Source organism: Dicentrarchus labrax, unplaced genomic scaffold (genome assembly GCF_905237075.1).
Source record: "Dicentrarchus labrax unplaced genomic scaffold, dlabrax2021, whole genome shotgun sequence".
NCBI lineage: Eukaryota > Metazoa > Chordata > Actinopteri > Moronidae > Dicentrarchus > Dicentrarchus labrax.
This window is the reverse complement of record NW_026136720.1, coordinates 21,577,159-21,865,516: the sequence shown is the minus strand read 5'-3', so window position 1 is coordinate 21,865,516 and position 288,358 is coordinate 21,577,159. Positions and strand designations below refer to the sequence as shown.

At 39.5% G+C, this 288,358-nt stretch overlaps 9 protein-coding genes and 2 long non-coding RNA genes across 42 annotated transcripts in view; 6 read left to right on the top strand and 5 right to left on the bottom strand.

Moving 5' to 3' along the window:
* Positions 1 to 7,725, top strand: part of LOC127353044 (rhombotin-1-like) — an 11,859-nt gene extending 4,134 nt beyond the window's left edge. The window contains exons 3-5 of the mRNA XM_051381993.1: positions 2,606 to 2,731; positions 3,071 to 3,179; positions 7,026 to 7,725. Coding sequence (XP_051237953.1) covers positions 2,606 to 2,731; positions 3,071 to 3,176 — 232 coding nt within the window. The 3' untranslated portion in view covers positions 3,177 to 3,179; positions 7,026 to 7,725. The remainder of the gene's footprint in view (positions 1 to 2,605; positions 2,732 to 3,070; positions 3,180 to 7,025) is intronic.
* Positions 7,726 to 8,769: 1,044 nt separating this feature from the next.
* On the top strand, positions 8,770 to 15,617 carry ric3b (RIC3 acetylcholine receptor chaperone b). 2 transcript variants are annotated; one of them, XM_051381990.1, is made up of 6 exons: positions 8,770 to 9,023; positions 10,177 to 10,404; positions 11,389 to 11,467; positions 12,286 to 12,379; positions 13,088 to 13,218; positions 13,734 to 15,617. In XM_051381990.1, the coding sequence occupies exons 1-6, from the start codon at positions 9,003 to 9,005 to the stop codon at positions 14,222 to 14,224; spliced, it is 1,044 nt and encodes a 347-aa protein (XP_051237950.1). In that variant the 5' UTR covers positions 8,770 to 9,002; the 3' UTR covers positions 14,225 to 15,617. The 2 variants fall into 2 exon arrangements, with proteins under 2 accessions (XP_051237950.1, XP_051237951.1); XM_051381991.1 differs by having other exon boundaries at positions 8,770 to 9,040; positions 10,198 to 10,404.
* A 160-nt stretch (positions 15,618 to 15,777) lies between these two features.
* Positions 15,778 to 20,455, bottom strand: psma1 (proteasome 20S subunit alpha 1). Its single transcript, XM_051381992.1, has 10 exons — positions 20,349 to 20,455; positions 19,385 to 19,429; positions 19,189 to 19,290; positions 18,260 to 18,363; positions 18,072 to 18,160; positions 17,808 to 17,878; positions 17,533 to 17,662; positions 16,795 to 16,874; positions 16,482 to 16,586; positions 15,778 to 16,066 (listed from the first exon to the last, which is right to left on the bottom strand). Exons 1-10 carry the CDS (start codon positions 20,349 to 20,351, stop codon positions 16,004 to 16,006), a joined length of 792 nt encoding a protein of 263 aa, XP_051237952.1. The 5' UTR covers positions 20,352 to 20,455; the 3' UTR covers positions 15,778 to 16,003.
* Positions 20,456 to 31,664: 11,209 nt separating this feature from the next.
* LOC127353551 (calcitonin gene-related peptide-like) lies at positions 31,665 to 44,009 on the top strand. Of its 5 annotated transcripts, none has more exons than XM_051382851.1 (5): positions 31,684 to 31,717; positions 39,657 to 39,748; positions 40,801 to 40,935; positions 42,830 to 43,017; positions 43,308 to 44,009. In XM_051382851.1, exons 1-4 carry the CDS (start codon positions 31,715 to 31,717, stop codon positions 42,990 to 42,992), a joined length of 393 nt encoding a protein of 130 aa, XP_051238811.1. In that variant the 5' UTR covers positions 31,684 to 31,714; the 3' UTR covers positions 42,993 to 43,017; positions 43,308 to 44,009. The 5 variants fall into 5 exon arrangements, with proteins under 5 accessions (XP_051238807.1, XP_051238811.1, XP_051238812.1 ...); XM_051382852.1 differs by having other exon boundaries at positions 31,694 to 31,717; positions 42,833 to 43,017; XM_051382847.1 differs by lacking the exons at positions 42,830 to 43,017; positions 43,308 to 44,009 and adding an exon at positions 41,801 to 42,460 and having other exon boundaries at positions 31,665 to 31,717.
* Positions 44,010 to 49,151: 5,142 nt separating this feature from the next.
* On the top strand, positions 49,152 to 102,824 carry LOC127353380 (protein inscuteable homolog). Of its 4 annotated transcripts, none has more exons than XM_051382568.1 (13): positions 49,153 to 49,611; positions 72,178 to 72,269; positions 82,186 to 82,552; positions 83,294 to 83,346; positions 83,440 to 83,563; positions 84,115 to 84,228; positions 91,700 to 91,825; positions 97,106 to 97,277; positions 97,518 to 97,696; positions 98,040 to 98,106; positions 99,309 to 99,464; positions 100,401 to 100,477; positions 101,449 to 102,824. In XM_051382568.1, the coding sequence occupies exons 2-13, from the start codon at positions 72,196 to 72,198 to the stop codon at positions 101,575 to 101,577; spliced, it is 1,638 nt and encodes a 545-aa protein (XP_051238528.1). In that variant the 5' UTR covers positions 49,153 to 49,611; positions 72,178 to 72,195; the 3' UTR covers positions 101,578 to 102,824. The 4 variants fall into 4 exon arrangements, with proteins under 4 accessions (XP_051238531.1, XP_051238528.1, XP_051238530.1 ...); XM_051382570.1 differs by lacking the exon at positions 49,153 to 49,611 and adding an exon at positions 61,463 to 61,673; XM_051382569.1 differs by lacking the exon at positions 49,153 to 49,611 and adding an exon at positions 67,241 to 67,435.
* On the bottom strand, positions 67,159 to 70,765 carry LOC127353381 (uncharacterized). Its single transcript, XR_007881279.1, has 3 exons — positions 70,443 to 70,765; positions 69,407 to 69,471; positions 67,159 to 67,247 (listed from the first exon to the last, which is right to left on the bottom strand). It is a non-coding gene; the product is annotated as an uncharacterized LOC127353381 (long non-coding RNA).
* Positions 102,825 to 122,712: 19,888 nt separating the features above from the next.
* Positions 122,713 to 126,427, bottom strand: LOC127352880 (uncharacterized). The gene is made up of 2 exons (XR_007881203.1): positions 126,286 to 126,427; positions 122,713 to 126,159 (listed from the first exon to the last, which is right to left on the bottom strand). It is a non-coding gene; the product is annotated as an uncharacterized LOC127352880 (long non-coding RNA).
* On the top strand, positions 125,297 to 151,633 carry LOC127352879 (ethanolamine kinase 1-like). Of its 3 annotated transcripts, XM_051381663.1 has the most exons (9): positions 125,297 to 125,759; positions 129,644 to 129,906; positions 131,248 to 131,400; positions 136,931 to 137,079; positions 137,597 to 137,680; positions 139,220 to 139,380; positions 144,274 to 144,347; positions 145,194 to 145,396; positions 151,401 to 151,633. In XM_051381663.1, the coding sequence occupies exons 1-8, from the start codon at positions 125,619 to 125,621 to the stop codon at positions 145,363 to 145,365; spliced, it is 1,197 nt and encodes a 398-aa protein (XP_051237623.1). In that variant the 5' UTR covers positions 125,297 to 125,618; the 3' UTR covers positions 145,366 to 145,396; positions 151,401 to 151,633. The 3 variants fall into 3 exon arrangements, with proteins under 3 accessions (XP_051237623.1, XP_051237626.1, XP_051237624.1); XM_051381664.1 differs by lacking the exon at positions 145,194 to 145,396 and having other exon boundaries at positions 125,308 to 125,759; XM_051381666.1 differs by lacking the exons at positions 144,274 to 144,347; positions 145,194 to 145,396; positions 151,401 to 151,633 and adding an exon at positions 141,141 to 141,452 and having other exon boundaries at positions 125,302 to 125,759.
* Positions 151,634 to 159,265: 7,632 nt separating this feature from the next.
* On the bottom strand, positions 159,266 to 268,064 carry LOC127352878 (transcription factor SOX-6). Of its 9 annotated transcripts, none has more exons than XM_051381653.1 (19): positions 267,692 to 268,064; positions 251,620 to 251,689; positions 248,591 to 248,673; positions 230,724 to 230,943; positions 227,606 to 227,816; positions 211,667 to 211,756; positions 200,274 to 200,363; positions 198,653 to 198,825; positions 196,321 to 196,389; positions 187,918 to 188,038; positions 186,531 to 186,610; positions 178,925 to 179,074; positions 177,123 to 177,300; positions 175,300 to 175,499; positions 168,959 to 169,078; positions 168,053 to 168,161; positions 166,749 to 166,919; positions 164,646 to 164,859; positions 159,266 to 162,389 (listed from the first exon to the last, which is right to left on the bottom strand). In XM_051381653.1, the coding sequence occupies exons 3-19, from the start codon at positions 248,593 to 248,595 to the stop codon at positions 162,044 to 162,046; spliced, it is 2,547 nt and encodes an 848-aa protein (XP_051237613.1). In that variant the 5' UTR covers positions 248,596 to 248,673; positions 251,620 to 251,689; positions 267,692 to 268,064; the 3' UTR covers positions 159,266 to 162,043. The 9 variants fall into 9 exon arrangements, with proteins under 9 accessions (XP_051237613.1, XP_051237614.1, XP_051237618.1 ...); XM_051381654.1 differs by lacking the exon at positions 267,692 to 268,064 and adding an exon at positions 266,183 to 266,513; XM_051381658.1 differs by lacking the exon at positions 211,667 to 211,756.
* A 2,360-nt stretch (positions 268,065 to 270,424) lies between these two features.
* On the top strand, positions 270,425 to 274,172 carry cunh11orf58 (chromosome unknown C11orf58 homolog). Its single transcript, XM_051382472.1, has 5 exons — positions 270,425 to 270,592; positions 271,663 to 271,746; positions 271,926 to 271,986; positions 272,210 to 272,319; positions 273,562 to 274,172. Exons 1-5 carry the CDS (start codon positions 270,539 to 270,541, stop codon positions 273,784 to 273,786), a joined length of 534 nt encoding a protein of 177 aa, XP_051238432.1. The 5' UTR covers positions 270,425 to 270,538; the 3' UTR covers positions 273,787 to 274,172.
* A 6,306-nt stretch (positions 274,173 to 280,478) lies between these two features.
* Positions 280,479 to 288,358, bottom strand: part of LOC127352916 (pleckstrin homology domain-containing family A member 7) — a 130,440-nt gene continuing 122,560 nt past the window's right edge. For 10 of the 14 annotated variants that reach the window (XM_051381778.1, XM_051381781.1, XM_051381782.1 and 7 more), the window contains 7 exons: positions 287,912 to 288,003; positions 287,152 to 287,406; positions 283,879 to 284,052; positions 282,853 to 282,986; positions 282,537 to 282,670; positions 282,285 to 282,306; positions 280,479 to 281,339 (listed from right to left, as the gene is read on the bottom strand). In XM_051381778.1, the coding sequence (XP_051237738.1) occupies positions 281,231 to 281,339; positions 282,285 to 282,306; positions 282,537 to 282,670; positions 282,853 to 282,986; positions 283,879 to 284,052; positions 287,152 to 287,406; positions 287,912 to 288,003 (920 nt within the window). In that variant the 3' untranslated portion in view covers positions 280,479 to 281,230. Of the gene's footprint in view, positions 281,340 to 282,280; positions 282,307 to 282,536; positions 282,671 to 282,852; positions 282,987 to 283,878; positions 284,053 to 287,151; positions 287,407 to 287,911; positions 288,004 to 288,358 lie in introns of all 14 variants that reach the window. The other 4 variants (XM_051381780.1, XM_051381779.1, XM_051381785.1 and 1 more) reach the window with 4 other exon arrangements.

Below are 288,358 nucleotides of genomic sequence, written 5' to 3'. Positions count from 1 at the left end.
TGCGAGGGTGCAGACCAAAAGCCTTTGAAGAGCAGGATTAAAACCATGTGATTTCTTTTAATTGGACCATTAGTAGAGAATTAGCATTGAGTTTCGTAGCCTCGTTAAGGAGAAGGAAAAAACCCACTAGGTGCCTGCTCAGGACTCAGGCTCGTTAGATCGGAACATTCGGTTAATTAGGACTCTCTTTTGTTCCAGTGCTGGTCACTTGTTTGATGACGTTTTTCATTGTCGTCCGAGGCTCTGGGATACACACGCTCTATGCTTTCTTCCCTCCTTCTGCGGATGTCGTTTTTCATAACGGTTCCTCCCAAACCTCCTTTTTCTATTGAGCCTTTAATGGAATATGGAAATCAGCAGCGGCCACTTATCTTCATGTGTGTCAGGCTCTTAGGGAGCCGTTTGTTCCTTCTTTTGGAGGTGAATGAGAGGTGAAGCAATCTGCAGCTGGTCAGCACTGAGTCACAGAGTATTTCAAAACAACATGGGGTTTGTTCGCAGGTAGTTTGAGGACATAGTTCAAATGTTGTCAGATAAATTGTTAGTTTCAGAAGGGTGTAATAAATTGACTCTCAAGTTCTCAAGCACTAAAGTCACTGTAATGTCCCGTAATGAAAAAAAAACACCCATCTGGTTCTTAGATTAAGTGACATTTTCATACAAATTTTGACATTTTCATATCAGCAAATCTCCATTTCGCTGCTCTTTATTAGCAGCTGATAAAATGCAAAAGTGATCCGAGTCTTATCTAGATTATGAAAGCTTTTACATTTAGTACTCACTTGACTTGTGTGAAAACTCTCATGGTTCACACATTTGAAGTTTCCTACAGCAGCAAAAGAGGTTTGTGTAGAATAAGTGAAAACAAAAAAGTAGTAATCTTGCCTTCACGTAATGTTGACAGAATAGGAAAAACATTGTTACCACATGGGAGTGTTCTTACGTTATTCCAAGGTGGCTAACTGCATTGCTTGGCTTTTGATCACACCACAGACACCAGTGGGAATGGAGAATAAATTCACAAGTTGAACTAGATAAAAATACACAACACAAAATGTTTGACACCAAAGAATGAATAAGCAATACATTAGGAGGTAACTGGTCATTAATTTGAAGAACTCTAAATCTCACACTAAATAGTAGATAATGATGAGTTATTAGAGAACAGACTTTAAGATATGATATTAAACTGTATGCGAGGATACCTACTATCTGTAAAGCTGTGTACTAATCAGTAGGCTGTGATGGATGGCCCTACTTGAGAGTGTCAATGAGGTGTTGGTTTTGTGCTGCTCAGTTTCCAGAAAAAGTTGATCAAGTGGAAGTGGACAGTATGTAGATTCACAGATTTAGGAGAAAATCAATAAAAACTTGTCAACGTAGTTCCACAGTCTGTTCTTGGTAACAGTTCCTGGTTTGTCACTTGTTCCTGTATAACGACTCAAAATGTTGTGTTTGAGAATCAGAATCAGATTTATTGCCAGGTAGGTTTTTACACAGGAATTTGTCTTGTTCTGTACTGTAAAGTGATACCAATACACTGTCTAGGCTATACAGTAGCTAGCTCTTGTTCACGTTTGTGGCATGGCTCTATGGATTGCAATGTTGGTGTGTCAACTGGTCCAGACTGAAATATCTCAACAACTGTTGGATTAGAGAGCCATGGAAATACAGGCATGGTCCCGAGTGGATGAATCCCTGATGACTTTGGTGAACCTCTGACTTCTGGTCTATGACTAAATACCTGCAAATCAAATTGCATTCCCTTCAACCTCAGCTGCAACCTGCTTTGTGTTTAGTGCTAATTAGCAAATGTTAGCATGCTAACATGCTTTACTATGATGGTGAACATGGTGAACATTATACTTGCTAAACATCATCATTGTGAGCAGGGCTATAGACTGTGTTTTTTATTATTATGTTTTTTGGGGGCTTTTATGCCTTTAATGGACAATGACAGCTGAAGGTAGACATGAAAGTGGATAGAGAGAGAGAGAGAGAGAGAGAGAGAGAGAGAGAGAGAGAGAGAGGGAGGGGACAACATGCAGCAAAGGGCCACAGGCTGGAATTGAACCCAGGCCATTGCTGTAAGGACTCAGCCTTAGTACATTGGGGACACGCTCCTCCAGGTAAGCTACTGGGGCGCCCCGGCTGTAGACTGTGTTGGACTGAACTTACATTTAACTGCAGCGGTGGCTTTGTCTTGTTTTTTTGGCTCTAGACGGTCAACACTATTGCCATGTAGGGGTTAGAAATGTCTCATATCCTACTCAGGATTACAACTGGGAGGCTGATGTGAATGTTTTTCCTACTTGGCTGCTCGTAATTAAAATCCATAAGGCATGATGTATGCACTGCATTAGTACCAGCAGCAATAAGCCAGTAATAATCTGTAGGAAATGCAGTTTACCACTTTAAAACCAGTGATTATTTGCAAAAAAGTGCATCACAACATCTGTGACTCTGACTCAGGGTCCTGTTGAACTACTTTTAAGGCTTGTCCGCCCTTTATTTCAGTCTTTTTTTCCCTCTTCAGGTCTTGGCTGAAATGTATCTAAGTGCGTCCAGACTAAAGGTCTGCTTGTCGCCCTCTTTCCCTCTGCAGACTCTTTGGGGTGACAGGGAACTGTGCAGCCTGCAGTAAGCTGATCCCTGCCTTTGAGATGGTGATGAGAGCCAGAGACAACGTCTACCATTTAGACTGCTTCGCCTGTCAGCTCTGCCGCCAGAGGTAAGATTAGGGGAGCAATTAGCCAGGGAGATCAAATTCAGTTGACTTATCTGGGAGGTGTACCGGTGAGCTCACTGGTCGTTATGTGCGTATCACCAAGACATTGTAATCAGAATGTGATGAAATTTAGTGCACAGTTGAAAACCTCGAGGGGTTAAAGACTTAGTATATCACTTGGATAGTTAATCAGCCAGCAATCATGCAAGTTTGATTTTCTGATTATCATAGCAGTGGATGTATGCTGAAAACAAGCCTGAAATGCTCCTCTGGGACCTCATGATTCACTTCAGCTCCGGCAAAAACTAAGACCCAGTTCCATATTTTTATTTCTCTCTGCAGATTTTGCGTGGGAGACAAGTTTTTCCTCAAGAACAACATGATCCTGTGCCAGCTGGACTATGAAGGAGGCCATCTTAATGGCAGCACTGAGAGGCAGCCTCAATAAGAGGTAATATTGTGATGACCATGAATTACAGTCCCAGACAGCTGCTCTGACAGTTTGAACTAAACCATGCGCTGAGATATCTGGAAGGTATACAAGTGAGCTCAGAAGTTCATCCCAAATATGACCATATGTAGACATGAGACTTCAAACCAGAGGCCGCTGACATTAGCAAGAGGATCATGAAGATATGTTGTAGCATCATTATCTTTGAAAATGGCTGCATTATGTGATATTTAGCATGAATGCATATGTTCAGTATGAGGGCAGTTTACGCAAAATGGATTGATGTCTGAACCAGGTTGTGTATCACATCAGGTATGTGATATTTAAAAATCTTATGCACATATAAAGCAGGCTGAGAGCCTAATATGAGGCGCTACAGTTCAAACTGATACTAATATAACTTTCTTTTGTTGAATATCTGATCAAATATGAACACTTAATCAAATGGCTATGTGGAAGGGGGAACCCAGTTGTGCCCCTCTACAGAGCTTTTCAGTCTCTTTTAGCTCATTGTTTTGATTTTGAAACCCAGTATACACTACCAGGTGAGCACCAACCAGTAGACAAAGTTAGCGACTAGCTGGTGAACATAGTGAAGCATTCAGGAGTTGGTGGAGACCAAAAACAGCTAAAAGTAAACAGAGACACATTGGTGAAGGATGATGTTGCTCCCTGTCGAGTGGATGTGTAAATAGAAGCAACCTTCTGGATACATTGGCAAAAGTCTGCACCACATGGTGCTTGTAGATCACACTGACTGATCAATCTAAACAAAAAGCATATGATAGGTTGTGCACCAGTACACTTGCAATTCAACGCTAGGAAAAAGATATATTTTACTTTGAAAAAGTCATCACATATAGCTTTAAACACACCATCATCCTGAATCACAAAGTGTTTCTTCCCTGCTGTACAATGTGTCCTGGTTGCTAACGTAGAGTGACAGGAAGTGTAGAAACTGTACTCCATAATGTCTTTAATGAACATATTACTGTTATTATTGTGTTTAATAAAAGAGTCGTTCTGCTGTTGAGAATACAGTATATACAGTATATAGTAGTATATTTTCAGTTCACCATTTTAACTCATAACTTTTCACTTAATTCCAACAATGAGGTGACATAACTTCAGAAATATGACACCACTCCATCATTGCTGCTGTAGTTTAAACATTATTAAATGTTTTCAGCTTTAAATATCAAAATCCAAATTGTCTTATAAACAGAGAAAACAGGACTTATCAATATTATATATTTGTTTTTTGTCTCTCTTCTCTGTGCTGTTCCTTAAAGCATCATACTGAAATCACATTGCCTACAATACCTCTCATTGCCATCGGAAGCCACTAAGTTTCCTGCAGGTTTAAACACATCTAAAAGCCTTCTGTAAAGCTTTAAACAGCAGAGAAATAAATCCTGTGGGAGCAGAGCTCTTCCTTTATTGACCCTCTTGATGGGCGTGAGCAGTGGTTGGCTGTTACGGCAGATGGGAGAAGTTTGAAAGCAAGTGCAGCAAATACCACAAAATCCACAATTATGAGGGTTTCAGGGTCTGCCTTGCTTCAAAAACATACCCTAAAGCCACTAGCAGCCCAGCCTATGATTATGATACTAACTCTACAACTGCAGTTCATAAAATACACAACGCCGCACTGGACACTCAGAAAGTGGAGAGTTTGTACTTTTGGTTGGTTTTAGGTCTTCCAGAGTTCATGCTGAAACCACTTTAGACTTTGAGAGATCATTTTCCTTTTAAATCTTAATTCATTTGAGGACTTGACCAACTCTGGAGGTTTTAGTCAATTTCATTGTTAACTGAGGTGAGAAACGAGGAATCTTGAATACATGGACAGATGTTTGTCATTCACTTTATATTTTGTTTGGAGTGTGTTAAGATGGGAGTCTACTTTAAAAACGTGGCTCCAACACTGTAATTGTGATAAAATAGCTACAGTGAAGGTTTTCTGGCTTCCAGATGCTGTAACTCTTCCTACTTTTCTCTAAAGACCCAAATAGCTCTGTTGATATTGGATTGTTTTGTAGATTTATTTAAACTTTTGTCAAAAGCTTTTAAATGTGACCACTGGACCACTGCTTTTTATATGTTTATTTTTCTTGGCTCTCTGCCATTTTGAATTATATATTAATTTATCTGAATGTCACTGGGCTGAAGATAGATAAAAAGTTATATAAATGAAAAAAACAAAGCAAGAATCAGTTTCTGTATTTGAATATAATATCTGTGAAGTCAAATTGAGAGAAATAAATACATAAGTGACATTTTGCTTCAGTGGAAATAACTTCTATTCAACACATTAACCTCCTACTGATAGTTATTTGCTGCATTTAAGCTTATTAAAAAATCGTATTGCCAACAAATCCTGTAATAAAAACAAAACCTATGAATGGATCTTGTCTGTGTATCCAGATCCTGATACTCTACATGGTAAATGGGCCGCATTTATACAGCCCTTTTCTGCACCAATCACTTTACAGTTTTGCCTCTCATTCACTCGTTCACACACACACACACACACACACACACACACACACACACACACACACACACACACACACACACACACACACACACACACACACACACACAGGCGCTGTTCTGTCCATCGGGTACAACTTGGGGTTCATTGTCTTTATCAAGGAAACTTGAACATTTAGAGAGCACGAGCCGGGGATTGAACTGACAAACTTGTGATCAATAGACCCTTTCTACCTCCTGCTACATCGTATGCTTCTGAGCCACATAGAGCTCTATTGTTCCTTCATTACATTGAACACACACTATAGTTTATTTTGACTCAATCCCACATGCACTGACCTACTGCTGGAAATACTCACCAGAGCACAAAGTGTGGCTTAATCCGCCGCTGAAAAAAGTCCGAACAAATGCACTGTTTTCACCTGTTTGATTAACTATTGCCAAAAAACTACAGTGACCAGCTGTTTTAAGAAATGACTGAGCTTTTTCTGAACATGAAGCTATGTATGTGGCAATTTTTCTTTAAGATGTTTATCTTCAGTAGGAACCAGACATGGTAGGGAAGTTGAAACGTATTGAGAGACAGTTATAGGTTAATTTCCTCATTTATAAATTAGAGAGAATTAGAATTAACACAAGCATATTGTGATTATATTGATATTTCATAAATAATGTACACAATGTTTGCATTGTTGCACATCATTTACGTTTTTCTGGGGCAAGTCAAGGCTTTCTTTCAAATAACTTGATTTAATCAGGTAGTCTCATTACAATGAAGATCTCTTTTTCAAGAGGGACAAAAAACATTCACCAGCAAACAAGAACAACACGTCGAAAGCCAGACATTAAAGAAACTAAATAGGATTAATTAAAACAGTCAGAGGAGTCATATAAAGGGATTTCCGAGGGAAATTAATTAATCTAGCTTGATGGAATTATATTTAAAAGCTATACTTTTGTACATAGAAATAGAACACTGAACAGAGACTTTCCAAACTCTAAAAACGATGCTACAGACTTTCCCATACAGTTAGTCACAGGTTACCATTAAAGTTCTAACTTATCCATCTTCGAAATGTAATACAAATTGTGTTTTTCCAAAAGAGAAAAATCTAAATTAAAAAGTACTCTTGTAGCAAACCACACAACCATTTATTCATAATGTATACCACAATTTATTATAAGACAAATAACTTTTCTGTCTAACTTACCGCAATTAGAGGACACATTAAGCTGATCGTGTGTTTTTATTGAACCTCTAAAACCCCACAGAGTGACCAAGAGCGGTTTTATATGTTCTCTCTCTCTCTCTCTCTCTCTCTCTCTCCTCTCCTCTCTCTCTCTCTGCAGATCAGAACAGGACAACTGTGAGCCAGCTGGAACACGAAACTCACAGCAGCACAGTCAGCTCATCAGCCTCCCATTTCAGACGGAACCATGTGCGGAAACAACACTGATGTGATACGTTTCCAGCAGCCAACGATTGAACTCTTTATTATAGAGCTCCTGAAAACGGACATTTCTGATCAGATGGACCAGAGAGAAACCTGGAAGTAAAAATAAATGGAACAATGAAACCATCAGGAGACTCCAGACAACTTAATGTGGACTGTGATGGTTCTGCCCCCTTTTTACATTCAACAAATCATTCAAAGAGTCTGTTTCACCAAACTTGAAATACTAGATGGATGGAGTGAAGCCAATCAGGCCACACATAGCATCAACCAAGTCACCCATAACAGAGAAAAATACTAAGTTGTCTTTTTAAAACTTCTGTCTGATTATCAAATTGTTCCTGGCAGTCACCGAACCGTCGCCTGCGGTGAACCCCGCCCATCTGGCATGCAAGAAGCCCCGAAACCAACTGAAACATATTTGTAAATACCGTTTGGCTCCGTTCAACAACAACTGAGGAGGATGAACTGTTTCTCCTTCATCTCTGCCTCTCGACTTTGAACACTCGATGGAACTGAGTGGCACTTCAGACCATAGTTTTGTTTTTGATCTCAAGCTGTTTTGTCTTGACTAATTAAACTGAATTTTAATTTCAGTTTGTGTGCTCATTATTTATGGACTGACATCAGTGTGAGCAGGCATGACACTAGAGAGAGGAAATCATTCAAAGATCCCCTCCAGACATTTTATATATATAATTAATTTATAATTGATATATCAAACAACAACAAAAGTTAATCATCTTCTCCTTTCAGAATCGGCCAATATGGTGTCTTCTAGTGTCAAACTCTGCACGCACATAATTCTGCTTAGCGAAGGTCCAACATCCACGTGAAGAAACAATAAGCAAAACACACTTAAGAGTGGTGGGGGAATTTAAATATTTGCTTGGTGTAATCTCAACATTTCATGCGGCGTAATTTGAGGGATTTATCATCCCTGTGCAGGATTGATTCAGTAAGAGGATCTAATGTGAGAAAATTTTGAAAAAAAAAAAAAAGTATTAGTACTGTGAACCATTATAGAGCTCAGAGATTATTTACATCATACATAGTGGATGTGCAGATTTTCTTTTGTTCACATTATTGGGGTGGATAGCAATCCATACATGTAGGGCTATACATTTAGTGTGTAGATTGTATTGTAAACACTATTCACATACTGTAAGTTACATGCAAACTCATTCTGCCTTCTGAAATAACGAGTGGAACATGGATATATATTGACAAACAATTAGGGACAATTTTCTAATTTATTTATTGTTTACTTTTTACCATTCCAGTCACAGTAAATCAGTCTATATATTTTTGGGGTGGCTGTGCGGAGCAGACAAACAGAGAAATTGCATACAATTAACTCTAACCATAAACATATGAATTATGTTTTTTAAATGAAAATAAAGTTGTACTTTTTTGGTACTTTTGAGCTTTAACAGGAAAAACATTTGACGAGATTCTCCTTATTTTGACCTTCATCTATGTGGAATAAATTGTTTATTTGAGAATATTCCCTATTCCTACACAACGACATATTTTTAAAGAAATACACAGCCTACTACAGCGCCATTAAAAACATGAAGGCAGCCTTTTGGCGCCTCCCAGCGGTGAAACGTGTGTGTTACAACTCCGGCGCACTTCCGCTTCTCCAGTCAACAAGGAAATTCAACCGATGGAGGAGAAACGACGTTAACCAGCTCTCGCCTCCTCTGTTTTCCTCGTCGTAAACCCGTGAGATATCACCGTTTTTTGGACGGTGACCGGTCACCTGTCGTAATGGCGATGTCGACATTTCAGAAGGTGACTCTCGCGACGTGTCTCGTGCTGTGCGTCGCTCTGCTGCTTCCCAAAATGCTGTTATCACGCGGGAGGAAGGATGCTGCTGAGCGGCCCGAGGGTGCGTCACCTTTCACAGTTCCTCTGTATGAGCCATTATCTGTTCACATCGATCGGCCTTTCACATCGATGATTCAAGCTTTACAGTTATTAGCCTCTAAGGCTTCCGTATTGTGAGTATTTTGGTGTTTTCAGGCCGCAGTGTGAGCTGTACATCACTGCTGCATCATCGTCCGTGCAGTTACATTTTCCTCCCTGAAGAGGCGCCAAATACACCTGTTTGGTTCATTAGCGATAGAGCTAGGACTACATGTATAAACACACAGTGTGTTAGGGACACCCAGGTAAAACTAACGCAGTCTACCGTTGATAGAAATGGTGTGGGATAAATATAGTGCTAAATATAGGAACAGAACAGAAAAGACTATGTCAAAATACGTAAACGAATTCAAACATAAAAGAATAGTATCCAGTTGTGTGTAGTTTATGTTTACAAAAATGCATTCATATGTATTAAATGTTCACTAGTTGTGTGACATCTTTATTTACTTTTTTATACTCATTTTTTAAATTGAAAGAGGTTTAATTTTTCAATTATCCCCTATTTTTAATTTGTTTTTTATACATATTTTCTCCTTTAAAGATGTTTGTTTTTTGTTTATTTATAACTTTATTGTTCCATCTGAGTTTATTATTGTATGACAGAAGCTTCTAGATGAACATTATCAGTATTTTTGTTGTCCTTGACTTGAAGAGGACATTCTTGTTATAGACGTAGTAACCGGATATTTCCAACATCAGCTTTGGTCTTAGCACATCACATGATCAATAGCACCTGCAGGCTTAAATATGAGGAAGTATGCACACAATGTTCCTACTTAAATCAATGTGGTGTCCATTTGTTTTTACCTGTTTAAAAGGGGAAGTGAGCCTGTATAACACACAGATATGACACACAGTAAATAGTCTTGATGCCTCTGTGTTCAATATTAATGATTTTTTCTTAATATCTTGTATTCAGGCATGAGGCGTTCAAACGACTCAGCACATCCAGATTAATCACTTGTTACAGCAGGACTCAACCAAAAACAGTCGTTTTAGTTTGATGATAAATTCCTGGATATTTATCGCACTCTGCTGCTTTATGTAGTAAATCAGCCACGTTCTCCTTCATCTCCTCCTCCTCCTCTTCATATGTCATCCCCTCCCTGCAGGTTCAGGTCGCCTCCCTCCAGATGATGCACCGTCAGGTGGCCCCGGAGGGTCGTGGTCAGAGGGCTGCAGGCTCCGGCTTCTCCAGAGCCAACAACCCCGAGGTCATAGCCAGAGCCAAAGGAGCAGGAACGGGGGCAGGAACCGGGGGCAAATCCAACCTGGCAGGACAGATCATCCCTGTGTACGGCTTCGGGATCTTATTCTACATCCTCTACATATTGTTTAAGGTGAAACTTTCAGACTCAACACACAGCTTCTGAATAATACACGGTATAGACAAAGTTGGTCTAAAAATAACTTTTGTTAAAAGTTTTAATTACACCGTACAAAAGCGTTCCTTTGAATGTAAAATAAATAGTTGGTAAATGTCTGGTGTCTCCACTGGTTGCCTGGCAACCTCATGGTGACAGCAACACTAGTCAGGCACACAGCCCCTGGTCAAACCACCACTTGTCATTTTTACACTTTTTGTTTAGTTTAAACAAATTGGATATAACATGTTACTTAGTGAGCATTAGAGGGTGGCAGATTTTTGTGCTATGCTAAGCTAAGCTAAGCTAAGCGCTTGCTAGTGGTAGATTGATTCATATTTAATGCACGCAGTAATCTAACTAACTAACTCTAACTAATCTAACTAAGTGTATTTCCCACAATGTCTAGCTATTCCTTAAATTGGCTGCTTATTCAACTTCAACACTGTTTTGATACTATTTTTTTATTTACTTGAATTTCCCTCGGGATAAATAAAGTATCTATCTATCTATCTATCTATCTATCTATCTATCTATCTATCTATCTATCTATCTATCTATCTGATACTGATTGAAATGTGTTTGTAGCACTGAAAACTGACATTGAATTGTCAGATTTGTAATCTTCTCTTCTTCTCTTTGATTAAATCTTTGATCAGCTATTTAATGATTTAAATAGAATATTTTCAGACTACTGCTTAGGTTTCCGTTTATACACATAACATTTGAGAAAGTGGCGAGTTAAAGTTAAGTTAAACAGCACTAGTATAGACACATTTCAAAGGATACCCTGGCACTTAATCACAGTAAAATCTAGTATCAACGTAAAATGAAACCATAAAGAACAAAATTTTACTTTGAAAAAGCAATAATGCTGTTTGGCTGTCAATGTACAAATGGTAGTGGAGTTCGTACTGATGTGTTTTGAGTCTTTTAATGCTGTTATTATCTCCATGTTAGATCACATCTAAAGGAAACAGCAAGCCATCAGAGAGCAGGTTTCCTTCGGTTCGGTCTGAGAACATGAAGAGAAAGATCAGTGAGTATCATTCAGCATCAGTTCTACTGGGTTTTTTTTAGCATTTCACAACTAAACAAAGAAGCACTTTTTGCTGTAGCCCTCTGAATATGGTTTTAATTCGTTTATTTAGTTGAAAGCAAACAAGTAAGGAAAATCTTTAATGTTTGGACAAAAGCATCTGCACTAATAATGTCATGTAATATTGTTTTCTGAGGACTAACTCTGCTGCACAGCTGTGATGGTATAAATAGTATGAATATTTAAGTTCTTATTATCCAATGAGTGCTTTAAAACAACAGTTAAGAAAATAATAGTGGGGGCAGAGAAAACTCTAAAAGTTGATCAAATTCCCCTGAAATCAGAATTAACTGCCAAAGGACAAAAGCACATAACATTAAAGTACAGAGAGTTATCATGCTTGCCAGGGAAGCTGCATAGTTCTCAAGTTTTGATGTCATAAAGATGCACAGTGCATGATTGGAAAAGATGTCAGTCACATGAGTAAAAAGCTACTTTGCAGGAAGTCATGTAACCTATCAAACCCATTAATGACAATTTTCTTTAAATCAATAAAAGCCTTTCTATAGCTGTGTCATAAGTCACATCCAGTCTCTTAAGTCAATCTGCATCTTTATAGTGCATTAACGTAATAAGAACTAAATGAACATTGGTTATTTTCTGGCATATTGATTCGCATAAAGCGTCATACAGCAAGAACTATACATTTTCCAAGTGATTGTAACCACCTAGATGTCTGAGCAGTAATCTCAGAGTGTGTTTAAACTTGTGCAGATAGTTCTTTCTTGCCTTTATTCTTCCTCTCTGTCACTCTCCAGCTGACTTTGAGTTGGCTCAGCTGCAGGAGAAACTGAGGGAAACAGAGTTGGTGATGGAGAATATTGTTTCCAACGCTCACCACAGTCCTGACAGGTGGGTGTGTGCCTTTTATCATCTCATCGGTCAGCCTCCTCCCTCTCTTTGTCCCGGCAGGAATCACTTCTTTTATTGAGCTCATTTATTTATTTGTTAATTTAATTAGATGTGTGCATCTCTTCCACAGCAAAGTTAAAGACAAACAAGACACTCCTATAAAGAGCTAATTTCCTTTCCTCCTAATGATCTCTTATTACTCTGTGGGTAACACGTCCATGTGTTATCTTCAATGACTGGGCAGTGCTTTAAAAATCTTATTAAGCCTTGGACGAATTACATGACTTTCAAAGTTGTCTGATCTCTGTACTGTTCACACTACACAAGTAACTGTCTTGTAATTGGGAGTCTTGAGGTTTTTGTGTTTTTTTTACACTGCATGACTACAGGGTTAAAATCAAAAACACAAAACATAAAGCAGGGCTTAAGTCACGTAGTGGGAACTAAAGAAAATTCAAACTGATCAGGACCCAAACTGCCAAAAATGTACTAAAGTTTAGATTTAAAAATGAAGCATCTTGTTTGTTTCGGGCAGAGTCAGAAATTAAACACACCATCAACTGATCAGCATATTCGTAATGTAAAGAAGTATGTGGGATAAATGTGTACATTTAAGTACACAACATTAGTTATTCAAGAAATGAAACTGCTCCCAAGTTTAGGAATGGAAGATGTTCGGGATTGTTTAGGTTTCTGTCTGTGTTGCAGGGTGAAGGGGGTGACGGCGGATCAGGAGGAGAGTCTCCTGCAGCAGCTGACAGAGATAACGCGGGTGATGCAGGAAGGGCAGCTGGTGGACAACATGGCTCCAGAGAAGAAGACAGAGGACGACTGGGAAGGTTCGTGAACTCTGCACGCTGCAAAAATTACACTTTAGGATTCTATTTTTAATATACTCTCCCAACCTGCAGAGCATCATGCAAGACATTTTAATCAATAACACAAATCTCCTTTTTAGAATAATGTTCCGTCTGCTAACCAGCCAGCATTTCCCTTCATCTTAGGCTTTTCAGATCGCCTGTGTTCGCTTTATGTTTTGTCTTTTTGGTTTGATTTTTCATGTTCAATGCCAAAGAGATCTCAACATTTAGCTGTACCAGCAGGGAATAAAATAATGTAACTTTATACAAACAATAAGAGCAACATGATCAGGGATGGAAACTGTAGTATCAGGACTCCAGGTGCAGTATTAGCAGACAGCCGGGACAAATATTGATTGATCTATGCTTATTAGTTGTAATTGTAAATTCCCTGTTTGAATCTGGGGGTTGATTTTTACATACACATCCACCCAGGTAGATAAGTCAGGCATGGAAATGTTAATCAATTAACAAATCATTACATTTCCTCATAGTGCCCACAGGTTATCCTGAGGAGCCTCAGCAGTACTGGGAACCTTCCCACTGTTGTTGTCAGCACAGTCATCAGCACCACAGTCCACAGACGGAGGCCGAGAGGACACAAACTGATGCTGCTGACCTGGAAAACATCCCTGATGATGTAACAGGAGGAGGAGAGGCTGAGGAAACGGAGGCTCTGAATGAAGACGCTGTGAGAGAATGTGATGTTACAGCAGTAAGTGAAGAGGACGTGGGGCCAGAGAGTGATTCAGGCGTGAATGAGATCGTACGCAAACACAAAGACGGAGGGGGTCAAATCGATCTGGGTGTCCCAGAGGAGGACCTGGCTGGAGTCCTGAAGGAGCTGGAGCTCTCGCTGAAGATGACCTCCATGATGGAACAGGAGAAGATGGAGGACCTCAGCAGGTCGGCTGTGACAGAAACTTCCTGCGGCGCGGTCAGACGAAGGAATAAGAGGAGGAGAGCAAAGAAAGCATCACAGTGACTTCCACCATGCCTGCACATAAACTCAAGCCTGGGCCTGCTGTTTGTGAGGACAGCTTCTTTTTTTAAATCTGTTCAGATGAAAGTTGGTGAATGCATGAAATCGTGTCAACAGCCTTCTTTATCTTTACTTGAAATGAATACGAGAGAAAATGTGTGTTAAGGGCATAGTTTTATATCACTAATCAGTTTGATCACCAATCTCTGAACCCATTGGCTATCGGCAACGGCAACGGCCAGTGTTTCGGAGCTTCCAGCGGATATCTCGATAATGGATACCCGGGCCAAGACTTTTTATGCACCAGTCATCGTTTACAGTCCAATTAGCAAGTCCATTTGGTATAATAGAAATATAAGCTCTATGAACAGATATTTACATATGAATGCAGATGAATAAATAAAAAGCTAATAAAAAGCTTTGTCAGACGATCGCTGAAGGGTTCCGAGATTGCATTTCGAACAATGGTTTTTCGCTTCTTTTGCTCTCCGGAACACGGACTGTTTACCTGTATGAGAGCAAATCCCGCTCAAACGTGATTGGTCAATACTACTCAAACGGAAACCAGAATGCTTCCACTACCACAGCCTTGCCCCTTGCCTACAGATTCTGCATTAAGAAAGAGGTTTCCTCTTAACTGAAACTTACTTCTGTTTATAGACATATTTCAATATTTATACCAGTCTGCTTCATGTATAAATTCATCACTTTTTAAACAATTTAATTTAAACCAACATGGAGATGCTTCCAGGACTCTAGGTCAAGATTTGATGTAAAAATGTACTCAAAGGGTAGACGCCCTGTCTGTGAACAAACCCAGTATTTAATTCTGTCTGATGAATGTTGATTATTTATCATATTTATTCTGTTAAGGCCTTTTTCTCTGCCTCTTTTCCTATAAAATCATTAAGTTTTTTAATGATTTTAATTCATATAAATAAGTTAAAGAACGACTGCATTTGGCCACTTCAAAACAAACACCAGAAATAAGTGAATGATACGACGTGGGCAGAGGTCCTGCAGTTGATGGATGCAAGATCTGTTTAAATTTTTATCACATTACTTACAACACTGTAATTTACTGGGGTGTTCGGGCCTTTTCTCACCTTTGTGTGTGTTAAAACTGCCTGTGGTCTGTCAGATCAATTGTTTGTTTTTTTTCTTTTCAAGACGAGGACCCCGACATCCACTGAACACCCTCAGTGTGAAGACATACAATAAATGCACTGTACTAAATTAAAGGGGACAAGTCCTGTTAGACATAAATAGTTAACCTGTCTTCTCACATTTGTGATGGAGAAATCTGTACCAGTAATGTTTCAGGCTTTGTAACAAACCTGCTGTCTTGTGCTATTCACTGTTCAGACCTGGGTTTTATTAAAACAAATACATTTTTCTGGCTTCTCAAGTTTGATTCATTTTATTCTAAATTGTCATATCAGTTTTGTATAGAAGCAGCAGCTCAGACTCCTGGACCGTTTTGTTGCTGCATTGTTGCTCAAGACAGCTGAATGTGTATTCGTAGGCAACCAGTGTAAAGAAGGATGGCAGCACAATTCAAAAAAAGAGTTTATTACTTGTATAATGGTACTTTACTCATACAAAAGCAACATCACATTGGTTGATGTTAGCATAGAATATTTTGGATTAACAGTTTTGCAAGTGGCACATCACAACAACAACTTTCCCCTACACAAGTTACTCTGGTGAGTTGCAGTATCAGGTTGGTCTGGGTTTGTGCCGGCCCTCTTTCATAACAGGAAGTTAACTGACACGACCACCTCAGTGCTCCATTGGCTCACCAGTTCCTGGTCCGGCAGCAGGTTCATCTGCAGGCTGGGCAACCTGAGACACCAACAGAAGCGTGATTTAGCATACAGACTTCAGGGTTTGAACACTGATATTGGTATTCAATAAAAACATCAATACAGAACATCTGAGGTGCATCACTAAATTTCACTTTCAAGCAAAACTGAAATCTTGTTTTTCCACACATGCACTCAAAATATTTACCGTGGCCCCAAAATGGGAGTATATTTTAATAGTATGCCACTGGTTAATGTACTGGAGGACTAAAGTGAGAGCTGGAAATACATCTTACCAAGAAGCCAATTATCCAACTTGGCCCAAATGCAAATTAACCAACAGTGTTCAGAAGATACTGAGTTCTAGTTTGGACTAAAACCAATCCTCAAATCAATCATGCTGTGCAGCACAACAACAACAACAACAACAATAAATAGATTTGATAAATCCTTGCCTTTCTCTGCGGCCTCTCCTCCAGTCCCTCCAGGAATGGGGCAACATCATCATCGTCATAAATGGTGAACTCCATGTCTTTTCCCACAATGCCAATGGAAACATTCTGAAAGAATTAGAAATATTCCTAAGAAATGGCCTGTAAACTATATACTTAAAAAGGAAGATTGTGACATCCTCAATGCCAAGTAAGGTTGGGCTTTGCATCAATATTAAAAATTCTTGGAAAATTACATAATGGCTATTTGACTTAAGACACAGATAAATGAAAAAGAGGAGTGTCATATCAAGCAGAGGGGAGAGAGTTGGTGTACCTTGGTAGTGAGGTCCTGCTCGCTGGGGAGAGTTTCTCTGAGAGCACGGAGGCCATGTTGGACCAGATCATTCAAATTACCTGACAACAAAACAATACGTTCTTATTTCCACGGGTCAATGAAGCAGCAGTGGAGGTCACTGTTTGGTGCTGTGACTATTCATCCTACTGTGAACTGTGTAATTGCTTAATGAGATCTGTGAGAACACGGATGAGGTGATGACCAAAATATTTGAAGATTTCCATAACTGTCTCACATATGACACTATAATTACAGTGTTTCCTCTAGGATTTCTTTTAGCAGTGGGGGCAGGCCCGTCCGAACAACGTTTTGACAATAAGCTACATCAACACAACAGTATGTGGAGTTAAACTGGACAGCCCCAATAACCTCTGAATAGTTCTACTTGTTAAATTGCAATGTGAGCGGCAGCCAACAGGGGTGCATTGTGTCGGCAGGATCATTTAAAAGGCAACCGTGACTACATTGTGCGTCTGCCCCATTTCTGATACCGTGGCGGCAGAAATTTAACAATAGCGGGCCGCCGCTCCAAAATCAGCATAGAGGAAACACTGCATTAGGATATGAAAAATACAGTAAAAACTGAATAAAATCTGACCAATAAAGATGCAAAAACATTCATGTTCAGTTGGTAAATAAGCAGTTGGCACTAAGCGGTAAGTGGAAACATGTTCTTAATTTGAGGGAACAATGTTAGTAAAAGAAATTTAATCTTACAGTCAGCAAACTTGTCCATGCATCTCTCCAGGTAGGTGCGTGCAGACTGAGAACGTGCTCCGATGGACATGGCTTTACAGTCGAAGTAGTTTGCTGATGGGCAGGTCTGGAAGATGTGAGGTCCCATGTCCTGGGCAACAAATTAACAAGAGCTATGGTGAGTTTTTAAATTGCCAATCTGTATGACATTTATTATTTCACAAACGACTAAGAATTTAAGCAAAAATATTATAGATAATTAAAAAGTACTAAGATATTTGAGTAAGCAAACTTACATCATAGCCAGCAATGAGAAGGCCGACACCATAGGGCCTCCTTCCATACCTCTGTGTCGGAATTTGGGTTTCTGAAGGTTCAGTTAAGGCTCAATGTGGCCATTCACAATTATTTTACTTCACAGAATAAACATTTATTGACAAACCAGGTCAATAAACCACTGATCTCTCTCTCTCTCTCTCTCTCTCTCTCTCTCTCACACACACACACAAAAAGCATCACATTGTTACTAAGGAGCTTCAAGCTGACAGTAGTGAGGATACTGCTGCCGATAAGAGACACGAGCCGTGACGTGGGGAGGGGCCTGTCAAAGACAAATCTTGAGTCCAAGCACTCCTGACGCATGAAGTTACTGTGGGAGAGAGGGTATTAGTATAATTTCAGGCTATTTGAGAATTCACAAGTTCACTGAAAAACTTTATTTGGCACCGTCAAGGCAGCTGTGACCTACCAGAGCAGTCTGGCATCAGCTGTCAGTCCAGCAATGGAGATTCCGATGTGGTTGTCGACATGGAGGATCTTCTTCTGGTGGGCAGCCAATTCAGATTGGGCTCTCTGCCGAGACACGACAACATGCAATTATACTCGATCCAATACCTGTGTTCACATGTCATTATTTATCTGCTACATGCTTTGTTATATATAATGTTTTTAATGTAACATTAAATGGCAGAGATTCTAAATTTCTTCCATGATTTCCAAACAGAAAAAAGTATTGACTTGACATCCGGAGGAAGCAGATCTTTATACCTGATGAAGGTTTTTTTTTCTCAAACCATTCAATATAATTGCAGATGTTCCGTTAACATCTTTCCTTCCAGATATCAATTCCTATACCTGAACTTTGCGTATCAGCTGACACTGAGTACCGATCTGTGTTAAAAAATATTTATACAATTGTATGTGAAAGTCTATGCAACCCTTGACAAATAACATATTTTGGTGTTTTTTTATATTGAAAATACGTAACAACAGCCTTTCCAATATAGGGAACATAAAACAATATTTTCAGTGAACATTAATGCATAGTTACATTATGTCATAAATTGAACAAAAATAATAAAATAGCTGGATATAATTTGTAGTGTTTTAAAATATAAATGGAGGGTGGTGATAAGTGAGTTAATTGCTACTCATGACATGACATGACATGAAAACAAATGACAAAGGAGCTGCTGCTGGGGAGTAGCAGGGTCCAGTTTCCGGGCTAATGAATTACTTGGTATCGGATCATGCACAGATGGCACAGGCAGTAGCTGTGGCATTTCCGATACTGGTATCAGAACACCTTTAAATATAATAATGTAAAACATTTTTAAAAAGGGAGCTTTGTACTGTGTTGCAGATTTTAGCGAAGCCTCATATATTGCATGAATGTACCTTCAGTGCCACCAGGACTGCATTGGTTCTGGATTTGAGTCCCACAGTTGCAGAACCTTGCTTCACAGCCTCCATGGCATACTCGATCTGATGAATACGGCCCTGGATCAACATGAACATGAATAATTATGTTACACACATTTACTTTCTTTGTGTGGTCAGAGAGAGACAGAGGTAAAGGCAAACAGCGACTTACCTGTGGGCTCCATACTGTCACATCGTTGTCGTACTGGTTGCGAAACTGAAGATAAAAACAACACACTGAAAGTTAATGGTCTTCAAAAATACACTAGGATTATTATATAGCTAAATAAACTAGCAGCTGAGCTTACATAGTTGTCTTGCATTGTCACCGGCTTTCCCCAGTTAGACTATCTCTCTACACAACACAGTTCACAGCCAACAGCCTGGACCTTTCTACACTGTGCTCTTAAATTACTGCCTCGGCTGAATAATTGATTATTGTAGCTTTGCGTACAGCCACTTACCAAAGACAATCATACAACCGAGTCCCAACATCATCACACTACTACTCTTCCTCCTCCTCCTCCTCCTCCGGTAATAATATAAATGAGTCCTGCGGAAAGCTAGCTTACATTAGCTGGATAAAATGCCGACTGTACGTAAGTTGGCAGAATCATTACAGTGAGTGTTTTTATAAATGTTGGCTCGTAGGTATCACTTATTAGCCTGAACCCAAAGGCCGGTGAGCTCTGACAAAACGAAAGTAAAAGACACGATACCTCAATTTGTTGCTAACTCACACTGGTGGCTAACGTCTGCTAGCTACTCTGCGTTAGCCTGCCAGCTATCGAACCGGCGAACTGATTATTAATTACGATTACGTTATTTGGCGCTAAATGAACGTCACCCAGGTTACTTATACACCTCGCCCAATTGTACAGCATCCGAAAAACATGAGCAGTGAACCGTTTCTCTGACCGGCCGCCATGTATCCGAGCAGCTAACGCTAGCAGCCACTGACGCTGTTTTGCTTACTCACAGTGCAGTCAGAAGGTGGCTAGCTAACGTTAGCTTGGTGGGAGTAAATGCAGCCAGTGTTTAAGGTTTCCTTATAAAGTATATACTACATGAGGACGCAGTGCGAGTTGTTTGCTGTACAGACATATTATAAATTGTTACATTTCATTCAGAGTTACCATATCTGCTGTTTGAACGCGTCTCCTCCGCCTGTGATGGGATCCTTCCTAATTTGATTTATTTTCCTGGAAGCGACGTCAGGGAAACTAGCAGAAGCCCGATTACAAATCAGTGATCGATTGAGTACAGTCTGGGCTTGCTACAAACCTACAAAACCAATCTTATCACGATTTTTAAAAATTTGTTCACATTTATTAAAAAAAACAACAACAACAAAAAAAAACCTGATTAATCAGAAATATTAATTCTATCGATACCGAATGCAAAAAACTAAACTATACATTTATTCATTCACTGATATTCACGTCAGATAAAAGTCATATGCAGCAATGATTTTGTAATTTAAAATGTGTATACTGTGAGGAATTATTTAGATGTTATTTATTAATAAAGAAGTGTGGCAGTAGTTTCGACATTTCCTTTAAAGTCAGGAATTTGTGTTCAATTCCCAACCCAATCAAAACGGGGACTATAATTTAAGCAGTATTTAAAATTCCGTGTTCATTATTGGGGGGAACAGGAACTAAAGTGCAGCTTCAGGTCCTTTTCTCGCTCAATCTGTTCATTCTTGCTTATTTTCTGCACTGGACTCACAGGCGCAGTGTTTGTGCATGAACACTGGGCGGCAGCAACAAATTAGAAGACACTGGGTTCAGCTTTCGTTTGTGGAGATGGACTAACAAAACACGTTTCTGTAGCAGAAACACATACAAAGTTCCGGCAGAAAGATGAACAAGTTGTCTCGTAGATGACAATGGTGGATGTTTTATGCTTGTTTGTAGATGTCTTTCTTCGTGTCAATTATGGAGAACTCCAGACGGCCAGACTGTTTCCTTGGTTCACTGAACTGATGCAGGTCCATGCTCACTAACTGAATTTTGTTCGGTTTAGTTCAAATTTAAAGTTTATGTTGTTATTTGAATTTATACACCAACACAGTGAAACAGACTCTTTTCTTGTGGTCATTACTCAGAAAACCTTAATGCATCAGTTGGAGGTTAAATTACTGGCGCACAAAATAAAATACGCAACAATAAATTCAACTTTATTGTGATTCCAACAGACATTTTTGTAGAGTGTGATTTAATGTCCTCCTTCTTATATGTCAAAGAAGCTAAATAATTCAGTAATTGAATATACTGATAGAAAGATAAATAATCAATACAAGCAATCATGTAGTCAAAATAACATTTGTGAAAAGGCAAAAGCATGTTATGAAATGAAGGCAATAGCAGTTCATGTGCTGTCTGCTCCTTTAAAAGTAAATACCACCCATTTTAATAATTCACATATGTTATTTCTGTGCCACAGAACACTTCAGTCAATACTTCTCATCCACTGAGCTTTTCTGAAAGCTATAAACTGGAGAATGAACACATGACCTTTAAACTGGAGTCCAAGATCTGGCTTGCCTCCATAGACAACAAACTGGACTGCGTTGAGGTCTCGAACCAAAATATGCTTTCAAAATGGGTTTATATACAGTGAACTGTCTAGAATATTAATTATATGATGGCTCGACAGTTCGACAAAGTCAGCAGCTTATTTATTATCAATGAAGCAGCTTCTCCTGCCACTTTGAATCACAGATGCACAGAGTCTCTTCCTGATTTCCGTCTTTAGGAAAAGTTCAGAGAAACTGACTGAACTGTCTGCCCACTGAAATTCAACATTAGTTCTTTAAACGACAGCATTCCCCTTCAGATTTTCCAGGTGCATTATGAAACAGTTCAGATGATTTTTTTGCTGGCTTCACCTAAACAACTGAACCTATAAATTTATATAATGCCTTAAAAGTGAGTCGTCTTTATAAGTTTTGTCAAGTTTTATGAGGATGATTAACATATTTCAACCAGTAGCAACCTGCATTTTTTGCAGGTTTTGTACTTTTCTCTATAATTACTTAAAAACACAAAAGAATCAAGACTGTGAATGGATGTATCTTTTTAGAAAACAGCAAGAGTGCTATTATGATTTAAAAATGGCAGATAATAGTTAAGTATTGTAGTGTAATGTGACTAATATACTGTACACCTACTAATGAGTAACAGCATTAAGTCCCACATAAAGAATTGTTCACTTACACGTAAAAGCCAGTAAATGCTTGATACAGTACAATTAGCTGATTATATTTCTGTGCTTATTCAGGTAAACCTTTAAATTCAGGACTTATTGTGTTTTGACAACATTTCTTCTTTTACTTAAATTAAAGATCTGAAAGCTTCTTCCACCACTGCTGAGTCCTTATTCTAAAAGGACAGTGGATGGATGAGCTGTTACAGGTAAAATTGGAATAATAAAAAACATTTCCCCTAATAGTTTCATTGTTGTCTCGTTTAGTTTTTCTGCCTTTTGAAGGGGGAAATTATACAATTGTGGAACAGCTCTACAGGTGAACAGATGCTGACGTGTACTGTTACTCTCATCCTAACACATGCATGCATACTGTCCATTCTCTGTGGCTCAACAAATCCCAGGCTATCATGATTTCTAGAAGTATTCTTTTATTTCTCAAAGGATTCGGTCACTTCTCATGCTGCGTGTCTCTGCAGCCGGAGAAATGGCCACTTATAGCCTCATCCTCTCCACGTCCAGCTCTGTGTCTGGTTTTAAGCTTAAGCCTTTTTTCCTCTGTTAATGATATCTGATGTACCCTTGATCCAGGAGGAGGGGAGGGTGGGGGGGATGAATTAGTAGGGCTGTGCTGACGAGCCCTCCTCCTCTGCCAAGGCAGCGGCAGCACGATGGCGGCCATTACATCAGCGCGCCAACCTCCTCCTTTGTGATTGAGATTGTAGGAGCTGTGCTGAGCTCAGCATGTTTTTTTTCCTGGGGGCCTCATTTAACTCTGCCAAACGGCCCCCCATTTAATTTTTCAAATGGAGAGCAGCCTGAGTCACTGTGTGATGGTTCCAAGCCACACTGTGGACTCTGCACTCACACGTGGTGGCGGGGGAGAGGGAGGCGGAGGTGTTTTAAGGAGTAGAAGAGAGTGTGAGTGCGCCAATTCCTCTACCCATTCATGGTTTTCAGTTTGTTTTAATCACATGGGGAAAGAGTTAACTTCTGTTGTTAACACAATAACACAACTTATCTCTGATTGAGATCTAATTCCTTTGTTTCTTTATATGCCTATTTTTATATGAGATTCTTTATTTCTTTTACTTTGGTGTAACTTATACCTGAGCTACAGGCCGCCACTTCTTCATGAATGATGGCAACATGAAGCAGCGTACAGCCAAGCATAACTTTACTTAATACGGAATTCATTTTGCATCCTGAGTGGCTAAATGTTCCACAACTCCCATCCCCTTGTTGCTTAAAATAGGTCAGCGATGTGTTTTAGCTTGGAAAATGACTGGTCTAATGGGCTGAAAAAAGGTGGCAGCTCTGCCAAGGTTGCATTAAGCTGGCAGCTATCCTATAACACGGCGGGTCGGGGGTCACCAGCCGCACAGCAAACGAAGGAAAGCCATCTCAGCCCCTCCCCTCCGTAAGTTTTAGGAGTCTGAATATCGTATGTCATCATTGACGTTAACATTCCCTACAGCAAACGCCAGAGCATAAGTGTGAGGGAAGAGGTGAGGTGGGAGTCTTGCAGAGATTCTGTTCGCTGCCATCAGTTTCCTGGTGTTGACGAAAGCGCTTATGCAGCATTTCAGGAGCAAATGGCTGAAGAGGCTTTTGCTGGCTAAAAAAAAAACATTGTGGGGCACTTAATAATATCTGCAGCTAGATAGATAGTCTCTTTGCTCACTCTATGAACCTAGCTAATAAGTATCAGACCACACAGGCTTTTTCATAAATTACATACACACCTTATCTGGCGTAAATATGTCAGAAACTGGTTCACTTTAAACCACCTGATGCCAGCAAGCATTGCATACACACATACATACTGGCTTCTGAGTCATTAAAATGTCGGCTAACAGTAATCAGGTTGCTGTGAAAAGTGATGGAGTAATACTCTTCACTGTGAGAAGGAAATGCAGTCCTGGAAGAAGCTGATTTCAGTCATTATGTTAACAGTGATTGCAATTTTCCTATCCATCATATTCATTGTTTTAATGCCAGGAAATGCACCCACACCAGTGCCGCAGTACCAGTATCCATCATTTTAATGTTCTGACGGCATCTGACCACAGCTCACAAAGAAGGAGTTTAAAAGTTTTAGGAGATTACACTGGTGCTAGAACGGTTAACGTTTATAATGATAATTAAAAAAAATTATAATTCAGGTGAAAGACTGGAACATGAGTATATTCCCAGACAATGATCAAATTTGCTCTGGTGAAGCACCAATAAGAAGTTTAACTCTGCTTGCTGCTCCTGCAGTTTGGCCTCTGAGATCTGAGGGAATCCCTTTGCCATTCAGTATTGTATCTGTAAAACTGAGCTTTCTCTAAGTGGTGTTAGGATTTATCTCTTGAAGACTCCACTCAGACTCACACACTTTGTTGGTTATTACAGTAGACTGTGTAAGGTCAAGTGTAGTACAGATTTCCTCCTGTCAGCGGCCTTGGCTCTCTAAAGGAAATTCCATTTAACCTTTCTTTATTTTTCATCCAATGTATTTCTATTTGGATCTTAGAATCTCATCTCTTAGAGTCTAAAACTAACACCAATTTCCATCACCCATGTCTGTTAGTCTGTTAGTCTTATGTTAGTCTGTTATATGCTAACATTCTAACATGCTCAATGTAAAATGATAATGAAAGGTTACATTAAGATATATAAGGTACATAGGTTATAAGGATAACAAGCTAAACATGCCGAACATTAGCATCTTACCATCCGAATGCTGTGAACCTCTACTATATGCTAACATGGTAATATTAGCATTCAGATCAAACCAGAGCTGAGGTACATCATAGACTGTAAAGCCTTAAAAGAGTACTTCACTGATTTAGTGTTGCACCCTGCATGACGGACAGTTAAAGTCAGAACCAGAGATATCTTTTTATTCCACACATTCTTCTTCTTCCTTGATGAAACATGGCACCTTCATTATTCAAATTACAACTCCACCTGTGACATTTAGGTTGGCTATTTGGGTGTGTTATGCTAGTAGCAGTTTATGTAACCTCGAGCCACTGGCCTCATGCAGAGATGAGGAGCACGCTACAGAGGTCTTTTCATTTTCAAACTCGTAGTTTTCAGCCCCAACCGACGCTGACTCAATTTGAAGCAATTTATCCGACTTCACACAGCTCCCTCGGGAGCCACGAAAAGGCTTCGTACAACTTTTTATCATAGTACTTCCCAAGACCTGCAAAGAGACTCTGATGTGTAGAATCAGTGTTGCCCTTTAAATGTAAAACTGAGCCTGACAAGCTTTGTCTGATCCTAAGTGGTCACCATAAAGAGAATAGACTCTTGATTTAGACAACATCCTTGCCACCCTCAAACACTTGTGGAAAGAAGACACTAAGAATTGTCCATTTAACACTTACATTTTCTGGTGTGAAATTAAAATTACAATCAGAGAGAACTGTTATAATTACCAAACAATTTTCAGTCACTCAGTCTTAATCGTCTTGATGCTCATTTCTGGGTTTTAGTTTAACTCTTGATATAATTGAAGCAAAATAGACAAAATAGCTGCTTCCATCCTCGTTAGTGAAATGAAATTATTTTTCTCTTCATCATTTTGGAGAGCAGGCAAATACAGTAATGTAAAGATGTTTGATTTTTGATGTTAAAAGCCTGAACTAATTTGAAAACTACTGCACCAGAACCATTTGTTCATTTCTAATCCTTGTCAGTGTCAATGTAGAAACATCTGATGATGCCAAGCCTACAGGACTGAGACATCCAATCATTATTTTGGCTCTCCAGCAAACATTTAAGCACTGATTGCATTTGCTCATCTAGCGCTGCAATTTTGGAGTAAAACTAATGTGAGTGGTCACTTTTGGAGATAAGAGCATTGTCTTCTAATAGCACTGCACTGATCCGTTTAATAATCACAAATGATTATTGGACAGCAGCAAAAAAACAAAACACAAAACAAACAATTGATACCACAAATCAATTCAAACAAAGTGATTTGATAATAGGAAAAGTTGGAAGAAGTTGGGAAAAGTTTATGGCTCTGCTTTATCATGAGTCACTTTTATGTTGTTGTTGTTCCAGAGCAGATTTTTCATGAGGTATGATGAGTAGATGAAGTCAGTCTGCTGTGTGATACACTAGTCTGATTTCTGACTCGTGTGAAGTTAAGTTCAATGAGCTTTGACGTCACAGATGAATTTGTGAACATATCCATTTTTTTTAAATACCTTGTCCTCAGTTTCTAGTAATTCATTAGTCATTTACCAATTGCATTTATACCTCTGATATCTGCAATAGGCAACATTTTTTATGCATCAGTCAGTCAGCCTCTAATACAAACACTAGACAGTATTTTCATCTGTAATATCAAAGGATTTGCAGATTTAAACCTGCAATAACTGCATTCATTTTAATATCGTTAAGTGTATTTCTTTTTTATTAATCCAAAACAACAAAATATGATACTAAAATGAAAAAATAACGGTGAATTAAAAGGAATTGACAAGAAACTTACACAGGATACAAAATGAGATGTAGAATTGCTTAAGCATAGATTGGAGATTTCTACTTAGAAACAAATCAGACCACTAAGGGCAGCCAGACAGAGAGTTTTATTAAAAACTATTTGAAATATTCCCTATCTTTAAATTTCATGATATGTGACCTTTGTGTCCTTGATGTAGAATTTGTGAGAAAGCTCATGTTCAGTATGTGTGACTGATTTAAACGATTACAGGCTGATGTAAAAAGCCACTGTCTGATTTGTGAGAGCCATTGCTATGTGATCATGTCATGAGCGTCAGCTGTGGGATTTATTCTGATATTATGTAAGTCATGTGGTTGGTTACAGCGGACCAAGCATGAGAGCAAATGGGGTCAGGGAGGCCTGCCAATCAATACTCAGAGATGAAGAAGTTGAACAAACAGTCTGTAGAAAGAGGAATTCTGCTTCATAGCAAAAGGTTAGCTCAATTTGATATTTATGCTATTTGACTTTTTTGGAAATCCAATGAAATACTACAGTCTAGACATAGTTGGATGTCTTTAGGGAATCCATTCTCAAAGCATCACTTTTCTTTGTAGGAAACTATGTTTTGCCAATTTTTATACAGCCAGAAAAGTTTTCGTTCTTTGCAAGAAGTGTAAAACATGTCAGGTTTTTATTGAAAAAGCTGTCCATTGGTGAAGTGAAGAGCAATGGTATGACTTAGAGCGTCTGTGATTTGGCACCTAATGGATGGGAGACACTTTGGTGGCAACGTTTAGGTGGGTGTGTGATCAAGTGTTGTTCTGGAGACACCTGGCTGCTCTGGCTAATCTATTCATTAAACCCCCTTAATGGCCTCTTGTGCTTCAGGATCCATCATGTCACAATAATGTCTTTTGCGAGTGAAGGACGCTTTTAACTGCATTTGACTGATTGGAAAAACTGCCCCATTTCTGGTGGTAGAGAAAAAAAATGCAATGGCTGAACACACCATATTAATTTCATTGCATGGCCGGCCTAACCATTAACTGGTAGACTCAATTACGTCAATGAGGCTGACATAACAAGGGAAAGAAGAGGTTCATGGGTCAGGAATTTGATGGTATAAAATGTGCGATATTTTCCTCTGAAAAGGAGAACGAGCTCTCCAAAGGATGATACTCTTTGGTGAGATACATGGCAAACTTGTGTTATAGGCAGCAGAAGGTACAAGACAAAAAAAAGAAAGAGGTAATGAAAAAAGATAATGCAAAAAAGCCTCAGTTTTCACAAATGATGGTGCAAGAAAGGACTCAGTGCACTCTGACAAAAGACAGGAACGTTGAACAGAAATGAGATGATTTTTGAAACCTTTGCTGAAATCCGCTCCCTAAAAACACCCTAAAAGTAGATTTAGCTCTTGGTAAGACAATAAATCATGTGGAAATACATGTTAATGAAGATTTTCCTTCTCAGTTTTATCATAACTTGAGAGTCTTCCATACTGATACCATACTGAGAGCCAGAAATGTCCAACTCTCAGCTTTGCTGCAGAGGCAGAAATGATGGCAGATTCTTGGGTCCACGCCAGGCTTTATAACCGCATAACGTTTAACTTTCTATAAATACCATGGGACACGGTCCAAGTTGATCAAGTGTGATTGAATCTGAAATGACTCCAAAGATGAGAGCCAAGTTTCCTTGAGATACTTCAGAGGAAGTGCTTGCCCCTGCCCAGCTTTTGACAAGGGACCAGCCTGAGTCACTCCATGGCTTCTTAAGGTCCGTCAATATTCAAGCAAATATAATGGTTGCATTACACAAAGCAGAATTGGTGTCTTAAGAGAACAGTCAAGCTATGTTTGTTGTTGAATAAGTATAGGGGATCCAGTGTGTTTTAGAGATGTCCTATAATCTGAGTTTACAAGTTGTTTCCTTTAATGGCCTGATATTTAATTTCCACTGGAATCTACCCTGGTCTCTGGTAGAGCGGACAGTAGATACCATTCGCTAGGCTTGACCAAATGGTTGCTACAGCTTTCACACAGCACAGTTTATATAATAATGGCAGGTTAATTACCACTTTTAGTAAATTGTGGAACAATGGATTGATGATTTCAGGTAAACAAAAGCAGTCTTCTCATGTCAACCAGTCCATTTTGTCAGTAGAAATGAAAACTGTGGAAATGAAAATGTAGCTAGCCACCTAATTAAGCTAACAGTTCTGTAGCTCCATGCGTTTGTTGAAAACGCATTATCTGGCTGAATTTCTGATATTGGCACACACACATTATTAATCGATAAAATAATCTGCAGAGTAATTGATACTGAAAATCAAGAGGAAACACTTTTAGGATGAGGACTAAACAATGTTTTTGACAAGCGTTGTGCTGTCTTTGGTAACACTGGAATGTAAAACTACAACATTACCACTACCACGTAACATTACAGGCTTACAGGCAGGTTTCCATTACACTGGGCTTGAGAGCATGCTTAATAATGTTACCAATATTTTCCTGTTACCCTGAGTAACAGTCTATGCCCTATTTTTAAGCCAACACCTGGTCAATTGCTTTCCTTAAAAGTGACTTTAAAACGGTAGCTTCCATTGTATGTATTTTTCATTTTGCCTGTTTAAAGTGATCATATACCAAACAAATAATCAATACTGTATACTTATAGACAAAGGAGTAATGTAAAGATATAGTTGAGTCACAGTGTCATGAGCAGAGAATGATAAAACACTTGTAGCAAGTCTGTATGACACTGTGGGTTCCCCCAGCACACAACAGATCTTTTCACCAAAAAAATTCTTTATTTCTTCGGCTGCACACATAGTCAAAATAAATACTCAACTTTCTCAGTTCTTTGCATGGCTTCTCTAGCCCTTCTAGCCAAAGTCCACAAAGAATAATTCCAGCAGTCCTCTTTGGTGTCTTTTGGAGGTCCAGCACGCTACTGCATTTAAGAAGAGAGAGTGATTACTCCACAAGCACTAGCTGAGACAATCAACTCACCTGGCGCTGCTCTCACAAGCTACCTCCCCACCTCTCTCCCTTCTGCAGCTGAAACCTCCACACGCTCAATTTTGCCTGTGTTGCTATTGAAGCCTCTCTGTGCTTTGTTTACAAATCTGGTCTGGCCACGCCTGTATGTTAATGCATGTGAGTCCCTCCATTTCCAACTGAGAAGAGCTGTTTTTCTCACCTACGTCAACAAGTTGGTGATTGTTGAAGCAGTGGAAAGACAAACGAAGATGTCTTTGGTGAGTTTTATTTTGTTCCTGTCCACTTTTGTCTATGAATTCTGGTCGCGAGCGAAAGCAATATTGTGGTTATTTCTGATTAAACAAATGGTCTATCTCTTTGGGGATCCTTTCCACACACCTAGAATAAGATCTGAGCCTGTCAGTGGCAAAATTGAACACTTTTAGGGTACATAGTTTAACAGGCGCATTTCTAACCAAGAATAAGCTAATGTTACATGGTAGCCATAGCAGCCTGCTATTTTCTCACCTTATTCAGTGAATTTAGGTTCATTTCGACCAAACCAATGTTTGTGATTGTTGAAAAGACAAGACAATATTTACTTCTTCTTCTTCTTAATTCTTACGATTGTGCTCTTTTGTCTTGGAAATGCTAAAAAAAAAGACACCACCCTGCAAACTTTTTAACAGCTAAATGTCCTTCTTAAATGAGCTACCATGAACACCTCAGCATGTGGAGAAGTCCAGTTTGACATCAGTTTTGTATTCATTGGTTGCCTAAAATAACTGATGGTGCATGTTTGAACACTGGTGTGCTACAATTAGAGTATCAATAGGCCTATTTCAACATGTAGTGATATTGGTTCTGTATTGGCTTCAGTGTCAGGTCCCAAAAAAGACTCCACATTAGAGCCAAGTTGTGTATGCATCAGCGTCTAGGACTGGAAGAGGTCTTGCCTTTTATTAGAAAATGTGAGTGGATGAAATAAATGGTTGGATGATTCTCATAATGTTCTGTATAGTTAGAGTTGGCAAGCACAATTGCTACACAACTCAAATCCAATTCCACCATATTTCTGCTAGTCAGGTCACTTCATTCATTCTTGTGTAATCATGATGAATAGGACTCCGAGCAGGCACTTTTCGGAAACACACTCTCCCTAGTGTTGCTCTGTCCGTTGCAGCATTTGTAAGTGTCTAGCTATAGATTGCTGAGAGATCTCTTTTTCTCATTTGCTCCTTTTTCTTGAATGAATGTGGAGTAGATGGAAGCAAGCTCAGCCATTCAGACAGTGATGTCAGAGCCAGGGGGCCAACATCTCTCCCACGCTGCAACGTTGAAAGCCCCTGAGTGATGCTTTGAGGTCTCAACGATTGAATGTAATCTCCCTAATGTCTGGAGATGAACAACGACAAACACCAGGAAAATTAGACTGCCCTGTGTGGTCCTTGACATTTGACATGCTTCCTTAATTGACATCACCTACATAGCCACTTGTTCCACTGGTTTAACGGAAACATCTCATGTTGAAGTGTGTAACAGCTGCCTAAAGCTACATATCCTCCACTTCAACTGTTCCTGGTAACCCTACAGAGCCCTCCACCCCAGGTGTTTAAACATGGTTTCGATTCTCTCTAATGTAAAACCACAAAGTGACACCAGTTCCACCACTTGAACTTGCTTTTAATCAGGTGGCGAGCCTCCGTTGTGGTGGCAGGCCACTGATTAGATTTGGAGATTGAGAGCCATTACAGGAGGCTGCAGTTGGATAATGACTTAAGTGCTGTTTCGCCTTCCTTTCTCTTCAGGAAGTGATTTATCTGGATGGGCCTGGCCTTAACTGACTGGGAGGTGCCCAATGGTGAGCAGTGCCATTCATAGATCATATCACCCTGCTCTGACCCTATCAACACTCACTGTCCACCCAGTGGTGACTTGGTGATGGTTTCTGTTCATGGAAAAGTATGACATTATAATACTGGTCATATTCACAGCTTGTGAGATGGGATCTTGCTTTCACAGTTCTTGTGCCTCACATAGTATGTTACTTATATATTAGTTGTTTTGTGTAATATGATATGATAGAGTGACATATGACAGGGCTAGAGCTTAAATGATCAGCAGAAATTAATCAGCAATTAAAATAACGGGCAACTATTTTGATAATCAATTTCCAACATTTACTGGTTCCACTGTCTCTAATGTGATGTTTTCATTATTTTTTCTATTTTTTAACTTTGTAAATCAGATATCTCTGGGTTTTTGACATTTGAAGACTCTGGCATAGAGGAAATGATTGATCTGAAAACAAACAAACAAAACATTAGTAGACTAAGAAATAAAATGAATAATAAGAATAAAATTCTCTGAGTAGCTCTCCTGATAGATCCAGTGCCCCATGTGCCAGGGTTGAGTCCTTGCTGTAGGAGCAACGGGTTCAACTCAGACCTGTGGCTCCTTGCTGCATGTCTACCCCTCTCTTCAGCTGTCACTATCGATTAAAGGCCGATTAATTTCCTAAGTTCAAACGGTGATGGATAGCTTTTCAACATTTAATGGTGTTTGTCTGACAAAGCACTCTCTTTCTACAGTGTATGTGCAGGGCTATCGTGGTATGAAAGCATGAACGATTGTAGTGTGACAGCAAAAAGCATTTTCAACAGTATTAAAGTCAATCATCCGTGTCCATTGGCTAGTGATTTCCAGCATTTCCCAGAATGTCCTTCATTAAGCCTCAAAGAAGTGGCATGAACTGTTTCCAATTATCTGTGGGTGTCACTTCAAACCGGTAGTTGTAAATTGTCCTTCTTTTTCTAAGAATCACAAACATACTCATTAGTCTGGTTTTAATCGTTTTCTTTACAAGTTACTGAAAATGAAACAACAAATATCCATGGAAGATTCAATAACAAGCTAACTTCACTCTCATTGTCGGTGTAGGCGGAGAAACCAATAACAACAGCTGTCAACTCAATAGTCATGCCCCTTGTACAAACACAACATGTATTGTGTCTTCATTTCATTAAGGAGTATACTGTATACACTGGGATAAAACTCATTATTTGGCTGGTAATTTTCATGGGATAATGTTTATATAGCCACCACTATGTACCTATATGTTATAGACCTAAAGCAGAGCCCCCCCTCCAAGGGGTGTTAGATAAATCTGAGGGCTACAAGATGATTAACAGGATAGGTAAGCAGAAAAGTGTTTTTGTTTTTTGAAATACTGGATTAAACCACTTCAGGTCTATAATAATCATTCATAAACAAAACAAAATAAACCTATTTCACAGCACACATTTTAACTCTAGGAGGAAAGACACAGGTGGAACTAATAACATTAATGATGCTGTTAAGTGTCCCAATAAGCCATGACAGTGACCCTTTGTACATATACCAGGGCCCCGTAATTGAGCAGATGGGATGCAGCCTAACCTTAGTTAGTTGGCTTAGTTGGTATTGGCATGCGTACATTGGCATCAGGCAGGTAGGGATAATAAGACAGAAAAATCTGATAAATAAATAAAACACAGCCAGGTTGACTAATGAGTTCATGAGGGAAGCTGTGCAGGGAGGTGGCCGATAACGAGGAGAGTAAGGTGAATCACAGAGGAGGGAAACTCAGTGAGGGCTTCTAGTGGACAGGTATGGTATGACACAGTCTGGGAAATGACACCATACAATAGTGTGTAAAGTGGAGGAAAAGGCAGAATTTGCAGGTGTCACCATGTTAGTACATCTTAATATTAGCAGAAAATCCTGTCATACTGCAGGAAAAACATCTAATAACTAATAACTAATAACTAATAACTAACTTCCATCCCAACTTCCCAGTGTCCAAAGTGGTGTCTTTAAACTGGTCGGCTTCAACCAACAGCCTAAAAGCCAAACACAATATCACTATCATATGAGAAGTTGGAACCAGAAAATATCTGAGATTGTTCAATTGAAAATGACTCATATCAGCAATCACATTCAAAACTAGTTTCAGATTACATTTCTTTTGATAGCATATCAACTTATTAATTAATTAATAAACAATTAATCAATGCATATTCAGATCTAGAAGCAGTTTTACTTCCCTTCCTGGCAAAGAGTTTTTGTGATTTACATTTTTTATTTTAGAAAGAAAATGTGGGCATTCAGAAAATCCTCCCAATCTTTGTTAAACGCAAAGGCTGTTTTTAGCTAAATACATGGTTTCCATTTGACAGGCATATATATACACACAGTTAATTGAACTGAGAACGGTGAGTGCACCTGTATTTATGTATAGTGGTGGAAAGTAACTGAGTACATTTACTTCTTTATTCTGTTACTTTATATTTCTACTCCACTGAAACTCAGAGGGAAATATTGTACTTTTTACTCCACTGCATTTATTTGATAACTTCTCACACACACATTAATGCAACAATAATTATAACCTAATAATATAATATGTATGATTCTGAAATATAGACCTTTCCATAAAATGGGTATTTGTGCTTTTACTTATGTAAAATGTACTTACTAATTTACTTTTACTTCTAACAGATCATTATTACTTATACTTAAATAAAAAAATCTGAGTACTTCCTCCACCGCTGCCTGTATGTGTGTATTGAATTTTGTCACATTTACCCAGATGAGATTTTTATTTTCTATCAATCTAAGCCGCTGACATATAGAACAGCATCTGAAGTCATGCAGCTATTATTAGTGTGCATGACATGAAACATACCTATACATACCTCTTTAATGAGCTCAGTCATTACGCTGACATATAGCACATGTCCAGTGGTGTCAATAATACCATTGATGTGTATTAGTGTCATATATACAGGTGTACTTTCTCTTTGCTACATTTACACTCAGGGTTCTTGGTTGGCCCAAAAGAGCTGAGCCATTAAGATGACATATAGCATAATGTTTGTTCCCAGCCAATAACACCACAACAGCAGCAGCAGTCATTGTGTCCCCAGTAATAACTTACACTAGAGTGAGTGTGTTGATCTCAGCTGGGGGATGCCCGGCTTCAAAGGTTACCGTATTGACTTAAAGCTCCAGAAAGTTTTCTTAGGAACTAAGGGAAAACTTCAGAGATGGCCTGTGCAGCTCCCTAGGGTGAAGTGTGATGCAGATGACGGAAAAGGAACACCTACGCTGAAAATATGAACACGTATATGTAAGCATGCATGTATGGTATAAATACATTTGTCTGGCTTTGTACAATATTCACATGGATTAGCTCCAACACACAGATGTGTGTGTGTGTGCTCACACATTACATATAACAAGTCAGCTTTTTAACGGTAACACATCCACACCACACACAGTTTGTCCAATCAGTTTTGAAAGGCCACAGGGTTGTTTAAACACTCTCAGCACATATAGTAGACAATCATATAGACCTTCACTAGAACTTAAGACAGAGCTCTTAGAAGAACTACACACATGTATACTGTATAACACTTTGTTTTCTCTCTCTGCTTTTACACACTCTGGACACACAAGCTCCTCTATTATAAAAAATAGATTCAATATGTAATGGCTGGGTGTCTAGGTAGTAAGGTTTGTATTTAGGTAAGTTGGTATATGAATAAATCATCAGGATGAGAGAATATGTAGAGTAGTAGTTTCATGCAAGCTGCAGCATTAAGCAGTTGCCAGTTTATTAGGTACACCTCGCTTTAACTATTGTAACACAACACTACTGCAATCACACCTTTATGAAGGTTATAATGCTCAGTTTCTTAGAGGCACATTTTTTAGGAAGGTGTCCTTTGTTGTGCTGTAGATATGAATTGCATCTGAGAAAATAACAGAATCCACTGTCAGTACAACACAATTCAATCTTAAATCAAATGATCATAAAGTTGAATCTCTCAACAACTCTATATATTTTCAACAAAAACTGAACATTATAAATTTCATGGATTTAATGAGAGGCTGTTGTATTAAGATGCAATAGTTTACAGTACCTAATAAATTGGCAACTGAGTGTATGCAGACTTGCTTGGGAATGCAGTTTTAGTTTAGGGGTTTTATTGGGAAGAAATTGTGAGTTTGGGCAATAGAAATACAACTGACTTGAAAACACAGATACGTTGTGTTGAAACCCATGGCTATGAGTGTCTTAAAATGCTACAATGCTACTTTAGGGCCTGTCCACACAAATACGTTTTTTTCGAATCGTATCGGCCTCGCGTCCAGACGGATACGGCGTTTTCGGGGTGTGAAAACGGTATTTTTTTTAAACGGGTCCCAGAGTGGGAAATCCGGAAAATGCCAGATTGCGCGGAGTCGTCTGGACGACGAAAACTGATTTTTTCCGAAACAATGACGTATTAGCCCCGCCTCTCTAGCCTTTAACCTCAGGCGCCGCTGCTAGGCACGCCATAACAACAACAACAATGGTAGACTACTACTACTTGTTTGTAAACAGCGCATGCTCCATGGCTTCTCTTCCGGTTTTAGTGTATTGGTGTGGCGGCGTCCAAGCACCACATACAGGCCTGGCATATGTACTACAGCGTTTTAGGTCGTTTCAGTGAATCCGTGTGGACACAGATATTTCTGGAAATGGCGGCGTGTTTACGGAGATTTTTTTTGAAATGACATCGTATTGGGTGAGGACAGGCTCTTAGTTAAGTGTCACATTGTCAAAAGAAATAACTCAGATAGAGGCACTGTAATATGATTGGTTGAAGCCACTATGTGTACACCTTTTATGTAATTATAGGATGTTTTAAATGATTCTGATCACTTATTATTTGTAAAAACATTAGACAATGCTGGCTTTACAGATATAACTTTAAACTTATTTTTTACTCTCAACTAGAGCTTGAAGAACTAAAGGACAAACTAATGTATCGGCAGCAGGTTTACTGAGAGATAGTCTCTAGTTAAGCAACCTGTTCTTAGTCAGTGACCCACTGGTTGTCCAGGTGATGTCCTGCACATTTCAAAAAACATGGCTCAAAGTTTTGGAAGAAAGGTTTTTGACCTGCAGCCGATATGAGAACTTAAGCGAAAGTCATAATTTCTATAACAGGTTAATGGTTTCCTGGTATGTTTAAATCTATCCAGCACTGTGTAATAAATAAGGCAGGACAGTAGGTGTGCAGGTAGGAAAGTGATAGAAAGTAGATTCGCAGATGCAGCTTGAGACCCAGCAGCTGTCTATTCAGCAGTGATTTAGCGTCTGACATGGGTGAGCCTTGTGGCTCAATAGCACTAAAAGGCTCATCCTGTCTAATGGGGTTCCTCTATGACGCAGACAAGGAGAGGCAACCCCTCCCCTTCTTTCACTCTGACATATAATCCAGAACATACACACAGATTTACACACATAGGAAAGCACACACACCTACTGTACATCCATTCATTTTGTCCACAGTGCAGGGACTTTGAGTCACAGATATACACACACGCTCATTAGTGTGCGCACACATAAACTGTACACACACATGCTGTACACACACATGCTGTCCTGCACACTAATGAAAAGGAAGGGAATTGAGATGATGGTGCACGACAAACAGTTGTGTAATTGCTTTTGAGAAACGGCTCTTGTCGGAGGCCGTCATCGATTGGTCTTTGCTGAGAACAACTCGTTTACTCAGTGTGTGGGAGGAGGCCCAGGCGGCAGTGATCATTACTGGACTGACTGTGGTATCACTTTATTAACTCAATATGGTTTGATGTTTCTCTGTTGTGGGGAGGGATGCTGTCATACTTAGCTGAGGTTTTAAAGCAGACAGAGAGTACGTACAGTAGCTGAGAGGAGAAATAGGTTTCAGGTTAATCACACTGATAAGAAATACACAGTTTATGTTGTAGAGGATAAAAATTACTTTGTAAAAGTACTTTGAAAGTAGTTTTTTAGATACTCTGAGCAGAGTTGACCCATGTGGCTTAGTACATGATATGTTCCATGAGTTCATTATTTGTGGTGAATCACATCATATTGGCCAAAATCAAATCATTAACAAACTGATTACATAAGCTGATTGTGTGTTAGATGGTCTATGCTGAGCTGAAGCACAGTGGGCGTAGTGCTGGAGTTGGTGCTATCCAAACAGCGTTATGAATGAAGAGCCCAGAAGTGCGTCACTGTGTAGTATACATCCCTCCCCAGCAGATGGCCCCGCCTGCAAGTGCTTAGCTAGGAGGGTGGTAGTGGTGTTGGGGTGGGGGGGCCATTATCGATTTGGCATTTGAGATATAGCATGCAATGTAACATTTTTGGAAGGTTCTTAAAATATTTATTGCTGGTGATGCTTCTCCACGGCCACCAGTTTTGCTTTGCCTCCTATTTAATTAATGACATCAATGCAAATTGGGGATAGCAAATGGTCCAAATGACTGGTGGATTTTGTGAATGGAGCACTTAGTGACTGAGGAATGACGTCAGCGCAAAGCCATATCCCTTATTAGTGAGCCAGGACTGAAAGGAGTCGTCCCATTGGCTTGCCATAGCATCAGAGCGACGTGATTGGCTGCCGGCAGATAATTAAACACCTACACAGTCAATGCACAAATCCAAGTGGTGGGATATATAGGCTGGTGCGTTGACGCTGCATGCAACAGAATCAAGAGTTGTCCTGCAAGTTGAGAGAAAGTCAACTTATTTTGTTTTGCATAGAGATACATAGAGATCTATATTTATTTATTTTTTTGCTGGGTGATTATCACTGAAGGTAAGTGTTGACTTTTATTGTTGGCCGATGTGTTGGAATGGCTGTTTGACTACAAATGTACCTGATAAGCTGTTTGTGTGCATGTGTTGGTTTAGAGGGGATATGGACACAGAGTCACTGTGTTAGACTGCAGTGATGTGATAGTGTTGGTGATGGGATTGAGTGTGGCCACTGGGGTCACCAGCATCACCACCACCACCACCACCACCCATTATACAAGGGTCCAGTCAGCTATTTGAAGTCCAAAGACCGAGATAGAAATAGAGAGAGAGGAAGAAAAGGAAAGAAATAGGAAAAAAAAGACAGGGACTCAAAAATGCGAAGAAACTGAAGTGAAGAATGAAAAGTAAAGAAGAGGAAACAGGTTTCAGAGTGTGCGTGTGTGTGTCTGTGTGAGAGTGAGAGAGAGAGAGAGAGAGAGAGAGAGAGAGAGAGAGAGAGAGAGAGAGAGAGAGAGAGAGAGTGCTTGCAGCTCATTACACTAATGCACTGGTCCCTTAGGGAGTTGGCAAGCTTGGAGTCCCCCCCCCCCCCATCCCTTCCCTTTTCACCCTTCCTCTTCCAGCACTAGCAACAGCTACATGTATTGCACAATCTAGGACCCCCACCTACCCTCAAACACACACACACACACACACACACACACACACACACACACACACACACACACACACACACACACAAGCTCCGGGACCTGCACGAGAGAACTACCTGTCCTGTGCTCTTGGTTGGATGTTTTGGAGGAACAGTGCGTTTTGCAGAAGAAGAGTGGGGGGATTATTATGTGGCTCAGTTTTGAAGGGGTGTTGTGTGGAAGTAAAATCAAGGATGTTCAGCAGGAGACCAGAGCTAAACAGTGGCACGCTGAGATGTGGGCAGAGCTGAGCTCACCTCTCTGGGAAGTGACAGAAAGCCCTTTTTTCTTGTTGCAACTTCTTCTCAGCAGCGCAAGAGGATCAGACACTAGCAAGTGTATTTTATAGATGTATGTTGGTTTTTGTTTTGTAGATTAATTTTTTAATGATTTGAGAACTTATTTTAGCAGTGTGTGAGTGTGAAATGCTGCAGTCTTGTGCACAAGGTGCTGATGGTGGTGTCTTTCTTGCTGTGTAGGGGACCATGGTTATGTTGAAGATCTCTGCTTTCCTCGTTGCCTACGCCCTGGTTATTTGCCAGATGTACTGCTCACAAGCCGCCCCTGCCAGGTGAGACGCAGCAACATTCACATTTTACACTTCAAACTCTCACCTGACATGATGCATTTTCCAGCAACTTGAAAATGTGCAAAAGTAGAGCAGACGTAAATTCCCAGTTGTTAGAGTCACAAGCATCCAGTGGGAGGGAATGGAGGGTCGATGCAAGAACAACGCCTCAGAAAAAAAAACAAGAAAAAAAGAAACGTAGTACAAATTTTTCTCCTGGGAATCAGTTAGAGTTTTATGATCACAATATTTTTAGAAAAATATTAAGAAATGGGAGAGGACTGACGGAAAAAGCTGCATTCAAAGATATCTGTAGATAGTACAGATAACATGTAATAATGTGCACATACACAAACAAACAAAATTATTTGTTCTGGTTCATAATTTGTTGGTGCTAAGTTTTGGCACTTTACATCAGCAGGATAGTGTAAGATTTAAAATACATCTTTAATACATCTTTAATACATCTTTTATATATATAGAATTAATTAAAATTAAATATCCTAATCAGTATATAAAGTTTGTGTATCATATTATACCTCTAATCCAACTGGAGGAAATTACTCTCAGTGTAAGTGTTTAAAAAGGGAATAATGGAAAGAAAAAAGAACTGAAAAAGTGAGAAAAGTGTAATTCACTTCAGAGGGAGATAAATGAGACCTATATATTTATATGAAGCCCCATTCAAGCCACTCCCCACGCTGTTCCCATGAAGCTATCGATTTTGTAATAAATCTAAAGCTGGTTGCACATCAGCCCCTCTCTCAGATGGGGCACTTTCCGCAGATTGTTTCCCCGTGTTGGCCACGGGCCCTCCAACTCAGACGTCATCCCTCTCAGAGTCGGTGACGTCCCAGCCAACCCCTCTGAACCCTCCTATCCATCCAGTGTCTTCCACCACCACCCTACCCCACCTTAACACCCCCACACACATCCCCACCCCTCCTTTTAACTGCAGGTGATAATTCTAGCCAAGGATTTAATGCTGATCTCAATGCCTTTCCTCCCCCAACTCCTCTGACCCCTAAACCTCCCCGCTCACCCTATCACCACAGACCGGGTTTAGAGTCCATGTCAGACCGAGTCACGCTCACGGACTACGAGGCGCGAAGGTTACTCAACGCCATTGTCAAGGAGTTTGTGCAGATGACAGCGGAGGAGCTGGAACAGCAGGCAACTGAAGGAAACAGGTACACAAATAAGAAAACAGAAGACTTTATTTTAACCCTTTTTTAAAAGAAAGCAGATTAACATTTCCTCCCTGCACAGAGACTGCTAATGAAAGACTTAACTATGATGACAGAATGAAACATTAAACGTGAAACTAAACTTAGCTTTTGGCCTAAATTCAGAGGTAAAATGGACAGCTCTTTTCTGGGCTACCATGCTGGACTTTGTGTATCTTCTTAGGGAACCGTTTCATATTCTGGTTTCACTTTAACACCACTCAAGATGTGTCTTTTTAGCGCCCCACTTGTGTTCAATCAGGCGTAGAGGTATGTACGTCTAAGCTGACAAAAAGAGAGCAAAACAGACCATTTCCAAGAATAGACATTAATACACAAAAAATCCCTATTCTCTGTCATGACCCTGCTCCCGCATGGATGAGTTTGATTTTGACTTTGTTTGAACGGACTATTTCTAGCCTGCCTGCCGGGCATGTGAACAGTGGATGCCTAACGGAACGAATAAGTGTGCATGACGTCAATTAAGTGGAGTTGCATGACAGTGGGAAGCGACTGGTTTCTGTTTGTTCTGTGGGTGTAAAAGATGTGACAAGATTGACTGGGGTGGGGGCGGAGATGGAAGTTTGGCGCATGAGGGGATGGATGACGGGTTCTTTGAATGGTGGGGAGGGGGGGAAAAAAGCATGATGCTGTTTATTTCAACTTTTTTTATATCTGCGATGGCATGAGGAATAAACGCATGAGAGAGATTAGGTGCGTGAATGGAACCAAAAATAAAAGATAGAGATAAAAAAAGTGTTGTGTGCATGTTTTCCCATATCTATGAGCCTGTTCTCTGCATGTGTTTTGTGTGTCCCCTCCCGAACAGCATGGACAGGCCCATAACCAAGCGCTGCTCCAACCTCAGCACCTGTGTGCTGGGCAAACTGTCTCAGGAGCTGCACAAGTTGCAGACGTTCCCTCGCACGAACGTGGGAGCAGGAACGCCCGGGAAGAAGCGCAGTGCGCCTGAGACCGACAGCTATGCAAGCTACGGCGAGACGTTTGACAGCATCTAACCTCCTCCTCATCCTCCCTCAAACCCTTTTACCTTTACTGCATCTCTTCTTCCTCCTCTACCTTTCTGTTTCTTTCCTCTTTCCTCCTGTCCTGTCCTCTTCCTCTCCCTGTTTCTTTCTTATTGTTTTTGGATTGACAAGTGCATGTTGATTTTACCTGCCTGATTGACATGAGAAGAATATGACCTTTAACTGCAACCAACTTTTCAGTTCTCCCCCCCTTTTTTTTTTTTTTTGGCAGAGAATGATTTGCCCCTATGATTTCAGACAATCGGACTTAGTTTTCATTAATGTAATTCAGGAGCCGATTCAGCCATCCATCTCTGTGTACTGTGCGTGGAGTCATTTGATGGCATCGAAGCCCTTGAAATTTAAGGGTTGAGCGAGATCACTTAATTGAACCATTAATAAATGATCCACTCATGCGACACCATGTTTCTTGTTCAATAAACGTATTTTTCTACCAGGAAGCCTTAGCTCATTTTCATTCTTAGGGGTACTTTACAGTCAGTGGGTACTTCATGAACTCATTTTCAAATATGGACATTAAAATGGACATAAATAGGATTTTAGAACATCTGATAGTGCCTTTCAAATAATCTATGAAGCTCTCATCAGAGTTCAAAGGTAAGAAAAACGTCAAACTTCAGAAAATATACGATTAAACCTTGCATGCTTGATGCATATTTTTAACCTGTACGTCGTAGCTTCATGTTTTTCTCTGCTGTGAAGTTAATGTTGATAAAAATGAACAGTGTACAGACATACTGTGTGTCAGTACTGTATGGATGAATCTCGCACCAGATCTTGGCATTAACCCCCTGTTTGCTCTCCTGAAGCAGCGTTACAGCACAGAAGCGAGCCTGTAACACGGCAACTTGCGTGACTCACCGCCTGGCGGACTTCCTCAGCCGGTCGGGAGGAATGGGCAACAGCAACTTCGTCCCCACCAATGTTGGCGCCAAGGCCTTTGGCAGGCGGAGGAGAAACGTCCAGATGTGAGCACTCCACAATCTTCAGAGAAACGGTAAATAAAGTTTCTTCTTTGGTTCTTGCTTTGGTTTCGTTTTTTATAATCCATCATCGAAAAACTTTATATTTCTCCATCTGCTAGTTAAAAACAACGACAAAAGGATTTTGAATATAAAAAGTAAAGCAGGATTATGAAAAAAAATAAGCAATATACCCAACTTGACTTTTGACAAGATAATTTTTTTTATTACATATGTATTCAAATAATTTTGGACTTTTTAATGATTTGTAAATGGAATGATGATAAATTTACATTATTTCTCTTTTTTTCTTTCTTTCTTTCAGTGGTTAAGACCCGACAAGAAAACATCAGAAAAAACCTGAGAAGAAAAATCAACAAAAACAAAATCGTGCAGAAAATAAACACTGAACTGGCCCTTTATCCACTCCCTCACATTCTTACGGGGAAAAAAAAAGATGCGACAGGACTTCTCGTCCCCATTTCCATCCTGTTAGTGAAACCTTTTGCTTTTGGCAAATAAGAGAAAAAAATGAGAAAAAAAGACTTTAGAGTTTATGTACATGAAACAAATGAACTCCTGAAGAAAAGAAAAAAAAAACATCCTAATGGTTCCTCTTTTTTATACATGAGTATCATTGGAAAATAAAATGAAAGCAGCAGTGGTTATCACCTTATTTTCTCCTCCTTTCACCTCGTTAGAGCACATTTCTTCCATGCAAACCACCTCCCCTCCCCATTTGAGATCCATACTCCTACATCTTTCACAATTTTCTTCCCAAGGGTACCCTGTTTTCCTGTGTGCCAGAGGGACGCCATTAAAGATCAGCCTAACCAAGGCCCCCCCACAACGCCTGTTGTCTTGTGCCTTGATGTAGAACAATTTACATGAACATGATTGTACAGTTCTGTTTTGAGATGATAGAGGACCCGAGCGAGGATGAAGAGAATGAAGACAGATTAATATTGTAAACAATATTGTGAAAACAAATTTCAGCAAGATTAAAATGTATTTTAGATACACTCGGGTTTGGGGTACTTGTGTTGTTCTTCAACGGTTTTTAAGCATTTAGGCCTAGAAAGAGGTTGAACGATTGAGAGGCTGATTATGAGAAGCTTATATTTGTACATTCATTGCTTCATTATTCATTAACAGTGTTCGTAAATTATAACGATAAATCGTATGACATTAGTGAGTTTCACATTAACAGAGTGATTTGTAATTCATTGGTTAGATATTTGACATTTCCCACTGACAGATACACACTCACATCAGGAAAATTTGTAGCACACATCTGTAATTTGGAAAACACCGAAAATTAAATGTATGTAGTGACGGTCTGCAGGTGTAAACACATCAGTTTCATTGGGAGTATTTTCTGACTGACGCCACGGCGGCATGGACATGTTGAGATACATGATGATACAAGAAAAAGAAAAAAAAAAACCTGCATGGGTAATTGCTTAATAAAAGGCAGCCAAACCTGCAGTCAGACTTGTTCTTCTTTAGCTCCACTGGAGGTAAAAGCACCCCACTCAGTTCAATCAGAATCAGTAGATATATCGCCTTTTACAGAAATTATGTACTAGAAACAAATTTCTTTTCCACATACAAGTGCAAACATTACACAGGAGATTGGTGCAGAGACATCAACACTTTTCTTTGTTTGGCGAGACACAACATTTATTAATTAATTTGATTTCAAATACATACACAATCAACAATACATTCTTCAATACAGTATTTACATACTGTACTTATAACAGCTGACAGACTCATTTTTTTATCATCAAATGTTCATTTGTGTACAGTGACTTGGTCCTACTGTTTTTACAGCAGCACTCCAATAGGTGGCAACATAATTATCTTGACAGAAGTTTCAGTGGCGCTCTGCAGAGTCTCACAGGTCTGACTTGAGTCACACGACCCATAAAAATAAAAAAGTCTCCACAGGTGATAAATGTAAACTCAACCACCTCAGCATGACATAATTACATGAGGTTTCTACACTTCATGTTTGAACACCACAATTTTTCTAAGGCTGTCTGGGCAGCGATGAGGTGTGAAACAATGACCTGTTGAACACTCCTGTAGGTGTATCACGCAAGGAATTTATCGACTAATGCTTCATAACAAGGATGTGTGGTTTTGATGGGTTTTGATTAATGAGAAATGGTGAGAATTAATGAGAAGGGGATGCACAAGTCAGACTGAAACACACAATACCTCATAGGAACAATCTGCATCTTCTTTAAGAACAAAAAAGTGAAATATTGTCAGCTCAAATTCTGGATCAACTGCAAACAATTCAGGCATGGAAAATTGTTATTTTTTCTCTTTTCTTTTAAAAGTAGCACTGAGGGAGACAAGACATCAAGACTGGTTTTACAAGGTCACCTTTTCAGCAGATTACTCTCGTACACTCACGTGTACTAATCCAGGGACCATTGAGTAAAGGTTACAAAAAAAACACAAAAGCCGAAAAGCTGATCATCATTAGAGTAAAATAAAACATGAATCTTGATGTATTCAGATAGGTCTCTGTAACAGGAAATAAGACGTTAATTCCACATAAATCATATTAATTGCACAAACTGGATCGGATAAATATCATGCAAATACGTAATTACAGTTTTATGTTGTTTTTAGCCATCAATAACATTCCCCGTATGGACTGCCAATGGTTTGTGAGGTATTTGAGGTGCAGTGTGTTTCCAGAAAAATCCCAGACAGAGAGCTAAAAAAGTACTTGAAGAGAAGATAAATAAAGGCCCTTCAGTTTTGGATGACAAATATGGGATATAAGTTTGGAAATTGAGGGGATAATGAGCCCATTCAATAAGGGTGAAATTGAAAAACAGGATACAGTTGATCCTATTTGGTTGCACGGATGAATGCCAAGTGTGCACCGGAGCAAATACAGGATATTTGTCACAGTGTGCATCACACCCAAGCACACAAGAGCTGTCATAACTAAGAAAAAATATGTATTTTAATAAAAAAACCTCTTTTAATTTATATGAAATACAAGGAGTATGTGAGAACAAACTGCTACCATCAACACTAGACATGACTTGTCTATGCTAGAGACAAGTGCTAGACACTTAAAGCAATAAATTACTATAAAGCCAACTGTTCAACTGAATGACTTATTAATTCCCAGATGAGAGGATATGCATAAAAATATGTGAACCTAATCTATCGGAGTATAAACAGAAAAGGGGATTTGTGCTCTATTCCCCCTGAAGCTTTAAAACCCTCATCTGTCAGCTGTTTTTACAGTCTTTCCACTCATGCTCTCTCTGTGTCTTACTATCTGTCTGCTTGTCTGTCGGACTGGAGAAAATCAGCGCTGAAGTCAGAGCCATGCAAGAATCCACATGGAAACTTTTCCTGACTTAGGAGGAAAAAATGAAACCCCTTCTCTATATTCTGATAATTGAGGGAGACGGGAGGTTGAGGACTGATTCGTGGGTCGGTTTGGTTTTAAGCTTCTTTCTCAGCAGTAATCTAACAAGCCCACTATGCCAATGAGAATAGCAGTCCTAATGATACACAGCTGCTTTGAATGGGGCCCTTCCAGTTGGAAATTAGATGGTTCGTCTAAGAGAAACCAAGAAGCAAGCCCCCATCTACAGAGAAAAGACGTGCCGCTAGTCCAGTTCCGAGAAACCTACACCACAAAACCAATATCAAAACCTGAACCTTTGGTAAATGCTTTTTTTAATGTTTTAAAGGACCAGTGTGTTGGATTTAGTGGCATCTAGTGGTGAAGTTGCAGATTGCAACCATTTGAGTGCTGCCCAACCTTCCAAGCCTGTAGGAGAAACTATGGTGGCCAAGAAACTCATGGCAGTTCAACATGGCGGACTCTGCAGGAGAGGACCCACTCCCTCGGAAAAAAACAGCTAAGGGAAGAAAGGCAGAGACCAAAACACAACAGCTCTCATTTTCAGGTGATTATACAATAATGAAAACATACCAATAAATATTACATACCATTTCTGTCAATAGATCCTTTACAGGAATAGTTCCACAGTTTTGGAACTAAAGAGCCTAAGTACTGATATCACGTCTGGGCTAGCTGTGTTTTTGCATTCAGCATTTCTTTAATCCGTATTTATGAAAAAATTCAGCATGTTTTTGGGCTTATACTTGTAATATTCTAAGATAAATCACCATCCACTACAGCAGAAATTGAAACCTTCGTAATTTTAACAAAGTTACATGATTCTTTTGTGAGCACAAGCACAGCAGTGCAGTAACTTAAATCATCATACTTTCTATCTCCAAATAATTTTTTCCAACTCTCTTGTTGTAATCTCTACTATCTAAAAGCTTCTACCTCAACAATACAGCCATTACACGCAGATCACTCAGTATAGCACACGACCCCAGCCACCCTCTCAACTCATCATTCGTACTGCTACCATCTCAACGCAGATACAGGACTCTGGCCTCTAAACGTGCTCGCTATGGCAGGAGTTTTGTATCTTCTGCCATAGCATCCCTAAACAAGGCATTCCGGTAACCACCGTGGGTGGGGGCTACGCACAGGACAGGGAGGGTTAAATGTGCTAAATGTGCTGGATTAAGTGTGTATTCTTGTTGTTATGTCGTGGTGCCCCTATGTATCTTGTATCTATGTACGTATGTCTGAAAGCTGAAAGTTCCTGTGAAGGACAATAAAGTATCTATCTATCTATCTATCTATCTATCTATCTATCTATCTATCTATCTATCTACAGTGTTCAGTAGCCTTTTGACTTACCTTTTATGTTGGATTTTGACATTTAACTAGCAGTTGTATAGGACTTATGGGAAATGGTGTTTGTTAAAGGCAGCTGAAAAAAGGAATATTGAACAAACATTGCCAATTTTTTCAATTATCATCCTTATTAACTTAAATTCTAAACACTTAAAGGCTATCTGTGTCAAAGTTACTACTTAGGGACAATATCTTTTGAATTTGGTCCAGCATTGCCTGAGAGAACTGCAGCCTGCAGCTGCGTAAGAGGATAAAATGTAATCCTTGCAGGCAATTGCACACCGTCAAATTATGTCCATTAAATGTTCTTGTTTTTTTCTACTGAGAGGCTCAGATTGTTAACATGCTGCCAGAACCAGCAGGTGGTTAGCTCAGCTTAGCATAAGGGGGAAACAGCTAGCCTGGCTCTGTCCAAAAATGTTTTAATTCTGCCTATGGATTTAAATAAATATTAAATATTAATTAGCAAGCTTCAGAGGTGCTAATTTTTTTCTGTACCTTTTACCAGATCTGGGCTTGTCGTTTCCACCTGCTTCCAATCTTTATGCTAAGCTAAGCTTACTGTCTACTGGCTTCAGCTTTTTAGCATACAGACGAGAGTTGTATCAAACTTCTCACCTCAAGAAAGCAAATAAAAGTTTTCCAAAATAGTTCCTTTAAATAATGGGGTCTCGCTAAGAATTACCTTCACACATAGCAATGCGCCTTTAAATGTGCTTTGATGATCACTCCGCTGTTGCATTTGCCAGGAAATTAAGTAACATTTTTGAGGAAATTAGCTGTTTACATTCAGATTTAAGCTAAAGCTAATATTTATTGACTATACAATGTAACAGGCCCTTATGTGCATTTTAGAGAGTGTGTGGAGCCGCCCCTTCACATTATCACATGGAAATTATTCACTTAAGAATACATAGCGAAATTAACTGCCGCAACCCAGACCAGCGGAGTCTTCCTTGTAATGGGAACCAGCCGACTGCCGTTTATATTTTCATTTTCCTTGCTCATTTTTAAAGCTCCAAATTTTTCCATAAGGTAGTCATTTCCAAGGCTGATGTGAAACCAGACACCAAATAGCACTCATGGTAAAGATCCAGAAACAACATAAGGCCTGCCCGACATCCTCTCACCTTCCCCAGTCCCCCTTTCCGTCCTGTGCGACTGTTCCTGGGAAGGAAAACACCCTTTCACCGTGTCAGAAATGGGATTTCATTCTGCTGCCATGGCAGTTCCTTCATCTGGCCCTCTTTTCTGTCCCTCCCACTCTTTCTTCTCCTCCCCTCCCTCCCTTTGCTGCCACATCTGGAACCCAGCTCCTCATTTATTTATGTGGTCTGTGTTGTTTCTTTTTTTTTGAAAGTCTTATTTAAAAGTCCTTTACCTTGTCTTGTTGGCAGTTTCTCTCCATCTGATGAGGTCTGCAATTACATCTCGCCATAACTGGTCACTCTGCAATTACATGCTCCACCACAGAATCTTTCTTCCCCCCCTCCTCTGTAAAGCACCACTGCTCATATGGCAGACCGAAATAGAATAGTTTCATGTCTGTTTGGACGGCGGCCCAGCTGAAACTATGCTCCGCTGCTTGACTGACAGTGGGATGTGGGCTTTTTCTCCCCAAGAAAAACCTTTAAGGCCAGTCGCGTTTAGACTCTGAGCAGTCCTACTCCAGCAGGCTTTGGTGGTGGTTGGCCCAGCTGGGCTCCAAGACGGGAGACAGAGCGAGAAAGAAACAAAGTTAGAGTGAGTGAAAGAGAGGACAGAGACACACGGTTTGCAGTGAAGAGGACAAGAACCACAAGCTGTAACTATGAACCCTCCTGGGAACACTTAACCTTTCAGTCACTGACCAAGAGAATGGGTAAGTTTGGCAACCAGTTCAGTCTAATCTAAGCCTCTGGGAATGAAGGAATGATGCTGTGAGTCTTTTCATAAAGTTTTGGAAAACCTAGAAGACAAAGTTCTTCAGATAACTTAAGCATGACTCAGTCGTGCAGCATGTGATTTAAATAGAAAACAAAACACAGGACATCCCTGTCATATCCTTTAAGCATCTTCAACAGCAATGTCCGCTTGGTTGATTTAGGTGGTGACAAAAATTACAAAAGGTATTTTCCAAATGGCAATGCAGTTGTTGCATTGTGCAAAGTGCTTGCAGTGCTTTCAAACTCCTGCATTTAAATGGGTGGCAACTTAACTGATGTCACAGGCCTTTTTTCTCATAAAAGTGTTCTTGACCAACGTCCAAGTCTGCTTTTTTATCACAGAAACCTTGAAGGTTTTCTAAAGATGAAAGAAGCATTCTTACTTAAAGCTTCTGATTTAAAAGGGCAGCAGGATTGATCCTCTGCACACCTAGATTCTCACAAAACTTAAACGTTATATGGACAGTGATATTTTTTAGATAGTTCCAGATGAGCACAAAGTAATAATTTATGATATAATATATTTATAACAATAATCATGTCTAAATTCTGAAAGGTGTGTAAACAAATAGCTCAATGTAAATGGAATTGCTTTATTTAGTGTTTCAGCGATCTCTTATCTAATCTTAACTTTGAATGGGGATAACAAGCTGTAAAGACAACAATGGCACCATCTTTTAAAGTTGATGTGGCAAACATTAACATTCACACGTTCAATGGTTTCTGGCCACCTGATTAATGTAACTCTCTTTTAGATCTGTTTTTGGTCTCTACCAGCTCCTGAATGCCACATACATATGTATGTGGCATACAGTGGGTATACTAGAGTTTTTACACTATAAACATCTGCCTGCTGATGCCAGAGAGGACAAAAAATGACAAACAGTAAAGTTGCGTGCCCTAAAACCAAAACAATGAGCTGAAAGATGGGTGACATTAAGTTCTGTCTAATGTGTCAATTCAATTCCATTCAATTATAATTGATACAAATACAAATATTTGTATAGCGCCAAATCATAAGAGAAGTTTCAGTATCTCAGGACACTTTTCAAATTGAGCAGGTCTGGACTGTACTCTAAACAAATTATTGACAGAGAACCAACAGCCCTTGGCAAAGAAAAACTTCCCTTTGAGAGGCAAAAGCCTCAAGCAGACACCGGCTCTCCCGACCAGTTAGAGAGAGGGGGGGGGGTTGAATGAGGAGGGTTTACAGGGAGACAGAGATGCAATAATAACAATAACAACTATAACTGTATAAATAGGACTAATAAGGATGATGATGATGATGATGATGAGAGGGATTATAACAGCCATAATAATGATGATAATAATAATAACAATAATATTAGCAGTGGGCGTCAAACAGAACTACAACAGCAGGCACAACCACAATCCATGGGAACCTGCGAGATGAGAAAGCATAAAAACTCTGTGGAAGAAGCTAAGTTAGTAACATGGACATGAGACATAATATGTATGCAAACAGCAAACACTACTGACTGGATTTTAAACTAAACGTTCACATTTTAAATTGCAGATACATTGCATATCCATCCTTTTTGTAGTAACCTGGACGTGCCAATTGATGCTATCAAGATAAATATGAAGGGTCTTTTCTGGGCTACTGCTCAGCGTTCTCAATCGGAAAATATTTTATGTTTTTGTTCTGAGTCATGCTGGAGCTGAACGCCATAGTGACTATAACTGTTAGGAGTGGGCTGATCTGGTTTGTGTGGGAGTGAGTGATGGAAGTTGAGACTGTGGAAAACTACAAAGATTACAGTTAGGCTGACGGCAAAGATGAAGACACAGCTACCACATGTCGTTACTACAGGCTTCTGTGTGTGTGATGTGGTGGTGGAGAAATGTGTGTATATGTGTGTGCTTGAGAGGGATACAATTAGAGATTACAAGAGAGATGTGTCATTATGTTTTTCCATATGCACTCTCTCTCTCTGTGTATTTAACAATTGCTGATGATGTTTGTGCATGTGCACACTGTGTGCTGTCTGAATGCTGGTGTGTGTGTCTACATGTGCGCATATGATCAAATCTTTGTTCTATGAATATGCGTTTATTCATCTATCATTTCCATTCTTTTTTTGTCCAGTCTCAAAGTCCATCAATTGCCCTCCAAGCAGTGAGAGTCACAGACTTTAACTGACATCACCTGTGTGCTCAGTGTAAATGTGGAAAAGTGGAAAAAGGTGCAAAGGCTTTGAATGGTAACATGCTGAACAGCAAATACGTTACCATGACCAGAAGCATTTCTGTGGCCATGTAAGTCATGTTGTTACTATATAATTATATGACAAACAACAACACACAGAGCACAGTGAGCTATATATATATATGAACTGTTTGGTTGTTGTTTTCCAACAGACTGAAATGTAGTTCGGTCCGCCACTTTGGTCAAGACTGAAGTATTTCAGCGACTATTGAATGCCGTGAAATGTTGTACAGACATTTATGTTCTCCAGAGGGGAATTTTCTTTCAGTGGCACCATTAGGTTGACATTTTTGCTTTTCACTTGAATGTCTTGACAACTATTGAGTGGATTGCAATGAAATTTGTTACAGACATTCAAGTCCTGATTCCCAGGATAATCTGTGATAACTTTGGTGATTTTAAAATGTCCAATACTTTGACTACCTTCCAAACTAATGACCATCAGCCTCAGATGTACTTAATGGTAATTTCCATATGTTGGCATGCTATCACACTAAAATAAAATGGTGAACATGGTAAACAATATACCTGGTAGTAGCATGTTTGCATTGTCCTCTTGGTGTTTTCCTTAAAGCACCACTGTGTACAGTCTCAGAGAGCCAGCAGCCTCGCTCATTTTTCTTTTTTGGGAGATTTCAGGCATATTGTTCATAATAATCTTAATTGTGGGTTGACTCCTCAATCAAAGCTCATAGACCTATCAATAAGGCCTTTAGGAATCTTTCAGGAGGAATTAATCTTGTGATTGATCATCTAGGGGCTTGTGGGACATTGCCAAAAACAAAAAAATACATCAAGAAGAGAAAAGATTTTCAGTGTCTTGCTTTGTTCTTACTATTTGGCCTGTCTTACATCCTATACACTAGTGAGTCTTGACATTTGGTGACTAATTACTTCATACAAGTTTGACAGTGCAACTGGGGTCATTTTGGTATAATAATAACCTATCCAAGGAAATGTAATTGTGGCTTTTATCACTCCCAACAGGAAATGATGGCTTAGCATCAGTTGTATAAGAAAACCAGCGCCATGCTTCAAACTAATTTTAATAGTTCCTTCAGCATCAATAGATGAAGCTGTGACAACCACTTCCCATAATTCGTTTCATTTAGCACTTCTATCTAATAATACATGACTGGTAGTTTCTCTCTGCCATGCATTATCCTCTTGCCTGCCTGTTGAACAGCTGAGGAGGGCGTGGCGTGGTTAACACGAACCACACATGCAGGTGTGGCCCTCACTGTGCTGTCACACTGTTTAATTAGGTTTTCCTTCTGCTGGTGGGGAATTGTAGTGTTTCCATTTAAAATAATCTCATGTCTCCTCAGGCTCACACCCACCCTCATTGTCTCAGACATTAAGACAAGGCCTTGTGAGTGCAGTGTGATGAGCAGTGACTATGAGGGTGTGACTGAACTTTGTGACCACAGCTAAAGTTGGAAACATGAGTCTGCACTTTGCTCCACACAAGTCTGGTTTTCTCAGGATCTGGTGCCAAAGCATTTTGCATTCAAACTAGCATGCTCATACTAAACTGGCTTTATGCTCAATATTGTGACTTCTTTCACTCATCAGAGGTGAAAAAAAAAAAAAAAACATCCTGTGTAATTGCTCCTAATATTAGGTAACCAGTTATATCATGTTTAAGGGGTTTAGATCCCACACTTGGAGCTGGACCTACCCCAGTGTCTGTCATTCTCTATCAGTAGCTCTCTTTTGAATGAGGTAGTTTCCCTGCTCTTTGTGTCTGTGTGGCCTTGTTAAACAGGGCTGGGTCATTTTGGTTCTCCTCCCATGTGTCTGGTGCTCCCCAGAATCTGTTTCTCATACAGCTTGGCCTGTCCTTTGACGGTTTCAATCCATATAGTTACAGAGTTTCAGTTTTTTTAAATTTAATTTGCCCTTATTTTAATGTACCTATACTTTTGTTCAATAAATGGGAAAATATAAGTCATTATCTATAACTGATAGGGGCTGATACAACTGACTAGAGCAACGGTATGCTTGTTCCTCCCAAACCGCTCGGTACAGGACGTTCAGCACTCCCTGTGACCCAAACAATTACTATCAAAATAGCCTATATATGTCGACTACTTACACCCTAGAACATAAATTCTAGCGCACAAGTTTTACCTGGAATGTTTTGGCAGTGCACCAGTTGTTGTCTATTAGCGGCAGCATGCTAGTTGGCTTAGCTAGATTAGTCAAGCTTAAACTTTCAGTTGGCAAGTGTTATTAGAAACACAGTTAGAGCGGGTTGTCTATGAAACACATGGTTGATGATTTTATTTCCCCATCTCCTATCCAGGTGTTGAAGTGTCCTTGAGCAAGACACTAAACCTCAATTGCCCCCACAATGGCACCTTTGCTGCCATGGATATGTGAGAAGGAGAGGTGCTTTGATATGAAAGCACTATAGAATGCAATGCATTTTCTAGTCCATTTCAAATGATTTTTTAATGAATTTGATGTCACTTTTGCCAAGCCATAATTTATAGCTTTCATGTGATGTCACATCCTCATTGGAACGCCCACTTGGATGGGAAAACAAGGCTTTACTCTGCTGCCCACCAGCTTACTTAAGTGATTGTTGACACAGACCAAGTTTGTAAATGCCAGATAGTTATTCTGTGATCAGAGTTATACAGAATAAAGAATAAAACCTTTTCTGTAATCTTTCTGCCTTGTTGCTGTCTGGAGGGAGTTTCTCTCAGGGTTATCCGTGGTTCACACTGCTCGCGCTGCGTGGCGGAACATCTTGATTTTTATTTCGGCACCCATGTTAACAGATTAGAGCAATCACACTGCCTGAGAGTGAACGCTGCGTTGGGCTGCACTGAAGCACCCCAATTTTCTGAATGAATTGTCTGTCTGTAGTGCGTATTTATTTGTGTGGTGTTTTATTTTTGTCGTCTTATGCGCAGATTACGTTCATTGATTACTCTTATTGGCTTTTTGTTGGCAGGGTATTTTTTGCACTTGCATTGGCTGGTTCAATATGGTTTTGAGAGTTTCACAGCGGGCGGTGCTGCTTCTGCTCTCTCACACACAAATCCCAGACTGGAGAGGTGGACAGCGAGAGAGAGTTGATGATGTCTGCACCGTGCATGAAAGCTTTTACAAGTAAAAACAGCAGTGTGACAGCTGACATAAAATAAAAGATCGAATCGGATCAATAAAGCTCAATATAGCCGATACCGATCTCTCTTTGATATTGGGACATCCCTAGTCTGTACTTTTGTATGTTTTCAGTGTGGCGGCAGTGTAAGGGGAGGGATTCTCCACAAGAGAGTTAACATTTTCAAACTGGAGCTCTGACAGGGACTTTGCTGTTTTCAGTCATTGAAATACTGCAGTAGGTCCTGAAATGGTGCATTCACATATTTGTTTTTCTACTTTTGAGTGGTAGAAATATTAAAGACTTCAAATAAGTAGATAATTCACATGCCTCTTTTGCGGTTCTACAGAGTTTCCAGTGTAAGTCATGTATTGAAACATTGTTTTGCCCTCCAGGGCTCCATGCCAGTCACGTGACTGAAAACTATGAATTGCCAATACAAGAACATGTTGATGCATACGAAGATGCAGTGATGGCCGAGTACTGACAGATACTCATCCACATCTAAATAAAAGCTACTCTGCAAGAATACAGTTTACATTTTACCACGTAGGAGTGTGACATCTGCCCAAGTGAAATGCCACAGACTTACATGAAATTCTATTGTTGGATATGGTTGTGAAGGCTCTTTGCAGACAGTGTGAGGTCTTGTCTCACTCGACTGTCCAGCCAGACTGTATGATATGATTTCTATGCAGTGAATATAATTTTCAGCTTCTGACTAACTCTTGGTGCCATTTGAACAATCTTAGCAGCAATTCAGAGCTATTAAGAATGGCTACAGCAACAACAGCGGCTTTGCCTGCTACCTTTGAGTTGCTGACCTTTGACCTCAGCAGAGTACAGACAACATCTTCCTCCGCATGGAGCCAGATGCTTGTCTCTAACATTTATCAAAGAGGCAATTTTTATCACATTCAAACAACTGTGATCAAAGAAAGTTTTGTAAAAACGGTTGAGAAATTAGTTGTGTCAGCAAAACCTCCTATGGTTGATTCAAACATTCATAAATCCAAGGAATGAAATGAAATGTAATAATAATAAATACTGAACACAAATGAAAGGTTTGTGGTACCTATGGACATTTGTAAAAAGCTGGAACCTGAAGCTCCTTCACTGACTGAGAATCATTGACGTACACTTTAAATAATGTTGGAGTCTTTCTGAAGCAGCACCCATGAAAACCCACGAGAAAGCCCGACTTTAATGCTTCTTACATTACAAAATATGGATGTTGCACGTGTGTCACGTGTACATATTTGACTCTGCTTTATTATGGTCAACAGTGACTGTTGACACATCACTGCGATTGCGTTCATGACTCAGTGGAGGCTCTCTCTTCAGAGTGGGGACTCAATTAGGAGAGTGCAGGTATAAATTTTTGCGTAGGTGGACCCAATATGGCAGCCTCTCTGGGGCCTAAGGCTGGGAGATAAATCAATATCAGACTGGTTGAATTAGAGCGTCAGCTTGGAGCTTCTCTTGCATTGACCTCTTTTTCTTTGCTTTCTTCTTTCAAACCATCTCCATCTGCTAATTGGAGGGAAGTCATGTATTTGCACTGTGGTCCTTGTTAAGGTTCATTGGGGAGATCATGAGAGAAAAATGGAGGCTGCAGTACTTCTGAGCTTTTGTTTGCTATATGATTCACTGAAGATTGAAAGGTCAACACTCCCTCCTCCTTGTGAAAAAGTCTTGCTGTCAAGAGGATCTCAGGGAGTCTTGAAGACTTACTACTCCTTCTCTCCAGTGGTGTCCTTTGCCCTCACTCCTGCTGTCTGTCTCATGGCTCACACAGCCTTATACAGCAGTGATAGCAACTCATTGGAGGCATTTGAAAATGTGAAACAAACTGCTGTCCATTTCAGCAGAATGTTCTGAAATTAAAGTGATTATCATATCTGAACTCTAAATGTTAACTTTGAATTTCATGCAAATATGGGTTCTAACTTATGGAACTTTTTCATCTTTGGTTTAAAGGACATTTTCCTACAGTACTACACATTTTTGAAGAATAATATGTCAACCTTGGTTTGTAATTCATTATGTCATGAATATGATTTTCATTATCAATTAATTAGCAGATAGTTTTTTCAATAAACACATTTTAGTCTATTAAATGTAAAAAAAATAATGGCAAAAATAATGTCAATGTTATGTCTTGAAATTGCTTGTTTTGTCCAACCAACAGTCCAAAATCCAAACATATTTAATTTACAATTACAAGCAACAAATCCTCATATTTAAGCCGAATTAAGAGAATGTTTGGTATTTTTGGTGGTACTTTCCTTTGTTATTTTTTATTGATTTTTGTTTGAGTTAACTTGAAACTAATGAAACTCAATAAAGCTCAAATGGTTTGTGACATTGTGGTTCAATGACAGCAATGCACCTTTCTAACAATCTAACAAAATCTCACTTTTTACGCATTTATCTCTAAAAATATTCTGTATATCTCAAATGAGACATGGCAGACTGTTTTTCAGACCTAATTACCCAGAAAACTCTCACATGTGTTTACTTTTTGTGCCCAATGTGGAAAAAATAGCACTGAAATGGCTTTTTTGAAGTGCCACGTGTGCTCAGTTGGCACATATGGAGCCTTTCTTGCATACCTTGCGATTTTTGCAGCCCATATTTACTTATTACATTGACCCCAGGTGTGTCCCATTTACCCTGCCTTTAGTTTGGTGGTGGAATAACAGTCAGAGAAAAGCGCCTTGAAAAATTCCACCCTGCCCTGAAGTGGTGTCTGTGTTCCTCAGCTTAGATCTGGTCAGTGGACCTATCTTCCACCCCTGATTCTTACTCTTCCCTTCTCCGCTAAACCCACACACATGGACCCAGCCCACATAATTTACTCCCACCTCGTAATGCCAAACAGCTGTAGAGTTGACTTGCAAGGAATTGCTGCTATTACAGTCTCCTCCCCTCCCTCTCTGCTCTCTTTTCTCTCAGCCATTTTGTGTGTGGCCCCTAATATCAGGTTATTCACAAGCCCAAACTGGTGTATGAAGCAAATATACATTCAAGGTTTATTTATGATCCGGGCATTAGATACGACGTCATGAATTTACATCGTAGGTGCCTGTAGGCGGAGATGGATAGACAGACAGCTGGCTATAAATTGTACGTATGGATCGAGCTTGACTCCTATGTCTTGTAGTGGCCTGGTCTATCCGACATGTATCGGTGGGCCGTAACTGGGCCAATGCCATTTCCAAGGCACTCCATCTAACTGAAGGAGCTGCGTAACATAAATGCCAATGAGGTCATTCTGAGTGTGATTGACAGGAGAAGATCAGGATGATGCTGAGGGTTGAGAGCTCCTGCTGTTGACGGGAATCTGCTTCAAAGGATTGTTTTGGCCACATGCCTGAAGTCCAACCTGGAAGCTGATGACACAGATTTCTCAAGAATTTATCACTAACTTTTTGGCCACAATATTCAAGACAATGCTGAAAAGCAATGGATCTGCTACTGCGTGTACTTAGATTGCTGATGATACAGTACTTTATTGCCATGTTGTTATATCGAAAGTTTATATCAAAGTGTTTAGATCAATTAGTTCAGCTAAAATAAAGGACAAGAGAAACTGGAGGCAAAACAAAAAAGCTCTGGAAGGACTGTAAAAATAGCTTATATCAAATTACATAAAAACAATACACTGGTGGCCCCTTTTTTTCGGCCTATGAATTATGTAACTTGATGTACAATTGAACCTGCAGGGAAGTACTTTAAGTCAGGTAGATTTTTTAACCTAACCTTCATACTTAAAAGTGAAAGTGCCGCCTATCCAAAGTGTTCCGTAGTTTTTATGGAGCTTTCTCATTCAAGGAAGCTGAGGTCCTGCTGTTTTACTGAGAACTCATACTGAGCCTGAGTAGTTCCACTAAAGCAACTGGGAGTTCACTACACCTTGATGGTACCAGGTAGAAATGTACCGTAGCTGCTGAGTTGAAGATGTTTTTCCACTCACCAAGGGCTTCATCAGTTCTACTGGCTGATATTTAAAAAAATGTTTAAAAGTCATGCTTTCTGCAATTCTGTTTATAGTAACTACAGTGTAGTAATCATCGTCACTCACAAATATTCACATCATTTCCATGATATGCTAACTATGACAGGAATGTTCCATCAGTGTGACCAATCTGATGATTGTTCATTGATCAGTGTCTTATACAGATTCTTTATACCTTGATTCTGCTTCAGGGTGTCCATTAATTCCTGATGTAGGACACCTACTAATAGGTCCCAGTCAAACTGTCTGTTGATTGATTGAAATCTGAATATCTCATAAAAATATCTCAGAACGCTGAGTGTAATCCATCAGTCCTTTAGTACCTCGTCCTTTGAACACAACAGGATAGTGACTATAACAGACAAGCCCCTACATTGCCGCTCTAAACTTACTGATACTTTGTATAAGGGATCATCTCATGGCCGACAGTACACATTGCCCTATCATTTGTCCGTGACGATGATTTAGGGATAATGACATGGCTGGATAGCTAGCTAGTCTTCTTGTTAAACATACTGTCAAATTATATTTACCATTTGTCGACCATACGCAGTGTTGATTGATTTTGAGTCTTGCTAGCATTACGTTAGCTCACTGTCTCGTAGCTGAGCCAAAGAGTTTTTATAAGTGCAGGGAACAAGAAATATCTCTGATGCCAAGTAGTAACTATGGTTCATCCTCTTTACTGGAATAGTAAACAACATTTCCATTTCATAAGAACCCCATGGGATGGTAATGATTGTTCCAGGTATTAGTAAAACCCACAGGTGTTACCAGGTGTCTTGTAAAAACTTTAGATTTTCTTTGGCAAATGACCACGGTATAAGTGGGATAATGCCCTTTGACGCGTTCATAATCAGGAATTAATGGTTCTGGCTTCCACATCGACCATTAATTCCTGATAATGTACACCTCGTCTGGCTTTATCACTTACTTAAACAGTGATTGCTACAGTAATGTACGGTAAATGTTTCACTGCAGGGGAACTGGCAGACAACCTGACAGCTGCCTTAATGTGATTGCTGTCTCTGTCCTCTGATGACAGATTGGTCATAAAACTGGTTATATTAAAGATAGTCCTTGGGTAATGAACTAATATCTATCCAGGATTTCAATGTTTCTAAAGATGTTAACTGCTATACATATGTGCTTTGATATTGACTGTACGAATGAAGAAATGCAACAGCATATTGACAGCTCTTTTAGGCTCAGCAGGAGGGCAGGAGACTTTGTTGAAGAAAACCTGCCAGCGAGGTAAGGTAAGGTTCACAGAGCCAGTTACCATGGTAACTGACCAAAGGTTTATGTTACCTCTCTTTCTTGGACAGAAAACCACGAATTTCTCCCATCTCAGAGTTAACAAACTCAGAGTTTTCAATAAACCTGTGTTCTGAAACAGGGCCCTGGTGTGTTTGCTCATCTGTGTTACAATTTCAATGCATGAACAAAATTGCTGTAATGATCTTTAAGAACGTTGTCCTCCAGCAGGAGCTTAGCATTATCTCAGTGTGTCGCCAGATTTGAAAAATCAGAGAATTTTATATTTTGCACAAATCATTCGATACTTTTCAGAGACACCGGCCACATATTTCATGGCACTGTGGTTCCATGTGTGATGTGTGTTTGGATTTCAGTTTTGGTTTGGTGTTCTGCATTGACTTAATCTCCAAGGCCCAGTCAGTGAAACCACAGGTTTTCAAATGGATGCACTCCTGTATCCTGGTTTTGACCTCAGAGTTTGTTGATATCTTCTCGGCTCTGAGATGACTCAGCTGATGAGAGAAAAATGGTGTCTACTTTTGTTGCTTGGACCTGGTCGATGCTCAACTCTGATTGTGTTTTCCCCTCTTCTTTGCCACAAGGACTGCATCTCAGCCAATTACAATCTGTTTCTGAGGTGGGTGTAGAAGAGGTTAAGTCATACATGACAACACCCATCAATCTTCTTATTTTGAACAGCACACTGGGTTGTAACTTACTGATCATGCAGATTTTCAGTTCCACTTGATGTCTTCAGTCCTGTGTCTGTTATTTTGAATGCCATTGCTCTAAAACTAAAAAGGGGTGCTTTACGAGACCAAACAGAATCTGCCTGAGTATAAACTAACATTAAACACACTTCTGGCCCACTGTGTGTTAAGTGTGGAGCACTGCTGGGTGATGACAGAGTACTTTGTTAGCAACATGTGTCAAGTTGCTTCGACTGATTATGGTCATATACCCTACTTTTACCTGACCACGCTGTAAGCCTGTCTCCAATTATGTCAGTGTGACTCCCTATTAGCCATGTGGTGTGTGTGTGTGTGTGAGAGTGTGTGCCTCGCAACAGGCCTCGCTCATTCATTATTAAGCAGCTCCTGATGTTTTGCTGGCCGTCACTGCACCGGTGTCAGGTACCCACACGATCGCCTTCACTGAGCCAGCCGGGATCCAGTTCCAGTCTCTTTGGCCTGTTGGAGCTGCTCCTGAAGCTACTAAGCTGCGCTCCAAATCCTTTTGTTAGGTCTGGAGGTTCGCCGGCTGATTTCCCCGTTATTTATTCAGCTAACTGTCGATGGAACTGGGAAGCTTAAAATGCATTTGGATATTTCTCTTGGCGTGACGCTGGGGCTATTTGAGCTCTCAGGAGGTATGGTGCTGCTATCATCTGTTTTTTCCTTCTTGAAAATGAGAATTACGGGTACTTTTATAGCTGGCCATAAAGTACCAAGACGACAGTGTATTCACTTTAGCAGACTTGTGGTAAAGCAATAGAATTTTTGCCTCTGCCTTGAAGTGTAACTGTTATCAGTTGTCGCAATCTGTCCACTTTTATTAGTGTGACATTCAACAGAGTGGCTGATTTTAGAACATGGTAGGGGTAACAGGTCTTTGTGATTGTGTGTGTCTATGCGTGTGTGCAACTTGAACCCGTCTGATATCATCTCCAAAGGAGCAGGTTGCCTAGAAACCTCATGAGGGCACTTCCATATTATTATGCCAAAGAAAAGAATGTTCCCAGACCCAAATAGATTGCACAGTTCTTGACCTTACAAGCAAATCTTCTCATTTACTCTAGTCTGGCATGCTATTATGGCATGCTAGATCAAACCAAAACAGGCCTGATTTCCAGTTAACCTTTTATAGAGTGTTTTTCAGAATGCACTTAGAATAGCTATATGTGTGTCTAATGTTAAGTTGGAAAAAGCATTTTGCTGTATGGTTTTGTTATCATGTTACGGCTGAGAGCCCGAACTCCAAAAGAGAAAAGATCGCCCCTTTCCCCTTGAGCCTTGAGATCCAGTGTACATCCTGGGTAACAGTGGATGGGTGCTGTATGAGTGACAGAAGTACAATGGAGCAAAACTGCTGTCAGGTACACTGCTTGGGGAGCATTTCACTTGTCAAGACAGTCCATCTTCTCTGCTGAGGCTGGTGAGCGATGCTGAATGATAACCCACTGTCTCCTTCTCCCAGTGGGTTTTTAAAGTCAGGATGACTTAAATGATCCTTTAAGGAGGCATTCTAATACTTTCTCAACGCATCCAACCTTGCTTTTCACTGGTGGTAACTTAACACTTCCATCTCACAAAACTTTCAGTAGTAGTACGATATCGACACTGTGTCATCCCTACAGAAACTTTTGATAACTTCTAATTCACCCATTTTTCCTGTAAGATTGTACTATTCAAATCTGAACACAACTAGTAAATTGTTGAAAAGACACTGGAAAGATGACTTATATTGACCACTAGTCAATATGCTAAATACAGCACACTTGAGTCTCTATTATTCCAGTAGCCATGGGACTATTTACCTACAACTGCATTTGGTTTAGAAATTATCCACTTTATCCCCAACTCCTCCTGTACACATGTCAAAGTGTCCCTGATCAAGACACTGAGGTCAGGCTTTCATGATGGTATGCTATGTATGGTAGCTCGCTGCCATAGCTGTGTGTGTGTGTGTGTATGTGTGAATGTGTAAATGGGAGGCAAACTGTGAAGCGCTTTGGATAAAAAAAAGCAATACATGAATGAAGTCCAATGCAGTGAACTGTATTTGTTATATTTGTTGTTGCTTTGTTGCAGTCTGTGTATTTTAATGCCTGGATGCAAACCAGATTTTCAGTCAGATAATAAAGTTGAAGTTAATGGATGGTGAAGTTGCAGTATGTCTGGTTTGACTTTTGAGTGAAAGCTGAATCGTTGTTAGTGTTAGACTAAAATTGAAACCAGGTAGAATTAAACCGGCAAAATTATAAACATCACGTAGCTCAAATAAGGCATTTTTGATAACAGGTAAGGTGCCAATCCAGACTGGAACCGGATATGTTGCAATGAAGCCCCGGGAAACAACTTCTGATTCAAATTCAAATTATAAGGAACACAGTGGCATTTCTTATATATATTCCTATATACTTCTTTTGACCACATAATGTATTTTCACATAGCTGAAGTATGGAGAACCATTAATGTAACAGGAGAGTTTGAACAGTTTTGTGTTGTTGCTTTACCAACAATCCATCGCCCACATTTCCCCTTTTTGTTTTCTCGTCTTATCCACTTCTTTTTAACTCTTTCAATCTCCTTCCCAAACACTGTACACTTTTTATAGTAAAAATATATGGAAACGGGAACAGTGCTTCCGCTCCATCCTCCTACACATTTATTCCTGACATCATGGTGTGTCACACTCAAACCAGTGACGCTCCTGAAGCCCCTGTCACCATCACCCTGAGACATGTCAAGACATTGACACTGTTTTCTATCATTAGCCACACAGCTACAGTGGCACTGCTGTAGAATATGGCATTGTTTCTCAAATTTACGTTCGAGTGTCTCTAGAAGAACTACAACAACCATCTGTGATGATGCAGAATCAGAGTCAATATAGAGTGCTATACTTTGCGGTGTATTGTTCTGGTTCTGGTTTTTGTATTGCGTAAATCCTCGCAAGCTAAGAAAACTTAGTGATTAGGAGAGTCTGGAGTTAACTATGGAAGCTGTCAGTGTTTTCAGTGGTGGTTCCTGACTTCAGTGTCAGAAATGATTGAGGTGAAATCGGAAGGATGAATTATTTTGACAGACCACCAGAAGAGCTGGATGTAGACAGAGGGAACACTATTTTAATATTAAATATCCTTGTGAGTTTACATGGACAATAATATGGAATATGACATTTTAACATAGTTCACATGTAGATTCTATTTATTTGCATTGTGGATTATTCATAAAATTTCATAGACAACTACATTTTTAAATTCTGAGAGCTAATAACTTGCCAGTGTTGTAAGATTAAAGTATATGTTACATGTTTTCAGTGCAGGTCAGCTTGTTTCAAGAATTGTTATACGCAGTCACAGTTAAACACTTACACCTTTGTAGGTTTGAAAGGTGATTTTAAAACTTTATTTTTCCATCTTTTAAAGAGAACAACTGCTGTGGCAACTTTTATTTAATTTTTGTTATAATTAATGTAAAACATATCCACAAAGTAAGTATCAAAACATTCATGAAATAGCAGTAGAATCCACATCTTGTCATCCATTTTTACCAAAGTATGGCTTAATATATAACATCTTGCAGAGATCCAAAGCTCCATGGTTGGCAGTAGCACAATAATGTCTGTGTTTATAATTTCAATTTCAATTTAATAATTGTATTGCAGCATCCTTCTTTGCAGAACAGCTAACAGAAAACTGAGTTACAGTGAAACTTTTTCTGCCGAGAAAACTAACTGACATGATTTCAAACTGACCATAGTCATTGTTCTAAGTGAAGACTACTTTTGAACATACAGAAGTTGTGTCAAACACATTTTGAGTTTTAATGTTCTATGGTCTCTCTCTTATCAGCCTTTGTGTTGACATTTTTCTTGCTTCTCAGTGTAAGTTTTATGTTTGCCGTGCCGAATGGAGTGATGGTACCCTCAAGGTTTGGCTTGTGGCCAAAAAGTTTGCTCAGAAGGACATTCAGATCCCAATACAGGCTGGGAAAATGTGAGTGAGCAACTGCAAGTCACACACCTCCAGTTACTCCAGTAGTGCTGTAGAGGAGTGGCTGTTCTCACTAATTGTACTTTCAGGTGTCGGTGGATCTGTGAATGTGTAGCTGGATGATGCTAAAGAAGAAAACAAAAAGTTTGTTGTGCTTGTTCTGAACAACAGTGAAAAAGTTATCTTACGTGCTTGTATACAGGAATTCTCTCAATTAATAGGTTGGACAGATTTGATAAACTGTCATGCAGGACTTGGACCAAGGATGAAATCTAAACATGTTTTTGGTATAATTCTAAAGCATCTAACATGAACAAATCTCAGATGAAAATCACACTCACAAACACGCTCAATGTAAACTTAAAAGAGGAGTCATTTGTTCTCGTGACAAAAAAGAAAAAACTAAAATAAACATTAAAAAAATTTAAGATAGCAACACTGGGATGACCAAACCCAGTAACACATCAAACATTAACAAACAGTTTTAAGAAGGGATTGATCGGCAGAATCAGTTCATACAGCAAAGGCCCCATCACCTTTGGTCACCAGGATCGAGGAATAACCAGCTGAGCTGCGACTTAGCATAACTGGTAGTCAGTGTACGCTGGCTAGCACAGGAGTCATGTGTTCATTTCTCTTATACTAGCCATGTTGCAAATGGTTAGACTCTCCAAATCATTTAGACTTGCATACCAAACACATAGCTATTTTAGTGTCAGCCTGGTAAAAAGTAACCCGGCCTAAAATAAGTTGGCCATGCCAATGTTATCTGTGGAATGCACTGCATTTAGACTCATTGAGATAATGGGGAAGAGGACTGTAAAACAAGTCTCCTTTCCATCTCTGGCTTCTGTGTAAAGAGACAAATTGATGGACAATTTCTGTATTTTGTGACAAAAATTATCAAGATAATCATCCACGAGTTGTAAACTAAGCTAACATTAGCTCACGTTAGGATTTCAGATGTAGAAAGTTTGTTCAATATTGTGTGCTATTGTCCCTTTTTCCAAACTGTGTAGTAATCAAAATCCTCACATCGGGAATTATGGCTGGTTATGGTCATGGTTGAGGCAGTAAGTACTTTTTGCCACACATATTCAGTACATATTGAGTTATGTTAGCATTATGTCTTTGCTCCCTTTCTGTGTTCCCTTGTTAAGGTTTTACTCTACTATTTTGGAACAGTTTAAATGTCTTGAAAACAGGAAATCTAGCATATTACTTTAACACAGTGGACTCGAGTCATTGTGATTTGGATGCTGTCCAAATGCTCTCACAACTCCACAGCTAGCTTATGTTAGCCTGATAATGACTGATATCACTAATCAGCCCAATTGCTAGAAAGAAAAGTTGGCATTGTAATGTTTCTACCAACCACAGATACACTGAATCTCAATCTCTAACATACGTTTCAAAGCTGACTTTTTTTTTTTTTATGTTTGCAAGTCATTTAATGCTGCATTAAATGTTATCAGTCAGTACTTGACCTGACATAACCTGTGACTTGACTTTCCCAAGAAAAAATGACTTAGGACTTGCTTGAGACTTGGACCAAATGACTTGAGTCACCTTTCTACTTTGGTACAAACCTCCTTCAGTGTATGATGTATGATTACTTTGCTCAATGGGTTGAACATGGCACTAAAACTGCCTGGATTTTGAGGTTGTTGTTGTTTTTTTTACTTACAAATTACAAATCGTATAAGTAGGTACTGAGAAGAAAAGTAAATGAAAAAATATATATATTGTGTACTCTACTAACCATGAAATAACTTATATGGTTGTAAGTAGGACCGTGTTATAGAAGCTTCAGCATTGTACAAGCTGACTCACCAAACTCTCACACAGTAGCAGTTCACATCAGGCATTATCCGCTGCCCTATGTGGGTCTCTCTGTCCAAGTACAAGGGCCGACTTTGAGCCAGCCCACTGTGTGTGGGATGGGAATTTTGGGTCCATGGCTCAGCACAGCCTGCTTCCAGCTTGTTCCCACCCAACCACCCATACAGTACCCATCCTGCTCTGCTTTCTCCACATGACAGCTCTGTGGTGAGACTGCAACCGCTGTCTCCTCCTGTGAACCCAGTCTCCAGCTCAATGATAGGACATGAGCGGCACGGCTCCATCGAGTCGCCGATGCAGAGCATGTCCACTGTATTTAAAGGCCAAAGGCCAGAGACAACGTCTTTAGTAGATACTTTCCTCAGTCTGTGTGAGTTAGGGCAGCTGTAGGAGAAGAAGCATTTTGTATTTAATTGTTGGCAGTTTTGAAATAAAGCCAAACCATAAGGAATCGGTTACACAATGAGGCACTCCTGAAACAGCAAGGATATTAAACTTGGAGTACACAGCCTGACTCACTCTATCCTTAACTCCATCACAGTGATTCAGGCTGTTTTTGGCTTCTCAAAATGGTGAGTGGCTTTGCTTGTTTCTCCTGATTTTCTCAGTTTAATTTCATCTGTTTTTGTCAAGCAGAAATTCATTGCTTTTGGCACAACACTGAAGCAAAGCCACAGTGTTGTGGTATTTTGTTTTCTGCAGACCAGTTTTTGTATTCTTGCAGCGGTTTTACCCAGAATCTGTGAGAGGCATTCTGCTTCACCACAGAATAATATAAAAAGGGCTGGAAATTTATTTTTAACCAGTGATTTCTTTAGGAGAGCACAGACAATGAGGTCAGCGGACAATGAATACTTGGTCTGCGCATATGTTCCTTTATTTGTTTGTTAAGAATGAACTACGACAGTAACAAGCATGTAGAGACCAAAAGGGGAGGATAGCTCTGGTGCCAATTCCGATAAGTCTGTCACAAGTCCTCTAACTTTAATACCAGAGGTTCCTGGAGTTTATTAACTCTATTCTAAAACACACTTGCATTTACTTGCTACATGTGAATGCAAACTTAATCAAAAATCACTTTGTTAGCATTTAAAAAACTATACTCCCATTCAATTTTTTTTTACAAAGGTAGCACAGTGATTATACACCAATCAGCCATAACATTATGAGCACTGACAGGTGAAGTTAATGACACTGATTATCTGGTTATCATGGCACCAGTCAGTGGGTGGGATATATTAGGCAGCAAGTATCATCAATATTTTGTCCTCAAGTCGATGTGTTAGAAGCAGGAAAAATGGGCAGCATGAGGATTTGAGCTACTTTGAAAAGAGCCAAATTGCGATGTCCACCAGGGTGCCCAGGTGGTCATAATGTTATGGCTGATCGGTGTATATCATCCTATCTGTTTATCCCATATCCTACATAATAATTATCTTCCCCTTTTGGGAAAAGGTTAGAAGGTGTGCTATTGTTACAGCTTCTAGAGATTGACAAGAGAAAGTCCATTGTCATAGCTGGCTACTGGACAGTGGTCAGTTTTTCTAACTGGGGTTGTTTAAAGGGGAACTTGGCAACTCGAGCCATTTCTTCGCTGGTTTTCACTTTTGTCGCAGCATGTTTTCTCAACGAGCTCCCCCTACAGCTCTGGGATGTATATTTCAAAACACTGTCGTAAAAAAACTCACTTGCGGCACCCTCCTCCCCCTTTCTACTGCTGCTGATGTGCATTTGTTGCCGGGCAACTTTTTCGTGTGGAGCAATGTCTACCGAGGTGGGTAATACACTCATCGTCGCTTGTTCTTATAGCCGGCGTGGCTAACCGGTATTGAGGGGGGCGTGTGCGTTTATGGTGAATTGCCGTAAAGCAGTTTGTGTTTCTTGCTCGTTCTCGCTTCTCACGATACTTCGTATTTCCAACTTAACGGGACGGTAGTCCCAAAGTTGCAAGGTTGGTTTTCCGCCTGGGGACGCTAGTGGGAGCGGGGAAAGTCACCATTTTCACCGGAACAGGCCATTTAACCATCCAAATGATTTCTAAACTGGTTTATTGATTTGAAATAGTTGCGAAGTTCCCCTTTAAACAGTGGCAGTCTTGGGTTGGTGGAAAACGTGTCCATTGAAAGCAGATGAAACAGAAATATTATATAAACAATAATATTACATTGTTTTAAATATTAAAGCATTTTCTCTCCTCAAGCTTAGTCAAGCAGTTGAGCTACACAGGCAAAATGTATCAAGGCTACTGAGCTCAAATAAAAAAGATGACTTTTAAATTAAATGCAGCAGATAGTGTGACTAACTAGGGACAGACATTACATGAAACATCACTGAAAAACTGCACCTGACAGAAACATGCACACAAGCACACACCAAGATTTAAATGCCCCTCTATGCACATGCAACGAATAAACACAAGCCCTGCTGTAAATCTGGAAGGATACCATAGTGATTTCCCTTACACACACAAGTTACTGAGTGGTTGTTATTTTACCCGGCATGTGACATGAGGCTGAGACAGAGATGTCCTTTGTTTGACTTACCTACAACCGACACGTTCTCCACAGCAACCGAGTGGGGAAACCCACAGGGCCACTCAGGTTTCAGCCTAGACATGAAAAGAAATGTCCACCCCAGCAAGAAAATTAGCCAGGATCCCGTCAAAGCTGACCATCTGCTTAGGAAACTCATATTTCTGTAGCACTTGCAACCTTCATGCACTTAGGAATATTTAAACTGCGGAAATAGTCTTGCTTTAGAAGAAAAGAAGGTGAAACTTCAGCTGTTGTTACAGCATAACAGAGCGCTCAGTACAGTCTGCACCAAAACTAAATCAGTTCATAAGACAGTAAAAGAAACACCAACAACCTGCTGTAAACTTTGACACTTTGCTAAAAACCTTCTGTGCTCCTCTCTCATGCAGCATTTGCAGTTGTTGGCCATTCACCGCAGATTGAAAGAGATCACTTTCAGCGCAGTGGTCCTTAACATGGCACTTAGCGACACACTCTAAGTGCTCAGGACTGAATTGCTTGATTGGACAACTTATCTCCATTTGTATGGTAATTCACAGAAGAGCACTGTAATGAGCTGGAGGCACATATAATAGAATCTGGAAGATCTGTGTCGCGTTGGCGGTGACCCTTTGCTCAATTATTGGCCAAATATAATTTATCCACACCTCTATGGTGTTAATAATGATGCAATTATATCAGCCCTCGTTCCATGATATTCTATTGTACTTTATTCTAACTGCATTGAGTGTGTAGATGTGTTTTTTTTTTTTTTTTGCCCCAAAACAGGGTGCTTACAGCCAGTCTCCCAGACTTCCATGGACCTGGCACAGTATTGGTATAATTTCTGATTCGCTGTGATGCTTTCTCTGAAAATGGCCCTGGAGGAGCCATGCCAAGACTGCGGTTAAAAGACCCCCTCCACTCCCCCTTTCTCTCCTTCTCTGCATCGTCTTCCTGCTCTCTCCCTCTTCTTTTTTGCTGGTATCTGTATTACAGGTCTATCTCTTCACCTATTCATTTGTCTGGGTATCTATTAATCACAGTCACTGACTGAGTCACTCACCCCCGAAAAAAACCTGTCTTTTCCCCTCATCCATCATCATATGGTTCCCTGGTTGCTCATAATTACGTAATCCTGGGAGTTTCGGAGCAATCGAAGCAAACAGTAAAACAGAATCGGTGACTCCTCTAATGCACTGTTGTGCCTGATCCTCTTCATCTCCGAACTCTGCAGAATGGATCAGTTGTTCTGTCGTCGTGGCATTTGAGCTCGAACACTGCAGCACTGAAAAAGAAGACCAAAATGGGATCAAACGAGTGACGTCTCACGTGCATCAAACATCCCTCATATTATCAATTGCCTTATTGTGAGTTCTCCTGTTTACGTCTATCGATCCTATAACACTCTGGAAGCATTTAATAAAAAGCAGGTCACCACAGCTGAAACCTGCTCCGTGACATCGGGAGGCTGTGTGTGCCTGAGAGAGAGACAGTCTCACTTTGTAACTACCTGCTAATTATACTGCACAGTAAACATGAAATCTGTAACCACACCACTGCAGGATATCATTAACTAAAAGGATTAGAGTGTGGTTCAGGAGGGCGTCTGTGGCTTCTCCCGATTGAAAATGGACTAATCTAAATGGGATACATCAATAAAACAGCGGAATAAAGTTGCGGGCACTTAAGAGCGTCAGCCTCTTTTGCTCAGGCTCAAAGTAGGGAAGAGAGTCACTGGCTGGCAGCCAGCCAATAAATTAGAAGATAAGAAATATTATTCTACTGGCACACCAGCGGCTTGCAGCTATTTAAAACAGTGAGGTTTATTGATAATTGAATTACTTGGAGAAAAAAACGCAAGACAAGAATAGAATGCTTGGAGGCGGATCAATAAGGAGATATTGTAGTGGATAACACTGCGGTGGCCAAAAACCCAGCCAGGAGGATGCAGTGTGTGTGTGTGTGCATGTTGTGTTCACTGTGTGTGTTGAATGTTTATGTGTAGTAACTAGTGCTGTCAGTTAAACGCGTTATTAACGGCGTTAACGCAAACCCATTTTAACGGCGTCAATTTTTTTACCGCGACATTAACGTTCTTTTTGGCCTAGCACACTTCGTAGTTTTTTTCACATGCTGTTGCAACAACTAGTAACGTTAGAAAAACTACAACACCACACCGGATCTAGCTAGACCGGAAACAGAACAACAGGCACGCCGCACACACTTAGACATTACGTTTTGAGTGGATGGCGAGTGCGAGACGCCAAAATGGATGCCAATAATATTCTGAATGGAAAGTTTACTTTTAAAAAGTTGCCAAATGGTCCCATTGACAAGACCAAAGTGATCTGTGTGTTTTGTCGTTGTGAACTGAGCTATGAATCGCAGCACGTCCAGTCTGAAATACCACTTCATGGCCAAGCACACAGCTGATGCGAATTCTCCGCCCCCTCGTCAAAGCCAGGCGACAATGGATGATGTTAGTGTGAAATTGAACACTACAGTATATGCCAATGTTGTTTTCAATAAAAGCAACATTGGCACAAAGCAAGCCGATCCACTTTTCCATGTTGATAAGAGCATTAAAATGAGAAAAAAAATAATGGGACAAAAAGAAATCAAGGGACATTTAGAATAGATAAAAACATGTGATTAATTGCGAGTTAACTATGACATTAATGCGATTAATCGCGATTAAATATTTTAATCGTTTGACAGCTCTAGTAGTAATGTATAGTAGTAGTCTGAGGTGACTGTAAAAGACGCTTTATATTTATGTTCAATATCTGGTGTTTCAGGTGCTGTGCTGAAGTAAGATGGCCTCGGACAGAATGGCGACTCCTCAGAGCAGCTCTAGACAGAGCAGCTCGCTCTCTTCATCCCCTATGAGGCAAGTAGCACAAAAAAACAAATGTTTCCTACTTACCCCAGGTGGTGTGTATCAGGCTAGTTTTAGTTTTATTTGCTGACACCCCAGGATGGTGAAGGGGGATTGGAATTTCTTATGTGCTGCTCAAACCATCAAACATTTACTTTTAAACAATAGGTTAGGTATTTTTCCATGAAGCACAAGTTTTTGTGCTATTGTTACTATTTGCTATGACAGCTATTGTGCTAGGCTAGTTTGGGTTTCCAATAGATACACTTTACAGAGTTTTCGTTTAGTTTCAGCTTTAAATGATCCCAAACTTTGGACACTTCCTCTTAGTCTCTTGCCATTTTCTCTCTCTTCTCTTCGGTGCAAAACACAGTACGCTGTATATAGTTATATGGATGAAATAAAGCTTTGATGCATAGAAATTGCATCAATGGTTTTTAGTAAGAGGAATTGTTTTAGCCATAGCTGCTACTCTTCATTACATGTGTTTAGAGCATTCACTCATTAAAAAATACAAATGGCATCTTAAGTGGGAAGCAGCAATGAAATGTCACGATTTATGCCTATCACAGTTCCAGATGCTTGGTTATTAATTATGTATCTTGTCAGGTCATCTTGAATATATTTGAGTAAAGATAATAGATGGTAGGAAACATTCACAGATTTACAATCTGTTTTGCCAGAATTTCACATCAAGACACATCAGACACATCACACACGTAGAAACACACAAACACAACATACTGGCAATAATAAGCATGATATCAAAAAATAACCCTCTTGTTTTATCTGCAGATGAGGCCCCCAACAAATACGGCATACTTTGGCCCTCATCTCCTTCTGATAATGCACTGTAATGGTGGCAGCTCTCACAGGAGCAGAGATTGAGGTTTACAGTGGTGTCGGTCTAGTTGTCATTGGTTGTCCTCTCTGGTTTGTAAGGAGGTGAATGTATCACAGGGATGTTTGGTGACAGATTCGAACACCTGCATACATTTTTTTTTTATGTCTTTGGCTGACCTATTTAAGTTATGGCAACCAAAGGTCTCTCCTGTTAATCATATCTGCAGTCTCAGTGAGATTACTTAAAGCAACATACATTTTTAATTTTTTTTTTGCCAATAGGGAGCAGAAGAACAAGTTGTAAAACAAAATTAACATATTATCAAGACACAGAGCATCATTAGCAAATTAACATTTGGAGTTTCTGGCGAAAAAAAATCCAATATCCCCTCTCCTTTTAGCTTTAGTCTGATCTGCTATCCAGCTCTTTAGCTTCTAAGTACTCCATTTTGTTTACCAGCTAGTTGCACTGTCTGTACCTGGAAACATCTGCAAACTCCTGTTGATGATAGTGATACGATTGGAACAAACTGTAAAGTAGTAGGCAGTAAAACCAAAACAATAAGATGAAAAATTTTGCATCTGCCGAGCTGACAAAAACTGCCAAATTGGGTTAATTTTGTAGGTTCGTCACCATGAGCAAACCCCTTGCCCATTATACATAGTCATTTCATCCATTTTATACCCAAAGAATATAGATCTGTGCATTTTAAATTTGACAATGTTCATATTTTTGCTCAATAATTCCCTAGAATGAATGTTTCCCACATATTTATATTTGTATGTCTGCATGATACACAACACTGGAAATTAACTGAGACTCAGACTACATTACTGAAGATGGTTTGTGTGTGTTGAGAAAGGGTGAGGTGAGGCAGCTCTTACAGACCGACACCCCTGAAGCTGCTGAGAAAAATCCAATCCTCACCTCCTTCATATCTGCCTTGGGAAATATTTACCGGCTGATGTTTGTTGGTTCAACATCGCCAAAGCAATATATTGGTCCTTGTCAGGATCCTAGATCAACAAATTAGAGGCGGTCAATAGCAGGAAGTGCAAAGGTCAAAACCTTAGTGACAATACAAACACATACAAAAACACACATTCCCACACTCTCCACCACGCACACATGACCTGAAAACATCTGTCCACAATTGGATTCCATATTTGAGGTGCATATCAGCCCACAAAAGCCAGAGGTTGAAACCAGAAATGCAAAAAAATCAGACACATGTTGCAAAAAAAAAAAAAAAATAGAAGTGTGCACACACTAAACAATCAGAAACTGACACAAAAACAGAGCAGTGCTGCTTCCACACTGTCTAGCTGTCACAAAAGGTTGACAAGAGCACGAACCTGCCAGCTGAGCTAAACTGGACTCCCTCAACTGTTGAACTATCAACTATACAGCCTTCATCACAAGCTGGAGGCTTGAGTTTATTTTTCTTTAGCTGATGTTTCACTCCTCGTATTTTATTAACAAAGACAGGAGGAAAGAAAATTCATCCAAAACCCGTTGTATGTTTTTAAAACCTTCATTTGTTGCTCCTGATTTCCAGAAAAGTCTCTGTTTTGGAAATACATAAGACAAAACTCTTATCACACAGCAGTGATTTATAGCATTGCTGATGGTTCTTTTTTTTTAATTGGGAAAAGCCTCTTCATCAGCTGCTGTGGTTGAGTATATTTCAGTCGTCGATAATACATTTGAATATATATCTTCTGACAGTTTTGTTTTTACAAATGCTTACACAGCGTTGCAGAGGAGGCGTAATGCGTGCCCTTGGATATCAAATCAGTACAGCTGTCACGCCATACATAGGCAACTAGAGACACACACATAAACAAACAGATCGTCTCCTACTTGCGTTCTTTGTGTGTCCCTCATATACACACTCAAACATAAATCCTGTTTGTGCAACGCATGGCTCAGTAACAATCAGTAAATCTACTGATGAAAGGAGCCAAATGACTGAATTGTATTAAAATAAATTGCAAACACAGATGGAACGCACGCATGCACTCAGATGACAAACATCTCCACAACAGAACTAGCGCTTTGCCCAGATTGGCTTATCTAGACAATCCAGGCCTCGGGTTACAGTCTGCGAGCAGGTTAACCAAGTTTCTGTGCCGTCATTTGTCTGTGTACTTTTTTTGTTTTTTTATGTTGCAAATTTGTGTTTGCAGCCCATGCAGGCATGTTGAAAGTTGCACAAGTGTGGGTTTGCTGTTGTGAGGGAAAAAGTGTGAGAGAAAAACGAAAGAGAAAAAAAAGTGAAAAATGTGAGAGACGAGTCGGCTGGAGATGGTTTCAAACACAGAAAAAGATATTCCACAGTATAATGTCTTGCACATATGCCTGTAGTAGGTGTACTTTTACGCCTTTGGTGCATGTAAACAGACATGTGAGAGGGCATGGGTGTGAGTCAGAGAGAACAAACGACGGAGTCAATTAAGCTAGAGTTGGTTAGACTGAAAGAGAAAGAGACAGAGAACAACAGAGAAACTGACTCAGTGTGTGCTGTTTTAGGTGAGTCTTGGCGGCACATTAGAGGCCGTCTATAACATCTGGGAGTCAGATGTCTCCCTGTTGCCAGGATTCAACTGTACCAGTCAGAGGCCACAATATCCCCTTACCATGCTGCTACTTCGGGAGGAGCACAGACCCGACCTTTGCCCAGAAGATCAAGGCGTGACTTGCACAGTCAAAAGTACCATTAGCCATATGCTTTTACCATTTTCTTGGCTCATCTGTCACCTCTCCACACAGCGAGGCAGTTTTCAGTGCAGCTGTATGCTCTGTGTAAAAAGCTTTGTTCAGAGAGTTCTGTTTAGCAATATTCTGGTTTTTAAGCAGACGAGGAATGCATGAACATCCTATTTGGTCTCTTTGTATATATGCCTCCATATTTAATTCTTTCTGGGACAAGAGTGTCCTTGTTTCCTCCTTCAGTGGAAGCCAAAGCCACAATGGTCTGATCCTAAAAATCTCGCAGCTCATTCTGCCCACATTTCCATTCACTCTGCCCCATTGGACTGCGGTTCTGTTGTGGTATTTCAGAAAGATTTCCATTTGTTCATAAGTGACATCAGGCGTCAGACTGTGATATTCATGAAAACCAGACACTGGACGGTCATGAAGGGCTCCATCCTGGTTATATTGTGCTGAATGGCTTCCATATCAGTAAACTGTGTTTTTGAAGTGAATCCAGTCAGATCCAAAACAGAAATAATAGCGTGAATTAACACATGTTGCTGTGTTTTTTTCCAAACAAGCTGCTTGGCTGGCCAGTGATACTGCATGCAGTTGTAGGACAATTCCACATGTTTTAAAACATTTGGTGAGGGCTTTTATCCAAAACCCCTCACTGTACTGTACCGTGAGTGCATTCATTTGTAACATGAACAGTTGCATACCCCAGAGCCTGCCCTTCTGTTAGCCAATTAAAACATTTCTGTTTTGTGGACACGGTGTGAAGATTCAATTTCTGTATTTTTTCAAGGTCTAGTGTGTAACATTTAGGAGGATCTAGTAGCAGAAAAGGAATATGATATTCGTTGGTATGTTTTCATTCGTGTATAATCACCTGGAAATAGAATGAGCTGTTCTATCTACAGAGGGAGCGGGTCCGCCATGTTGAACCACCATATTTCTACAGTAGCCCTGAAGGGACAAAGCAAACACTGGCACTAGAGAGAGCCTTTCCTGCTCTGTGCAAGTTGTGTAGCCACCACAGTGCTTTTGAAAATACACTAGGTTACTGTGAGGTTCATATGAGAGAGATTTTACATCTTGAAAATGTAATAGAAAATGCTTATCATGTGGTCTGGAGGATGTCAGCATATCGGTATATGTCTGTGATGAGTCACTGTCTTCACCGCCAAGCCATTCAAAACACCATTCTTAATCATTTTTAGGCCAATTGTATCAATTTAAACCCCCCCACAGCCAAGCAATACAACTACATGCCTAACAGCCCTTAACCTAACTCAAACTCTAACCTTAAACCTAAATCCAACTTAGCACTCACACACACACACAGACGGACTCTGCAGTCACAAACCTCTCTCTTTCATAAATGTGGAGTTGAGCTCAGGGATAGACGATTATGGAGTTGAACAGTCAGAGCAGCAGCCTCTCGGTGACTCATCCAGCAGAACAACTCCATGTCTCTCAAGCGTATGAAAAGTTGAAAAAGTGAATCATGTAAAAGCTCAATCTATCATTTTCTACTGATGTGTTACAGGAAGAATGAGCTCACTATGACACTAAATTAGCACACCAACCTCACTTCCGACATATATCTGTATTTCATTTTTGTTTTCATACAAAAGTTATGTAATTTAGCCTTTTGCTCTTTCTACCTGAGGTTCAAGATTTATTTTTCATGGTTCATGTTCTTTAAATGTCGTGTTTACCCATTACAATCCCACCTAGATCAATTAAATTCCTTTTCCAATTATTTATTCTTTAGCACGCACATTTCGATCCCCTTTTTAACGCATAAAGCTGCTGATTCTATTCTGTATTTTCGTAACTGTCAACAAATCCTGTGAAAAGACCAAAACAAACTATGTGTTATGCCTCTCACTTTTCGTCTTCCCTCTCATGTCTTTGGCACTAAAAGTTCTGGCACTCCATAAAGTTTTATTGAGAGCTGTGTAGGCAGCCCTGTAGGAAAGAACCAAAGACTCCTTCAGATATCCCCGGCTTGAATTATATATTGCCTTATAATATGACTGACTTGCAAAATTCAGGTGAGCATTACATGTCATTTCAACTCACATTTGTTTAATAAATCTGGTTTGATTAAATTGAGATTCCCCTCACAATTATGTTTTAAAAAACAGTATCTCCATAATATACACAGAAAATTAATATCAAACACAGACAGAGAAATTAATAGACTTCCAAGCCTGGTGCAAAAATATGTTTAAATCTTGCAGTAGCATTTTTCAAAACAAAAACAAGGATATCTCTTGTTAACCAGCTCCTGCTGTTGCCACTGTTGCTCAGTTTACTGACAGACACCAGCAGATGAGAAAGAGTGATGCTTCATCTCCACAGGAGCCCTGCCTGGGATAATAGAGCTGCTTTCGCCTGACCCTCTCTTGGCCCCACATGTAAATATTTGTCATTCCCTGCAAGCTGAAGTGCACCGCTTTCCCTCCTTTGGAAAACAAGCCTATTATTATCATCTGCTTTTCCCCCACGGTAAGGGGAAGGTTTTGTGGCTTGATGGGCGTGTAAATCAAATCATCATTATGTGATGCTTTTATATAACTGTGGAAAATGTTTTTAAATGGCCGCATTGGGTCGGATATGAAGAGGATTTTGCATATTGTTGTACATTTTAGATTGATTAGGTAGCCTGTTCAAAAATTTCAAGTCTGTACATTTTCTCTGTTTCTGTGTCCCCCACATTGGTCTCCCACAAAAAATGTTAATTGGGTGTTATGTATAGGGGAATGTTGCCAATTAAGAATTGAGAGCTCTTTCCATGTCCTCTTCAGCCATGGCAGTGACTCTGTGAGCTCTTTGTGGCTAATTTAGTTTGAGTCACTGTGTTCTTCATCACTGTATGATTAATCTCTAACAGGAGGCATTTTGAGAACTGGAGTGGTTTTTAAGAGGTTTTTGAACATGAGAAAAAAACTGAAGCATGGTTCAGTAGTATTTTATTTGCAAGGAACATTTAGATGAAATGTATTTCTTTAATCGGCTAAATTTTAAACTAAATTTCATATCTCATCCATTTTCAGAAGTCACAATGATCACCATGAAGCCATTTACTCCACTTAGCCGAACAAGCTGCACATTAATAATTACCACACTGTTTAACACTGTGCAGTTATTTATTCTAGTCTACATTTACAGCTAATTACACCTTCATCTTTTTCCAAATTGAGGGAGATTTATTTGCTGCAGAGAGTTTTGAGCTGGTGAGCTTCCTCACACTGCAACCTACAGATTTGACTACTTTTACATTGTTATTCAGCCTCCTCAACTGACGGATGATTGACTGAATGTACAATTTATATACATATACACAGCATGTGCATTTGTGTGTCTGTGTGTACATTTGTGCTCCATTCTCAATATTTTACTCAAAAAAGTACAAGTGGAAAAAATGTGCTTAGACAAAATAATGTGAACTGATACATTTTTAGATTTTAGTTTTTTGTTGAAAAAAGGTTTCACCTCTAATATAATTTCTTATCATCATTATCAATCTATTTTTTTATCATTGCCACCAATTTCAGCTCTTTGCGAGTTTGTTAGTTTCCCTGTATAGCAAACCTTTTAATTGTAATTTCCTTCTGATTTTCTCCCTTTTCTTTTTTTTTTTCTTATGGTAAAACTGGCTGCTTAAGAAGAGCAATTTATGTTCATGTCTTCACGTGTCAGCTATGTTAATGTGCTTCAGCTTTGAATGAGCCCTTTTTCTGACCTTAACAAAACTCTTCACTAAACAACTGCCCTCTGTGTGGTTTGATAGTAGATTAAATTTAATTGGAGTTGTGGCTTTCCAGTGATTCAGTCTTATGTAACCAGCTCTGACTAAAAGCTGAAACCCAATATCTGCCTTAAAGATATTTTTGCTGGCTGATGACAAATTTTAGTTTTGAGTGTACACACAACCACAATGTCTCTCTTGAACCAGATTAACCAATATTCAATAACAATGCACTTTACCAATGTCTCCAACAAGCTGCCATTCCCAGCAAACTGCAGACAATTGAGAGCCAAGAGGAAAATATCAGGCTTCATAGACCCTTTCCCTTGTGTCGACTCAAAGCAGAGGTGGCTGTTGTAGCCATCGACCCGTCCACTTTCCGGGAGCTTTGACTCGATGGGTGCAGGACTCTGGTTTGCTCCCTTAAGCCTGTGTTCATTAGGGTCAATGCTGGGACAGCTTGAAGTGGGGAGAAGTGTTTGCTCGGTGCAGCCCGTTATTAAAGCCGTCTCCATGCTGAGGGAAAATGAAAGGTTAAACATGGAAACCGGCAGTTATAGGTGGATAATTGACCCATAGTGCACATCATTGATTTTAGGAATGCTGTGGGTTTTTATTTGTTTTATCTTTTTGCCTTCTGATTGCGTGGCATAGATGGAATTTTATGAGAGGAATGGGGATTTTATTATCCATGTATGAGGTCTCAAATGACCATTTTAGACTCACATAGGCTACTCATGAAAAAAAGCATTTTATTCCAACTTTTAAAGCAGAGTGGTTCATTTGATTTTGACATTAAATAAACAACATATCACTCTCAGATTAATAATTTTGGAACTGACCCTGCACCTTTAGCTTTACAATTTACCAAGCAGTTTACACTGATAACAGTGGCAGATTTACCTCTCACAATTTTTTTTATAAATTATGAAACAATGGGTCCTAGATAGCAGTAGACAAAAACAGACTAAAATGACAACTGTCACTAGCACATTGTAATAACTATGCTTACTGGCTAACTAACATTAACTCTGTTAGTTGATTTTCAGTTGACTCATTTGATACTAAAAACCATGAAATGGTCTTAAATGTGCATTTGATGGCTACACTGCATATCATGCAAATTCAGACTGAAAAAAAGACAAGCTGAAGTTTAAAGCTTAAAGTTTAAAGCCACTAAACCCTACACACTGGAACTTTAAGCCTTAATATAATTTCAACGGTTAAGTTATATAAAAATTCACCGCCTGTACAGTTGAAGAAATTAGCTATAGAGACCAAAATGGTTTATTTGTACCAGGCTGTAAACATGTTTATTTCTGCTGTTAAGTCGGACATTTCGATATGGGGTCTTGGCCACGGAGATTGACTCACTTTTGTAACAAGTATGAACCTATCATTACGTCACCCATTGGTTTTGGGAGAAGTGTTTTGAAGCCTTGAGTTTGGCATTATGTTTGTTGTTGCCATTTTGCTTTTTTGCTGCCAGCGGCGGTGACGCACTGCCAGTGGATCTGTGCTCAGTTGGTGCGCTTCCGTAGCAGGAAACAATTGCAGGTCACAAACGTTCTCGCATTACAGATAAACAGTACACTAAAATATGTTTCTGAAAAGATTTTAAGCGAGAAATGTAGTAACACAATCTTGATTCATATTCAGCACTGCCTAGTTTGACAGTTTGATCTGAGTTTTGTGCGTTGCACTGGACACACTCCCTGAGAATGACTTGTCAGTCACAAGATATCCACACCCTAAAGCATACCCTGCTTAAAAATTAACATACTGTATAAGACTTGAAGCTAAAGATTAAAACTGTAAAGTCGTCAAGAAACTGTTTAATGAGGTAACAAATCAAGTGAGAAGTTGGGTCATGTCCCCATAGGACTCAATACTATCAGTTTTTTTGCAGCAGGTGATTATAAAAAAGCATCATCCTCAAAACTCCTCAAATATCAAATATCTCTTATTGTTTAGTTTTGTCATTCCAAATCTGTACTATAACCTTTACTTTCTAATAAAATTGAAGAAATAATTGGAAAGAGAAGGATGAATGAAATACAGAAAGGACGAGGGTGGCACAGCCAAGTTAAATGATCTGTCATTGTCCTCATAACCAGTTTGAATTTATGAGTAACCACTTCCTTAGTTTTCTACTGATTAAGCATGTTGTTTCTTGTGGAGGAGGCAAAGTTTTCTCATATAAATCAGTTCAGGCTTAAGTCAGCAGGCCAGTCAGCACAAATGACTTCCCAGATCTCATACAATACAGTCCTCAACATAAGTATCTGTATGATACGTGTAGATTTGTTGCAATGCATGTAGTTCGGTTTGTGCAGTAATTTGTACTTTTCATTTTTATAACAATAATAAGCAAATTCTATGAAACCAGTCAATTTATGTTGATTTCCTATCACCAGATCAATTCAGAAGCAGGAAGCTGAATTTTCATCAGATGAGGTCGAATCTATGTATCCAACTAGGTCATCATTATAAACACATGCAAACAGAGTATATATAAAGATAATCAGATAATCAGATAAATGCAGGAAACAAGCATCCTGATGTTAAATCACCCATCTTCATCTCTGACTTGCTTTATCTTTCTGTGTTCATTTCTTTCACAGTACCCGCATGCAGTCTCTCCAGGTCGACTCAGTCCAGCGCTGGATGGAGGACCTCCGCCACATGACCGAGGTAGAGTGTATGTGTGTCCTCCAGGCCAAACCCATCGGGGTGGAGGAGGACTCTCAGCAGGGAGAGCTGATTGTTGCCTCCGGGGTCGGTGCAGGGGACCACGTGGCCAGAAACAACCTGCAGACACTCCTTCGCCGAGCGCTGGTGGTCAGCACGGAATTAGGGAAGATGTTCCAGCGACTGGAGAAAGGACGCTGGCAGAGGGTCCACAGCACAGCCGTAAGGGCCAACTGCCACGTGCGTTCACTGGTGCATGAGTACAGCGCCGCCCGAAGCACACCACCTGAGATGCAGAAGGTGACTTGGCATGTGAAGACAGTTTGGTGTTTATTGAAGCTTTTAAAACATCAAAGTCACAAAGTAGGAAGCTACAAAGGAAGATAATGCGCTGAAGTTTTAAAAACAGGCACTGAAACTTCCTGACACAACATTTTTTCATGCTGTAAAAATAAAAAAGTCTAATTTTAGAATGATTTATATCTTGCTTTGGCTCACAACTCTAACATTATAAAGTCCAAAAGCCATCAACTGCAGTGTCACTGCAAAACTAAAAAAATCTTCAAATTCATGCAGTGAAAAAGTTGTAATCATATTTCCTCCATGAATATATTGATATCAGTCATCAGTGATTATGGCAAAAGCTTGTTTCATTTCTTTTTTAAGTTGTAGCGGGTTGAGTTCTTAGGGCCATTGTACACGAAACTTGCAAATTAGATTCTAAAGTGATCAGATCTTTGCAGACAAATAATCAACAATGATGCTGTGTCCCTCAGGTTTTGAAAACCTTTTGATCTCAAAGGCCAGGCAGATGACAGTGCCATAAGTTAATAACAAGACAAAACAGCAACAATGTGTAAAGAGCACATTCTGGTCTTGCTATATTGTTTCATGGGGCTGCTCTGCTGATTGCAGATTGTTTTTTTTTCTCATTTATCTTTATAGCATAAACAATCACAAAGCCATTTATCTTCATCTGTGTGTTCCTTTGTATGTGTTTTATCACAGCATTCTATGTTTCTTCTTTTTCTTTTGTTGCAGTATGAGAAATCTCTGCTGGAAAAATGTATGGAGCTGACCAATATTACAGAGAGGTAAAACTCTAAAAGGCTAACAGACAATCATAGGAAAAAATGAGAAAAGTATGTTTATGTGGAACATAATTTAAAATGTCCTTTTGCCTACAGGTGCCTTCACACTGATGATGAATTCTTCCTGAAGTCCATGAGGGAGGCCATCCATGAGATCCTTACAGATGTCAGCGATTCCTTCAGCAACATGATTGACATGGCTTTAGCCAATGAGATTCGGGTATGCAAATGAATTATAACCCCCAGCTCTGAGATATTCATCCAATATATTCCTTCTATATGTAGAAATGTATTTCTATTTTAGCCCCTTCACATGTCTTCTGTCAAGTGTTGGAATTGAGGCTATCAGTGCCAATTTTTTAACTAAGCCTCAGGTGCACGTGCAAAACAATGTTACCCAGTTCTTTCACTTGGAGTATAAAAGGTTGAAATGATATGTAAACATGCAGGACAGGACTACATCATCTTCAGCGAGACAGAGTTAATAGACACAGCATTTATTACTATTTATAGGTTTAATAACTTAATCTTGGAAGTTCTTGGATCTTCATGGAAAGTAATAATTTTTTTAACTTCACTTGTGAGGATCATTTGAAAGATGCTATGATTACAGAAAAATAACTAATTAACTAAAATAACTAAATAAATTAGTGTCTTTAAAAAAAACAACTTTAAAGATACCTAAACACTATTTAAAGGCAAAAGCTACTGACAATGTGAATTGCATTTCGTCCGTGATAAAAATTAGGCAATGTTTGCTCTTCCGTGCAGGTCCTGATCAAACAGATTGACTCATCAGACAATGTTCACACCATCGGCAGTGCCATTAGCAACCTGCTGTCCCTCACCCAGGATGGACCTCAGCTCTGCAGCATCATTGCCAAGGTACTGTGGACATAGTGGACACTGTACTGCCTCTGTGCTGCTAACAATGGTTTACACCACCCTGGTCATTTGGGTGGAGCAAGATTGGGACTGCCAACACGCACTGAAATGTATCTGTCTGAAATGAACCACTGACGCATTTCATTGTGCAAAAACCTGTGAGGTCGGAGATCCTGACGTCAGTGACAAATCAGCAGCATGATGTATTATGTTCTTAGGTTTGCAATTTTCACACAGCCCCCCCACCCAGTCTTTGGAAGAGGCAGCTGCATTTGATATTGCATCTCCACCCCTTGCTTCATTCTAGACACACCCCTGCTATGATCAGCTCCACCTTTTGCCAGTGCTCATCATGCAGACCTGCAGCTATCTCTTTATACATGCCTCTAAAAAGCCATTTCACTGTGAGATAAGACAAGACAGACCAGACAGCAAGTCGCAATTGCACATTAGTTAGCCAACTGCTTCCAGGATACTCTTGATAAGACTCTTCCTGATGGCCCGCACACACATATAATAACACACACTCCTCCTTTACTGCCAGATTTTTGGATCAATACTGTCAGCTCCCATTAGGAGTAAGCATTGATCACAAATGCAGATTGCTCAGGCATCTTTACCTTTCAATCCGCTCCACCTTACCTAACTCCCTCTGTAGTGCTGCTGGTCGAGCCCTCAGAGAGGTGTCTGAAGTAAACCTGCCTGTCAATGGCTGCTAATGAATACCCAATACAAAACATCCTCCACCTGCCATCTGAATTAATTAGCTAGCGCCAGTCTGTCTGTCACACTCTCACATACACACCCTTTACAGTACTAGTGCGTATCTTCTGGCTCATATCCGAGCTCTTCACTCATTATCATTTTCCGCAGCTTGCTGGCTTTACTCATGCTGTAAAATCTTTCTATAGGATTGGTTCACAGGAAATTGAACATCACCATGGCACATCGATAAAGATGTAGGAGGGACAACTGATGTTTATTGCTACTATGCACATATGTAGAGCAATAGAAGATCATCAGACTTGACAGTTATGGTTTTCTACACATAAACAGAAAAAACATACAGTTTCGATACGTAACATCATACAAAACAAATATGCACCCTAGGAATTATAGAGGACTACATAATAAAGAAACAATTTAACAAACCATGTACACTGTCCACTTATACACAATATTGTATCTGAAGTCTCAGGGAAAACAAGCAAGGTGACGAACATAGAATTTACCAATATACTAGTCAGTCACATCCAATCCACAAATAACCATTTAGATACAGCAACATATGCAGAAAGCAGTAAACTCACACTTTATCACACACAACCGTAGGTCCATACTGTGAAAGAAGGTGGAGGGTTACTGAATAACATGGCTCTATTCTACACATGCGTGGGCACCTAATATTTCCGCCTTCTCCATCTCTTTAACAGTGTTGCTGTTGATAGACAGTTTTTAGTGATTGAGGTGCTTCATATGGAGAGGAGAAGGGAGCTACGTTAGATGTGCGGTACTGAAGCAGGCAGCATGATAAATAGAAATGAATCATTGTGTATATCCAGGGTTAAATATGTTTTCAGATTTGAGTTTTTTTTCTTCTCTTGGTTTCATTCTGCTGTAAGATGGGAAGTGTTTAATTTGAAAAGCATAATGGATACCAGGCAGTTAAAGGTGGTGGCAGCTCCTCAGGGAAAATTAGAGTACTGTGTTGTAATTAGGTATTAACTTGTGTTTTACATCCATCTAGCTAGCATTATGACAACAGTGCATGCTTTTGCCCATGTTGCTCATTATTTGTTGCTAATACATCAACTTTCATGACAGGCTTGTTGTTAGGTTTGACATACTGTCATCCCCTGGGTTTTTATAAGTATTTAAATGTAATCTTCAAATTCATACTTTGTGAATTGTCAAAATTAATAACCTGCCTACAGATAGAGTATTTGTAACATTTAAACTGTTTACATTTGTCTGTTTGTTTAACTCATAATCTATAGAGTATATGTGCACATATGTGTACAATTCATGAACAAACCTGAACCAAGATGTTTTTTGTGCCTAAACCTAACCGAAGTGGTGTGATATCAGAAAACAGTTGCTGATTCTCAAGTAATAAGCTATTGAAATGTTACAAAAATAATCTATCTGTCAGCAGAGTATAATAAACATTAAAGTGTAACTAGTGATAGATTTAGGTACTTATAGCTACATTCATAGATTTTTTTGGTTGAGTAGCTGGAAACACACTTATAATTATCACCATATAAAGTTGATGAGAGACATGTTAGCAGATTCACACATAATTTGTCTTGAGTTATGTTTCTGGCCACCAGGTGAATGTAAGTTCAATATGCACTTGCTCTTTTTAATTCTGTTTTGGTCTCCACTAACTCCTGTGGTATCTGGCTCTGGTGCTGGACGTGTAGCACACAGTGGGTTTATCAGAGTTTTTTTTATAGAAAACTTCTGCTTGCTGCTGGAAACTGCAAATATGAGATTGGTCAGACTGAACAAAAACTGTAAAGTTGTACGTCGTAAAACCAAAACGATGAGCTGAAAGACGCTTAAAAAACATCTTAGCACTGAGAGGCAGTGTCCAGTAATAACTATCTTTGAATTTGTCTCTACAAGTGACTCCTTTCACATACAAGTAGTGATTTGATCAATTTCTAATATAAAAATATTGGTTATCGCAGCTTTTAATAAGCTTTGTGATAAATTACATTTAAACAGATTATGGCAAATAAGTGAGAAACTTTCTGTGGGAGATAAATAAATTATATACTTACTTAAATGGTTGTTTAATTTACTTGTGGATGAATTATTTAAATTGTTTGCATATGTATGCACAATAATAATGAAAAGAGAGCACAAATTCATGTTTCCAAAACATTTCTAATGTTTCATTCTGCTGTGTATGTGTGCATGTTTCTGTAATTTAGAATCAGACCGTGACTAATCACATAATCGTGACTGCGCCCATGTGATACGCCAAGCAGGTCAAAACAAATCATACAAATTATTGCCAAACACCATCCATATCTGCCTTTACTTAATGACACACACATAATGACAAAACAAAAAAAAAATAGATGTTTCACATTTCACATAGTTATCTAAAAAAGACTTTCAATATATGTTCCTTTCTTCCAGGTAATTTAGATTCTCATTTTTTTACTTGAGCTGCATGTCTTTGGCCTCTGAGGAGACAGAAGTCCAATTCAGAGCTGTGCCACCTCATAAATCGAACAGCAGCTGGAATATTAGAGAGTGGCTATTTCATGATGTGCAAGTGAGTTTGCTGTCTCAGTGTGTACCTAATGTCATGATGGATACTGACCTAAATGTGTCCATGTTGGCTCGTCGTGTGTGTCCTGGCTCCTCTAACTGAAGGCTTTAGACTGCAGGTTGTGAGAGCATGACATGGCAATAACTAAGGCCTGCTCCGAGGCAGTGTGTCATCAAAACTATGTGGGAAGAGAGGGCAGAGGCATTTAGAAATACAGTACAACGGATGAAATTATCCTTGTCTCTCTCATGCCCTTTGTATCTCATACCCAAATGAAGTGTTTTTCTTTGTGTAACAAGTGTAAAGATAATACAAAGAGGTCCTTGAGAAATTGATTTAACTTTTACTGGCAATCTTTTTGTTTTGTTTGCAAGTCAAGAAGTAAACTGACTGCAACCTCTTGCACCTCAAGAAACTGCAGACATTGTGTTAGCAAGTACAACAGACCAGAGCACAGAGTTTATTTCAGAAAATTATGAGATGGAAGGAAATTACACGCTGTGTAGGCCAGCATACATGCAAACCCACAGAGAGGCATTTTTAGACGAGTAGTCAAGTTTCACATGATCATGTTAGTGCAGCAAGTACTGAAATGCATGAGTGTGAGAACAAATTTGTTCTATGGGCTTCATTGACGGAATGAGGATGAAGTCAGTGGAAACAATAGAACTGCAAGTTGTTTGATGAGGAAGGGAAAGAAACGACCAACAACAATCTATGAAAAATAAAGCAGGAAAAAGTTTGGAAAGATGAAACAAATAGATCCATTTCTAAATTTATTTATTTTATGTCCAAACAACTGATTAGCTTTAGAGGTATTTTGTAAACCACAGTATTCAACAAACTGAAATTATGACCTTATGATGGCACTAGATTCCAGACAGTCAAGGGATCTCTAATGTCGTTACAATAGACCTTTTTCACAGCAGCCATTTTGACATGATATAGTACGGGTAAACCCAGGTGTTACCACTGACACTTATTAAGGTTCAGATCCATTCAGGTCAAACAGAGTCAGGGTGCTGCTATTGTGCACGTTGGCCAAAAATGTGAACCTTGTGATGGTGCTAGAGGAAAAGTCAGTGGATCACCAAAGTCATAGCATTCATCTCATGTGCACAGTGGATATCTGTACCAAATGTCACGGTAATCCATCCCAACATTAACAACAACAAGAGACAAAATTATGCAATAGTTTTTAATTTTTATTCTAAGATCCTAAGTTCTGTTAAGATGAATCTGTCACATTCAGGTGGGTAGAGATATAGTATTTTGACCGTAAAGGCAAGCCCGAGTGAAATTAAAGTTTGAAATACAGTCCTCAAACCTTAGAACAGACAAATGTAGATATACATGAAAAGGTGTCATAGTTTTATTTGTGGTGGTGTTACAGTGTTTCTGGAAATCTTTGATATCCAGGAGCAGTATTAAGCTAACTAAGCTTAGACAATTAAACATTTTTATCTTTAAAGTAAAAAAATATGACCAAATGATCAATTACAACCAAAGAACTAAAGCTCAAATGTACATTAGACCATTTGGAGATTCTCCACAGACTTACTCTAAACATGAAACATGAAAGCTAAAGCAACATTTGCATCACAGAAAAAGCAACAGGATCAACAGCCTCTTCATCGCTTCCCAAACACAGCTTGAATTACCCTGCGAGCCTCTCTGGAGTTTCGAAAGGTTTACTGAAAACTGTCTGTCAGTGTGCCGGCAGTTCTTCCAGGTATGGTGTAACGATATTGCGTAGGCAGCGAACAGGGAACAGCGGTCAGACTGGAGGGCAGGATGATTATTCACTCCAAGCCCCAGCAACATGGCCTTTTGCAGCATATGAGACATGCCAGCCCAGTATAATGGCCTTATTAGGATAATGGTGGTAGTTACCAGCTTCGTCTTCCTCCAGGTAATTCTATCTATCTCCACGCTGAATAGAATTCAATACCTGCAAGTGTTTTTTGTCAGAGGGGTGCTTTAGTGTAGACATGGAGCCAATACAGGAGCTATTTTTGTTTGTTTACACCAAGCATAATCCAACAGAAAATGCTCAGCTATTATGGCTAGCGAATCATCTTTTTTTCTGCCCAGTGTTTTCCATTCATGAAATATGTATATTTTGGCTGTTTTTATTTGACTTGATAGATTGTGTGAGCCATTTGATATGTTCTGTGTTTGGCAGGCTTGCTAAGTAAAGCTGGCCAAATCCATCGGTCATTTCGGGTCTCCTGGACTCTTTAAAACCAGCATGCTGCTGTTGGCTTAGATCTGAGGGACCTGTTGGCTCTCACAGAACAGGAGCAATTTGATCCATCATTTTGCAAAATCATGTGTGCTTCAAGACAAGAGCTGACTATGACGTGCGATGTATAATTTGGTGAAGCTTAATGTCAGGCCTGTGAAAGTCTCAAAAGAGCTGTACTCTCAATGAAATTGCTTTCTAAAACCTAGCCACCTTTTTGTCTGCATTAACTTATGATGAGCTAATTGCACAAAACACAGTGTCCACTAGACAAATAAAGAAAACAAAAATCTACACAAGTAGCTCATTATGCAACAGTTTTTACATTAACAATATATGAATATGCAACCCTGTCTCCTAAAAGTTATTTCCCCAATTATGTTTTGCTGTAAAATGTAATTGCTGCCCATATTCACAGACAGCAGTGTGTGAATGAAGCCCTACATTTATCTACCACAATGGGTGGATGGTGGGCATATAAAACGCAGGATGTTGACTCCATGAGACCAGGGTTCACATCCTGAGTCTCGTCTGTGGTTTAGGCAATGAAAGCTTTGGGTAAGAAGAGGGTAAGATTGTGGTTTCGCTTAAATGTTCATGCACACATTGTCTGCACACTTTTTCTCAATTAATCTTTCCCTAACCATAACCAAGTGCTGCCAGTGTCTAAACACACAACAATAAAAAGCAGTTTAGTAACACTGTAGGCAGTCACTATAAGTGCATATTGCAAGACTGGATATTTTGGCAGAAAACAAATGAAATACACTGTCAAAGAATATTTTACTGATTAATTTCTTTCAAAACATATTACTATTGTAAGCCAGTTGTATATAAACCTAATTTCTAGGAGACAGAGTTGAGACATCATACAGTCTGCTTGATTGTGACTGAAATAGGTTTCTTTTCTGTTTCCTGTTTCTGGGCATATAAACTGCGGGTGTGGCCATCAGTGAGCCAGACTGTATGAAGTTGATGTAACAGACACAAACTTATGTCATGAATGTACTAATAATACTGATGGATAAAAGAACAGCAAAAAAAAGCAAATGAATGGCAGGCATATGAGCTCAACCTCAGGCTGAATGCTGTTTAATAAGCATGGCGTGACTCTGAAATGGCAGGACAGGATCAACACAAATTTAGCAGTACACTGTCCTCAAGAAATACTGTTGAATCCTGTGTCTTGCTGTAGCTTTGAACCCTGTGCATACTGCAGTTTGTGTGATTAATCGTTGTAATTTTTTTATTGTTTTTAGTAAAACGTAAAGACTGCAAAATTACTACATAGGATGAAAAACCACAAGAGACCAGGTCACCAGTGGCAATACAATTGTTCATACACAATATAGGTGGGTTTAATTTATGTTATAGGTTAATTTATCAATTGTAAAATGAGTATAAATGTTTATTAAACACACACTCACAAACAGAAAAATAATAATCTTCTTTCTCCTCTTGTCGAATTTACCTGTTAGTGAATAAATGAAATAGTCCTGATAAGTCCTGTCTTGCCTACCCTGTATCTTTGCCCCAGAGAAAGGGATTGTAGAGTGTTAGATTAAGGCAAAGTCCATTATAGTTTCGTATCGTCCCCAAACAGGTTTAAAAAAAAGATCTTATAGTAATATTTAGTCTACACCTGTCCTGTCCATTATGCATACAGGTCCTGTATTTACTCCTTAGTAAGGGAGGAAATAAAGCAAGTAATAATAATAATAAATAATAATGATAATAATAATAATAATACAGGCTTGATACATAAGGCTTGTGAGATAAAATGTAGGTACAAGGTTAAGCACAAAGACGAAAAAACGTTTTCTGCCCCATTGTACCATATCCATATTCACATGCAATAACAGTTTTATTTCTACAGCGTCTCAAAGAAAAAGTCAAACACTACATTTCACACATTTTTACTTTGTCTTCTTTCATAGGAAGGAGCTGTGGTGGCCCTCTTCAAGATCTGCAGGCAGGACCGCTTCAGAGACCTGTACGCTCACGCTCTCAGGACTGTGGCCTCCATCTGCTGTGTGGAGGAGGGCATCAAGCAACTGGACAAGGTTAATCTATCTCTCTATCTCTCTCTCTCTCTCTCTCTCTCTCTCTCTCTCTCTCTCTCTCTCTCTCTCTCTCACACACACACACACACACACACACACACACACACACATACACACACACAACACAAATTATATACAACAGGCATGGTGAAAAACAAAAGTCAAGATCATAATAATAATGGCCTTTTTTTCATGATGATTGACAGATAAACTATAAATGAGCAACAGTTAGCCTTACATCTGTATTTCGTAGCCAGATATAAAAGAAAATAATTAAAATTTGGAGGAAATGGCACATGAGCACTAATCCAGATTTTCTTGTAATGAAAAATGGGTATATACATGTGTATATAGACAGAGAGAGAGAGAGAGAGAGAGAGAGAGAGAGAGAGAGAAAGTTGACATTAATCTCAAGTAAGTACAGAACTTCCAGTAAAATACCAGTTCAGACAGATTATGTTTACACTTATCAGCTGAGGTTGTAGCTCAGACAGAGGGCCGTTCCTCTTCCCAGCAGCACAGTATAGTCTGTCTACTGTTGTACACGTTCAGCCATGCTCTCACTTCCCATGTTATGACTGGGAGGCTAGTTTATTTTCACAGGTGAATATGAGCCAACAATGGCAGCAGGAGGAGGCTTGGCTGGACAGAAACAAAGTGTGTGCTCATGGAATTGAAGGATCTACGGTTTAATGAAGGTTTAGCAGGGAAGAAAAGCATTTGTATGTTTATTCATTGTGATAGGCTGTCCTTAAAATTAATTTAATAAAATTTCTATATTGGTTTTGATTACCATTTCATGACATTATCTTGTGCCAGTGCTGCTGGTGCTAGATTATGAAAGGTAAAGCGTCGTTTTGTAAACATCCTGTTAATTCCTGTCAGGAGGAGGATCTCCTTTGGCCATTATGGTCATTCATGGTTACGGAAGAGGATACACATGTTGCAGGTACCCTCTTCTACTGGCAAACTCAGTTGGAAAATGCAGTGTAGGAACTGGCATGGACTGCCAATCTTAGCAACAACAGTGTTTTTGTTTGCGTCTCACTTCTGTAGCTGTATTGTTACTTTTTTGGGAAACTTTTGACTACAGTAGTTGAGTTCTCCAGCTTTCTATTTATTACTTGATTAAATTTTCATGGATGAGTTCACCAAGTTCAGTTACATCGGGGGGCAGGGGAACTGCCATTAATCTGCGCTGTATAATTTTAGACTAAGAGATTGAGAAAATAAGCATCATACGGTGTATAGGTCAAGTTTTTCATCTAATGGCAGAATAATACAGTGCATACACAAACGATGAGTCATGATTTGTGGTGAGATCATTATATGGAACCTCCTGACCGCTGAGCTGACAGGTCAAATATTTAGACATACATGAATTCTCACTGTGTTTGTGCGTGCTTAAAGGAAATAAGGTGAGACAGGGAGAGAGGAAGCTAATGATACATCCTTCTTTGTTTGTCCTTGTTTGTTCTCTATCGAGAATTCAACCAAAATAAACAACAGACGCACCTGTGTCAAGCAAGCGTTTACCGAAAGACAAATATAACCTGATTCCGGCGAATAATGATGCCACAGCGGTGTCTGTGTTCACATATAGAGCAGCTGGGACAGCATGAATCATCCAAGTGTGAAAACTCTTTAACAGGAACCAAAGTCCGCCCCAGATTAGCAGCCTCATCCCAGGGGAGAGGCTGTCAGGCAAGTCTATGCTACCAACCGCTCACCAGCAATCGCTCAGGCTTGAGAAACACAACTGTCACTGTTGAAGGATGATTGAGAAAAGGGGCCGGTATGCATCTGCACTGCTTATTGGTGGATGTTCTATACTTCTTAGCTTTATCCCTACTGGAATATTATGTAATCATACAATGGTGAATGGAAAGAGTATTGATTATGAACAAAGCTGCTCAAGATGTACTAAGAAAAATAAGTACGAAGGACTGATATTGTGTCAGACTGAACATTGAAAGCCTGTGAAATGTAATTAAAGGATAAAATTTCCTTGAAGTGCAGCACGCACTGACCTTGTCGCATCCATTGACTTGCCACACACCAGCCATGTCATACAAGTAGTCCAGAAACAGTAGGCTGGATGTGACAATTTGAGAGGTGAATGTGATAAAAAAAAAAAGCACTGCTTTTCTGGAGCATATACATATTGACACTAGGTTCCAATCATTCCAATGTGCCATATTTTAAGAAAAATGTAATTTATGAGATTAAAAATAAATTAATTTGTAGGTTTAGGATTCTACACTTTTGTTGCTGAAACAGAAAACAGTTCAGTGTATTTCCTATGGCCACAAGCTGAAATACTTTCAACAGGATGGTATCAAGTTAAAACTTCCAATGGCATCGTAAACTTTGTTGTTATTCCTAAGAATGCAAAAAAGTTATTGAGCGTTGGTCTTGACAATAAACTGAATGAGATACATCCGGTGTACGGTAAATGAGGAGTTGGGGAATATCCTATTTTGGGGAGGAGGAGGAGGTGTGGATAGGGACAGGGGAAACAGAGGGGGGACAGTAGATGAACGGGGGTGTGGAGAGTGGATTGTTCCACGTCAGTGGGTCGCTCTGGCACAGTGCTGCTGACGTCCATGGAGACAAAAATAGGGTACTGCCCTGTGAAGCTCAGCGCGCTGATGCTCGTCAGCAGATAAGACTGACAGGTGTGGCTGGCTGACAGTTTGCCTCACTCTGGATGCTTGTCTTTAAACTTTTGTTTTCAGGAGCTGATGTTGGCCGATCATCAAAAACATTAATTTGCTTTTGACCTGTAAATCATGACTGTGATTGAAAAATTACTGTAATACAGAGCATAACATATCTGATTTCTGATGTATCAAATAATGGATTTTTCACCAGAACCTCCACCCTAGAAACCATGATCCTGCAGTTTAGGACTATGAATTTTAATTGATAGTATAGATGATTTCCAGTGTCTGCTGATTTTCAACTCATATGCAAGACTTCATTACGACTGCCAGCAGACACAGAGTAACAATCAGCAGCTGGAGTAAAGTTTGTCTGAACTGTGCAATACTGCCCTCAAGTGGATGAAGATCTGTTCTACATCTTTATTATTTCCTGAAGCCGCTATACTCTAATACCAAATCAACACACAAACACAAACATATTCGAACGCAAAGATGCAATAAATATGACCTCATCCCCATGAGCAAACTTCTCTTTAAACAGAAGAGAATTTGCTGCTCTTCTAGAAGTCTGAGCTCATCTACAAACCTGATGATGCACACACACTGGATTGATGCCAGTCACATATACAAGAGTTTCTCGGCGGGCACATTCACCCTGGGGGTGGCAATTAAATCAGAGTGGTGTGTTTTAATTGTGATCACTTTACGGACCGAGCTGCAAGTTCCAGTCAAGTTGACTCTATGGACACTTAACTGTCTGGATGGCCAGTGATGTTGCCGATGCTTTGTCAACCCTGCCGCGCTGAGATGAAATGTGAAGTGAGAGTTCAGTTCAGTGGTCAGGCCTGGAGACAGATCCTAGTGAAAGTGATTTATAACTACACTATTGGGTATTTAAAGAATAAAGAGAGAAAAGATTCAGGAGTCCAGGTAACATCAGGTATCTGTGGATCCTTAAAAAGTCTTAAAAGGCCTTAAAAAGCGGATTTTTCCAATCCTGGGATACTGGCAGAAAAGAAACTACTTTGTCTTCTGGGAGTAGGACAATCCCGTCTAGTTGTTGATAGTAGTTTGGCTGGTTTTCAGTATGATGTAAGTATGGAGTTGTGGAGCAGCCATATTTTATAATACCTTGAAAAGTGACATAGTCTACAGTCTAAGGGACATTAAGTGCCTTGTGAATTGGCCAGATTGAATCTAACATTCCTTGTGACCTTTTTTTACATGTGACGTGAAACAGAGTCAACAGCTATGCCAAGGTATTTAAACGCAAACATGATTTGAAGCTTTTTTCCCAGAGACTGTGAGGTCTGGATCTTGTGTTGAGGTTCGGGTGTTTTTGTGAAGAGCAAACTGACTGTTTCTCAAACATTAAGCTGAAGGCGGGTTTCAATTAGCAACGTGGTAACTTGTACAATTACAGCAGACAGTTCTGATGACACTTTATCTTTGTTTTTGCCAGGTACATAGACAACCGTATCATCAGTGTATATCTGGACATTAAAGTCAGAGCAAACCATTAGTAGACCATCTATGTACAGGCTAAATAAGAGCAGGCCTAGAATAAACCCTTGGAGAACACCAATAGAATACTTGATAAAAGCTAAGTGTTGGTGGTATACTCTCAAACACTGGGCTCTGTCTACCAAATATGATTTCATAAAGTTAAGTGCATTAGGGGAGAAGTTAAACCTGGAGAGCTTAGCCAAAAGGACGTTATGGTTAAAGGTCTCAAAGGCGTACTGTAGATACAGCTCTAACACTGTCCTTCTCTATGATTGATTTAATGTTTTCAACAAAGAAGCAGTTGGCCATTGCAGTGGAGTGTTTTGCTCTAAAGCCAAACTGCATTGGGTGTAGGGAGAAGGGACTGTTCTTAAGATGGAAATGAGTTGTTCAGATACCCATTTTTCAGCAATCTCAGAGATAACAGGCACTATACTGATGGGCCTGGTTACAACAGCTTTGGCTACAGTTGAAAATAGCCTCTGGAAAGTGGATAAGTTAATTACCTGGCAGAGGTGCTTGTGACTCTTTTTTTTCCTCTTTCATTTTCATTTGCAGTGTCCACACCATATACATCCTTAGCTTCATATGTTTGTTTTAAGTCAATGATCTGAGTCATTTTGATTTCTGAAATTCCTTTAATGTCAAAAATCTTCTCACTGACAGTTTCTGAAATTGGGGCCAAGTTGCTGTCGGGGAAGTCCTGTGCTATTACAGAAACAAAGTTGATAAAGCTAATCTATATAGGTCCTGAGTCAGATTACCCCCTAAATCCCCTTCTGATGATCTTTCCCTGTTTTTTAATCTGTTTCCAGATGAGTTTTGTATTGCATCTTGCCCCACCAAAAATGTTTATGAAACAGCTGGCCTAAGCCTAGATTTAAGAGCTGTTTTAATGTATGGTAATGTTGTTTCATTAGTTGTTTTAGTTCCCAAACATCTAAGTTTAACCAGGGTAGGCTATTCTTCTGACTAATTTAGTGCAGTATGTATACCTGGTCTTTTCCTTTAACATCTTATTTGTCTATCTAAAACATATGGCTGTCCATATACCATTACATTAAAATACATGTTTATATTGTGTAAACTGTATGTTGTCTAATTGAAGGTGGATGGCATCCTGTGTCTGGCGGACATCTTGACTGATGAAAACAGCGTGGAAGCAGCCAGGGCAGAGGCAGCAGCGGTTGTAGCTCAGATCACCTCACCTCATCACACGTCCACACAGCACCTCGCCAGCTTCCTGGAGAGCATGCACGACATTGTCACTGCGCTCATCAGTGAGTGGATGTGAAACTGATAACGTAACCCTGACCATTGACTTAGTAGGCCTATCCAAGGCTTGTTTGGAGACACAAGATGTGTTAATGTTAACTACAAAAAATACAGAACAGACAATAAATCATCTAGTTGCCAAAAGACAACATCCTCAAACTGGAACAAATTCATGGTTTCAAATCCTGTGTTGTTGTGTTACATTAGAACCGCTGTACTCAGTCAGTGATGTTTTGTTCTCTCAGAGTTGTGTGAGAGTGCCTCATGTGGTGAAGTATTCCTCCTGGCATCTGCAGCCTTGGCCAATATCACCTTCTTTGACAGCATGGCCTGTGAGATTCTCCTGCAGCTAAACGCCATCCAGATCCTGCTGCAGGCCTGCAGAGACCGCCAGAGAGTCGACACACCCTACTCCAAAGACCAGGTACACGTTTCAGTGTTTTGTCTCACAAAAAACAAAATAGAAAAAGTAGCAAAATTAAAACATTAAAAACCTATAGGGAGGATGATTGTGAATGACTCTGGCTTACAGGAGCCCTTCTAACCCCAGTTTGATGAGCTGTTCTGTAGCAAAACAGCAGAGAATGTGATCATACAGGGCAGCTCTTACAGTAGATGGGAATGTATTAAATTGAAGTGTATTAGTGAAGTGGTATGGTATAGAAAACAGTGTGCATTTTCAAGAGATGCCTTCTGGACAAACTGTGTTTAGAAAAGTAAATGTGCCAAACCTTTCATCGTGTTTTTTTTGTTTTTTTTAATCTCAGGTGGTGACAATCTTGGCAAACCTGTCAGTTTTAGAGCAGTGTGCTTCTGAAGTCCTGCAAGAACAAGGTAATCCATTTTTCAATTATAATTTGTTCTTGAATGTTACACAGCATTTTTATTTTTTATCAGCAACTGCTGTTGGATGAAGGACATACACCAACAATACCCACAAGTTGATGTACAAGCAAGAACAAGTTCTTTATTAATCCTCAAGATGGCAGCATCAGATAATATCTGTGAAGGTACCTGGCAGGACTTAATGACAATAACCACAGATCATATGCAGATACTTTCAGACACCTGTAATGTATTTTAATGTTCTTTTCTTTTCATTTTTTTCATACTTCATTTTCACTATTTAAATTTCCGGCTATGAGTCCACTCTGTGCAACATATTCCATTGTTTCTATGCTTTAATTCATGGATTGATGCATATGTTTTCAGTATGTGTATTGGTCCCTCAGTCAGTAGGTAAGTGTTTCCAGATAAATTGTGTGGCTTGCTTTTGCCTCCGATAGTGAGTATTTTCAAATTTGATCATGGAATAGCCAAAAATATTTATACTTCTAGAATACGCACGTGTGCATAATGTGTTTCAGAGTCAGCTTGTCATAGTCTTTGTACCTGCAATCGTCCTGAAGCAGTGAGCCTCAGCACTTGTGAATATTAGAGTAAATCTAAAGAATTATATGTTACTACCTAAAAACCTGAGTGATGATGCTGTTTTAATCTAATCTCTTTCTCTTTTATATTTGGACTGCATTTATAAATCATTTTTGACAGGGACGTGTGTAATGTCTTGCTCCTGGGCGCCTGGATAGCTCAGTTGGTAGAGCTGGCGACCCATGTACCGAGGCTGAGTCCTTGCTTCAGCGGCCCAGGGTTTGAATCCGACCTGCGGCCCTTTGCTGCGTGTCATCCCCTCTCTCTCTGCCCCCCTTTCCTGTCGGTCTTCCTCTGTCACTATAATAAAGGCAATAAAAGCCCCCAAAAAATATATATAATGTCTGGCTCCTGAGCACTTTGTTTTGTCTGAATCTTGTGTAACTTTATGGTTGTAAAATTTTAAAATCATCTACTTGATGTGTCAGGTTCCTATCTAACTTACTGCTTGTCTGTTTTGTGTAGATGTGTTTCTTTGGTATTACATTTCTATCTTTCTTGTTGTACTTTAACTTTGTACTTTTTGTTAATTTCTATCCTTCCTGACATCTTTGTTTCCTTGATTTCTTGCCTGACTAATGTGCACTGTATATTATGTCTTATAGGAATAGAGCGACTGCTGCTTCTGCTAGGAGAAAAGCCGTCCTCCTCCAGTCCATCAGAGGGCGCCGCCTGTGAGCGTGTTCAGCAGAAAGCTGCTGTCACACTGGCCCGTCTAAGCAGAGACTCTGATGTAGCTCAAACAGCCATCCAGCTAAAAGGTAGTGCAGAATTTCAGTTTTGTTACAACACTGTTACACTGTTTATTCTTCATTAAATAGTATTGTTAACTAATGCAGAAAAAAGTTGAGAACAATAAACAAGAAAACAAAGAAAGTGCTTACAAAAAAGGGGCAAAAAGACAAAGTTTTTTTTTTTTAATGAGCAAAGGGAACATAAGTGGTTTTATAAACATAGTAATCAGTGTTGGTAAGCAAGGTTACTTTTGAACTGCAATGGGTTACAGATAACTAGTTATTCTGTAAAAAAAATGTAATAAGTAATGTAACTACTTTAAGTTAGTAGTTAGTACTTTAATGAATGAATGTAACTTATTACATTTCAGTATGTTTTGATTACTTTTCTAACAAATGTTTTAAACTGGGCAATAAAGCATTTAAAATATAAATTTAAACCAGGCAGTGTAAACCTCACCACTGTACTCAACACTGATTGTCTAGAGCAATGCTTATTGATTTGATTGGCAGATGCTGCAGATTCAAACAAAAGAACCAATGATTTGAGCGTATACTGGCCAATTAATACAGCCTGTCTATCTGTAGAGAAAGCTCCTTGTAAGCCACCCTACCCTTGACTTCAAAACAATGAATATTATATTCTACATATAAGCTTTTTTACCCAAAAAAGAATATTGTAATCACCCTTTTATTAGTAATTGTATTTTAATAACATATTGTTTTCTTGGTAATTGTATCAGATTACAGTCACATTTATTTTGCAATTATTATTTGAACCTAAATGTAACTTCTTTATTAAACTGACTTTATTGTAGGAATATTTTATGCATTACAAAAAGTAATTTTACTCTGTATGTTTCCTGTACACAATTGCTCTCCTGTGCGCCACTGTTTATAGTTGATATCAGTGTCTAAGAATGGGACAAGCTTGTAACTGACTTTTACCTCTCCTGTCTTTAGCTGTTCCTCGTCTTATTGAACTGTGTCGCTCCCCTACTGAGAGAAATAACAGCGACTCAGTGCTGGTCGCTTGCCTGGTAGGTATAAAGTGTATGTTTCTTTATGTGTGTGCAGCCCCATAAATGTAAATGACTCCATGTCCTGAATACAAATATATCATTCAAACATTCAAACTGCTTATTTCACTACCTGCACTCGCTTTATAGTACAAACTGAGGGCACTATACTACAGGCCCACACGTGTAACATCAGTGCACCAAATGACTGTCCAATTTAATTACATCCACAGGGCAATATCTGAAAATGATCACAACTAACCAGTATCTTTAAACCATGTTGAGATAGCTGACACATCATCTCAAACATTGTATGTTTAAATATGTACATATCATGAATAATCTCCCTGCTTGTACTTTATCATTCTTTAATTCTGATCATAATTATCAAGACCAGATCTTAGGGCCGATGAGGGGATTTGAAGCGCATAATGGTCAGGGGCTTAATTGGGCTGCCTCGCTGCGCCCAGAAATGCCCTCTTCACTGTAACCACATTTGTCAGTCTATTCAAATTAATGTGATTCCATTTTATCCTTTTAGCCAAGGGTTAAGTAGAGCATTTGTGGGTGTTGAATTTTTACCTTCAAAGGAGGCTGAGCTTTCACAGATCATTTGTAATTTTAAATGTAAATGTTGGAGGGTCTCCTGGCTGAATTAGTTTGAGACGTCACACACAGCACTGATGGTCTCCTGAAATCACATGAGATGTTGAACGAAAAATCGTGGTGTGTTATTAAAACACACTGCTCGCTTGGTAGGGTTGAATTTATTACAGTATCACTACAGTATGCTGTTGTTTACTGTAAACCTGCAGGCACAGAAAGTTTTTGTTTATTTAACAACATTAAATATGCACAGTTGAAATTGTGCTTCCCCACTTAAAATTATTTTAATCTATGTGTTTGAATATAGGAGTACAGCGTGTTATGGGTCTTTTCATATGCATACTGAGTGTGTGTGTGTGTGTGTGTGTGTGTGTGTGTGTCTCCAGGCTGCCTTGAGGAGGCTGGCAGCAGGGTGTCCAGACAGCATTGAGCCAGCCGACCACCAGCAGCTGATCAAACCACGGCTAGTCGACTCTTTCCTGCTGTGTTCCAACATGGAGGAGAGCTTTGTATGATGGCCTGCACACCGAACACTGATAGTGGAGCGCTGAACTCATGTACAAGATCATGTGCATGTACTTTTTCATTACACCTAAAGGAATAATGAGCTGTTTCACTCTAATTTCTTACTGGACATCAAGTGTTTGGGGGTTGTGTCAGTTTGAATGGATGCAGAATACGTCAAAATGTACATAGATGCGTTGCCTAGAGCAACTAAATGATCACATTAAATACAATGAATGTGTACAGTGTTCTTGGAAAAAGGTAATCAGTTCATTTTATTCAACTGGGAATTTCATATCATTAATTATATCAGTTATTAGATTTTTTTGTATGAGTAGGTGCTACTTTTTGAAAATGAAAGTATAACCTGTTTTGAAATGAAACACTTTACATGCTACCACAGTGCAATTTATTTGATCTTGTCTGAAGATATTGTATCCAAAGCATTTTGGCTATCTGAGAACCTTCAAACAAGGGGTAATACAGTAACATGACACAAATGATCATTTGAACTATTTAGCATTGCAGTACCAAGATGTCTGGTTAAAGGTCCAGTGTGTAAAATTACGAGGATCTATGGCAGAAATGCAATATAATATTCACAGGTATGTTTTCATTAGTGTATAATCACCTGAAGTCTTTGTTACATTAGAATGAGTCTTTTTATCTACAGACACGGCTGGTCACCTTCCATGGCGGCCACCATGTTGAACCACCATGTTTGTACAGTTGCTCAGAATGAACAAACCTAACACTGGCTCTAGATAAGGCTGTTTTTCGCCACCACCGTAGTTTCTCCTTTGCACTTGGAAAAGGGGTTGAAGCAAAGGAGTAACAGTCTTGCAACCACACCGCCAGAGGCCACTAAATCCTACACACTGGGCCTTGAAATTCTCAAGCCTTTTTTAATGTTTTCAGTCAGTATCCACTTTATTTGGATAATTTAGAGCTAAATTATTACAGTTAAATGAGCTTTTACATGTTTTCAGTTTGTTTGTTCGATTAGTATTTAATATTTTTGATTGAGGCGTATGGCAACATGATCCATTTGTCCTGTTGTACAATATTGTTTCTTAAAGTGCATTGTATGGAATGTTGAGTTATTCTCTTGATCTTATTTGCCATTAATCGCAAATATAATATTTGCCACTGGAAAAATTATCTATAAAAATGGTTGTGAATTAGAAATGCTTTTTTATTTAAAGAGAATTACCATTATTGTATGCTATGCATGGAATAAAGGCAATCATCTATCTAATGTTCAATGTATGTCATTATAAGGAATTACTGTCATATGCACTGGCACAATTGTATGCTTCAGTAAGTAAGTAACAGTACTCGGAACATGGGGAACCCACAAAAATACATAGCTAACATAGTGAAGAATGTAGATGCTAATGAAACAAATAGAAAATAAAGAAAAAATAGGCTACATAAATTAAGAAATAAAAAAAGAGGAAAAATAAAACCCCAGGCCCTATCCACTGTCGACTGGTCCCCTGAAAGCTGTGTCTCCATGGGAAAATGTGAAAGGGGTCACTTTTAGTAACCTACAGAGAATGATCACTTGAACCTGCAGTTCACCTCAGGTTTGCAGAACTTTATAGCAAGTTTATGCCCACTGTTTGTTTGTCTTGGGGTTAGTTTTCAGCAAAAAATCTCTAAGAGCTCACTATATACAACCTGCTCTGCACCAAACTGCAGACAAACACAGCCACTAAATGGTGAACATAGTGGAGCATTAACCTACTAAAGAACCAGATATCTCCCTCAGGAGTTGGAGACTGAAAACAGAGCTAAAAGAGAATCCATGTTGAACTGGATGTTTGTCTAACATTTAACTTAAAATCTGATCATATGTCAGTGTTGTGTTCATAATCTTGTAGGTTTTTTTGTTTTAGTTACTGCATGTTTAAGGTTACATTTACATCTGTTTCACCAGAATTGAGAATATGAGAAGAGGAAACTCCTTGCCTATCTGATCTGTTAGCATATTTAAATAGAGACAGTTCTCCACTACAAAACAAACTGCAGTTGAACTTCTTTTTATATTTATTGTGGTTACACAGAATACTCATACGAGTACAGCAAGCAAACACCACATTCAAAACAGCCAGCAGATAGTCCCACCTTAATGCAGAATAAGTACATTTGGGGTCAATGCAGCTAAAGTTCCTCGGAGGCCTGACCTCCAGCTATCTCAGAGGAACTGTGTAGGCACATTCTGTCTTGTCACAAATGCAGGCACAGGGATGAGAAAAACCTTTGAATGAGGCTCACAGAGAAAGAAAGAGGCTAAGAGACTAAAAGAGGAGGTAGACCCAAAGGTCTACCTGTTGGTCCACCATGAACCACCAGGTCCTCTCAAGAAAACAGGAGGGACATTTGCGATTTAAGCCTTCAACTTTACTAAAACATTGGGTCTGGTTGGGAGGAATAACAGTGAAGAATGTAGCTGTGTTCATTAGAGAAACTTGTCAACAAAATGTCAGTTTTTCACACATTTAGAATGATTTCATTCATTTACAATGGCTTCGATTTTTATACACATTCTCAGCTCACAAGTGATTGGGACATGATGAAACAAGTGATTACAAAGAAATATGTGGGGGCTTGTCTGCAAAACTTGTCCTTTGTAATATCATCTCTTTGATAAAACATTCTCAGGTTTTTTTCTCCATAAGCCTTCCTCTCCTTGGAGAGACAATTGAGGGTCTTCTTGCTTTCTCTGTAGCTTCTTTTTCACCTAAGGGCACTTCTGCTGAGCCTGGACACGCCAACCCAGTGTGGAGACAATTGAGCTGCTTTGTGTGTGCGTGTGTGTGCTGTCCAGCATACATGTGGGACTTTGTTCAGAGGCCTTTGTGATAGAATATGCTCCTGACTCGCTTTGTTGAGGCCCAATGAAATATGTATCGACGCAGAGGAGAACTAAACAGACGGCCTAAAAACACAGGTTCCTTTGATATTGTTTTGGTTCGACCATCACCATGATATTAAGTATTGTAGCTCTGAGTTTTTCAGTTTCTAGGCTTACTTACTTTTCCTCCCTCTCCATCTGCTTCTGTATGTACTGTATGTTGCAGTAGTGGAAGAAGTATTCAGATCCTTTACTTAAATAAAAGTACTAATAAGCTTTGGAGAGGCACAATATCTATCATACATTTCAGTTAGGCTTTTGGATAATCTGAGGGTTTCTAATGACATTCTCATGTCCCCTGACGTGAGTGACTGTTCTGTTTTAGTACTCCTTGATCTTAGTTCTACAATTGATACAGTAGACCTTCATAAAGTAATTTAGAGGCAATGTGATTGGGTCAACATATCAGGCATAGAATTAGACTGGTGTTATCTCACTGACAGAAGTTCCACTGTCTCTAGTGGAGATTTTGTATCTGATTCCTCTCCTCTGTCTTGTGGTGTCCCTCAGGGCTTGGTTTTGGGGCCTTTGCTATTTTCTTTATACTTGCTGCCCCTGGGTCAGACCATAGACCGATTTAACATAGCATACCATCTATTTGCAGATGATATCTGCAGATGAGTTGCAATTTTCTGATGAGCTGCAATTTTCTGATGTTAAACTGAGAAAAAAAACGAAATTCTTGTACTTGGCCCCAAAAATCTTAGAGACTCACTGTCTAAAGATATAGTTACTCTAGATGGCATTACCTTGGCCTCTAGCACCACTGTCAGGAATCTTGGAGTTATCTTTGATCAGGATCTGTCATCTAATTCCCACATGAAGCAAACCTCTAGGACTGCCTTCTTTCATTTACGTAATATTACAAAAATTAGACACATCCTATCACAGACAGATGCAGAAAAACTAATCCATGCATTTGTTACTTCTGGGCTGGATTACTGAAACTCTTTATTATCAGGTTGCCCCAATAAGTCCATTAAAATCTCCAATTAATTCAAAATTCTGCAGCACGAGTACTGACAGGAATTAGAAAAAGAGATCACATCTCTCCTGTACTAGCTTCTCTGCACTGGCTCCCTGTAAAATTTAGAATAGAATTTAAAATTCTCCTCTTCACCTATAAAGCTCTTCACGGTCAGGCCCCTTCATATCTTAAAGAGCTCATAGCACCCTATCACCCCTCTAGAACACTACGTTCTCTGAATCCTGGGCTACTTGTGGTTCCTATAGTCTCTAAAAGTAGAACAGGAGCCAGAGCCTTCAGTTACCAAGCTCCTCTCCTGTGGAACCAGCTTCCTTTTTGATGTGAAGGAAATGGCCGCCCTAGTGTCCCGGTGGAAGCAGCATTAAAACACGAAATAAAACACAAAAACTCTCTCAAACAACATTGTTAGAGAGGGAAGGACTTCAGAGAGTTACAGTGAAAAAATAAGAACGAATAAAAAGAGAATACAAGTTAAGAAGTTAAAAAAAGCAAACTCAAAGGCTTGAGTAACGTAACAGGCAGCATGCAGCTTTCGTGCACTAATTGAGCATAGCGTTAGTTCAGGCAGGGCACGAAGTCAGGCTTAGCTTTCAGTTACAGCTATATCATACGAGCACAGCTAGTCATAAACATACATCCGCTGATTCCTCTAAGCTTCCCATTGGATACCATACACAGTCAGCTGACAGCTCACCTGATTTCCTCAAGCATCCAATTGGCAAACATCATGCATGGCGCCTATTTAGGCTGCTTTAGCCTGCCTGCCTATCTCTGCTGCTCCCTCTACAAGCCTTTTGCCAGGATGTTGTGAGCGTTACTTGTGGTTTGTCGGTTGTTTCTACTTGTCCTGTCTGCGGTGAGTATGATGGCGGGTCGATTGCATTGTGAAGTCTCAGCAGCGATCTCGGCTGTTGGGGAGAGTGTCGCTTGAACAACATCCGCAGTTGTGTCCGGCTGCTCTGGTCTGGAGGGTCCGCAGAAGGGGGAGGAATTGCCCGCGGCTCCGCTGCGGTCCCGGTCCCGGCCCGGCGCTGCGCTGCGCTGCCTTCCAGGGGGCGCGGGTCCCAGGCGCAGCGGCCGGCTCCACCTGTCTTGCTTGTCAGCTCTGTCCAACATCCGGTTGTCGCTTGCCGTCATTGGTTCAAGGGTCCAGGGTTCGGCCCGGCACGTCAGGCCGGCCAGTCCGTCCGCAGTTGGCCTGTTTCCCTCCTCGCTGTCTGCAGGTAGAGCGCGTGGTCCCACAGGTGCAGCGCTTGACGATGACGTCACAGCAGCTTGTTTTGACGGCGTCACATTTCCGCCGAGAATGCTGGGAAGTGGAGTCCCAATCACCATAGGGAAGAACGTGCTGCCTCTCAAAAGGGGGCATGAGAGATAAACCTTCAACCCCAGTAAACGTCCCTGAGCTGGGGAAGGCGCTAAGAAAGCATTCTGTTATAGGGCTGGTTCATGGTTCCTTGCTGGGCTGACTTGGTTGCAAACCTACAATCTGCTTTGAAGAGCTGACATAGTCGATGCTTTACTGAAGAAAGGTTAACAAGGTTCATATTGGTCCATTCATAAATCGCCTTCTCAACAAGCATTAAGGTATAGCTACCAGGATATTCAGGGAAAATAAATAAACATAATTATTAATTTATCTGCTCTTGCAAGTGAAACTAAGGTATAAATAGTTTAAATCCTCTGGCACTTTTTCCTTATTTTATGCTATAATCTACAATGCCATCAGTTGATTAAAGAAGCATGTAGAGGCACATGGCTAGCCAAGGCAGATGTCACAGATGCATTTAAGTCATGTATTACACCTTCACATTGGTATCTGTTCGGTTTAAATGAAGAGAAATTTACTTCTCAGTTAGGCTCACCTTTAGTTGTTACAGCAGCCCCACATATTTGACACTTGTCAGAGGCTCTCTGCTGGATTCTTTTAATAACTGCAACTGCTTTCGTGCTCCATCTCGTAGACGGTTTTCTGTTAGTTGACTATCAATTCAAAATCAGACCATGCATTTTTGCTCTTAAATATACCTTTTAAACATTAGGTCTTCCGCTTTCCAAGGAGAAACATCAGACCCTGTAAAGCTAGAGTTCTAGGCTTCACTCTAGATAGTGTACTGATGCAAATCGCATCAGAGAGGTAATGAAAGCAGCAGGCAGTAGTATTTCCAAAAGAGAACTGCTTTCCTTGCTTAGACATCTTAAATTGGCATGTGTGTTATTCCCCAGGGAAGTTCCCTTGTATCCAGGCTTCTGGACCTCTCCGATTTATAGAGCACTCCATGATATGGTGAGCTTGGAGAAGGGCTGCAGATCCGAGCCCCAGTCCTGATCTCTTCTGTGTGATAATGGTATGGCATCTCCTTATTTTACAACGAGCAGCTAGAATCATCATTTGCCATTAATTATAAAGACGCAGCATATTGAGTACATATAAATAAATCGAACACTGTGTGCCAGTTCACCCTGGGAGCTTTATGTCAACAGCAAGGTCTAATAGTGTGACTGCTATGATCTACTAGATCACTAATGAACAGCTTTGCTGAGCTTAGAAGATAGGGAGCAGACATGAGGGGCATTTAGGGAAGAGCAATGGATCCACAGTTTTCGGTGTTGTGTACAGACATAATGGAGATATAATTAATTCAAACATACAGTAGAAGTGGCAGGATTGACCTGTATGATAACCACCCTTCTGTAGGTTTGGGGGGTATTTTAATAATCAGTGGTTCACAGACATATGGCTAAAATACTGTCATCCTTGCCAGCTATGCCTCTACTACCTTTTTAATGAATGTACCCAATTGTTGTTTCATGTTTCTGTGGGGAAAACACTGGTCAAGGTAACAATCATGTTTTTGTGACACATGAGGCAACTGCCAACATCATTTACAAGGGCGTTCTTCAGTTCCATTCATTAATAGATTTGTAAGGCGCCTCACTTGGTTATCTATGTTGGGTAAATTCATTATTAGAGCAGCTCATATTCCATGCTTGGATAACAATTGCTGATTTTGGCCTGGTTTGAATTGCAGGATTTCACCAGCTGTGCCCGGAGGCAGTGCCATCCAGCCTGACTTGCCCCCCATTTTCTCAAACCGTGTTAGACTAAACACAACCATGCAATCCTACAGGCTATCTACTGCTCAGTATATGCGATCTGGCTTAGCTAATCTACATTAAATAACTCCTCCATTCAATTCGCATAGGAGCAGCAACAATGCAGCATCCGTAGCTCCTGTCTCGATGCTAAGGCTATGGGTAATGTTCATTATCTGCTTACGAACGATATCTCCGGCCTGAGGGCAAGCAATTCTTGATGCTCAGAAAGCAATGAGTGCCCTGTAATTCCGGCTTAAATTCATTAATGTATAGCAATTTCTGGGGATATCTCTAGCATACTTAGCCATGTACTTCAACTAGTGTCTGCTTAGACGTATTGGTTTATAGTCCTGCTGGCTCCTCTTACTGGCACTTCCATGTAGCTCATGGAAGGGAGGTTGCCTGGTGTGGTTCTTTGGGGGTCTCTGCTGCCGCTCTCCTTGTCTTAAACTTTTCCGTGAATGCACATGGAAGGGCAGGGAGATGTGCTCTCCCTGCCTTAAGGTTTTCCACGTAGGCATGTGGAAGGACAAGGAGGTCCCATACAGAGCCACACCACTAAATATAACACACTGTTTGGGAAATATGTTTTGCTGGCTTAATTTAAATATTCTTCTAGCATAACTTTTTTGGGATCTCTTTATTAATTCTCAGCCAAGTTACTTAAACTAGTATCTGCATAAGTTATTGGCTTTATTACTGTTATTTATTTCTTACAAAAAAATTTGTGCTGCTGGCTCCTCTTAATGGCACTTCCATGTAGCTCATGGAAGGGAGGTTGCCTGGTATGGTTCTTTGGGGGTCTCTGCTGCCGCTCTCCTTGTCTTAAACTTTTCCATGTATGCACATGGAAGGGCAGGAGGTGTGCTCTCCCTGCCTTAAGGTTTTCCACGTAGGCACGCGGAAGGACAAGGAGGTCCCAGAACAGAGCCATACCGCCAAATGTAATTCTGCTTGGAATATAAGATATTTTGACGAAAGTGGTCCTGACTGAAATTGAGCATAGCGTTAGTTCAGGCAGGGCACGAAGTCAGGCTTAGCTTTCAGTTACAGCTATATCATACGAGCACAGCTAGTCATAAACATACATCCGCTGATTCCTCTAAGCTTCCCATTGGATACCATACACAGTCAGCTGACAGCTCACCTGATTTCCTCAAGCATCCAATTGGCAAACATCATGCATGGCGCCTTATTTAGGCTGCTTTAGCCTGCCTGCCTATCTCTGCTGCTCCCTCTACAAGCCTTTGCACCCACCTCCACCCCAGCTCCTCCTTTTATGTTGTTTCTAATTAATCAATGTCATTTTCTGATTGCCATTGATGCTGCTCTGTTCTGTACCCGGGGGTCTCTGCTGCCGCTCTCCTTGTCTTAAACTTTTCCATGTATGCACATGGAAGGGCAGGGAGGTGTGCTCTCCCTGCCTTAAGGTTTTCCACGTAGGCACGCGGAAGGACAAGGAGGTCCCAGAACAGAGCCATACCGCCAAATGTAATTATGCTTGGAATATAAGATATTTTGACGAAAGTGGTCCTGACTGAACTGATCATCAGCGTTTCAGTTGTATGTGTGAGAGCGTTTCAGTAGTGTATATAATAGTGTTTCAGTTGTATGTGTGAGAGCGTTTTAGTAGTGTATATAAGAGCGTTTCAGTTGTATGTGTGAGAGCGTTTCAGTAGTGTATATAAGAGCGTTTCAGTAGTACGCGTGAGAGCGTTTCAGTAGTGTATATAAGAGCATTTCAGTTGTATGTGTGAGAGCATTTCAGTAGTGTATATAAGAGCATTTCAGTTGTATTTGTGAGAGCGTTTCAGTAGTGTATATAAGAGCGTTTCAGTTGTATGTGTGAGAGCATTTCAGTAGTGTATATAAGAGCGATTCAGTAGCGTATATAAGAGTGTTTCAGTTGTATGTGTGAGAGTGTTTCAGTAGTGTATATAAGAGCATTTCAGTTGTATGTGTGAGAGTGTTTCAGTTGTATGTGTGAGAGCGTTTCAGTAGTGTATATAAGAGCGTTTCAGTTGTATGTGTGAGAGCGTTTCAGTAGTGTATATAAAAGCGTTTCAGTTGTATGTGTGAGAGCGTTTCAGTAGTGTGTGTGAGCAAATAATCTTCCAGTTGTTTATGTGAGAGTGTTTCAGTAGTGTATGTAAGAGCATTTCACATGTGTTTGTGAGAGGTAATTATGAATAATGTCCCTGACGGCCCCTCATAGTTCCTTTCTTTGTTGTACTGTGCCTTTGTCATTGTACATTGCCTTTGTAAAGCACTTAATGACTTACATCTATGAAAAGCTCTATATAAATACATTTTACTTACTTTACTTATTTACTTAATAATACCAGACAGTAGAAATACTAATAAATGTCCTGCATTGAAAATGTTACTTAAGTAAATGTAAGTATAATCAGGGAAATGTACTTAAGTATTAAAAATAAAAGTATTTAATGCTGAAAAATGTGCTCTGTGACTCTTACACTATTATATATATTATCATCAGATTATTGTGACTAATGCATAATTTTTATGTTTGTAGTTGGGTGAGGTGGACTATTTTGGACTATTTTATAGGACTGAACTAAATTATTTTTTTCATTATGGATTTACTTTCTCCATTCACTGATTAATTGTTTGGTTTGTAAAAATTCAGAAAATAGTGACAAATCCCGTCATACCCGGAGCCCAATGTGACACTTTCACTATGCTTGTTTTGTCCAAAACCCATAAATATTAAAAATTCTGCAGTAATTTATAACAAAACATAATTTATAAACTATATTCTAGAAGGGAAGTAAAAAGTACAATATTTCTCTCTGAAATGTAGTGGAGTAGAATAGTTCTTAGTTACTTTCCACCACTGTTGCCATCCTTTGTTTTCATCCATTGGCAATTTGATCAAAGGTTTTAAGGTGGTGGTTCAATAATGAAAAGTCAGTCAACCACTCAAGTTTTTTCTAATTATTCATCAAAGCGGTCGCTCGTGAACAGGTATCAGAATATCAGAACAACCAGCTTTAATGACAATTACACAAATACAAGTCAGTACTCAATAATGAAAAGGGCAAGCTGCACTACAGAGTTATTTTCATCTTCACTGTCCCATAAACCACAGACATTTTGTGTAGAAAAGGATCTGAAGACTTGAAGCCTAATGCAAGAAGACACTTCTCTGACTCTCCTGAGACTTTAATATTTTATGTGTCACATCTTTTGCTTTTGCACGCTATTTTTTTGAAAAGATTTCTCTGTCTGGCTCTTTTTATTTCAAAAAATGATTGAAATTTCTTCTTTTAAAAGTGCTTTATGTCTTTACATATCTTCAAGATGCACACAAAGAATTGTAGGCTCCTGTTTCTAGTCTATTGATAAACTGCACTTCAGACCAAGGACTCATCAACAAAGAGGGAAATGGTATTTACAAGGAGCCCCAAACAGGAGCAGTTCCCTTTACAATGTGATCTACTAAAGTGTGTTAAGAATCACATTTGGAAAGATTCAATTGACATTTGTTTGTTAGTTTGTTAATTTGGCTCAATATGAACGCCTCCAATCTAATGGCAGAGGTTCATTGACAGTTGTTCCCTCCCAGACAGCCTTGACGGCTCAACCTCCAATGCCAGAAGTCAAAAACGCACTATATTTAAAGGTCCAGTGTGTAACATTTAGAAGGATCTATTGGCAGAAATGGAATATAATATTCATAGGTATGTTAGTGTATAATCAATTGAAAATAAGAATGTTTCGTTACCTCCACGGCTGTACCTCCCCTCTTTCCCTATCTCCTGTTTCCCCTTGTCTGTCTAGATTTTGTGTGTGTGTGACCCTGGGTCTACTCGAATTGTCAAAAAAGTAGGCCCTGTGTCCTGTGTCAATCTTCTACCGCACAAATGTTCTTTATACTTAATACTGTGAATAATATGGTGAAACCAAAACACTGCAATACCGGATTGCTTCTTTCATGCTGTAGGCTCTGCAATTTGTTGCAATGTGTGGTGGTGTCCCAGTTTTTGTGGTGTTTTTCATTTCTTGAAGGACTGAACATTACAAAAAACAACTGTGGCATGTAGCCTTCAAGTGATAAATACAAAGAAACAACTAATCAACATGCTCTTTTCTGCTTCCCTGTTTGCTTTCCACTTTCAAGTTACTTTTTCATAGTGGCCAGTCAATATCAGCCTACATGAGTCTAATTTTTTTAACCCCATGTTTTAATTTCCTTTCTTTGTCATCTGTGATGTGAAAACATAAGATTGCCCCACAGTCTGTGTGTCCAGCTCATAGTTCAGTGATAACGCAACAACAGTTATCATTATGGATGAGACCTCCTGCTCTGTATACCCGACCTCTCGCCTAAACCAGACGGAGTATTTCCAACATGTGAGAACATGTGTGACGAGTTGTTCAGAATTCATATGTGAAATTTCTTTTAGTTTTTCTTTTATGATGAGTCTAGGTGGAGCTGTCACTGCAGATGCACTTGTCACCATCTTCACTTTGTTGTTGTTCTAGAATACTTGTAGCCATAAATGCTCCCTCCGTCAGGTCTGGAAGAAATAAATCTCCGGCACCTACGGTACTGTAGAAAAACGAGTACCGTAAAACATAGACAAAGCATAAAAGCCTCTGAGGATGTAATTCAGTACCAGCCAAGGGTGTAATCAATAAAACCAGTTAGTCTGTGTTTGATTGCCTTAAACAGGCAATGTACAAACAGGATTTCTCTAACTAGTAAAGTATTCACAGACCATGCATGTGCAGAGTGTGCCTGCATCTACCTGTGAGTGCAACAGCGCAACCCTGACTGATTGTAAATTGTACTATTTTTTTGTTTATTTTCCTCAAGAAGCCTCTTTCTCTCCTTGTCTTCAGAAAATGCAGTGGAGTCATGAATCCTCAGGATAAGCACTAATATCTCACTGTAGCTAAAACTTTTCAACTTACACATTCTCTGGGCCCACAACAAATTCATTGTATACAAATGTTATATAGTGTACATATAACTCTTATTCTCTTATTCTATTCTCATGATATCTTGCATTTTTTTGTTCTATTTTTATTTCATGTGTATTTTCTTATGTGTTGTGTTGTATCTGGAGCTGCTGTAGCGAGTGAATTTCCCCAGTGTGGGATCAATAAAGTATCTTATTTTATCTTATTATGTTTTCATATCCTTGTGTTGACTTTGGATGCAAATATGCAGCCTTTAAAATTTGCTTCACATTCTCTCAGTACAACACAATATAATGGGAAGGCATATAAATAGCATGCCAGTTTTAAGGCCATTTCGCATGAGTTTTTGATGTGCAGGAACACAAAAAGTCAGGAAAACAACAATAAACATGTGGTAAACATTGTTAAATGGCAGCAGTTTGGTTACCAAAACTACTTGGACAGGTTTAGGTTTAATTAAGTTAGTGGCAGCATTGACTTTTGGTTATACAAAGGACACAAACAGTCATCTTCTGGGTGAAAGTCCTGTGTTTGTTTTATTCTTCCATCCAGACACCCTGACAACCTCCCCACACGGACATTGTCGCACTGTATTTATTTGACCATTATTTAGACAGGTTATCTCACACCCCAATCCCACATTAGCATCTTGCTGCAGCACATATAGACCTCACAGTATAAAGACTAATTATGACTTAAGTGCCATCACGTGTTGGACAGCCAATTAAGAGAGTAACATTCCTGTTTACTGATATCTCTAGTCCAGTCCCCAGTTGGCTCCCATTAGAGGACCCAGTGGGGATTTTAATTGCTGAAATACAACCACAACATTGAGTGTAAATTAATATGAGCACTTCACGGTCACAACTTTTGGCCAAAGTCAGTGGAGGGTAAAATCCTAATGCCAAAAATGTTCAGGGGTTTGTGTACAGTGGTCATATGGCTTTATCCTGTAGCTGGCATGCATTAGTACATCATAAAGTCTTAACCACTGCACTGCAGAAATCTCCCTACATTATTTTATTCTACTGGATGTGCCTTGATCCTGCTGAAGAAATAAACATTACGCAGTAAAAGCGAATCACTACCGGCTGAATAACCAAAACATTTTCCTACCCTTTTTTGCTGGTTATTGTGCAGGCGTTCATTACAAAAACAAATACTTTTGAATTCCAAAGTCTGTGATATTTGAAGTATTTAAACAAAGTTTTATGAAATAATTAATTAAAATCCTTCTAAAATGCTGTTATTGCCTTTAAACACTGCAGTGGAACACAAGCATGAAGCCTATTGAACAATATAACAGTCCCAGAGAGGCTCCATAAGAGCTGCTTTGATACATTCAAAAGAAATAGAAATAGCAATGTTCATGTGATGAGGCTATACATCTTTAATGATATTTTGGGGATTTATCTGTTGTTGATTCAATTAATTAACAGATGAGGGGTTTATGACAATTCACACTCTTGGGGTAGTTTATTTTTTTTTTTTTAGGGGGGGGCAGAGAGAGAGGGGATGACACGCTGAAAGGGGATTCGAACCCTGGACCGCTGCAGCAAGGACTCAGCCTCGGTACATGGGTCGCCAGCTCTACCCGCTGAGCTAACCAGGTGCCCAATTCTGCCCTTCTTAAAAATAATTTTACACCAAGATGACAAATTCAAGGATCAGTGGGGAGGATTTAGTAGCATCTAGTGGTGAAGCTGTGGATTGCAACACCACTTGCGTCTGTGTTTGCCTGGGAATGAGAATGGGGCTTCAGACAGCTGGTATTTGGTTCGTCTGTACTGGGCTACTGTGGGAACATAGCGGTTCAACATGACAGACTCCACAGAAGGCGACCTGCAGCAACACCTTTAATGCAGTTATATTTTTTCCATCATGTGTAAATTATGAGTAGTCTGTCACCCTATTTTCCAGTCAGTATTCAGCCAGCATCTGCTAAACACAATAGAAAAACAGATATCATGACATTATCCTGGCATTTTTTGATATACTTTAATAAGTGACAACAAAAATTTAATTAGGTACTGCATGTTGTTTGGTACTAAAACTACCACTAAAGACTGGCAGTGTGTTGCATACAGTAAATGTAACGTTCAGAAACCTTCAAGGTAAAACAAAACCCTTTTTTTCTTTGTGTTCAACAGAATTCCTGATGGACTGCTATGAATTTGTTCATTGTTGCCTGAGTGCACCTTAATTTGTTCGTGTGAAGCAGGACAGCGGGAGGTCGCTCTGTGTGGGTCAGAATTGACTCTCAAATAAATGCTCCTTTTTGTCCCAAGACGTGCGGCCTTGATCAAATGTTCAGCATATTCAAGGCTGCAATTTATTTTTCATGCCATAAAGTAAAAGATAAACAATGGCGATTCATTTTCAGTGACAGAAAATGAACATTTTGAATCTTTTTCTTTCACTAAAATAACTCTGGAGCGTAGTGTGCAGTAGCTCATTGGACGGAGAGCAGCATGCTTGTGGAAAAAGGAATGCATTAATGAAATGTGGTGATTAAAATATGAGAAGCCACAGTCTTGTCAGTTTCAAAGGGTTTTATGCTTTTATTAAATTTGTATATTTGCATTTTTGTGTGTGTGTGTGCGTGTGTGTGTGTGTGTGTGTGTGTGTTAGTCAGACATAAAGAGAGAGTGAGACTGCTGCTCTTCAGGGACTGGGGCAATTCCAGCAGAGAAAAACTGTCTTGGACATCTTATGTACAGTATACACACATGAAGACACGTTTCTATCTCAACTTATGAGGACCCTCACCGACATCATTGATTCTAGTCCCAAAACTTTACCCCCTCATAACCACACGACTACTATCCTTTTAACTTAAACTATAAAGGTCCTTTCTTCCTCACTAATGTTGTATTGATGTTTTTTAGATTAATTCACCCAAATTACAAAACATACATTTTCTGGTGATGTAACCATATATCCAAGTTTTAAAATGTCTGGCTTAGATTATTTTGCTGCCACCCCATCAGAGTGAAGTTAAATTAAATTGTGCAAGAGTTCTCATTGAAATTCAGTAATGGAGCTACTATAAACTATTGACAGCGAGGTCTGTGGATTATGCAGAGTTGTGGGTAGATTATTAGTGGACTGACCCTTTAAAATTTAGTTTTCTGCAGTTGGTTGTCTGTTTGCGTACATTATCTTAGTCTTCTTCTTTGCCATTACTGTTTCGCATTTAATCATTCACCTATGTGAATATGTCTAATTCACGTACATGCACATCCTCGTGCACTTGCTAGCAGAGAAACACACAAAAGTCCTGTTCATGAAAAATTGCTCTACAGCACTCCCAGTGATCAAAAACACAAACTAAACCTAATCCAGACTCTAAATCTAAAACTGAGTCTAACCCTCACACATGCACATATACATCGAAACACACACATAAAGACAAATACAGTACACACAGCTGCACTTATTTAATTCGTTTTTGGCTTTCTTCAACACGTGCTACTTGTAAATGAACACACACACAATCTGTTTACATAATTTAAATTGAAAATGTTTCCATTGTTCTTTCAAAAACCATCAGGCATGTACAGCCTTACTTAACCCCTGTTCACTACGGCTGCTAACACACTCATCTGTTGTAATTCTCCTCACACGCACACACACACACACACTTTCTCCTCTCTGGTCCTCTGAGCCCCCCTCACCATTAACAGGCCACCGCAGCACGCCGTCTCCATTTAGGTCCTCCAGTCCACCCAAAGCCTCTGTACACACACACACACACACACACACACACACACACACACAGACTCCTCTTTCTTCTCTCTCCATCCAGCGTCTCAGAGGATTTGTGGAGAGATTGTTTCTCCTGCATACGACCAGGCTGCAGAATTGTATTTGTTTTTTCTGTAGCACTGCCTGTAACTGCAGACAGTAGCAAACCACCGGACTGTGTGTGTTAACTGTCTGTGTCCACAGTGTTATGACGGAGTATATCATGTAACAGCCTGAGTATCTGTAGCCTTTAGGTTTTATATGTCTAACAAGCCTGAGAATGTTTGACACTGTTTTGGACTGGCAGGAGCAGTTTTTGGTCTCCAGGGGATTTATATTTTGAGTGACATGTTGTGTGAAGTTTTTTTCCCCCCAAACTGTGCTGGATATGTTATGAGTGTTATAGAGGATTTTTGGTTTCAAACATTGGCTCAGACATTGGCTCAAAGGGCAACTCACACACAGAATGTTAAAACAATCATTTTTAAAAATGTACTCTTATATAGATAGTGTTTTTTTAGATGCTAATAAATCAAAAACAATTGAAATGACAGCTGATTCCTGCTACTTTGCCCCAAGCATAAAAGTAAATATTGTGATTATCTCATGTATGTAACCTCTTGTGTCCCAAAGTGACACTCCTGGTTAAACATTAAGATGGGTGGATGATTGAGTTTGCCCTCTTGGAGTGGATGTTCGAGCACTGTGTGTGTGTCTGTGTGTGTGCGGGTATTTTCTCTTAAAGGACACATGAGGACAAAATAGAGTTGCTGTGTGTTTCTGAGCTTATGTGTGACTCTCATCGACATTTGTTTTTATATAAGGAGAAATATTATTTCTTTTTTATCTATACAGAGAAGTCATTTTGGAGCAGTTTTTTATTAATGACATCCATGTCTGCCTATTGTCAGCCTGTTGACACAGGTCAGCGAGTGGGAAGGTGGTGGCGTGGGCACACAAAGTACAGGACTTTGACACCGGAGACGGAGATTCACATCCTGAGTCGGTTTGGTTAAAGTTAGGGAATTATTGTGGTTTTGTAAAATGTTACAGAAACACATCACTTCTGTCACGTTTGACCTTTATTAATATAAAACCTGTAAGCTGTTGTTTATTAAAAACATTTCTTCACAGTGTTGATAAAACATATTTCAGGCCTAATTATGTTCCTTCAAAATCAAAGGTACTGTTACAAATTAGTATTAAAAGATCATTTCTAGGAGACATAATACATTTGCACTGTGGCTCAATAGCCTTTTAAAACATAAATACAAAGGAAAGATTATTAAAACATCCTTGTTGTTCTGAGGAAGGTCTGTGAGTAAAAGCTTTTTTTTTTGTTTTTGTTTTTTTGCATTCCAGCACCTTTCTGCTGCAACAGTTTGTCTAAGGTTTTGCCAAAACATAAATAGAAAAAAAGCCAGCACTCAAATGTAAAATAAATCATGTCTTCACTGTTCAGTTAACATGTCAGTTCATTTACAGATTCATTTAATTTTCGAATCAAATCATTGTCAGTATCAGGCTCAGTTTGTGACAAAAAGGATTAGATAAAATTTGCACCTCTTTTTGCCTTTTTGGTTCTGATTTGAGCTCCTCACCTCTGTATTAAAAAAGTTGTATTCTTAAAGTGAAATTCTATACTAACAGCACTGCCTTGAATATACAATTTTCATCTTTGTCTCTCTAAAAAAAAAATCATTTCCATACAGTGTTCAATATCTTTTATTGGGTACCTTTAACAACTCCCTGATGCTTATTTTTCTTTCTGTTTTCCTTTCACTTGCCCTGTAAAATAGCTATATGCAGACTTAATTCCATTCATCCCAGTAAAAAGCCTCTGTTGTCCACCGCAGCCGCTCAGCAGAGAGCGCTGATGCTGCTGCTTCCTCTGCCGCACCGTTTCTCCGCTGCTGCCCTATGATCTAACATGGCGGCAGTACCATCTCTATGTAAATTGCTCTCTGACACACAGACGGGGGGGGGGCAAGGGAGCAGAGTGCTGGTCGAACCCCTCCACCGCCTCCCCACATACCCTGACAGGGGAAATTATAACAGCCGCTGAAGCACTGGTCTGGCCTTCTCTATTAGATACACTTGTAGACAGAATAAAGGATCTTTCTTTAAGAGGAGAAGCGAGTGACTCTCTCTCTCTCTCTCTCTCTCTCTCTCTCTCTCTCTCTCTCTCTCTGTGTGTGTGTGTGTGTGTGTGTGTGTGTGTGTGTAGGTGTGTGTAGGTGTGTGTGAGTGTGTTTTGCTTGCAGATGTTACAGTCTTGTATATGCAAGGTGAAGATGGACTATATTTTCAGTACTATTCCTTCAAGTATTCACCACTTTCTTCAGGTATGTCTTACCAACTTCAAGCTTCAAGATTAGACAAGAGCAGCACTTGTAACCAAAACAGGTAATGACTAGTAGATATTAACTAGACAGGGCACTTGACAGATGTTTTTCAAATACAGTACAGCGCTTTCTTCCCCCCATCAAAAGAGACCCAACAGCAGCATTGAGGGCAGATCTGTGTGTTTTTCAAGCAGATGAAAGTGAATATGTAATTAACATGCTATAATTGCTGGCAGTCTCTCGTTTTATTTCAAGATGAAATGATGCGAGCTCTCTCCCAAGCCAAGGTCAGAGGCCCAAGCTCTTGCAATACATATTTAATGGAGAAAGACAGAACATGAACATATGTGACTGGATACTTATAGCTATAATGTATTTTAAATATTATCCGCAGCTGCTTTTGCTCATTTTGGCCCCTGAAAATACATGAGGCAGTCAAATAAATCACTGCATACCATCTTTACACTGCATTATTTATTATTTTCAATATGTCATTAATAAGAAATGTTTTTTTTTTTTTCCAGTTTACAGGGTCTTAGTCCAGAGAATTATTGTTCATTTCCCCAATTTCCAACACAATTCGGTAGCCAGACCACAACTAGAACACACTCTACTTAACATTAAAAGTTAAATAGGCTACCTCGCCTCATGTGCTGACATGGTTTCGCGGCTCATTCTTCATTTCTAGATCGTTTCAGCGTTACCACCGTGCTGCCACGCTCAATAAACTCTGTCCCAACCGCCAGCACTGCTCCTTGCAAACAGTATCACAAGCACAAGCTCTCCATAGACTTCAAACATATAAATTGAGTACAATTTAACTTTACGAGTGGGCCCTAAGAATCCATGCAGACTAAGACAAGACAGCATTGTTGGATGGTGAACGCCCTAAAATAGTGTGGTGAGAGATGGAGCTGGTTAAGCGTCTCCCTGCCAATGATATCAGATTAAGCGGGGCTTTGAGGGCCCGTCCGGTGCTGGCTACATGGATGACCTCATCAGCTGTGGCTCGGGTGGTTTGGCAATGAGGTAGCGTGTATAAGCTGTGGCAGGAGATGACAGAAAACTCAGCAGAGACGTTTTCTGCAAAAGGAGCGTGTTGTCGATACTGGCAACAGTCTCATCCTTAAATGCTTTGTTTGATAGAATTAAGTCAACAATGCTTCAGAAGCATTTAGGGTTCTAAATCCTGCAAAAATCCGAGACTATTCACTTGTTTATTGCAATAAGCAATTTTGTACAGAGTGACAGTAGTTAGGAAAAAGATGCACATCCTCAACTTTTTTTGTCCAGTGTGTCCAAAATACACAATCCAGAGTATAATAATATGAAAAATATAAATATCATAATCTTTACTTATATTGCAGGGGATGACTTATTTTACTGTTCCGCATTAATGACACTTGCCTCTTTTGATAAGTCTTAAAATGTTTAGGGTTTTTTTTTGCTTATTTTTTACTAAAACTAATTAGAAAACACAGAATTCAACTAAAGGCAAAAAAGTAGTGATTAAACAATTTTAAACCTAATTAGTTAGCTGATGGAAAAACTCCTCATCCTGCTTAAAAGTTTATATATTTTATAAATCTGTGAGTTACAATTACACCCTCTGATTTAGTTTTGTCTTATAAGTTCCTATTTTCTGACATTTCTTAATGTCAAACATTAAATGAGTACCTGTCATATTTCTGGCCAACATAAACAGAGACAACGATGGAAACAAGTACAGGACTTGATTCATTTATACCTGTCTGATATATGTTGTATTTATTATATATATATATATATATATATATATATATAAAACCCAGAACCTATTTGTCAAAATTAAAACTATGTATTTGTAAGTTTAATTTTGGTATTATTAATTCGGAGTAAAACTCCCTCAACTGGTAGTATTATTGTGCAGTAGTGACTGAAGTGATTTTCAGTTCACAAACCTACAGCAGTAAACATCAGTTAAATGACGTACAGTAACTGCAAGTACAACACTCCTCCAGCTACTCCAAGCCATGACATGCGACACGTCACCGCAAAGAAAATCTGACAGAAAATATCCCATCCACATCTCTGATCTGTCAGCGCAAGGGAACAATTAATTGCAGTTGCAAAGTATTTTCTTTCCTCGTGTAGATCAACAATGTCTTTGGCAATTAGCCTCCCACCGTCTCCCTAAGGGCTGAGGCCTGAATCCTGCATGTCACCCTCTTCACATAATGAAGAGACAGCGGGTGTCATGTCTGGACTTGGCAATCTGCTACTGACATGAGAGTTAGAGTATTAAATGGACTAACTGCTGGCTTTACTGTCGAGGAACACCGGTGTCTGAGCCCAATGATTACCGCGGCCCCAAACAAAAATGACATTTGTCTGACAATAAAATTGGATACTAACCTGTCTGAAAGCAGTCTCCATTTGCCTAGAACAAACGTTGGCAAACAGTTTGACACACTTTCCCCTTGAATGCATAGAGAAGGCGAAGCCATCCTTTGGCTCACGGTAATGGCCCCTCATTGTTGGCCACAGAGGATGTGGCGCTATTCATACCGGTGGATGATTGAAAAGAAAATTGAATCCCTTTTGATGTGATAAATGTGTCTATTACTGCATTTGCACACAAAATGTCGGTGGAAATTATAGTGGGGAGGCAGGGCTCAGAGGAGAAAATACATAGGGATGGCATATTGGCTAGCTTTGATTGGAGCTGAAATATAAATATACTGTACCGGTAGATGTAATGAGTCCAAGCTCCCTGATTTTTCCACAGGAACTTCACAAATGAAAGGCCTTGACAGCCCCAATTGTAAGACTATATAAAAAGGTTAAATGTCTGCATAGCTCTCTCTTTTTCTCTTCAAAGAGCTGTTTGATAAAGGACACCAACAACTGTTTGCCTTGTAATAAAAGGGAATTTTCTCTTTTCAAAAACTTTTGAAAGACAGCAGGAAGCCCGGAGAAGAAAGAAGCCAGGTATTTTGTATTGCATAAAGTGTTGCACTGTGAAGGACAAATTCATTTGAAATTGTTAAGACAGTTGTGTCACGACCTCTGACACAATATTGGTGGACCCAAATGCACGACTCTGGCACAGACGAAGTTGCAGGAAAAAAACATATTTATTAAACAAAAGGCACTCTCTAGGAGGATATCAAAATGCAAACAAGTCGCTCTCAAGGAGGATATCAAAAAAACGCAAACAAAAAGTCAAACTTCAATTGACACATGAAATAACCTGGACTCTGAACTACAACACTTGACAATACTCACTGACTTACTGAACAAGATGAAGTGACAAAGGGAGACAAGGACTATTTATATCATGTGTAAGTGAGAACAGGTAAAAGCAATCAGGGGCGGGGCAGACAATTACAAAGGCGGGAAAATCACACAAAGGGAGGAAGTCAGGATTTGAATAGTGAAGGAAAAGATGAGTACAAAATAAAACAGGAAGGACTAAACATGAAACACTTAACATGACTAAACTTAACAAACTTGACGAGACACAACAAGTTGATCAAGTGTGATGAAGTGAAAATTTTCTCTAAGTGGTAGATAAAATCCCCTATTTTTGCCATTTTGTAAACATCTGGAATGCAAGTATAATAGTGATAATAATAATAATAATTATAATAATAAATAATAATAATAATTTTTGTACTTTTTTATTTTTTCAGTTGGCCATGTGTACAGATTCTATATTCATTGGCATCTCATCCAAATATTAAAGTAGTATTAGTATTAAACTAATGTTAACAATCTGACAATTCTTTATGAAGGGTCACTTGAAGAGTTTACCCTTAAATAATTGAGTACTCTGAATGAACTGGAGAAACAGACTCTTAATCAGTGGAAAAACCTTTTCAAAAATGAAACTATATTTGTATTCAGTCTTTTTCTGAACAAATGGCTTGGGGCTGATAGCCACAGACTGGGTAGGAAAGTCAAAAATATTTTTTTTTTGTTGATTTGTTGAATAAAATACAGAATATCACCAGCCTTATCCTTTAAAAATGGAAAGTTGTGACCATTTGAATTACTATTTGTGCCAGTTGATCCTTTATCCAGAAATCTTGGAAATGTTTGTAGCAGTTTCCATAAGAAAGAAAAGCTGATTATTAAATGTTGTGATCCTCTCCTCTACTATTCTCCTTCCTCTCATTTTATTTCCACATTTTGTTGAATAGCTGGTTCTATTGCTTAAATGACTACAGTGAAAAATACCCATAATCCAGGCAATGTCAAGCAGTCAAGAGAAACTCCAGCAATATTAACTCAGTTTTGTTACTCTTTCATGCTGCCCTCAACACAACTGGTACTTTGTTGATCCTTTCATAAATGATTAATTTTCAAGGCTCAAAGGCCCAAATGTTAATGTCTGCATATTAACAATCATGAGCAACATGAAAAAAGAGAAGCCAGACATACAGTAAGTGAATCTGTCTGAGATGTGTCATAACAGTATATTTGTGAATGCATGGGTTATTGTGTGTGTCATCTCTTCTTCAACCAGCCCTCTTGTTCAGCTGTACTTGAGAGTTACATGCAGTAACACAAACACTGACTCTGCTACTCTATACTACTCTATTCTACTGCCTGACCCTTACATTTTTAATCGAGACACTCATCTCTCTTTCAATACACAACATCTTTGATGATGAGACGCTCTTTGATGGCAAGTGAATTTCATTTGCGTCTAAAAGCTTGCAAAAGTATTCGGTTCAAGATGATCACCACATTCGTGACTTCTAGGCAATTACTGTAATGATGCAAAATGGTAAACATTGGCCCAACATCTAAATAATTTAACAGACTGAAAACATGCTGCTCCAATGTTTATGAAATTCGTTTTGTGTTTACACAGTGATCATGTTGAAATGTTCCATGGCATTGAACTAGCATGAAAGGTCATGTTTGACTGAACTAATTGTATGATATTTAAATGGGTCCTCTAGATCACAAGATGACTTGGGTTAGACAATAGACATTTAAAGTCTTTGCTGCTGCACACAGGCCAAATGTAATGCATCTGAAAATTATTTGGAGAATCATAAGTCATCATATTGGGTTGATTTTTGTCGCATGCCTACTTTTTAGCTTAAATGATCTTCAACAAAGTAAACTGTAACCTAATTTCTGCATTGGGACTTGCTGCAGTGACGTTTGCAGCCTGCTCAGTTTTAATGTTAGAGCAGCGTGGTGTGGCATCAGGTATCAGAGAGCTGTGCTGAAACTGACAGCAAAGAGAGCTCAGTCTCACGAGAGAAAATATGCAGTGCGAGTGTCACATCTTTGTGGCTGATAGCACAGACTGACATCTGAGTGGTTCTACTAATGAAAAATTAATTAAATGCAGATATTTAGGTCTGTGTTGCAATTCATTGAACACTTAAAACTTAAAAAAAATGTTTTATTTAAGTAGTAATTTCAAGTAAATTTTTTTTAGGTTACTTAATTTATGGTTATGGTTAAATGTATAACTAGTTAGAAGTAAAATATGGTCTGGTTTAATGAAGCAAAACTTTAATCATCATGCTTCATTACAGAGCTTCAAAATCAAAATCAAATCAAAATGTTTTCTCATTGAATTCTGTTTAACACTACAGGTGCCTGTAGCAGGGCTCAAACCCGTGGTTAATATGTAAACTCTGCAACAGTGGGGATGAAGATGCCCATAGGAACATTGGCCCCTGATAAGCAAGGTAGGCTGCTGAGTCACTGGACACACAAGTGAACAATTGCAGTGACCTCCAGATAGCACTGATGGTTCTTGAATTGCTCTGACAGAGCAGATCGTAGACCTCTGTCTCTTATGTCTTCCCCTTTTAAGTTTGTTTGGATGATGTTTCGATGAACTGTTGGGTCTGGATCTCAGCTGGTCTTAGAACACAGTAGGACTTTAGTCTGAATGTTTCTGAACAAATTCTGGACCTCAATATTTTTCAAGGTAAAATCTCTTCTGAGATCTAAATTCTCAAAAAGTACTTCAGATCTGCTTTGTTAAAAATGGACAGTGGGCCTGGTGGTGCTCGGAATCAGCTTCTCCATGTAGACATCCATATTGATCAGCTGGAACCTCGTTGTGGAATCCTGGACATCCTGAGAAGACTTCGTCCTCATTGGAAAGCACAGGACATTCAGATGAAGGCAAGTGGATGTTTGTGTCTCTGGGGTAATTACTATCCACATAAAACAGCATTACATCTCAATATACAGAGTCAGTTGTCCATGCTGGGCAGCTGTGGCTCAAGAGGTAGAGCAGGTCATCCACCAAGCAAAAGGTTGGCGGTTTGATCCCTGGTTCCTCCCGCTGCATGTCAAAGTGTCCTGAGCAAGAACATTTACCATGATTGCATCTCTACATTGATTTTACTATAGGATGGTTGTCTGAAGCAGATACATTTCGATGTGGATCCTGTGCTCACCATTTATTACACTGCTGTTGGCACCTTTATGTAAAGAGAAAGTCAGTCGGGTCAGAGTTAAGTAACATGACTGTGCCAGATGGTTTGTTACACAGATCCGTCTGGGAAGTTGTCGTCGGAAACTATTTGGAAAAGGGAAGGCACTTTCAAACAAACAGTTGGCAGGTGATTGGATGAACCATCTGTCCATCACCATCTAACTTCAACCAATTCGATCAATTAACCATATAATGTAGTCAAACTCTTACCGAAGTCAGTTGGGAGAAGAGAGAAAACATCTTTTCCTTCAAGAAAAGCCTTCGGTGCAAGTGCTTGCTCTTCTTTTTCTCTTCCATCAAACAATACTCTCAAGTTCTGGTATAACTGATGCTAGCAACATCTACGCTAACCTCTTATGCAGCTGCTAATGTTATTATTGAATGCTGTAGCTACCAGTAGTTCCTCATAGGATGCTGATTGGCATGTTACCACTGTAGTTCCGACAGAAGTGTGTAGCTTGAAGCCTGGCAAGATGGATTTTTGGATGGGAATGGGAAAGCTAGACAAACCTCCAAACTCCACTAATGCAAATGCATAATACATTTGTAGTAAAAGTGTAGGTATACAAGTTTTTTGGGAGGAGCTAAAAAATTAAAAAAGGGGCTGTAAGATGATGAATTATGATGACTGACTTGTGTTCACAGTTTCTGCTAAAGAGTTAGTTTTAAATCAAAATATATTATATATACATACATATTTTAACATTTACAGATATTACTTACAGTACATGTTTTCAATTTTTTCAAAATTAAATCAATATATGGAAAAGCCAAATCAAAAGCACATAAGATGATAAAATATAACATTGTTTTAGAGTTGGGGGTTGGAGAAAAAAAACACTGGACTATACAGAAAGACACCTTAAACAAATAAAACCAGCAGAAAAGCCAAGGTAAGTGGACAACAAAAGTCTATTTTATTTTTTTTTAACCCTGGGAAGAGATGAATAATGTTGTCAGAACAGAGAAATACCATTCTGGTCCCATGTGCAAACACAAGGTCCAATCTTTCAGAGAAATTGGGTTTATGTTTGTTAGGTGACAGCACATTGGGTGGGTGACCTCTCCATCTACACCAGGTCCAGTAATGTACACAAAGGAGTAGATGTTTGCGTTCAGCCCTCAGATCACTCCCTTTAATGATGTATTGTGTTCAGTAGACAGACTGCACTGAAAGACAATTCGTTACTACTGTTACACCTGTGCTTTTAACTGCACTGTATGTGAGAGTTCTTATTTCAAATTACTTTCTGTATCTTGTATTTTATCTTTGTATCTGTTTTACTCTCTTTGGTGACAGACAAATTAAAAAATAGATCAAACTCAAAGTGATGCAAGTTGAGGCAATTTCAGTGCCTACACATTAACTTTACAATTAATTAAAAACAAAAGCACTTGGCAGAGACTATTTCAAAGCTCTTCACCTAAAAGAACTTAAATTATTACAAAGAGACTAAAAAGAAAATATATTATAGATTACAGATCCAGTAACATTTAGGAGGATATACTGGCAGAAATGGAATATAATATTCATAGGTATGTTTTCATTAGTGTATAATCACCTGAAAATAAGAATTGCTGTGTTTTGTTACCTTAGAATGAGCTTTTTTTTTATCAACAGACACCATGAGTCACCTTATGTGGAGGCTGCCATGTTGAACCACCATGTTTTTACAGTAGTCCAGCACAGACAAACCAAACACTGGTTCTAGATTGGGCTGTCACTTTCACAGCCACTACTAATTTGCACTTGGTAGGGAAGGGTGAAGTGAGGGAGTTGTAACCTGCAACTACACTGCTAGATGTCACTAAATCCTACACACTGGACCTTTAAGAGAAAAGCTGGAACGGTAAAAATACAAATGCATGTGCAGTATTTTGCATGATTTTATATCTTTTATATTTTTTTATGTTTTAGCATGCTTTGTATAAAAGCAGTTTAGCATTATGTGTTCAGAAAGTTTAGGAAGTGTTCTAAATAGTAAGTTTTGAAATGACAATTAATGAATTATATCAAATAATAATATATGCAAATCAGAGACAAAAGGGGTTTGATAACAATGTCAAAGCCAGTATAAAAATATCCTTTCCCTCCATCCACTGTATAAATACTTGATTAGATGTCAAGGTGGGCATGTTTGTTCACTTTCCATCTAGATAGATAAAAAATGTGGGCCCATCTGAGGCTCAGAAAGTGCTTTGGGGACTGTAACAGAGAATGAAAGACTTTGAGAAACCACTGAATGACAACAAATGTCCGATGAGGCCTTTGCAGGCAAACAGTGGTCACTGTGGTATTGTTGTGTACACAACCAGAGCAGTACAGGGTGTGCTGCACGTGTGATCTTTAACATCAACATGTTCAGGCTTTAGCTCTCTACAGCTGTACATCTTTAACATATCTGTATGTACCTACTGTTTCATGTGCTGTATATACCTGCTACTTTTGTGTTTTTTCTGAATACCAGGGGAAGATCTAGAAAAATATGCAGTGGCAAAAAGGTTGAGTCATTAAGGGGTGGCAGAAATAAATGCTGATTTAATTGAAAGCAATCACATATATCAACATTTGCTTGGAAAAGCCCCCTAATTCCTATATTTGAACTCAAAAACAGTATTGTGGCACATTAGTAAAACCTTGAATATAAATATCTAAAAGTAGATTAGAAATCAATAAATTGTTTATTTTTTCATTGAAAAAGAGATTGCCTAAATTGTGGCCATAACAGATCATTAAATTATTATTACTATTTTTAACATGTTCTTTTTTTAAATTACATAAATTAATTTGTTAAATTTGACACCAAAAATTTAACAGAGAACAAAATAAATCTTATTTTTTCCTTTCTTTTGCGCTTTTCACATCAGATGATATCTTGACATTAAGCCACATAAATCTGGGTTTTTGTCTTGATTACAGTTTACTTTTTTGTTAATTGCCTGTCACATTATTATGGCCAGATTTACCTGTTAGGTGGCTGCTGGAGCAAAACATTGTTGAGACTGTATTGAACACTCACCTCCCACACAGTATGTACCCTGTAGCCTCCACTTTCCCATTAAACAGTGCAAACAGCAGAGTACATCTGGCAGAGAATTGAATTAATTCTATTATAAATATATTATTATAATTATTATTATTACAAAAATTACCTACACTTTCTACCTTCACAAGTGGGACTTTTACTTGCAGTATTGAGTAGTACTCTTCACACACACTCACACATCGGTTGCACAGCATTGGGAGCAATTTGTGGCTTTACAAAGGCTAGAGCACGCTGTTATTATATTGTCCACATGTCAGTAATATCATAAATGCTGTTATAAAGAAATGTCTGCTTCTTTTACAAGAACACAGTCACAGTTGTAATCTGTAAAGTTACACATATGCACCAAATTAGGTTCTTAAAAAATCAGCACTATGGACTGAGATGTTGAACACCGTACGTCACTTACAGTGAAAATTCACTGTAATTAACTGACAGTGTGTCTGCTTTGTTTTACCTGAAAAGTCCAAGCTGTACTTTTTTTTTGAGTTAATTTCCCTTTTGATTTAATTTCATATCAGAGATTCACAGAGGGCATCACCAACCAGCTGATTGGCTGCTACGTTGGCTCTCTCCAGGAACCTGGTTGTGTTCTGGTGCGACTGTATGGCAGAATGACAGAACTCTACGTGAACAGGGAGCGGGAGGTGGAAATGTTCCAGGTCTTCCATGCCCACGGGTGTGGTCCACAGATCTACTGCAGCTTCCAAAATGGCATCTGCTACGAGTTTGTTCGGGGAACAGTTCTAGATGATGAGCTGCTCCGGCAGCCCTCCATCTACAGGTCTCTGCCAGAACAGCTTTCAAACTTTTTCAAAAACTGAGACTTAGCCGCAAAGTTTGCCTGAAAATTACAGTTTTTTTACTGTAGTTGTCCAAATAATTAGACGTTGAATGCATTTATTTTTTTATGACATATCATAAAACTCGGATTGATTGACAGAAAAAAAAACACATTTGAACATTCACTAACATTTAATACAGTTTAAAAAGCTTATTTATTCAGAAATGTCTTGCTGTATAAAGAAACTAATATTTTCCAAATGCACGTTATAAAACACTATGTTTAGTGTATGACCTGTGAATGTAATAATGTAGCATTGTGTAATTTATTATTTTAACAGGGCTACTTATTTGAAATGACAATTTTATACGTCAAAATATATATAAGTTTAATGTCCAGTGTGTAATATAGTGTATAATCACCTGAAATTAATAATTGTTGTGTTTTCGTTACCTTAGAATGAGCCATTTTAATCCACTGAAGGAGCTCTTCTATGGAGTCCACCATGTTGAGGTGACATGTTTCTACAGTAGCCCAGAACGGACAACCAAACACTGGCTCTAGACAAGGCCTTTCTTGTTTTTTGTGGGGTTTTGTGGCCACCGTAGTTTGTTCTACATGTTCGGAAGGGGAAGGTTTAGTGCACCACTAGTTTCATAAAGCCACTTAATCCTACAAACTCGTCCGTGGTGATATCAGTTACCACAGGCTAAATGTAAGTAGCATACATCAGTGTCATAGAAAATATAAAAATAGCGAAATGATGCTGATATTTTCAGTTCTATTCAGTGGTCACACTGTATGAATTCAACAGGTTGTGTGTGTGTGTGTGTGTGTGTGTGTGTGTGTGTGTGTGTGTGTGTGTGTGTGTGTGTGTGTGTGTGTGTGTATTTATGTTGAGCATTTCGATAGTGCTGAGGCAGATGATTTTTTTATTATTTCTGTTGAGTCATGTTTCATGTTGAGCAATATTGTTTAGTCGTGCCCCCTTTGTCATTCATCCTCCTCATGATAACAGGCTAGCATCATTATTCTCTCGACAGGGCAGTAGGACACAACACAGCCAGCCAGGGCTACACAGCCAGGGCCACAATACACATTAATCACCTTGCTCTGCCTGATACCCTCTGTGGGGAATACCCAGAAAACTTTATGTCACCACTAAGAAGCCGAGAGAATCAGCACTCAAGTAGTCAAAAGGTCACGAATGCAACACTGTCCATTTTTTGAAAAGAAGAACTAGATAAGAGTAAATGGAAAGGGAGTTGTGTTTCTATTCTGCTGATGGCTGCAATAACAGTTTCAGCAAGGCTCATCTAAGAAAATGTTTTCTCTCCACAGATTGATCGCAGCAGAGATGGGGAGAATCCACTCTATCCAGCCAAATCGTGGTCTGCATGTTGAGCCTCTACTCTGGACAAAAATGTCCCACTTTCTCACACTGGTGCAAAGCAGCATCAACAGCAGCGCGGCTGAGCAGCGGTGCACAAAAAGGTACAACATTTTGACAAAATGTGTTTTAGATATACAGTAGTCATCTGAACATATTTACTTTCTGAAAATGTGTTTATTTATAATGCAACCACAGCTTTTCACATTTATCCTTTGAGCAGCAGCAAAGGGTCATAGAGTATGTAACACGCATTACTCAAGTCTGGAGAATCAATTTGTCAGTGACTTGTTGTGCACAGTCGGCAAACCGGTGTTATCTTGGCCAAGGAATGTTTAGTTGAGCGTAACAGTCAGTGGAGGTAAGTGAACAGTCCAACAACACTGCCACCATGGCTCCAAATGGGAACTTCTAGGAACAGAAGTGCAGGAGTACTTCTTTTCCACCATATTAGCTCTGGTTCTTGATCCGGTTCCATGTAGGATTCAACATCAGTCAACAATAAACAATCTTCTCATTAGCGATAAACCTGCCTGCTGTGTGGACTGTCTGTGGCGGATTATGGTTGGCCCACATTACTGCATTTTAACATTGCTCATAATGGTGGTACTTGGAGAGCCTCATATTTTCTGAGGTAATATAATGTGTAAAAAGTTTAAGAAACACTGAGCTACACTGAAAATTACTACTACTACACATTGAGCTGGTGCTGGGACGCTACCTCAGTGGTAGATTTTTGCATTCATCCCTTTGATTGAAACCAGCAACATTTTCCACATCTTTATCTTTTAGGCAGCAGCACTTCCACTGATGCCTTATCATTTTCCCACGTGTCAAATGTACATTTCTCAAACCTGCCCACAGTGAATAGTCAGCGCTTGAATGGCATTGGCACGCTCACCTCCCTCAGCATGTAGCTAGAGTCCATCGGTGTGAGCTGTCATTGGTCAGAGGGAGGAGGTGGGGGAGTGGCCTCTGTGGCAATGACATTGCGTTATCTCTGACAGGGGTCATGGGGTGAGAGGTGAGAGGGGGCTTCCAGACACTACAGAGAAACAGAGCTCGGCCGCAAGCTTCCTGCAGAGCTCTCCCTTATCGGTCAAACGTTCAACCTTGTTTATGTTTGCTACGAAGGGGTCGGAAGTCCACACAAACTAAAGCTGGAAAACCCAGAGTCTCTCAGTTGCTTTTGAACAACTTGAGTTTTTTCTTTGTGTTTTATCATGTGGGCAAAGGCATTTGGCACTGGAGTCAGTCATCCATTAAAGAAAGAGACTGTGAAGGAGGCAGTCTTTTATGATAAGACGTTTTAGCTTCCTGCATTCAGATGTAGGAGAAAACAAGTGTGACTTCTCCTCTTTGTCATCAGGAAGACAAGACACAGGCAACTATTCTTATTCGAAGTCTTGTATTTTCTGGTTCGGCGGCTATAAAAAAAATCCTTTTTAGGGCACTTCTATCAGTCAGCCCAATCTACTATTTTCTTTCCTTTTTTTCACTTGTTAGTTATTTTGGAAGTGTCTTGGTGTTTAAAATATATCCTTCATTTAACAGTCTACACATTTCTATTATAAGAAACTAATTCATTTTTTTTTCTAAATGCATGTTATAAAACAATATGTTTAGTGTATGTGATAATGACACCACCACTGGGCATGGATAGTTTTAAGAAATGCAACATGGAAGGAGTCCTTCTTAATTATTAACAAGCTAGTTAAAGAAGAGACAAACAGTGTGCCTCATTGTAAAGTGGTAACATTATGTTTTTGCTGTTGAACTTTGCTAAGAAATCAATTAACCTAAATTGGCCCTTTACACATGGTGACATTGAGGATATTATTATTTTAACAGGGCTACTTATTTGAAATTTACAGTTTTAACATAATATGTCAGTTATAGGTCCAGTGTGTAACAAAGTGTATAATCACCTGAAAATGAGAAATAAAAACCTAATCTATAGCCAGTGTCTGGTTTCGAAATGCAAGTTTAGTATTTCATAAAGACCTGTGAATGTAATGATACATAGCATAACATTGTGGGCTCACAAACATAATTAAATAGACAGACATCCATTTAGTAAATATGGCCACCTAGAATGCATTAAAACAACACTGAAGTACCTCCACTGAGCTGAAAGAAATATTGATTTAGTCTAATCTTTGAATTTGACACTTTTAATTTCACCTCCAACAGTTAAGTGAACATTTATTTCATCCAACATACAATGATACAATGAAAGGTAATGCACATAGAGTGAAATGGAGCGCAGATAAGTAGGGGACTATTATTTGAGATCCATTGATCAACGAGTTGTATTTTATTAACCAAGGATTTTGACTGGATTAACGTCTACTTTTATGTTTAACCCTATTTTTCCACTTAACCTTTTAGACAGATCGGATGAGTATCACATTTTGTTATACAACTCCTAATTTGTACAATGTGCTATTTTGTGCTAATGTGATACCAAAAGGGATAAGTGTATGGATAAATGAGGATATAACACACAGCAGTCTACAGAAGGAGACTGCACCACATTTAGACTCCCAATAGATGGTGCTATATTGTGAGACATTTGTGTGACTGAGGAGCTTGACACCTTCAACTGCTGCTCAAAAACAGAACAGCTCAAAATGTTTAGGAAAATATCAATAGTTTGCATATAATAATAAAGAGTGTTAGAAAAGTATGATGAAGTGATGGAAGGAATGCTACAGCATAATTTAGGAGATTTGAGATATAAGAGATTTAAGAGGTTAATTTATGATTAAAATGTATGTCTATGATAAACCATGTCAATGGTGTCTGTTTGCATATTCACTGGTCTCTTGAGTGTATGTGTGACACACACTCACACACACAGAAGCAGAGATAGAGAAGACCAAGAATTTAAAAAAGGCAAAAGGGATTTTAAACAGGCATCAGATAAACTTTTGTACTTGAGAATGTATGAGTGCTAGTATGAGTGCTGGTATGAATGTGATCTTCAGAGGAAATGGTAAAAGAAAGGCAGAGAGAGAGCAGGAAGAGGCTGCACCTGCAGAGGAGGTCTTCAGCTCTCAAGCCACCCGCTGTGCAAAGAGAGAGATACAGATACAGAGAAGAAGAGAGAGAGAGCGAAAGAGGCTGCTGCAGCTGCAAGGTTCGGAGAGAGAGTGCACATAGAAGTCAGAGATGGGAGAGAAAAGAGAAGAGAGAAGAGCAATGGAAAGCCAGAGTGCAACGTTTTCTTCCCCAAAAGGCCCCCTGCTACTCCCATGATTCGCATAAACTGCAAAAAGAAAAAAAAACGAGAAAAAAATCAGCAGTGCTCGGCTGGTGTTTGAAATCATATGTAAATAAGGCACATTGATAATGAAGCGCCAGAGGAGGAAATTCCACTAATTACCTTACAGAGACTTAACAAGGAGCAGGAGGCGAATGTACTTGACATACTGTTTCTCATGAGAAGAAAAGAGAGAGGAAAAGATCTGATGGCAAGACGACAGGTTTCCATTTAAAGTCAATGGAAGTCTTTCATTTAGCTTTTGACTCTGAGTAATCGTGGGTTTCTATGATAAAGTCAGTTTGTTAAGTTATAGAAATGGATGGGTAGAAAAGGAATCAGGGTGATTCACCATTGAACTGGTGTTTTAATTCACATTAGAGAGGAGATAGATAAATTATGCATGTCAGAGGGGGCCGATTTTAAATAACAGAAAGATTTCTTAGACAAGTAGATGTGAATCAAACACTCTGACAGATATATTCTAGGCCTGCAATTTTTGTAAGTAAAATATAACAAAAGGCCCAAACTTAAGCAGGAAAGAGCTATTTTAAAAAGAATATATGTATATATTTGCATACTTGCTTGCAGGTACACAGATGGATAGTTTAGGTCTCAGCGTGCTTTTATTCAGTCAACCCTTCCTTGAAGATAATATACAAAAATGAGTTTTATTGACGAGGATTTGTAGGAGGACTTTTAGAAAGCAGCAGAGCCTCTGTAAACAAGGCTCTGCTCCTCTGCTTTTATTGTGCGTTCCTAACAGGCCTCACTAAATAATGTCTGCAAGTGTGTATAATACCTGAGCATCTGTTTGTTCCCCTTTGAATAAATAGGTATTTAAATTATACTGTTTAAATTACCCTCTTATCATGGCCTGACGACTGAAAAGGAAACACGAAAATTAATTAGGAGACGGTTGCTTGCGCAGCATTTATTCCAGGTGCATTTTGCACTGACGTCCAGGACATTAGTGCCTTCTTTGATAGATGGAGTAATCAACAGAGTGAAAAACAAGGCATGTAACCTCTCAGCGAGGAACAGCTTCAGTTTACAAACATGTTGCTCCTAGAAGAAAAGTGTGGAGTTCATGACAAAGTTTGTCTTCCATATCTGCATTCTTTCAGCAAACTTTCTTGCCCCCTCCGACAAATGTGCCATACAAATCTTGTTTTCCCTTCATTTGTACAAGTTTAGTTCAGATTTGTGTCCCTTTTGCTCCCACGCACAATCTTTATATAATACTATTTTTGTCAAATGTCCAAAACACCCATTATCAACTCATGGAATTTTTTGATTTTAAGACTTGTGTAAGCAGCATAGTTTTTATGATCAAATCCAGGATTTTTAATTTCAAACATTATCCTTTGAAAGAACAGCAAGGAGTCAGAGTTTTTCATTTTGCCTCTGAAACGGCATTTACTGTGAACAACAGGACACTAACTCTGCTGAAATCCAGGCAAATCAAATTCTTTTTGGGTGAACAATTCTCAAAGGAAGGTGAGTCACCATGTGTAACGGGAGATTTTGGGTTAATTGATTCCTTAAAAGAACATTTGAAGAAGTAGTTAGCAAAAAGTAGAATAGTACCACTTTACAATGAGGCACACTTCATACGGTGCTAAAATGTTTCTTCTTGTACTTGAGGACTTATATTTTGATTTACTTTGAACTTCTACTAACAAAACATATGCTCATTTTTATAAAATATGATATACTGTTACAGGTTAAAATTAGCTCCAGCTTGACCAAAAACAACAGCAATATGTTACTTCCTACTTAATGCATCAGTAACAATGTAATAATCATAGCTGCCATTTGTCTGCAAAACAAGTACTTTAACTTTTTTTTTACTTTTGACACACACTCTGTTGATAATACTTCTGTACTTAGTTAGATTTTGAATACAGTGTTTTTACTTGTAATGGAGTATTTTTTTTCACTGTTTTATAGCCCACACTTAAGCCATCAGGGTTGCAGTTAAACTAAAGCTGGAGATGTAAGTAAGCAGGGGTTTAAATGTGCAAACTGCCTTTTAATTTAACCCCTTTAATGGATTTTTGCCTTATGACACCTGCCTTTTGAGTCTAAATCGCAAAAATGGTGTGTGATGAAGACAAATGTTCCCACTTAGACTGACTCTGTTTTCCAAACTGAAACTCATTGTTTTTGTGGTGTGTGCAGTTTACTGACATCACCTTAAGCGACTCTTGGGTGTTAAACTTTGGCTGCCAATGTGCCAAGTTGCCTGGCACAGTTGTGAATCAGAGTCATTAAAATGAATGAAACATTCCTCAAATGTTGGAGTGACAACCTTGCCTTCTCCATTAAGAAAAAAAAAGTAATTTCAGTGGTTTTACCTCTTACAGTACTGTGGCTCTACGAGAGGTTCCCAGCTTTGAGACTTTGTCAGCTGAAATGGAGTCATTGAAAAGACACCTCTCACAGCTTGACTCACCAATTGTGCTCTGCCATAACGACCTTCTGACAAAAAACATAATCTACAACCAGGAAGAGGGTGAGGAACAGCCATGCACATCACTGACACTGTAAAACATTATTGGATATAATGCTTAAAGCTAGTTTTGAATTATTTTTACGTGGACATGTAGCAGAAGCAACAAAACCAAAAGACTGACTTATGCTAAATTCTTTAACTGCAGCCTTGTGATTGAAGAGTTTGTTACTGCAGCTAATGTTGGAATAGATTAATGTTTTTCTTTTCATCGGCTTGAAATAATGCAGCTAGAGTCTTCATGCTGCTTCCCTTTCTTTAACATACAGAAGAAAACCTTTGAACTGCTGAAAATGTGTTTCCATTTTATCTTACCTCATTTGTAGTATTTATTTTTTATGATTATATTTCTCTCACATATTTTACAAGGATGCCAAGGGTGACTCTCAGTCAAAAGAGACTCTTTGTTCCTTTGACTCTCACAAGGTTCTGTACTTTCAATAAAAGGAGGGAGAGTCTAAGATGTGTTTGTCATGTTGTCCTGGTAACTGCTGCTGCTTTCCCTCTCCTCCTCCACCAGGAATGGTTAAATTCATTGACTACGAATACGCCGATTACAACTACCAGGCCTTCGATATTGGCAATCACTTCAATGAATTTGCTGGTAGGTATGTGTTGTGATGAAAACTAGTTTTCAATTTCCAAACCTTTTCCACGGCCAGAACATATAAGATTGCCTAATGTGGAATATCGAGAGAAGTAGGAGTTGTATATACGGTATGTGATGTGCAGAATCATTGTCCAGTTTGTGCTGTCTCTTTGACTATTATATCATTTATCTTTCTGCCATTATATACCATGAAACTATGTCCTTCTTCTGAAGCGGCCAAGACAAATGGTTGTAATCAGTGTGGAGATAAGAAGTGGCTTGATGTGCCAGCTGTGTCACAGCAAAGCTTGACAGGGTTAATTTGAACATTTGTGGAAAAATCATCAATTTAACACTTTTACAATTGAGGAACCATATTGTGTCAGCTTTCATGTTAACACTTGCCAACTCCAAATGATTGTAAGTGAAATGGTGTCTGATATATAGCTGTGTTGTGCAATTTTGATTTAACCGAAATTATCATGATGCCAAACTGTGGCTAGATTTGAGTCTAATGTCATGCACAAATATGTTAAATTGCTAAGGCTTAATAGTGACAACATATAAAGCCCTGTTTCATTTCACATTCTCCTGTTAATAGATACAGCTAAAATGCAGTCAATTATTAAAACTGGATCTACTTTTCCTTAATTTGCATCATGCAGATTTGACAAAGAGTTTCAAATCAATTTTCATCTGAAGCAAGTCATAACATCTCCATGCTTCTGCTTTCTGGTACTGTGTACAATCAAATACACAGTATACAGCGGTGGATGAGGTATTCAGGGCCTTTACTTAAGTAAAGCTAATACCACACTGTAAAAATACTCTCTTATAAGTCTAAGTTATGCATTAAATATATGCAAATCTACTTTAAGTATGAAAAATTCATTAATTAAAGTTAATGCAGAACAATGGCCCCTGTGAGTATTAGAGTGGAGATCATTTGAACTATATCAAATACTGTTGATGGGTTTTATCTATAACTATGAATCATATTATATAAACTAATGTTAAAGTTTCCTATATAAACTCTTGATTTTAAAGTAGTAAAAAGTACAATGTTTCCTTCTAAGGTAGAGTAGATTAGAAGTATAAAGTGGTATAAAATGGAGATACTAATTCCTCAAATTTGTACTTAAGTACATTAGTAAATGTACTTATGTAAACCACTGACAGTATATGTAATATCAAAACTGGGAAGGTTATTTTTCACAATTTTCTGACATGCTGTCAATTGTGTCCACACAATGTTTCCTTTTTTGTCTGCACTATATTTATTTAAAAAAATTATTTAAAACGGCAGGAAGGTGCCTCCAGTTTCTGTGCCTCTTTATAAATTATATATTATATATATTATAACTTAATGTTCACTGATGGGGATAAATAATTGAAAGAATTTATCATGAACTGACAAGTGTTAACTGAAGAGTTAAGCTGATGTAGCTCTATGGCAAATCTTCAAAACTATCACTCAGTATAAGCATTGTATTCAATTTTAACACTGACAGTAGTTCGACTAACACGTGCGTATGTGCATGTTTTGTTTTCAAGGTGTGAATGATGTTAACTACAGCCTCTACCCGAGCCGGGAGCTGCAGAGGGACTGGCTGACAGCCTATCTGGAGAGTTACAAGCACAACTCAGGATGTGAGGTCACTGTTACAGAGGCAGAAGTTACACAGCTCTACATTCAAGTCTGCAAATTCTCACTGGTAAGTGTCTGCTCCCACCGACTTTGTTGAAATGTTGAAATATGTCATTTTGTAGTGCCTCAGCACTTTGGAAAGACTTTAGAAAGTGACAAATCTCTCAACAGTTATTTCCTTTTTTTAAGTTCTGCTCTTGGAGGGACTCAAATATATCAATATTATGAGATTAGTGTGTGCATTTCCACAATATCCATATGTGTGCAGACCTCTGAAATGACAGGGCGGCAACACCTCACCATCACATTTTAACAATTTACTTTTCCAGCTCCCAGAAAAAAGAAAAGGAAAAAAAAAACTCCCCAAAGAAAACCAAACCCGATCCACAGCTGACCCACCACTGTTCAAAGTTTGATGGACTCCATCTGAGTTGATTAGAAACTGCCGCAGGGAAAAATGAAAGACAGCAGCCAAAATTATTTTTCTTATGACCACAATTTTCATTCTTTGGTGGCTCAAGTGGTGCTGGGCTATCTGTCTAAAAGTGCTTTCATAGCTCAACACAATATGCAGAATTGTCCTACCAATTTTGGGGTGGTGTGAATGTCTCTTGAAATAGCCCAGAAATGATGAGGAAGCATATTACTTTTTAAAATAACTTGTGCCTTGGCCAAAAAACAGAGAGGGATAAGTGAGAGGAGGGAAAAGAAATAAAGCCTGAAATGGAGTGAGAGAGGCGATAACATCATGTTGATTGAAATCAGATTTTCTATGACAAACCGAGGAGGACTCTTGACTCGAAGGAAGTGGGAGAAATTGATCACTGACGCTTAACAAGCCAAGTTTCCAGCTCAACTGATTTTGACAGCCATGTGTCAAAATGAGGGATACTGAGCATGTTAATCGAGAAAATCACAGGGTATGTCTTTCATAAATTGGAGAAATTGAGCTGAAACTTTTCCACTAAATACTGTGTTTTTGTACAGTACTTCACTTAATTAACTTTTATCTTTAAAGCATAAAGGTTCAGAGAAAAAAGAAAATATTAAATATCCATTATTTGTTTTCTCTTAAATGATGATAATTAAGTAATTTTTTAAAGCCAAAATGTACTCATTCCAGCTTCTCAAATGTGATATTCGCTATATTTTTATGAGAGTAAATCAATTGCCTTTGGGTTTTGGACAGTTTGTCTGAGAAAACAAGAAATTTCAAGACGTCCTCTTGGGCTCTGGGAAATTGTGAAGGGATGTTTTCACTATTTTCTGACATTTTGTAGATCAAACTATTAATCAAGAAAACAATTGTTTATTTAGCCTCAATGTGGCCAAAATGAGATGAGATTTCAACATATCACTTGGTCGCACTTAAAACCGCTTCAGCTCACATCTGGTAAGAACAGATGATAGTTGGTTAACTGGCTTTGGAAAATTTCCAAAACAGCAATAATGATCATTTCACTCTGATGGCTTTTAATTTTTGGGGATTGGGTTTTTTATGTATTCCTATTATTATGAATTGGATTAAACGCCATTTTATCCTTGTGTATCACTTTCCTATCACTCGGTAATTGCTTGGAATAATCAAACTGCATTGAATTCACACTATAGTTAAGTCTCAGTAGATAAGAATACAGAATCAAAACTCAGGAACCAAGGAAACCAGTCTGTGCCAAAGGAAGCTGTGTGGCTCCGCTGTGTGGCATCGACAAAGCCTGGCCAGTTGCCAAAGCTCTGCAGCGTGAAGCTGCCTCCTTCAAATCGTTATCCCTGGCAAACTGTGCCAAGACGCAGTGGGGTCTTTATGACTTGTCCTCTCCTCCACAGGGATCCCCCGTGATGTCAAGGCTAAAGCCTGCGGCTCTGTGATGTCACTTCCCACACATCTCTCATCTCCATTTTTCTCAATGGCTCCCTGTCACTGATGGTCTCTGCTTAGTGTTATACTAATGCTCTCTTAATGGAGAGCAGTTATTAATCATAATGGAAACACGCTCAATCTCTCTCTCCAACCAAAGACAGAGATTAGAGATGAAAATCTGCCAGGGAGGGGAAAAAAGCCAAGGGAAAACCGCACATTGCTCTTCAAGTATTTCATTCCACCCTTTATTTGATTATCAAATAAAAATGTGATTATATCACTGGGCCGCAGAACAGAGGCCTGTCTGGATCTTATTTGGACTTGCTATTAGTGGTCCTACCATGAAGATTTACAATAAGGGTGGAGAACAACAGAAATTTATGGAGGCATGGAAGTCCGCAAGCCTAAGTGAGCAAAGCCATTAAGGAGGGAACCATTCAATACAGAGGTTTGTCATTCTGACTGAGCAGCTTGCAATTGGCAGGCAGCAGCAGCAGCAGTTCTGGGAGCAGTTATAACACGACAACTGGAGGTCACTGAAGGGAGTTTTTACAGTTCTGCTCAATGGCACATTGAAATGTAACAAAACATCAATGAAAAACAGAGTTGGTGAAACCACACAGCACCTATGATATTTAGTTTAGAACAATCTGCACCACATATTTTCAAGTGTGCAAATACCATAAACATAATCCAGTGTTTTACACTTTTCATATTCCATTTCTTTAGGAGTGTCATGGACAAGCTACATGTAGTTAATGAAGTCTGTCATTCAATTATATGGATCCAATTCAGTCTCTGTCAGGAAGTATTTGCACTGCTGAAGCATTCTCAAGCAAGACACTGACATCTGACCCCAGTGTGACCTTCCTGCAGGGGGCGGAATGAAGAAGTGGGCTTTGGAAGCTTTAATTGGATCATCAAAAGGGCGTATGATAATAACGTCAGTCACACGTTTTTGCTGCCATTCCTTTAAGAACAACATGAAGTATTATACTGAGCATGCAAGTCCATCACATTATATTTGTTAACGTTACTTCAAGTGATGAGTGTAACTAAGGACATTTATTCCAGTACCGTACCTTAGAACAAATCTGAGGTACTTGCACTTTATTTGAGTATTTCCATTTTAAGCGTATTTATACTTTATACTCCACCACATCTCAGAGGCAAATATTGTACTTTTTACTCCACTACATTTGTCTTACAGACAACTTTTCATCCTATCCAGTAAAAACCACGTACCTTCAAATTTGGTGATTTTTGAATGTGATTTTTAATTAGGTGTTCCTTCATGGGTTGAGAAAATGACCCTAGTTCAAATTATTTAAAACCTTCTTGGATAGCTGGAAAATGCATTGTCACAAAGTTGAAAACAGTTTTTTCTTTTTTTTTTTTTTTTTTTTTACAGTACTTATAGAATATTATGGTTTGCTGTAGATTTAACTAATCAACAGTATATAAAGCAGTTCAAATTAATCCAATCTTAAACAACTACAGCGGTAACATGCAACATCCACATTAATGCAGCAGTAATATTCATTCAAAAACATCATATATATAATAGTAAAATACTGACAGGAAGTAAGTTAAGTTAAGTACGATTTTAAATGCAGGACTTTTACTTATAGTGTCACAGTGTGGTATTAGTACTTTTACCTAAACCCAATCCAGTGTGTAACATTTAGGAGAAATGTAATATAATATTTAAATATTTTTTTTTATGTTTTCATCAGTCAATAATCACCTGAAAATAGGAATCGTTGTGGTTTTGTTACCTTGGAATGAGCCGTTGTTATCTACAGAGGAAGTGAGTCCTCTTCAATGTCGAGCCACCATGTTTCTACAGTAGCCCAGAACCAGTGATGGGAATAAAGGCGTTATAAATAAGGCGCACTAACATCATTACTTTTTCAGTAACGAGTAATCTAATTGATTACTCTTCCCATCTTAATAACGCTGTTACCGTTACTGCCAAAAAATGCGGCGCGTTACTATAATTGAAGCTGTTTTTTTCATCAGACCAACTAGATCTCTGAGCCGAGAGGCAAATACTTTTTTTAACTGTTCTTCCTTGTTTAGTGGGCAGTGCTCAAGACAAGCTCATAATGCTGACGATTGGCCAAGGTTGAGTAAAATTTCACGGTAAGCCAATCAGAGGTAGAGTTGGGCGGGTGTTTGAAAGCACGCATAGTCGGACACACAACCTACAACACAAGCGAGTCAGTCAACAAGAGACAGGTATGGTGAGCCCAAATAATCCAAAAGTAGCCTTCTCTAAATGGAAGTATAGCCAATACTTTTCCCTCCAAGAAATTAAACGAACAAATGTAATCGTGAAATACACATTATGCTATTATTATTATGTTAGATTGAAAGCACCTCATATGAAATGTAACATTAAAATAGTTTAGACTTGTGTACATTATTTTATTAAGTGTCCATTTCATTATAATATTCAGATTTATCATACATGTATTTTGAGTTCCGTTAAAGAGGGGTGGAGGTGGGGTCACATTTGAGCATTTAAAAATTGACTTGAAAGTAACTAGTTACTATTATAATTTGTAACTGTGACTAATTTAGTTACTTTTTGGAAGAAGTAACTAGTAACTGTAACTAATTACTTTTTAAAAGTAACTTGCCCAACACTGCCCAGAACAGACAAACCAAACACTGGCTGTAGATAAGGCCTTTGTGCATTTTTGCAGTGTCGTGACCAGCTTAGTTTCTCTTACACACTTGAAAAGTCGAGCTGGACTCAAATTGGAAAAGGATCTGAATACTTCTTCCACCACTGGTTGCTGCTGTAGTTTTAATAAACCACACACAAATACATTCTATTGTGCTTTATTTCAAGGATTTAAAAAAAAAGAATTATTGCATTACCATGAAACTCTGACAACGATAAAAACAGACATGATGTTCACTGTTATGGATTACCCCAAGCAACTTTGAGGTCTCATGAAGTATTTTCATATTACAACAAAATGAAAGAAAACCAGTGGCTGCCTAGATGTTTGAAACATTTCAATCACAACAACAGGCTTTGAAAACTGTAATAACTTTTTTCTTTTTTTTTTCTTTGTCTTCCACCAGGCATCCAACTTCTTCTGGGGTCTTTGGGCCATCCTTCAATCAAAGTACTCCTCGATCGACTTTGACTTCCAAAGGTTAGCATTCTGTCGAAGGCAGCTGAAAGGTCAGGCTGAAACATAGCTCATAGAGGTTACAAGTTGTTCAAATTCAAAATTCAAAACGACGTCCTCCTGACATTAAGCACCACCTTCACATTAACACCACCTAACAACTGTTGAATGTCGAAATAAGTGAAACCACAAAGGAAATTATGACTTCAGTGCAATTTCATGGAACCACCTCATCACTTAACATCATGCATCACTTATATGTTCACAAATGGGAAAATGTATCCTGCGCTTTGAATTTAAACACTTTAAACAAACAGGATCTTCATTAAGAATTGCCTGACAAAGAATTTGTTGGCATAGAAATTCCAATAAAGGACTGGGAACTTGAGTCCAAAGTGTGGAAATATTTCATTTTTTTCCACCAGTGCTTCAAGACTTCTTGTACCTAGAGTCTGACAAAAAACAGACAGGACGAGCACACTTCTTCTACTCTTCTTGTCACTTCAATCACACGCAAACTATTGACACATGAATTCTCTGCTTTTCTTCACTCTTGAACCACAGATCACGAAAAGATGAAAGGCTCAGCTTTCACAAAGACTTTCTAAAGAAATCAAAACTAATTTCTTTTATTTTTAAATGATCCACGTAGGGACTAGTTATCTTTAAACAAGTCCAGGAGACATTCCTCACTACCATCAACCAGACAATAAAGTTCAGGAGGGCAAAATGTTTCCCTTCATCCCCACTTTTTCTCCCTTTCTCCCTTCTCTGTGTGCCCCACACCCGCCACAGTTGTGATCGTGATCCTAATCACTATTGACATACGGCACCCTCCCCTCTGTGTGGCTTTCTCTGCTCGCTTGCTAGATCAGCGACAGGGCCCCAGCTTCATTTCGATCTGGACCTCGGAGGAAATGTGATCCAGAGGGGTGCCGAGGCACAGAGGCACTATTGTTCCCATGCCGTCGGTCCTCCCTTACATATACGTCTCTCATCCCTGGCTGGGCCACATGCGTCTGCTAGACGTCTGCTCCTCTAAGCCGCCGGCTGAGGTTGTCATAAAGTGCATGGTGAGGGTCAGGTTACCTTTCCTTAACTGGAGGGCTAAACTGAAATGAAAGCAACAGTAACGATGGGGAACCAGGTCTAACATTTTAAGGCATCGCTACTCTGCAATTCTGTCCCTCAATCACATACACACACATATTCCCTCTTCCAACACTTCTTTCAGGATTCTTGATCGTTCATGCTGTAAAGAAAGAGACAATCAGGACGACAAGTATGTCCTCGCTTTTCATCTCATCATTTAAATACAGTGGCAGTAACGGTCATAGCACATAATCTCAGGAAAATGTCCTTGTAGTTTTATTAAATAGCATAAAGCAAACTGCATTTGCATTCAATAGCAAAGCAATTTTACTGTGACTGCTGCAGAATGTCAGAGGAGGTTAAACTGAAAGCAGGGTTTACAACAGCTAACTGACACTTAGCAAGCAGGTAGTAAGCTTGTTTGCTTCTGAGAGCTTTTAACCCTCTTCAATTAAACAGAATATAATGGGGTACAATCCTGAGAACAAAATGCCAGGCGGGGAGTAAAGTGCATGGCACAGTGCAAAGTAAATGGAAAGAAATGTGGGGAGCTATTTGTGAGTAGAGCTAGTGTTTGGTTTGTCACTTCTGGGCTACTGTGGAAACATGGTGGTTCAACATGGCAACTTCCATGGAAGGCGACCAGCGGCATCTGTAGATGTAAACGTCTCATTCTAATGTAACGATTTGATACGATAACAATTCCTATATTGTATGTAAGTGATTATACACCATTAAAAACATACATATTATATTTTTGCCATTAGAGCTTCTTAAATGTTACACACTGGACCTTAAGACGTACAAAGCATCTGATGTTTCAAAACGGGAGATCTGTCCACAAACATCGGTCAACATTGTGTACATTTTTGTCCAAAATAACCTGGCAGATACAAAGTCAGGCCATATGGCTCAGGTGTTAATAGTATCTTAGCAAACAATTTGACACAGAAGGACATTATCATGTCAGTGAAGTTGTGTTTCTGGCCTTTTGAGGATTGTAAATTAATCTCCTTGTAACTCTGTTTAGGGTTCCAGCAACTTATATATCTGATATTTCAACAACTTTTAACCTAATTGTTTTAATGTGTATTTGCTGTTAGGGGGAATTATCCAGCTCTTTTAGATGCTCTGCTTTCACAAGCTAGCTGCTAACTTTGTCTGTCTGCAGTTTGGTGGTACTGGGGAATTAGCGCAGAGTGTGTTTATCAAAGCCTCATTGCTGAAAACGGCTGCCTGCCTGAGATTGAACCATTCAGTAAATGTGCCATAAAATTTATTGCAGTTTGGTTGATCATTTTCTGTGGGTTAATTACTGCAAGAGACCTTTTTCACATTACACATAGTAATTTTATTAAATTCAAAGTATAATGATTAATGCAGCTTTAACCATAATTTACTTGTCATGACCACAACCTTACCCTTAGCTTAACCAAGCATTTTTATATCGCTGCTGCTTTATGCTTTTGTGATAAACAACGATAAACAAGGGATAGGAAGTTAGAGTTAAACCCTGAATCTGTGTGTGTGTGTGCGCGCGCGCACATGTGTGTGTGTGTTTCCTCCCACTGTTATCCCCCTGAGCTAAATCTCTGCCAACTTCCCAACGAGTGACAGGCGTCGCTGAGGCCTTGTGCTTTAACCAGGACCAGATGTAGAAGTGACAATAGGGAGCCACAAGGGGAATGCAAACCCGCCCTCCCTCTACCGTCCATATTTACTTTCCTTATTTGATTTTATTCATGTGTTGAAAGTGTCTGCAAGTCAGCGGTTTAGATTTGTGGACGTGTTGGCAAGGTGAGCCGTTATTTAACAAAGACATTATTATGAGGAAATCAACGAGGAGGAGGCCCACTGTTTGGAATAGCCTGACTGCAAAATTGAGGAAATTGTGCACAAAAGCACATTGTGAAATGGAATACCTGCTTTGGAGGGAGTTCATTTTCCCCTACTTCTGCTAAAGAGAAAAACATCTCAGTTTCATCTCTGATGATGATAAATGTTAAGCACGCTAGTTTTAGGTGTCGGCCTTAATAAAAATAAGGATAAATGGGATCCCCTGTGAAGGTTGCAGTTCTTTTAAATGGGTATACTCAAATATAATACTACTTGTGAAGGGTGTGGGCTTCCATCATACAGAAGTAGGCGTGGTTTCATCTAAACTGGGTTTAGTGACTAGTAATGAGTGATTTTTGATGGGGTTTTTGGGGATAAGTTTACAATAAAACTCTATGTCCTTTTTATTTGAAGTAACTGAATGCTTATTTCATACCTTTGAGATTTATCAATCGTTTATTTTAGATTGATTGAAATTCTGAAGCTTCATATCAAAGCATTCAGAACTATCAAGTACGGTGGCCCGGAGGTGCAAATCACAACAGCATATCAGAAAACACAACACAAAAAGAGAAAACACAACAGCAAATCAGAAAACACAAAACAAAAAGAGAAAACACAACACAAAAAGAGAAAACACAACGGCAAATCAGAAAACACATAGATATGGACTATTGGAACCCCTGTTTCTACCTCTCTTAGGTATCCCACATTAACATGGACGTATTAATATAATATTTTCCTTATTTAGTGGTTTGAATTTTCAGATTTGGCAACTTGAACGCATAGGTCTGGCGGTGTTGTGTTGTCCAGTTCAAAGGACGGACTCATGTTACCCTTTTGTACCAACCTTTTCCGGTTTGGTTCATGTCACCCGTTGTGTTTTCTGATTTGCCGTTGTTGTTTAATGTTGTTGTGTTTTCTGGATTTGCCGTTGTGTTTTCTCTTTTTATGTTGTGTTTTCTCTTTTTGTGTTGTGTTTTCTGATTTGCCATTGTGTTTTCTCTTTTTGTGTTGTGTTTTCTGATTTGCCGTTGTGTTTTCTCTTTTTGTGTTGTGTTTTCTGATTTGCCCTTGTGTTTTCTCTTTTTGTGTTGTGTTTTCTCTTTTGTTGTGTTTTCTGATTTGTCGTTGTGTTTTCTGATTTGCCGTTGTGTTTTCTCTTTTTGTGTTGTGTTTTCTGATTTGCCATTGTGATTTGCACCTCAGGGCCACCGTAATCAAGCTTATAACATCATCTTAAAAAGATCTTAAATTATCGATATATGATATGAAAGAAAGTTTAACTGGGAGACTGTGACAGCTGAAATTGACAATCCTTCAATCCGGGTGTCAAAACTCAGAGTCACTCTCACTAGTGTGACTTTTTGTGCCCTGATGCCGATCCGTAGGATTGGCTCGGGACCTAACTTTAACTGTATCATAGAATGCACGCAAATGCTTAGCCTTTCTTTTGCCTAACAATTAACATAAACTGATATTAGAATATTGCCATTGAGGAATTCGCTATTTTCAACCTTTTTCAGTTTATTTTACACAGTGACAACCAGGTTTTGCGTCGTGTTGCTGTCTGAGTTAATAAAAGAACTGTCAATCATCCACGGTAACACAAAGTTTACTTAAGATTAAGTCTGTCCAGAGAAAAAGGCTTTTGAGTGTCACCAAGCTACAGGTGTATATTATATAGGTGGCCCATAAGTGAAGCAAGGAAACAACTCTTAGAAGAATTGCACAAAGCAAACAGAAGTAGCCAGACTGACAAAATAATTAGAGAGCAGTTTTACCTGCGGATACAGGTGGAAAACAGATTGATAGAATACGAGTAACTAAAAGGCATGTGTCAGAATTATCTTTTTGTCTCACCGAGCAATAGGAGAAAGAAAACTGATTTGGCATTGAGGGGTTCGGTGAAAGCACTGATTAAAGGACAAACTCCTTTCTGTGCCTCCATTTTCTGTGCTTTTGAAACTTCACTTAATTTCCAAGGGTATAATATAATGGCCAAGGGCAACAGTGTACTCAGACATCAGATTTATTGAAACGTTCGATAATATGGTTTGAACAAATATAAAAACACTTTTCTCACAGTTAAGTTCTGAAATGCACTGAGGTTATGGCACAGCTTTCAGAGAATAGAGATTCGAATGCTATATATAATTAATTGTTATTATTATCATAATTATTAAAATGTACCACGTGTGATTATCCATTTTAAAGGAACACCCCTCATTTCTTCACACAAAGATCATGGTGATGTCATCTGGGTCATCTCAGCTTAAAGATTTCATGAGACTTTTTTAAAAGAAAATATTATAAAGTATGCTGGCAGTTTTTGCATTGTGTGAATTTTCATTATCCATCATCTTCAGAGTTTAACCCAAACTAGGGACTAAAAGTCAGAGTATCTCTGCCTCTTTTTTCTTGATTTTCACCATTATTTTTTAAATGTCCAATTCACAAGTCCCCTGACTTTATGAAAGTGCACTGAGTATGTTTGAGTTTTAATGTTATGTCAGAAGATGCATACTTACATGCGTGTTGGAATGGGACCATGTTGTTGTTAATTTTGTTAGTTTTTTGGGGTTTAGTAAGTAAGTAGTTTGGATGAGCGGTTTTTGGAGAAAGCTGAGAAATTTTGCCCTGCAAAGCTGACAACTAGTTCTAGACAGAGCAGTTCCAGACCCACAGTATTAGACATATGCATGCACGAGTTTAAACAGCACTCGATGACTACATCATAATCAGACCCATGTAGAGAGAGGGTAAGGTTAACACTCTCTCAGCAGCACTGGTTATACATAACATAACACACGTCAGTTCATTTTAATTTTGATGTTAATGTTTTGAAAACCTTATACAGTGGTTAACTTAATGTTATAAAGCTAGCATTAGCTACCTAACTTTATAAATAATGGCAGCCTATCCTTTGTAACGCCCTGTGAACTAGCTATAACTTGGTAGCTGGCTAGCTTCAGCATGAATTCATGTATTTTATCAAGAATAAAAATGGGGAAAGATTTAATCCATTCGCTATCGCGTCTGGATGGAAAACCTCTTAGAGTTAGATTTGCTAATTAGTCTGGTGGTGCCAGGTTAGACTTTAATCTAACTTTTTAATGCATATTTTGATAATTTTAATAAGTAAAACAAAAACTTCATTTAGTTAAATAAATGTAATTTAACAATAATAATAATAATAATTTGATCGTGGCCAGTGCCTGAATTGGACAAAAAAAGGTGCCAGTACCCTAATTCCGTACAACCCTAACACAACATAACCCTAACCCTGATTCCTTTGGTGTTTTATTATTATTTAGGGTATTCGGTGCTGTTTTCTTAGCATTGACCTAGCAGTGTGTTTACATGGAGACCTCACCAGCACTGATGTAGGCAGTGTTTTAGAAATACAGAGGTTCAAAAACTGAGCTTGCTAGAGGGGTTGGGGGCATTAAAGTAGTTTAATTTCCCCTCAAGAAAATATGATCAGGTGGCGGTACTCAATAAGAAGGTACTGGTGTTGCTCATGTTTTGGGAACACCTCAATTGGTGTCAGTAATATTGAGAAAGCTGCAAGCAGTAATATGGAATCCAGACCCGTTCCGAACAGGCATGTTTTGAATGGGCACTGATCTATAATGATTTCTTTTTGTGTGTGTCATTCACAGGTGCCTAGTTTGTTTCCTGTAGACACACACTCTCACAAAGAGAAGACATTTTGAAAACATCTGTGGACAACACATGCTGCTATTTTTAGCACAATATGCCCAATGAAAAATAGGACCTCCCAATGAAAAGTGAATTTTCTTTAGATTTTGCTTTGCTTTAGTTCTGAATTTGACTTTTGTATATGGAAATAAACTTTAATGTGTCCTGATATAAGGGAGTCACAAAGACAGGAAATTGCACTTTTAAAAAAAGGTTTTTTTAAAACCTAGAGGGAAGAGGGAAAGACTGTGAATGCCAGACGGGATGATTACAGTATATACAATAAATATCCTGGGTCACTTTGAAGCCATTACATTGTGATCATGCACCATAAACATCCAAGGACAGTGGATGGTATATAGATTTACATAATATTCACTAAGAGCTTTGAGGAAAAATTGTATGTTCTCTGATCGTTTTTTCTATTCTCTGCTCTCCTCCCAGATATGCCATGGCACGACTCAACTACTACTTTGAAAAGAAAGAGGAATATTTTGGATTGTCATTGAGTTAGAAACAGAGGGTAAAGGACCAGCTTTTTTTTTTTTATTATAAGTAGTATCTCCCTGCTCGGACAAGAGTTTTTAGTCATGTGATCCATGTCCTTCTTTGTCACATCATACAATGCTATTCACTAAACCCACTGTGGAAATAAAGGCATAGCATAAGCTTGTAAATGTGCTCCCCATTGTTTGTTTTTTCAGGCTGTTGTGTGAGTTAAAATGTTTTGCTATCACTGTGATTTTTAAAATATTTGTTTTACCACAGTCAGTATGCCGATAAGCCTATTTGGCAAATTGAGATGGAGCTCATGCCAGAAACACATTAATTGTTCCCACATTTAGCCGAGTCGCATAAAGCCACAAAAACTGAGCCTGATCATAAAACCCATAAGAGGGTTATTTGCATGCTTATTCAGTGTGTACCACAGTTCTGATGGAAAACAAGTCTCCATTTCAACTTACATTCAGTACGAAGTAGTGCATTATTTTAAATATTTCTCTTTTCTAAGGAGTATTAAAGGTTCTTTATGTGGGATGTTCACTAATCAAACAAAATATGATTACATCGGCCTAATACTATTCCATAAGGATATTATTGCAAGAAGTGTACTGAGTGAGCCTGCACGGAATCTATAAAAAGCAGTCCTAACTAATGAAGTGTTCAAACACAATGCATAGGAAGCAGCAAAAGGCTGAATGTGGTTAAAGCAGGAAAGTCAGTAAATCAGTCACTGATCTATAAATGAATGTAAGTGATTCTTACAGTATCTGCTGTCAACAATGGCTTTATATTGTATTAAAAAGCTTCTCCCTCAGTTAATGAAATCCCTGCAGCGTCTGAAGGCACGGACTGATATGTTAAGTTGTTGTAAGTACCGTTGAATCACCTGCAAAAAACAGCAGGCTGCTAAAATATAACCATACAGACCTCTACACACATCAGACTGGTCTGATATGAGTCGATATTCTCTTTATGAAGGAGACATCCGGTTACCAGGGCTTATCGTAGCCTCATCCAACCTTCTATTTGGCAAGCGTCTCATGTTTTATCCGTGAAACACACTGCAGTGCAAACACGGCTGTGTAACATAAATTACTAAAGTATATGACCATGTACGAGGTAAGATACATTAAAATTATTACTAAAAGAGTGTTGATCCAAATATATAATCATAAATATCATATAAGCGGTTTCACCAAATCACTGTCTTTATTTTGATACAGTATTTAATAATCACCAACTACGATCACCTTCACCCAACCCTTTCATTCCATATATTCAGACTTTCATTGCATATATTTAAACTTGACATTTATTTATGTTTCATCACTTTTGACACTATAGCCTACAACTATCAGGACATGCTGAGATGTGATATCATTATCATCTGCCTTATTGGATGCCTGTTGCAGGTCATTAGCTTGTCCCAAATGTTCAATAAATCAGAAACTAGAATTAAAAAATATACAGTGCAGTATTTTTCTCCACTTAAAATCTCCTGACTGACTGACTTCTGGCCTGGTGCCACGATATCGTCCGAATATTGAAATTCGATCCAGTATTAAAAATGTATCCGATTCTCTATGCCGTGTCTGACTTCCCACCAGTGCGATCTGCTCTGTGCTGCTTGACGTGAGTGGGTCTTGACTTCAATCAAGAAACTGTAGTTGAGGTAAGTAATGCATATTTCTTGCTTAATCAAAGTGGATGTTGTGTGCAAGTGTGTCAATGCTAACTAAGCTAAAGGCCAGCGAGTTGCTAGACCAGATGATGCTACTACTGAAAGGAAAAGACTAGTTTGGGTCTTCTGACGAGGATTTTGCCTGCACTGCCGACTGGTTTCTTCTTTCATTTCTTCCTGAACTGTTTATCCAGCACTGACGTCGAACTGTGAGTTGGACTTGTTGACTGTTTGTGTGTTTGTGAGTGTATGTTAGGGTCCACTGTGGTGTTTAGAGCCTGAAATGCTATACATAAAAGCTGCAGAATGTTTCTCTTTCTTTTTGTGATTAAGTAGCTATACTGCTAGCTACTTACTCTGCTATGGATTGTGTTCAGTGCTAATGTATGATTATGATGCAAAATCACCAGTCTCAGTTGTTCTGTCAACTGTTCCTACTAAAGTCAAGAATAAACATGCAATCCAATTTTTTAATCTAAAATAGATGAGAAGTACCCAAAGTGCTCAGAAAAATGGAAATCTAAGCATCTACAATTTCACTGCAAATGGGCATCTTCTGATGAAGGTAATATAATATAATCAAAAGAGCAGCTACTAAACCTTAGACCTTGTGGTGAGATTGTTTTGTCAGCTGATATCTCCAGAGGTCAAGAATTAAATTTTGAGTTCAACTTTACTCTCAAAGATTTTCATTTATTTTCCCTGCAGTATCTGCTGCTGGCAACTTTAAGTATGAGCTTCATGATTATGTTTAGGCAACTCAAAGCACTTGGTTAATGCTCTGGAAATATTGTGGTAATGGCAAATACATCACAAGGGTGGGCAACCAAAGCACTTGGTTAAATTTTGAGAAAGGTTGTGATCTTGGTTTAATATTGAAAAAGGCAGTGCTGATTTGAAGGATTAGAGAGTCAAACTAATGAGCAATACACTCTCTGCCTCCTAGCCGCCTTTCTCTCCACACATTTTCAGCAGTATTATAAGATTGCACTTCTTTGCACTGGAGCAAAACATTGCAAGTGAACATAATTCAGGTGGCGCTGTGGTGTGTGTGTGTGTGTGTGTGTGTGTGTGTGTGTGTGTTGTGGGACATTTATGTTACTGTGTCAGTTATTCACCTGTGCTAGTGTCCCCTGCATGATTCAAGGTGTGATTAGACACATTAACCACATGAGAAGCATCTTTGAACACTGCCAGCCACCTTTAACCATAGAAATAGAGAAAGCTTTTTGATCTTAAAATATCTTGTAGCCTCAGAGGACCAAGTAAAAAGTTACATGTGTGCAACCTATTAATTAAACTGCTAATTTATGTCTCTTTATAGTGTTTTGTTTGTAATTGTGGCGCACACTATAACCGCTGAGTTGCTGTAACTAACTTTAGACTAGAATGATGGGGGTTTTGGGTTTGGTTTCTTAAGGAAGCTACCACTAAGGTTTACCTGTTTTGGGAGAAGCGTATAGCCTAATACCCTGCTAATAAACAAGGAACTGTCAAACTTTGCAGTGGATCTATTCGCAGTGACTATACTATATTTATTTATACTGCAACTCCTTTGAATGAAAACAGTTTATTGATTGTTTTTTTAAATACACAATTAATATTCACCATTTCAGTTACCAGGAACCAAAAACACAAATGACCTTAGAAAATATGCAAATCCGACTACCAAAATATTACAATTCAAAACTTAAATCGTTTTAGATTTCTTAGGTAGAACTCACAGTTTTTACCACTGTTTAGCAATATCCCAAAGCAGATAACGAAGTTAGTCAAAATGGTATATACAAACAGTATATTACAGTGTTACAGTAAAGATGGAGATGTTAAAAAGGAGCTCTGCAGATATTAAAACATGAAATATGTTAAATGTTGCATTATGTATACCTCCTACTTGCATGGAATTGAGATAAGTCCAAGCATGAAAGATTGCCACTAAGCACTATTTTCCCAAGTTTCTGTTGTTTTAACCCAAGGCTTTTCATTTTCTTTTGTAAACAAACCAGCATGTAGTGCGTCACACCATTTTGAATAGTGAACAATAAGTCGATGTGTAGTCAATGTAACAAACACATCAGACTGTGCAAAATGGATGCAACATGCTCAGAAATGTCAAGTCCCCTCCTCTGCATAACTGTGTCTTTGTCTGCGAGGGAAGCACAAAAGGGAATGTGATTGTAAAATCAGTTGAAAGGATTATGGCGGGTGAAATGAGGGGAGGACTGGCAACAATGCAGGTCTTTACCTCCTCATGGTCGCACACAGTTCCACTCATCAAGGCTGCAGCCGTGTCTTTGAGTCAAACAATCCAGCTGCTTTCAAAGTGCATTTTTCGTTAAACATATAACATTTAATTAGCGGACTAATGCACTTAAAAAGACCCAAGGACTTTGCCTCAAAAAAGAAAAATTGGCCTTTTGTCCATTGCCCATCCAAAAACTGCTGTAGATTTTTTTCTTTCATTTCTAATTGCAATAAAAAAGAAGTATAGGGCTTTATGCAATGTTTCAAAGACACTGAAACACAGACACAGCTAAAGCAACTCCTTTCAGGGTTTTTTTCCCCTGTGATTTCCTTTTATTCAGGTATTGCATTTAGCTTTTTAGTTATTGTTGAAGGCCTCCCAAGGCTTCTGACCCTTGGAATTCTAATAAGACACCCCCCCCCCATAATTTACAGTTGTTATCAATTTTAATTTGCAAAACACTGTCCAACAATGAATTCAAGGGAAGTTTTGACACACTAGCCATAGTGGGTGAAAAAATATACTGCCAATATACAGCATATTTGTCTAAATTTCATATATTATTATTAGTATTATATAAAAACCACCATTTCAGTTTGTGAGTGAAACCTGTTGAAGCAAGTGCAGATGTTCATATATATCCATTCTTCAATTAAATATTCTTATTATCTTCCTTCTTCCAATGTCAGATTACTTTTAGCCACACAAAGAATGTAGCTCTAGGGTTGGCAATGTCAGTCAGTCCATGTGTGTCCACCACTTCAGTTAGGGCCAAAATATCTCAACTATAAGATAGATTCATGACAAGCGTCCCCAAATGTACATGTGAGGGAAATTCGACCCCCAAAAAAGTATTCATTTATACAAGTTTACGCTTATACTTTTCTTTTGTTTAATTACACTCAGTCGGGTGGAAGCAGCATTCATAAGCACAGTGGCGTGCCACAAAATAAACATAATAAGAAAATACATGCACACACCAAGACATTGTATTACTCAAACAACATTTGCATAACAATATCGCTGGCAGCTTTTGCATCTAGTATTTGAGTTAATTATTCCAGAGTTTGAAGAACATTTGTGATCATGTATAACCTGTATCATGAAGCTGGTTATCACCTTTGTTGATAATGGGGTCTCCAGCTACAAGGGGAAGAGGCAGATTGTTAACCATAATGTTACAGGCCACATAATCAGAATGAAGTACTGAGATGAGATAACTCATTCCCCACTTGGTCCATCTCAGAGAGAGGATTTTGCCCTTGGGTGGCTTATCATGATTTTATTGTAGACATTCATGGTCCACAGAGGATCATTCCTACTGACTTTGATGATCCCGTGACTTTTACTCTGGTGAGATTTTGTGGTTTTGCATGAATAGGCTTCTATCTAACTATCTGATGGATTTCTATGAAAGTTTGTACAGACATTCATGTTCCCCTCAGGATGAATTGTAATGACTTTATTGATCCCACTTAGCCTTCACCACTTTGGTTTATGACTAAATAGCTACTTACAAAACTAATAACATTACCCTCAGCCTCAACTGTATTTTGTGTTTATTGTTAATTAGCAAATTAGCATTCTATGTCGCTAGCATGGCTGTATGCTTTTAGCCTGCTTCCCAGCAAAGACTTTGGCATAGATGAGAACAGATGTTACCTACAGTACAAATGTCAACATAAAAAACTTGTTTTTTTTTAAAGAAGAATATCTGATACCTCAAACTGAAGCAAAAGCACTTCAAAATTTATATTTATAGTTTTGATAAGCAAAAAATATGGTGTGCTGATCTCAATTGACCTTTCAATGAACCTTGTTTTGATTTCCTGTAGCATGTCCATCATTAAACCTGTCTCATGTTGAAATGCACTCAAAGCAACAATTAGTGGTAACCTGAAAGTCTGAAAAAACTCAAATGCTGGCTGCTACTAACTTTTTATACCTGCAAAAATCACACAGACAGTGCTCATTGTGAAACAGGATCGGCTCGGTGGAAGTGTGCAGGTCAATTATTCCCCTTTTGAATCAAACGCACTTGAATGATTAAGCATCATAAGCTCTTAGCTCAAAGAGGATGGCGTGCTGCGGCACTGTGACCATTCTGTGCACTTTAATGAGTAGTGGAGCCTCCATGATCATAAACAGGGTGGCTTTGATGCTTCATTAAAAGAGCCTCTCCAACACGTCTGAAGGGGGCTCCTCCTTTGTAATAACAATTTATAATTCTCTTGATCTAAAGGCCCGATTGGTGAGGAGAAAAAAAGAAGAGATTTTGTTCTCTCTACTCTTCGAGATGGTTTGTAAAAATAAAAAACTGAATTTGCCTACAGGGTCCATCCAAAACCAGACTTCCATGAAGAAAGTTTGACATTAAACATCATCCCCACATATACCAAACCCACAAGTAAAGAAAGGTGAATTCAAAGCCTGTGTAATCACTCCTTGGTTTATCACTAGGGCAATTTCTCCCTCATTTGAGAAGAACAATAGGGCAGGTACTAGGCAAGCTGTCAAGCTTTATTGTCAAATATCTGGGTTTAACTTTTCATTTTATTTTTAGCTTTAATTGTTTTGGTTGCTTGGTCAATAAACAATACAGCTGAAAACCACAACTTGTAGAAAAACATGTCTGGTTAAATAATAAGTTCCAATATGAATCTTTAATGTCCCCCTGCAATCAAAGATGTATTATTATTATTGTTACATTACCTGTTACTGTTTGACCTTACTGTGCAGAATGATGTACTGTAGGTGCAGAGTTTGAGTAGAGTAGTTTCTCTGTGCGAGTACCAGCATGATTTTTTGACATCACTAGCTTGAGAGCTAATCGCGGTCCATTTGAGGTTTGGAAACTTCTAGAAATCTCTAATGAACAAACACTGAGAATGGACACAATATTAATTAAGCAGGGTTTATATGTGTGACATTTTTAAGTTATTTTTTAAGTTAAGAGTGATAACCTCTTTACATTTAGCTACCAGTAGCTTTAACAACTGGGAAATCAAGCAGACTGAATGGAAAACTGTGGATTATGTCAGCTTCCTTCTGGGATAATTTAAGTTTGTGTATATATGAGTGTATGTAACTATGACTGCTCTGTAATAAAGTACACTATCCTTTGTTAAGGTGCTGAAAGCTTTGCATACAACTGTGCACACAGAAACAATCTGTCAACTCGCAAACAGCTAAATGTTCATCCTGAATAAAGGAAAAAGGAAATGTAAATTATGATGACTTATTTAACGAGATTAGCATGGCAACAGCACAAGTATGATTTCAAGCACCCCTCCCAACTAAAAGCTATAGCACAGTGCACATACACACAAAAGTGCACACAAAGGAGTGTGTGACAAACTTGCCGGCGCCCCTCGCAGGGTGACGCTACAGTTGATTTGGGAATTACAATTAGATTTATGATGTGGCTGTGTATGGCTGAGCTCTCCATTTCTCTCTCTGAAATGCTGGGATTGGCTGCAGCGAGCACCGGCGCCGTGGCGTATACACCACAGCACAGTCAGAATGTGTGGTGTTTCCTCACACACACACACACACACACACATACACACACACACACACACACAATGGAACAATAGGCCACATTTACTGTAATGGGCCACCAAAATATAAAGACCAAGTGGAATAGCTCGACATTGGAAACAGAAAGCCTTGTGTTGGAAATTATTAGATCTCTGGAAAGTAAGAGCACCGTTAAGAGCAATGGAAATACAAATTCATGCAGCACTACCTGTAACTTGTGCACAGTGCTTTCACACGCAGAACACTAGGTGCTTCATTCTGCAAATGAAGTGTTTTGCAAATACTCATCTCTTATCTTTCCACAGAAGTCAAAGAAACTCTTGAAAAGGAAGGACAAAGTGACAGATTTGTAAGAAAAGTCTCATTTCTTTTCCTTTTCTTTATTTATTTATTTTTTTGATTGTCTTTCTCACCAAGTTGTACTGACACTTTTAGAGCCAAAGCTGGCTAATAAATACAATGAAATGTTAAAACGCACAATTGAATTTCAAATACAATACTTATCACAAAATGTGTCCGACCAGGAAACGTTAATTCTGCTTCTGCAGGTCACAACTGACAAGAGCATGAGGTTAAAGAGATCAGAGGTGATGTGACCCCCTTAGGCGGCACTAGAGCTGCGGCAACAAAACTTGCTTCAATAAATGAAGTGCTTCCAAAGAAATGGCAATTTACTTGGGCCTGGCATGTACAAGGCTTCCTATAAAGTCTGAGCATGTGACTTTTGACTGTTCTAATTTATCATGTTGAAAATCAAACAACAACTTCACATTAGTTAATACTAAAAAAAAACTAAAAAAAAACAAATTTATATCCAGTGCTTAGGATGTGTTTAACACTAACAGAAATGTCTATGCATGAGGCTTTTTTCCTGTGATGCAAGCGAAAACCAATGTTCAGTCCCAGCTTGTGAAGCTTTTCCAAGTAAAATCTGCCAGATATGGTCACGAAGAGAAATATGGAGTCAGAAGACGTGTTAAACAGCTGACAGCTAAGCAGAGCAACCAGAAACAACCTGAGGTCACAGGTGTTGAAAATGGAAATATGTTCAAAATTGCAGAGTGGTGAAGAGAGACAAAGAAAGAATATGATGTGTCTTCAGAGAAAGAATGTGACATTTGAGTAAAATAGAGGAAAAAGCATGCACACCCAGCATGGCGCTGGCCACTGGGCCGCACCAAGACGAAAGAGGAACAACTCTCTTCAGACTGTGGAAAAACTTGTGTGCTCTGACTGGGGTGGTTGACTGAGAAGCTGATTCAGAATTATATACCTTTTTTTCCCTCCATTCTTGTCTTAATAACTTACTTGTCATCAAAATATACATGCAACGTAGAAAAATGTACCCTTTTTGAAATAACAGACTATTAAACCCATTTTTTTGCAACTATATAAAGTATTTTTTAAAACACAAGCTTGGTGTATCTTTCCCACGTGATGATGAGAAGACATTTACAAATATTAACAGGCTAATAAAAATAGTAACATTTTGTACATTTTTGTACCAATTCAAAACACAATTCAAAATACAGTGAAGGGATCCAGAATATTAAACTCTTATCCTACAGTAGGCTAAATCTGGGGCTGCTCATCCCCTTTAATATGATGCTGAATGAAGAGAGCTAAAGGTACACTTAAAAGACTCTTAGTGTCTAAGCACAAATCAAGCCAAAAAATGTCTATAACTGTAGCCAGATTGAAAGGGAAAGACTCAAATACTAAATGCCGGTGTTTGGTTACACCGTACTGCACTTCTTGCACAATGTGCACAAGTGTTTGGCCTCAAGGAACTATGGTCAGTGTGGTTCATGAAAGCACCAATGCAGTGGAACTGAAGCATTCGATGCTGCTCTTCTGACTACATCTCAAAGCTGAAGGGGCTGCCAGAGAGCGACACAAAGTGTGTATCTGTGTGTGTGTGTGTGTGTGTGTGTGTGTGTGTGTGTGTGTGTGTGTGTGTGTGTGAGTCTGAACGAGTGTGATGAAAACACATCCTCCCTGAGCTCTGCTTGTTACTGGGCCAGGAGGGGAGCCAGCAGTTACTGAGTAGGAACTCATCTCATCAGATAGAAAAAGCTGATTGTATAAGACTTTTTGCAGCATTGGAAGTTAAGACTACAACATCCAGAGTGAATGTGAATGTAGGTTTGGCACATTTGAAGTAAATTTGTACAATGACTGGGTACTTAATTACTTAATAATAATAATAATAATAATAATAATAATAATAATAATGTGATAAGGGATTTTGCTCCCTTTATTTCATTGAAAAGTCCTACCACTCTTTTTGCTTTTTGTATGAAAACAAACAAAACAAAACAAAAACACATTCACAAGCTGGCACATCATACCTGAGCTGGGATATAAAAAAAACAGTAATGTAAGGTAAGCAGTTTGTCAGAAAAAAATTATGTAGATGCACTGTATTCATAAGAAACAAAAGTAAGACTATAAGATTACAATAGCTAGGATTTATATTAAAACTTTTCAAATTTCAAGTTCCGACAGTCCAGAGTTTGTACAGGCAGTGACCTGTCAGAAAAAAGTCTATATAACAAAAACAAAAAGGAAAAAAAACCCACAAAAAAGTAAATACATAATGATGAAAACTAAATCACTCCTTAAACATTTAAGACCAAATAGCTGTTGAAGACCAACTCCTGATGCTTCAAAATCCATGCATGCTCTTTACAAACCACACAGCAATGTGTTCGTTGCTCATTTGTTCTTTGTCCCATTCTCTCTCTCTCTCTCTCTCTCTCTCTCTCTCTCTCTCTCTCTCTCTCTCTCTCTTGTCTAACTCTTATTTGCTCCTGTTAAGATTGTCGAAGTGTAGGAAACTGAAGTTCATTGTCAGTAAGTTGTCTGAATGTCTGTTCAGGTTGTTTTCTTGGGTCACATTTTTCCCACCAGCCCTCTTCTTCTCTTCTTTCTTTTCTCACTTTCGGAGCATGTCCACAGAGTTTGAATCCTGTCTGGGCATGCTCAGTGCATGACGCAACATGTCCTGAAGGTCTGCCTGAAGGGTCTCTGTAATAAACTGTGTTTTTAAAAAGTGTCTTTGAGTATAACAGGAGTTATTTTTTTCTCTTTTTACATCTGAGACCCTGAGTACACTCAGTTGGCACTGACGGCCTCCCGTGTCTCGTGGTCGCTGCTATAGTCTGATTTGGGCTCGTCCTCAAAGTCCTCGTACATGTCCATGTCATCGTCTCCATTGGTGGGGTCGCTGGGCAGATCCAAGGCTCCGACCCCACCGCCATTGTTGCCTCTGCTGCCAGGCTCGGACTTCACCCCGTACGTGCTCTGAATGACAGGGATGGTGGGTTCGGGGCTGGCTGAGTTGCTGGAGCAGTCTGAGGTCAGGTGTGGGGATGGTGTGGCTGTCGTTGCCATGGTTATGGCACCTGGGTAAACTCCTACACCGCCCGGGCTGTTGCCAAGAGGAATCGGTGGCTGAGGCCTGAGAAACGAGGAAAGAAGAGGAGGATGGAATTAGAAAAGTAAGGTATTAAATGGAGGTTTATTGATACAAAAACAATAAACAACCTGTATACATAACCAAGCTAGTGGCTCTGTGAAGCTACACAGCAGTATTTTGAGCTAAATGCTTGTGTCTGCACGCTGCTGCTAGCAAGCTCACAATGTAAATGCTAACATACTGATGTTTAGCAGGTATGATGTGAACCATCTGAGGGTGTTAATATTCTATCATTTGCTAATTACAACTGTGGCTGATGATAATGTCCTTAGTTTTGCAGGTATTTTGTTGGTATAAACCAATTATTACTAAGCCAAGTATTGGACAAACCTGCCCTGAATAGTTGAAACATTTCAGTTTGGACCAATGATGTGGACTGACAGACTAACAGACGCACACTGCCATCCTTAGAGTCTGGCAATAAAGACACAGACTGCATAATCAAATTCAAAGTTGAACGATTTAGTCATAGCAACAGTTAATTTATCAACTGGTTACTATACAAGGTGGATGGATCTGTGTTTGATTGATTCATTATAACCTCCTTTGAACAAACTGCTTTGAACAAAACATTAATTCCCAGGCCACTTAAGTCAAACAGCAATGCTTCTCATCTGGCCGGGCATGTCCTAACATGGAGCTCTCCCTGCCAGCTCACAGCAGCATCGGCTAAATAACCTGTTAAGATATAGATGGAATGAGGGTAAACGCACATCACTCAAACAGGCCCTGTGGCTGCTCAAATGAACCACATAAAGCAGGAAAATTGCTGTCACTTTTCTCACCTAACAGTTTTCCCTCCTCTGTCTCCTGAAACAATTACCGCCGTACGCTCTGACAGACTCATTTTCACATTAAGCGCTTTAAAACAACACTGGTTTAGTTATATGGAATGTGCCAGAAAACTGGTTGTGTACTGGCTCCAAGTAGCTATTTGATTTAGCTTTGATTGAAAGTCCAGGCCTGGAGAACCATAAGCTTTTTTTTTTGCATTTGCTTGACCACACACAGTAAATGTGGCATTCACCCAGTGACGTCTGCCTCGCTCTCGTTCCCTCTCAAACATCTGCTTACATTTCATATTCCACTATGTCTGTCTGTGTCCAATTTCACTGCCCGCAAGCGCCCAGCATTGTCCTAATTTAATAAATGACAAGCTATTAAAAATCGCTCCTATTCAAAGCCGTGGCCTCTGGTAAATCCATCTCAAACACAGGCCACTGTGATGGCTTTAAACACATCCATGGCTGGTTCCTATTAAGACAATGCCACTGTTTTTCCCCTCGCTGCACTGAATACACTCTAAAAAATATCATGCTCTTGAGTGAATGTTGAAAGTGTTTTGCAGCTACAACCAGGAGGTTCAATGAAGGAACCTTTCATAAAAGGTAATAAACGGTTATGGTCACTCCACAGACTTATAGCAAATGGATGTAGTTAAAAATATTTATTTTAGATTCATACTGAAACACTTCAAGACAAAAGACATCATATAAAGTGCTAAGAAACAGCGCACTTGCTGGTGAAATATCTGAATAAAATGCCCCTAATTCTTCCTGCTAAAATACCCATATTCAGGCCAAGGCTAGCAGGATGGCATGTTTATTAAAGATCCAAATGTACTGAGAGGTCACAGGTGCAGCAGTAAATGAGTCTTCTTGAGCAAGACACAGAACCTTTCTGTGATCCAAGGCTTGTGGCTGTCAATGCACAATGTCCCCTTTTAAGAAATATTCCTTCCATCATTGTATGCAGTTCAGTCATGGAGAAAAGTGTGTGGGACCAGCTATTTCTCTAAAGATATACCTTGTAATTATAAAATGTTGTAACTTATAACATACAAAATGTCATTGAAAACTGTACAGGAGACACATACATTGTAGTCATTGTATTTCTACAAATGAAAAGTAGGGTCAGGTCAGTTTGAAAAAGGCTACGCGTCTTCTTCAAGACCTCAACAACACATTACTGTCTCCTGAACAGTACTGAGTAAAAGCTGAGGATGGCAACAATGGCTGAATCTCCATCACCATGACTAAAAAGGAAGATTATAGGTTCACTGAGCATTGCTGAGATGAAAGTCTTTGAAACATTATTACTATTTGAAGGTCTTTACATTGAAAAAAGTTTAATACAGCTACACAAAAGGATTCACTTCAGCTTTCTTTCAAACTAGTATAAGCACTTTTATAGAAAGCCAACTGCAAAGACAACTTTTTTGCTGACACTGGTACTCACCCCACAAAAAACTGTCTCATCTCCTGACGTCGTGACCGCATCATCTGCTTGTACTCTCCGATGCGTAGCTTCTTGCCGTCGATGATGCAGGTTCTCTTGGGCCGTGGCTTGTACTTGTAGTTGGGATATTTCTCCAAATGGATCTTGCTCAAGCGGGCCTGCTCCTCATAGTATGGCTGCTTCTCTTGGTTGGTCATGGCTTTCCAGCGAGAGCCTGGAGCAAATGATTGAGATTTCAGTTTTCTTTTAGTCTCTATTTTCTAGTGTAGTTTTACTTAGCTTTGTCATAAAACATGTAATCCACATTACAGACTTTAGGAAGTCACTAACTTCCTCACATTTAGAAACTTTAGGGAGTGGTGAAAAAGGTTTTAACATGCTCTTCTAAACTGTTGAACACAGAGCACAATGCTGACATACTGTCATCTTAACTGCAATTTAATTTCATCATAGGAGTCAAAGGGCTGTGGTGTACACATAGAAACGTTAGAAAATAGAAGCATGTCTGGTGGTTTATTCAGGTTAGATGTTTTTATCATGTCAACAGACACCATCAAGTCTTTAACCAAGGACGCTGTTTAAAATCAGGAGTGGATTACACTGGGGTCCCTCTTGGCTCAAGAATAATGATACTTTGTGTACTTCTTATTTTCCCCGGTAAGAGGATCTTCTGAACAAGTGGACAGGGCCATTACCACAGGAAGGCAGCACATCTGCGAAGCACTTTGACAACTGATTATACACACTCCGCTTTGCCTCTCTGTTTATCAAGGTTCATCACAAACTAGTCTTGTACTTTTGTGACACAGGAAACAGAGAGGAGTTTTTTTAAACCTGCCACCCACTCCCCAAAGTCCAGCTGTGTTATTATGTTGGAGAGACATGAATTGTACACACGCAGTCTTACACAGATACACAATTGAGCACTTTAAATTCTGCTTTTTTCCTGTTTTGATAAATTACTGGAAAATCATTTCTTAATACTTCCTGCCAACAGGTCCTAACTATCAATTTTTGACTGTAAATATGACTTTTAATCAAATCATTTCACAATGACTATTTATTATAATAAGGAAATAAATCTGATTACATTGAGATTCTCTCAGTGAAACTTTGATACATCATATAAATGCAGGTAGCATTTTGTCGAACACAAAACGCCCTTTTATCAGAGCCCATTCAGAGCTCCAAGTCAACAACAGACCCACCTAAGAAAAATCAATTTGTTAATGTTGCTCAGGAGGGGCATTCACATTCAGCATCCCTGGAGCTCACCGGAGCCTTGCGTCGGACAGTGGAGGTCTTAAGAACATCTACCAAACAACCGTTATGCTCAGAACCGTGTGAATGGCTATCTGTGTCAAAGAGGTTAGTATCAACACAGCTACTTTTTAACTGAATGCATCCATCACACTAGTCAAGCTGACACAGTGGAGCTCTGTGTGTGAAGTGTTCCAGGTTTAAAAACACACTAGTCCTTCTTATAGTCCACAGCCTGCTGGTAGGGAACCCGGTGAACTGTAGAAACGCGTTATGTCTTTTAACAAGATAGTGGAAGGAGTTGTGCGTGCGCGTCTGTAAGGTGCTGATGTACAGCATATAATGGTCATTTTTAAACTAAATAATACACAGATAAAAGATTGTTTTAAACTGATTTTCAACAAGATTTTATGCCCCTACACATCCAAAAGGTGATGAATTGGCTGGGAAAAGAAACCGATTGCCACAGTTTATAGTAAATGAGGTCCATGCAAGAACAGATAAGAAATTGTCTAGAGGAAAATCTGAGGGCTCATGCAAAAAAGCTGCTGATTGTGTCAATGCCTCTAAGTTACTACAACAGGTCATTTTCAATTTTTTTTCACTCAATTTTCTCTCATTTTCTAATATTCAACACAAACACTGATACATTTAGTACACGCACATAGAAAGCATAATTCACCCCAACTCGATTTGAACCAAATATTCTCACAAGGAGATAAAAATTAAAAGAATCCTCCAACAGCAGAACATTAGGTGGGAGAAGCCTGGAGCTTATAGGAGTTAAGGTTTAATTTGGAACGCTCTCTCTCTCCTGTCAAAGATAAATCTGTCAAATCTCACCAAGGATCTTGCTGATGTTAGAGTTGTGCATGTCGGGGAAGGTCTGCAGGATTTTCCTCCTCTCGTCTTTGGCCCACACCATGAAGGCGTTCATGGGCCTCTTGATGTGGGGCTCGCTGTTGTTCCTGCCCCGTGCTTCCCTGAACACTCGTGCCTCTGTGATATTATTCCCTATATGACACAAAGAAATCACATTGTCTATATACCCCTCATTGAAACATTAATCTTTCATACTTTGCAGGATATTGCACTGATTAGGATGAGCCCTGCCTCCTTGAGAAAGGATGTATAACAAAAGTCTGATGGGGGTCTTGCTAGGATGCCCTCAACATGCTCACAAAAAGTAGACACACCATAGTCAGTTTGCTTCCGCCTGATAGTATCTCAGTGCCTATGCGCCTGTGTTTACTCCTCTGATTCTAAACTAAACCACAATGAGCACTCCTCAACTCCTCATGGCTTGTAAACAGTGGTTCTTTATGAGTAACAGGTGGGTTGGGAGAAGAAAAAAGACTTTTAACACCAAGTAAGTGTCCTTAGACTACATTCAGAGAAGGAAACAGTATCTGCTTACTGCATGGAATACACAATACATGAAGTTCATCTTATCAGTCATTAAAAATGTCAGAATTCTTATTTGCAGTGAACTCCATTCACCATTAACTACAACAGACTTGCTGCCTGTCTTCTCCTGCTTTTGTTTGCATACTTGTACTGGGTGGGATCTTGTGTCACAAACACTTGTGGAAAAAAGGAGGAGAATTCAGTCTTACTCTTGTCATGTACTTGCAGGAATAATAACAGTCTAACATTTTTCAAGAGAGTAAAATGTTGACATTGAACACTGTTTAGCTTTTGAGGGTGTCCTTCACCGTAGCTTCCTGAGGAGCACAATAAATATTTGTATTCACTGAATACCTGCATGTTCTGGCTTTCTGAAAAATGTCTTCTTCTTTATTGTGGAGCTCTGAGATGCAAGACCCCCAGAAGTAGGGCCTCTACTATGTGGGGCCCATGGAGTTAAGGGTCACTGGTATCAATTTAGTCTGAACAGGATGTAACCTCTTCTAACTTAAGACTCTGCTTCTCAAAACTCCAGCGACCCCTTCCCTTTATAACCCTCTAGCCTTCCATTTTCTATCATGCTTTTTGTGGGTCTGTATACATTTCTGAATTGCCAAGATTATAAGCAACTGAAAATGAGGAGGTGAAGAGTCTTCAGAAAAGTAGGCAAAACCATCCAGAAACAAGAGAAGAAGAATAAGGCAAAAGACAGCACAGAGATAGGCAGCGGAGGTGCTTACCATCCAGATCTTCTGGTCTTGTCAGGTCAATGACTCGATGGACCATTTTCCCAGCATCCTCCCCGAGCTTCCCCAGGTGCTGGCTCAGCGTCTCATAGTGAAGACGCTCCTGCAATACATAAAAAGATATGAACTGTTATTTGAAGTAAGATGCAAATATAATTGCTGAAGTTTTCAGAAATATGATGCGAGCTTCGCAAAAAATAAATCAGTTTACGTTTTGAATTCTTATTCAGTTCTTATTACTTAATGTCTTGACAAGGTCCCTGTGTATACCTGGCATCTTTTAAATTGGGTCACTAGGGATGACTTTGATGGTACTGACAATAAAACTAATTGTAGGGTTGCTTTCTACTTTTTTTTACAGTATCTGAGGGAAATGAGTCATGATGTTTGTTATGCGATAAGCTTATAGACAAGTCATAGTCCCTTCAAGGCCATGCTAATCAACAGTGTCTTCCCCAATCTTCCATCACCATGAGCTCTCTGATTCTGCCTGCCACTCCATTTCTGAGACAAATAACTTCTTCGAGCAGCCTGCCTTGGGGCCTTCCAGCTAAAATTACCCAACCACACTCCCAAACTGCGGTGGAAAACATCGAATCCACCGCACAACTACCGCACAGCTACACTCCTTCTCTCCTCTCCACTGCTCTCTTCTCTTCTCGTCTCTTCTTTTCTCTTCTCCCCTGCCTTCCCTCCCTCCCTTCCTTCCTCTCTCTCAGCTCTCCTCCTTTTACTGGTGACAGAGGCATTTTGTTTGACGCAAGGAATGGTTGCCGGGTGAAGTCATGCCGCGGTAGCCGCTGGCAGAGTTGGTGGAACTTAGGGGCCGACGTGTATATATTCATATGTGTGTGTTGTGTGTGTGTGTGTGTGTGTGTGTGTGTGTGTGTGTGTGTTTACAGATGAGGAGTCGGCGCGGGCCAATGTCAGCACTACGGCAGGGCTGTAATCAGGCCCACCACAGAACATGTGCCTGGGCAGTGCCATGCTCACCGCAGGAAGCAACCGCCTAACAAAGGACTAAAGAAAAGAGAAAGAGGGAGAGACAGAGAGAGATAGAGTGAGCAAAAGAAAAAGGAAGAGAAGTGGAATGGAAAACTAGTCCAGTGACAAGAATAAGGCCTCGAGTCCAAGTTCTTTTTAAGGTTGTAGTGCTAAACAATAGCCTGGGGCGAGCAGTTCTTGCTCATGATGACGCTTTCAGACTTCTGGAAGTGAAACTTTGGTGCTAATGCTAACGTACTTGTAGGTCTCAAAATGATGCTAAACATGACCGCTTTGCAGAAAACATAATTTAAAGCATTGTAAGTAGTTAGAGGCGTACAAATGTTCCTGGTAAATGGGAGGAGGCTGATGGAAAAGTAATGCACAGTAGAGTTAGGCTTTTGGAAAATGGACTAGGACAGCATCAATAGAGGTAGATGGATCCAAAATACAGATTAACAGCAGACTTGGGTCAAAATTTGCAAATACTCCATGCGGTTGGTCTACTTCTGGTCTACTTGAAAGTTCTTGTGGCAAATGCAATAAGAAAAGGAGCTGTCTTTGCTTTGTTTAGTCAAGATTGAAATAGGTTTGGCCTGTGTGCCTGCTGGTTTGATACTGGACGGTTGCCTTTTGGAGCAGCATTATAGACATTTTAAACTTTCTCTTTCATGAGACTCCATTTGTATTGTGTACACTATTGGATTGTGCTACTCTTTTGTTTCAGATTGTTTATCACAGAAGCATTACCTGGTTAAAAACCCCCAATGTGAGCGGTTTGGAATTACTGTACTATGAAGAGGAAGCACACTTTTATCTGGCACCGCTGAATGTGAATGGCTTTGAGACAGTAAAACCCACCCCATCACATCACTATTTAACCCTGCATGAATTGGAGCAAGAAGAGTTGCACTTGACTTCAAAGCAGACAAGTTGACTAACCAAGGACTTAATTAATTAAACACTATAAAGGATGTGTGCAAGGGCAAAGATAAATACAACCAAGCAGAAGATGGAGATTGACGACTCAAAAAAAATATTAAAAATATCAAGTTAAATTACAAAAACATAGGACTCATTTTAAAACTTTAAAAAAAATCTGTTCAAATAAGTACCACAGAAACAAATCCCCTCTGTGCAGCTACAGTATGTTTAATACACGATTGCTGCTGAATGTATATTTCTAAATTTAAGAGACACCCGACTCTTTTCGTTACGCCTGGTCTCTCCCCTTCTTGGCGTTTGCGTCGTTCCACCGTTGCCAGGGTAACACTCCAAACATTGTTTTTTTTTTTAATCCACACCGTATTGAGCTCATTACCACAGTTACAACTCGCCTACCGCCAGCACGGCGTGCCTCCAGCTGACCCGCAACCGTTTACTGTCTCCTCCCGGACCAATCAAGTTTGGCAACCTCCTTAGTCCCCCTCCCGGCGTTCCCTCTCTCTTCCTATTTTCTTCTTCTTTCTTTCTCTCTTTCCTTTTCCAGACTTTTCTGTGTGGTGATAGAGCTGTCAGTCACCTCTGCTTTGTTTTTTTTCTCCTCCCCTCCTTCTCCTTTTCACCATTCCTCCTATTCATAGCCCTTAACATAACCACCAGCCCTCCACCCCTTGAGGCTCCAACCCCAAAAGAAGTAGACACTCAACAGTCGATTTGCAGGTGCCAGACTCAGCTTTGTAGTATACATTATTATAATGTATATCATTCAGGCTTCAAATGCAGCAGCATTACTTCGACCTTTAATCAAGACTTGGAACTGTCTGAGCTGTCGGTTTCACAGGCTCGCTTCCTACAAAGACCAAAATCACCAGCAGGGCCAATATAAACTTCTATACAACCATTTCCTCCCCCTCCCTCGCCTTCTTACGGTCTTATTCTGCTCTACCAACAGAAACTGCAGGCATGCTGACCAGCTTTATTCAACAGTGTACAAACAAAAGACATTTCTCTATAATGGGCCACATTAAATTATACACCCTAAAATGTTGAGATCTGGTAAATTTCAAATCTGTACTAAAGTTAAGAATGAACATTTGCTAAAAGCATACAGAACTTAGTCTGAGAGAGATGTTCAAGAAACTGAACATGCTCATGAACATGAGGTCTGCAGAATTCTTTGTGGCAAACCTTGCAAGTTGAACTTCTGAAACATTTTAATTAACAAGTATAAAAATATATGATTCATAAATGTGGTAAGGACAAAAGAACTTCAGTTTACTCTGACTTCTGATGGTTAATAGATTTTGTATTTAAAGGTTGTATAAGCTCTAGTTTCAACCCACTTCTTTGGTCAGTAAAAATGTGTTGAATTGTGTCAATTCTTTTGTTTAATTGCTTTTTGTTTTGTGAAGTTATGCCTAATTCTTTACAGTCCAAAGTAAATCAAGTAAGACACCATCGTTCAGTGCATGCAATTGATCCTCATCTGTTGAGTGATTGTGTGCATACCGAGCATCATCCAAAGTGATAAAAACAGTTTGTGTCCCTTCTTATGTGGCCTGTAGATTTACCTGCTCTCAGTCTGCCATCACCCACCATGTTCCCCTCCTATGGAAACAGGAAACGTAGTCCCTCGTGGGTCAAAGAAGTGTATTATTTTTCGATCATATTTCATGTAAACTTTACCAATCTCCTGTGCATAGCTGTCACACGTTTAAGATAACTGATTAACTTATGCAGACTACATGATCACTTTATATTCTAATGAATCAGAGCCAGAGTGAACAATCTACCAGGGACACATGGTTGATTTTGGTGTTTTTATCCAAAACATGTCATGTGTTGAGTAATGTCCCATTCTCTCAAAAACTTGGTGTTTTCCTTTAAGTGGGCTTAGGGAGTGTTTTGTGGCTGTTTAGATGAAAAAAGTGCACACAGGCTTTTATGCACACACACACATTCATGCACACACCCACACAGTCATACACAGTGGCTATTTCAATGAGCTTTGGCAGCCGCAGGCCAGCTGGAAGCAACGTAAGCGTAAGGTGATACTCAACAATGCCACTAACTGGCCAGGCCTCTCGTCTGTACACCAGCTATAATGACATTAACATGGCCAAGGCCAGTGCTGAGCCAGGACTCACACACACACACACACACACACACACACACACACACACACACACACACACACACACAAAGAAGCTTAGGATCAGTTTCAGCACTTAGAGAAATGTCTATGTCGTCTATGCTTGAAATGAATGCTACGGGACAAAAATACACAAACAGAAAGAGAAATAAACACAAACACACACACACACACACACACACACACACACACAGACGTCACCGTGATGGCTCCCTTTGAGTCGCATCAGCGTGGGCAATAAATAGCTCAACATTCAATATTACACTGTGATACCATTTACAGCAGTTGTCTCATTCCCTCCAAAGATGCCTAATGTCCTGCGTTAGTACAATGTCATAAAACAAAAAGGCTTGGGCAGAGCCTCAAAGATTTAAGTGGGAGGATTTGAGTAACAAATTTATTCGACGGACAGAAAACAACACACAAATCCAAGGTAAAGAAAAAGAGCTGGTCTCATTGCCTCCCGAGGTGGAGCGGGTGAGTCACACTCTCAGTATCCAGCAAGTTCCATCCATGAATTGTTTAAGACAGAGCAAAGCCTTTGAGCGCTTTGTAAAAAAAAAAAAAAAAAAAACACACACACACACAAAAAACTTCTTAGTCCCAAAGAAAAAAATATGTATTTAAAGCTAAGAGAAAGAGTCTTTGAGCTGCTGTTGTTAGGTAACGAATAACAAACTGACAACAAATACCAAGGCCTGCTGTCGTCCTCGAACCGGAAACAATTACTTTGAGACTTTCCAAATGAGCTTTTTATTAGGAGGCATGGAGCTATAAACCAAATTACTGCATTGCTTTGGTTTTGTTCTTATAAAGTTGGAAAATATAGCGCTTGAGAGGCATGTAGGGCCCTCGCTGCAATGCACTCACCTTAATGTGTCATCATTTCAAAGTTAACTTTGTGCAAAAAGCTCTTTTAAGCACAAACTTATTTGGGATCATTGGTGGGAGTTTTTGCCAGACCTGCAGCAGACAACTCTCATTAAATCTTAATAAACAATTTATTAGTATAGGCTGTTGTATAATTTATATTTATGAGTTTCTCAGTGTTTACTAGTATAATGACTTATAAAAAAATCAACTCGGGACTGAGCGAAAGTATAGCAGAGATATATTTTGCCAGATTTTGGATGTTTTCCTCCTGAAGATGCAAGGCAAACAAGTCCAGAAAATTCAAAACAGCCTATCCTTGGAGTGCACCAATCATGACCTAGTTGGGGTTGGTGGGTTCAAAGTCTCCACCCCTAAAATATTCATGAGTTCCTCTCCTCCTCCTTCTCCTCATCCTTGCGAGCAACGTGGGATCAATTGCAGGAGAGCTGGTCTAATCATGTTCCCTATTTTACTGAATGTCTGATCCCTGGAATCTGTGATTGGTTGATCAGACTGATTGAAGATGTTTTGGAATATGGATTTCCCTCCGGATATAAGATCCTGGTACAAAGGCCCTGTCTCCTTCAGCCCAAAGGGGAGAGATGAGCGGGGGAAGAGGTGAGCATGGAGGGGGGAGGTCCCTTTCCTGAGAAAGGCCCTTTAATTGGGCCAAAACCCCAAGGCCGGGATCCCCCCTCCAGGGCAAGTGGAGAGCTGGACTCCATTATACACACACATACACACACACACACACACACACACACACACACACACACACACACACACACACACACACACACACACACTAATGTTGACACCATCTCTTCTCCAAAAAAACACCCACTCAGTCTCAGTCAAGGCAGGCACACAAGTACGCACACACACACACACACACACACACACACACACACACACACACACACACACACACACACACACACACACTCACACGCCAAAACCATCACTTGTCATTGGCCCAGCTGCTCCCTCTTCAAAGCTGTTGGCTTCTGGGTGGCCGTGGAGATGAGAGGAGAAAAGAGAAGTCCTCAAGAGCTGCAGCTCGAGCCAAACAACACCAAATATCATCCATGAATATTCTTCAGACTCATGCATGAGCTGAACAGAAACCTTGAACACTCGGCCAATGAAATACTGGAGAAAATGTAACACAAGTGCAAGGAGGTTGGAGATCTATCTGTGTGTGTGTGTGTGTGTGTGTGTGTGTGTGTGTGTGTGTATGTGTGTGTGTATGTGTGTATGTGTGTGTGTGTGTGTGTGTGTGAATTAGAGAAAATATTACATGGATCTGAATGCTGTATATCAATGCAAAATAGATCCTCTCCTTACCACATTTTTAGAAGATTTGTTTACATCTTTTATGAAGGGGAAGTAATGAATGTAAAAAATTCTCCACAATAAGTAAAAATTCTCCATTCAAACTTGCCTTTATTGTACTTCCAAATAGTTACTTGAATATATGGGACCAAGAGGGGTCATATCCTTTAGGAAATGTAAAAGGGCTTTTGAAATTCATAATAATATAATAAAATCAGAATACGGAGGCTATGTAATGTGGCAGAGCCATATAGTTTTTGTACTTACCGTGCAGGCTTTCTTGTGACTGTATTCTGTAAATGCTTGTATAATTATTTTCTATGATATTTTGTTATATTCTTGGAGACACAGCTTCCCTTAAAAGCTGGTCAATAAAAGTGCACACTCTTGGAGCAAGGCAATTAGTCTTGCTGAGTACAAAATTAGTATCAGCAATATTTAGATATGAAAGGTAAATATACTTAGTATGTGTGTCAGTATTACTATTACTGATTCATTAACATGTAAACTGAATTTTACATTTTTACCTGGTCATTTTTAATACACTGTTGAGTGCTTTAATCCTTAATATGCATCTTTGGTTAAAATCAACTGATCATATGGTTTGAATATAAAATCTTAATCTGGAAAGTAACTGACAAATAGTGGAGAGAAAGGTAAAAGTAGCATAAAATGAAAGCTTGCTAGTACCTTGAAATTGAACCTTAAAAAAAGTGGGCACATGTCACTTTCCCCCACTGCCTGTTGATGTGTTTCACAAGCACTGTACATTGTGTACGTCATTACATTTGTGAAGTTCATGTGGGTGTGTGCATCAGTGTTTCGATCAGAATTATTTCTTCCTTTGAAAACTGCATTTAGACCATGTGATTCTTATAGACCTTATCAGCAAAGTGTGTCAGTGTGTCTGTGCAGCTTCCTATGTATAGCCTCATGTGATCTCTGTCCCTCTAACCTTGTTGCCGTTGTTGAGGCTCATGCTGCTGAGGGCGGACAGTTTGGCCTCCAGACTCTGGTGCCCTGGCTGCTGCTGCTGCTGCTGGTGGAGCTGCTCCCTCTGGATCTGCTCCCTCATGCTCCTGGCCTCTTGGATGGCCTTCATCACCGCATCCTGGTCCCCAAAGAGTGCCGTGGAGTTGAGGCTGGACAGGATGTCTGGTAGGGAAGGACAGGATAGGACAGTGGGACAGCTGTTCATCACTTTGACTGGTGGGATGGGAAAGCAAAGCTAAGAGTTGGTTTGTTCAGATTTGACTGACAGTAGCCTAGCAACATGAACAACAACCTTATAATAATAATAATAATACATTAAATTATTAGAGGCGCCTCTCTGGGCACTCGAGGACACCGTACAACACACGAAAAAAAAACCCAGCAAGAAATAAGAAACAGATAAAAAAAGACAATGTAGATGGGACTGTCATCACAAGTTCTGAATGGTTCTGAATCACATCTTCCCAACAAACCCACTTAGTGAGAACTTGAAGAAGACAGAGCAATAAAAACAAAAATAATAATGAAAATAGGTTATTATAAAAAGGAACTATGCTTTAATGCTCTAAATCTGCAAAGAGTTCATCTGCATAGCAACTGGTATCTAAATACTCATATTCTTTATTTTTCAGTTTGTCAAGTCAGAGGCTGGTGAACCACAATTGTAACACCCAAAGAACCCAATTTGAAGTGTGTGTGTGTGTGTGTGTGTGTGTGTGATTTCATTACACTGGGAAGAATGGCTGCATACAAATTGCTACGAAATACTATTTAAACATCTGTATAAAAAGATCCAATTTTTCCAATCTTCCAATCAGGGCCAAATGTTGCTGCAGTTGTTTTCCAGTCCACTTGTGTGTAAACATGTCAGAACCTCCTCCCCCTTGTTTATGTGCAGTGCTTCACACTTTTGAAGCCGATGCACATTTGAGGAATAAGAAAAAATAAAAAATAAAAGGATGCAAAGTTTCCGTCGCCCTCCTCGTTTAATTAGCAGACAAGTAGGAAGCACTGTATGCTTGGGTGGCCGTTAAAATGGGCAAAAAATAACTTTGCAGGGAGCAGAAGCGACGCGTCCTCAAAGCCACTCCAGAGGAGCTGGCGAAATTGTTTTCTGGGGGGATATAATGAGAGGGTTTAGATTGGCCTTAATAACAGATAGCAGAGGTAGGGGCATAAAAGGTCTAGCGCGGGCAGACAATGATGTGAGGAAGCTCTTAAAAACCAAATAACGTGTGCTGGGTTTCACTGCTTCCGCTGCCGGGGTTTTCATTGGGGCTAAATACAGGGCTTTGGACTCCTGTAAAACACACACACACACACACACACACACAAATACACACACACAGGTCTCCTCGTGGGGTTGAGGTGTCTGCAGTCTATCAGACGCATGCAACGCTGCCTAGTTTGTCTGTGTGTGGCGTGGAAAAGGGTGGTGTTTGGGTGGGTGATGTTTTTGTTTTTCCGGTTGAGGGGAAGGCACAGTTTTACACTGGAGTGTGGACGTGTTTGCTCTGGATGGATGTACAGTGCAGATGTGAACAATACGGTGGTGTATTTTTGTTTGTGTGTGAGAGAGCATGTATGTGTAGAGTGCGTCAGTGTTTCCCCCTTGGCGTGCAGAAGCAGCATTTAGACCATGTGATTTTCATAGAACATATCAGAAAAGCCATTGCTAGGGTACTCCCTTTAGGCAGACTTGCAGTGCTACTGCGGTGGCCCATCCTGTCTACCCAGTGGACAAACATAAGGAAGTGTAAGTGCATGTATGTGTTTGTTACCTACCCAGAGAGGTGTTCCTGCCCATGGTGGGGATGGGGCTTGGGATGCGGCCCTTGCCCATGCCTGAAGGGCTGGTCTTGTTTCCAGAGAACAGACCCTGTGTCGGAGATGTTGGGGAGCGTAGAGGCTCGGCTGTCTTGGGTCTAGCTGAGAGGTTCAATGGCTGTGTGGATCCTTCCTCCTGTTAGTAGAACAGGCACAACAGTGTTTAATTGATTGTTTCAGAATGTAACTGAATAAAGCCATGTTAACAAGTGATGTGTCTGTGTGGCATTAGTACATGGTCCTGCTTAATAATTCAGTGTCCCTAATTATTGTTTAAACCATGTGGAGTTTTTGACCCCTAGTAGCACCATGAAGCATATGTGCACAGATATGAATGCACATGGGTGGGTGATACACAGGTCGGCCAGTGGTTTTCACACTTTTCCACTGATTGCCATTGCAAGTGGTGGTGATGAACCAAGACTGTTTGCAAATTCTTAAAAAAATCAAAATTCTACTTACACGTATTACACATTTATTACCAAACATTGTGCTATGGAATTCTGTTTTTGTTTCTAATTCTAATTCCCCTCTCTAATTAGGTTGACAGGTTAATCTTGAGTGTCATGTGGGTGCTAACCCTAACCCCTGGATGCACTCACTGAGAATGAATTGTCAATCCCTAGCTAACCACACCCTAAAGAATAACCTGCTTTATTGTCTATTTTACTCTAAATGGGACCATAATTTACTAATGAACATCATGCTGTATGGTGATTGAGACCATAAAGAAACTCATTAAGAAATTGTTTACTGAGCTAATAAATCAATGTAGAAGTAGGGTCATTTCTCCATCAGACTCAATACTATCGGACATCTTTATTGCAGTCCATGGAGCTGACCCCTGCTGGCCATTAGAAAGAATGCAGGGTTAAGACACTATTTCTAATCAAAGGTTCATGGCCGCAGTGATCCACATAGGGAATCCGTGGAAAAGGAAAAGTTGAGACAAGAATAAAACTCTGCACGTCAACACAGCCTGACTCTTGTGTTGGCAGCAAACCCTTAATGAACGTTGATCTAATTTGGAACTGAGGGATGTGTTGAGAAGGAAAAGAGTTTTTAGACGTGCTTGGTGGGGAAAGGCTGGGGGGGGGGGTTAGGCTGCGGGTGGCATGCTAAAGTGAGGGGTGGGCTAAGCGTGTGTGGGGGTTAGCGGAGGGTGGGGAGTTTGCAGGGCACAGCACTACTGTTTGAGTGCGGTGAGCTCTGACGCCGGTCTATTGTGACGCCGGTTGCAGCTGTGCCCCACACACACATGGCTTCCATTACTGCCTCGTCGTCGAGTAAAGATGAGGCGTGCGCTCTCTCCAGTGAAGGGGTCTGGGCTCCTGCCAAACAGCAGCCAGCGCCAGTGTCAGTTTGTGAGTGTGTGTGTGTGTGTGTGTGTGTGTCGGTGTGTGACTTTTAAATAAGCTGTTTCTAATTGACGGTGAAGAGCACAGGCCCACGCGCAGATCATTGTTTCAACAACTTCCAAATTTCCAGCCTCCCACTTTTACTTGAGTTTATCATCGTCATTGTTGTTTTCCTATCATACATATTGTGAACTCACTCTTTCCTTTGTCTTATTAGATTTGTTGTACTGAGTAGTCACCTTTTCACCATGGTGCTGTTGTCTTTGCCTACTGGTTGTTGGTTCATTAACCCATCTCCTGAGTTGCAATATTATCAATCACAAATGGCTCTTGTAACTTCTGTTGAATCATTTAAACAACTCTGCCAGTCCACATAAACCATTTCACAAAATTTGGACTCACCTTAATATGAACGATAGGACTGGATGCTCGCTTCTCGCTCTTCAGGGCAGAGGGGGAAAGGGGACTGGAGGGATTGGGAGCCTGCGGGAGGGGAGTCATCTTGGCTCCTGGTGAGATCTGCATGCTTGCCAGCTGGGCGGCATACAGCTGCTGCAAAAAGGGAAGAAACCAGCAAAACTTATTAACATTGCTTGCCAGCAGCTAGTCAGTGGCTTTCCTCTTTCATTCTCTCTCTTCTCTTCTTCTGTGCCCCCCCACACCCTTGATCCTGTTGTGTTTTTTTTTTTCCTTTTTTTGCTGTATCCTCTCTCCTGGCGCTGCTTACATCTTCTGAGGTTTGATGGGTGTGTATTTGAGCCAAACAAACACAGAACTCATGTGGAAGCAAATGTGCGTGTACACACGCACACACCTAGATCTAAGGTTGACAGGACTGTCTCACACAAACGGAAAATTTGTTTGAGGGGGAGAGTATTTATCAGGGAGGCAATCCAGCAAAACATTTTTATTTTAAATTATCTACAATCCATCTCTGACACTTATTCTTTCAACAGATGCTGGAAGCAGCTTGTATATCGATTTGCAACTAGAAATAAATCCAGACAATAGCTAAAGAAACTTTTAAATGCTTTGCTTGAATCGTCCTTAAGTTTTTACTATCTGACTATCTACAAAATTGGATACCTAATACTTGGTTCTGCATAACCATGAGAGTATGGAAATTAGATTTTTAGACAATGCTTGGCCCAGTATAGCTAACAATAAAAGGCTGGTTTTCTTTATATATCAAAAAACAATGTGAACCACAATGAAAATAAGCCCCATGGCTGTTTTCGTTATCCTGACTATTTAACCTTTTTAAAATCTTGGCTTGCAAGCGGAGCTGTAATTTCAAATTGCAACCGTCAAATAAAATAAAATAAAATTAGGATTGCAGACAATACTTTATGATTCTCAAAAACACTTGAGACTAATCTTGTCACATATGGTTAAGTCCTTGCATTAACAGTTCAGACAATTGAGTTTCCTACATTAATCTCAAAGACAATAGTGGACAATCATGTTTAAGTAGGTATAGTCATACTGCAATTACACCTTGGGCATGAGTCAATTGAAAAACACTTACAAAATATTGTAAAAAATAATAATAAAAAAAAGGACTTGGAAAGTATATGCCATCTGCCTTCAGGGTTGGATGAAAAAACTTTAAATGTTGCAAAAAAACCTGTACCGATTTTCCATCCAACAAAAATCAAAGAGTCAAATACTCGGCCCACAGTCCAGGGTCTTCTAAATCAAAGTTAGCCGGCCAGACAAACCGCTGCCTGTAACCACTGTCAACCCCTGTCTAAATGCATTGGAGTGTGAGTGCTGGAGTATCAAAGAGCCTGTCCTCAGGAAAACCACCCAGACGTGGCTGGCCTTCACTTAAGACTCCCTCCTCTCGTTCTTTCTTTCCTGCTTTCCTGCTTTCCTCTCATTTTTCGTTTCTTTCACCTCATCTTTACTTTCCCCCTCTTTCTGTCTTATTTTTGTCCTCCTCTCTTTTTATCTCCCCTGGCTCCCTCCCTTTTCCCTCTATCTCTCAGTTTTGTTCCAGAAACCCTCTTCATATCTTCTCCCCCTTCTCCATCTCTGTTTCTTTCGTTCTCTGACTCTGCTCTCTCCCCCCTCAGCCTAAACGGCCCCCAGTGTTGTGAGATCTGATTTCCCTGTAGTCAAAACTGCAAAGCCTCCTGGGACCAGAGATCCTAAAGCAAAGAGGGAGCCATAGAGAAAGAGAGAGAGGAGGATAGAGAGTGTTGCGCCGCTGACACACGAGACCACCGTCGCTTCACTGCTGACGCTCCAGGCTCAGCAGTTAGGGCCAGAGAAATTGGCTGGCCCGCTTTCCACTTCTCTCGGAGCGATATTAAACACAAACAGAAGGGGCCTCGCCATTGAAACAAAGCCCTGATGTCACGCCGCTTATTTTCCTTGGAAGGCACCAGGAGTGCTCAGGCCAACCCCTGGCGATATAAGATCCCGGTAAGAATGTGCCTTGTATGACTGGTGGTGAGGCCTCTCGCGTCAATCAAGCCGACCACAGAGTTACTTCTGGTGATGCCTGATATTCTTACAGCTCTAAGGGGAGCAGACACACAATTCTTTGAGGTAAAACACACAGTTAGGATCTTACACCCGCCTCTGCTTGTGTGCAAACACACCCACTGCTATTGTGCTGTTAACAGCGATTCTGTCAGCAATTAAAAATAAGAAGAGAGAAATGTTGAACAGACAAAAGGCCGAGCATAAGAGCTCTTACCTTATTTTTTCTCTGTTTCTCGAAGACACTGTGAGATTGATTGGTGACTGGGGAGGCCAATGTGCAGCGTTAACAACCCCAACTAGAGCTCTCGTCATTCAGTCAACCCCCAAGGGAAGACAATGCCGCAATTTCCTAAATTACAAATTGACAAAGGGGCCTCGGACCACGCCATAGCTGTCCAGATATCTGACTGGCCTTTGGACATTAGTGCTAATTTGACTAAAATCCAAATGATTAGTCTGTCATTTTTGACCCTCCTGAACATCAGCAGGTTTTCTTTTATAGCAATGGCCTACTTTGGTGTAACCGTTAAGCAGAGAGAAGGTGATGTTGGTGTGGTCTGGGTGTGGGCAGCACTGTTTGAACTGCTATACTGTAGCCTGCCAACAGCCTACTCCAGTCTCAGACAAGCCTGTCCCATTAGGACTGAGTGGAGAATCCCTTTAGCTGGCCTCTTTTAGTGTCAAGCTGCTATCGATCTCAGGAGTACACAAAACAAATGAGGTTTTGTCTTTTTCAGCAGGTTTGCAAGGGGAGGAGGAGGAAGAGTGAAATGGATCGACTGCCACTGAGCTGGCCCACACAGAGGACGGAGGCTAAATATTGTACTGGGAGGGTTTGTTGTGTCCAAGATAGTCAAAGAGATACACAGAGAGACATGCTGCATAAAGAAAACCATTATCTCACTTCCAGTTTTCTTTTCTTTTACAGAACAAATGCTTAGTTTTTTTCAAGACACATCTGATTGCCTTATAATCATTTTATGACAAAGAAAGTCATTCTGGCTTAATCACTGTATGTTGGCAACAGGGCAGAAATTATGACTCTGGTGCACAAAAGTTGGTTCCTTATCATCGTCTCAATGCCTCAGACACTGAAACAGAAATAGGCAGAACATCGAGACAGACAGCGAGAAATGTCTTATGATTTCAGCAAGAATGTCCGCTAAGCAACTGTATTTCACTCGCATTAGTAGCGACAAAGGAAGCCTTTATTCAGCAAGAATCCACTGTTTGTGAAGGGGTCTACTCCAAGGCTCTGGAAACAATTGGCCCAATCCAGTTCCCACGCCGATAGCACAACATTTGTGCTGTCAAAATTGTTAGGTCAGGTCATGATGAGTCAAGCACAATAGGAAAGCTTTTGCCAAGTATTTTTGTTATCCTGCTTTTGATTTGATAGGTTTTTTCGATTGATGAAGAAGGAAATTATTTATTATTGCTGTTACTTTCTCCACCTTTATTGTCTTGTCCAACGATTTGGAGGAACGGCTTGTTCTTGTTGCTTGCGCAGGTTTATTTTCACTGTCTGAGAATAAGGCCTGTCTTTATGCCAGTATGCTCGCTTGACCATCAGTGCCAGCCAGCTGTCTGAAGGCGCGCTACAGGGCAGAACTACGAAACATCTGGAGGAGCTTGCTACAACATCTGCCCATCTTGTACTGAGCACAGATCTGGAATTAAAGTGGTTTGATGCCAGCTGGTGTGTACTTGACTACAGTATGTAGCAGAAGAGATTGCTAACGTAGAACTAACATGGTGTAATTGTGTATTTACAATGATTTTTTATAGGGTAATGCACAGTTTCACACACTGGAGTTAAGGCCATTGTGGAGTGAAGTGTAACTGAGACTAATAACTAAAGAACACTTAAAAACAGGTCACAATGTGTGCACTGGCCTGCCACGTCAAGATATTATTCCTTTACAGTATTGGCTTTTTTAAATCCCAACTGACTGACACAACACTTTCTATTGATTACGAATGATGATTAATGACTTATGATTTTTTTAAACTACATAATTTAAACCACATATTTACCTCACCTTCACCCTCTGATCCATTTTTCTTTTATTTTTAATGAGTGCAACAGTGCATCTGGCCTCAGTTCACACATCACCAAACATGACAAACAACAAACAGCACAGAGTCAAAGGGTCAAGGCCAAAGGCAAAGACCGGAGATAGTCTTCATGCATGATAAATAAGGGATGAGTAAAAAACAAGAAGTTAGTGGAAGTATGTTAGCAAGACTGGGTAGAAAACATCCATTCACAATAATTGTGAGAAAACAGCTTTTCAATGCTGTCGTTGTCCCTCACCTCCCAAAGGCAGAGCCCATAAAGAAAGCAGAGCCAGAACTGAGAAAGAGAGGAAGAGCCACTCTGGCACTACAGCGTAACCGCAATGGCTACATGCAGGCCAAAGGGCTTAAGATAGTGCAGGATGTAGAGAAATAAAGTGGTTCTGTTCTACTCATCAGTTTTTTTGTAAATCTGTTACATCAGAATCACGTTAGTTCAGGGTTTCCTGCAGAAATTTGTAGCTCACTAACCTGAAATAAAGACCCCCATTAACATCAGGAGAAGTGATTAAACTATAATAATCAAGCCGGTGTGCTACACCACACAGCAATGGCCATGTCTGTAATTGCTGAGACAACTATACAGTAATTCAATAGATCATGAGACAAGATCTGTTAGGATCTGTTAGGATAGGTCAGACTCAACTCAGCTGTCATTGATGGCTCACATCATGTTAGCTGTACAGTAATTATTCAAACCAGTATTTCACAATGCTGAGAAAAACAGAAAAGTTGGGAAAAATAAAGGCAAGTGGCTTAAAAACAACTTTCCTGAAGGAAACCCTGTAGTTGTCAAACTCTCAACACTCAAACAAGCAGCTCACATACAAGATGCAACCTATGATACATACAGGGGTGAAGGTGAAGTGTCGATTCACTTCAAGAAGCTGAACCATATCAACTTCACAAAGTAAGCATTTATTTTAAGGCTGTAAGACTGGATAGCAGCACACTATGCAGGTGTTTTTATTATGCCCTTCCTATCTAGACTCTGTAAAGTTATTTTTTTTCAGTGCTGCAAACGCTACTGTACCATAGAGTGCGAGGAGTGCTACTGGCACATTTTTGAGATGAAGATACATAACTAGTACAACTCATAAATATCCTCATGATTGCTTTTGGCGTAGGCATTGTTGTCAAAACAATGTCCAAACATGTGCTGGAAGCCAGCGCCTCCATCTCACAAAAATTCCTCAGATAATCATGCATTTTTTTTCTCTCATAAACACTTCCCCACGCTCCCTGTCTTCCTCCCTTTCCCAGTCTCCTACTTGATTTCAGCCAATGCCATGATGCGAAGCTTCCTCTTTCATTCAGGTTCCTCTCTGCCTCTAATTCTCCACGTCTCAGGCAGTGTTTAAATGTGAATGAGTTTGCATCTCCGACATCATTCATCCTCTTACCTCTCACAAGAGTGAGAGGTAAGAGACTCTTTTGATCATTTCAAAGCTAGGAGGGGAGATAAGCTGCACCGAGGCTCCGATCCCCTCAGCACAGCACGGCGCTTTGCTAAGTCAATAGCCGCTAATGAGGGCCTCGATAAGCGAAAACCACAATTCAAATTGAATAAGAGATAAGGATTCTTGTATCATCCAAAAGCCATGCTATGGTAATGACTGACATGATGAAGCAATATTGTTTGCCAGTGAAAAAGCTTTTGAGGGCTTTTGTTCTTACCACTGATTGTAGGTACAGCAGGAGGGGTGACGGGGTCGTGTTGTGAAATTCCAAACCGCCTTCAGGGAGTAGTGATTTCATTTTTCTTTTCTTTTTTTTTTGTTTTTGTTTCACTTTTTTTTCTTTGCAAATATGTTCTATGATAACCATTATGGATAAGTGCTATTCTCAAACCACAGGTGTCAAGCAGCAATAAAATATTTGATGAATTGCCTGGGCCAGGTGTTGTGCTGGTGGGGCGGAATTCCTCTGTGATTCATCATAACAGCTTTTGTCTGACACAGCTGACAGGCACCAGATAAGCGGGCTAGCATGTTAGCGTTGGCATATAGAGCTTCGTCTTTAACCAATGCGTCATGTTGTTTTATTGAAAAAAGTTAACTCCATTCAAATTTGCTAACAAATAAGGCTGAACTAATGAATGCATGCTAGGCCTCCTCCAGCTTTGATTTGTATTTCCCACTCCTTCAAAAACCATCATTTTGCTCTTGTAGATGTTTTTTAAGGTATTTAAGAAGACATACTGCAACACAGGGCAGCTGAGAATATTGGTTAGTTGTACAAAGAACGTCTGGAAATGATGATGGTAGCAGGCAAAACTTTATTTTTTATCTTGGTGGTATTTTTGATAATCACAGTGTAACCTTCTGTTGGTGGCACTAGCATTTTTAACAGTGCAGTCATGATGATTATCACTTCTCATGCTAAATAGTTGGTTCTTCTTTTTTTATTGCAAGTGTTGCCAGTGGTTCTTTCCTAGATAAAATCTCAAAGACACTCTGCAGGTTTAATAATAGCCTTGGCTTCTAGATCTCATATAAATATAAAAGGTTTCATTCTCCAGGTATAGATGGAATCCCTATTGTGTTGTTTGAGTCAGCAATGGATAGGAAGCATTAAAAAGCGTTTTATTTTATGAAAATGTTACAGGTTTTTTTGCCTACTTGAACTCAGGGCAAGGTTAGAACAAGTAGGAGTTTCGTTTAGTTTGCCACACCTCCTTATCTTGACTGTCGTTTCTATTTATCGACTCATTTTGTACAATTGTCTTTTTTGTCTGGCTTTCTGGTTACACCCTCAGGATTAGATCCATATGTACTTTCTCAGTTTACAGACCTCCACCCTTATAGATGTGTCTTTGTTCGTGCTGCTGTTCTGAAACTTCTTTTCTACTACAGTTGTTTATATGGTTGTGAAACACTCACTTGAGTTATCATCATAGATATTGAAGAGGCACTTCATTAGATTACTTTGCTGGCCTTTACTCTGACACACTCTCCAACTCTAAATTTATGTAACCTCTTTTTTACAACGCCACGGGACAATAAAGGATAAAGGATAATGATAGAATAAGTTGGAAAAAACATTTTCTTTGGTTTAGGTTTAAGGAAGTAAAACAATTTTGGTTTAGGAAGGACTCATGCCTGACACAACAAAATAAATTTGAGGTTTACATCCTAATGGCTAAATGTAAAAAGAAACCAAGAAAACTCATATTTCCTGGGTGCAACTTATTTATGAGTTGAGAAGTGAAGCCAGGTGAAACTGAAGCATCTCACACACTTCATTGTGGAACAATACTGCTTACTGTTTCCACCGTATCATCGTTTGGCATTAGTCACCCTTTTCATTTTAAAGGTTAGTTCACCCCAATTACATATAACTCTTTCTGACTCCTTTAGTGGGAGCCATGCAGACAGTTTTGGTTATTGTGGTAATTTTGCTGAAATTTCGGGAAAACAGGTGTTTTTCGTCTTACCTGTAGTTGTAACGGGCTGAGTCCAGACGCTGCTGCAGCTGCCATTGTAGATGGAATGAACTGCATGGGGTAATTCTCACCTGTTGAAAAACCAAAACAACACATATTGTATAGAGAGGTGGGGGCACAAGCGCTAACCTGCTCTTTACCTTCAGCCAGCCTCTGTCTGTCTCTTTCTCTCTGTCTAGCCTTTTGTCTCCTTCCTTGTTCCTCTCTCGCTTTCATGTTTTTATTCATGGCCATCCAAACATAAAGGGTCACAAGTGCTTTAATAACACTCATTGTCGGTACACATGGGTGCTTGAGACCAGGGCGAGCAAAGTTAAAGTCCAGCTCTCCCTCATTGGGATGCACTCATAAATTCATATACGAGTACCGTGTATAACCCCTACTGTTTGTGCCTAAAAGGCTTTCCATGTCCGAGCCTTTGTTGAAAACACACCAAAGTCAAAGGAGAGTGTAGAATAATGGCTTTTTAATCCCTTTCTTCATTTCTGCCTCTCTATGCAGTCTTGTGGGAGTGTATGTTCATGCAGTAGGAATAAACATGGATTATTTTATGAAGTATGGAGGGTCAGTGGAGCGTGGCGTCAGGCGAGCACCTGGAGGAATGCATGGTAGAAAGGAATGTGTGAAGGACGAAGTGAGAGGAAGAAAGCAGGTGGTGCCGCGAATCCTGCAATGAGAAGACTGTTTACTGTTTATTCTTGTATGTCTTCAAGCGTTTTGTTGTGTCAGTTTGGGACCAATCCTTATGGATTGCTTAAACATGCAATATGCATGCAATTCTTTGCATTCTTTGAGTTTGTCTGTCTGCGCTATCTTTACATTTTTTGGTCAGTGTGTACAAGGAGAACATGCTTGAGTGAGTGTGTGTGTGTGTGTGTGTGTGTGTGTGTGTGTGTGTGTGTGTGACTGTCTGTGTGTGAGAAAGTGTGAAATTCCATGTTGCAGATGTGTTGTGCAACTGACATGCTTTCAGCACGCCATAAAAGAGACATTCCAGTTCTTGCTGTGTCCAATGTATTGTTCCTGACGTGAACAAGCAGGGCTTGTAAATCTCCTTGCTCATTTCCAGAACATTCCTCACCTGACACACCTCATTAACATAGACTGGGATCCCAGTGTTTGTGTGCATGCATGTGTGTGTGTGTGTGTGTGTGTGTGTGTGTGTGTGTGTGTGTGTGTGTGTGTGTGGAAAGAGGGCAACAGAGACCCGCTGAGTTTCTGTTTTAGTTAACGAGAACTGTCAGAGTCATAGGGCTTTTGTTTGAGGGGGGGGGTGAATGTTTATTCAGAAAACATATATTTCCTTAACACTCATCAGTGTGTTGTCTGTCTTGGGAAATTGTCCAATACGCGTGTGTGTGGGTATGTGTTTGTATACCTGGCTTGTAGGACATGCCCGGTGGGAAGAGGAAGCCTTGCTGTGCAGCAGCCGCAGCAGCCAGAGACCGCTGGTCGTGAGGAAACACTGGGATCATCAGAGGAGGCATGTGACCCTGAACCTAAGAGAGAGAGGTAGAGAGAGAGACATTGACAGGGACAGGAAGAGAGAGAGTGAGGGAGAAAGAGAGTGGAGGGAGTTGTTTAAAGTCCTTACATGAAATATGTCATATGAATAGGACAAGGTTACTAAAAGCGCCTTAATATACACACAACAACACACACACACACACACACACACACACATGCAAAAGCACCAGGAACAACAAAGAAGAGATACAAAAAAGAAAGGTGAAAAAAAATCGGAAAACAAATGGAAAATGCCAATCAGAAAAATGGAAGGACAAAAAAGAAAAGATGGAGGAAGAAAGAAGGCAAAATACTTTTTAAAAAATCATAAAGTGAAAAGGAAGAATGACAGAAATAAGAAAAGAGAAAAGAAAAAAATATTAAAAAGGGAAAATAGCAAATAAACGTGAAGAGGAAAAGTTAAAAGAAAAGAGATTCTGAAATACAGCTGACAACACGGTTCATACACAGTAAAAAGAACAAAACAAACACACAAAAATGAAATGATTAGTCGGGTGAGATTCATTCAACAGAGAACAAACAACAAATAAAGATGTAGTTTCTTGAGAGACAAGAAGTGTAAAAGTTTTAACAAAATGCCTTTACAACAACAAGGAGAAATAACAGCTGCCTTTCATGTCGGCTTGAAAGACTCTTAAAAACTGTGGGTTCGACTGAGTTAAGGGACTGAGGGCTTGAACTGAGGAGAGCATATCAAAGATGAGCCTGCGGGAATCTATTAAGGCTGGTTGTATTTAACCACTGACTGTCTCACTCTCTTCCCTTCCATCTCTCCCTTTATCTCACCCTTTCTATGTCTTATAAAATTGTTCGTCTCTTTCTTTCTTTCTTTCTTCTCATTCTTGTCTTTCTCCCTGTCTGTCCTTCTTGGTTTCATTGCTCACTTTTTCTCTGTTCTCACTCATTAGGTTCCTGTCTGGAAGTTGGGCAGATTTTCCAGATATTCAAACATCATTAAAAAAATGAAATTCAAATAAGCTGTACTTCTTTTATTTAGGATGAACAGAGGACGCTTTTTAACCATGTGAAAAGTAAGAATAGGTCAGTATTTGGATTACTTAGCTTGTCAGACATATTTCTCGCAGAAATAAATAATGACATTTTGTATTTTTTTGCTTCTTTTGCTCTAAAATGCATTCATGTTGTAATTTGCTTTATCTCAATTTCTTTACAAACAAACATTTTCTAATTAGTTATATAGAACACTGTATCAAATTCTATCATTTAATTAAATGTTTAAAAGGGATCGCAAATGTCTGACTTCCTCCACCTCTTTTCTCCCATTTTCCATCATTCTGTAGCATTTTATTTTTTATTTGCCTAAAAAAAATTTTCAGAAGTATTTTTTACTTCCTAATCTGCTTTTCTTGGTTTCAATTGACAATTTTATAACTTGTGTTTTTGTGAAGCACTTTATAACATTGGTTTTAAAAGTGATCTATAAATAAATATTATTATTGTTCCTCTCATCAGTCTCTCATCACTCTGAACATCCATCATTTTTTAGACTAATTAAAGTTCATCCTCTCTCTTCCTCCTCTGTATTTTCTCAATTTTCAATCACCCTCTCAGCTTCGCAAAATATTACTCATCTTAAATTATCTTTGTCTATCTATTTCTTATTTCTGTTTCAACATTTCTCATTTCACATCTTCTCTTTAACCGTTTTGCTCTCTCCTCTATTTCCCATCTCTCCCTCTGTTTTTGCGTTTTCTTTAGTGTTACTCTTTAAGATGAACACTTGACACCTCTCTTTCTCTCTCCATTTCCCCTCCCTCCTCCGGTCAATGCCAACTACGTCCATTCATCTCCTTTACTACCAATTCATTAACCACACTGACCACTCCCACTGTCCTCCTGGGACAGTTCATCATTAGAGCCCAAATTTACACAATCAGCATGTTGTGTGGTTACAGTATTTATTTGCATTTGTGCTGCAGGGTTACGTTGTTGAATTAGATGACCGTCCTCTGTGATGTTTATGGCGTGTGTGGGCGTGGGTGGGGGGGTTCAAAGAGCATGACTAAATAGAGGGAGAGAGATGTTGACTTGCGTGTGTTTGCTGAAGAGCTGGAAAGATTAGTCGATCTATATAAAGATCAACAGAAAATGTATCAACAAATGTGATAATCAATTAATAGTGTAGAGCGTTTAGCAAGAAAATATCTTGGGGTTAGATATTGCTTTGGTATCTTGGAATTTTTTTACCACTATTCTTTTAGCATTTAGCATTAGATTTTTTTAAAACATAACTGATAGATCATGAAAATAACTGCAACCGTATTGTGTAACCCACTCACAAAACAGAACTTCAATATCGGCCAATTTCCAGAAAATGCCACAATTACGCTCAGTGACAATGTATTTAATTGTCCAGTTTCTACATCTTTCTTGTATATATTTTTAAAAAGAACATAATTGCTTGAAGGAGTTGTCCTGTATTTGTCTACTCATGTTCTGTGCTTGTGAGAACAGATGTAATTTTTATTTCTTTGAGGGGAGATATTTTGTGAAATCACATTATTTGACTAAATTAAGTTGTGGCTAAAACAAATGACGCAGACCACTCAAAGCCCTCACCAGAAAAGAGGTGTGTACGGTATGTGTATGTGAGTATGTCTTTACAACGACCAGTTAGAGTTTTAGACCTTCTAGTTAGGACATTTTTGGACATTTGTTTGGTTACACTTCATCAAAGGGCTGTTTGAGGCTTAAGACTCGGTTTTAGAGTCAAGGTTAGAATTAGGTTGTGTGTGTCCGAGCACATGTCTGTGCCACAACAGGGCATCAGACATCTGTATTATCCACAGATATTATTGTTCGGTAAGCGTGCAGTTACATGTGTTCATCACTTGACCAGTTCTTCAGACAATATTGTTTAGGTCACACTCCAAAAAAGCAAGATAGCCTGGGAGGCCCTCAGCACGCACACACACACACACACACACACACACACACACACACACTGCAAGTTCAGGGTACTTTTGAGGCATTCCCATACACACACAGACACAAGCGGTCCGACGTCTTGTGACATGGAGAAAAGGGAATTAAGAGAGAATAAAAACGAGTCTGTGTGTCCGAATGGCTTAAAAAAAAGAAGAAGAAGAAAGAAGTGGGGGGGTGGAAGTTATAGAGTGGGACAAAATGCTCCCATTCATTGTATTCCTCTGGGAACACTGGGACTAACTGGGGCTGCTTCACTAGCGCACACACAAAGATCTTCTTTTACCGAGGGGAGGGGGGGTGCTGGATGAATGGACTGGGGAAAGGTGGTGCTGCTGGGGCCCCGTTCTGCTCAGCCCCTAAGAAAACACAAGGCCCCCTTCCTCTAACTGCCCACCAGACACATCGACATACACACCTAGGCACAAGGAACATGTGTACACGCGCAGACACACACTCAGAATTAATGGTCCTCTTGTGTACAGGCAGCAGGGTTAGGGGGCAATGAGTACGTATGAGGTGCGTCTGTATGTTGATGTGTTTGAGAAGGGGAGAAGAGAAAGAAAGAAATATAGTCATCTGGTTGTGCAGCTGGCAGGTATATAGTGTGTGTCTCTTGATTTTTTGTCCATCACTTGACGTAACAATCTGGAAATTCAGACAGATAAATTATGCTTTGTTACCCTGTGTAGTCAAATGAAAAAAAAGTCAGGGCCTAAGATATCTGTTAATCTTGTGACTTGTTAGATTACAGCATGAAGTGAAAAAAAACTGAATATATGAGAATAAAGCACTAATTATATAAATGAAATAACAGTTACAAAAGTGGCAAGGACAAGACGCTGCAGCACAGAAACATCACAGTGACTCACTTGTTCTAACACATTGTAGATATTCTCATACTGCTACAGTAGCCTATGTATTATAAACAAATTTTACACTAGGCAATATGATGATTTGATTTGATGTTAGCACAGATTCAGTACAGTGTAAAAAATGCAGAATTGAAAGCTTAGCCAACTTTGAAGTGGCAGTTTTAGCCACTTTAGCCATTTCTGGCTCATTGTTTTGGTTCTCCAGCCTGCATATAGGCCTAGACTGTATAGTTGAGTATTACTCTCACATATAAAACTGTAGCCAGCTATTTCCAGCAAACAAGCTCAAAAAAGCACACCATGCTGCCTACTTAGCTTGAAACCACAGTGAGATTAAGTTAACAAGTAGCTACCGAAGAAAGCATCTAAGACATGGTTACAAGGCAGTCGCTCATTTTTCTGCAGATGTCGAAGTACAGCTAACATGTTAGCCATAGCAACTCGATTAAGCTATACCATAGTTCTTTTAGTTTGTTGCCGTGTCTCTTTGCCCCCTAGTGGTCACACTTTGCTTAATACAGCTTTAAGAACATAATATACCTACAAATAATAACATTGCTCTGTTTGTTCTTTCCATCTTGCTACACCCATGGGAGCACAATAAAGACCCTAGAGGTGTAGGTGTTTAATTGAAGCACACAGAATTACTGTATGCTTATGGCATTTTTCTATAGGCTGACACACAGGTTAATACACTGGAGTGTGGGCCATTGTGAAGTCAAGAGTTAGCCATTCTCCATAGCTGGTGAGTCCAATCGACGTTATGGGCCTTCCATGGCTTTCCGAGTCATTGTGTCTGAAGCTGTATGTGCTGACGTAGGAGCTGCCTGTCTATCTAACGGCCATTTGCCCGCTCCATTAGTTCTTATGCATGTGTGTGAGTGTGTATGTGTGTCTGTGATTATTGTGTTGGTGCCTGTTTGTCTTAACACAGGTTTAGCAACCCAGACTTTTCACGTCAGCCCTTTATTGACAAGAGAAAAGCTTCCAGCTTTTTTTCAGACTAATAGTGGTGAAACAACAAATTTACAGAAGAGAGGAAGGTAAAGTGTTAAGTGGTTTATCAGTAACTTTAGACATGTTTAATCTATCATGACTATTGTAAACATCACATTTTTCTTAAATATAAATGACTGCATTCAGCTGCCACACACTGCTCAGATTATGAATGTTGGTCAAAACCATATCTTTACTTTAATCAGTCACAACATGAAAACCAAAAACAGTGGGCTAATGGTGTTTCAACAGGGGGCAGCATACTGTAATTACAAAACAGACTAAACAGTAGAAAATAATACAAGATGAAATTGAAAAGTAAAAACAAAAAGAAAACAACACTCAGGGGGCATGAACTGAAAGAGAGAAGAGGAGGAGACAGAGGAGTTAGAAACGAAGAACAGAGAGAAGGAGGAGGAGGAGGAGGAGTGCGGCTTTGCAGTCATTAATTAGCCTGTTAGCTAGGGCCCGGGCGGTGCGGTTAGGGCCTGTGCCTTTGTGGGCCTGAAGGAAATGGGCCACATATGAGAGCCATTATAGGAACTGACTTAACAAAGACACATGCCTGTCAGCCACCAGCCTGGGCTGGGCTGCTCTGCCTACGGCACACAAAGGGCCACCGCCACTGTGCGTGTAAGTTTGTGTGCCTATATGTGTGTTTTTGTGTGTGTGTGTGTGTGTGTGTGTGTGTGTGTGTGTGTGTGTGTGTGTGTGTGTGTGTGTCTAAGGGGAATATATAAAATAACTGTCTATACATGTGCATTCATTCACCAGTATCAACTGTCTCTACTTCAAGTTAATATCAGATGTCTTATGTGTAAGTATTATATGTGTGTGAGCTTGCATGCACGTATATACATTTTATGTATTAATAACAGTTGTCCAGTGCTTTTTCTTCATGTGTTTGTGTGTGTGTGTGTGTGTGTGTGTGTGTGTGTGCATGCGTGCCTGTGTGTAACCATATCTATCAAAATGGGGCCTTCGGAAGCGTTTCTTTAACCCGTGGACATCCCCCGCTGACTCTCCACACCATTTAAAACCACATGACAGGAAACATAGGTCACTTTGAACTACGCTCCCCTCCCCCCATACAACACTGCACCACACTTGCTGACAAACACACTGACACCATCCACGCACCAAAGAGCAAGAAGGAACGACGAGAGGCAAACGTGGAAAAATGTGTTTAAAACAGCTCCCCACTGGGTTTTCATTGTCTCCGTTCATAAATCTGATACAGATAGGACTCAGTTTAATGCTCATCTATAAAACTTTCAAAATTTATGATAATAAGTCATAAAATTAATGCAAATGAATCACTTAAGGTTGGTTAACTTTATTTGCCGTGATGATGTAACAGATAGCATGTGTACACCGAACCCTGCACAACAGGGAGTTGCGACTATTCCACTTTTCTAGCAAAAACTTTTTTTGGTTGCTTATGTTTTCCATCTGGACAACATTTAGTGTTTCAAATTAAGATATGAACAACAACAGGCACTTCTAAAAATTGGCTTCACCACACTGAGGCCTATTCTTCTCAGCTGAAACAGTAGCATTTGGTCAGCTCCTCAGAGTATTGGCCTGAGAGAAGCTCAGGTCTGGATTTGATAAGTGGAAACAGACCGGTGCAGCTCTGCCTGTGTGTTTAAAGCCAACACACATCCGACACAGCGTAAACAGCCTGTACCCCAGTGACTAAGCCCTGGAGCTTAGCCATAATAATTCTAAACCTCTGTACAGTAGATAGACCATATGCTCCTTGCTAAGCTGGGTTTGTTCATCAAGAAATGCTATTGTTTTAAAAATAACCAGAAGTTGACACACACCCAGCTGTAATTTATATAATATTTAGCAACTTTCCAACTCAAAAAAACTCAAAACTCAAATTTGTTTTGTTTTGGTCTTTTTTGTGCCTTAATATCTGTCCATTTATTAAACAGCAGATTCAAGTAATTCTGTCCATTTAAAATTAAATTCAACATAGAAAATACGTGTGAAACAAGAGATACGGTGAAATAGGTTTCACCGGAATCTACAGCAGATGCTTCTGAAGCTCTACATGATAACATGCTGCTTTCAAGAGCTATTTTCTGCATATCCCTTCATCCTCAAAGTCAAACACGACACAGTATCCATGCTTCACAGCGTGGAAGAAGATCCGAGTATAGGAGCTGGTTTTTATAGTCTCGCTCTCCCCTGGGGCTCAGAGGCGTAATGAAGTCCGATCCGAGCTTTATTAAGATCCAAGGGTGGGGCCTCGTCATAAAAAAGGAGAAGAAGAAGAAGAGGGGGAAAAAACGAGCCCTCGTTAACTAGATCTCACCTGCGGAGCACAGGGAGTTCCAAAGCTTGGGACCAATGGGGGGTAAACAGGGCATGGGATGACGCCGAACAAGTGGATTCAGATCAGTCTCCAAAGCCGATTTAATTCAGCAGCAATCCAACAACTTCAAATAAAATAAACCGGTGAAATACAAGCTGGCTAACTTCCCACATGGCTATCAGCCACAGCGCACAAATTTACCAGCTTTTGGCTCGCAGCTGGTGGTAATTTCTTGGTGAGTATGTATGTATATACAGTGCACACAAATCTCAGATCTCAGAAACAGATATAGGAACTACAGATGGAAGAAGAAAAGGAAATCAAGAAAGTGTGAATCAATCAAAATCTTTTTTTTATCTGCATGTGTCTATATAGATAAAGATATATTGTTTACATCCTCTTTTTATAAAGCTTATCTTGTTTTGTTTTTTCAATTCATTGTTATAGGGCTTGATTTATGAAAGCTGCAAAACGGGTAAATGGAAAGAAGAAAGTCATAACATGAGATGAGAGTATGTGTGAGGGTAAAATAAAATGTTTGATTGAAACAGACAGAGAGGGGAGTGCATGTTGGGGTGAAGAGAGAAAACAGATGTTGATAAATATACAACTAGAGAAAGTGAAAGAGTCAGAAGAAGCATCGAGGATGTTGGGATATCAATACCGAGTGCTCAATGCAACAGTTAACGGTCAAGCCATAACCAGGGCAATTACTGGGGCCCCATTGTGTGAGTGTGTGTATCTGAATGCCTGCATATTAATGCAAGACTGGTGCAGCGTAACTGTCGTACTTCTCAATAGCATGCGAAGCGTAACAGAAAGGTCACAACCTCTAATGTTATTGCTGTCTTCCAATAACACAAGACTCAATAATAATGGAACTGGAGGAACAGGACGAAAATTTACACTTCCAGACAAAGGGCAAAAGACAATAAATGAACATTTTACTCAGAAAGATGGACACAGCAAAGAAGAGGCAATGGAGAAGAAAAGAGGGGAGTCTGCAGAGGGCAGAAGTCAACTCGAAAATGTGAGGAATGAACCAAAGTAAAGAGTGTTTATAGAGTGTGTGTAGGTGTGTGTAACTGAGTAGGAGTGTCTGCCTACTAACCTGGATCTGCTGTTGAAGAATGTTTATCTTGTGCTGCTGCTGCAGGAGCTGCTGCTGCTGTCTGGCGATCTGTGCACGCAAAGAGATAGAGAGAAAATGTTGATAAAAAACAACAATGTGTATCATTCATATTTCTGTTTCTATTTCCAGAATTCTGAGAAGATGAGGAATAAGTAGGGCTCAGTATGTTTATGCTTGTTCTTATTGTTTTTAATGTGGCAAATTGTGTTAATTATTGTGTTTATTATTATTCTAATTTTCTATGTGAGAAAATCTGCTTTACAGTATCACTAATACAAAAATCTGGGTGAAAGAGATTAATCAAAGAAAGGGTGCACGCACACTGAACTGATGACCCCATTAAAATCTTGATTTACCACAGCTTTGATGTTTTGGCATTACATCTTCAACAATTACGCTCCAAGACGGTTGATGCAGGATGAAATCAGGATTAAATTATAGTTATTGCTTTTTCATTATTTTGATAATTTGATGATTTATGGTGAATACCATGTTTTGGCAGCAAGAAAAAACTTTTGGTTTCCATGGGGACATTAAACTTTGGTTACACGTTAAAATTGGTAACAATAAGTTCAGATATTGAGTAACAAGTCAATCTTGAGAAAGACATGAGAAGACAAGATAATGTATTAAATAAAGGCAAAAGTGGAGCGACCAGAGCCTGAACTGTGGTGTTGAATTCCAATGAGGTCAAAAATGTCTTGAACGCAGTACAGTAAATCAGTGGCAGTTAGTTAGGTGCCTGTTTGACCTCCTGATTATTATCTCAAAGGGCTTCAACCCTGTTTGACGGATGGGGCAACAAATTCACACAGTTAGCAGAGTGGAGAGTTCCTGAACGAATCTCTTAACTGACACTGAACCTGTGAGATTGACATGTTTACTAGGCAAACCAAAAACACCCAGCATGCCTCTGGAACCACCCCATACACCCATCAACAGGACAGGTGATCATAGTTATTTGTTGTTTTGATGTAAGATTGTTAAGAAAAAACATCTGAAGTGAAATGCTGAAGGGTTGTTAGAGTGTCGTCCAATGATGGGCAGATGGGACTGGCCAGTCCTGTAAGGTTAAAATCCTTAAAGGGGCAGCACGTCACCTATTTGATCCTGCCCACACAGCTGCCTCTCTTTTTTCTTGAGGAGTCGTTTAGTATATTTATTCTGAAATGTAATTACAGGCTGCTGAATGGGAGGCGGCGCCCCATTTGCACACATGTCATATTTCATTAAAGGCAGATTTCTCAGGGTTTGTCTGTAGGGCATTATCTTATCAAGTCTCAACAGCCAAATGACTGGCTGATATTGGAATCTGTCTTTCTTTTCACTCTCTCCATCTTCCCTGTTCCTTTGTGAAGCTGTGAAAGGTGGAATGTGTTGTGATGGGAGGTGTGGACTTGTCCAAACAGAGCCTGTCGTATGCCGATCTACAGTAACGTGTCAGAAAAACAAAGAACAGCTCACCTAAACACATCTCTGCTTAGGTCCTCTCTCTCTCTTTCTCTGGCACACACACATTTTTTCTACAACTGACACCTGAAGACTCACGCATCAGCAGCAGTATTTTTGTCTACAACTTTTGAAGCCACGGATACACACAAACACACATACACATATTTTAAGAAATATGCGTTGCTGCTTCACAACTTTAGCCAATGCTTATGCTGGTGCTAATGGCGACCCTTATAAACAACAGACAGCAACTTATTAGTGTTTCAGTCCTCATTACTTTCATTTATGATGACATCAACATCACTAGAAAAAAGTTCAACTAGGCAAAGGATATGAACGGCCAGGCAATCATGAAGGTTGAACTCAAATCTAAGGTGTTACAAGATGATGATTATTATCATGCCTTTCTTAAATCTTAGTTTTTTTTCTTGCAAAATACTGTATGAATTGAGAATCGAAATATAGGAGAGCATGAACAGCTAATAAGGGGTCACAAGCATTATGGTCTAGAAACCACTGATCTAAACAACTTTATGCGGAGGTGATGCCAAAAGAAGTCAGTTTGCAGTTCCTAATGGTCATTAAATATGGTAATAATTTAAAAATTTGCATTCGGTTTTCTTTTTTCTAATTTTATGTGTATGTGTGTTTCCAACCTGACTGCACATGTTTTTTTTAACCCACTGGAATCAATGCAGCAATGATGTGAGTGAGTAAAATGTTATCATACCTGAAATTAATAAACTACATTTCAGGTATAATAACTACGCTCTTTCTTTCTTCTTTCTCTTAACACAACTACTTTAGACAATACAACATCAACAACACCACGCCACCCCAATTGGAATCCCCCCCTAACCTGCTCCTGCTGCTGCCTGGCCAGCTCCATCTGTTGTCTCTGCTTCTCCAGCTGTGAGGCGGCCATTTTTTTCTGCTCGTCATGGGCAGAGAGGAGCTGCTCCCTCAGACTGATCAGCTGACCGATCATGGTGGAAAGCTGGCGCTCCTTCTCCTCCAGCGACTCTGGCGTACCTGCACAAGAGAGAGAAGAAAGTGCAAGAGAAGGAGTTATAATTTGATGCTGAAAACAGGAAAGATCTTTGAGCTAGCGGCAGAAGAGATTGCATTAACACTGCATTGTTCAGTTAGTCCATTGAAAGTAATTTCAAAATCATACTTGTTCTGTCAATATGATTAAGTGTTCTCCTTTAGCTTTAAAGGCATACTATGCAGTTTTCCAGTTTTGTCAAACAGCTACCCCTAGAGTCGCTGCGGAGTACTTGTATTTAACATTAACTGTCGTAAATACCACTCACCAGAGCCGTCTCTATATACGTCTCTGCACTCACGGCCTGATCCCCTCCCCCCTATATACCGGTACATGTTCAGTAGGATGGAAGCATCGGACATCAAACAGGCAAAGATAGACTCCCAAGATGTCTACTGAGCAGGTAACGTCTGAGTGAATGCCTGCTAGTGTCTTCCATTGAGGCTGCTTCTTATGTTGCTGATGTATGTGACGTCGTGCCGTAAAGCAATTTGTGATTCTCGCGACATTTGGCGGGACGCCACCTTTCAGACTTGCGTTGCTGGTTCTGCCATCGGCATCCCTCTCCAGCTTTGCTATCGGGATGATTCGATATACTACGAGTTTGTTTACCATCGAAATGACTTCGAAGCTGTTATATTGAGGGAAAAATCTTGTATAGTGTGCCTTTAAGTATCTTGATACTTTTTCATTTTGACCGAATCCCCAGACCAAAGCAATTTCAACAAATGTCTCAACAAACGGCCAACATGAATTAGAAAACTTAGAAACTCTCATTCCCATAAATCATCTGACTTGTAGTTACACTCTTACTACTTATTATCTTGTGTCTTGTCTCTACATGCCGTCTGTGTTTATCACTCTGTGTCTGCACCCAAGAACAATAAAATCAAATTGAGTAAACCTTTGAAAATAAGTAGCTGTTAGATGCTTTTGTCAGGTTTATGATTTTGACATTCTTGGGAGGTTTTAGTCAGGAAGGAGGGCCAACTTTCTGTCCTATCAGATCCTGTCCAATCACTAGCTTACATTGACAATAATAATAATCTATATTTATATATATACAACAACTTTTACTATCAACTCCTATCATTTCACTATCATGTCTATCACTGTTATTTTCTGTCACTAGCTGTGTACTGGATTTCATACCTGGAGTTCTTTTTGTGTCAAATGTATACTCCCGCCATATTACCACTGTTTTTACTAGTTAGTTTTTGAAACATTTTCCCATTTTCTCTCATTTTTGGAATGCCCAGTTCTCTCAGCAATAAGCTTTTGTCACTGCTAACTCCGCTGTTGGCCTTGAGAGGGTGTCATCAGCAAGGCACATCACTAGGATGGTATTGATACTATTCCTGAAGATCCCTCCTCTCTGCCCCAACAAACTAGAAAGAGTTGCTAATTCAATGACAAGAATATGATCCCTCACCGGCTTCCCACACATGAACCAGTGAATGTTGTCTGGATTCGAGCCTGGGGTCGCTGCAAGCTGGGAGGACTTGGGCATCTCTTTCTGTATCTACAAACATTTGGAGTTAAAAAGCACCACAAACTATTATAAGCATATAAGCATAAAACTATTATACTATTTTCCAAACTATTATGCACCTACTTGTATGTGCATAATAGCTCTATGCCTATGTTGACTTATCTTTGTTCAGCTATGTCGTCCTTGTATTTAGCTGTATGTATATTTCTATCTTCCTGTAAATTGTTAAAAGTGTGTGTAAGTACATTGAGAGGAATTTCAAAAACCGTAGTATTCCTTGTATGTGTACACATACTGCAAGCCAAAGCATCAACCAAGAACAACCACTAACTGATATAAGAATAGGTGTCCTTATCATCTGTCAAAGGAATTGATCATTTATAGCACATTTTAGACAGTTTTATAGACAATTAAATTGTGCTCTTTTAGGGAGCTCTCAAAGAATCAGAGCAGCAATAAGGAATATGCCAGGAGAGCTAATACTAATAAATATATACTAAATAGTATAGTATAATAAACAATAACAAAAGTATAGCGCATACGGTGGATGTTGTGGTGATGCAGCATAAGAAGGTTGGTGGCAAGAGTGTGTCAACGGGGTAATGGTACATTTCAACCACAAATGTGTACATTAAAAAATTATCTGCCACTCTTGAAAAGCTTGAATTCATGTTGAATTGGTTGGGGTCTATGTGATGACAGCTGCCAGCAGCATGAAGGGAGGTTAATTCATTTCTCCAACAGTATCCCTTATAGATAAAAGCAACACACTGATAATGGAAGTTCTGAGGAAACAGAAGCCCTCTGGGGAATATACATCAACTACAGTCAGCGCTGCCTTACTCTACATGGAGCTTATGTTGTTGTGTATGTCATTAGAAAAACAGGACCTGTGAAGATGCAATGTTTGGATTATGGATCCAGATCTGTGTATCATATCATATTATAATACAGATGGGAATCGAGAACCGGTTCCACTTAAGAACCGGTTGCCAATTGTCCAATCTATCAGAATCATATACCTCCGAGCTCATCAATGCAATGTTTTTCTGCATATGAGTGCCAGTGTTTTCACAAAAAGGCCTACAGTTGTAGGCCTACAGTTTTTCAACACAGAAATATCATAACTACAACTTGTCGTATCGTATCGTGTATCAAAATAAAAATGAATTTCTGTGTGTGATTCTTCTCTGATTCTGTGGGAGCATTTGCGTGTGTGTGTGTGTGTGCGCGTGTGTGTGTGTGTGTGTGTGTGTGTGTGTGCATGTGTGTGTGTGTGTGTGTGTGTGTGTGTGTGTGTAAGATCAACTTGTACACATCCACACTGAAGTTGAACTTGTTTAGAAGTTGTTGCTCTTGTGTGTGTGGTGTGTGTGTGTGTGTGTGTGTGTGTGTGTGTGTGTGTGTGTGTGTGTGTGTGTGTGTGTGTGTGTGTGTGTGTGTAAGGTCTTGCCCTGGGGCCACTTAGGGAGATTGCAGGGTGGCCCCAACACTACCTGCATACTAACAGAGTCTCCATTGTAGTCCTGTCAGGCCCTTATTGTACCCCAGACTGCACCCCCCCATACACACACACACACATACTCACACACACACGCACAAAGAAATTACCCCTCAGCACCCCTGTATCAAAGGCAACATTCTCCTCTTCTTGTCTCTTTTCTTCATGCTTTCATTCTTTCATTTTTCGGTTTTCCCCAAACAACCTCTCCATCTGTGAATATCCTCCTTTCCTTTCCTCTCCTCTCCTCTCTTTATTCCTTTCCTCCTTTTCTTATTCCCTTCCCTCTCTTTTTCTCTGCTCTCCTGATTCCTCCTCTCGTCTCCTCTCCATTCCTTTAGTCCTCTTCTCCTCTTACTATTGGCTTCCTGCTTCTCCTCTCGCCTTTCCTTTTCTTCCCTCCATTCTCCTTTTTCCTTTGCCTTTTTCCTTTCTTCTATTTTTCCTCCTCTCATCTACCACAGTTACTCTCGCCTCCTCTCTCTTCCCCTTTCTGCTCTTATCACCACTCTTATCCTCGGGTCTTTTTCCTGCTTCACCCCTCAAGTCAACCCAAGCCAGGCCAAATCAGTCTTGCAAGACTGATGGATACTTTATAATGCTGTCATGTCTAACAACAACACACACACACACACACACACACACACACATACACACACAGGCTTCTTCCTATTTCCCTACATTCCTTGAAGTGAAGTAAAGCCTATTGTGTAATCGCAACAACTGCGATTACAGCTCCATGATTCATCTTTGTGGATTATGGGTTGTGCATTCCAAACGCGACGTCTTGCCTTCCTTTAATGCTCTGGCACCAATAATCATCTCAGACGTTTTCCGTTTTCCATCCATCAGGATTATTCCCGACACCTGCTGAGTGCACCAGCCAAAACAGAAAGCCATTAACTGTTTTCTCACTCTGTTTGGATGAAGAGGATGATCTGTCTCTAAACCAAGACTGGAGCACCGTGTCAGAACTCATGACGTGTTGGTAATTACATAAATTATGGTTTATACGATGTTTCTGTTTATGGGAGTTTTTGGGGAATCAAATTTAGCTTTTAAGTAAGAAAAGGTCATTGGTATTTGTACATAACCAGTTTTATGAACTCCATTTCTGTATTGTTTTGCATTGGTATTTTTTTCTTGTATATTATTTCTATTTTGTCCTCTATAGTTTTTTCTTCAATAAGGTCAGAAAGAATTAGTCTCCTGTGAAAACCATGTGACTCCAAAATTTGTGTTTGAGTGTGTAAGACAGTCAAATGTGTTTTAATTTTTTTTTTAGAGATATATGTTGTTGTTTTTGTCTGTTTGTTTATTTGTTTTTTGGACAGCAGTACTTTTAGCATCTTTGCATCTTTATTGATAACATTTTGTTAAATTAATCATTATTTTTTATTATCATTGAATTATGTAAAATACACCACTCCTTACATTCACACATACACACCTAATGACATACATGTCATGATACAAACATTCGAACACACAACATCACACCTCATAGCAGCTCCGGATGCCTTGTGCTTCTGCCAAACCATCGTTTTATGACGAGATCTGTGTGCCAAACTCCCAGACTATGACTAAACCTTCTCCTAAGTGTCACACCACAACAAGCACTCTGACACTTGACTTCCCATCAGCCCACAGGCCACAGGACTAACATGGTCACTGTATTTTGTCAAAATAAGTGTCACAATCTCCTCAGGGAGACAAAGATGTCCAGTTCAATCTGAATTCATGTCTCATGTTTACTGTACACAGCTCACTTCTTCAGATAGTTATATTTATGAAAATAAAAAGTTGCAATGGGTTAGATGACTCTTGAATGTCAGCATGATTATTGCTGCCAGATGTGCCAGTTCCTGCATCTGACAGCATAATCACTTTCTATCCATCTGTTCTTATGTTATGTCTTATGAGTTTTTTTAATTTGTAAAAAATATAAATGTAAGAAATTCAAAAAAGCCTAAATGTGTCAAATATTGGATGAATGGCTGTGGTGGAAAAGTTTCACCAACAGACATGACAAAGTAATCGGCTTATGTATTTCTATTGCCAACATATCAAACCTTTTGGTCACAAAGTGTGGATAAGTGTGTGGATGTTTTCATCTTTTTTCATTGCTGTTTTTGCTTTCAGCTTCTTGTTTTGTGGTAGTTTGCAGCAGTTCTGGAATGGTTTAAGTAATATAAGTCAATATAAAAGAGTACATTATATTTTTGTAGGACCTTCCTGTTTTACTTCAGTTGTTTAATCTTTTGTTATACTCAGTGCAGATGCATCACTGCCATACTGCTGCCACGTACTGGATATTAGAAAAGAAGCAGCCATGAACTTTTATGATTTCCTAGAGCTGCTGGCATTCTTTTTATGCATCTTCTTGACAATATTTTCAAAGCTGATGCACAATTCTTTTCCAGGTTTTTGAAAATTCAATTAAACTTTGTACAACAATCCAGTGGAACCTTGAGAGAGATGTTTTTTGTGAAAAAACAGCATCTAGATTTTACCAAGATTGTTTCAATAAACAAAGAAACATTTAATCAACTGCCCCACATGAGTAAAAATACATTGTTGGTGAGAGGGAGGAGAATGGCAGATAGCAAATTAAGCATAGCAATACAGTTTTGTTGAGCACCTTGAAGCAGACTGGTTACAGCAGCAAGAAGACCAAGTATCTTTGACCCCTGTCAGCTAACAACATGAGCAAATAATAAAGTGAGCAAATAATGGCAAAACTGAAGTGAAGTGTTGAAATGTCCTGCTGGAGCTGCAGAGTGGGTTGCAGCAGAAGAGTGAAGTCATTCTGGGCACATTCCCAGATGTGTACGAGTGCAACAGTGAGTTGTAGTTAAAAAGCCTGTGTGCATATGAAACTACAATAAAAAAAAACATATATATGCTGTACATTACAAGCACGTTCAAGTGCAAACGCTAATGAGCGTTCCAATTAAAAGAAAAAAAAGGAGGCCATCAGTTTGCTTCACACTAAAAATAACTGCGACTGAACAAATAGGTTCAGGTTGTTGTGAGGAGACACAGAGCAACAGTTGTGTTTGTGTATTTAGGTCAGCCAGACTGGGCTGCATCTCAGACATCGAGAAGTAAAAGACTTCGACCCTTGAATTCAATCAAAGCGTTTCTTTCGTCAGGACGCAGCTGGATGAACAGAGCCATCAGTGTGTGTCTGTGTTAGATGTGGAGGAGGTATTCAGATCCTTTACTTAAGTAAAAGTACTAATAACACACTTTGTTGTAGTTAGTTGAGGTGGAGCTATGTTGTACGAGACTGCAACTAATGATTATTTTAATTATGACTTCATCTGCTAATTATTTTATCCACTAATCGATTGATTGTTTGATTGGAAAAAATTCAGAAAAAAGTGAGAAATGCCAATAGTGCAGACCTCAAAACTATTGCCAAGAAATCAACTATTAAAATAATAATTTTATGTAAAAAAAATAAATTAAATAAATAAATAATTTTTTTTTAAAAATCAGTCTTCATATGTTTTATATGCAAAAATCATTTTTTTTGTAAAACTGTAAAACTAAAGCTGTTAGATATATGTAGTGGAGTCCAAAATACAATATTCCCCTCTGAAATGTAGTTGAGTAGTAAGTGTAAAGTAACATAAGTGTGTGATCATTTACATGCATGAATGTACTGGTACATGCTATATTTATGCATGTTTATTAGTGTCTTGAACTAACACACAAGAAATTGATATACTACACATTCCAACTTTATGTATTGGACAAGCATGCGGTTTTCATGGGTCTGGTTGCCTCCAGTGAACAGTTGGAGATGTAAAGAGAACAGGGTTTTCTTTCACACAAATAAAAGAAAAAGTACTGTCATACTAACTTTTAACAGTCAGCAATATTGAATTATATGCATTGAAAAAGGTGGCATGAAGCTATGATTTACCACAATAAAGATTACCTTGTGTAAAGTAAAATGTATACCTTTAATGTCAGCTTTTAATCACTGAAGGTTCCCTGTGCAGTTTTAGACCTCTAGTAGGACTATGGAGCTGTTCTTCTATGAGTGGGCAACGCTATGCACAGTCTTACCAATAGAGTTACACTATTCCTCTGATCTACAGGTGGTGGTAACATGCCAAGATATGCTGCAATGTGCTACAAAAGGAGTGAAGAAAAAGACTGCAAGCTTGTTTAAGAATACTCCCCTCCACTCAAAAATCACGGAAAAAACACATATCAGATATATTTGTTCGAGGGTTCGAAGCCGCCCTGCGGCCCTTTGCTGCATGTCATCCACTCTCTCTGCCCCCCTTTCCTATCTGTTTTCAGCTGTCACTATCGAATAAAGGCAATAAAAAGCCAAAACAATACTTAAAAAAATAAATAAATAAAAGGCAGCACTTATTTCCAGGTTGTGTCCCCTCCACCAACCCTGTCTCCTAGAAATTACATTCATATATTACTAAATTGACTTCCCAATTAAGCTGCGGTGACAAACAGAGAGATTTCTTTGAGTGAATGAAACGCTACAGTACATTCATGTACTGCGCTGGAGTCACAGCGAGGTGGTCGGGGTGGATGGTGGGAGTACACTGTGACACCAGAAGCCAGGGTTCGCATCCAGACCCCAGTCTGTGGTGAGGTTTAACAAAAGCACTGTGGTAAAGGTTAGGGAAAGATCGTGGTTTCAGCTGAATGTTAATTACAAAATGTCTCAAGTCACTGCAGACCTTTTCTGTATTAAAATAGACCATGATCTTTCCCTAACCAAGTGCTACCAGTGCCTAAATATAGCCATAAACATGTTTAATAATGATGTAGTCACTATGAGCAGATAATTAATTGCAAGACTGGAAATTTTGACAGAAATAAACATTTTACTCATACACTCGGTATCAACATTCTTGTCGTGACTTGCCTGATATGGGAATTAACAACATTTCAACATTATTTTAGAAAACGTAATCCTCCCTCAAAATGTATTTGCTGTTGCAGATTAGCTGTATGTAAACAAGACAGGGTTGCGTCCACACATACTTCACCAGTCAGGTGAAGTATAACGTATTAATAAAAAGATATTAAAGGACCAGTTGGTATGATTTTGTGGCATCTAGCAGTATAGTTGCAGATTACATCGCCTTCACCTTCTCGTTTCAAGCATGAAGGACAAACTATGGTGGCCGTGAAAGCTCACAAAAAAACACGAAAGGCCCTATCTGGAACCAGTGTTTGGTTTGTCCGTTCTGGGCTACTGTAAGAATGTAGCGGTTCAATTTGGCGGACTCCGTAGAGGAGGACCCGCTACCAGAAGGTGTTTAACCTTACAAGTATTTCACACGAAGAATGATCAGTGTTACTACAGTTAACCTCTGCATGTTTACTCCTTGAGATCAATTACCTCATCAAGAGTTTTTCGTTCCTGGCAGAGGTTACTCACAACATTTTGTCTTCAGTCCATTCAGGTGCTCTTCTAAGCCTGACAAATCTGGCAGGCTTAGAAGAGATGGGTGTGGGTACATCCATTTGTGGTGTAGCTGGCGTAGTTTCAAATTCCAGAGGCAACAGCTCACTGTCACCCCCCGTTTTTACTGAAGAGAAACTGGGGCAAGGTAAGATGTGTGCCAGGTAGGTATACTGTTCTTTCTTTACCACCACCCTGAGTGGTCTAGAAAACACCCTTGCATTGGGTCTCAGGGAAAATGGCAAGGTTTTCTCACCTTGACATACGAGCGACACTTGTTTTCCATGTATTCTCTTTCAGCAAGGCAATTTGTAAACTGTCCTTCAGACTGCAACTGAAACATTCAACTATAAGCCCTGGGATAATACACAGATGTCCTAAGCACAATGCCCCTGTCCTGAAGAAATGTGTCAAATTCCTGTAACACAAATTGTTATTTGGGACCAGCTTCTTGGGGTCATCTTCTCTGCTGATGCCAGATGACAAGAACTGTACGACAGTCAGGTGATGTGACGTGCATAGTGGAAGTGTGTGGGCACCTTGTCAAATGGCCCCACAATGTTAATTGCTAATTTTTCCCAAGCTCCCTCAGGATATGGCCGAGCGGCAACGTCCGTGGCTGGCAAATGAACCCAACAAGGAAGTGCCAACTGCCTTGACTTAAATGTCCACACCAGGCCACCAGTATGCTTCTCTTAGTCTGTGTTTTTGTTTTCACTATCACCTTGTGTGTGTGGTAAGCCAGGGACATTGACTTTGTGCCACATACCGCGCAGTAGCCATGTAGAGTGCATGTGCTCCTCTACAATGAAGAGTGGCTGCAAAGTTGAACTAGTAGTTCAGTCTGCACAAGAAAGGAAGCGCATACAGCCTTACCCCCAAATTTCACTGACCATGGCCGTGATATGCGTTCCAGCTCTGTCCACCAAGCTAGGCTCTGAGCTAGCTTGGCAGTGGGAGTCGAGATAACCAGTCCACAGTTACACTCTCTCAACCTAACTTTTCCTGGATGTCATAGTTGAATCATAGTGGTAGATGACTACCTGGCCATCTGCATGCCTGCTCTCCCCTGGCCTTTTTTTCCCCTGGATGAGCATGCATGATGCAAAAGCTACAGTTCTCTCTGAGCCATCTGGATGTAGTTGAGTGAGGACTGCACCCAGGACATAATCAGATGCGTCCATTGTAACCACAGGAGGCAGCTCTGCGTTAAACAGGAAGAGTACAGGGCTTAACCGTTTCAAAGCTCCTCTTAGCCTCAGGCATCCATGTGAACATTTCAGATACATGGAGAATTGCTCGCAGGGGCTCGACAACTGCACCATAGTCCAGTATAAACTAGGTGGAGGTGCCTGAGCGACGGCAGTCACATGTGAGGCCCTTTTCTGGCACTGTAGGCCCCAAGAAGACAGTTCTTTTTTATGATGCTGCATTTTGAGAGGCTTCATTCCTCCAACCTAGCTTTGGGTATGGTCAGCAGTACCTCCAGTAGTAGTGCTCCCTGATATGCGTTGAATTTGTCTTTTTAATGAGTCTTCAATAGCTTCAAACTGACATGTCGTAACAAGCAGTAGTGTCTATAGTCTCAATCAGGCCCTTTTCTGAATTGGTCAAATTCAACTACAACGTTCACTTTTGATATAAAAAAACTAACACATAATGTTTTTTGTCTTGGTTTTCTTGAAAGACCTGAAAGAAGACTCTGGGCCCTGATATATAGTGGTGTTTTTTTGGTGTCTATGGTTATGTAGCTAGTTACATTTCAGGAGCAGCAGCTTTGTAGCAAGTGCAGACCACTACCAGGTCAAGATTGACAATTTATCTGATAAATCGGCAATTAGAAAGATGGACATGTCAAATACGATTTCAATATGTTGTGTTATATATTATTATACATCATATTTTAGTATAATAATACACATAATGATAGGGAAAGACAGGGGATCAGTAATTCAATTTTATTTTTTTAAATTAGTGAATTTAATGAGTTTCCCCTCATCTTCCCTCAAATTTTCCGAGGCCCCCTGGCACACCCTGGCGGCCCCCACTTCTTTAAAAAAAATATTTTTCATGAGCTGATAAAAAAAGAAAATAAAACCTACCAGCTGTAAGATATAAAACAGATTCACCGCAAACAAAATGTAATTCAAATAATGAATGGCCTTGAGTGGAAAGGTAGAAAAAAATGTGCAGCATCTTTTTTGGACAAAGGATATTGACTTATATTTCATATTAAGGGATATTCAGTGGAGTTTGAGAGACCAAGGTCAACAAAGTGAACTTAAGCTTATTCTGTTTCTTATTTCCCATTCACAGCATAACCCAACAAAAAGCTTTTTTCATATAATGGGAAATACACGGAAATATAACAGAAAAAGAAATAGGAAGTTGTAAAGGTATGTGAGGAGAGTGGTCTAGCACTTGACCTGGATTTATTTCAGATATCCCACTTTTCTCAGTGAAAACAAACAATGATCCAAAATCAAACTATTCTACAAGTGGAAATGATTTACTTTTAAAGGTAAATGTGTCATATGAAGCAAATTTTCAACTTAGTAGTTTAATAGCTTGCTAGTCTGACAAAACAGATTTTTGTTTCTATATTTATCTGGATACACTACACACACTAATCTAGACTTTGATTTAATGAGTGATACTTTGCAAAAAGTGTTTAAGTATGCATATGTGTGGTTACTGTGTATAAATAGTGTGTGTTTGTGTGTGTGTGTGTGTGTGTGTGTGTGTGTGTGTGTGTGTGTGTGTGTGTGTGTGTGTGTGTGTGTGTGTGCATGTGTAGATGGAGGTTGTCAGTACGAAGAGAGAGTCAGATCTCTGTCCTGGAGTGAAAATCAATGTTGGTGCTGTTCTGCTGTAGAAGGCTCTCTGTCGTCCCTTTTTTCCACTTTCCACAGAGGAAATGCTTGCCATTTCAACGGGAGACGATCACAAACGGTTTCTCTCACTGAGAGGAGCTCGACTGCAGAGCCGTTAGCGACTAAAGTTACGCCACACAAACAGAATTAGCTTTAGTTCCAGAGACTGAAAGCATTTCTCTAGTTTTATCAGTTTTGTTTTCTACCAGCATCCATCTGTTATTATCTGTTATTTCTCTTTTATTCTGCAGCTGTTAGTTGTTATTATCAAAGACAATGTTGTGATGCTTCAAAACTGGAGCAATTATCTTTCTCTGTTCATGATTAAGCTGGAAGATTAGTTAGTCCAAGCAGTAAGGCAAGAGGGATATCAAACAGATATTGTTTTCTTGTTTCTATCTCTTACTTACTAGCCAGTGAGAAGCACTTCCTGAGGCTCATTTTTTATACTATTAATTTTCACCAGAAAATATCTAGAATTATGAAAGGAGCTGATTATTTTAAACTCATCTGCATTAATCTTATGTCCTCATGCATCCTAGGAACACAACATTCATCATACTTCACAGTAAACAAGGGCAGCTCAAAATATGTAAATACTATGAAAAGTAAAGAGAAACATCGACAAAAAAAAAGAGCTGCTAATTATGCACCAGAATTCCAGAAGATTTTTCTGTAATTTTTGTGCTTTTTTTGTTGGAAATAAATATAATGCTCTCCTTTTTCTTATATAAAAAACACAAATGATGTGCCCTATCTGCAATATAGGATGATGACAATGAGGAGGATGGAGGACATTCTGGGCTGCACATTTATTATTGTATGTAAAGTATTTGTCATGTAATAATCCCTATTATGCCAATTACCTATACCTGAACCTAACCCTGTACTACTTCTGAACAAGCAAAATACACAATCATGAAGAGATTAAGACATATCATGAAAAAATGGCAGCCTCCTTTTCTTTTCAAAGAATTCCCTCCCCACTTCTCCCACCTGTTGCAGCTGCTGAATGAAATTTTAACATAAGATCCCTCCACAATACTGGAATTTTCTTTTTTGAATACCAGAGCAGGTGGAGAATATGTTTGCCTTGGTGCTAGCTTCATGAATACTATTTGTTGATAAAGATATTAGAGTATGTGCAGCCTCTTCCTTGACACATAGCCTTTAATCAAAGTTGACAAGCAGTGAAGGCTGGTTTATATAGTACAGGTTATAATTGACCCATACTGTGTAAACCAGCCTTCACTCCTTGTTCTACCATTCACTGTTTTGCTTTCATATGTAGAAACATGCAGAAAGTGTTTGGTTTCTTTCTTTCTTTCTTTCTTTCTTTTATTTCTTCTTTCCTCAAACAGTCCACGTACAGCATGTGTTGTTGTGCCATCTGTTGCAGAAGACTCACTTTGTTTGTCACTGTGAATGCAGATTTAGTTGTAGTTGTGCATGTGGACGCTGGCTTTGACGTGGATGTTCTCTCTCTCTGACCCGAGACTGCTCTTACCTTTGACCTCTCCCAGCAATTCGTTGGCATTCAGGCGGTCAACGCGCTCCTTCCAATCCTTAGAGAGGAGTCTCTCCATGCAAGTTGGCTCTACAAAAACACCGAAAGTAATAAACTTCACTTTTGATGTCATTTAACAGCATACTACAAAAACTCTCCATCGTTTGAGACAAAAACTGTTCACATTTGTAAACAGTTTCAGAAAGTAATTTCTAGGTTGTATGTTCAAACATGATGCATGTACAACCTGTAGAGATAAAGCTGTTTGGTAAGTTCACTAAAGACGTCTCAAGATATCGCCCACAAATATCAACTGTGGAATACGAACAAGTGGAGGATAAGTGAACAGTAAAAAAGAAGAGACAGAGCAGAAAGGAAAAGAGAAAAAAAGAACCCATTCTTATGAACTGATACATTTCTAAAATTTAGGAACCATATCCTCCTTCTTTTCCTGAAAAAAATTTTTTTGCAGCAGCCATCCAGCTGACCAAATGAGAATGTCTGCATTGTTCTGAGACGTGGTCTTATTTGTGGCTGTCCTCTTTCTTACAATGTGTCTCATAGCCTCAGGATAATAGACATCAGAGACACATGGTCTCATAAGATTCATAAGGTCTCATTTGTTCAATTGAATTCCTGCTGTGAACTTTTAAACAATGGGAACTTTTCAATTCTTCACTCGGCGGATAGCAGAACAGAGATACAGATATCCTTGTGCATGACTTCTCAATGAAAGAAGGACAGAAATCCACAAAGTAAAGTATGTTGTCAGGTATCAGTGGTGGAATGTAACTAAGTACTTACTGAAGTACAGTTTTGAGGCACTGGTACTTTATACTACATTCACTTCACTCTAATTAGAAAATGTTGCAGTTTTAGCGCCATTACATTGCAAATTAGGATTTTACTCATAAAACATATGAGGTGGTAAAAAAATGTATGAATCGATACAGATTAAACTATCCATTTGTTTATAAAGTGGTTAAAATCAGCTCCACCTCAACCATTAACAATCGTCATCTAAAAAAATAACACAGCTATTCCACTATATAACGTACTTTTACTTTACAACGTGACACAATGAATCTTAAATATGAAATCTAAATGCTTCTTCCACCACTTTCAGTTAGGCAATACCTGTGAGTGTATCTGACTGTGAAACTGCTCTCTTGTACGCGATGCACATATTAACACACTCCTCCAACTGCCCAAGTTTGTGTGTATACTCGGGATTTCGTGGCAGTGGACGGGCCACAGATGGAGTCACAGTCATGCAGGGCCCCATGCTGAAGCCTCAGTCACCAAGGACGTCAAAAACATACACACACAAAGGAGACATTCTTGGGTGCTGTGTGGAAAACATGCCCCTGAGGGCTTGCCTGATTTAGAATGGTTAAGTCAGACAATAGCTCATTTGTGGTTCCTTTATCCTGACAAAAGGAGCTATAGGTATTCATAAGGGCACATGGCCTATTGTGAATGGCTTAATGTTTAGTTTGTGCGTATGGGCCCATTGTGTGGTCAAGACATGCAGTCCGCCGCCTGAGCACAACTTCCTCATTGAGTCCATTAAAGCCTTGCATGTTTACAGTCGGATTATGATTGTTGTAAATAAGCTAATGCAGCCGTACAGATCACATGGGATCAATGTAAACAAAAGGGGGGGACAATTGGAGCAAGGGAGGGAGTGGTGGTAGACAGCTGCACAACAAAGAAAAAACTTAAAAACTATAGGAATAAATTATGGTGGTTTCCCATATTTGGGAAAAAACAGCGGGTATTTCCAGACAGATGGCCCACATTGCAGTAAAATAAGGTAATTAATACAATTTCCCCACCCTCAGGACAATGGAATCCACCCAATTTTTCATAGATTTATTGGACAAGCGGCTCCACTGGATATGTATTTGTGTACATTTGGATCAATGGGTGATATTTACAGCCAGTAAAGGGGGAATGCTGGAGGATGGGGTCAGGATGAGAGGCTTTTTGTCTCATCACAAGACCTAAAGACGCCAATGTGTACTCGACCAGCAGGCCTCGTATAAAACAAAATTAGGGAGCACAATTTATGGGAGCACTTAGAGAGGAAAATACAACCTGTAACTCCAAGATACATCTGCATAAGTCAGCCGTGTGTGTACGCTGATGCACAATTTATACCCCCCATACAGATAAACAGATCAGACACAGACACAGTAGGGGATGGGAGGGGTGAGGTGTAAGTGGGGAGGAGAAGGAGAAGAGAAGAAGAGAGGGATGAGTGAGGATGAGAGGGAGATGTTTTACCCTAGATGGCTCTCTATCTGTCCCTGAGACCGAGTCGGGGATCAAGTGCTGTTTAGATTGGAGGGTGGATAAAAATTCCTCGCTGTCCGAACACCGACTTCTTTATCAAGTGGAGGAGAAATGTGGAAGATGGATGGTTTAAAGAAGAGGAAAGAGAGGGAGGATGAATGGGGTGAGGAGAGAAGGAAGGGTAGATGAAAAGAAAAGAGGGTAGGTGAGTTGAGGAGCAAGATGATGAAGATGCTTGTTTCATCTTGGGTAAGAGAGTACAGAGAGTTGTATGAGCTTGAATGGACAGAGAAGAGAAATAAAAAAAAGTGAGGAAGTAAGAGTAGAAAAAAAATAATAATAATATTATATAATTGGAATAAAATGAATAGGAGAGAGGAGAGGAGAGCTAGAAAAAGGAAGGAGAAAATTAAAAAGTCCTTGCAAAACCCTATTAATGTATAAATACTGATATGTGGACTATATACTGTGACTATATACTGTGTGTTTTATTCATATAATTTAAAACGCCAAAGGTTGATTATTCCTTTTATTCTCCTTGACAAAAAAAAACAGACAAACATTAGAATTATTGGATTAATATTTGTAATTGGTTGTAAACCAGACACCAGCAGAGAAAGACAGGGAGGAGAGATGGAGAGACAGAATGGTCTGAGTGATAAAATGCAGCAAGGGCGATACAGAAGGAAGGTAAAGGAGATAAGAAGTGGATAAAGTGAGAGAGTTGTAGTAAATCAGCACTGAGGCAGCCAGTGAGCTGGCGAGTGTTTAGGGTAAACACATTTTTATCACCTGTCCCCACGCCAACCTGCCAAGAGACAGTGTTTTGGGTGTTTTACACGAGCCACAGGCAACTTATTCTGTGTGTTACTGTGTGTGTGTGTGTGTGGCAGGCAAGCATCAACACTCCCAAACAGCCACTGCCAAAAACAACACAGTGTGCCACAGGCTTCCACTCAGACTGAGGCTCTTCCCTCTTTCTCTTTCTGTTTCCATGTGTTTAAAAGTTTCTCATGGAATGAATTTTTCAATAAAATGTCCTTAATAGAGCACAATGGCAGCATATTACTATTTCAGAGTTTTCTTTATATGATATCTTGAGTGTTTCTCAACATAGAAACACAGGAGTCTATAGGATAATGTAGGTAGCCTACTTAAAGCCTATATATAAAGAGATTTACATTATGTAGAAATCATAATTTTCCAACCACTTTGGAATGGCTGATGGCTCTAAATACTACAACAACCATGATCAGTGGTAAATTCAAAATGCCTGACTGTCAAATTCATTCACAGAATCTAAAAGTGAACCTGTTTAAAATGATCAGGTTTCAACATAAGTGTAATTTCTGCCTTCCACAAGCTGTGCGGTGAACAAAAATCATTTAAGCTAGGTGACTGAATGTTTTATAACAAGGTGTTTAGAAGTTGGAGTTAAAGAAATTTGTACTAGCAAGAGTTAAATGTTAAGATTGATACCATTTTGTAAGCTAAATATGAAGCTAGACCTAACATGTGATTAGCTTAGCATAAGGACTGGAAGCAGTGGTAAACAGCTAGACTGGTTCTGGACAATATAAAATAAATGTTATATTTTTGTTGTTTAATGCATACGTAAACCAAAATGTAAAGAAGTTCGTTTTACAGGACGCTACATGCTGGAACTATTTCATGGCCAGTGACTTCCTGTGATTTCCTGGTTGGCTAGCAGCCTCGTGGTGACGAGGCTTGAGGAAATCATTGCGCCCAGACAAAAAACTGAATAAGCATATTCCCTCAAATGTCAAACTATTCCTTTAACTTCTCGACAAACATAAATCTTTGATTTATGATATCGAAAAATCTGATATTTTCTTAAGGAGCTGTGCATTTTTTGCACTGATATTCAAGAGGAAAACTTTAATATCCATTCGAGCCTTGGAAGTGGTCCAACTGTCATCTAGTGCTGTCAATGCAAAGTACAAACAGGACTTTTATTTCCAGAACCCTATAAATGCTTAAAATAATTCTGTTATGGCATAGACTAAAAGTTACAGTTGATTGCAGTGGAAAAGCTTCTTTTCTTGGAGCACTTTTTTAAATCAGTAAACATGGCTTGTTCAATCTCATTGAACACCATCTAAAAAATGTCAAGAAAATTGTACCTGAAATATCATGTTATTTTTTTATTAAGACAAGTCTCCATTGGGGTTGTACGGTCATTGGCTACATATTTTTCTATCTTTGGCTTCGGGTGAAAGCGTTAAATCTTACCATAAGTCAAATACACAAAAGAACAATAACAAATCTTGGGAGACACTTTCCATTTGTTTTCTGACATGCGGTGGGTACATTCAGGAAGCTAGTCTATTTGCTTTTTAAGAGCCTACTTAATTCACATTTCATATTTGATGACATTTCAAAAGTTGCCCTGTAATTCACTTGACATTTAGATGGAAACATAGCCTACCGTCTCTTTCACTCACTTTCTCTCACACACACAATGTATTGTGCCAAAGCTAAGGAACTCTTGAGTCTGCAGTCAAACGCCAAGGTAAAGAGAGAAAAACATTAATCTGAAAAATTAGTTAATGTTAAAAATAACAAAGCCCAATGTTCTAGTGGGTGCCTGATGTTTGTGTAACACATCTACGACTGAAAAATCCATTTCGTGTCTTAACTTCACTACCGAACGTGTGTAAATGGAAGCTGACAGCTACACTTTGCACTTCCAAATTTATGTCAGTGGTGTGACTTCAGCTGCAGACCCCACAGCATCAGACAGGAAAGAAAGAAAGAACGAAAGAAAGAAAGAAAGAAAGAAAGAAAGAAAGAAAGAAAGAAAGAACAGGATAGAGAGCAACTGACTATAGAGGTCTAATATAAATAATACAGGAACAAAGACAGTAAGAGGAGTAGAAAGACAGCAATATTGAAGAAAAATGGAAGAGAAGGCAGACAGACAGAAACAAATAAGAAGAAAGATACAGAGAGTGAAAGAGAGAAATAGAGCAAGAGAGGCACAGAGAGAGCAGCTGTCCTAACAGCTGGCCAGCAGGATTGATGTCTCAGTGAAATAAAACTCAACATATGTCCAAACATGAGGAGACAGGCCAGCCAGGAGGAGGAAAAAGATACACACAGACCAACACACACACACACACACACACACACACACACACACACACACTGATATGAGAACACTGGTTCGTTCTGAAGCACTTGAATATACATGCACACCACACACACTGATTAAAGAATGCCAGTACACTGCTTTTGAGTTTATGACACAGAGAGACTTTCAATGGCCTATCACTGCTTGCTCAGTACTGTAAAATCATTAAACTGCAGAGTGGTTAGCCTGGCTGCGTGTTAGCACGGTGTCCGTTTCACACACACTATTTTCATCTGTCAGATGACACCCAGACTCTCTTGTCGCAGAACATGGCCTGAGAAAGCAGCCGGCCCTCCCGGCTGGGGGGGGGGGGGATTCTGAGGGATAGAAACCCTGGGTAACCCTCTTTTCATACATCACCCCCTTTACACACTCTCTCACACACACACATTCTTTTGCTTCTGCTGCCCGATATGCCCCAACAGAACAGGCCACCTGTAGGAGCCTCCTGTTAGCTTTCCATGTACTGCAACTAATGTTAAACTGATGGTCTAATCCAGGTTGTTGGCAATAGGTGCAAGAAAACATTTTTAGGAATTAAGAATATGTTATAAAAAGTGATGAAAGGGGAGAGATAGAGTGACTTAACTGAAGGGCTGCAAGTTACAATTATTTTCATTTCCGATTAATCTGACAATTTCTTACTGGATTAATTGGTTGGTCTATGAATGCCAAAAAATAGTGAAAACTTCCCATTACATATTTGCAGAGCCAAAACCAACATAATTAAATTGCATGTTTTGTCTGGTAAACAGTCCAAAACAATACAAATCAGCAAATATTCCCACTGGAGAAGCTGGAATTAGTGCCTTGTTGTTTATCAATTAAACTCTAATAAGCTGTATTAAAGATCATATTGGAGTGAGTTAAGGTATTGGTATATTAAGGTGTATTAAGGTATCTTTTGTATAAAAGAAAAAAGAAAAAAAAGAGAGCGAGAACCAGATATTTTTTGCCTCCTGTCCTGACTAAGTGTGATGCAAAAGCAGCCTGTACAGATCACCCGAAGGCATTTATTGGTACAAATTCAGTTGGTATGAAATCCACAAAAAGGCAGTACTTAATTTCCATTTGTTGCCTGGTCACTGATGGACCTGAGGCTCAGATAGGTGTTTTCATCCAGGTTAATTTATAATGTGTATAATTAAAATGTGTGTAGAATGAATGTTAATTCCTCAGTTACTTTACTGAGGAATTAAAATATCCATCTATAGTTTCATCACACACATACAGTTGTGTGTTCTGTTGTATGCTAGTTATGGATATACATTTACATGGCACATGACCTCAACTTTAACTGTAACCTTTGACCTTTAACATATACAGAAATATATTATTGTATTTTACTTTACCTACAGCTGAGAGAATTAAGGCAAGCCCCAACTTTGCTTGGGTGGATTCCCACTGGGGCCACCCATGCAAAGTACTCCCTCCCAGTAAAGTGTAAACTTTATGTGATATAAAGTGGCTGTGCTGCCAAAGGCGCCGGGTCAAAACCCTGCAGCCTTGAATTAGACAAAGGATAATGTTTCTACTGAAGGTGTGAGCTTAATGCTAGAAAAGCCCGGCTGCTGATCCCTGCTGTGCAGCCAGAGAGGTCAGGTCTGCCCTGCATTACAGTACTGATACCAACAAACACTGCACTGAATGTTAGGAGACCACATTTGTCCAACAAGGAAAGGCACTTTTTTTACACTCACTGCAGCCAGGAATTAAAGTTAAAGATCTCAGACTTTAAAAGGCCTGATGAGGGAGCTCTAACTAACTCAAGACAGGTATGGCAACACTTGAACAGATGGTACATCTTATTACTGGCTGATTTCATTTCTCAATTATCACTTGTTTTAAGAAGGAATAAAAGCCCCAATATATTTTAGATAATTTCCAACTTCTCCACCTCGGCTCTTTGTGTAAAAGGCGAACAATTAAGCAAGAATGACTGATGAGCTTTATATACTGTACGAGTTTCAGTCTATGATGCAACAAGGTCACTTTGGATTTAATTGATTTAAAATGTCGGCAAAAGTAACACACCTATTCACTGGTTAATGGCACATTTTGGATGGTATGTTAAATATTTATTTAACAGAAATGGTCTTTTTATGAAAAGAAATGACCTTCTTCTCAAAGAACAACGTATTGTGTGTTTTTTAATACAAAGAGAATCCATTTTGTGAAATGTTTGTCTTGAATGGAGCAAAACTTTGTAGCAATGCAAAGTCATTGGACTTAGAGACACTTGAATGGATATCAAGATATGGGTGTACCTTGAGATTTTCTCCATGCTACTGGCCTATATAAAATTTTAAATCTCTACTTTTAGATAAAACAAAACAACTGGAACCTGAATACACTCACAGCCAGGGTGAAAAATTGCTTCTTTGTCTAATGCACGCTTCAAAAACAGCAGTTCAAGACCAGAGCTTCTGGTTCCACTTTAGGCAAGATATATGAAACCATACCCTACTTAGCGCACACACACACACCAACACAGACATACACACATACATACAGCACAATGTGTGGTTCAGACACAATAGAAGCGTTGTTTTGGGTCTGGCCCTCAGGGGAGCTGATGTGGGTGGACCCTATGCTTTAGGTCACAGAGGAGAGATTGCGAGGTCAAGGAGCCAAATATCAGCATGCGAGGCCGGTGGTGACTCTGGGCCGAGTCAACAACCATTCCACAGCTGACCAAAGAGGAGAAAAGGAAAGTGCATCCAATATGGCCGCCTGAACCCCCATCAATCCCCCTATGCCCTACACCTCCATATCAGAAAAGTGGGCAGGATGAGATAGGAAATGCAATACACAGTAAGTCACTGTCATAATAACCACCTAATATACTTTTAAGACCAGCATATCCCTAAAATAGTTTTGCAAAGTCAGAAATTGTGCAGGCCAAAACAAAGAATCTGTGCAAACGGAAAAGTCAGAAACACAAAAAACTGTGTGTCTATAGTCAGCCTTCAAATGGGAAGAGATAATATAACTTTTTTTGCAGACATTTTGTAGAAATGAGATCAGTGTGCTTTTATTGGGACCTGTTATTTTCATGTTTTTCCATATTTTTAAGGAAATTTTAATTTTCACCTTAATTAGTAGGTTTTCACACAAACAAATGTTCACCATAGTTTACAGTGAAGCAGGGTGTACACTTCAGAGTATGCTTTAAGAACAAACTGCAAAAGATGTTCCCTTTATGCACCAGAGGCCTACAGATTCATTTATAAAAGAAATACTATTTGAGTTGCTAACGGTATTTGTTATTGTTGTTGTAATAATTGTATTGCTATATTTTCAATAGAGATTCAGTTTTTCCATCAAAACAAAATAACTTTTCAGGAAAATTAATACAAATTCTCAAAAGATTATGTTGTAAAGAAGTGAAAGTGTCTAACCAATTTTTGACAAATTAAGAGTTAACAATGATGCAGTATATTCTACATCAAAGCTATGTGACGGCTCAATAGAGACAAACAGTTTTCAAGTTTGTATTTCAGCGGATTAAAGTCCACATCTTTGAAGAGCCGTGTCAGACATGCTCCACTCGCTTCAAACATGATCTATCTTGGCTTTGACATAGACAGTATCTTTTTTTTTTTCATTACACTTATATTATGTTTGCCTTTGCCAGATGCTAAATTATCAGGTGAACAATTTGGCATTTCACTGAAATTCAAGTTTTAAAAAAATCACAACTTAATTTGATTCTTTTGGATGATATTCAAAACTGTTCCGGCAACCACATTGCATGCGCTCGTACCATATGCTGGCTGGCCTGCAGCCAAACTGAGCAGGAGAGGGCTACCAGGCGTATCCCACTGACTGTATTTGTAGTCAAGACCCACTGGCTGCGGCTGATCATTAGTAAAGAGATCCCTATCAATTACAGAGGAAGAGATTGAAACCAACCACAAAAAGTCCGGAGGGAGTCGGCCTGTTGGCAGAGCCGAGGAGAGCAGCAGTGACCACCAAACACAGGGATGCACAAAAGTAGATTAAAAGTTCAAGATTTAAGAATGAATTTTAAAAAATACAGAGTTTCTATGCACACAGTGTTTGCCCCTAATATGTTAACTTGGGACAGTGTGTTATGCACCAGCATCCCAAATGCTAATCTACATGCACACACACACACACACACACACACACACACACACACACACACACACACACACACACACAGACAGACAGACAAAGCCTCTACCTGCACACAATCACAGCTCAAGCTGCCAATCCCATAGAGGAAGGCAAACATAGAGCTAAAGCCAAGATCTTGTTAATTAACCAATAAGCTTAACTCTAGGGGCCGACCCAACTCGCCTGTTAAGCTGTCATCACAACTACTTCCACCTGAATGTATAAATCCATACGTCCTTACACACGTACAGGTCAGCCACACAGGGCTCACAGGGCTAGCTTAAGTTTCGATCATGCACTATGCTTCTGCAGCTTAGGTAAAAAAGCCTACAGATGCTTTAACCTTCAAACAGTATTACTGACAGGCCTAGGCTAGAAGCTAAGTGGCTAATTGGAAAAAAGACAAAATTAATCTCCTGGCAATTATTTTTTTAGTTCAGGTAGAGCGTCACTGAACCTTTGCAGCACAGGTGTTGATGCTGAATAAACAGAGGCACACTAGTTGAGGATGCACATGATTACACATCACTCCCAACCTGCCAACTAACTAGACCGCCTCCAGAAGCGGACATACTTTCCACGGTTTGAGTGATGGTAACAGCAGAGATGTTGAAACAGGCTTTCAGCAGTGAGACAGCACAAAGCAAAGCCTGGCAGAATGTCTCTATTGTCACAGAGGAGAAGGGTTAGAGGAAGGCTTGGCCTCGCTCTGACCTCCTCCTTCCAGCTGGGGAAGCCATTATATGGGTGTTTGGTGCCCAACTCGGGCCTGGCCTCAACTCAAGACACAGTGCAGACTCCTCAAAACTGGACAACACAGGCTTAAACACACAGTTAAAGGACAAGGCTCATAAAACAGTAGCTGCACAAGAAGCTGCAAGAGGTCACAGTGTTGGTGTGGAGGATACATTCAGTCAACTGCAAACTGTTTCCCCTTACAGTAGTGATTATAGCTTGCATGTAGTTCATGGTGCAGTTTATTTGTTAAAGATAGTTGAGACAATATGGCTTTGACTCTGGTGTTAAAGCCTCGAAAAACTTCCATGATCTGTTTTTCTCAATACATTTGCAACAATACCTGATTAAGTTTAACACTTAAATAACTCCAATAACTTAATCTGCCTCATCAGGACTGTGAAGGTGTGGTTTGATCAGATTTCAAAACGGACTGGCAACCTGACAAGCAAACAGCCCTACAATTGTGATCAGATTTTGATTAAAATATTGCTAGATTCTGATTCATAAAGGACTCTCTCCATCTTCCATCATAAGAAGTTGATCAAAAAAATATGTTTACAGGGACATTGGGAAGACAAAAAGGGAAAATAGCTTAGTGTTTTGCACCTAATTATGAGTTCAAGTTTCCGCAAATAGGAATCAATTCGAGACAGTCATGATGACTTATGAAAAGAAAGTTGTGTTTGTTGGATCCCAGACATGCATCATCACGTGGTGTAATGCCAGACTGGAAGTTGTGATGTTTCCCATTTCCATATGATGGGAGGGGCAGTTGTTCACAAATCTGAAACTCTATCATTGGTTGGGGATTTTATGAATACCTAGTAGAAACTTTGAGGTCACAACAAAAGCTGCTGTTTTCTTTTAACAATTGTGTGTTTTGGGGATCTATAACAATTGTATGGAGTTTTAATGCAATGGATTGGATACATTATCTTAAAATTATATTGTGTACAAATCTCTTATACCAACACCTCTTCAGACTGATGGCTAAAAGTCAAATAGTGTCTGACTGACTGTCAACACTGTGTATGTTCAGTGATGATGAAAAAACATGAGCAATGTCCCATCAGATCTACGAGTTGTACACCATCTGACTTGAAGCCTCGTTATATTCAAGTTTACATGCTGTCATCTCAGACTAAGACAGCAGCAGATGTGTTTTTCTTATATCATCCATAGCTTTTAGGAGAAAATATCTCCTAAGACTTAACTCTAGTCCAGTTTAAATACAGTCAAATTCATGAATTAGCCACACAGGTGTCCATTTTATAATCACTCTGCAGCAGTACAGTGTAGCGGTAATTGAACCCAATCTCATTTGCAAATGAAACATGTGAATTGTACATTAATTCATACAGGCTTGGGTGTAAGCAGGGATTAGAGTGATGTTAACTGTTTATCAGGCGCCAGAGCTGCTCTAGGCACATTAGATGGCTGACTAAGTTGGCATCAGGGTACCATGCCCATGCCAGGGCCCATTAACAGTGGGTCGGCCCCTGGGAGGCACAACAATACAGATAATGATAATTCAGTCATCAAAACTGAGGTAGCTTGATTGCACACTTCACTTGGTTTGATGTCCATTGGGCAGCATCCCAGAATGGTTTGGTTTGGCATTCAGATAAATGTGTCCACTCCTGACTGCTTTTTCCCTTTTTGTATTGAGGGCTCAAGGAGACAAGGTGAATTCAGATTAATGACTGCTAACGAGGCAGCTATCAATGTGAAGAGACGGGTCATTGTTTGGGTTATTTCTCTGTTTATTACAGGCTTTCATTTCCCATCCTCTCTATCTCTTATTTTTAGCTACAAAATGACAGAGGATGGAGGAGCGTTTCCATTCCACAGCATGTCTGGTGCCCACATTTTTTCTTCTGATGTTCCCTCATCCTGGCCTTGAACATTTTATTCAGTAACCAGCCAACCAGTTTAATAAAAGTGCTAAGTGCTCTAACAGTACACAGGAAGCCTTTTGTATGCAGTAAGCTTTTGTGTCTAAACCTTCACACAATGCAGGCAAAACCCAACATAAATGCAAAATGTCGGACCTTCACCCTCTTGGCTTTTATGCTGTGAAAGTCTAGGTAGAAAGGGTGTATTTGCAGAAACCAGCTGTGTGGCAATACAGCTAGCTGACACAGTCTTAAAGAGTTCTTGATAAAGCTTTTAAAAGCTGAGGCGGCAGTTGGGGCGAAAAAAAAAATCTTCCACATTGCAAAGCGAGGCCATGTCAATTCATTAGAACTGTCACAGGCACTTAGGGCTCCTCTGAGTAGCGGACAGCTAACAGCGTGCCGACAGGGGGTGAACTCAGCGCGAAGGCTAACAACGACCCCATCCACACTTTAGCTCAGGGCTATAGCGCACAGAGGGGTCAGCCATGTTAGGCTAAGTGAGCGCTCAGTGGCTAATAGGCTCTGTTCCATTTGATCATACAGCCAATCTAACCTGGGAGAGCTCCACTGACTGAACCCTTTTCAGCAGGAAGCAGACAGGGAGGCAAGGGGCAGCATTGTTCAGGCTTTTTCTTTTTCGCCATTTGAGTGCTGATGATCAAATCTAGTGCTGTAGATTCTTGTACTGTAAAAGGGTTCTGAACAAAACCATATTAACAATCAGTTCAAGCAAAAATATACTATTGATTCAGAAAAAGAATAAACCGTTGGAGCTTTCTGCCATGAAAGTTTAAAATACAAAACGAACACCAGAAATCAGTATATATAAGCGATTTACCAGGATGGCCTTACACTCCTGTCTGCATTACATTCCTTTAACAAAACAAAACATCTCACAGCTAATGAATTTGGAATGCTTTGCCTTTACCAGTAACCCACAACAATGCTTTGAATCAGGACGTGAGCAAGGTTGCCTGTTGAAGAGGGATTCCAAAAATGTACCAAAAGTGATTTCAAAGGTTGTTAAAGAAATTCTTCTAAAATACTGAGAGTTGCTAGTTCTCTGAAGAATTACAGACTCGATGTGATGAATCAAATTGAGAGAAGACCTCAACATGGTTGTTCTCTGAAAAGGAGTCAGAGTGCCTTGCCTTATATACCATCAGGTTCAGTAAACAAAGGAACAACAGTTGTTGACCTCCTGAGGACGTTGATTCAATCAGTTATTCAATCAGGTGTTATTCATACCTTGAGCCTTCCTCATACATTGTCCTTTATGTTGGCTCTCAGTTGACTACCTCACAATTAAACACAGAGATTCATTCATACATAGTTATTCCCAGATCAATACATTGATTATTAAATCTAAACTGATCGTTTCCCTCAAGGTTCCTAAAGCTGAAGGATAGAAACAGAAAGGGAAAATGAAACAGCAATCCCATCATCATACAGTAAGAGTTGTAATGAATAAAGAAGCATTATTCCAACAAATTAACAAATAAGAAATAGAAAAAGGGGATGGAGATTTATCGCTCAACAGTTTTGAATATACAGTAACTGTTTGCCACTGAAGGAGACCTCACTTAATGAAGCATCCAGCCTCGGCCATCTATTGATCAACTCCTCTCATTTTAACTAAACTAATTAGGAGAAAAAACAGAGGTACTTGTAACTATATGTAGGGTTACATTAGGCTCTATATTAACTGCATTACTGCAGCAGTGCATGAAAAACATTTTCACAATGCATCTTCAAGGACCATAGCAATTTACATGAATGTTTACAAGGCCCAGGGACAGAGCTATTATTCATGCTAACAGTGTATGATTGAGTGTGCCTGGTTATATTGCACATGTTTATCTCATTTGTTTTTCTCTTAGCTAAGTGTTTGCAGCATGATCAATGCCACTAGTCTTTGGGGATAGCTAATTAGGAAAGGAAGAGCCAAACTCAATAGGAAGCTGCTATTTTTCCCCCTAAATAATAGGAAAAATGTCATTTTTAGGCATCATTGGCTGACATTATTTTGAAGTTATAATCTGTATCCCAAATCATAAATGAGGGAACCTCATATTCAACATGATGCACTGAAGAAGAACCAGGGCTTTTCATCCTTTATCATAATATTCTCATATCCAACTCGAAACCATTGTTAGTGCAGCAAGGACTCAGCTTTGATATATGTGGCTCCAGCTCTACCAGGTAAGCTAGCAGGGCCCACCAAATGAATACATCTGAATACATCATGCATCCTTAATTTCTGCTACACAGTGAATGTTAAGTAGTAAATATATTATTTGTGTGCTATTAAAACATCAAAATGACTTACAAGAAAACAACAGGAGAGAAAGAGATGGTAAATGAATGTATATCCATACTCTAAAAGCAGCCAAGAATCACATGATTGCAAAGGATATCAAGAAACATTTTGTTGGCCATCTTTGTTTAGGATACGAAGTGCAGTTAACTTGCTCGTCGAAAGCATGAAATATCCCCTAGTCCAATAAGAGACGTGCAAAATGAAAAAACGAGAAATCCTGAGAAAATGAAATGCAGTTTCATATGTTGTGTGATGGATTATTTCTAATCTCTTGAGTATTTAACGCTGCAGCAAAAGGGAGCCTGGTTAACAGTTGGATAGGAAAGGAGAAACCTACAAATGTGATGGAAAAACAGTGAAAAGAAGACACACACTTAAAGGTGTCCCCCAGCACTTCCTTCCACTCATGTCCCCTTTGATTTGACAGGAAGATGTCACAACACTTTTGAACACACTCACACACTGTCTCACACACACACACACACACACACACACACACACACACACACAAGTTTTTCTTTTCAAACCAGTTTCCATGCTGTAGATAAGAGGCAAAGCTACCTATCTTTCAACTAAAGACACTGTGTACTGTACTGCGCCTCTGGCTATCCCATTCTGGCCCACTTTACTGTATCAATAACAAAGTAAAACCTTTAAATGAGAGAGATCAAGCGCTCCTCTGATATCATCATGATTACTATGTGCACATAACAGTAAAGAGGGGTGTTAGATGGTTTTAGATCTGGCTTGCTGTGGGGTGGAAAGGGGCAAGCTGAGGCATGCTGGGAGACTCCAGCACTTTCCTGTGTTAGTGGTGTAGATCAGAGGAGTAGAGGAGAAAGGGAAACCAGTGTTTTCACTGATTGATATTGTGATCTAACAAGCAAGGGATCTGTCAGTTGTAATTTTAGATGTTCAAAGATCCTCTGGAGAGGATGTGTTAAAAAAGGGAAAACAAAATACAGGTAAAGCTGTTCTCGCTTTATGAGAGAGTGAAGAGTAAATGAGCAACAACAGCATCCTGTCTTTCAAATAGGAGGGAATAAACCCTGATATAAAACAGTTTGAAAAGCCCTTCGGTCCCTTTCTATCCAGAGTAAACTGTCACTGTTACAGATTAACAATTTATCATATCCATATAAGATAATAAAAATCATTCTCTCTGAGCCCTTTAGATAAAGCCACAAATGCATTGCAATTGAACCAAAACAAGTCTGTTTTTCTTAGATCCTGTTAAGTTCATATTTTAGAGACACAAGATTTTCCCATGACAGCAGCCAAATGCTTCAGTGATGTTGCTAAATGGAAGAATGGCCATATTTTGCAGCTTCCAGTTCTGAAGTGTTGTGAAACTGTCTAAGTATGTGCTCATTAAGACTTTTGCCTACCATCTTGTTCTGTCTTGGTCAGCTCCACGAGTTTCTTCTGTTTCAGTGTGTCCACCACATCTGCCAGGCTTCCTTTGCGTCGCTCCGGTGTCCCGAAGGCGAGAGCATTCATTGGCTCCCCGCGATCCCTGGAAAATTCCTCTGGCTTGGGTGGAGAGGTAGAGTTAGTACGGTAGGAGTAGATTGAGCATCCTTTACTGCTTTCATTATCCTGGGAGGAGACAGAAAATAAAGCGAACAAAGGTTAGTTAATTTTTTATTTGATTTTGATGAAGCTGATGCTTGCTTACTGGTGCTTTACCTTGGTATGGGCTGGCAGGCATGACACTTGGAGAGGTCAATGTTAGGATCGTATTTTACCTACAACTTTATCTACAACTGACAGAATCTGATAATTACAGTAGTTGATCTATCTGTCATCAGGAGCTCTGTGGTGTGGTGTCCCATCACATCTCTTTAAATTGGTTAGGTCTACTCTTGTATCTATTATTCTACTATTACACATACAAGTCAGTGTCTGTTGCAATTGAAGTTTTTTCAAAATAAGGAGTTGGGCCCACAAATAGTCAAAAAGAAATTTCACATCTCTCCCCTCATTTCCTGTCAGTGCTTTACTGTCATCCATTTAATAAAGGTATAAAATGCCCATCACAAACTATCTCAAATCACAAATTTCTAATCCGCAATTAGTAATTAAATTCTGTCATTAATAATATCAAAAACTGTACAGCTCTGATTAGTTCTAATATTTTATTTATTGTCTTATTATAAGAATCGCAGTCAAGGGAATGGGAATTTGTACCAGGCACAAATTCCCATAAATCAAACAAAAACCACTACTGTTCAAAGTCTGGAATCACCTACCATAAAAGCTTGATTCGTACAGTCAGATGGCTGACAGGACTACTCTATATTTTTGAATTCAATCAGGCTTTTAGGTTGTTGAAAGTCCACTTTACAAATAGATGTTATTCTGCATGCAAAAATAGCTTGGACAATGTTGTGATGATGTTGCTTACAACAGTATTCCACGTGCGTCAGGCAACACTGTGGGTGCATCGTCGAAATGGAAGTTTTAATCTTTTTTTTTCTTTTGGGGACAACATTTTTTTAAATGTAAATAGTGCATTTAGATGCTGACTTGTACTGTTTTTGTACAGTAGTGAACATGTTGGCACAGTTATTACCAGCTTGGTCCTTGCTCTACATTTATAGACAATTGTCTATACTAGTAGAAGTAACTACATTGATATGAATGCAGAGTGGCTCACTGATGTATGCTTTGACATATATTAGGCCTAGAAATATAAATAACTAAACATTCAAGCGAGACGTTTTTCTTCCTTACAATTCAGAATAATAATGAAGCTAACACAAAGCTGGTGACTCAAAACTTGTTGATAATACATAATACATATCTAATAGGCTTTCCTATTTTGTGCTGCATGACGAAAGTGTTTTCTATCCCACTGCTGTTTGCTCTGCTGAGTTATGAGATAAGCAAGAGGCACAAGGAGTCTATATTTACCAAGAAGATAAGCCCTTCAAGACGACCACATTGTCCCACACAACAGACACTTTAGCACAGGTGTTCTAACACCGGGGCTATTTCTGGACGCTTTCTCCTGCCCTTACAGAGTGGGGGGATCTCCAAGAACTTTATGAGGCTTATGTTTCAAAGACAAGGGGCTTTGGCTAACAGCGGGATCTTAAGACGCCCTTGAAATGGCTCCAGGAGGCCCTGTTGTGCACTTTGTCTTTAAGCGGAAGATGCCTCTGTAATGAGGATTAGGAGATAGTGTGTCACTTGTGGATTGTTGAGGTGTGTTTTTTTCAGGTCCGTACATAACGCTGCTCAGGAGTTATACAAGCAGTGTGGTGAAGGCAGGAAGGCCTGAGATCAGATTATATTATATACCAAAAGGTCACACATTTAGTCTCTGTAGCAGACAATGACAGCCCATGACTCTTTGCAAGCTGTCCTTGAGCAAGGCACCGAACCCTGATCTGGATACTTACTAGATGTCACTCTGGATACAAAGGCATTATGCATGAATGTAATATTTCACTGAGCATATCAAAAGCTTTGGTTAGCTTATGAAAACCTTCACTTATTCGCCAATGAAGTCTAAACTTGTCCCACAATTTTTTTTTTTTGTCCCTCACTGGTGGAGTCTGGTGGCAAGATGTAGAGTAGCAAGGTCACCTTTTCTGTCCTCACCATGTCCGTCTTCCATATTAGTGTTTCATTTATTCAATGCTATTTTGTGTGGTGTCACCACTTTACCCTTTTGCCAACTATCTAGAAGTGATATTTGCTGTTTTAATTAGCAAATTAAGATGCTTGAAGAAGGCCTGCTTCAAGTATTCAAGAACTTTTGGCCTTGATGTCATTTTAAACCCTGAAAATGATGCAAGTAAAGGCACATTTTCAAATAATTTAATTAATATAATGCATTTAAAGTTAACAGAATGGTTAAATATAATTGGGTTATAATGTCAAAATTAACTAAAGAAAATATAATTATGTTTTAGTCAAATCAGACAATCCTAAATTCAAATTATTTTAAAAATGAATAGGACTTTTGTCTTGGAATTGTTAAATGGACTCTGCCACAACATTTATACCTGAGGAAACTTTATTCTCAAAACTTTCCACTTTCCTCAGAGGCTAAAGTCAAACACGACTCTTCCATTAGGGACCAACAGAACCTGAAGCCAAGTAACTAACACCGCAACACACACACATACACACATAAAAAAAGGCTGTGGAGATGAGAGGAACCATCTCTAGAGGGGAACCCTCCCTGGGCTGCCTACAGCACTGCCCGCAGCACACAGACCACAGAAGACTACTGGCGTGTGGGTGTGTGTATGAATATACATGCTTTCACATGTATGTGTGTTCAATTGTGCACAATCATCATTATGCATGAGAATTTGCACACCCTGTGTACTCCTGCATGTATTTCACGAGTGTTTTATGAGTCTTGTGCCCTGAGTGTGTACACTGTGTACACACACTAACCACATTTATTTTATAGAGTTGAGTTATAGCAACATATCTCAAGATAAGATATGGTCAATTTCTCAGCTCTGTACGTAATTCACATCTCACCATTGCAGCAGGCACCATGTTCTCCCACTCAGCATCTGTCAGCTTCTCTCTGATTGGCTGCAGCTCGTCCGGGTGGGGTTGGTCATACGAAGAGGGAGACTGTGCCTCCTTTGGGCCCTCCCGCTTGTCGTTGGCCCAGGCCGCATTGTCCTGACCCATCACTTCCTCTTCCTCAGACGGTGGGTGGAAGGGAGGCGTTTCTCGCATGGAAGACATCATTCTGTGAAAGAAAAGAGGGAAATGTTTTAATTTTGTGGCCACAGTTTGTACCGGAGAAATATGATATGGCATTTTAGGTTAGTTTGAGGAGGAGAGGAGAGGAGAGGAAAGGACTTCCAACACATTCTTCTCAACCATGATACAGGAAAGATCAAGTGAGCCATGAACGGCTGAAGGTCTAAACTTCTGCTGCTAATCACTCAACGATAAAGAGTGAGAGATATTGATCACCAGTGAGACTGTAACCAAAACCTCCCTGGAAGCATTGGTGAGGATGCTGTGGAACATTGCAAACACTAAAATGTGAAAAATAAGAACATTTTCCATTGTCTTTAATTCTTAAAGGACACATTTACCCAACTTAAATTAATTATATTTTAGTACTTGTTATTAATTTATTATATCTGTTGTAACATGTGTTAGTGCTTTACTTTATGAATTCTGATCCAAATATGTGCATTGTATCTAGAAAACTCTAAATCAGCCATAATAACATCAAAAAATGTAGGGTTCTCTTTTGAGCATGTTGAAGGACACTTTTATTCTGAGCAACTAATGACTACAACAAATTCATGCTGAATGTTCCTCACACATGCACATTAAGCACATATTGCCACGGGGATAATCTATTAATCTATTAACCAGCATCAAGACCTCTCATCACCTCAGAGCTGTTAAGAAAGCAGACGCTGTGCTACTGAGTTTCAGTGGAAAATTTTCTCTTTTTTCTAATGTTAACGTCAGCCTGGGAGAGTCATTAGGCTAATACATCATTTACTGTAATGACTTCCCTTTGTTGCACTATCGTTATGAGGACTTTCATTGACCACATTTATTCCCTTACCCTCCTCTGTTGTAGCCTAGCCTCAGCCCTAAATTTGTATTTTAAATCTAAACACAGGCCCACTTTAAAGGATTTCCCACTTCTTTCTGTCATTATATAGCTAATTGGTCCTTGTAAGTAAAAACACAAGTACACATACACACACATACACACACAATTCCATAGAAAAATACACACCCACACAAAATTGCTATGAGATAACAATGCAAATTTCAGCAGATGTCAGAGTGTTATGAATTGTTTTTGCTCTGAATTCTGAAAAAACGTCCCCTTCCACTCCACACACCAGTCACCCATGAGCACACACATACACAACTTCTGTGAAGTAAAACAGATTGCTACTTCAGTGTTAGCACTCAGTAAATCACAGCAGTCTGTCCATCTCTGAAATATGTAGCCTCCTGGGTGCCCTTGAATGTAAATCTGACCGTCAGTCAAATGTCTGAAGGGAAGCATGGTTGTGGAGTGCATGTGTGGGAAGGCAGCAAGGGGTGAATATACTAAATTTACAGAAGCAGTTGATAAAGAGTGAGGTGACAGACTGAATCCAAATGTAAATTGAGAGAAAAAATATGAATAGACGGAGAAAATTGAGAAATTGGAGAAAACTCACTCATATAAAATAGCTCATTTCCATGTGGGTTTGAATGTTGTAAAGTGATTCTGAGGGTCATGATGTTCTGTGAATGTCGTCTTTAACTACCTGTGTTAGAATGCAGCTTCCAGTTACTCCGTTATGCAGGTAACATCAGTGGAGGGCTGGGTAGTGTCATGACATGAAAACTGATACTCACTCAACTCTGACCTGAAGATGTTGTTGAACTATTAATAGTACACCATCGTAACTCACCTTGGAAACCAAACGCAAGTCTAATTTACTCAAATTTTGAAAACATTCTCATTCATGCTCACGTTCAACTTTTGTTTCTCTCTACAAACGTCAGCTTTACCAAGTAAAGGATTACTGTGACTTTTGCCTGCTGTTCCCAAAGTTGATAATAAGGTAATTGAAGATTATGCACTGTAAATTTGCCGCGATCAGAGCAAAAGCTAAATACATGAAGCTGCTACAATCAAAATGTTAATATTGATACAAGTTCTGAAACACTGCACGATACCTGTCCGACACCAAGCATCAGTCAGACAAAGATAGCAACTAACTGGTGAAGAAACTGGAACATTTAGCAGCTTAAGAGCCATTTAATTCTTTCAGGGGTTGGTGCTCAACAAAAAGTTGAGTTTAAAAGTTCAGAATTCAAGTCAAATGCTAAAGGAGAATCTCTTTGCATATCTGAACTAATCCTAGGGATAAATACAACAAAATAAAGGCAAGATTATCTCTGACATTATGGCTTAAGAGGTATTTAGCAAAGGAGATAGTAACTAGACTGTACAGTGCTGAAATGTGGAGTTGAGCAATCACTGAATAATAACTTCCATGTAGATACAGCTCTGTGTTAAACGAAGCTTTTGTGATTGTATGCTTTTTCTGCTTGACTGATATTTACATTTTTTATAAATGAAAGCTCTATTTTGTGATACCTGAGAGACCTCTGCCAGTAATGGGAAGGATACCAAATGGTTACAATCATTTCACCTAGGGTCTTGGTGACGTCTAAGGTCGACTTTTCAATAGTTTAAGCATGTTTTGTTTTAGACCTTTATTGGTAGTTTCTTTATTTATTTTTACAACTAGCCATCGGTGCCATGCTCCATCCATAGCCTGAGTTGACTGATTGCAGTGGCAACAGCTGTTGCCAAGGTTTCAGTTTCTCCAGACCTTCGTTGTTTTACACAGTGCTATGAGTACATGAGATTATAAGACCCCAGACAACCAACAAACAGCAAATCCCTAATCCATGATCAACTCCTGCAATCCACACTGGAGCGATGAGAGAGTGATGGGGAGCCAGGAGGGAGAAGGCAAAGGAGAACCTATATTTAGCTGACAATATTGCTGTTGCTGTGTTTATGGGGGTGCTTAAGACTTAGTTTCTTGGAACTGGTGTCTCATATGGCCAGGAATGCCCAGCCTCATAACTTGGTGCCACTGATATGGTTTCATCGTGCAATAGTTGGGGGGTTTGTTGTTAAGCATGCCACAAGGCCCTTTGTGATTGGACAGTGTACTTAATGCACTCGTCATCAGGCAAGAATCAAATTACTAGGGTTTAGATGACTCTATTGTTTAACTAACATGTTAAATGTTAAGCTTGACCAATTCGTAATTCTGTGGACTGAGTTTAGGAGCTATGGTAGTTTTTTTTGTCACATGACTTGTTAAGGTTAGGATGAAGGGTGAGGATTTGTTTTCAATAAAGCAAACACATACTTTTTGCTACTTAAATTGCGTTATTTGTTGCTATACCTTAAATACGTTTTCCTGAGTTAATGAAAATTATGCTAATGATTTGGGAACATACATAACATAAAATTTTTTTCAAATGATGCCAGAAGACTGACTCCAGAGTGTAAAATGAAAAACACCTCAAACAGCTCCATTCACTATAAAACAGTGTCAGAATAAAGAACCAAACATCAGGTATAACCATAATGGGTTGTAATAGAGGAGGAACTCCCATCCAGCCCATTTACTTGTTGCCAACAGCCTGCAACTGCTGTCAGGACATGAAGAAAAACAGAGAGATACTGTGCTATACTTTTGGGATGTCAGCCATCACTAAAATCGGACATCACTACTTTTGCAGAAAAACATTATCACTGCAGATTTTTCCAAATCAGATTGGAAGTTTAAACAGCTTTTTATGGTTAAACAAGGTTCCCTTTGAATCTGTTAAATCACTGCACTAAAAAAAGATGCATGAGCATTATAAGAAAATAAGCATGTATTTGTTCCCTTCATTTCTGAAAAAACTGAAAACATTTTGGAGATGTGGGTTTTTCGTCTGACCACAGCACTTACGCCTGGCAATATCAGGCCCTTCCCTACTGAGACATAGGAAGAAATTGAGTGATTAGGGCTGAAGGAGTAACCTTCTCCCAACGAGCCCAACAAAAGAATGAGTTTGCCTACATGCGTCACTCTCAGGAAACAGTAATATGACGATAATGGTACACTGATAGCTGAAAAAGAAATTCATACATCATTTACACACATCGCCTTGAGACTCTCCAAAAGCCTTTTATATTGTCAGACATCTACCAAAAAAAAACATCAACTCCTCTGAAAGCAGTTCCCCTGTACAAGATATTTCTTGGAAAGTGACAGTGGTGTGATTGCCTGTTTGAAACCTAAACAGAACATGCACTGTTCAGTAAATAGTTTTTATTTTTTATGCATTTTAGATTTGGAGCGTGGGGTCAAGTTGGAAGGACGATCCCAAAAGTAGGGTTAACATCTGACATACAGCTGTATACCTAATGTAATTGATAATCACAGTTAAGGTATGCCCAGCAATGTTACTTACTGTTCTCTTTGAGCATTTTGGTTTAAGATCCCTTCCTCCCCTTTGTTGTCTATGGGAATTCTTACAGCCAACCTCAGAGACACATTCGATAAACAAACTGTTGCTGGTAGACAGCTAGCTAATTCCCATTCTAAAATGTGGACAGTAACTTAGAATCCCTTTGTGAGTGGAAGAAAAACGAAAACCGGGGTCGGAATTTGGCAGGAAAGTGTTGCTGAGATCTGGCCTGGAACCTGGCGACTTGGCAGAAACAATCAGGCATTGTGGAGCGTGGACGGAGAGGGACCTGTGACAGATGAGAGCGGGAGAGAGGGAGAGAGGGGCCCCCTCTTAGAAAAACAGTACACAAAGCGCCATTCACAACCCAAGTCCCTTCTGCCACTTGTGGAGCAAGAGAAGGGCTCTGACAAAGGCCTTCGACTCAACCAATTGGGTGTAAAATCTCCAGCCGTCCCAGCTGGATAAAACTGAGGAAGTGGGAAATACCAAAGAGAAGGAGAAACAGAGAATGAGAGGAGAGAAAACACAGTGGGAGAAAGAAAACTGAGGACCTTCCTTGGAACTGTTTGTCTGTAGGGCAGTCCCAACAAGAAAATATGGTGGAAGAAAAGAAAAGGGAAACTAAAGGTTTAACAGAGGAAAAAACAGAGTGCCTATATTAGCAACTGAAGCAACTCAAACTAAATCACTGGAAAGATGACATTATTGGTGGTATCCTTGTAAACATCCAACAACAACTGCCACTCTGTGTTCTTGAGCAAGCCACAAGTTTGTGCCAACAACACTGAACAACACCAAAAATACCTGCTGGCATCAGGTGACACATCAGCATCACTACAGCAAAGTCTGTTAGGAAAGCAGTTTAGCCATAATATTTACCTCTGTCTGGAGGTAAAACTGAAAGTAAGCACATCCACAATGTCAGCCATAATATCTCATTACACAAGAGCAATATCTGAGCAAACTTAGGCAAGTACAACAGGTCAAAGCTGAACCAGAAGGCCTGTCTGTAAACCTTGATGGACGTTTAAAATGGACAGTTTTGTTTCATTTCTAAATAAGTGTGACTAACCTGCAGGGGTTTGTATAAAACCTGTATGATCTACAAAAATAAGATGCAGGTTGTTAAAAATTGGAATTATCCTTTAAAGGGATACTACAGTGATTTTGTGTTGCACTTCCATAAAGTTGAGGGATTTACAAGAGACTAAAGAATGGTCAAATCCAAACACGAGGACAAGATATCCTGATTTTGGTCTCTTAAATTGGTCGAGCTAAACAAACAACTCCCATAATACAGTGATAGTGTCTATCACTAGAACCCCTAGCCCCTAAATGCCTCCTTCTTTCAAAACCTAAAAGTCTGTGGTTGTACAGGGCAACTCCCAGGTGTGAATGAGTAGGGCGTTGCTAAAAAGAACATGTGTGCTCAGTTACTTTCCCTGGATAAATAAATGAAAAAACAAAAATGAGGAGAATTGGCCTTGTATGAGAACAGCTCTCCCAGCTCCTAAATCTTGGGACTGTCTGGACTCTCATTAGATCATTGCAGAGCGCTGCAAACAGAGGGCACTGTCATAGGTCAGACATGTGGAATGTGAACACACACATGCTGCCCTGTTTTCTCCCAGAGAATCCCTCGTCCCAGCTCTTTTGCCCAAAATAGAAACATTCAATAGCAACGCCAGTTACCCCAAACCAGCTCATTTCGTCACTGCCTTAATAGCAAGAAAAGCAGTTTTGTTTTCTGAAATTCCAACCTATTAACATACATTTCACTGCAAGAGCCAGAGCTCTGTACCCAGCAGAGCCAACAAGTAGCTGCTCTATTTCAAAGCTGTAAGTGCTTATCGCATGCGACTGCAGGTATTCTCTGACCTTTTCATGACTTAAGTGAAACAATGAAGGGTGGTAAGCAGAAGGCGGATGCTGTGCGTGATGGTCGGGTCAGAGCAGAGTGTACATCCATCAGCTGTCACAACCAAATCCTTTCAAAATTCTCAGGTAAACAAAAGTCATTGAGTGACCATCAGTGTGTTACTGAAGAGCTCTATGTATTTATCTCTTTAGAAAGTATTTACAACCACAAGGCACTCAGAGGGGAAGGGCAGGGGCAGCATTTCTGGCCAGGGACAGAGTAAAACTGAATTACCGCTTATTAAACTGAAAGATTTCATTTAAAAAGAGTAAGAAAACAGTTGTCAATTGAACAACAGTAATTTTTCTGTTTTAACCCAGTTAAACAAGATAATTTGCCTCCTTCTACAACTCTTAAAACCACGTCAAAAACAATTAAATTTGTGGTCGTCAGAACCATAAACATGTTTTGTGTTTCCATCTTCTATTCATATATATGTTCAAAGAACTATTGGGGAATTTCTACGAGCCACACCAATACAAACGCGTCAGTCAGGAGGTCAGTGGTGCAGTCACATTGCACTAGATCCCCCAGGAAGATGGCATGGATAAATGGTGGTTATTAGCTGGTTGGTTATTGGCTGGCCTATCATTGATATTCTGTGGTAATCAGTTCGGTATTGAAATCATCAATGAAATGCCAAATTTCTGTCCACTGGCATATGAAAAAAATTTAAGCGATAAATTGACTTGAAAATTTAATAAGATTTTCATACACAGTACTTATTATAGTTCCAAATAGTACTTAAATGCTATAAGCAAAGGTTTTTAGGATATTTAATAGCATCAATAATATTGTTCAGCAGGTTCTCCCTTAATGTACCGTAGGTAGTTTTTTTGTGAGAAATGGGTGGAACAATATTTGGTTTTGAAATAAACCTCTTCAAATATAAAATTGCCAAAACATATTCACTATCCATTCCATGGAGCAACATGTGGAGAGAAATTCACTTTATTCAGTGTCTACAGAGTACTTCAACACTAACAAAAATTGTAATTTAAGGATTTTGTCTCTCATCAGATGGACACCTGGAGCAAACATGGGGTTTGATGTCTCCATTAGTCCTGCCGATGGAAAATTTCAATCAAAGCCAATGATGGAACACTCAAAAAATGATGAATGCATCGCTTGTACAGTGGGTGTAAACACATACCACTATGCCGGGTCTCTGTGTTCAAGGACCCGGACCAAAACCGCAGACCCCAAGAAATCCAGAAGTGGCCTTATTGACCAACACCCTCCCTTGTGCTTGTTATTTTTCCTGGCACACGAACACACCCCTAGCTAACACAAATACAGTACACATATACATTTATCTACTTCATGGCAACGATACAGAGTAAACCATTGAAATAACCATTGAAGACCAGAGTCAACACTCAGCAGCTCAAAAGGACCGTTTGTCTGCCACCTCCCGCCCACGGTAGTTAGAAGACCTGGTCAGTGTGAATCTTTTTTTTTAAATTGATTTCATGCTCAAGGAAAAGTTGTTTTACAAAACTGTAGATATATTAGGTTTTTAACATATATCTATACATACATTCAGATCTAACACACATATACATATTGCCCTGATGATTGTGTTGTTGGGGTGTCAATCTCTACTTAGATTATTGAGACAGCAGTAACCTGCTTCAAGACTTATATCAAGCTAAAAGAAACGGATCAATAATGGTGCTCCTGTTCTTTTAATTCTTCTTAAGATATCAGTTCAAGTCTTTTGAAAAGAATTATACTCCCCCTTTGTCACAAAATTAATTCTGTCAGTAGCTATAACCCAGTGCACTTTACAGGGCTCAGGCTTTAGAAAAGAAAGGAAAGAAAGTGTCACATACCCCACTCTTTGTGAAACTAAATCTGTTTTCATATCTGCAGATTGGGAAATTAGTTTTTCATGGCCTCTGAGGCAGACCGAAGGTTGGGGAACTCTTGACATACTTCGTCAATCCAAATTCGAATTGATGCAGGGTCGTTTTGAGACTAATAATAATTATGTAGTTGTTTCCAAAGTGGCCAGAATTCCTCCTGACCTTGTTGCATTTTCCGCAAGAAGTCAGGTGACACTGTTGTTCTTCTCTCTTTGCAGCTCTGGAGGCATTTCGAATGTCTTTGGTGTTTTTTGGAAGGTGAGTAGTTACACTCCTTCTACCCCAGTCCGATAGGCCAGTTTAATGTTATGTTCCCTGACTTGGATTTTAAGCTTTGCCATTAATGTTGCTGACAGGTATGCCTTTATTTTATTACCTTCACTCTTTTTTGGTACATTGTGCACTGGAAGATTGTTGCGCTGGGACCTATTTACGGTTTGGTCAATGGCATCAGTTACTTGCTTCTCCAGATGCTTGTTCGTGAAAATCAAACATGATTTCCTCATATTTTCCATTGAAGAGATGGTTTTGCTATCTGATTAACTTTATCAGTGAGAAAGTACATTTTCCAAGTTTGCATAAAAAGAAACAATTAAAGCAAAAAGCATCTTTTATGTTGGCAGTCAGAAAAAAATTAAATAATTAGATAGTTAAAGATAATTGAACTTGCTGTTGGCTATTAAAAACATTTTGCCACTCCACGAAGTGGGGAGGAGTCCTGGATGTTTCAACCTCTGTAGATCATTTTGTAATTTTGCAAAGTAAAATAAAAAAACAGCTGAATAAAAAATGTAACCTTTGGGGATAAGGAGCAATTATAAACTATCAAATGTATAAGGTACTAAAATATTTCATAGGTAAGACATCAGAGAAGGATGCTTTCATTCCGCCAACAGTCAACATAAATTTGAATACATTCTCTTTCTTTATTTAAATCTCTACACCAACACTCACTATACTATAGTCAGATCTTACAGAGATCTGCACCTTCCCAGTATTTTGTTTGTGATGTTAAACTAAAGTCATATATGTCCCAGTACTCAGAATGAAAACCTAAATGCATAAAAGGTAGCACACATACAAATTTCTAGGACAAAGTTAACTAACCTCAATTTCACTCATTTATTGTGGCCACGTCAGATAAACATGTTAACTTGTTAAGTTAACATCAGAGCTCTGATGAAGGTCAACATTGGAAGTCACTCTACGATCGTTCCCTCATCATCTCTCTTTCTCCTCATCTCTTTTCACCTCTGATCTATTTCAGCTTAAAGCTTTTACAGCTTGCCATCTGACAAACATCTTACAGGAGGTAATGCTGTGTTTACCGTCAGGAGCTGATGCAGTAGCGAACCACCACCTCTTCTCACTTCATCCTTATTATCCCACTAGTTACCTTTGACCTTATTGGGGACCATAATACTACTGTGATGTACAAATAAGCTTATTACACAAGTTTTAAGCATTGTTGTGCTTTGATCTTTCCATATAGTTGACATAAGTTAGTAAACAAGGGGGGAAATCCTATTAGCTTGATAATATAGATGAAACTATGGATACCTTTTTTCCATGGAAGAAAGACATTAACTGCATTTTAAATTGTGTTTCATGTAAAAGGACCTGGCTCCCTATCGGTCCAAAAACAAGATGCAAGTGGATATTTGTATTGAGCATCCAAAGGAATGCAAATATGTTTACTGTGCTTTACATTAAATAGATTAAGCGGATTAAGGAATCAAAGCGGTTTAATTTTCTAAAGGGTTATGTTTCAAACGTATCATTGGCAGTAAAGTCTATTTCAGGGTGACATCAACAGTAGAAAGTCATGATAGAAGCCCGTGGCAATACAACAGCTGCCCTCACACATTTTTTAGAGTGATTACATTAGCCCTGAGGCTGGCAGCATAAAAAAGTGAGCTTCAATAAGTCATTAGAGGACACAAGGGTCTCACCATAGCATAGAACAATCAACAGACATCCATTTTTACTGTTATTCTGTGCAATTTACTGCATTTGACCATCTCCGGTACCCATTTATAATTCAGTAAATGTTGAGTTGAGAGGACATGATGGCACAGAGGGGGTAAAAATCTCTCTAAAACACAAAAGTGGTTTCATTTGTTGATTTGTTGACAAAGACAAATAAACCTAAAGCATCACAGACCATTCACATGTTCTAATTAGAATATCAATTACTGCAACCCTAAAGGACAACAATTTCTTGGTGGCACTGGTTGCATAGCTCTGCAAAGGACCATACAAACTGAATTAATGAATACACACCTTTTATTTTAGCAAATTCAAATGAATGTTCTATTGTAAACTACATTTCTGAGTAGATCTGAATGTTAGATTGTATCCTCATAATGGAAAAACAAATAATTTAAAACTTTGATGTAAACAAAAGAATTTGAATCAAACAAGGAGCTCTAGAGAGTAACATCATCTGCAGGAGCGTCCAAACAGGTGGCTTTTAGAGCGCCCAGGAGGCGCGAAAGCCTGCTAATCCCAGATTAGGACTGACAAGTCGTTTCACTGGATGCCCCCATTGTAATCCCAGTTGCCTCTCTATCCTCTGACAATGAGCTTTGTTCCCTATCTGAGAAAGAGCTTTGAGGATTTCCTCAGCTTTGTTAGCATGAAATGGCTGCATTATTCAGAGGCATGCTACTTTCAGTCAGTCAAAAAAACAACATATTTTTATTTAATTATTGACCGGCCTGAATGTGTAATGTGTACAGATGGTTCTAACAAGTCATCTGTGCTCCGAACACAGGATTTAATTTCTACTCATTTTGGCAGTGTATAACTGTCACATATACAGGCATGTCAAGAGAAAGAGTGGAGATGTGTAGGAATGTAATAACATTTTTCAACATAGCAGTCCAGATGGTTTAAGTGCAACACTCCAATAATCTTAAATTCATCTAAGATGTGAAATTCTTTACTTCATTTTTCAATTTTATATCTGTTCCCCTATTTTATGACATATATGTTACAGCACAAACATTTATGACATGCCCCTTGGTGCACCATGAGGACAATATTTTTAGGATTGGCTCCAGGGGCAGTGGAAATTTTAATATTACACCTTGCTTTGCTAAAGTATATTATTTGGGCATTATTATTAGTTAATAATTACTAGTTATTAGTAATTTTGTGTCAAGAACTTTACTGATGGCTGCCACAGAGAAAGAAAAACCCTATATGCTGTCAGGCCTGATTCTGGTAATGATGATGTTACTGTTATGTAATTTAATTGTAATTAGTTTGACTTCCTTTCATAAACATTCAAAAACATTTTTAAAAAACATATATATATATATTCTTTTTTTTCCCCAAGACTTGAAAGCAGTTTAAAGGCTGTAGAGGAGAAGTGATAGAGGTAATGCTGAAGCAGCAGTGGAGCACCATGAAAACTTCTTCTCCCCTCCGGGAGCAGTTGTCTTGTCTGGCGGTTGGAGGCATGTCAGTGTCCCCCGGTATGTCGAGCTGTCACAATCCAGACTAATCCTTTCCACGGTTTGTCCCCTGCTCACGCTGAAACCACTCGTTATAGAGTGTATGTGAGTGTGTTTAGCTGTATATGTGTATTATGGGAAACAGATATATCTGATGGCATGGACGAGTGGCCTATAAACACATGTAGGGCAGAAATGTTGAAGAGGCAGTTCTGTGGCCAGATCACACTGAGAAAAAATGGGCGAGGAAAGTGAATAAGTTATGCTCTAACTTTGTCTGGAACATGAACATAAGCAAGTATATAAAAACCCATGTACACATGTACACAGTCACATTCTTGAGTGTAGAGAGGTGTGAGTGTGTGCTGCAGGTTAGAGCCTCTTTACACCGCACAAGGTATCCATTGTCCCTTACCGGCCCACAGCAAATATACATTGTTCATGGCGCACAAGGGCTCACTTTAAACCATGTAGGGTGTTAATCTAGCCAATCACAGCAGCCGTTATTCACAAGGACTTAAGCCCTTGAATCAGGGCAAATTTTTAAGACTGGGGCTGTTCAGTCCAAGCATGGAAAGTCTAGCTTTTGCGCATCAGGCATTAAATCTTTCATATCAACACATTTCTATTTTGCTACTCAGCTTCTTCGCTTTAAATAACAGCAGCGTTTAAAACAGTAGTGATTCTATTGTGCAGGCAGTTCATACAAGCTTTTACAGTTTTTGTTTTGAACGGCCGATGTTGATAGATCTTTAATGAGAAAAATATTCTGGCACAGAAGCAATGCGCCGCATGTTTTCAGTTAGTTCGGACTAAATAGGAGAAGAATTGTTGGCAATAGCAACAAAAACAGAACAACACAAACAACCTGAAAAATCAACAATAAAAAAGTGTATGTCACAGTACTGATTCCACTGAAAACAAAATTACCGAGTAATAAATGACAAATCTGAAAAAATAAACTAGAATGGGGGCATTACTACTTTAAGTGAATGTATAAATATCCCTTCTCTTTCTTTCTGTTGTTGGTTGGACTGTGAGTGTAATGGTTACTCGTCCAGCTGTTCTGATTTTTATCGCATTAAGTGTCATATCTTGACAAATCTCTCATGAGACTCACTCAAGAATTTCACAGTTGCTGGAAGGGAGCAGCGTTTTTAATAAAGCTGCGTTTCTTTTTGCCTCGTGCTCCGCTGGACGAGTCCTCTGACTGCTCTCCTACCAGCCCCCCACCCACCATCCCCCTTCTCTCTCTCTTTTCAGCCATTTCTCTCTCCATCGTAGCACTGGGCTTGCAGGCTGTAAATCACAATTAGGAGGTTCATTAGATATGGCTGATTTATTAAGACCCAGGGCTTGTCTCTGGGCCTTTCAGCCATATATTAGCTGACTACAAGATCTCATACATAGTTATGAGACATGCTGTTTACTGTATGGCACATAGGGTCATATGCCAATAGACATTAATTATTGAGTAAGACTCCATAGGTTAAATTAATAGCGTCCAGATGATAATTTATTTGCATTTGTATATTTTTTCTGCAGTGATGCCTGTACACAGCACTTTTGACTGCATATCTAAACGCGTATCTTTCAATAACGACAAATTGGCAACAGCATCAAAAATCTGTCTCTATTATCAGCAAGTGATCCAGCATTTGAAAGGGAGCCAAGCATTTTGGAGCCTCATCCAAGGGCTTTAACAAACATACTCCAGAGCTGCTTGCCCTCTTGAATACGCACACATAAATTTGGACTGTGTTCATATCACAGTTACTCCAGTCTTAAGTGTCCCTGGCTCACATAATACAGCTTTGTTTCCTCTGTAAATCAAAGTGCATTTATCACACCGCGTATCAGCTACTGTCAACAATCACCTGTAAACACAGGACCAAGATAAGGTGGTGTATATACTCTACAGCTGCCTGAGTGAGCAATAGAATATGTGTACAAATACCCAATTTTCTGACCTGCTATTCCTCTTCTGCCAAATTTGAATGATTGAGTTCAGTAAAGTGCATTAACATCAGAAAGGCATAGTAAAAACATCCTGAAACTGTAATCAACAGCTTTTGATTTCCAAAAGGCTGCATCACAAACTAGGCCTGCATCCAAAATCATTACTCTTTCTCTCTCTTTATTTCTTCCTCTCCCACATACCAGCATGCCCGCTCATCCCCTGGCACCTTATGGGCCAGATCATTGAACCTCAAGGGGAACTATAGAAATAGTTCTGGATTAGTTACAGCTTGAACAGGTAAGCTCCGACTTGTTCAGGCCTATTTATAGTGAGTGTGAAATCCTATTGTTAAGAATAGAGGAAGGTTTACAGACACAGAATGGATGGGAAGACGAGGTTGAGAGAAAAACAGTCTTGGCTCAGACGCAACCCTTCCTGTTCTTAATCTAGACACTGATCTGGTCGGAGGTGAGATCAATTAGACCAAGTCTAATAACAAATGTCTGTAAGGTCAAATAAAGATAAACATAACATAAAAAAATCTGTCTCAGGTGGGGTTTTTTTTTTAAAGAAACAATAAGATTTGGCCGATGCTATGATTACTTTTGGACATACAATTTTCTCAACTTTATTAAAAAATAAATTGTAAAAATCACCAGCATTTTGAAAGTTACAGTGTGAGATTTGCACCTTCTGCAGAGGGACTCGGATTCATATTAGGGCTACACCTAACAACTATTTTCATTATTGATTTATCTGCCAGTTATTTTCTCAAGTAATCGATTAAGCATTCGGTTTATATAAAGACCCATCACAACTTCATCTTTAAATTGATTGTTTTGCCCAACCAATAGTTCAGAACCCTAAGATATTAAATCAGAAAACCAGCAAAGACATTTTAGAGGCTAGAAGCTATGTATTTTTGGGTACTTTTGCTTAATAAAATTGTCAAAGTAGTTGCTTGTTAAATTTCTGTTCATCAACAAATAATTTTGCTCTAATTTGCATGCACACTCAATATGCAACCAACTTCTTACCGTTAACTGCTGCATGCATTTACAGTAAGACGTTGGTTGCATGGTGTAATTAAAGTTATCAAGCACAGGCATGTATCCTCACACACACTTTCCTCTGGCTGACTGGTGGTATATGACTAATTGACGGTGACAGAAAACAAAGGAGAAGATTAGGGGATTGAGTGTGTGACACACAGCCACAGGTCAGAAAGAGGTTTAGTCTCTAACTGTGATTATGGACGGGCAGGTGTCAGCAGAGGACAGCCGACACCTTTACACCCTGCTGTGCTGCTCGCTCCAGTCCCAGTGGGTCAGGTCTGCTGAGTGCATAATGTGCACATAACGGCGTAGAATTCCAAGACATCAACGTGCCTCACCATGAGCACCATCAATTCTAATTCAGGTGCATTTGCTGAGCAGACAAAAGCAGAAGTGATGAAACTCTGCAGAAGAGCTTTAGTGTAAAGGTGACATGAACTCTTTGGATGTGACAACTCCAGTCAGAACAAGCCCATGCTTGATAAACCTGACATAGACATTAAAATCCAGTCAAAACCAGCCATTATGTTCCATTTCCATTTCATTTTGATGCTTGTTGCTTCATGTCGCTTCATGCCTTGTCGTTAACTAAAAGCATTCTATTGTTAAAGTGAAACAAATCCTTGAATTTAAATTCATGGAAATAGCTCTCACATCTAGGTATGAATTACTGATCAATTGTCCACTTGTTGTCTTGTGAGCTCGGAGAAACACTGTCATTACTTTAAGTTGTCCAGCCTCTTTATCAGCGTAGCCTCTAATTGCTTGACGGCTCAGTTGATTTTGAAGCTAACCAGGAGCGATGTCATCCCTCTGCGCTCCCTACAATGGGGCTCATTGGATTAAGTTCGAGCAGGCTTTGTTAAAAGCTGGTGCAAATCTAATCAAGGAAGAGACCTCAATTATGCTAGCATGTACTTAAATGATCAGATCACTAAAAATGGAGGAGGGGGTTGGCCAGTGTAGGAATGCAATCAGCAGCCATTAAGGCCAGTTAATTTTGGCTGATGGCAGCTTTAAAATGAGATGCTGTTTTTTTTTTTTTTTTACTGTAATGAGCATACTGTAATTATGAGGATGCGGTGTTGTTGGTGTTCGGTAGGAAGCTGCATTCAGGGTCAGTAAAATAGTGTTCACAAATGGGAAGCTACCACAAGCCCCTTCAGAAACAGGTGTTGCAGCAGAAACACTGTTGAAGAGGTGATGCTTTGTGTCCCAACTTTCCTTCTTTCTACTTACATAGGCAGCAACTCAAGCTATTTTAAACCCTTCGCTTTTTAACGAAGCTTGCTGAAAAGCTGAGAAAAATCACCACGATCTAAGGACCAGGTGGCATTCCCCTGTAGCTCAGAGCACAACAGCTGAGATTGACCCTGACCTCTGACCTCCATGACCCATGACAGTTAAAACAGGAAGCAATTATCCTGAATGTCAGCGAGTCTGGTGGCATTCCTCAACAGGAGGCCAAAAGTCCGAGCAGATAACAGTTGTCACCGGAGTAAAAAGAGAAAAGACGGGTTCAAACAGGCAGAGAGACTGTAAGTGTCGTTGCACACATACACACAAGCTGTGTTTCTGTCCAACTTTTTTATTGCCAAATGTGAAAGCTGAGTGGAAACGTTTCTTAGAATCATATAAATCCTTTCACACTTTTTTTTCCTATGAAGATTTCTTTCACTAGCAGCTGAAATACGCTGAATTATCTGACTGGCTATCTTCATTTCACAACATTTCAGCACAAAGAATGTTGATATATTGTAGTTTAAATTGTTGCTAAACTAAACCTATTTTGTAACAATTACTGATGAAGTCTTGTTTCTGCAGATGTGATATCTGCAGTTCAGAAATAATTATTTGCTAATGGAATTGCATCATAATAACAGCTTTTTGAATATTATCCTATATTTAGTTTTTTGCTTCATTCATCATAGCAGGTTACACAACTCATCACTAAGTCTAGTGTCACGGTAAGAGAATTCAAGAAACACATTTACTCTCACTTCACTGCAACATTTCCCCGTTCTCCTCCAAATTCAGTCTTGCCAGCTCCCCGTGTACTACAGTACCCTCCACTGCCAACTCCTTGCCTGGTGTGTGTTAGTGTGTGTGTATCATGTGCTTTTTCTGAACTATCAGCACCTCCATGATCAGCACCAGAACTGCAGTTGCCAGCCATTTTTTTTACATCAGAGGGTTCATACAAAAGCGTGTCGTGTGAGAAGTTGGTTTTATGTCCTGGTAACAGAAAATTGGAGGTATAATGGGAATACTCTCTTGTCAGGCAGATGAGGGAAACCGATGAAGACATGCTAACCTCAGGATGCCTGCTGATCACTTCACATCTGGTCTATTACATATGTCCATACACCATCCACTCACTCACATCTCCTTTCACACTCTCACAATGTATGTGCTGCACAACGCATTTGTGGGCAACTACAAAAAATACACATTTAAGACACTTGTTGCACAAACTAAAAAAATGGGCTGGATTGGCATTTTAAAACTGTCCATTCTCCATCATTAATGTCTCATGACACCTCTTGAATGTAGAATAAATGATACTTTAGTATTGGGGGTTTGACTATCTTATCCAGGCATCTCAACTCATCACCAAGAGCAACATGTCATAATGGGATGTTCAGCCTTCCTGTCTTCGCACATTTCACCCTCTAAGTAACTGACACAGTTGCCTAAAAGTATATGATTTCAACTATGCTTTTTGGAAAACAAGATGACCTGGGAAAACCCTACATAAAGGAATAATGATTTGACTCCTGCCTCAGCTTTTGTGGAGTCCCTCATCATGTTACCCACAGATGCTGCAGAGGCCAGCAGGCACCACTGTCCACCTCTAAGTAGGTGTGTGAGTGTGTGTGTGTGTGTGTGTGTGTGTGTGTGTGTGTGTGTGTGTGTGTGTGTGTGTGTGTGTGTGTGTGTGTGTGCAGTGGCCTCCATGTGAAGCTGGGTGTTGCTGAAAAGGAGCATGCACCCCCTTAGAGTACCCTTTCCCTGGATAAATCAAAGGTTAAAATGTAGATCCATCCTCAGGCTGATCTCCTCCTTCACCTCCCTCCTTTCTCACTCTGCCTCCTCATCTAGCCTGTGCATTACCTCATCAGAGGAGGATCTGCCTAAAGCCGCAGCGGTCACACAACAGACAAAAGCGCTCATCTCCAGGAAGCCGCTGCCGCTGCCTGTGGTTTTGGAGAGAGGAGAAGAGAGGGGAAAAAGTGACTCAGCCCCACGGCTCCTTTCTTCTCTCTGCCGACTTAGGGATAAACGGAGGGATAAAGCACAGGGGGAGATAATATTTACAGCAGGCCCCATTTCAAGGGCAATAGAAGAGAGAAAGTGGGGTATGAGCTTGGGTGGTTTGGGAAGTAGCCACGAGGGTCGGTCTATACTGTTACTGGCAAAGAGCCTTGCACCGTGGATTAATGTGTAAGTGGGGAGGAACCGCTGCTGGCCCGGCCCTGCCTTAAAGGCCCGGCCACTGCAGCTCCACGAGCCTCTTCAAAGCAAACCAGATGGGCCTCAGACGGGATGTTGATGAGGCATGAGTGTGCAAAACACAAACATGCATGCAAGCACAAACACAAATAAATTGACACAGACACTGCCTGGAAAACAACTAAATGCATACCACACAAACATATGTACTTGTCGCATATGTGCTGGTGAGCTGGCACGCATGAATAAATGTGCTGACTTGAAGTGTGGCCGAAGAAGATCGCTGAAGTTCAGCTCCATTTTCCCGCAGCTAAATTGAGCTAATTTCTGCAAACCGGCGAGGCATTCTGTCCAAGACCTAAGTGGACATTTCATATGTGTGGACAAATCAGATCAATTAACTAAATGTCCAAGCTCAAGAGGACATAGTAGCTCACTGTTAACATAAGGTTAAGTACTGAGAAACTACACAAAATGATGTTAGACACTGCCCATTAGCAGCGTGGATTTATCTTACACTGTAACGCAGTGAAGTTCACATACGAAGCTGAAGTAAAAAGCAGAGAAGGACATTGTTTTTGGGGAAACCAAACAGGTAACCTCAGTGAATACATTAGCTCATTAGCTCATTAGCTTACCACAAATCAGCCCAATGACTGCTTGCTGTCTGGTCCCTTTTCTAACCCTTTGCAAATGACTGCCATTACAGCAACCATGTAACAACAGAGCTGTGCAGAAAGGCCAGTAATGATGTATGAAGTGGCTGAAATCTTTTCTCACAGCTACAATACAGCTGCATTTAATACTTTGCAGGCTTTACATTTATATCTATAAATGCCATGCTAGGCTAACACATTGTGTAAATTTAGGGCTAAATGAGCTGTGAACTTATTCTACAAATGGAGCACAAAACAGATTTTGGATGCACAAATAAAAATCTGGATCTAGTTCTCCACACTCTATAAAGACACTGTAACCAATATGAACCTGTTTAAAGACAGATTTTGTCAAATTGTCCGGTGATGTCAGATCATCTAAAACATTAGTCATAGATACACCCCAGCTCTTCTGATCAAAGCCGTTATATACGTATAGTACAAGTCAAGGACAGCGCACAGCAACCTCTTCCTTCCAAAGTCCAATAAAACAAAGATACCATAAATTGTTGCTGTCACGATACGTTCGGTACCCTATAAAGACTGTAATTTTGTTAGGAGGGTCCACTTGTCATCTTACCGCCATGTAATTAGATTTGAAAAGTAACTGCATGTTAAAAGACACAATAATGTGATTTCAAGTTTCCAGATGAACTGATGAAATTAAGGGAGTTTGATGGAATTAAAAGTAGGCCTAAGTGGTCAGGTTTTCCCCAATCATGACACAATTCCTTTCCTCAAATGCAGACTAGACAGGAGAAAAAAATGTATGAGGCCTGTATTAATTACTGATGTTTGCATTATTTTATTGCTGTTCAGTGATAAAATATCATCTTCCAAAAATATCTGTCACCAGACATTTCACCAGTTAGTTGCTCTACATCAATTCTGAACGTATTTGACTTATGAACCCTTGAAACAAAGCTATGTCTACTTGCAACATCACATCTGTCAGCGGGTTATGCCCAGTTCAAACTGTAAATCCTCCTCAGATTATTATATTTGAATACTTTTAGAGTCATGAAAAGAAAAAAAACCAATAATTCACAAGAAAAAAATCCAAAGATCTTTCACTTATCTTGTGACCCCTTAATGGGGTCTCGACCCCCAGACTGTGATAAAAGACGATTTACACGAGAAATAAATCTAGTCTTTGAAACTGAACTCCCCGACCAACCAGCAGGACACAGATTATTAACCACAACAAAACACTGAAGCCTGTCTGTCCACTGTGCGAGCATGTTGCGAGTGAAAATCAAACTGGGCACTTGGTGACCTAGCAGTGACACGGCTCAAGAGCCACTGGAGAGGGCCTTAATAAGTATTCTTAAACAGGGGGATTAGCCAGATGGCCAGATCACTCTTTTCTCCAACCTCTTCCATCTGTACATTTCATATGTCTCCTGCCTCTGCTGAAACCATTGAGATCAGTCACTGCGACCTCACCAGCTTAATTTAGGCTAGTGTTACCTACAGCACTATTTGACTCCAGATATAATCTTTATTGCTCACAGAGAGAAAGTCCTTTAAAAGGCATACTGTAAGTCTCAGCGCTGAAAGGTTCCTGGAGTGATGCCTGTGAGAGTCTTTAAAAGACCCCTTTCTTCACCCAAGTGAAAGCAGCTATTGAGGGTGCACAGGGCAGAATACTAACTGGAGTGGAGGTCTGCATTTGCTGTGAAACAAATCAAAAGCGTTCTGTATGTGCCGATGGAGAGGAGAGAGGCAGTGGACATGCACAGAGTCAGCTACAGTTTTGCTTACATGGACTAACACACACACACACACAGACACACAGACACACACACACACGCAAAAATGTGCAAAATGTGGTGTGTTCGAACACACACAGCAAGAGTTGCTCCATTCTGTATGGAGGAAATAATGACGTGTTCTTTATGAAAGATTATTATCTGCCATTTGGTGGAAGCAATCATCCAAAGTGCCAAACAACGGCACAAAGGCATACAATCTGTCAGTGTTACAGTACAAGTACATAAATATCATCTGTGTCAATCAATTAAGGAAACTTACAGAAATAAGAGACTTCAACTCCAACACCCTCTTCTCACTTTTGGATGACTTTAAAATTCATGAACGTCCCCTGGAAAAGAGGAAAACAGAAAGAAAAAAGATTATTACCATTGTGTAGCATGTTTGTTATCATCCATCCGTGTCATTTCACCCTAATTACAAAGAAGAATGTTTTGCCACTAACATCCAGTGGTATCTAGCCACACAGATAGTTTTGAAATGTCTGTTTCAGATTTCTTCCTCTAAGCCAATACCATGGAGGTGAGAGGAAATTCATTTTACAATAGCGGGACAGTATTTGTGGAAAGAGATGTTTCTATAAACATTTTCAAATGCTGGGAGCACTAAAAACTAAATTCCATTCGCTCAGAGACAGACATTTTAAAGCCATAGGTAAGTGTAAGTAAACCAACATTTTGGGTGAATTTAAAGGAAAATCGTCTTGCCATAGGAATCAGGATTCATTTTCATGAACACTGACCAAATTCTTCACATCCGGCCAACAAATTTGAGGTTTGACAAGGTATGAAAAATTGAATTGGAAACTGTTTTTGGAGCTCAGTGAATGCACTCTAAGCCCACCTGAGGTCCCTCTGTAGTGGACGTTCAAGACAGAACAGAGGTCCTGTGTGAAGTCCACAGCAGAGGCAACAGAGGATCAGTGTATCTCTCACACAGCGCTTTTACTGCATAAACACCGGCACACACTCAGCCACGCAAAGCCTAACAAACGACAAACAGCGTGATTCTTGTACGCAGCTTTGAAGTCTTGGCTGCAATCTGTCTTAATACAATTAGTGATGCCTGATATTTTCTTTCAGAAATTGATTCCAACGAGAGCAGGAAAAAAAAAATCACTCTCACCAGATGGACATCCTGGGCTGCCTGGCTTAAACAGACCACTCTGAGAGCTAACCTGGGGTCAGCCTTATTATAGCCTCACACGCACACAAGCACACACTACAAACAGCCATTTGCTAAACCAGGGGTCATAGAAAACAAATAACAACATCAAAGGGGTCAAACTGATCACGGAGCGCTTTGAAAGTACCATGTTCAGGACCGGATCACTGTGAGTGGGCCCCAAATTGAGAGATGACGGGAGCTAGTCTAAATTGAGAGTGGGAGGCTGCTAATTAAAGAAATAACTGAACTGGATAAGGAGGGACTTAAAGAGAGAGACTGTATTCACACAGACAGGCAACAAAACACAGCACAGCAGCAGTTCTCCAACACTATGCATCATAACGGCGCCTTAACACAGTATCTAAGTTGTACAAAGAGCGCAATACAAACACCCCTTTGATTCCACAATTTGAGGCTAATTGAGAACAATGAAGAAAAAAGCAAACACTGGGCATGTATGATCTTTTATTCATGTCTTTAATCATCCAAATGATTCTCTCTGGGATGCATTTTTTCTCTCAGGGCATAATTAAGGGCAATTCTGACCAGAACAACTCAAAGGCTTATACAGTAAGAAGTTCTTGTGATAATAATAATGATAACAGATAGTCGGCAAAAAACACACTTGTGTGAAAAATCCAAACATTCATCTAAGATACAACTTTTTTTTTTTTTTTTTTTTTGTAGAAGAAGCAATATTGCCCAACAAAATTTGAAAAGCCAAGGACTCTAAAAGCCACCTTTTCAATCAAACTACTGTGAGTTGGAATCCCTTGAGCACCATACACACTCTGCGACTCTCGATGACCCGTCTGAACACGTTCCAGATGTCTGCAGAACCAGTTATTCTGTTTCCTCTCCTTTTTTACCCCCCTCTCTTCCCTCCATTCCTCCGCTCCACACGCCCTGCCACTCATCTGCAGATGGCAGATCTGACACCTGGAGGATGCTGGGTAATCAGAGAGACAACTGGCTGCCCAGTAGAGGAGTTGCCGCAAAAGCACACATGCTCTCTTAAACACACACACACACACACACACACACACACATATTCAACGGCAGGCTTGTATGCACTCGCATTCACACTAACATGCATGAATTCTGAAAAAAACAGCCTGTGCATTTCTGCACACAATGACATGTACATATATATAAAAACTGTATAAACTACTGTATATGTAAAGTGCACTTCCACTTTGCTAATGTGTAGAATGAAGGTGTTGTGCATGGTAGATCATGATAATGCAATCTTAAATAATAAGACTAACTGTGCAGGAGTGGTACCATATTGCAGTCACTGAGGGTGTGGCAGGAGAATTTATGAACATAGATTTCAATACCTGCCCCTGTAGATTTTCAAGCTCCTACGTGTATATTAACCCTCTGTGAGCTGCAACGTCCATACTAATGAGGTTTTTTTTTTTTTAAACTTGGGCCTGAGAATTTCCCAAGCAGAGACACAGAAATGTATAAAGTCAGACAATAATTCAGTGTTTCTTTGGGCTTTAAGTGGAATCATCATCACAATATGATCAAAAATGAATGAAAGTACACTGTAAAAGGTTTTGTCGTTTTCTTTCTGGTGTAAAACATGTTAAACACAGTTCTTCAGCTGAATATCACTGTTATCAATTTATGTTGTTTTGCAGCTGACGCAAGAAAGAACTTCTACACCCTAGAGCCTCGACACGCCATTTAATTATGGGATTTTGCAAATATTTACCATATTGTGAGTAATATCATGATTTTTATCTCAGCCATAATACGTGACCCTACTACAAGGTGATTTCACAGACACAAAGAATAAAAAAGAGAGATGTTCTTATGGAAGTAGATGAACTGCATCACTGCGTTACTGGTCACTGGAACCATTCAACACTGCAACAGATCTAAAAAGACTGACACAGACTCGTTTATACAACAAGCCCACACAAACAATTTCTTCTTGTTTTAGTGTTGCTTTTGTTCTTTATCCTTTACATACTCACTCTTAAAAGCGCATATTTTTTTATATTTATCCACCCCACTCTCTTGTTCACGCTTTCCCACATGCCCAGTCTCAACTACTTCTCTTCTCATTCACCTCTGATGGGGAGCTGACATAGGAGACCCAGGGTATAAAGCCATTCCAGGCTCCTCCTGACAACTGCAGGAAGTAACAGCTACCTTTTTGGCCCACTGTCTAACAGCTGTAAAATGGCACATGTTACCCTACCGCTGAGCCAGCAACAAAAAAAAAAGCACCTATCTGGAAAAGACACTTAGAGCAACAAAACGAAAGACCAGAGACTTGCTTTTGGCAAAGGCAAAGCCGTGACTTCATAGTTACAGATAGTAACAAGAGAGCTGAGAGATATGGTGCACGACGAGGAGGTCGTTATATTAAGAGCAATGCCTGCACCTGCACAATGAATGCGCGCATTCACGCAACAAAATATGCACAGTCCCAAATGTTGTCTTGTTGCAGCTGTCAGTGCCACTTGTGCAGACGCGGACACACTGGAGTAAGAACAATGGAACTCTATGAGACAGAAGCACTCTCAATGAGCTTAGCACCACATGAGGCTCTGTGTTGCCACTTCCATGTCTGCACCATAGGAAACGAAGTATGGTTCCAACTAATCATATGGGCAATTAAACCAGAATGAGGGTTCACTTGACCCATAAATGATGAGCTTATAGCACACGTTGACTCTCAGAGGACCGCTGGCCGTGTTGTACGGACCTCGTAATGTTTTTGTTGCTATCTCTCTGTGTTTTCTCTCGAGGGCTGCTAGCGAGCTATTTAACTTCCGATTATCACTGAGCTATTACTTTTCTGCATTTCACACTTGATAGACAACTTGATGACCTGACATACTAGATCTAGTGTTTTAGCCCAAAGCTTGCACTTTGATCAGAGCTGCCAGATATCAATCCTATTTCCTACAATGTTTATATAGTACTAATTTGCTTTGACAAATATGTTTTGGAGAAATATATGTAATTGCTGTCTCAATTACATTCACTGGAAATGTTTGTTCAATTCCTAATGTGTGACATCACTAAGAAACAAACTTGAACGATGTGCTGTCCGACAAGGCATCTTTTCCCAGAGACATTCATGGTGTTGCGCTCGTTTATATATATGAAGAGGGAGAGAAATAGCTGTGAAGAGACAGAAGTTCAAATCCTGCATACTCTCTCACCTCCACACACCTAGTCAATCTCTGTGTGAAGTGGGCAGTGGTTGTGGGATAGTTTGGGAAAGTTTCAAAATGTTTCAGATGCAGTCCCCCTCAATTCTGATATAAAAAGGTGTGGTAAGTTGGGGTTTCTCACACTGTTTGAGCACAAGCATATCTCTTTATACTGGACAGAGGTCAGCTGGTGGTTGATTGGTTGGATGTGCAAAGTACAGCAGGACTTTGATCACATGTGTGGTTGGACTTAGGCTGCTAAAAAAAAGTTGCTTAAGGTGAGGGAAAGATAAAGTTTCAATATGAATGTTTTGTGGTCATGTTGATAAAAAAAGACAAGGTTGCAGATATGCATGTGGGTGGTCAAACTGCTACTCAGAACACCTTCAATAAGTGGAATGAGGGAAGGGGATGTTTGCATGAATGAAAAGCCTTTGTGCTCCCTTCACAAAAGACCTAGGTGAACATTACAGAGGCTTAAGTGACAAAATGTATTCTCTCCCAAGTCACTGTTAACATGAAATATTGCTAAAGTAAAGGGCAGGAGGGAGGGAGAGGGTTGGTAGGGGCAAGCGCCAGCACATACATGAAGACCTCGCCCCTCTGCTCATTACGCTCAGGAGATCACATTATGGCGCTAGCCATTGTCCCACTTCTTCAAGACAAAGCCTGTTCCACTGTGCAAACAGCGCGCCTTGGAAAGATTGTAAAAACAAGAGGTGAATGTCAAAGGCAGAAGTGAATAGGATCTCTCCCCTCTTTTGTCAAGCTGGTAAGGTATGCACAAACACATCACTGCGTGACAGAGAATAAAGAAGGGCCTTGTGAGGGAAGGAGCCAGAAAAAGTTGAAGCGTCTTCAAATGAAAAGGCCAATACCGTGAGAAGTCCCCTGCTTGACTCCTGAGTCTATAGAAAAACTCCTCCAAAAGTATTTGGATGAAAGACCCCCAAAACACACAGAAGGCATTACGCTAAAAACAAAACACAAGGCCTAGAATGATGACCTATGGCTACAAAGAGAAAAAGGTTTTCTGGGTTATAGAACATTAAGGTTGCAAAACTTTTTTGGATTGAGGAAAAAAATAAAAAATACAAAATAACATATTCATCAAGAAAGTAAATTTTCTTCATTTGCTACAAAGTGATATCAGATGTATGAAGACCAGCCAACCACTGCTAAGCTTCCACTGTCCCAGCCTGAAGTCAACCTTGTCACGACCCAAACAAGGCTTTAACTGTCAGGGGCAATAATGAGGGCGACCTCGGCTCCCTCTAATTTACAAGGCCAGCGCCAGCCTGTAATTAATTGCTGCGTGCATAAATGTAAATGAGTCCACTGGGGAAGCAGAGGGAGGAAAAAAAAACGGCTGTCAGGCCAATATTCCAGCAGGGAGCAATCTGCGAGAGAGGGAAATGATTTAGAGGACAGCGCACAAATCTGCTGCTCCGTAAAACACGAACAAGCTGAATGTGAGGGGAGGCTTGTTGAGATGGAAGAGGTGGTCGTCAGGAATGGTTAAAAAAACGAATAGAAAAAACTGTGGCGGCAATAAATATCAAATGTTTTACTTCAATCTTCTCCTCCCCCATATGTCTGCAATTTGTATTCATAAGAGAAATCAAACATACAGTTTATCTCATCTGCCAGACCCAATCTCCCCCACCCCACACTGCTCTTACTTTTTGCTGTGTGGTGACATGTTTTTCTAAAGAATTAATGTACATATTTCAAACTTTAGCATGATGCAAACGGTTGCGGATCAAGACTTTTTCCTTTACTTAATTTTTCCACATTTCTTTAAATTTTAGAGTACATTTATTGTTCCGTCTGTGGCTGAAACAGACTTCTTGCCTGCTAGAGGTCAGTAAGATTCAGACTGAGAGTGATTACATTGCTACCAGTTATTGATCTGATATCCACTAAAATTTTTCAGTCCCGGCTTTTTATGATGCTACTCAGATTTTGTGTCCCATCTCAATTTGGAGTTATTTATCATGAAAGATCCTTACTTTTAAGCTTAAATAATCCATCCAGGGAACGTTGATGGGGTTATGTATTGTATATCAAGTAACAGTGGCACATTTACACACATTTGCAGCTGGAAATTTACCAGAACAACCCTAAAAGAATCATGCACTGACAAGAATGTTTTATGGGTGGGTACTGATTCAATTCATATAGGTCAAGCAAGTCTTTTAAGACATTATTCTTTTCAAATGCAAATGTTTGGGTTATGTTAAATTGGTCAGATGTTTTGTTCTCTACAAGCTGATACACACCATGACTCCCTCTATTACTATCTTGTACCTTATCCTCCACCGCATGAAAAAGTCATGGAGTTGCACAATGACAAAGAGCACATAAAATCAAAGAGAGGCAAGCAGAAGAAATATGTAATCATTTATGGCTTCTACAATAGCAGCTCTCATTCATAAGTCGGCCACACAAAAGGCCTCTGCTTAACTCCCTTTGTGTGCACCATGAACAAACAGGCACAGAAACCATTGTTCATTGAAACCTGCACAAATGTGAGGAAAACACACGTGAAATCCACAATGTATGGGTCAAAGTAGTGACACTTAAAGACAGACACACACTCATGCCGGGCTCCGCAGCAGCCACAATAGCTTCTTTATGACATAAGCTCCTTTTCACTACAGTGCTTTACAAAGGCAAATGAGATTTTTTCCTAAAGCAGGCCTCCAGCAATAACAATTGACATCACAGGCCAGCCTACGTATGTTTCCCATACTAAACAGGGAGACACAGCGTAAGCTCCTCGAGAATGAGACTAAACAGCTTGCTGAGGCAGCAATTTTCCCTCCTGCAGCGGCAGACCCTCCTACAGGGAACCACCGACTCAAGGTCCATTTTATTTGGTTACACACCGGCTGCAAGCCAAGACAAATGAACTACCTCGAACAATACAGTAGTATGAGTGACCTGATTGGTAATCTCAGCCTGAACGTAAGCAACAAAGTTTGTTCCTAAAACATACAGTTAACATTAGACTCATGAAAAAGCCCAACAGGTGGGTTCCATGAAGAGCCTGTTATTCTCTTCAGATGGTTCTCACACATGCACAGTTACCATTACCATTAAGTGCATCTTCTGTATTCTTGTGTGTGAAACCTTCTGGCACAAATGTCAGCAGGCCAAGATGCTGCCGTCCGTCCTACCATCTAAAGTGTGTCAGATTACGTGGCGGAAACCTGAGGTCTGAGCCCAGTCAGCTCGATACCCGAGCCAGCGCCACTCCTCTGCACACCCCGTCATCACTGAACACCACACTCCACACTTCTGCTAATCCAACAGTGTGTACAGAACATAGCATACCATATACAAATAGACATGAGCCAGGAGCGTGTCAGGAGCATGTCATTTATGAATACGTTCCCAGGCGCGATATAGCCCTGGGAACTTCATGACACAAGGAATGAACCTGATGTGTGTAGATCATGAAGCGGTACATTTCTATTCTGAGCCACACAGTAGATACCCAGCCTCCCCCATTCTCTCTCTTTTCACTATTGCCTCCATCTTTCCACTGCGAGCCCAAACACTCACCACCATCTCACGATGACAACGGCTCGATTAAAGACTTCTTTACGGCCTGGAAACTATGGCAACGCCCTGCGTAGACAAGCTGGCCGACAACCAATTGGATCTGGGCTTCGGTGGGTGGGACCACGTTATCCTGGACCTCACTACTTTACCACAGGGTCATTTCAGAGGCCTCGCACCCCGAACCCTGCTGCCACGCCCCATTACTCCAAACCACTACGAGTGGTAAAGTGAAGGTTAGCCAGCCTGCTTTTAGAGGAGGACGATGCTTCTACTGATGGGAGGGGCAGAATGAAACTATAAAAACAATGTAAACATGAGCTCAGAGTTTAATCATACCAGGCTTGGTTGCAGTTATTTTAACTCTAAAGCGATTATTAATCTATTATACTGTTTTTGGCAAGAACAATGCCATGAACTTGGTTCTGCACTAAAAGCAAAGATTCCTCAAAAGGCAAGTCCCTGTCTTTTTCCAAGATTTTTCTCTTTCTTAAGTTAATATAATTTAATAGTAAAAACATTTTTAATAATGTGCTCTTTTCGTAATTGACGTGATCAGCACACAAGATGAATAATGGGCAGAATGGAGATAAATTGATCATGCTTAGAGATGACTTGGGTCCCTATAATATCTTCAGATCTCAGCTTTAATAACACATGACCATGTAAATGTGGCAGGAAAATTTGTGAAGCAATCATAAAGGAATAACACTCCTCAAGAGGGCACCCACTTTATATATACTATAACTTTTACATACATACATATAAACATAGGTGGACATTTAAAGGGGCACTCTGCCAACTTTACACATCAAGATCAAATTAACTAGTCATGCAGAAGAAGGGCTTTGTCATGTCCAGAAGTCAAGACATTAACCTTGGTGGCCTCATAGTGATGTCATCGGGGTTATCAAGCTACAAGCTTTAAAAAAGAAAGCCTGCATTAAAAACTGGATGCACACTTTAGTAAATTTGTTTTCTCTAATACTTGTCTCCAAGACAATTGCTATTGTGAAGGTTATAGTCTTTTTTCTATCCAAACACTTCCAATTTCTATCCAACCTTGTTTACACAATCCATCAATAGCAGGTTGTTTCTTTAATTAAATTGAGTCAATAGAAAGCAAATTCCTTTGTTGCACTTTGGAGCTAAGACAGCAAGCTATGTGTGACTGTTCCTTTTACAAATGTGTATGCCTTAGAATGCGTGTATGTGTGTGTGTTTGTGTATTGTATCCATGTGTGTGTACACTGTCCTAGCCAAAGTACGCATGCACTGTAACTTGTGGTTCTGATTTGTCAGTCTGAGCAGTGTTGCCACTTTCAGCGGCTCCCTCAAAACAGTCTCAGAGAGGCTCATGGGAGCAGCACAGGAGGCCCTTTTCCTCGCCACAAACATTTCAGCACATTTCATTTATCTTTTCCATCCTTGAACAGACAAACTTACGGTGGAAGTACAAAAAGAAACCTTTGTTGTATTACAGTAACTTGTATTAAAAATCTTTCAACAGCAGATAGAAGAGAAAAATTGGCAAATTCACAGGCATGGCACCTGGGAGTGATTCGTGCAACATTAAAAACAGACTTTCCTCAAAAGGTAGTGCAAATAAATTCTTTTGTTTGTTTTAACATGCAGGGAGTGCCAGAGGGGTGGGGTTTATTTGTCCTAAACTCTGTCAGTCACACAAAAGAGTAAATGTATCTTCAAACAATTTCATTTGATTGTCAAAACTTTCAGGCACTAGTATTGTCTTGTATATCAAACCCTACTTATCTGGTTCTTATGCAAGATAAACCAAACCGGGAGATGTTTGCTAATGACTTTCCCATATTGACTCCTTGCTTTATCTTAAGTACACGGCAGGTTGTTATTGAAGTTAAGAGTCATTTTAGGGCATTTACTTATATGTTTGAAGAGAGAGTCATTTAATATCTCCAATGTTTCCTTATAATCTTTTCTGTAGAATAATAAAACCTTTCTGCAAATGCCCCCATCATTTGCAAACCGACTGAAAGAAAGAGAGAGAGAGAGAGACAGAAGTAAATTGAAAGGAGGAGAAAAGTCTGAAACCCTAAAAGCTCCTGGACATGACATGCTCGCATGTGATTTCCCTTTTCTGTAAAATCATCAGGAGCAGTGTAATTGCCAAAGCATCTGCTGCTGCTGCAATCCAAGGCCGCAACTATACTGACTGACAGATAAAGAGCCACTTGAGCACCAGTGTCAGTCACCTGGTCACCCTATAGTCTTGTTAGAAATACCAAAAGTCTGCAATCTGATTGGCTGACACGAAGAGACCGACCACAGCACTTTAATCTCATAATTTATTCCCACAAATTAGCAAAGAATCAACTGCGGTGGACGTTTTTCCAGGACTGCTTTTTTAACGTTTACTTTTGGCTGCGGCACCTGGAGAAACTTAGATGTCAGTCTAGAGCAACAGAGAAAAAAACTTGAATTATATCTTTTACAATGATCTGGCCTCCTTAAAGTGAAACAATAAAGTTGCACTGATGGGATTTCCATGACCAAGCAGCAGTGAATAATAACTTGTGAGGCTAATCCATTTTGCAAGCAACATCAGAGAATCTAAAGAGTTTTTGTTCTTTGGTTTTGTTTTGTTTTTGTTTTTTTTAAATGTTATATGTTTCTTTGGGGGAAAATATTCCCCCAATGGTACTAAAGGTCAACAATCAGAATTCAGATCAAGAGATGAGTCAGTGTCCAAATCATGTCAAATTAAATCTACTTTCTATCTTAATTTTATTTTTATTTTGAACACAACAGCTGAACATTGTGTAACAAATCAATTATTTTGGTAAATCGATTTAAATCTGCATTCTTCCCTCCCTTTTTGTGTCTTAGTCTAAAAAGTGAAGAGCATCAAGTGGCTTATTTTAACACTTCAGTGTGGTCCTATCAGCAGAGTCAGATTGATGGGAAAATGTTTGCTGAGTGCTTCAAATACTGAAAGTATTCTGAGGCTGAAGTTATTCTGTCCACATAAGATATAAAGTCATTTTGTTGCTAACTATTTAGTTTTTTTTTTACAAGTGACCCTGACCTGGCTTCCTAAAAAGTATGAGTAATAGTATTAAAAGAGGATTCCACCCTGCAGGACCTTGTATAAATATATATCATGAGTTGGATTCATCCGGTGCATTTCAGAAATTATTTCATGTTACTTCAATTACTATGTTCCTTCTTTTCCAAAAATGACTTTGAACAACCGAGAGAAACGGCGGCCCTCTGCGCTGCATTACTGGAGAGTGTGATGGTGAGTTTTTCCACTTGAGAAAAAGTGAGAGAGCAGAGAGAACGATGCTGCGGTTTGCCATGCCAAGCTGTTCACAAATCACAAAATAAATAGGAAAACAGAAAAAACACAACATTGCAGACAACATTCATCACCAATAATCACAATATAGGAAAAAAATGGAGGCAGGATGCCAGGGTTGTGACTGTGTGAATAGTGCAGTAGTCATTTGTCAAAGGCTCTTGTGTAAACCATACATTTATAAATCTTACTCAGTCCTTTGCAGGTACATAATAGCCATTGTTAATGCTGCAGTCATCAGAGGGTGGTGACACACACCCTGATGCCTGAAGAAAAAAGAGAAGGAAAGAGAGAGAAAAGAGGAGAGCAAGAGGATGAACTTCATGAACTTGAGCTGCTTGGTGTATCAGCACACTCAAAAAAATATGAGCTGCTATGAACATGACGAGGACATGCCACCATTCTGAACAAAGATGTTACCTAAATACTGTATGTGAAGATGAAAATGAATGCTGTCATTAGGAGGTGGTGCATCAGGTAAGCTATTATTCTGAGCTTTTATAAGTGGATGGTGGGGAGCAGGTGCCGGAGAATCAGCGGCAGAAAGGAAAGGTTGCCCTGACCATTGAAAGAGAGGGGAGAGGAGAAAGAACACAGCCCCTCGTTATTCCCCCGCTATGGGTAAAAATGAGGACGCTGTTTCCAAGGTTCTGTGGTAGTGGAGAACAGAGGAAGGAACCATAGAGAAGCACGCCCACCCAGCGGGGCACACACACATACTCAGAGTCAAGATCATACATGTATGCTAGTAGAAAGGCCACCCAGCATAGACACACACGACAAGGACACACCGCGAGACACACAGAGAAATGCTTTTATATTATGCACACCTAACTGTGCACAAGGACATGCATTCATACATGCATGCAGGTATGCTCATGCACACATATAAAACATGCAGGATAAAATGTCCAAATGCACGATTATCCACACAGAGGAACAGTTGACAGATATGATTATATACACAGTCATAAAAGATACCAAAAATCCACAAACACACGCATACAAATACACGCACACGTACACACACCTATGCTTGCATTGTGGTTGAGAAACTTATGGGCATCTGCCAGCGTGCTTCAAGTGCTCATTCTCCGGGGCCTCAACCTTTCTTTTTCAGCAGCAACACTGCAATTTGGGTGTGTCGTTGGGCCAGAGATAAGTATAGGCTGACTAATATGCACTTAGGACCCAGGGAGAAATACTTAGGGCTAAATGTTTAATTTGTGTTTGTACAACACATGTCCAATTTGGGGGCTGGTGTCTTTTTCAAAGAGCCTGACAAAAAATAATTAGGACTCTCTGGATCGGCCACAGGCTTAAAATGGTGGAGCGACGGTTTTCCGATGAAGGTGAATGACATCTGCAAAAAACAGCATGTGGGAACACTTAAATGTGCAACACTGTGGTGAGATGGAAGATAGCTGTTTAGCTCCATAGACAGGGTAAATAAAATAACAGTATTGCTAAGGGGGTTAAACGTGATGATGCGCCCTAAAACTGTAATAAAATGCAATTTCTTTTGCATATCAGGTAGGAGTGGATGTCTCATAAATGGCAAACTCACAGTCACAAGCTCGAAATTCAGAACTGTCCTCCACCTCCTCTGTTCAATCTCTCCCTTCATCTCACTCTCTCTTTCTCTCAGCCGTCAAATCTCTTAATCTTGAGCCTTTCTAACTGCTTGTACCCTCTCTCCACCACTAAAGAGTCCCTCTGTGCCACACCAGAGGAAAAGACCCCTCAGAGCCAAAGAAATATATGTGGCGTATTAGAATAGCGTGTGAGCGATGGATAGATTTCAGAGTATGAAAATTAGATCCTGAGGTTGGCCTCGCATTACATTAACACCAACGTGCACATTTTCAGGGCTTAACATAGGAGGCAAAGTAAAAGAAATTGAAATTGATATTTAGAATTTTGTTTAAAATAAATGTGTTTAAAAAAAGGGTTTTTAACAACAGCTAAATGTGTGCATGTTGATGTTGGAAAAGAAACACAGTGTGAGTGAGTGTGTGTGTGTGTGTGTGTGTGTGTGTGTGTGTGTGTGTGTCAGAGAGATGTAATCAGAAAATGGAATTGCCTGTATCAAATCAGACAATTAAATAAAATCATTATCTGTGCAGCTAAAGGCCCATAAATTAAGATGCATTTTATTTCTAACTGAGCAAATGAATCTGTATGATTTGAAGAAAAAAAATACACAAAATGTAGCATGAGAATTAAAAATGTTTCTCATCAGAACTCATTTTTCATCTTGTAAATTATTTTAATTTTATATCACAGGCGGAGATTAACTCCAATGTACCACAGAAATTAGGGGCATTTGATTTTATGGTCGGCTCATAATAGTGATTTCGTGTTGCTGACAGAATCCTAATGGACCACACAGTGACCGGCCGCTGTACCCAGGCTTGTCCGCCTGTTGTCAGCGCACAGAGGAAGAAAAAAAAAAGAAAAAGAAAAACGCTGCAGGTCTCCCACAGACAGCGGAGAGAGCGCAACCATGCAGCCCGGGACAATGTGCTGAATTGGCAGCCTATATATAAGTCTGCCATTTGGACACTCTAATGCCACTTTACCTTATGAGGGAACTTCAACCCGCAGCACCTGCTCAAAACAAAATGCCATAGATCAACTTCAGCGACCCCCTCTGCTCGGATTGTTTTTCAGACAGACACTCTCACTTACAAGAGAGGGGGGCGGTGGTCTATAAATTGTTCTGCCAGAGTCCAAACAATTAAAACAACTTGTTGGAAATTGTGATTTACTGCGCAGGCCGGCGTGGGCAGGTCCAAACTGGCAGCTGGAGAATCTGTCAAGCCGGCCAATTATAACTCTGAATAGAGGAGTGATATGATGTGCAAACAAAAATGTGGATGCGCAAAACAATTAAAGCTGATGCTGGTGGAATTGCGCTTTCTCTCCAAAAACTCCAAAATATGCCACGTGATTCAGTTACAACACCTTTAAGTTGTTTAAAATCACAAATCACATAAGCAATCGACCGGACTTCCTTCCTCTTTGGCGGTTTTCAAACTCATTTTTGTCAAGCATGTATGATCTCTCTCTCTCTCTCTCTCTCTCTCTCTCTCTCTCTCTCTCTCTTTCTCTCTCTCTAAAAGCTCCTTATCTGCAGGCGAGCGGCGGCTTATCTGAGAGGTGTAGTGTGGCCCTAAATATGGGGAACACCCTGAAGTGACTTTATCAGTCTTTTCCAGGCCGTTGTCGTGCGCCTTGTCCTCCTATACCCTCTGTCACCTCCTCACCGTGAACTCGGGGGCAAACTTTCACACATGGAGTCAGACCCAGCTGATTGTCCGAGCCGCGCACTCCTCGCTCCGGATAAGAAACTCGCCCCTGCACGCATGGCTCAAGTTCACACACCCACAATTAACTTCCATACATAAACCATCGCTGTCACTGCATCAGGCTGCGCCACTAACAAGTGAAATTGGCGTATTCTATCACCCGGAAAGTTAAGACGCACGGTCCGAACTTTTAACGATGTAACAAAGAAAGACAATGATCGCCCTTTAAAATCATGTGAGGGGGAGAAAAAAAAGAAACTTACAGACTAATTTCTCAACTCTCCCGCCGTGCTGGGACACTGTCCTGTTTTCCCCCGGTATTGTCTCCCAATGGATCCGCGTTAGGGCTCCGAGTCTATTTTAATTTATGACTCACGCATTCTTCTAGGGTCAGTCGCCGTGACCCCCGGGGGGAAAGTTAACTCGGGCCCTAAAGGCGCACAGCTTTCTCCCGAGTTTCTCCTCTCTGCAGTCTATTTGTATCTATTGTATTCCAGTACATGTGAGGGAAGCTCGGGGCACCGCAGAGTCGCTGCGGGGTGAACTGTGCGTCTTCGGAGGTGCGCAGTGGCCGGGGACGCGCACGAGGATTGCAGTCTGTCCGGCAGAGCGCGAGGCGTTCACGATTATGGTCAGAAGGCTACCGCTGTGTGGCCGAAGAGGAAACTACTCAAAGTATCATCCTCAGACTGTACGAGCCCTCTTATGTCTTTAAACCGAATTAAAGAAGGTTATTTTTTTTAATTAAAGTTCTCTTTTATCTTTTTTTTTTAATTTGCTATCAAATATTATTTTATCCAAAGCTTATTTTGCGCATGATGATTCGGAGACTCTTTGTCAATGTCTCTTAATGGGTTCTGAGCTCATAGAACCATTTTCTGGTGCTACAGAACCGCTCCTGTTAATAGTGGATGACAGGGGTGTGGTGGAGGATGGATACAGTTAAAGTGAAGTTAATGCCTCTGCTTTTCTTGCACAATATAGTTGCATCTTTTATGGCTGAAAGGAACCTTGAATGTTTACTTTTAGGTGTACACCTAATATCTTAAACTGGGAGAAAAAGGTGGAAATGCGATTAATTTCCACGTGTTTGGAAGTCAAATTTCTGTTCATATCTGTGTGGTTTGTGGGATCACAGATTTAATGTTCTGTAATTGTATTTCACCCCTCAATCGCCTGCTCTAATGAGTCTAAGTGGATAAAAGTGATGCAAAATCACAACTTTTTTTTACAAAGTTTTTATAAACATGTTTCTCAGTTTTAGGCTCATCTCACAACCACATGGTTCTTATGGGCTTCTTATAAGCTCAATAATTGTTATTATAAAGGGGAAAATCAATATTTCTATGCAATATTTGCATGTGTCATATAATTAATCTGTAAATAACAATAATATAACAACAAACTCCCGATAGTGGTAATTATAATTGTTTTATCACAAACCTAACATACTTGCGTTGCGTTGCATGTGTTTTGAAGACACATTTTAAGTCAGAACATTCATAAATTACTCCACAGAATATTTTAGACACCTTAATATAGAACTTTTTGTATTCTGTGAGTTACTTTTTGCAGGTCATGTAGGGTCGACCGAGTCTAATCACTGTCCAACAGCGAGTTTAAAGACACTGATGGCCCCTGAATCTTCTGATGTCATCGCTGTTTGTTGGAAAGCAGAGTTCAGCGGAGTGCGCACCGACTTTTAAAAACAACCGACGCGCCGGGTGACGGTCCCGGTGCTGTCCACACAGATGCAACAGGACTTGTCTTACCTGCATTCACTTTTTTGTCATTCGCTGCGTGTTTCTGGCAAACTTGAAGATTGTTGTGTGCGATGATGGAGAGTTTCAGCGTCGAGACCAAACAAGAGGAGTCAGTTCAAATAGCCTTCAAATCCCGTGCGTAAAGTCACCATCGCTGGAACGTGTCGGGGACTTTGGTAACTCCTCTGTTTGCGCTCCGCCGAGAATCAGAAAGGAAAATAAAACACTTCGGCGTCGTCGTCAGGGGCGATGGGCTACTGAGTCAGATGAACTGTCATTCGGAGTTTTTTTTTTAAAAGTATTTAAAGTAATTTCCCGTCTGGCACTATGTGGAGGTTAAGTGAGAGTGCGGGACGGTGTTGGGTAAAGAGGCAGAAGCAGGATAACCCCTCCTCTCTCTCTCTCTCTCTCCCTCTCTCTCTCTAACTCTCTCTCTCTCTCTCTCTCTCTCTCTCTCTCTCTCTCTATCTATCTATCTGTCTATCTATCGGTCTATCTAGCTGTCTATCTATGTCTCACTTTCTTTATGTGAATTGTCCTCTAAAACATCAAAGTGATTGTTTATTTGAACTTTTCCTCTTATTTCTGTCCTCTTATTTCTGTCCTCTTTTCTCTCTGTGTGTTTGTAGCCTATATGCGCGCGTGTTTGAGCGTGCGTACTGGTCACCTGCTCTTGGCGACCACTTTAAATAATAAATTGAATAAATTATTGTTTTTATTGCTTTTATTTTACTCTGCACACATTTTTTCTTACAAACATTTTCAGTGTGTCAGAAATAACTACAGTGATGCAGCAGCCTTATGTTTGTTTGATTGTTTGTTTATTAATTAAAAAATGTTGATAAACAAATAAAAGTAAAGTTTTCTCTGCGCTAATATTTTGCATTGTTTAATGAAGGAATGCCTCACCCACGGTCGTTTAGCATTAAAAATTCCCATTTTCGGAATCAAATGTGATTCAGTCTGCGATTAAATTAAATCTCTTCTCGAAAATGTCCTCTCCCGTCTTCTCTGAGGCATAACCGATACAGTAAAGTCTTTAAACTTTGATTCATCTATTCTTCATCTTGCACAAGAGAAAAAAAAACATTGACATTGAAAACATTAAAGGAAAGTGTCTGGGTTCATCTTTATAAATTAAACAAAAGAGTTAAGACTTAAAGGTGATAAAAAGGACTATAAGCCCTAACGCAAACATCTACTTTGATATTTCGACGACTGTGTGTTGCAGTAATTGAGGTTTTAGCGTCCTGTCGGAGCTGTGAGCGCCTCTGGGCTGCTGCTGTATTACGTTTACTCTTGCGCCACCCTTTGGCGGCTTTAATGCATGTCGTCCAATAGAGGGTTCACTTTACACTGTAGCCTTCATGTTCATGACCACACGAACAGCCAAAGGAAGGCTTTTTGAAATGAATAGCTAAATGTAGTCTAACTGAATGAGAACAGGTTATAGAAAAGTAAAATATCCAGATTCAAGTTATTATCCTCCAAACTGAAATTATACAGATTTGGAAGGCTATTAATTATCAGGCTATCAGTTAAGAGTTTTTTAAATATCCTGATCCTCACTTGATGAATCAGAGCTATTTTGTTTCTACGTTAAAATGCATTTTAGGTCTAATAAAAACATCTTAAATTACTTCAGAGATGAGTCGTTGTGTTTTAAATCACAGATGACTAAAATTCCCTTTTAAAATGCCTCTTCATGTTGACAAGGACAGTCAAACATTAGCTCTATAAAGCAGTTTATTAGGCCAATTTATTAGGCTAAATATTTGTTATATTCTTTTTTGCTGTTATATTTATTTTCTTAATGACAGAAGTATATGTCTTTGTACATGATGTAAATAAAAAATATCCACATTTGTTATTTGCTATAGAAATTGGCCTACCTGTTTTTCCCCTCAATAGGCCTACTTCTGAGGACTTTAACGTCATAATGTGACCACATTGTTGTATCCGTAAGTTCAATACACCTCTCTTCTCGTATATGCTGTATAATTCTGTTGGTGGCAGTGGTTTTCAACTGGTTTTCAAATTGGCTCAAATGGTTTTGGTGAACAGCTATCTGTTTTAAGAGTGATGTAAAACAAACCACCAGTGAGGTACTAAATGTGCAGACAGGGTGGCTACAAGAGCACTATAAATACGAGGGCATATGATATATACTTTATTAATATATACTTTATTATAATAGACATTTCATTTGAAAAAAGGGGAAGATGAAGCACTAATTAAAAAGAAAATATCTGATCTTTGTGGGATGGAGACAATGAGGGTAGAACATCCTGTAGAATACAGAAAATAGTTAGAGCAGACTATTAAAGGACAAAGTAGATGAGCGGTAGGTCTCTCCAGATTAAGATTTTATCCCTGGTTTAAATAAGACACTTTTTCTATCGGGGAAAGTCAGTTTATAAGTATGTCTGCTTTGTAATGTAAATGAAAATGTTGAACACGTAATGATGCTGTGTGTCAAATACAATCAAGAAAGGGTAGTGAGAAAAAGAAAGGCCGAACAAGGATGGTATTTAAAAGAGATACTAGCAACAAAAGAGGATAAACTGTGTAAACACAGGATTGTTTAAATGAATAGGTGTGTTTAAAGTGCCTGTTCTACATGCTCCAGTACGGTACGTGTATAGACGCACCTTAAAAGTATAGACAGCAATCCGCAAAACAAAGGCGACTAAGAAGAAGCCACCGATGGGTGGCAGCAGAGAGTTAACACAACCGACTACAACAGAAACGTAGAAGAAGACGGGACCGGAAGTTGGAATATTGTTGACAAAACCAGCTAGCCTTTGCTAGGTGGCATGAAATTTCATTCACATTTTACAAAAACTTTCGTTCGTAATGAGTTCTCCAGAGGACAGGCATGGGACGAAACGACCCGCGTCTCCAACTGAAGTAAGTAACACAATAAAATCTGAACACAATCCGGAGACAAACGCTTTAAATTACTTGAATAACGTTAGCGTCGCATTAGCCTGTTTGCTAACGTTGGGCTTCAAAAGCTTTGTCGAGAACTCTGAACACGTTTTTAGAGTCTGTACTCGCCATTTAAAGCAAAGTTAAAACGTTATTGAACAAAGTATGCCACAAAGTGTACTATGTTGTATCAGTAAACCTTTAATACGTTTGACTGTTGACTGGATTACTGACTGGAGGTCATACATTATCCTCCTTTTAATTTACTAACTTTATGTTCTCAATTTTAAATACCTTAAACAGAATGAAGACAAATAAGAATTAATGTTTTGTTTTTTAAAATCACATTATCAATATTTTACAGACTGGCATTGTGCTCGTTCCTAAAATGTATTATACCATAAAACAACAGTCCCTATCCGGTGAAACTGGAAACTTTTCCAGGTAAAATATGCAGATTTTGTGCACAACAGATGAATGGGTTGAGGATAGGTATGCTGTTGAAATCCTGCTTAATGTGTTGTTAATTTGATCCCTTTCCTTTCTCCAGAATAAAAAACTGTACCTTCTTCAAACAACGTTTGAAGCTCACAGTACTCTGTTTTTATCTGTCAGTGTGTTGGGATTATCGAATTATTTAATTATTTAAATCTGTTAAATCAGAGCTTTCAGCAGAGTTTAAAGGTCAGAGTGCTGTTTATCCCAATTGTTTTGTTTTGTTGCTACTTGTTGATTGCTGTTTTATAACCATATTTTGTTAGTGTTGTGATTTGGGTATATTTCTCTTTTGTGTGGCTTCATTCTGCAAATATTTGAAGCCACATGCACAGGTTTGCTTTCAACGAAAGCAGCTTGTTTATTCTCTCCCATAACACCACGGACATAACTCCAATGAGTGATGTAATGTGGTCCTAAGTTGTCACTTTGTCATTTCATTTTATTAGCATATATTTGACACTTCCACATTTGTAGGGGATTGTCAGTTTGAATGATCTGTTATGAACTTTTAAGGCTATGACTTGCGTGATAATGATGATTTGCGTTGGCAGGATGGGTCTACCCAGTGGGCATCAGCTGATCTGGGAAGCAACGAAAGGAAACAGAAGTTTTTACGACTGATGGGCGCTGGCAAGGTTAGTTTTGTGTATTGTAGATAACTATGCTCAAGGTTTGCTTTATTGTGGGCCTGGAATCAATAGCATAAAAAGAAAACATAAGTTTGAAACACAAAACAACGGTTTTACTTGTCGCTGTCTAACCTTAAGAGAAGTTGTGACAATTGGTATAAAACTGGATTGTTTCTTTTTTCCAGAAAGAACACACTGGGCGCCTCGTCATCGGGGACCACAAGACGACATCCCACTTCCGCAGTGGTGAGCTTCTTTATCCAGCCTTTGTAAAATGCTGAATTTGTTATACTAATGTAGGACATGTCCGAACTACTGTCCCTTTTCCACTTACCCTTGCTGCCTTATCCTTATGCCCAATGCAATTAACCCGGCTTCCCCACTACACATCTGCCGCACAGATCTATCCATGCATGGATAGGCCTGTTTTGGCTGGGTGTGCCTGCTGTGACTGGTGTCTCCTCTGCAGGGCAAGAAGAAAAGAAGATCAGTGCACAGCTAGAGATGCAGTACCAGCAGGGAATGGATGGGAAGCTATCGGGCCGGAACCGAAGACACTGTGGCCTAGGTTTCAGCGAGGTGACCTTTAATTTATTTCTCCAGACATAAAAAACTTTTAAGAAATTGATGAGGTGATGAACTATCGTGGCCTAGTCCAGAAGACCACTGAGAGGTGCAGATAGCCGACTGTTGATTGCTTAACTAACTTGCTTTTGTTGTAGTGTAGTGTTATAGTGACACAATGTGAATCTATGCATCTACTCTAGATTTCCATCTTTTAATCATAATACACCATCTCTTAGGAAATGACCTGTGAGGGGAAAGGTTGAACATGCGATAAGAGTTCAGAAAGAAATAAACATCAAGTGTTTGACAGTAGGGACTTGTAGTTATTTTTCTGACTATATTCATTTTGCAGTCACCAGCACCTCCTGCTCTACTGTAGAGACTGCACACAAAGTTCCTTTTGTCTTTTACACTGTTAAAGAAAGTGTGCTATTTTGGCTTTTTAATTTTTAAGTTAGTAAACTGTAATCTTCTGTAACTGTAAATGATAACATATGCATGATTACTTATTTGTGAGAAACTGCACTTTTTAAACACAAATTATAATTCTAACAAATAATGGGATGTGGGGAAAATGTATTAATGCAGCGTATTTCATATGCAAAGACAGTAAAACTCAAAAGGACATACACCATTAAGAAATATGAGAAAGATCAGGATGTAACCACAAGGTGGATAATGATGCAGTTAAGTCTTAAATTTATCCATCTTGGCAGGACACTTCTAGATGACCTGAAAGGTTGAGAGTGTTCATGTGGTACAAGACAGTAACAGGGATGATTGATGTAGCTGTAGTATTGCATCCATCCTTCCTCGCTACTGCTTAATTTTCTTTGTGTTTCACACAAACAGTTTTATTTCAAGAGGCAACGCATTCTTGTTGTCTTTAATGTGTCAGACTGTGTGAGCAGAGCAGGGTGTGGCTGGCAAAAAGCACATATATCCTATCACTGTTTCTTATGCAAGTAAAACTCAAACAACAAAAGCCAATCTTCTGTTAACACTGAACAATTTTCCAATGTGGCATTACTCTGTCTTTTAATTTCATTGTCAGTCCTCCAGGAAATGATCCATCAGGATCCCAACCAAACTAATAGGTTGTGCCTTAGCCTAAGACTTAAGTATTCACAAAAATCCATGGACATCTGTTTATACTCTGAGGTTTTAATATATCTTGTTAACAGACAGGCGGAAATAAAAAAAAAACAAAACTTCTTCATCTTCAACTCATCCTTTTGTTCGTTTAACCTGCAGCCTGACCCAGAGCCAGACTTGTTTCCTCCCCCACCAGTGGACAGTCAGACAGAAGCAGCTGAGCCAGAGAAGTCCAACAGTGAAAAAGAGCCCACAGATGCCCGGGACAAAGGCTGCGATCCTAACCCAAAGGAGCAGACATCAGACAAGGCCAAGCCCAGCGTGGACAGTGGGAATGAAGAACCGAAACATGGTTACAAAACGGCCTTTGTGAAGTCGGCATAGGTGTGCGGAGAAAAGTTTGTTTTTGTAATCTCAAATTTGTACATTTTGACGTTATTTGTTAAACTGTTGGCGGTCCTCCACCATTTTAGTCCTTTTTACTGTGTAGAATTGGATTCTCTACACAAGCACTCATAATTGGGCGACATCTTGGTGTGCATGCTGTCAAAGGATTAAGTCTGCAGGCTAAAATGTTTGGTTGAGTTGTTATATCATATATCATGTTAAGATGGCAAATGGTCCAGTTTTTATTTGGTTGGAACATTTTAACAGTCCTGGTAAATAATTGTTTTTTGATGAAAACAGGATTATAATTTGGCATGATTGATATACAAATTGTACATTTTGTGATTTCTTCTTTACAAACCAATAAAAGGAATATAGTGTCAGTTTTAATGTTTGCTTTGTTCTTAACACGAGAACTGCAGTTGTCCTCAGACAGAGGAGATGATTTCTGTGTAAGGCTGTTCATGCATTCTGTTATGTATTCTTGTAGATGCATAAAAGTAAACTGTCTGTTTTGTGCTGAAAGTTCTCTGACCACGAAGTAAATGCAGACTTATTGATCACAGATTTTTGTTACTGGGTTTTGCACTCAGACTGTAGTAATTCTGTATGGTATCTTAGTTTCCTAGCAAGAAAGTGCATACTAAGTAACTTGATGCAAGAAAGCCCCCACCTGTAATGCAAAGGTATTAAAACATTTTTTAAAAACCAGAGCGGCTCCATAAATGTATGGCAGCCACTGGTAACTGATATTAGTGACTTAATTCAAAGAGGAAGTGGCACAATGGACTGGAAAGCTCCAGAAGCACTTACAATTCACTGTGAATGATTTGTACGGTCTGTTACAGTAGTGTGTTGGGAACAGAGTGTACATGTGTATAAAATACATCTTACTATGATTGTGTTGATTAATTGTATTACCCATGGCATCTGTAGATCTGAACAGCTTATCCTAAGGTAACAAGCATAATTCCCATTCAGTTGATTATACATTACTGAGAACAAACGTATGAGTATAACATTCAATTTCTTCCAATAGATCCTCCTCAATTTTACACACTGGACCCTTAATATTCATCTCTCAAGCCCAGGCCTGTAACAATAATGTAAAAAATAATAAACTGTCATTATTTTTTTTAAAAAAGTAATAAGTGTTACAAACAAGTTTGCAGTTTAGTGCATAATCAGTGGTGGGGAAAGTACGAATATAAAAATGTATTTTTATATTCGTTTATTACTCTAGTATTCAGTAAAACTCAAAGTAAAAAGGTAAAGTCAAAGTATGTCATACAACCTAGGTTAATGTAACCTTAAAACAAATATATAGTTAAATAATGAATATTATGTAAGCAAATAAATAACTTTAACAGTCCAAGGATGAACTGCAGCGGCAGAGGGTTCGAGTCTGAGCTGTGACCCTTTGTTGTATGTCATCCCCTCTTTCTCTCCCCTCTTTCCTGCAATGAATACCCCCCCCTCCAAAAAAAACCCCAATAAAATAAATAAATAATAGTATTTACGCTGCTATGATTTGTGTGGTGTTCCTTTAAAAAGGAGCGGTGTAACTGTAGCGCCGCTTGCTGGAGAGGAAACAGCGAGAGTAGATTAAGTGACAAGCACCGTAAACAATTAACAAGAGATAGAAAATATGAGTAAAAAAGTTTTGAGAACTAAAACTTTATTTATTGTTCACCTTCAGTCTACATCGCTGGATTCTGTAGTTTGTATTGAACGAGGATATGTCGAGTTAAACCGTTTTTTATTGTCAATTAGCATCCTATATCCGTTAAATTTAGCCATACTGTCAGTAGTTTATCCTCATGAAGTGAGGTGAACACTGCCGCCATTTTATGCTGCAGCTTATATTTAAATTAAGATTAAGCTGTATTCAGGTGCTAGTCCTCCTCAAGTATTTCATTTTGTTTGAAATTATGTTGGACTAAATTCAATTCAATTCAATTCAATTCAATTTTATTTATATAGCGCCAATTCATAACAGAAGTTATCTCAGGACACTTTTCAAATAGAGCAGGTCTAGACCGAACTCTTTAAAACATTAATTACAGAGACCCAACAGTACCACTATGAACAAGCACTTGGCGACAAGGGCAAGGAAAAACTGCCTGTTAAAAGGCAGAAACCTAGGACAGATCCTCCGGCTCTAGGTGGGTGGTCGTCTGTCTCGACCAGTTGGGGTGAGAGAGAGAGAGCGAGAGACAGACAGACAGACAGGTGCACAGCAACAACAGTATATATACAGTAAATTAACTGCATGTATTCAGGTTTGTCGTTGTGAGGAGGCTCAGTGTTAGCACACCTGAAGCAGGTAAATGAAGATGGCGAGCCCATAAAACCAACCTGAACTGGAGGACACTGACCACACCTGAATCCTGGTACGTCTGAACCTTTATCATTTTGCTGCAGCTAATCATTACCAAAAGACTTGACTAATTACACAGAACTGTGACAAGAGTTTATTGTTATCATACAGTTTATATTGATCTGTGTAATTATTGTGTCTTGATTCGGTATTACATTACACCGTATATTATTTTCCTTGTATGTGCGCTGCTAATGGCTTTCTGTTACTGTAAACTCTAAACTTGTGCACCGGGTAAGTAAACTAACAAGAAGGTTGAACTATACTGTTAAAATAGGCCTAGCTGAGATAAAATGAGAACTTAAAACTGAGTCAACACAAAGAGAAAAAAAATATTTTAACTAAATAGTAGAGCTGTCAAACGATTAAAATATTTCATCGCGATTAATCGCATTAATGTCATAGTTAACTCGCAATTAATCGCACATTTTTATCTTTTCTAAATGTCCCTTGATTTCTTTTTGTCCCATTATTGTTTCTCATTTTAATGCTCTTATCAACATCACCAGTGAGTGCGACTGCTTTTGTCTTCTCCAACGCCTGCTGTACCTTTAAGGCTGTTACATAGTCGCCGTTCCCGACCTGTAGCGCAACAATGTGACGGGACCCGTCAAATAATATTAGCTAGACCCTCGTCCTCCACAACGTTAACAGGCCTACATGCAGTAGCCACCCATTTAGCTATGGCTGCAGTAAGTTTGTTCTTAGTTGTGGTATCCATGTGTTTTCTGTCTGAAGTCATCCATTGCCTGGCTTTGACGAGGGGGCAGAGAATTCGCATCAGCTGTGTGCTTGGCCATCAAGTGGTATTTCAGACTGGACGAGCTGCAATGATAGCTCAGTTCACAACGACAAAACACACAGATCACTTTGGTCTTGTCAATGGGACCATTTGGCAACTTTTTAAAAGTAAACTTTCCATTCAGAATATTATTGGCATCCATTTCGGCGTCTCGCCATCCACTCAATCCACTGTGCGGCGTGCCTGTTGTTTTGTTTCTGGTCTAGCTAGATCCGGTGTGGTGTTGTAGTTTTTCTAATGTTACTAGTTGTTGCAACAGCATGTGAAAAAATCCTACAAAGTGTGCTAGGCCAAAAAGAACGTTAATCTTACGATAAAAAAAATTGACGCTGTTAAAATGGGTTTACGTTAACGCCGTTAATAACGCGTTTAACTGACAGCACTACTAAATAGGTTTAACTCCAACAAAAGCAAGATGAAATAGGGGGAAATACTTATTCTGTGATTTGGATTTTATTTGGAATGTAAATGCAAATATTTCTGTCATATCTGTGTATATAAGTTGTGTTATTTGGTGCCAATTTTTGTCTACTACTATTTTTATTTTTTTGTTACATAAATAAGCAGGCAGTATAAAAGTGTCCCTTTTGTAGTCTTATTCCTGACTTCTAGTTAGAAACTGCTCCTCTGAACTTAGACTCTGGCCCTACCTATCTGTAAATATCTACAGTGCGTAATAACTGTAAAATGTATTGCCCTTGGCCGACTAATGCAAATTTATATATGATAATATTACATTGTTAACACTGAAACATCAATATATTGTTAGAGTTTTACTGTTGTAGCTCTTCAAACTACTTTATGTCAATCCCAATCTGTGGGTCATGCCCCACCAAAGGATCCTCAGATAGATCTGAGGGGTCATGAGGTGATTAAAGGGAGAGGAAAGAAGAAAAAACGTTTTCAGACTATTCCCTAATATTTACTTTCATTGTGAAATAATCAATTATTTTTAAAATGAAACCATTTGACACTTTTTGCCCAACTGGGTACTGCTATCATCTAAAAGGTCAAAACGGTTGGAAAACTATGGGAGCGTATTGCATTCACTTGAAACAGTAGTTTGTTGAGTATTTTTTATTTTTTGTCTGTTTTTCTGAGTAATTTTTTTTTGGTTTGTTTTTCAGAGTAATTTATTTTTATGGTTGGTTTTTCGTAGTATTTTTTTTCAGAGTTTAGAGAGCATTTGAAACAATAGACGCATTCATTCCTTTATTGAGAGCTCGATTTAACGGAAACAAACATAACCAGCTTGTTTAGTTCAATCAAGTTATACTTTGATCTGGGTTTAAGACACTGGGAGATAGTCCTGTCTTTGAGTCATATAGATGGTATTATCATTAGTTTGTCCACTCTACGCAGGCACCTGAGGACTCAGCGGTTGTTCAGAAGGAAAGCCCATTCAGATCAGCAATGTACGGTAGATAGTTGAAGATGGGGCATGTATGTGCGGGCAGGAGTCACCATCGGTCCATGGGAGTCAGTTGCAGGTTGGAGGTTCTCGCGGGAGTTCAAAGTATCTCGATAATTCAGAAAAAAAATTACCACGAAAAACAGAAAGAAATTACTCTGTAAAACAGGAAAAGAATTACTCAGAAAGAACGGATTTTTTTTTTCAAGTGAATGCAATACGCTTCCATACAAAACACTGGTTTAATCTTATAATTATAATACACATTTTTTATATTCTTTATGAGCCAATCATGTTTTTGTTTTGTTTTGTTTTTTGTTTTAATTGAAGTCTTAATCTGAAAAGTAACTTCAGCGGCAAATGTAGAGGAGTAAAAAGTACAGTACTTCAGTCTGAAATGTGGTGGAGTTAGAAGTATAAAGCAGCATAAAATGGAAATACTCAAACTACAGTTTCCTCAAAATTGTACTTAATTACAGTACTTGCATAAACTTTGTTTCATTCCAAGACAGTGCACAACATTTAATTTTTTAAAGCAGAAGAAAGAGCATTAGGCAACGTGATTGAATGTGATGCAGCTGACACATTTTCACAGCCTCCCTGAACATGATAAAATACCATCTGACGATACAGAAGGTGGAACTTCTTTATGTTTTTGCATAAAGAAATAAATAGAAATGATTTATGGATTCATTCATCTGGATGGTATTAGTTTTGAACTAGTTTGCTGTCAACCACGGATCTGCAGTCATTAATCAAAACCACAACTTTCTTTTCCTTTTTTAAGTTGGTAGCAGGAAGTAGAGTGACATGCGTCTTCTTTTGAATGTATATACCAAGTACCAGTGAACAAGTCAGATTAAATTAACTTTATGTGAACAAGTGTCCTTGTTCACATAAAGTTAGGCCCTATTCTCTGATCATCATGTGCCAGCTCTGCTAAGATATAACCTCAGTTTACAGTAGCTGAATGTTAAATGTTCTGTAGTAAAGTATGTGTTTGGGTGAAATCAGGATCTTATAGGTGGATTTCATATGACCTGACCTGTGATACACCCCTGGCTGCTGAAGAGAGTGAAAAGTATCCCTATAAGCTACAGCCTGCGTGTAAGGATGTAATCAGCTCATTATCAGCTCAGCTAATTCTGAGAAATCAAACTTGCCTTCCTCATCCTGTACGTACATGAGTGGCGCCTTAATGAAGGTTCGTCAGGACTTCACCATGGAAAATGCAGGGATGGACATTTGGGGAAATTGGCTTTTTTTCTGAGAGTGAGATCAGAATATCCATATCGGTCAGAGTTCTTTACCATGTGTTTCACTAACAGGTCTAAAAGCCGGTGTAGGAGACAGAAAATAGTAGTCTGTATTCGGAGCATGTTTTCTCTTTAAACACAGCCTCTGAACCAGAATAAGAAAAAGTTTATTAAAAAACAAGAACATAGCAGCGACCTGTCAGAAGCTAAAAACTATTATAAGAGCTCAGTGTAAGGCCACCAACATGGCTAACACCAGTTAGTTATAGATTCTCCCTTTGGAGTTTCCTGTAACTTCAATTTTGGGGAATCATACTTATTCTGTGTCTGAATCAAACATGACTGAAGATGATCTAAACCTCAGTAAAGACAACGTGTTATATATTTGAAATAGGTAAAAAAAAAGTTCTTGTTTTGAGAAACAATTAGTCATCATGCAAGTTACAACAGTATGAAGGGAGGCTCCTTCGGGGCGCCAGGATACCTCACCTGGTAGACCTGGCCCCCAATGAAACAAGGCTGAGTCCTTGCTGCAGCAGCCATGTGGCCCTTTGCTGGATGTCATCCCCTCTGTCTCTCTCTCTCTTTCCCTTCCCTCTCTATTTTAATTTCCGCTAGAAGACAAATAAGTTCCATTATTCACATTTGTTACAGATCTTGTAGGTGATTATCTCATTCCTCATTTATTATGTTATTTTGTTTCAAAATTAAGTCCAGCCCGGGCTCTTTGTTGCATGTCATCCTGTCTCTCTCTCCACTGTCTTCCTGTCTCACTCCAGCTTCATCTAAATGAAGTAGAAAAAAACATTATGGAGAAAAACAAGTGGGTGGACCTTGTGATTATTTGTCAAACATTGTTTATTGTTTACAGGTGTACATCATTACGTATTATAGGAGCTGGAACATCTGACCTTTATCTATCCGGGACAGATAATACAGAACAGTATAAAAAGCAAAACTACATATCGACTTCATGTAGCCCTAACAACGTTCAAATGCAAATATGCCTTTAAAATGAATACTATGAGATTATCCTGTTAGGTTGTATAAACTACAACATAAACAATGACAGAAATGTTTGTATGAGTTTATAACTGAAAAACAAACCGGAACAAAACATTTCAAGTAAACAGACACCAAATAATTGTTTAATACAATATTTATTGCTGTAATGACTTTTTTCATGTGTTTTTTAAATTATTATTCATGTGATATTCTAATGCGTGCGAGTTGATTGACAGAACCGTGATCATTGGGTGACAGTGGTGAAGACAGTAAAAATTGAACAAGCATATCAAGCCAAACAATGTAATAAATAAATGTCAAAACACTCCAACTCTAATCTGAGCATGTAGACATTGACTCTCATTTCACTCTTTTGTTTGCTCATAAAAATACAGACCAACCAGCAAAATAGGTAATTGCAGATAAAAAAAAAAGCAATTCACTCGTGTTATAAATTATTGTTACTTAATTGTGCAATGTAAGTGCAGAAGCAAGAAAACTTGATTCTATTTCAAAACTATGAATCAAAACTCTTTAAGAAACGTGTCTTGTTCTCACTCATATAAAAGAGACTTGTAATAAGTGAATTAATTAGTTGGCAACTGCTGAAACTGCTGATGAGATCCTTTACAAAGAATCTGTGCTGTTTTGTTGTGTTGGTGGTTCCTGTGGGTCAGTGTTCTGCAGCAGCTTTGGCTGAAGAGGAGACAACAGTGAAGATATAAGTATTTCTTCTTGCTGGCAGGATAGCAGACAGAAGGTGCAAACACATTTAATTCAAAGTGGTGCATATGCAAATTGAACATGTTTAGTTTGCAGAAGAATTTTGGATTTTAACAGGTTTCCAGTAGATTTCAAGGACAAACAGCTCCCCGGAGAAAATGCCGCTTGTAATAGTTTATAGTTTTGTGTAGTTTTGCAAATGTGATACCAAGAGCAGACCTGGCACAAATATTAGCATTGTGTATTTTACTAAAACAGAAGAAGTCAGGTACTACAAGTGTTTGCTGCACAGACCACTGTGCACGAATAGTATGTAAGTGTTTTATTTACATAAAAAACACAACTCGCACCAAAACCCCACTTGCACATAGAGGGAAGCTACATTTCACCAAACCAGAACTTTACAGTACCTGAGCTACGCTGACCAAAACAGCAGCACAGAAGAAAGCTCTTTGCTTAGAATATCACCCCCAAAAAAGAAACCAGATCTGTACACAGATTAAATGTCTAGGGACTTGATAGAACTAGAGAAGAAATAAGAATATATAAAGAATATTCAGTTAAATGTGAGTCGTAAGCTTGTTTTGTTCTCACAGATTAATTTCTTTTTCCTGTTCCAAACTTATGTACATGCGACTAAAATTAAATATCTGGTTAACTTGGAAAAGAAAATGTTTGTTCACTGAGGAAAATTACAGCATATCATGTACATCTCTAGCAGATTTTAAAAAGATATATATATATATATATATATATTTTAGGTTTGAGTCTCTTTTGCCACCAATCTGTGCACATTCCTGGCCAAAGCCAAACAGCATATACTGAGACCAATGACTGAGACACACAACACAATGAATACAATGAATCCACACCACCCAAAAGGGAAAGGGTAGGTATACCTGGATCAGACATACTTACTGACTCTCCAGCCACTCAGTCCCTGCACACCAGGGACAACGACAAATCACGTGTCTGAGATAGCAGTCTAAGAGGATTCCTGCTACATTTACACCACTACCACAGAGGCAAGTGAATAATTATAAGAATTTGTGTGTGTGTGTGTCTGTCTGTGTCTGTGTGTACTTCTTTATTTGTGATAAATTATATGAGGTTTACAGGACAGCTCAACAAAGTGATGCATTATGTTAACGAAGGTGTGAGTACACTAACCTGCGACCAGTTTGCTCTTGCGCGAGGCCTCGGACGCCAGTGCGTGGGACACACTCATGATCCTCTCCTGCTGCTGTAGAACTGAGTCCAGTTCACTGAAGTCCAGTGATGCAGATGGCTGTATGTTCTGAACACTGTTCAAAGGACACAAACACTCAGGACTACAAACCAGTGGATCTTACACTGACATTTTGAACTCTACTATATTTATATATCAGTGTATTTGTATTAGAGCACACAGTCCTAGTAGTAAAGAAAAGCACCAAAAACAACAGTATCAACTCAACTCCAGTGTCATTATTTGAGTGCTGTCTACCTGGATTTGGCCAGGAGGTTCTTGATGCGCTCGGTCCGGCGGAAACGTTCCTCCAGCTCCTCTGGGCTGAGAGGCTCCTCAGAGTCAGACTCTATGTAGCGCTCTGGGATGGGAACTTTCTGTGGTTTTGAAAGCTGCATGTTGGATAGAGAGGAATTCAGTCTTACAGCCCTATAATTCAGGGACAGTCATGTTGTTGTTAATGGACACGAAAACTAGTGGTCTTATGTTTTTTTGTTTTTATGCGGCACAAATGAAATAATTTGCTTGGTAATTTGTAGTTTCTTTTCCATAATGACAGTAAAGAATTCCCCTGAGGTATCATTGCTGTTCTACACAGGAGCTGAGCCTTTGGACTAAAGTTAAATCCTTTGAAAAAAACCTATATACATAGGAGGAAGCTAGTGATGGCAAAACAAATAAACAAAATCATTAGATGTACAGAGTTGTACAAAACGTACACCATATAGTAAATAGATTTTACCCCATTCACAATATGTATTTAAAAAAATTATGCTTTTAATGGGTTTCAAATATATTTCACTGATGCTGTATGAAGATATTTATAATATAAATAAAGTATATAAAATTGAAATGTGGATGCTTTTATACCAAATTGAGTAAAAGATTTTGGGCATTCCATTTGAAAATGAAAGGAAAAAAGATTGTTGAAGAATGCAATCCCTTCTTCCTGTGTTACAGACAGATGACCTGAGGGTTATAGTGTTCCTCTTCAGCCTGTCTCTTTAATGTTCTGTAAATCTCATGATGGAAATAGATAAAACATAACATTCAGCAGAAATTAATTTGTCAGGGTAAAAGAGTGACTAAATATTATTTACATCCTTTCTGTAAGGATTGTGTAAAATAAGACTAAAGTAGAGACAACAGTGCACATCTACGCCATGCAAGATCATGGATTGTGTCCAAGATAAACTGAGAGAAGAACTGTGAACGCGATGGATCAGAACAGTGGAGCTATTAGAGGATTAGTCTTACAGAGGCCAAGCAGATGTGTGTGTTTACCTCTCGGCTGATATCCATATCATAGTCGACAGGCTCCACATCCACCTCTCGTATGCGCGTGGCTGTCGCTGTCACCCACTCATCTGATTGGATCCTCCCTCTCTCTTTCACTTGATGCTTCCCTTCATCGCTCTGCCCCTCTGCCCCAAGTCGCTCCTCCTGCCAGTCAAACACCTAGAAAGGGCAGGAGTCAGGATTACACAGCTAGCCTGGCCAATATCATTTTTTGATTTGATTCTTTAAATAAATATAAATTAATCATAAAATCTCAGTGTTTCTAGGCGTGAGTTTAAAAGGTTTTGGATTTTTGGGTGGATATATTAATAGAATATTGATTGGAATTGTTTTTGATATTATTGCCAGAACTTAGCAGATTTTTATGAAGACAGTAGTGTAAGTGTGAAACATCAGCTAGACACTGGTGTACCAATTGTCAACATTAGATTTACACATAAGGATTAAAGCCTTTAGAGTTTCACGCTACAGGCGTTTTTAGAGTGGAAACTATTAGTTGATTAATCAGTTATTCTGCTTATAGAATTCCACCATGGGCTCACTGATTTAAGATCTGACATATGTTGGTGTACAAAAATGTGACATAAATAACAGAAAGGGTTATTTAATGTTTCTGCAGTGAGTCGTGCCTAAAGGTTGAAGGGGAATGTAACCAGGAATACTTATAGCGAGATCCAGGGATTTGAAAGGATGATGTTTAGTATCATTACCACAGAGCAGACCCAGGCAGATGATCAGTCTGTGTTTCTGGAGCTCCAATTATACACATACCACATCCTTTACTCCTATATACTCCAGCACATTTGCATGGTTGGTTCTTATTCTCTTATCTGTACTCTGTACTCTCTGTGTGTGCGTGTGTGTGTGTGTGTGTGTGTGTGTGGTGAGGGGTACTTGTGAGTAATCATCCAAGGAGCATCAAAGCCATGCATGCATCCTTCCCACTCCAGTAGCCTGCAGCGGGTGTGATCTGCTGGTGTGTTCACATGCTCTGAGAAACACTGCATCCCATGCCTTGTTGTGCTCAGGAGAATCAATTGCACACAAAAGGATAGAGAGAAAGAACACCATGCAGACACAGATTCATCAAACCCCCACAAGATTAGGAAGAACACAGCCAAGAGGAGTTTCAGAAGCAAGAAACTCTTTATTGTCGAGTGCAAATCTCTACATGATAGAAAAGAAAAGGGAAGAGAGTTATGCGTTGCTTCACAATTACATAGAATTAAGTGTTGATTAGCAGTTCACTACTATATTTCTACTCTTCTGAGCAACCTCCTGTAACTGTTTTCTCTTTGATCTGATATATTGTACGTAGCTGTGAAGGGATAAAAGCGATATGGCAAAAAAGCTTTCAAGATTTATACTCGTCAGAAAAACAAGGAGCCGACAGCAGCGCCATGGTGATCCGAAACTGTACGCCGAGTATGACTACCACATGAATAGAGGTATCTTCTTCATGTGTAGGGCTGCGAAGATTATTCAATTTGTCAACAGTAAGTAAATCAATAGCTTAGTTATTGTTTCAAATGTCAAACAAAAACTGCCTAACGTTTACATATTTTATCTTCTTTTCTGTGACAGAAAATCATCACCCTAAATCTTTTTAACACACTTTCAAATATTGTCACTGTTCCTTTCATCACAGATTTCCCATGACAAAGGTGTCCACTCCTTGTTCACACTTCTATTTTTCTATTGCATTTCAGCCCAGTTGCTTGAACTGTCCTGTATATTTATGATGCATAAAACAGCACAGCATAGGCCACTTAAAAGTACTCAGATATGAGTACAGATTCTCTTCCCAACTTTAACCGTGGCAATAAAACTGTCAGCCACTTTCGATAAAACTTTCATGATAAAAATATCCTTGTAGTCTGTACAAGAAAAGGCTGCATTAATGAGGATGTTAATTCAAATATAAAATGGTGTAAACACGTTTTATGCTGGTGGAGTAGATAAAATAAAATATGTTCTGGCATTTATGGTTATATGCACTAAAAAGAGGTGAGAAGTAGTAGCAGAGGATTACAGACTATGTATTGCTCACTGTTAAAAATGTGATTTCAAAGATTTATAGGAAATGTAGTCTGATTACAGGCGTATCTCACAGCAGTCTGGTTACCAGTGTGTGTTAGTCTGTAATCATAATACCAAACTGGTAGTTATTATAGATCACGTTATCTTAATGGAAAACTTTGACATTTTTGAATTTTACTGTATTACTTTTTTCACCCAGGCATGTTAGCATTGTTAACATTCCTCACTGAAGCCAAGGAGTAAGCTAGATTTAGTTTAAATGTCAAAGTTTTCCTTTGGGGGTTAAAACCAGCTGTGTCCCCAGTCCTCACGTCTTCCTGAATGAAGTTTGTGATTACACAGAAAAGCAACCTTAAAGCTAGCTCTTGCATTCCTTTCTATGATTCTAAGGTGGAGACGCATGTTCGAAACAAATCATTATTAATTCAAATGTTGATTAAAGGAGGTAAATTTGGGACAAAGGCAAAAATGATCGTCAGCAAAACAAGGCACTCGGACTTCATTAGAAGAAAAGAAAGAAGGGAGGTGATCATGATTTTTGCCACTAGCATTGTCTCTTTCTTCATTTCATCAACCTGAATACTTTTTCCAACCCCATTTCCCCCACCCTTCTATAAGCTCTATATACCAAATCTCTACAAAATATAACTGTACAACTGTATACTGAAAATATCCCTCAGTAAATAAATAAAAGTGTACAAGTACACAGTATGTAGATATACATAAATGGGCTCTTCTCTGTACTTTCTGGTGAAAAAACAGAGAAAGGAAGGCAGAGTGATGCCTTCCATTTCCTTCTTTTCTCAATGGATTTACATTCAGAATTGTGTCAGTGAGGTCCCACCAGTGGGCAGTGGTAACAAGGGGTTAAAGTGACCCCTAAACCTAAAAAATAAAAAAAAACAGGGAGGGACACTGTCCCTGTCCAGAACTAGCCAAGCATTCCCCACAATCCCCTGTGCTCATTTTGTCTCCCATTGTTCTTAAAGCATTAACCAAGCTAGCTAGTCAGCCACAGTCAGTCCTGCCCTTTAGCTTGTTAGTGCTTACAGCGAACGTCAACAACCACTGGTTACACAAGGCAGAAAGTACTAGCATGTTAGCATTCCTGCTGGGTTATTATGTGGCTGGGGGCTGGAGGGTGGCATAGCAGCAGTGGTGGTGAAGGTGGTGCTCCCTGTGTCTGCTGCTGCTGCGCGGCAGAGGGGGGTAACGTACGGAGGCCGAAGGATCCGAGGTGTTGGACGGCAGCCTGGAGGAGGAGGAGGACCGCTGGGTGGTGACAGTGGAGGTGGAGGAGCGTTCACCCTGGCTGAGGTTCCTCTTGCGCTCGCGAACTAGCGCCTTCTGGTGGCGCTTCATCCGCTCCAGCTGCTCCTCTGCAGTCATTCGGCCACGGGGCTGGCTGCTCGGGAGCTGCAGGGCTTCTGTAGGCGATGACAGACGTTCCAAGGCACTCTTGGGTCTCTCCTGCTGAGACAGAGAAGGTGGAAAGATACAGGGAGAATTGGAACAGGGAGGTGAAGGATGGTTAGTGGCGAGACAGAGTTCAGAGGGAACAGAACAAAAATGGAAAGATTTAAATATGGGATAAAGAGGGATATGGACAGTGAAATAGTGTAGTGGAAGAGAAGTGTAAACAAAGTGACGAGAAATAGAAAATATCAATAATTAAAACGACATTAAAACATCACATTACCTAATGTTTGTATTGCATACACTAAAATATGTCTGTACTGTATATGAATAGATGACTCATACAGTTTAATAAATGCATGCTATACAGACATTTATAATTGTATGATTAGATATTGTCTACAACACATGAGGAAGTTGTTGCTGTATGTTATTCAGAATATCTCACTCTCAACCCTACTTCCAATTAAACATAATTAAAATATAATTTTCAAAAAAATTTAATTCCTCCAGCAGACCACGGGTATCTGCAGATATCTCCACCCCTGACATCTTGACTCACCCTAGCTGCGGAGCTTCTGGGGCCTCTCCTCAGGGTGACATAGGACGAGATAGAGGTGGACTGGTTCTGTCGAGATGAGGGGCCTAACAGACCTAGTTGATTGAACGGGACAAGAATCAGCACAGGTTGTTGTAGTTTCTTTTGCAAAGCAAAACAAGCAGTAAGGTCATACGATGAAAACACAGTGACAAAATGGAAAGGTTAGGTTAGAAAACCTGCTCACCATTCTGTATGAGGAGTGAATTATTATGTAATGCCTTCCAACACTGGAAATATAAATGCCTTAACTTAATTACTAAACATGAAAGTATTTACAAAATATGTCTTTTTTTTAACGTTCCAGTTGGTGATCTATTTGTTTGGGTGACAAATTCTGTTACTCATCATTTCTTAGCAAGACAAAGTCTGAAGAAATTGGATTTTTAATGAAAATATGTGTATTCCTGA

What these genes read in the sequence shown, in the direction of transcription:
- ric3b (XM_051381991.1), top strand. Translation starts at nt 8,903, where the DNA reads ATGGCGATGTCGACATTTCAGAAGGTGACTCTCGCGACGTGTCTCGTG. An exon ending in AGGGTGCGTCACCTTTCACA is followed by an intron (nt 9,041 to 10,197) that starts GTTCCTCTGTAT and finishes GCCTCCCTCCAG; the next exon opens with ATGATGCACCGTCAGGTGGC. An exon ending in TCCTCTACATATTGTTTAAG is followed by an intron (nt 10,405 to 11,388) that starts GTGAAACTTTCA and finishes TCTCCATGTTAG; the next exon opens with ATCACATCTAAAGGAAACAG.
- psma1 (XM_051381992.1), bottom strand. An exon ending in TTCTCATTGCTGGCTATGAT is followed by an intron (nt 17,663 to 17,807) that starts GTAAGTTTGCTT and finishes TTTGTTGCCCAG; the next exon opens with GACATGGGACCTCACATCTT. An exon ending in AGGAGAGGCCGCAGAGAAAG is followed by an intron (nt 16,067 to 16,481) that starts GCAAGGATTTAT and finishes TTGGTGTCTCAG; the next exon opens with GTTGCCCAGCCTGCAGATGA.
- LOC127353551 (XM_051382847.1), top strand. An exon ending in TCACAAGCCGCCCCTGCCAG is followed by an intron (nt 39,749 to 40,800) that starts GTGAGACGCAGC and finishes CTATCACCACAG; the next exon opens with ACCGGGTTTAGAGTCCATGT. An exon ending in CAGGCAACTGAAGGAAACAG is followed by an intron (nt 40,936 to 41,800) that starts GTACACAAATAA and finishes CCTCCCGAACAG; the next exon opens with CATGGACAGGCCCATAACCA.
- LOC127353380 (XM_051382568.1), top strand. Translation starts at nt 72,196, where the DNA reads ATGGCCTCGGACAGAATGGCGACTCCTCAGAGCAGCTCTAGACAGAGC. An exon ending in CTGACCAATATTACAGAGAG is followed by an intron (nt 83,347 to 83,439) that starts GTAAAACTCTAA and finishes TTTTGCCTACAG; the next exon opens with GTGCCTTCACACTGATGATG. An exon ending in GCATCAAGCAACTGGACAAG is followed by an intron (nt 91,826 to 97,105) that starts GTTAATCTATCT and finishes GTCTAATTGAAG; the next exon opens with GTGGATGGCATCCTGTGTCT.
- LOC127352879 (XM_051381663.1), top strand. Translation starts at nt 125,619, where the DNA reads ATGGACAGTGGGCCTGGTGGTGCTCGGAATCAGCTTCTCCATGTAGAC. An exon ending in AATCTACAACCAGGAAGAGG is followed by an intron (nt 137,080 to 137,596) that starts GTGAGGAACAGC and finishes CTCCTCCACCAG; the next exon opens with GAATGGTTAAATTCATTGAC. An exon ending in ATCGACTTTGACTTCCAAAG is followed by an intron (nt 144,348 to 145,193) that starts GTTAGCATTCTG and finishes CTCGCTTGCTAG; the next exon opens with ATCAGCGACAGGGCCCCAGC.
- LOC127352878 (XM_051381653.1), bottom strand. An exon ending in ATTGCTGGGAGAGGTCAAAG is followed by an intron (nt 200,364 to 211,666) that starts GTAAGAGCAGTC and finishes AAATGTTTGTAG; the next exon opens with ATACAGAAAGAGATGCCCAA. An exon ending in GTCCTATCGTTCATATTAAG is followed by an intron (nt 177,301 to 178,924) that starts GTGAGTCCAAAT and finishes TTCTACTAACAG; the next exon opens with GAGGAAGGATCCACACAGCC.
- cunh11orf58 (XM_051382472.1), top strand. Translation starts at nt 270,539, where the DNA reads ATGAGTTCTCCAGAGGACAGGCATGGGACGAAACGACCCGCGTCTCCA. An exon ending in GACTGATGGGCGCTGGCAAG is followed by an intron (nt 271,747 to 271,925) that starts GTTAGTTTTGTG and finishes TCTTTTTTCCAG; the next exon opens with AAAGAACACACTGGGCGCCT. An exon ending in GTGGCCTAGGTTTCAGCGAG is followed by an intron (nt 272,320 to 273,561) that starts GTGACCTTTAAT and finishes TTTAACCTGCAG; the next exon opens with CCTGACCCAGAGCCAGACTT.